Source organism: Schistocerca nitens, chromosome 1, assembly GCF_023898315.1.
Source record: "Schistocerca nitens isolate TAMUIC-IGC-003100 chromosome 1, iqSchNite1.1, whole genome shotgun sequence".
NCBI classification, from domain to species: domain Eukaryota; kingdom Metazoa; phylum Arthropoda; class Insecta; order Orthoptera; family Acrididae; genus Schistocerca; species Schistocerca nitens.
The window spans coordinates 776,827,541-777,110,293 of NC_064614.1; the positions used below are offsets into that span (position 1 = coordinate 776,827,541).

The following is a 282,753-nucleotide window of genomic DNA, read 5'->3' on the forward strand; positions in this document are numbered from 1 at the left end:
ATCACATTCGACAATTCTCCTGGAAGCATTGTGTGTTCCTACCTATCGCAATATTAGGTACATTCAAGCACTGCCCTTGCCCTTTTCTCGCATGATAGATACCCAGCGAACCACGGAAGTAGGGCAACAGGCAGACCCCACATTCCTGGATTTCCTGACTTTGTTCTATACTGTGTCACACTACGGACTGTAACGAATGTCTGATCATATGAAATAGGTTCTCAGATATGTGAAAGGCTCGAAACTTTTTAAATGATAGTACATTGTCCAAGTAGGCGAGTGTTCATTGAAGATGAAGGTAGCATCAGAAGTATTCCACGGAAGTGTGATAGGACTGGTCACGTTCTGTACATGCATAAACGATTTGACAGGTAGCGTGAGTAGGTTTCTGTTACTGTTTGCTGATGAGACTATAGTGGAAGCGAAACTGTCGTCTTTGAATGACTAGAAGGATACAAGATAAATTGAACAGAGTTTCTATTTGGCGTGATGAGTAGCAGCTTGCTCTACGTGTGGGAAAATGCTAGAGAATAAATATCAGTAGGAGAAACAGTCGTGTAAAGTAGGAATACAGCATTAGCTGTTTGCTGCTTGACACAGTCATTTCGATTAATTATCTAGGCGTAGTGCTGCAAAGCAACATGGAATGGAATGCGCACACAAGGTTGGTTGTAGGGAAGGCGAATGGTCGACTCAGTTTTATTGGAAGAATTGTTGACACGTGTAGTTCATTGCAAAGGAGACCGTGTACAGAACACTTGTGCGACACATTCGTGAGTATTACTCGACAGTGTGGGATCCCCACCAGGTCACATCAAAGGGTAACATCGAAACAATTCGGTGTCCTACTAGCTTTGTTACTCGTAGGTTCGATCGCGAGTATTACGGAAATGCTCTGTGAACTCAAATGAAAATTCCTGGAGGGAGAAGACGCATCTCTCATGAAACGCTACTGAGAAATGTGTATACTTTTTTTCGACGTGTACAAAAGAACAGACACCATTTTGATCCAGCAGCCATTATGAATTAACACACAAAAGAATTGCAGACACTGGCTGCAAGCGGGCATTGATTGCAATCAATGGGGAAAGTCGAAAATTTGTGCCGGATCAGGATTTGAAACTGGGTCTCCTGGTTATCAGGAAGATGCTGTGACCACAGCCATTTGGTCACAGTGGTAGTTGAAATTTTGGATCTGACAGGAGGCGTGCTAGGGTAGTCCATGCAGTTACAATGACCAGTGTCCAGATGGTTTAGCGGCCAGAGAATATGTGTAGCAACCAGGAGACCCAGGTTCGAATCCCGTACGGCACAAGTTTTCAATTTTCCCCATTGATTTTGATCAATGACTGCTCGCAGTCGATGTCTGTAATTCCTTTGTATCTTAACTACTGAGAATTTTAAGAAGACCCGCACTTGAAATAAATTGCCGACAAGGCCGGCTCCAGAGATTTTACCGTCCAGGGTGAAAAGTTCAAGCGCCGCCCCTGCTCGTCATTACATTTTCAGACATACCGTAGTCAACATCTTTTACAATGTCTTTCATCGACGATATCTCAGTTTCACACATCACACGCACTTGTGGTCTTTTGCATGTGAGTAAGTCTTGAGACAAGAGCCAGGTGTGGGCCCCTAACCAACGTAACATTAGCGAAACTTCTGCAGAGTAATACATTTTGAATTATACTTCCAAAGTTTAATTATGTCACCCGCAGAGTACATAGCTAAAGTCTGTTAACCTAAGCGGGTGGGGGGGGGGGGGGGGGGGCATGCGGACAGAGGGAGAACTATGACTGCCGCAGGTTGAGTAACAAACAGGAAGTAGTATTCTCGCAGTACGCTCGTACCGATTGCTTAGTGTAGAGTAAATGAGGCGCAAGAGAGAGAATGGTTTTGTGAATGCGTATATTTACACAGCTGTAGATCACGTTTTATGATTTAAGTTACAAAACCAAATAACGTTCTGAATTATTTCAACGAGTTCTGAGTAGAACTTTGGATCCCAGGGAATCAGAAAAAGTAAACTGACTACAGCATGTGAAATAGCCTACCTGTCGGCCTCAAAACAGATGTATCGCTTTCAGGTAAAAAAAAAAAAAAAGTTTACTAATATTTATATTGCAAGTCTCAACATCAGTAGACTTCACATTAACGAAAAGAAATATCATTGTAATTTGTTAAAGACCAAAAATATCTGGTGCATTCGACAATTATGCTACAATATTTAGCAGCATTCGATAAAGACAATATTTTGTTTTTAATTTTTCGATGAAGAATATGAATTATGTATGTTTTCTGCCTGACAATGATGAGACTTATTTTCACCATTAGTTATTCTCATATATTCGTCTAGAGCTGAATCAAATTTTCCAAATAATTCGACCCTCTTCAAGAAATTACCATTCTTGTGAGTGAATCGTTTGAAGTTCCTCTTGAAGGAAAATGATTTCGATTATACCTTTCCAATGCTGGGTTTCCGCACTTAGTATGTGCATAGTTCCTGCATCGACAGCATTGCCAGATTTGAGTCTTCTGGAGAGTTCCACCCACTTTTGGTACTATTACAGGAGCACTAGGGACCTACTATAGCTAGGTACTATCTCAGAAATGTGCCACCATTATTGTACCCACCTGAAATGAGTAATATTTTAATATTCGAAAGGAGTTTGCAGCGGAAAAAACAAAACACGTCTGCACTTTTTGAACACACTATTTTTTGGGGCAATTTCACTATTGCACAAATTGTAATTGTAATTTTTACAAGAAAAGTTACGATTAGAATCATCTTCATAACAACTGTCCAATTCAGTTATTTGTTCTGGAGGGCCTCTTCTGACAAAGATTGTCCTAGCAAAATCCTCAATTTTGTCGGTCCATTTTGTGGGATCCAAGTTAACGACATAGCTGCTGATTTGAGGGTGAGATGTGGTTTGCTAGATGGAGTTGGAATAGTTTCGTATTAATTAGAGAATTGTGCACAATGTCCAGTTTGTCCTATAATGAAAGTATATCTTTGCCTATTGAAGGCTTACCCTGATTTATGCCTATATCTACATCCGTTGAAAACCTTAAAATTTATTACTATAAGAGACAGTCGAATGAAAATGAGACAGATGTGAAAAAAGTGAGTACATGCCAATGATAAAGAAAATGAGCTATGATTACTGCACTGCTAAATATTGCTCTCTATTTGTCGAGCAAATAAACGTTGGTGTATTGAAATGTTTGCATAACACTTTTCTATACATTTCACAGCTATGTTTAGGACTTTTTACAAGAACATTACTTACAAATTTTGTTTTAGCCCTTAAAGAATTCGGGTAGTACTGTTGATTCCAGTGTGCGGAGGAAGCAAACACCTCTGGGAAGTAAGTTTCACCATGCTTGCCGTGCACAGTACTGGTGATACATGTATGGCATGTGCTTAATACTGACAAAATAGAAAGTAACAATTGCTTAAGAGTTTCGTGAATGAGAAGATAACATTTGCGATGGGCTCCTGATTGTTTTATGTCATTCTGTAACAAACAGACGTAACACGATGCTTTACACAGTATTATTATTTGTAAGTCTGTAAGTATGGCAATCGCCAGACACAAAACTCTAGCACCATTAAGTCTTCCAACCTCTACGAATCCAGAACGTAGGAGCTGAGCGCTCAATTAGTTCTGGGATTTGGATATGACGTAATGTTCTTGTTTTGTCCAGTGTGAACACACAGTTTTATGGGTTGTTGTGACCCAGTGTGAATCAGAAAACCAATTGTTACAAAAACAGCAAATGGCATATTACCAGCTGTTTATTCCAGTTATTTGTAGCTGCGTCGACTACAGAAACCAATGGCACTTTGTGACGAGTATCAAGACGATTTTTAAATGGACTCCAACTTCTAGCAAAACCATAATAAAAAAATGTGACAACTGACAGATGAGAATTTAGGGAAAAATTACATCTGTATGACAAAATGTGTGCTCCTGTGAAAGGGAGCAGAATATTTGCAATTCAATAACATAAGTGCACATAGCTAAATTAAATAGAAGATGAGGAGAGTACAAATACAGTATCTCTCATAAGGTGGAGATTGTATATGGTGTACTGTAATGAACTGGACAGGGGCCATAACTTTTCGTAGTCTACATTAATGATATTCCCGATGATATCCAGAAGAAAGTCATCCTATTTTCCGCATTATTTCACAATTACTTGAGTTACGTGTGTTTTGGCCTCTCACTTCACACATGAAGTTCATTTAGGGTTTAAGTAGAAGTATTTCATTTCTAGAGTCTAAAGCAGTTTGCACCAAATCTGTTGTGTGAACCCCACTAAGAACCATGTATGACCTTGTAATACCTGAATGTTAAGGTATGTGCACATGATGCCTCTTTCGTCATGTGCAATCGCAGGCGCATGGGAATAAAAGGGCATGCACAAAAATCTGTGGAAAGAACGCTTGTACGTTCTCCTGTGTATACTGATATAAAGGCAACAGAAACGGAGAATGCAAAAGAGCCTGTAGGTAAAGCCATATCAACAGAGAAATGAGAAATACAAAGTGATGACGTTTTGTCTGCAAATTTTGGAAGGTCAGACGAGATTTTAGATTTTCTGCTTGGGAAACTGCAGCATTAAGGCTGGCAATAAAATTTTGTTAGTAACTGGCAGCTTATATACTTGTCTGATTTATTTATTCCTCATTTATACATCTACATTTATACTCCGCAAGCCACCCAACGGTGTGTGGCGGAGGGCACTTTGCGTGCCACTGTCATTACCTCCCTTTCCTGTTCCAGTCGCGTATGGTTCGCAAAAAGAACGACTGTCTGAAAGCCTCCGTGCGCGCTCTAATCTCTCTAATTTTACATTCGTGATCTCCTCGGGAGGTATAAGTAGGGGGAAGCAATATATTCGATACCTCATCCAGAAACGCACCCTCTCGAAACCTGGCGAGCAAGCTACACCGCGATGCAGAGCGCCTCTCTTGCAGAGTCTGCCACTTGAGTGTATTAAACATCTCCGTAACGCTATCACGGTTACCAAATAACCCTGTGACGAAACGCGCCGCTCTTCTTTGGATCTTCTCTATCTCCTCCGTCAACCCGATCTGGTACGGATCCCACACTGATGAGCAATACTCAAGTATAGGTCGAACGTGTGTTTTGTAAGCCACATCCTTTGTTGATGGACTACATTTTCTAAGCACTCTCCCAATGAATCTCAACCTGGTACCCGCCTTACCAACAATTAATTTTATATGATCATTCCACTTCAAATCGTTCCGCACGCATACTCCCAGATATTTTACAGAAGTAACTGCTACCAGTGTTTGTTCCGCTATCATATAATCATACAATAAAGGATCCTTCTTTCTATGTATTCGCAATACATTACATTTGTCTATGTTAAGGGACAGTTGCCACTCCCTGCACCAAGTGCCTATCCGCTGCAGATCTTCCTGCATTTCGCTACAATTTTCTAACGCTGGAACTTCTCTGTATACTACAGCATCATCCGCGAAAAGCCGCATGGAACTTCCGACACTATCTACTAGGTCATTTATATATATTGTGAAAAGCAATGGTCCCATAACACTCCCCTGTGGCACGCCAGAGGTTACATTAACGTCTGTAGACGTCTCTCCATTGATAACAACATGCTGTGTTCTGTTTGCTAAAAACTCTTCAATCCAGCCACACAGCTGGTCTGATATTCCGTAGGCTCTTACTTTGTTTATCAGGCGACAGTGCGGAACTGTATCGAACGCCTTCCGGAAGTCAAGAAAAATAGCATCTACCTGGGAGCCGGTATCTAATATTTTCTGGGTCTCGTGAACAAATAAAGCGAGTTGGCTCTCACACGATCGCTGTTTACGGAACCCATGTTGATTCCTACAGAGTAGATTCTGGGTTTCCAAAAACGACATGATACTCGAGCAAAAAACATGTTCTAAAATTCTACAACAGATCGACGTCAGAGATATAGGTCTATAGTTTTGCGCATCTGCTCGACGACCCTTCTTGAAGACTGGGACTACCTGTGCTCTTTTCCAATCATTTGGAACCCTCCGTTCCTCTAAAGACTTGCGGTACACGGCTGTTAGAAGGGGGGGGGGGGGGGGCAAGTTCTTTCGCGTACTCTGTGCAGAGTCGAATTGGTATCCCGTCAGGTCCAGTGGACTTTCCTCTGTTGAGTGATTCCAGTTGCTTTTCTATTCCTTGGACACTTATTTAGATGTCAGCCATTTTTTCGTTTGTGCGAGGATTTAGAGAAGGAACTGCAAAACAACGCGTTTCAATTCTATCAAATTTGTAACATGTAATGTGGAATAATTGTAATTATTAGCATCTCTAAGAACTGGGTTCATGTACAATTATGAATCGTTCCACATCCATGCAGTTCCCTTGCATACTGGATCAACGGAATAAGAATAAATAATTAAAAATGAAAATTGTTATTCCTGAAACTAAGAAACACTTAAGGGAGGTTCCTAGTCGTTATATGAAGGTTAGTTTACTTTCAATGCGTCATTTGTATTTAATCATGAAATATGATATGTAGATTAGCATCCTCGGATTAGACAAACTTAGGAATTTCATAGTTGCTAGAATCCCCTAGAACCAAGGTTGTGTTTTTCAATTTCTTGTTTTTTGCAATATCAGTGTGCTTCATTTCTCTTTTTAGTGGTTTGTTGAGCAGCTACACATAACCCTTTCCTGCCTTTGTTCAGTCCGCCCGTGAGATTTTCTCCGCTCGGGGTCTGGGTGTACTGTTGTCCTCATCCTCATTTCATCTGCAACACCGACGCGCGAGTCGCCCAATGTTCCTCTGTTCAGATGCCAGGCTCGTCGCTTCTTGTCCTCCTGAGTAGCCATAGCATGAATACTCGTCCACAGTTTTCATAAACACTTTACATAAATTTTTGGGTTATTAGGCTCACTTCCTACTTCAAAACTTATGGTATCTTATTGTTTGCAGAAATATGATTGGAGACTTTTAAACTAATACATGACGCTCAGGGCAGCATCTCGTATTTTTATTGAAATGATCTTCGGGAGAGGTATTTCACACGACTCTTTTCTATATCTGTAATCATCTATAAACTTAAGCTTGCTTCCTTAGGTTGCGTTCACTGTGCTGACAACGGTCCTCAGACACCGTCGCCTGAGGTCGCATGGTAACGTCGGCCAGCTGCGCAGTCATAGTGTGTCCGATCTCCTCCGTCAATTTTTTGGCAAGGTGAAGGAGGTTCGGTTAGGTTAGAATCTATTCTATGTATGCAGTAGATTAAATTTTAACCTCTTAGAGTGGGATGGATACCACGACGCCTCTGTGCTTGGATACTGCTGCACAGCGGCTTCTAATTAGAGAGACTCCGAATGCATGTGAATGATCTTTCTTGTCCCATAAAGAATGTAGCGAGTACTTTACCCTTGTCCTTAATTATTGTAATAACAAGACAAGTTTTACGAATATATGAGATGACGGAAGAAACGTTCTGGTACATACTCGACACAATCCATGGTGACCTTGAAAAACACGTTATAAACACTCTATTTCTCTGTATTTATTTAAAGTTGTGCAGATGTGAGTCACTTAACATTCAATGACTGTCGTTTAGCACTCGAGTGAAAGACAAGCATAAAGTGTAGCTTAAGGCAGTTCTGAAAACCTAAAGCACTTAAAGATGGAAATACATATCGTACACCACATTTGCAAACCACTTCACATTAACAGAATCACTACCCTACTGGCATAAAACGCCACTAAGCAGTAATAATAATTTGCATACAACTAATGACACCCTAAAAAGAATAAAAAATGTGCAATACAGTACCTACAAGCCTACAGGATACGCCCTATTCACTTGAACAACTTGTTTTTTTAAGGTTATTATCTACGATTAAAATTTTCAATAAAGATTTTTCCTATTCGAGGTTTCGAATAAACCTGCAATTTCAGTCCGAATTATATTCCGGTTATGATATTTTCATCCTAAGGATGCCACAAACTCATTCTTTATTGGAGTAAACTTATCAATTTCTCACACTCCATATTTCGTGTGGGAGAACGGCCGATTTGACCGAAGAGAACAAACTGATTTGAATTTTACGTTTTACTGTCCTAAGTCCGTATGTTCGGAAGCCAGGATTGGCTATAGTGTGACCGTGCACGTAGTGGCGTACTGATTTGAAAAGATCAGCTATCTCCGGCCGATGTCAGCCATTGGGGAATCCACTGATACTGGATCCGCGACCCGCAACATTAGGAGTCAACAGACATTATTGCACATAAATCGCTTTACACCATAACCTCAACACACAACATAATCAAACAAACATCGACTCCAGCTACCCGTTGTCTGCTAAATAACACAAAGATTCCCATCGAGGGCGAGTAACAATGCGCTTATGCACGGCCTCCATTTCCAGGAAATTACGCACGCGCAAAGTTGAACACAAAAAGGCATCGTGTGGACTCAACTTAAGCTTGCAAATGTTGAACGGACAATTTTATTGTGTATTTAGATCTTTCTTGATTTCTTTGGGTCAGTCTTCTCCTACGTGGCTGCTGGAAAATGCTACTTCCTACAATTAATGTTATTTGAGTGTGCAATTTGGAAAAGCACTTTCATTACTCTTAAGACTGCAAGGATATGTACAGATTCAACAGAAAGTGGAGAACAGCCTTTGATATTAGTTGCATTGTAGCAGAACGATTCATATTCGCAAATGAAATTAAAAAAGGCTTGTAGGTTCTATCATCCACTATCCCTAAATCTGGCGATCTTAAGGTAAGCCAATGTTAAATACTAGGCACACAAAAGCCATGAATTAAGAGAAATGCATACCCTTTAAAAATTATGATGTATTCTGCGATCATTCGAGCACAAATGGCTGACTTTACTTTCACTAAATTCTCAATTCCCTGTCCACAGGTTGACTTATTCATATAATGTCCAGAGGTGGACCTAATCATAGAGTTAATTTGCATTTACATTATGGCAATTATACAGCAATTATGTCTGATACTACAGTCATGCATTCAGACCTACATCTTGCAAGCTAGTAACAAAAAATTACAGTCCTTGCTTTTTCTCTTCATTCACAGAAATTTTATTGATCTTGCAAGGATTGCTTCACACTTGCAGGTGTTTTACTTCAGTACATGATACCAAATTTTTAATTAAAGGAAAAGTTCTGGTAGAAACTGCTGAAGGCAATGTGAGGGTAAAAGTCTTCATGAGCTTAAGAAACAACCAAAGCAAACAGACTTTCTAAGGAAATAAATATATTTCTATTTACTAGCCTTCACTATCACAATAGCCAACCAATGTTGTCCTTGTGAATTTTAAAATTTTCCCGGCGAATTGACTGTTCAAACAAATTTCGGGCTTGCAGCCGGTCGTCGTTCAATACTTCGCACGATATTTTCAACTGGGCACCTGCCAGTCATCTTCAGGTGAGCCGTCGCAGACTGGCGATAAACTGCACTGCACTGTAAGTCTCTGGTCTCATCTACCAGGAGGGGGACAGGCTAAGCAGCAAAGCTGCTATTCCTGTGTGGACCTCAGGAACGAGTGGTTGGCCTCACAGTTAGGATCGGCCTATGTGAGCGGCCGCGCGGGGCGGACGCTGCGTCTAAAGCGTCATAGGGGCTGCAGAGTAAACTACTCCCGCAGCAGATCAGGCCAACGCGTGGTCGGCCGGCGGTGGACTTGGAGTCCCAGACCGCGTATAAGACGACTGCCAGAGTGTTCTGCAGAAGCGTAGAACACCGTGGCGGACTGCCTGATGCGATCCCGCAGTAACGGGACGCCAGCTTCCTCATGAAGCAGCCGCGTGGAGTAACGCGGCGGCTTGTGGAGTGCGAGTCGCAGTGCCCGATTCTGGACACGCTGGAGCATCGCAACGTGCGACGGTGCGGCATTGCCCCACACGACGGCGGCGTACTCGAGTACCGGCCGGACGAGGGCCAAGTACACGGTCAGGCCGTGCCGAGGTGGGAGGGTGGACGTGGGGTTCAGCAGCGGGTAGAGCGCCCGGAGACGCCCAATCGCCCGCCCCCTGATGTCACGGATGTGCGGCAGCCAGGTGAGGCGCCTGTCTAGCGTCACACCGAGGTATCGGCCGGCCGGCGACCACGGGATGGGGCCTCCCGAGATCGAGACAGGCGGCAGGGCAGGAGGCAGCCGTCTCCGAGTGAAGACGACCGCCTGGCTCTTGGCGGGGTTAAATTTGAGGCGCCACTTGGTGGACCACGCCCCCAGGACGTCGCACGCTAGTTGCAGCCGGCGGCACATCGCGACCACAGACTGGCGATAAAGTTCTCCGCTCCGCAATATATAGCGTACTGTAACTATTCTGCGCATGCGTCGAAAACTTGATAGTTGAACCAACACTGCCCGCCGGCAGCGCCCTGGCTGGTGGAATAGCGGAACTCAGTCGCCCTCTGCGTTGCTGTTTGCCACGGCCGTGGACGCAGTCTGTCGTCTTCGATTTGAGCAAATCGTGGAGGTGATGGGATTCCATGCACTGTCCAGCTGGTAGCCGCTGTCACGGTTTAACAGATTTTCCGCCAGTCGTATTTCTACGGATTCTTTAATAATGGAGTCCCAGAAAGACGTTGCTGTAGACAAAATCATTGTTTTCTCATACTCCATTGAATGTCCAGTAGAAATACAATGTTCAGCAATAGCGGACTTGCTTGGCTGCAAAAGGCGGGTGTAACGTTGATGTTCAGTGCAGCGTTCTTTCACGGTGCGTGTGGTTTGACCTATGTAAGCCATACCACATTGGCACGGTATCTTGTAAATTCCGGCCTTTCGTAGTAACAGATTGTCCTTAACTGAGCCCACAAGGTCCGCAGTCTTCGATGGTGGGCGGAAAACCACTTTTACCTGAAATTTTCGGAGGATTCTTGCTATTTTAAACGAAGTGTTGCCAACGAAAGGAAGAAAAGCTAAAGATTGTTCCGGCATGTTCTCCTCTTTATTCACTTCCTGCTTCTTAGTTTTAACTGTTAGTGCCCTGTTAATCTGCCGGATGGAATACCCATTTTCGCTCAATACTGTCTTTAGATGGGCGAGTTCTTGAGATAAGCTATCTAGATCTGAGACAGTATGAGCTCTATGAACAAGCGTTTTAAGCAAACTCATGGTTTGCGATACTTGCTGGTACAAATCAGTATGAGTGGGTTTCCGGTAAACTGAATGCCCTAGATAACCATCATTTGAACAATGTTGTCCTTTGTTATATATTTTTGTACATTACATTATTAAAATGTAGCTCGCACAAACCCTCAACACAGAACAAATAATAAGTGGTACATAATTTTTACATCCTATATAATACTATGTTACTACCCGTAATAACATAGCAAATTACAAACTCAATGACAGCAAATATTTTAAAGCAGAATCAAATATGCAAACAAAATTGCAGCTATAAAAAACCCATAATTTTTCTATTTTAAGTTGATCTTTTCTTCTTCTTTTAAAGCTTCAAGTTACTTTGATTTCCTCAACTTCTCAAGTTTATAGATTTCTATTGGTAAAACACTACTTTCTTTCAACTTTTATAGACATTCTCAGGTTTTCCTAATATATCTTCTTTGGACTGGTTAACAGTGCTTGGGTAACTGGTATATTCCGATTGCTTTGATGGAATCTTATTGCATTTTCTACGGTTCCTTGACCACTTAAATTTGTTCATGATGCTTTCAACAAACAAATTTTTTGTTTTCGAGAAACCACCCCCAACTGTTGTATTTCCGTTTCAAAAGTCTAAATTCAGTTTAATAACTTTCCAAAGTACCTTACAGTTCTGATTATCCAAAATGAAAGAGGTGTAAAATTTAGTGCAAAAATGGTACATACTTCACTGCAAAACTACTATATACTGGGTGCCAGAACACAGCTGACGAAAAAAGAATAGAAACAGAAGATTTACCAGCCTACAACAGTATGCTTGATTACGTGAATATGGCATAATACGATATTGGCAGATCTATTAATAGTTCTTACTATACTTCAATTTTTAATACAAAACAACCAAATTTAAAACACTGCCCTACTTTTCCAAAAATGCCCCCTATGTTCACTGACCTCCTGGAAACTGGAAGCCTTGTTTTATTCTCTGCACATTATTATTATTATTATTATTATTATTATTAACGAATGTCCTCATTGGAGAAAGATAAGCACGCGATTTTCAATCTTTCTTAAGGTGGTTCTTATTTTGCCAATATTTCTTAATATTCTTCCCAAAGGCCTTCTTTATTTCCTTGGTTGTTTCTGTCTTGGAAGTAAATTTCCACCTGTCAAGTTTGCTTCTGGACGTATCCTTGTCTGAAGTTCGTGTTATATCAATTTTTGCTTTAGTCAAATAATTTTTAATTTCAGTTACCAGCATACAGTCCAATAGATGTTTAGTTAGTCTGTTTTCTGTTTCCAGGTAATCTGTCTAGCCATGCATAGAACTTCATCTCTTTCTGATGTCAGTTTCAATGTTTGATTCTTTTTCTGTCATCTCAATGGTTTGCAATCTGTATCCACCTTGTGTGTACTGCGGTCCCATAATTTTTCTAATAATCTCTCTCTCTCTCTCTACTTTTTTAGTTTCTTATAAATCTAGTTTTCAAGTCAATGAGAGTGTTTCAGTTGCTTATGTGACTGCCGGCTTGATTACTGTGTTGTACTGTCTAATTTTAGTGCCTTCTGACAGGCATTTTTGTTACACAAGTTTTGAACAAGCCTGGATGCTTTCTCGATTTTCTGCAATCTGATTTTTTGTGCTATTTTTTCAAGTCCTGTTGGTTCAATAATTTCACTGAGATACTTAACATGTTTGACTCTGCCAGTTTCACCATAATTTGTTTTAAGTTTCGGAATACGTACTTGGAACAGATGAATTCAGTCCACTCAGAGGGGATTTGCAGGCCAACTTTCTTTACACATCCTTTGAGGGTCTCAATTTCTTTTACCACTGTTTCTTTACTGTCTGTTACAATCGTTAGCTCATCTGGAAATGCTAAATATGGAACATTCAATTTTTCCTTGACTTCCAAAAGTTTTGTTTTCTTAGTTCCATTCTTTCATTGTTGTTGTTCGGGTCTTCAGTCCAGAGACTGGTTTGATGCAGCTCTCCATGCTACTCTATCCTGTGCAAGCTTCTTCATCTCCCAGTGCCTATTGCAATCTACATGCTTCTGAATCTGTTTAGTGTATTCATCTCTTGGTCTCCCTCTACGATTTTTACCTTCCACACTACCCTCGAATACCAAACTGGTGATCCCTTGATGCCTCGGAATATGTCCTACAAACCGATCCCACCTAGTCACGTTGTGGCACAAATTTCTCTTCTCTCCAATTCTATTCAATACCTCCTCATTAGTTATGTGATCTACCCATCTAATATTCAGCATTCTTCTGTAGCACCACATTTCGAAAGCTTCTATTATCTTCTTGTCTAAACTATTTATCATCCACATTTCACTTCCATACATGGCTACACTCCTTACATATACTTTCAGAAAAGACTTCCTGACATTTAAATCTATACTCGATGTTAACAAATTTCTCTTCTTCAGAAATACTTTCCTTGCCATTGTCAGTCTACATTTTACATCCTCTCTACTTCGACCATCATCAGTTATTTTGCTCCCCAAATAGCAAAACTCATTCACTACTTTAAGCTCCTCATTTCCTAATCTAATTCCCACAGCATCACCCGATTTACTTTGACTACATTTCATTATCCTCATTTTGCTTTTGTTGATGTTCATCTTATATCCTCCTTTCAAGACACTGTCCATTATGTTCAACTGCTCTTCCAGGTTCTTTGCTGTCTCTGACAGAATTACAATGTCATTGGCAAACCTCAAAGTATTTATTTCTTCTCTATGGATTTTAATTCCTACTCCGAATTTTTCTTTTGTTTCCTTTACTGCTTGCTCAATATACAGATTGAATAACATCAGGGATAGGCTACTTTGTCTAAAACTATTTACTTTGTGTATTGAATTTTTTAAAATAGTTTTAAATTTGAAGATCTGTTCCGGGTATGATCTATTAGATCAAAAGCCTGCTCGGTAATCTGAAATTGTATGTTTCAGTTGTTTTTGTGCTCTCTTTAAGAGATATGCGGATAAAATTTTATTATTGACTATACCTCTGTAGCTGTTTACATCTTATCTCTCTCCCTTTTTTGCAATGGGCGAATTTGTGCACATTTCCAGTCCTCTGGAATATTTTCTGTCTGCCAAATTTCTTGGGATGATTTGAGTGGTTTCTTAAGGAATTTGGTCCAAGGTTCTTTGGCAGCTCTGCTACAATTCCATGATGACATTATTTTTGAGCTTTTTAATGTGACTATAAATTTTCTTATTGAGTTGGCAGTAGTGAAGTTTCATTCTTGTGTTCCAGTTGTAATCTGACGAATCTCGTACTTGGTTGTGAGCAATTTAGAAGTTTTAAGAAATATTCTTGACAATTTTCTTTTGTTTCCTGAAACATGTTTTGTGGAGTGTAATCTTTGGTTATTTGCTTTGTGGTTTCTAAAGTCTTCTGCAACTGAGTTTAGCTGTTCTTTAAGATATTTTCATTCAGTTTGTTTAAGTGTTTTAGTTGTTTGTTTTCAGACTTAAAAAAAATTATGTAGTGTGATTTCCAATTTGTCACAATTTTAATTTAAGAAGGCTCACTGTATCTCCCTTATTGTATTAACACAACCTGAATCCCACCATGAACGTTCAGATTTTTTTCTTTAATGGGAGCAATTATTTTGTTTTCTGTACAATTTTCATTTGGAAATATCTCCAGTTGTTTGTAGGTTGTTTTGTCATATTTCTGTAATTACAGAATATTTTTTCTAAATCAAATTTGGGAATTAGTGGTGTTTTCTTTTGGCATTTCCCTGTTGGTGTGAATTTAATTTTGAATCTGATAAGATAATGGTCAGAATCCCCCTCTGTGGACTTTAACGTTGTTTCTTTCTTTTGGAAATCACAGGAGATTGCAATACGGTCTATTTGAAATTCACCTAGCTGAAGGATTGCAGATCACCACGTTTTTTGTTTCTTAGTTATTTCGAAGTGATATTGACATGAGTTTTAGATTGTGCTGTTGGCAAAACTCAATGAGCCTGATGTCATCTCTTTACCAATTTGTGCGTTGAAATCACCAAGAAGAATTTTTATGTCCCCCTCCGGAATTTTGGACATTTCAATTTCACGTTTTTCCCAAAACTTTTCTGCCTTCACAGATTCTTTTTTGTTGTCAATGTCCATGTTAGTAGGTAAATGAACATTAAAATGTATATGCTTTGTTGGTGTGCTTAATTCCTATGGTCATTAGTCTGTTGCTGATTTGATTTACATCTACAACAGAGTCAAGGATGTCCTTATTCACAATAAAGGCCATGCCAAATAATGCAGCTCCTTTGTATATTTTCTTGCTTGTTTTGCTTTATTATTATTATGGACATAACCCATAAGTGTGATATGAGTAAAAGCAAGTAAATACTTACCTTTCATTCAGTTTTAGTGAACTTCTAATATGTATGTACACTTAAACATATGGAAAACAGATGTAACCAGAGCTGGTCGGCACACCCAGTTAAGTGGCTAGTAAGTTGGAGTTTCCAAAAAGTGCACTCCTCCTGGTTATCTCCAGTACTGCCATAAGAGGTGGAGAGAGACTCTGAGAAGAATGAGAGGTCATTTGACTGACGAAGAGCCACCCAGCAGATGTCGAGTTACAGACTAGATAGCTGCAAGTGGGAATTACTGTACAGTTGAATAAGGCTACTAAGAAACGGAAGCAATGGTCATTTGACAAGAAAAAACAGCAAACATTTTCACACTGCAATCTATTTGTTTGTGTGGCATATAGATAAGCACTTTCCCTGAATACTATTCAACTTGCTATCACGAAACACATGCTTGCACATGCACATGGCCATGCAGCTGCGCGCGTGCCCGCCCACACACACACTATACTGTAATACTTTAAGTGACATTGTACAGTCACAAGACAAGTACTATATCCAATAATTTAATATATATCAGTAACAAAGTATCAAATTACAGCTGAATAAACAAAGAAAAACATGAGGTGATACCGTTTTTATAATGTGAAATCTGAAGGATTTAGGTTGATAGAATATTGCTGAAATTTGACTTTGAAGTTTAGGTTACTGATGATTGCACAACAGGTATCAGACAAAAATGAATCATGGATGCTCCCAGGATGCAGCATTCAAAGACACCAATGCCATTGTTATAAATCTTTGTCTTGGATAGTATCACACTATATTAAATCTCTTACAGGAATACAATATGAACAATGCTGTCACAAACTAGTCATGAGGCAAGTCAGCAAAACATTCCATATACAAGAGAAAAAGAGCTACTTAGATTCTTGCTGAGGAGGGGTAATGTAAAGGTGCAGTTTGAACAGGTAATTTCTAGTAGTTAGTACCCACCGTCCATTTCATATTTTCTCAATGTAAATAATTAGTATTCTTGTTCTCTAAACAATAGATTATACAAAACAGAAAGCATTGACAGCAATATAGACTGACTACAAATTGATTTTACCTATATTTGAAGCTCACATACAAATGAATGCCACAAGTGATGTGCCACAGATACAGAAAACAAAATAAAAGAACTACCAAGGGAGGAAGTGATGAAATTATTTTTTGGGCAGGGTGAGGATGGCGGTGGGGCTGGGGGAGGAGGTGACAGCGGCAACTCCTTGAAGTTTCCCGTTTCTTACACATAGCACCGAGAAGGATAAAAATACAACAAAAAAGTGTATTACACAAAGGAATGGATGGTTTGATAAACAGTATAGGGTGAGCACTTCACAGATATTAGTGATAGCTCAAAATGAAACACAGAAGGAAAACAAAAATTAACTCATGAAGCACACTCTCTTTTCCTGGAAGATATGGGAGAAACTATAGCACCCTTTGTAGTTGTGTGAAAAACACCAGTACTGTACCTTTTGTGGGAATCACATTGTGGCTGGAAACAGGAATAATCTGATGAGTATTTACTACTTCTTCTTTACATTAACGACTTTCATCAATATTATTGCATGTTAAACAAATTGTTTTAGTAAAAGGTGTCAATGAAATTTTAATTGTCACTATAAATGGTTCCTAACAAGTTAACTGTCATTGTGCTTCTCACCATATGCAGTTTAGAACAATTCCACCCAAAATAAGTACAAAATATGAAAACATGGAGAATGAAAAGACTAACAGTGTTATATTTTTCAGATCTCACATTGACAATAAATTCATTTGAGAACGGCATACCATACAACTATAAAATCTTTGTCAAGTGAATGTTGCCAGCCAAAGGTGAAGAAAAAATCAAAACACTAACACACATTGTTTACTTCAATTTCATAATGTCTTCAAGTACAGTACATAATTTTGTGGTAATTCATGAAGTATAGCTAAAGTTTTTGTGGCCCAGTCTTTCACTATGGAGAAGAATGAGCACTTTAAGATTTGAATCCTGGTCTGACTCAGTTTTAATCTACTAGGAAGTTTCACTACTGCACAGACTACACGACACTGTGAAGGGTTCATTCTGGAAACAATATAGCCCATTTACATATGCCGACAAATTTTCACTATACTACTTTGCATCTGATAGTAACCATATGAATGTTTACACTTAATTTACTTAATAGTGCCTTAATTTTCTTGCAATTTCATTCAAATGATTGTATCATCTGTTTGTATATTAATAAAATGTTTGGTAAGAAATGATTTGTAATTGGGGGTGTGGAAGAAATTTTACCCACAGTAACAACATAATTGCCTCAGTAATGTAACTAATATCTCTTGTTTTCCTATTTTGCGATCTAGTAACTGAACTTTCTTGTTGTTGTTTAGATACCTCACATATTCATATTTCAATTTCAATCCGAGATTTGACCTGTCTCTGTGGTTGAGGTCGCTAACGCACACTGCCTTGGTTCGTTTGGGTTCTATGGATTTACAAATATAAATTCACAATAAAAAATAGAAACAATGCAACAAGACAAGAAAATAAACATACTTATCCAAACTCAGATCTTATGCCAAAAAATCTCCATAAAATAAAAATAAGCACACATGTATACCACAAATCAATATGTGAGGAGAAAATGAGTTTTGATGCAATTAAGTTGCAAGTAATAAGGAACCATTTATAGTGACAATGAAAATTTCATTGACACCTCTTACTAAAACAATCTGAATCTAACACTTTGAATCTTGGTGGTGGAAAAAAGTTTCACTGCCAGTATTTGGCTGGTGTAGCGGGACTTTGAATTTCGCCGCGCTACATACGTTCCCTCAGATAAAAATATCCCGTCGCAGCGGTATGAGCGCTCGACGGCAGAGAGAAAATACTAAAATTGTTAACTCTTTTTTGTTTTTTATTCCGTTTCAATTGTCTCTTGATAGCGGTAGCTTAAGGCAGACGTGATCGGATGCTGACGTAAAAACTTAATGGCTAATCTTGATCTGATTGTAATGCGTAGACATTGTGGAAGTTGTTAAGGAATTCGGAAAATGAAGTAGCAAAGTAAATTAAATTGCATACAGTATCAAGATGATTTTAATTGGTATAAATTAGTGATTCCTGGACTATTGCAAGATTTCGGAGCAGATTTTTCACGCTGAAATGAAGGAGATTTTTGAAGACGTGGACGCCGTCCGAAAGAAGATAAGTTAATCTGGTAAAGGATGATCTCTCGTCTACGCCACTTCCCCCTGTCAGTTACATTCTGTTATTCTCTGTTTCTTTTCAAAAATTTGTGTAGTGGAAATTGGTTTAACTTTTGCTCAAAAACGCTACAAGGACCACCCCAACAATAGCTTTTCCGAATAACGAAGTCCGATAGCTTTTCTGTAATACCAAGTCCGATTTGCTTTTCATTCTTTCCCTTTTTCACGGTCTCTCTTCTCTCCATTTATTTTTTTATTAACTACAACTGGCTCCCGCGACAGGACGCAATTTTCGGATGTGTCGTTTTTGAGCAAATTTGAAACTTTAATTTGTATTTTTTTCCCAACAGAGAATAACAAAAAATCCTGAAGTTTAAAGGGTAACGAAAACACCAACTTTATTGTACCTAAGCAAATGATACTACAATATTGTAAAGAATTTTTGTAACTAATTCAATCTGTTTTCTTTTCATGGCATATATTGATGCAAAACTGTTATTGTGAGGCCTTTTGGTGATTATCCGATGGAGATGTATTAAGAAAATCCATATTTTGACGAATACGATTTACGCAGAAGTGATTGCCCAGCCGCAGCACTACAGAAAATTTAATGGTGAGTCACACAATTATGTTTCATTCAAGCATTCAATAGCCAACTGCAGAATCCATTTTTCCATTTCCACACATCCTGTAGTTTTCTTCTTGTTTTTTTCCAAAATTATCTATCTCTATTGTAGTTTGTGGTAATTATAGTATTGTTGTAGCTGCATATGAAGATCGTGAATTTGACCGCCAAACAGTCATTTGTTAAATTTTGTCCGCCCTGCTGCATCTTTCTCAACCATTGTTTGCAATACACTGACGAGAAAATATTTCAACCTAAATTTGAGTCAAATCTTTATTAATCAGACTTATATTATTCCCTTTTTGACTTACGATTATACATTCTATTACAATGGAACGCGGTAAGGTAGAGATAGTTTCGGCAGATGAGTTAAGTGAAGTAGATTCATCTTTCAACGAACAAGAAAGTCCGCGTTTCCCTCCATGGACGAGTTCACAGATCAATGCAATGATTTTGCCCCAAACTCGCAACATTTGTGATAATACACAGATGGCGACTTTAAATGACGAAATGTGGAATGGACGCGAGACCAGACCGTCAGCGCCATTGTTAACATCAATGTCAAAACCGAATATGAGACAAATTCAGCAATGTGACACAAATCGGACACAGGAAACTGACAAACTGGACCGACTATTAGGGTTATTTGCAGACATGAAACGAGACGTTAGTCAGAAAATTGACGCAAAACTGGACGCACTTGGTCAGGACTTTAAACAAAGGCTAGATAAAAGCGACGAAAAATTTGACGTATTAAACCGTACTATGACCGAAAATTTTGAACGAACGACAAAACAGATGACAGAATTAAATAACACCACTCAACAGCTCAGCCAGCGATTTGAGACGTTGTCCGATCGAGTCACTAAACAGGAAGAAACTTTGGTTACATTCACACATGAAACAAAAAACAATATCGCCCGAAGTGAGAATCAGTTAACGCAAATAGTTAATGTGCAGCAGGAAGTGAACACCCGTGTGGAAGAGTTAGCTCAGGCCCACACTTCAGCTAGCTCCACCCAAGAAAAGTTGACTGAAGAAGTGGGAAATATTACCCAACAACTCACAATGGTAGTTCTTGAACAAACCCACCTCAAAGAAAAGATAGAAAAATTAGAAGACCGAGCGGACCTCGCGTCACTAAACAACGACACCAACATGGCCGAAAGAATTGTACACGAATGTAAATTGTGTGACGACTATCTGGACAAAAAACTTGAAACAATTACACAGGACATACTTTCAAAAACAAAGACACATGTTACAGACGAGACAAAACACATACAAGACGAAGTGACAAAATTACGAGACAATGTTGTGCCGTGTTTGGCGATTGGTGCAAACGCATCGTCAGGAAACGACAAAACAGCTAAAACTATGGCTAATGACACAGACAGAACACCTATTGTGGAATCACCTATTTCCAATCAAAATTACAATGTGCCGTGTTCTTTTCCACCAAACGAGCAATATTACGGTACCACACCTAGAGTAGCAAGTGACCTAAATCACATCAATACAGTTGTGCCAACCGGCATGGCCGATGACACGTTCGTAAGACATGGGTATTTCCAGACATTTTCCAGTGAGGACAAGCACAAAGTCCACCCTATTGTGTTTATTAGATCATTTGACGGTGTTTTTCCACGTAGTTGGTCAGAAGTCGATAAAATCAGATACGTCACCAATCTCATGAGAGGACGAGCAGCTAAGTGGGGTGCCGCTATGAAACGGCGGTGCCTTACGTTTGAACAGTTCGAACAAGCCTTCTTGGGCGAATTCTGGTCCGAGAATGAGCAACAGAGTCTAAGGAGAGAAGTGTGCAACCCCGAGACCTATGACTCTAAAAAAGAGACATTAAGACAATACTTTGAGAGGTACCTAGACAAGACACTGTACTGGACCAAACCAGCCGACTTGCCAGCGATAATTGACACTTTAAAGAGCCACTTACCCTTTACATACCGAGACAGATTAATAGGAGTACCGGAGAATGACGTTAAGACTTTCTTAAACTTCTTAGATCAAATGGACGTAGTTTACAGAGGCGATTCACGCCATTCAAATTTTACGCATATTAGTAAACAAAATCAGCACCCACCGCAAAGGAACCGTAGTGACGGTGGTTGGTGGAACCATCCGTCCGCGCCGCGACACAATACGATGCCTGCGCGCGAAACATATTCAAATGGAAACGTGTATGACGGTAGGAACAACCGCAGAAACTCGTGGAATAACGATAACTACAATAATTATCACCCATATCAAAATGGTAACTACATGCAAAATGAAAATCACAGACAGTACAACAACAACAGCAATAGGAGACGTGAGAATAACAGGTTCAACCCGGGCTACTTTGATAGGAACATGACATATAACAGACATAATTACCACCAAAACAATAACAATCCTAACAATCACCGACAGAATATGTGGAACACACAAAATTCACGCATGACAAATCATAACCCTCCACGGAATCTGCCCCCGTTCCCCAGTACAGTTATGCACTCCCCGCCACGAAGTAGCAATAACAATTGCGGCGCTCCATCAGCTGACGCGTGGTCGCCAACCGGCCGTAATTTAAACATAGTGGAGCTGGTCAATGAACCCGGCCAAACACAGCAGACGACGGAAAACAGTCGACGACCGAGCTAAGCGCACGTGATTCGGTCGTGAGGTGTTGTAAGAGCGCAACGGCTGAGACGATTTGTTTCCTCAGGTACGACGACAGAATGACAGCAGAACAGGAATTAAACAAACCTGAACAGAACAAGTGGGCTATGCCCATTCCAAAGCTAACCGCATCCACAACACACACACCTTTGGAAGAGAAAGTAAGACAGGCATATACTACGTTGTGCAATAAAGCCAAGATCAGGAAACAGAAGTATGACAAACATGTTACAAATACACAAACCTATCAGGTTGATGACCTTGTTCTTTTGCGTTCACATCCGAAGTCTACAAAATTAAAACAACTGAACAGAAAATGGCAGCTATTATATACAGGTCCTTTCAGAATAGCAAGCATACCTTACCCAGGTTGTTACTCCCTAGAATACCTGTTATCTCACAAGCCGAGGGGGCTGCATCCCCACAGACATTTGAAACCCTTTGCGCACTAAAACAAATAATATAATGATAACTAAGTTGAACATGAGCAAGTTGCTGTGGAAACGAGATCATAAATATTTGTATTGAATACACGAACATTAAGTTATACAGCCTAAGAACACAAACGTTAATTTATGGAAATTATATACTGCAGTTACACTTGTACACATAATTATGAAGAGAAGGTAAACCCAGGTGAGTACACTTACTGAATGAGAAAAGATATTCATATAGGAATGAGATCTACACAGATTACATTTGTTGTTAATTGTAAATTATAAGGTGAACCAACAATTAGTTATTTCAAGGCACTCTAATGACAGGAGATAATAGCTATTGAGATCAGTAATGACATAGGTATGTAGCAGAATGAATGAGGATGTAAGAATGAATGATCAGTATGAATGAGTTAATATTTAGGTTAATATAAGAAGGTAAGTTACTGTGAAGTAGTTGATGGAGACAAGAGATTATTTGAGGAAGATGATATTGGAGTTTTATGAGAATGGAAGTGCCAGATGGCCCACATATGTGATATATGAATGTTTGATGAGGAATATGTTTAATGTATAAGAATATATATATTATGATGAATATGTGAGTAAGGAATGAGTGAGAATGTTTTGGTAATATTGTGCTACATAGAGAAGTGAGTAAACAGTCTACATCTTTAAGATTATGTAAGAATTTCAGTTTGAAAGAAAACATTTGTGATGAGTTAGAACACGTGAGTACAAGACATTAAATGTGAATCTATTTACAGTGCCCTTGAAAATGAACGAATGCAAGAAAAGCAGAGTGAACATAATGATGATTACAGCTGTGGAGATAAGTGTGATAAGAACGTAGCTTGGAAACACATTAGCTTTAATTTATGGCAGAAGTGTTACTTGGTAACCTTTGTTAAGCCACTGTGTGGAAGAAAACATTTATAGTTTGTGTTCAGACAGGAGAATGATATTTTAAGGAACTTAAGTTGAAATATAGTTTTTACACAGCCCTCATGTGAATACATTTGTATAGAAAAAAATTTTTTTTTACACAAGACAGAAAACCCTGAGGAAGCAAAAGATAGAGTTATTAAGGCCGTTTTGCGATTCGTACACCTCCACTTTAACGAACAGATGACAAAATTACATCTACGTTGAAGACATTTGACTTCCAGGTAATGCAAGGTAAGTGCAAAGGAGCAGTGACCATCCGTGCAGCCGATGTCGAGCAACGGACACTGAGAAAGAGACATTTTACTGTCAATTATAATACTATGTTCTTTATTTATGTTTTATACAAAGAAATGATATTTATATACCACATACATGTTGTTTAACCTTCACTAAAGTAGAAGAAAGTCCATGGTTGAACTCTTGAGAGGAAATTTGATATGTTATTATATAATACACATTATGAGAGAGACAATCTCTGGGATATATTTTCCATTTGTATAGACGGTATCCACAAGAAGTGGAGATATCGAGGAAGTGCTGAGCAGTGATTTACTCATGCAAAGATTTGTTAATGTATAATACATTTAGTCATATGAACAGTCAGAACACAAACACAGAATCTGTCATGATGTTACACTACACAGACTTGACGTAAGGACACTTACATTTACCCATGATTTGGTAAATTGTAAGCACCTCCTTTCATACACCCCTTGAAGGTGATGCAAATGTTATAATGTATTATGTTCTCTTTGTATGTAGTAGCTGTAGGATTTGGCAGTTTATAGGTAGTGAATAGTTTCTTCCAGTCTATCTTTCTTTCTTTCTCCATTATCCTACCACCTCCTGCAGCTGGGTATTGTTTGTTTATGGAATGTAAGAATATAATGTGTGACAGTAAACTTTCAGGTATGAATAAAAAGACATGAAGAAAACTGAATATTGATGGCATTACAAGCCTGGTCAACCACTAGCCAAGATATGGAATCAAAAGAAAGAGATAACTAATAAATAAAGGAAAGCCTGTGCTTTAAGTATTAAGTCTGATATCCCTTGGCATGCCCAAACCTGAATAAAAAATTAATACCCCAATAAAAGAAAGCCAATGGGACTTAGTATAATTTTTTAGTGTAAATATTTCACGTGTATATTCTTGTAAATTTATATGTATTTGTATATGTGTTAAAACTTTGCATATTGTCAACATATTTTGAAATGTGACCAAGAAATGTAAGCTTTCATAATTAACGATGTAAACATGCTTGGACAAAGTGAACTTTGGTAAAATGTAAATATGGCAAAAAGTGTTGCAAACTGTGTTAAACTGTGAACGTTAAAAACGACGAATTTTGTGTTATTTGTGTAACTTATGGTGCATAAACCAAATAACTGTTTGTAAATCGATATAAACTGCAATTTACTTCGACGATAATGAGGATTTTCACACTGCAAATGAACGTTTGTTGGCAAGTGTAAACAACGTGGTGAAACACCTACCTTTGCGAACATCGACGCCGTTGTTCCTGGCCGGCCTTCAGATGCTTTAGAGACAATAAACTCAGCACCTGTCGTAGGCGATGTGGAGGCTAAAAACTACATCGACCATATATGCCCCGGGAACAATAATCATGAAAACGCACAAGGACCTGGAGTGTTGTGTCGTAACAGAAGACATGGACGTTGCTTCAGATCATGCACACGCTCAATCTTATGGTGTCACCGGACTTAACACGCCAATTATGCTGGAATAACAACTTGTAATGAACACTATGTGAGGGTGAATACTGTTCAAGACTGTCATAACGCAGCGATTTTGAAACTGCCGCACGCGAAATTCAGTGACGCTACTGCGCATGCGCAAAGACTACGTGCTGCCAGAGATGCATTGGGAAACCAACGCTGGAAGGGCATGACATTAACTGCGCTGGCGAGCAGCTTGTTCAAACAAACTGTATGTAAATATATATTAATTGTGTAAAAAGGATTAAAACTGTAACAATTGAATGTAGTATATAGATTTAGAAACCAAGTATTGACAAAGATAATCCTCTAAGTATGCACGTGGCGTTTCCTGGGAAAATATGTATAATAGACATTTAGGTATATCTATTCTATTGTTTGCTAGCCTGCCACGCTAAAAGTTTTAGCGTGACAGTCGAGGGGGCGATGTAGCGGGACTTTGAATTTCGCCGCGCTACATACGTTCCCTCAGATAAAAATATCCCGTCGCAGCGGTATGAGCGCTCGACGGCAGAGAGAAAATACTAAAATTGTTAACTCTTTTTTGTTTTTTATTCCGTTTCAATTGTCTCTTGATAGCGGTAGCTTAAGGCAGACGTGATCGGATGCTGACGTAAAAACTTAATGGCTAATCTTGATCTGATTGTAATGCGTAGACATTGTGGAAGTTGTTAAGGAATTCGGAAAATGAAGTAGCAAAGTAAATTAAATTGCATACAGTATCAAGATGATTTTAATTGGTATAAATTAGTGATTCCTGGACTATTGCAAGATTTTGGAGCAGATTTTTCACGCTGAAATGAAGGAGATTTTTGAAGACGTGGACGCCGTCCGAAAGAAGATAAGTTAATCTGGTAAAGGATGATCTCTCGTCTACGCCACTTCCCCCTGTCAGTTACATTCTGTTATTCTCTGTTTCTTTTCAAAAATTTGTGTAGTGGAAATTGGTTTAACTTTTGCTCAAAAACGCTACAAGGACCACCCCAACAATAGCTTTTCCGAATAACGAAGTCCGATAGCTTTTCTGTAATACAAAGTCCGATTTGCTTTTCATTCTTTCCCTTTTTCACGGTCTCTCTTCTCACATTTATCCTTTTTTTTATTAAATATTATATTTATTAAATATTATATTTAAATATAAATTCACAATAATAAATAGAAACAATGCAACAAGACAAGAAAATAAACATACTTATCCAAACTCAGATCTTATGCCAAAAAATCTCCATAAAATAAAAATAAGCACACATGTATACCACAAATCAATATGTGAGAAGAAAATGAGTTTTGATGCAATTAAGTTGCAAGTAATAAGGAACCATTTATAGTGACAATGAAAATTTCATTGACACCTCTTACTAAAACAATCTGAATCTAACACTTTGAATCTTGGTGGTGGAAAAAAGTTTCACTGCCAGTATTTGGCTGGAAAGGGTAGGAGAGGTGGTGGCGTACAGGAGGGGTGGGCAGGAATCTTGCACATGTGCACGTGTGCAGTTAACAGGTGTTCTGCATGCACACGGGCAAGCTGGCCACCCGCTTCTCTTCCATCATACCGTCTCTCTGCTCCTTCCTCTGTAAAGCGTTTTGTTTCCTAGCTTGCTTTATTGAATGAAGGAATAAGGTTAGTAGAAGTGCTTGAAAGAAATCATGGTTTGAAAGAGTACCTATTACCTACAATACATTTTATTTAATTATCACAGGTGGAGTTTACAATACGTTTAATGTCTGGAACAAAATTTCTACATACAGACAAACGCAAACAGTGACGTAAATTTTTATCACTGATGTTTGCTCTTAACTGATAATTTTCATTACAGAAAAAAAATCTCTCACGAACATATGTCAAGCTAAACACTGACATTATCTACGCAGCTTCACGATGGAGACGAGGAAACTCTTGCTGTAGAAAGTCGGGTTAAAAGTCTATTACACGTCTTGCCAAAAGGAACTTGGCTCTCAGACAATAATTACACTGTAGACCTATTAATTCCATTTGCAAATTGGGATGAATATCATCTACAGAAACAGCAAATGGTCTCAAGAACCACTCAAAAGCTTGGGATGAATATGATATATCCCCAAATCGCTTGAAAAATTCCTCTTTTATTGCACTAAGTACAGAAACATATTCTTTGCAATTCTGTTCTCGCACAATAGACAAGACAGAGTAGGGAAATGCACTGTGTTCCCTGACGAGAGCTGTCGTTCCCACAGCTCAAGCTTGCGAGTGAAAGCTTGCACCTTTTCAGCCATTTCACAGATTAGCTGGTTTTTCTCCTTGCAAACTTGTTTTAAATGCATTCATGTGTCCGTTAATGTCCACTAAAAATGCAAGGTCAGCAACCCACTCTGGATCTTCTAACTTGGGGTCGTATCTTCCTTTGTCCTTTAAAAACTGATTTATTGTTATTCTCAGCTCAAAAAATCTCTTGAGTACATTACCACGGCTAAGCCAGCGGACTTCACTGTGGTATGGTATGTCACCGTACCCTTCCCCAATTTCAGCTAAATATGTGTGAAACTGTCTATGTGTAAGTCCGTGGGATCTCAAATAATTGACTGCCCGAATAACCACTTGCATGACATCCCCCAGTTTTTCTTCTTTTGCACAGAGTACTTCTTTGTGCAAAATGCAGTGGATACTGTACAATGATTCTTCTGTACGCTATAGCTTTTTACTTAGTAATCCAACAAATCCCATTTGCTCCCCTTTCATTGCAGGTGCTCCGTCTGTTGTCACCGACACCAAACGTTCGCAGTTTAAGCCAGCTGAACTGACAGCTTCTTCAATGGCTTTTAGGATGTCCGCACTGGTGGTTGTGCTTTTTAAAGGTTTCTTATCTAAAAAAATCCTCTGTTGTGTGTAGAGCAGTGTCCACACAGCGCACATAAATCTCTAATTGCATGGTGTCTGAAATATCTGTGGACTCATCAAGTGCGATGGAAAATGCAATAAACTCCTGCACAGCACTCCTTAATTGACAGTAAAAGTCTCCTGCCATGGCACTTATACGACGACTTACAGTCCGCCGAGAAATAGTGATAGCTCGAAACTGATTTGCATTCAGTGGGCAAAGTAAATCAGCAGCGTCATTGATGCACTCCTTTATAAACTCAACTTCAGCAAATGGTTTTCCTGTTCTTGCTACATTAAGCGCAATCTTATAACTTGTACGTACTGCTGGGCTATCATTGTTGTCGTTCTGAAAAATTGAAAACTGTGCTCCATAAAATGGAGAAAAGAAAGTCGCAGATCTCTTGTGACAACAGCGACTTATGTCAGATTCATCTAGTATTGTCAGACCGCTCTTCTTAAGCTCAGTCAATTTCCCCAACTGCTCAGAATCTGACACTAAATTGTACTCGTCCTAGTGAAATTTATTATGATGGTGTTCAATACTCAACTTCCGCTGACCAGCGAGAATACTGCCATGTATTAAACATTTCGAATTTTCACGGTTTTGCACAAAGAAAACATGATTCTCCCATTCCCTTTTTAAAAGGTAGCAAATCTCCATTTCCTTGATACACTCTGCATTTTCGGATCTTGAAATACAACGTTCACTATGTAGTAGTCGCTTTGGATCAACGTCCGCAGCTTAGCCTGGTACTACACTGCCGCAACCTGCTGGCTGTCGCCACTGCCCTGGTCGATGATTGCACACCAACAGCACATGTGCAGTGCTGTGCGCTCATGAGCAGCATGCAACGTTTGGCCGCCCCTGGCGCACAGAAGGCTTTGGGTCAACGTTCTGGTGTAAATACCATACCTCTCTGCACTGTCTCATGAACTGATGGTGTGACATTATTGACGGTGATCCTCCTATTGGATGGGGATGTTAAGCTTGGCAGTCCCCTTTATGTTATTTACAAGGAGTAGGCCATGTGCCGCAACAAGGTTTTACTCTCTTATCATCATCGTCATCAAACACACACACACACACACACACACACACACACACACACACACACACACACACACACACACACACACACACACACACAGTATTACAAGTTTTGTAATGGAAATAACCAATATAAATAAAATCCGAGATTTGTTTCTCCTTCATGTGACGATCATATTCTTGGCCTATGTAAAAACATCTCTAAAGACCATACAGTATTTTCTGTAATGAGCTACCCGATTTGGGTTTCCCGAACTATTGCAGGCTAATGTCAAAATGATTTCTAGGAGGACCATGGTGGACTTGGTCCACTTCCCCCTCTCACTGCATCTATGGAACACAGTGTATGAATGGATGCACAATGTAGGAAATATAGTATTTTCTTTTCTCACTTGCCAAATGGGAAAAGGTTTTGACCTATCATGTTAAGTTTTGATTCAAGAAGTACTTGTTCTGTAACTGTATTGTGCCTATCACAGAGCATCTTCGTAAGACTTTTCTTCCTCTTTGATCTTGTCAATGTCCCACCTACAACTTACTTCTCGTTTAAGGCTTGAGTCACATACCCATTTTAAATGAACATCACTGGACAGCGCCTTATTTCTAACTTTCAGTTTTTCTCTTGTATATTTCATATTAAATGTGAAACTTAATTGCGTCCAAACTAATTTTCTCCTCACATACTGATTTATGGTAGAAGTATGTGCTTATTTTTATTTTAGGGAGATTTTTTGGCATAAGATCTGAGTTTCAGTAAATTGTTGTTTGGTTCTGTGCCATTCTTTTAGTATCCTATCATTCATTATTTGCATTAATTTTTTGTTCAGTTTTTCCTGCCTGTGTTGAATCAATACAGCCTGTATCATTGTTCTGCTTGTTTGAAAGAAAGATTGAGATCCTGGGTTTGCTGTATGACTGTGCCAATCATAGTTCTTTTTAGTATACCCACGGATCATAGTCAAGGGATTTTTTTGTGATGTGAAATATGCCAGCCTTCCACTGAACATCTATGTGAGTAACTCTTACAGATACATTGTATACTGAAATTCATTAATACATTAAATTAATTCAGTAACGCATCTCATTCTTTAGAGACAATCATAAAGCAGGATTCTCAATGCAAGAAACAATGCCATGGCCATTTGATATGTACCTTTGATAAAATACTAATTGTCTAAATTTTTTTCAGTCTACATGGACAACTACCTTTACTGAAAAGGTACAACATTAATGTTAAATATAGATTCCATATTATGCTTTAAAGATAAAAATGTTGCAGATTAATGTGTAATTTTCTGAGAGGCCAACCAGTCAACTATGACCAAATGTAATTCAACATTTAAAAGACACAGCAAGCAATGTTTGATTTCAGTTCCTGCTTTGTAGCCTATGCCATCTCTAACTTCTCTCCCTACTAAAACACAATTCCATTAAGCTGCACATCCCTCCAGCGCATCATTTAGTACTGAACCTCTACTGGACTCAAGTCTTCACTAGCCCATATTCTCTACCTATTCTGTTGCTCTGTGAATTTCTTTCTCCTCTCTAGCCTGTCTTGCGACTTTTCATTGAGTGTTGAGAGTATATGGACTGCAACCGTACTGTTTTCTCAGTTGTCTTACACAGTACCTCTGCTGCCCCCTGCCCATCTCATTTGCTTCCCTTTGCCTCTAAATCATGTGTAAAATTCAACTACCCTTAAGTATGTCTAGTAAGTTTTCTCTGGGCCCATCACATTCAGCACATGACAAGTGTTTAACAATCTGTTGCTCAAAATGTTTTGTCTCAAAATGCAGTAAAAGTAGAATTCGGTTAGAGAACACTACAACACAAGTCTTAAAGTCATATTCAACTACTTGTTTGATAACAATAAAATAAAAAGACAATTATGATACTAGTAAAAACTAATTCATTCATACTGGCAGCAATACATAAAATGTGCACGTGCACTTTATCACTATGCAGAGATACTGTACATTTAATTCAGTCACCAGTTAACTAAATAAAATCCTGTACATTTAGAACTAACAGGTCAGTTATACAATAATACAGAGCCCTACTTGCGGAGTATCAGTGGAGAGTTAAATATAAAAATTAATAAAATAATTATTCCTGTTTTCAAAAAGGCAGTTTAAAGTTGTCATGCATATTGACACATTAAAATAGTTGTGTGCCAGCATGAAAGCATTTGTAGCCCTTCTTATGATTGTACATATTGCACTTTGTCATGTTTTGTTCAATGTATAAATTATGGGCTTAATTGCAGGAAGCATTTCCCCTATGTCAGTTAAAATGAATAAAACCTGAAACAAACAAAGATACATCACTGAAATTATTACCAGAATTTAATATTGTGTAATGTGAAGTTTTGCAGTAACACAAACACAAGTACTAACATCTTAATAACAAAAACAGCAAATACACCCTGCAACCAGTAACTAGCATTAATATTCATTTTCTGGTAACCCAACATACATTAAAGATAACAGGGGCAATGAACAAATAGAAACACACTTCCAGTTGCATTACTGGTCCAACAACATTTGTAAATATTAGTTCTGTCTTATGAATGCTTCCCATCTGGAAACTAACCAGTCAGGCTGAGAGAGAGAGAGAGAGAGAGAGAGAGAGAGAGAGAATGTACAGTAACAAATATGATCCATTCTCTCATTAAATATATTTGCTGGCCATTATTGTAGCTTTGGATGTTTGTGCACGAAAATAGCTTTGAAATCTCTACAGTGCTGTCACATATATATTCCCCACAAATATATTATATTTGAAAGATAAGTGTGGAATGTGCCATCATTTAAAAAAAATTCTACAGTTCGAAAATACAAATGCTATTCATTTGAAATATTTTACCGTTAATGCTTCTTTAAATCAGTGTAATAAATTCAGTACCTAAAAATATTTTTTAACAGGTAGCGAAATAGTTACAAGCTAGCACGAATTACATAGTATTCAAAACTCAACAGCAAATCCCGAAGGTTGCAATGTATTCCATAATAATAAGAAAAGAGCTTTTCTTTACTGCAATACTTTTACCAAAGACTGATTATTAAATTTTCTACTTATTACTGTCTCAATGGTGGCATTCACAGTACGTCTGTGGACAATAGTGTACATACCTAAAAGGTTTCTCATTCTTCCAGGTCACTACTCTCAGATGTAGAAGAAGGTGTTTTTGGTTTTCTTCGTCTAGGAGTTTTCCCTTTTTGCAGTTGCTTTTTAACTGTTGATGGTGCCTGCCTGGTACCTTCAATAAAGCAACCAACCATGTTATTTATTACTTACAGGAAATCATCACTTGAGAGTGAAACAATGCTTCACTAGATACTTCTGTTCCGATAATTGCAGGTAAATCATTCCTTCTGAAGTTATCATTTGTATATCATGCCCCACATGACTATTCTCCCCACAAAAAAGACATTTGCACATGCGTGCACGCGCACACGCACATGCGTGCACACATCCCACAAAAAAGACACTTGCGCACACACACACACACACACACACACAAACACACACACACACACACGGAAAGTTTTTCAGTGTTGTTTGTGTGTGTGTGGTGCTTGGAAAATTCTCACATAATGTCCAACTGAAATTTGTCTCCTACTCAGTGTGTTTTGTGAAGAAACTTCTTTATTTCTACACAAAATATAAGACAATTTTTGGAGATTCTTTCACTGTCACTTAAATAGAAATCACAGTTCCAACATTTAGCTACTGCACTGTTTTAAGTTCACTGAACACTGAAGAAGCTGTAAGTAAGTATATTGATCACCATAGTTACTGCCCCGACATGAGCATGGGGGTGGGGAAGGAGCTCCTGTTTGTTAAAAATCAACATGCTGTGGGAAGTGTCATCTCATACGTCCAGTATGCCTCTGTACTTGAATTGGTACAATACTAATAATCTGTAAGGTATCTCAAGTATTGCTGCATGAGGTGTTTAGCACCTGGTCTATGGGCTGTGTTCTGATGCTAATAATGTCTGCTAATGACTGTAGCTCAGCCTTGCAAAATAGAACAATTTGCATGTTGATAATATATATCTTTCATAGTAACTGGAAGCCAACATTAAAGACTGGTTTGAATATTTCCCAGAACATGATACCTCAGGCAATAACTTCTGCATCAAATATTACTAGTGATTCTTTTACCCATTATAATATACACAGTGCACTTGGAAATAATCAACATGCTAAATTAGGTATGGGCTATACTCATGTACAGGCAACGGCCTTGCCGCAGTGGATACACCGGTTCCCGTCAGATCACCGAAGTTAAGCGCTGTCGGGCGTGGCTGGCACTTGGATGGGTGACCATTCGGACCGCCATGAGCTGTTGCCATTTTTCGCGGTGCACTCAGCCTCGTGATGCCAACTGAGGAGCTACTCGACCGAATAGTAGCGGCTCCGGTCAAAGAAAACTATCATAACGACCATGAGAGCGGTGTGCTGACCACACGCCCCTCCTATCTGCACCCTCATCTGAGGATGACACGGTGGTCGGATGGGCCCGATGGGCCATTTGTGGCCTGAAGACGGAGTGTCATACTCATGTACAAGAAAGGGAAGAATGCGATGAAGAGAAATAAAGATAAACTTAACGGTTATGTCAGTGATAACTATTGAAATACAATCTCGCAATATCTTCTCCTTTGCCCCAAGGAAATGTTATACTGCTGTGTTGAAAGCCTAAGGTAAGTTTATGGTCTGTCAACCTATCAGTGCCTAATATTTAAAGTACGTTCAGTCCTGCTACCATGTACATGGCATAGTGAAATATATATTCATTTAGCTTAAGTGTTACTAGTAATTCTGATTGGATTAGTTTACCTACTGATTTTGTAATAACAATTATTTATATTCCAGACCACATTAAAACCAGGTTCTTGGTAAGTCATCTTACAGGACCACTGCACAATAGGGTATATTAAAATTTGACAAATTTAATAATTACAAGAACTCTGAATTAGAATTTAAAGGTAAATACTGGCGTGAAGAAGTGCAGAAGAAATTGTGAATGGAATTATTAGGATTTCAAACACATAACAATACTAATTAGAAAGGATACAGAGGATTTGTAGAAAATCAATTAAGTAAAGCAAAATACTCTGGTGACCCAATTCGTGAGAGGTACTTGTCGACTACCATGGAAGGTACATGATAAGTTGATAGAGACAGAGTAGGGTAAAGTAAATAATCTTTTAGACTACCTAGAACAAAGTGATACTCTGGAAAAAAATCCAATAGACAGCATTGCAATAACAGCGTAAAAAATAATGCCACGAATAGTAATAACAACATGCAGTCTGGGGGAAATCCTATAGGTGACACTAATGACCAACAGGGAAACAGGTTGAGACAAACAGAGAGAAATAATCATAACTCTGATAATGGAAACCAATTCAGTAGAGCTGTTAATCACCAGAATATTAGTGAAAGGAAAGTGGAAAAATTATATGTCTCCAGGGTGAGGCTCACTCTCCAGAAGTGAATGATAACGATCCGCAAATTTGAATTCCTATTTATTTTGATACAATAACAGCACTACTATAGGAAATGAATTACTAGAGCAAAAAAGGAAGACTCTACCAAGAAATACATCCAGCCTAAATGACAAGGATTGACAGGCAACATAGCAATGTATTATTTTATAATCAGGAAGTGACTTGTGTGTTGTTGTCCAGAACTTTTTAGAGCAGTCCGATATGATGCGTGCATTTCCAGTGTTGCGGTGACTGGAATATAAATAATGGTTATTACAAAATCAGTAGGTAAACTAATCCAGGACTGAACGTACTTTAAATATTAGGCACTGATAGGCTGACAGACCATAAACTTACCTTAGGCTTTCAACACAGCAGTATAACATTTCCTTAGGGCAAAGGAGAAGATATTGCGAGATTGTATTTCAATAGTTATCACATTTACTTCTAATATCATTACAGCGTGGAGGCAAAGTTTTTTGTTTAGCTCGAACCACCGGCTATTTGTATAGCCATTCGAATATCTGTCTTCCTGTAGCTATGTTACAGCATACTGAGCCAAGTTTGAGTGATGAAACGGTGCTCATGCCCAGGTAAATTGTGCAAATTGATTTATTACTTTTGTAGGGCTGAAATTAATACTTAGCTAATAGCAGCATTTTTATGTGCACTGTTCCGATTTTACGTATAAAAACATGCAAAAAGCACTTGTTTTGGGGAAGTTTTTGAAGTGCATCACTTCTATTTTGAACTTTTACGAATCGATTCAAACTTTGCACGAAGGTAGATAAATGGATAAAGTAAAAATGAAGTTATTTTTACCAAACAATCCTTACCTGTTGCCAAGATATGATGATTTAAAGTCAAGCTAAACATAATACATGTTTTTCTGGCAGGTTTTTGAGGCATAGCACTTCTATGTTTCAAACTTTTGCAAACTGGTTCAAATTTTGTAAAAAGGTAAACAAATGCATGTAATTAAAGGTCATCCGTAGTTTTGTGAAAGCTTTATACATTGCCAAAGCATTGGCACGGTTCCAAAGACGACAAAAAAATCCTGTACCAGGTTAGTCGTCACCCAAGTAAGCAAAAGTCTACCTCCGTTGCCAAGCTGTGGTGGTCTAATATTAAAATTATGGAGGAGTAAAATGTGGGAAGAAAATGAAAAATTTTTTCATCATAGCACAAAAAAATTCAAATATGTCACGCACAGAGTTAGGCATGTAAAAGAAGGGAACTAACTTTCGGTACTCCTGCATCTTACAATTGATAGGCTTCATTCTTGTAACACTTATTGCTCTAACTCAGGTAACTGAAGGTCTTAATAATGTGGAATGGACTTACATTGAAGAAGTATAGAGGCCATTAAGACTAATACAAGTAAATCTTTGGGATTAATGCCACAGGGAAAGAAAGATTTGTTAGCTTTTCTAAGTAAGTATATGAGTATTTCTTTGCTGAGACCAGCAGTTATTAAAGATTTTGTTTGTATGTTAAAGATACTACCTGATACATCACCTTCTATAAAACTATATCCAATATCAGTGGCAGCAAAAACATCTATAAGTCATGAGATTAACAGAATGTTAACAAGGAATGTTATTGAACATCTGACAGTTGTTGCAGTAGCCATTTAGTTGTAATTAAGAAATTAGACTGATCAGTAAGACTGGTACTTGAGCAAAAACAGTGAACAGAGTAAATGAACCTGAATGTGAGAGAACCCCGTCATTGAGGAATTGCTAACTAGATTAGCGGGAATGAAATATATAAGCAGTGAGGTAAAATTTCTGGGGCATGCTATAAACACACCAGGGATTAAACCAGACCCAAGCAGATTAGATGCAATTAGCCACTGCCTACGACCGTCAAACAAGAGACAAATCATATTTAGGTTTTGTTGGGTTTTATAGAAAATTTATAGAAGACTGTGTACGAAATGAGTCACGTTTGATGGCATTTATTCAAACATAACTCGCCTTGAAATGAACACAAGACTGTAAATCAGAATTAAATTAATAATGGAGAGAGTAGTGTCAGTATCACTTTTAGTCTGTCCAGATTTCAGTTTACCGTTCTACTTAGTGACAGGTGTATCAGATTATGGCCACATTTACCAAATGAAATACAGAGATTGCCGAACAGCTTTTTCAAGTAGAAGTTTGACCAATCAAACAATGACGCCCAGTTTACTGCTACGCAATTCCATGAATTTATTGTTTGAGGAAGTGCGAACCACATATTGATTTCAAAATACCATCCATAAGCCAACCGAGTCGCGAGAGAATTATGCGAGAATGGAGTATATTAGGGAGAACCTATTATGCCAATAAACCTTCTAAGCAGGTAGATTTGGTAACAGACCTTGAGCAGGTGATGAATGAATTGCCACATTCTGTAATGCAGATTTCACCAATAACACTAATAGAGAAGCATGCTGAAGGGGAAGCTGTAACTAAAGATTGAATTGCCAGCAGAGGGTGAGGATGATATGTGCATGCTGGGAGTAAATATTAGAGAACATTAATTAAGGAAAGAGAGAGGTGAAGAAAGAGATGGGAAAAGGGAGTTCCAGTATTGCATCAGGTTGGCAATGCTGTCTTAGTTATGAATCACAAGAGAAGTGTGAAGGTGATAAACTAATAAGAGTTCTATCGACTACCTTTTGCAGTTACTAGACTGCTTAATCTGAAAACGGCAGTATTAGCTGACCTAGAAGCAGGCAGGAAGAAAGGCAAGTGAAGTATACAAGACTTATGGATTTTTGTCAGAAGTCATCCTAACCATAAATTAACAGCACTGAGTCAAGGGAACAAGAGGGATATGGTTAGTAGTTGCTCTAATTTATAAAATTGGAAATTTGTGGTAAGGTCTTATGGGAGCAAACTACTGAGGTCATCGGTCCCTAAGCCTACACACTACTTAATCTAACTTATGCTATGGACAACACAAACACCCATGCCCGAGGGAGGACTCGAATCTCAGACGGGGGAGCCGCAAGGACCGTGACAAAGCACCACAGAGTGCACGGCTCTAATTTATACTGTAAATATATAAGTATGTATGAGAAACAAAACTTTGGTTGGTGAAATAGGATATCAGAAGCTTTTACAGTGGGCAATAACAAGTAATATGTTAGGATATTGGATTTTGAATCCAGAGACCAATGAGCCCGAATGGCACTTGGGTAATAATGGCACATTAGTGATGCTGTGGTAGAGCTGTATCATAGCATGCTACTATCATTATTTAAGTAAGAAACTAAGTGAGAATGTTCTGGGTATTAGCCCTAGAAATATGTGAATCTGAAAAGGATTAGGGGAACATAAACGCGGTGTGGCCTCTAGAGTGAGTTCAGTGATGAGTACAATTGTTAATGAAGTAAGGAGGACAAAGTCTGTCCATGTTTGTAATTATGTGACCAAGTTCCTAATTGTAGTCCTGAATTTTGGTGTGAAACAATATGGCAAATGATGAAATCTAAAGCATAACAAGTACACATGATTGTGATTATGTAGTAAGGTAATTTCTGATCTTTTCAAGAGGATAAAAAGTGTGGGATGGGTTTCTATAGTTTTCTAGGGGAAGGTAGCTGGAAGTAAAATAAATTAAGAACTGGACAACTATAGTTGCCTAGAAAGTGGGAGCTAATGTTGTCACAGACATACTAAGTGGCTTAAATGGGGTTACTTTACTTAAAACAATTACAGGACTACTGATAATGCATGGAGCATTCGGTAATTTGTGAAGTGTTAAGATATAGATTACTGTTATTGGATAATGATGACTATTCAAATGTTGTGCATTCACAGTTTTTTAAACCGATGCAACTATACATTGTATCTGGGTGTACAGTGAACTGTAGTAAATGGGGTAACCAACAGTTTTGGAGTATAGGGTAGTAACAGTTGGGTTGCTTCCGCACTCAAGAGTGGTTGTAGCGTAGTTGTTGGTTGTAGTGGTGGGCAATATGTTGGTTAGAAGCTAAGCTTTGCCCTACAAAAGCACTTGATCATATAATTATAAGGCCTTAGTCGTCAGAGACAGTGGGCACAGTGTGTATGATTTGTGCTTGCATGAATGCGTGTGTGTTGCCTTTTGGCTGAAAGCTCAACATGAATGGCAGTCTTTTTGTTGTGTCTGTCTACAACTCAACATTATATCATGAGAAGAAATCTTTCCTTTTCATAATACAGTCACTATTCCACCTTGGATTTTCCATTGTTTATGGGTATTGTAACTCATACTAAATAGATGCAACCTAAGACAATGGGGAGATTAATAGTATTGTGTAGTAATTACAGCAATAAACAATTCAAATAAGACTTGCTGACAATGCAAGCTAGAGAACATAATTTATGAATGATTTGTATACTGTGCACATAGCACTTTCAAAATGTGTGTTGTATTATTTAGACTCAGTGTAGAATAAGAAACAAGAGATGGTTTTGTTGTTGTCAGTAGGTTAAGAAAAATAGAAGTATTATGAACACAGACATGATTACTCAATTACAGGGGCAGCGGATATGAGGGCACAGAATTATTTTATGATTTTGGAATGTGAAACTAGAAACTTGTACGCTTGAAATTTTAAATAACTGAGTAATAGTGCTCAATGATATTTAGGATTTATTAAAATGAATTAGTTATGTATTTAACACTATATTGCATTTGCTTGTGCATTCTTTAATGTTTGAGGTGCTAAAGGGACATCGTATAGTGACACAAGACTGCCCCCTGACGTACTTATGTCAAACAAGTATATGTCTCTGAGACTGCAGCATCATGCACCATGTCATGAAGATCCTCCTATTGGAAGTTCTGTGGTATTGGGCTTCCAAAGAAGGAACAGCTTCTCCGAGATGTGAGACAGATGAGAAGCAGGTGGTTGTTACACAGGCTTTGAATAGTAAGCACATAAAATAAGACAATTGTAAAAGGCTTTGTTACGTCTGGCTACCCAATAAACAAATTTGTTGCCTGCAAAAAATGGATTCCCCCATACTTATTAGTACAGGGGGAGACTGACTTCAGATTTCCAATTTCACTGTCAAAGTTGTTACAATCGATACAGCTAAAATTCTTCTTCTTCTTGTAGAAATATTTGAAATTACGAAATAACAGGCATACTTAAAATTCATATTACTAATTGCACAATCTAACACTAATTATTAAATTTATTTCTGGATTCACTTTATAAAATAATGTTATAGCCTGGTGATGATGCTTCTTTTGTCAAGAAAGTTTGTAAACTCTTTTGCTTTGTAAACTCTTTGGAATTTGTGAGTATCGAAGAATGTGGGTATAGCGGGCATGTCTCTGATGGAAATGCACATATATTTTTAATTTTGTTTACAACAATGTAATTGACGGTTTTATGAAAAAGGAGATTGTGAAGTCAGTGTGATATAGACAAATGGGATAAACTAAAGAAAATCACAGCAACAGATAGTAGTCCATCAATTATTTAGTCTTCTGGAACACAGTAAGTCAAAATTTCAGTCTCCAGAATGTACCCCTAGACGCAAGAATTGAAGCCAACAGCAAGAGAAAATGAAGATAAGTTTTTCTTTTGTATATCTTACTCCTCTTGAAGCTTTCAAAACTTGTGCAGAGAGAGAGAGAGAGAGAGAGAGAGAGAGAGAGAGAGAGAATTTTAATGGTGACATTTGGGAGGGTAAGAAGATTACAATGGGCACACAGAATGAGGCAGAGGGTGGCAAGCACATAACAGTGAGAATTTTTTTTAAAGATACTCCTAACAAAGGGAGCTTATAGAATGTTTACATACATCCCAGGTAAGACTGAGGCATGAATCTAGTGCTTGAGATGCCGGTGGTCACTGCTTGCTACCTGTCATTAGTCTATAGCAGTATCTTACTAAAAAAGATGCCACCAGCACAGGGTTGGGAGGAGAAAGAAAAACATACTGTATCATCATCATCATCAAAGATGGTTTCTGGTTTGCTTTACAACATTACTGTTTGCAACTATGGAAGGGTGGGTGTGGATTGACATCATGTGTAAGCAATCAATCATCCCTCACTCAATACATGAATGGAATTTGAAGAAACCCTAACCGGTACAATGGGAAGTACCGTCAGCTATGTGATTCAAAACAGTTTGCAGGTGCACAAACTACCTACAATGGAATGTTCAGCTATGATAAAATCTGCACAGTAGAGCCAATGGAGAGGAGAAGAAATCAAGATTCGATAACACCAATAGAGATGGTAATAACAAATCTTACCATTTGCGAGGTCCAGATAAAACTTTTTATGGGATGAGTGGTATATACGATCTGGCTCAGAAAATCAGGAACCTTCCATAATTTTGACTGAGTCACAATGAAAATGACTTAACTCTGGAGGTGAAAAACCAGATATATTACATGTGCAGCAAGGTTTCTTTTATTTGTATGAAGACTTAATCAGTTGCTCACACTTGCGGTTATCTCAGGGGAAGGAGGGTGGGGGGGAGGGGAGCATAGTAATCTGCAGAATAGCCTGCAACATATCTACCAGGACCTTTCGCCAGTAAATTGGAGTATGAGGCACATGTTCGTTACATAGAAACTGGCTGTTGATACACTGTACACTAACATTTCCTTTTTAAACCCTATATTTAAATTTATCATATTTTTGTCATTTGGTGAAAATAATGGGGTTGAACTGAACTAAAACATTTTCTAAAGTAATGAATCTCACCTTATAGAATGAAATGAGAATCATACAAAAGGAGGCATACCTCTTCGACGGTACGGTGTCTTTGTTGTTCTTGGTGGCCTGTCTGGTTCTTGCTCGTCACCATCTTGCTTTTTCTCACCCGTTCCATTTACAATATCCTGAATATATGACTCCAGTTCACTGCTTACAGCCTGAAATACAAAAGAACGAGTTCCAAATGAGATTTCACAAAAAAAAAAAAAAAAAAAAAAAAAAAAAAAAAAAAAAAAAAAAAAAAAAAAAAACAAACCCTAACCTAACCTGCAACATTAGTGGCTAATGCTTTTGCCCCACTACCCAGAGGATAGTGACTATCAAGAGTGCCCCCTAATGGAACCGTCCGAAATCTGCCAAATAAGCCAGCCTGAGTAGGCTTTGATGCAGTCTGTCTTGGAGTGTGATAGATGTTTGGCTAAGGTGTTAAACATCATTTCTGAGGAGCAACACGTGTGCAACCCTTCTTGTATATAAACCCAGGCAGGCCCCTGGCAGCTTATGTGTAACTTGCCTTTACAAAAGTGGCAATGACTCAGTATCCATAACATGGGTTAACTGAACCATGAAAATTTTCATAATTATGTGAGTATCCAGGTTTGTTTCAACAATGGAACACTTATAACAACTTTTAATGCAAACTATGCAGGGTTATCAGGAGCTGATAGCTGTACCAGAGGCAGTGCAAGTGTTAGTGAATGTGGCAGGTAGATCTTCTGCATCACCTGTGTTAAATAGCTTTTTCATCCTTTAATTAACAACATGATGAGTGGATGTGCTTACTACCTACGATTGCAGTTATACAGGGTGTTAAATAACAGTGTTGGCACTGTAAACTGTACTCACAGTTCTCGTAAGTGCAGCAGATACATTAGTTTTAATGGAACCAGATAAGTGGTAATGCTGGCCTGCGTAATGATGAAACTACACTGTGAAAGCATTTCACGCACTTATCAGAACACAACCTAGTTCCATTAGAATTGATGAATGCACTGCAATTACCCAGAACTGATTTTCAGTAAATACAGTGAGATATGTTTATTGCATGCCATATCCCTGGACAATAACAAGAGGAATGTGACCTCAGTTGTTTACTGTAGTCCGCAAGTTATTTATAATGGTAAAGAGCTTGCAGTAAAGAATGGCTCTGAGCACTATGGGACTCAACTGCTGAGGTCATTAGTCCCCTAGAACTTAGAACTAGTTAAACCTAACTAACCTAAGGACATCACAAACATCCATGCCCGAGGCAGGATTCGAACCTGCGACCGTAGCGGTCTTGCGGTTCCAGACTGCAGCGCCTTTAACCGCACGGCCACTTCGGCCGGCCGCTTGCAGTAAAGAGATGTGTTTCACAGTAGTGAAGGTGAACAAATGCTCATAGTTCTTACGGTATGCATTTTAGAGGCCCTGTTTGCTGGAATTTTTTTTCCTTTTTGCGGTCTATACTACCACCTCTCATTGTCAATTTTCAATTCATGTTCTTGTCAGGAAATCCAGAACTGTATCACCTAATACAAAAACTGGAAGCATTAACAAATCTAGCAGAACTTGAGTTCTGCAGAGGATTTTCTTTATTATTGATTGCTACTCATTTCAAAAGCAGATACAGTTAGGCTCCAGTGCCTGGAGGCTGTGGCCGTAGTATGATTTATTTTTTTGCAATTTTGGAAGGAGGACTTTGTCCAGAAACTTAATATTTTAGGAGTCTTCCTCATTTTTCCTGTCTGCTACACAATTCTTCCTCCTCAAACAAGTAGCAATCTATCCTTTCCGTATTACTGTTATTTGATACAGGATTTCCATTGTTATATTTGTAAACAATAATAAAAAAAAGAAATGATCATATGGCACTGCTGGCCGGGAGGCCCCATCCAGGGAAGTTTGGCCGCCAAGTGCGAGTCTTACTGCAGTAAATGCCACTTAGGGCGACTCGCGTGCCAGTGATGAGGATGAAATGATGAGGACAACACAAATCCAGTCTACAAGCGGAGAAAATCTTCAACCTGGCCAGGAACTGAACCCGGGCCTGCGGCATGGGAGGCATGCATGTTACCAGTCAGCTAAGCAGGTGGACTTGCAAACCATAAAATAATTCATTTGATATGCCACAACCATGGTCTACAATATATTATGGAGATAATATGGGACTTTTAAGCCTGTTCATGAAGTGTTACCTTCTGAGAACTTTGACGACATGCTGTAATTCATGTTTGTAAGCAATTATTTTCTATATCAGATAATTAAAAACATATGAAAGTTAAGAACCATTCAACAAAACATCATCAATATGGGCTTTGCAAGCCGAAGGCCCACCTGTGTAGCCTTGATGACTGCATGACACGAAGCTTTACATCTTGTCTGGTCCCATCAACACAGACACTGGGCTGTGTACGACTGGAAACATGTTGCCTGGTCGGATAAGTCTTGTTTCAAATTTTATCGAGCAGATGGACTTGTACGGGTATGGAGACAACCTCATGAATCCATTGACCCTGCATGTCTGCAGGGGACTGTACAAGCTGGTGGAGGCTCTGTAATGGTGTGGAGCATGTGCAGTTGGAGTGATATGGGACCCCTGATACGTGTAGATATGACTGACAGGTGACACGTACGTAAGCATCCTATCAAATCACCTGCATCCATTTATGTCCATTGTGCATTCCAATGGAGTTGGGCAATTCCAGGAGGACAATGTGACACCCCACATGTGCAGAAGTGCTACAGTGTGGCTCAGGAACACTCTTCTGATTTTAAACACTTCCACATGAACATTATTGAACATATCTGGGATGCCTCGCAATGTGCTGTTCGGAAGACACCTCAACCCTCTCGCACTCAAAGATTTATGGACGGCCCTGCAGGATTCATAGTGTCAATTCCCTCCAGTACTACCTCAGACATCAGTCTGAGTCCGTGTCACGTCATGTTGCGGCACTTTTGTGCACTCGCGGGGGCCCAGCACAATATTAGAAAGGGTACCATCTTCTTTGGCTCTTCAGTTTATACATGCTTTTCAATCATATTTAGAGGATTATTACAGCATGAAAACCTAGTCCTTGCTGATGAATCACTTATCACAGAGCCTAGTGATTTCGATAATCAGGAATGGTGTTTCACAAAAGAAGATGACAGCATGTTCTTGTAACTCCATGCAGCTATGCTCCAGCTTTTTTCCGTGACATAGTCAGATACTATTCAAGGAAAACAATCAATTCCTGATAAAATTATGTAACTGGATAGATGATAAACCTACTCACCAAGTGGCAGCAGAACACACAAATAAAAGACTGTTATGATTGGCAAGTTTTCGGAGCCAGTGGCTCCTCTTTCAGGCAGAAGGGTTGAAGGGGAAGGAAGAAGGGCGAAGGAAAAGGACTGGAGCGGTCTAGGAAAAGGGCTAAGTTTCGGGAAAGTCACCCAGAACCACGAGTTAGGGGGACTTACCATATGGGATGAGAAGGAAAGACAGATGAATCAGTCTTTCTTTCTTGTCCCGTAAGGTAAGTCTCCCCTGACCCAGAGACTGATGAATCCGTCTTTCCTTCTCATCCCGTTCGGTAAGTCTCCCATGACCCGCAGTTCTGGGTGACTTTCCCAAAATCTACCCCTTTTCCTAGATCTATCCAGTCCTTTTCCTTCACTGTTCTTCCTTCCCCTTAAACTCTTCTGCCTGAAGGAGGAGCCACTGGTTCCGAAAGCTTGCCAATCACAACGGTTTTTTATGTGTGTGTTCATCCGCCGCTTGGTGAGTAGGTTTTTTTATCTATCCAGTTAAATACTTTTATCAGATGCTATTCAGTAATACTTACATGCTACCACATTTGATAATCTTAGCTTCTTGTCATCACTGTAGTTTAATACACATTACTTTTACCTGTGACTACCACTTTTTCTTTTCTTTTATTAAGAAGCATGTATTGTATCGCAAATGGGCAAATCTGACAAATGATCATCTAATCCCTGCAATCTATGAAATTCTTCCTCCACAATTATGCTTTAAAAGCTTATATTTCGGCAATTCCTTTTATTTTCAAATTATTTACATTTCAAAACAGAGGTACAGTGCACACTTGCTAAATGCTAATAAGATTTGGTTACATTTTTGCTGATATTTTGTTACATGTATGCCAAAGCTATCTACTACTTCTTAGTATCTAATCTAAAGTATTGTTTTCTTTGTGTTAAGACATCTCTACTAACTTGACTGAATGTTCTAGATCTTTTCTCTGGAATTAACAGAAGACAGTGCAAAATTTGAAGCATAGGTGGGGGTTCATGGAATACTAAATTTGTTATTGTCAGTGAAGTCAGTTCTAGGAATCAGGTGAATATTCTTTCCAGTCAGACTCAGCAATGAAAATATCACAAAACAAATTGATCAAATAGGGAAGAGTGACAGATTTTAGTAACTTTTTTCACTAACTCAGAGTGCCAGAAAAGCCATGTCAATCATAATCTCATTTATGAAAACCTATGTTATTTTGTATCCTCAATCTTTCCTTCTCATCTCGTCTGGTAAGTCTCCCCTGACCTGGGGTTCTGGGTGACTTTTCCAAACATTACCCCTTTTGCTAAACCTCTCCAGTCCTTTTCCTCAACCCCTCTTCCTTCCCCTTTTACCCTTCTGCCGCAAGAAGGAGCCACTCGCTCCGAAAGCTTGCATGCCTAAAACCTTTCTTTTATACTGTGTTCTCCTGCCACCACTTGGTGAGCAGATTTTATTATCTGTCCAAATACACTATACAATCAGTTACAGTGTTTCAAAAACAAGGGAAATTCATTATTCATGTTATTTTTGTTATTAATTTCCAATTCATTAGCACATTTGTTCATCACATCTTCTTCATTGTTGTTGGTCTGATCAGTCAAGAATCATTCCTACAATTACCGTGTGCCAATAAACAAAATAATTGTGTTTAAAATAGTATGTTCAGACAACAGTAAGAATTATATGCTGATGTTTCAGTCTAAATGTTCACATGTACAATCACAAATTATAAGTAACTCAAAAGAATACAACATTTTGCCAATTATAAGCCATAGTTGTGATGAGAGAAACCAAAGTAAGACTGTGTGTGTGTGTGTGTGTGTGTGTGTGTGTGTGTGTGTGTGTGTGTGTGTGTGTGCGCGCGCGTGCGTGCGTGCATGGCACCATGTAACTTGTAAGTAAGTAATGTGTTCTTTGCTTCTATATTTCAAATCTTAACACAACCTCTCTACACGTCCAATAAATATGCAAAGATGCAAGTGGTGTAATGCATAGTACCTTGATTTCCTGTTTCGGATTTTTCATCGAACTGCTGACAATGTTCATGAAATAGTCAAGTACTGGCTTGTGATGGAGTTTATCTGCATAACATTTAAGGTTTTCAATGAGCAGATAAAGAGATTTCTCATTGTAAGTCAGCAAACTCATACAAAAGGCTAGATTAGCTGCTTGCTGTTCAGTAGATGCAGCACCTAATCGTTGACACAGCTTTTCTATCAAAGTTTCCAACTGCCTTTCACGGTGAATTAGTCCCAATATGAATCTGAAAACGAATTGAACATGAAATGAACGTGACAAACATTTAGTGGCTCAAATTCATGATTCTGTACTTCACAACATTGTGTACAGCATTTATACTTACTTCAGAATCGCGCGAAATTTACTATCATCAAGGTTAGTTTCAGGATGTGTCAACTTTGAAATAATTTCTGGTAGTGTATTATATAAGGCATTACCCTTCTGTGAAAGTTCATAGAAAAACACCTTTGCTGTATCTGTGGGTGGAATATAACAGGATTATATTACAATTTCACCATACAGAATTACAAGTAATTCAAAAATAGAGGCTGCAAAAGGACAAGGCAATGAACATTTTTCCCCACAGTGAAATAAATTACATACAAACAGAGGAAAGAATGAAAACAAGTTTTACAGAAGAGTTGCCAGATAGGCGACTGATCTCCATTTACCTAGAAGACAATATATAAGCAATAAAAACCTTGTAACACATTGCTTACAAGTTTTGGCTCTTTTTCAGAAACATACTATTTCACTTCAGGACTTAGAAATTAAAATGGTATCCTGATATAGGGAACACAGAAAATAGAAACTTAAGTTTGAGATGTGGGCAGAAAGATGGAATAACATAATTTGAAAGGGAACAGTACTTGGAATGTGTAAGAGAATAAGGAATGACAAGATGTAAATGAGAATCTCTCTCTCTTTTATCCCCCCCCCCCCCCCCCCAAATTACACACGGGGAGGGGGAAAAAACGACATTTTATGTAACTAACCATGCCTTTTGCAAATGAACTTCATTAAAACTAAACTTTACAGAGTGGTTTACTTGATTTTTGTGAAAAATATAGACAGTTATACTTATGTACAACACTTACATGAAATTTCTGGATGTGCATCTGTTAAACATAAAGCTATGTCTGCTATTTGAGTCCTGATCTTCACCATGTCATTCATCACCAAGTGAGTGAGAATCAGTACTGCTGTTTGACGCACTGTATCTGATGTTGTATCTCTTAAACTGTAACAAGAGTAAATAAATACTAATATTTATGACAAAAAGGTATCAGTACACAGTTCTTGTTTCACTGCATTCAAATATACTTCAAAGCAAGAATGTTTTACATACTTTCGGCCAAGGGAACAACAAGAAAGATAGAAAGAAAGTATGTTACTGATTTGTTGTCCTATCCATTTTAAATTCTATCATGTAAGATGACAACAGAAATCGCAGCATCAAAGAAACGGTGGGTAGCCAGCCATTTCACACCAGGAGGAGAAAGTACAGCAGTTCAGTATTACATTTTTTCCTCCAACAGTGCTGAATTTTTGCATGTAACAAATTTCATGAGTGATTCTTTGAAGAATAACGATATATATACTGTTTTTTTTTTTACTAAACGGTGTGACTATTTCTAAAGAAGACAATCCTGGGACCACAGCTATTCAATATAAAATGTCGAATCAAAACATCTTGTGCCATCTGAATTTCTAGTTGTTATTTTATTTGACCAATCAGTTATGGTACTACATTACACCATCTTCATGCCCCCTGACTGACATGGAGGAAAAATTCCACCTCTGGTCCAGTCAAAATAGTGGCCAGCATTCAGTGACTGGTATCTGCAGATTTTTGACAGTTATCACTTCGATCATCACTTGATCGCTGTGTCAAAAATCTATGGATACCACTCACTGATTGCTGCCACTATTTTGACTTAACCAGAGGTGAGATTCTCCATACATGCTGGTCAGGTGGGCTGAAGATGGCATAATGTAGTGCCAAAACTGGTTGCTCAATAAAATAAGAACTGTAAATCCTGACACCTGAAGGTGTTTTGATGCTGAAGTGCAACCCCCAAGCCCCGCTAACTATAAGGCTACACTGTGCAGTCTCCAGAACCACGGTCCTGGCATTGTATAGTCAGCTGGTGCAAATGTAACTGTGTGTGTGTGTGTGTGTGTGTGTGTGTGTGTGTGTGTGTGTGAGAGAGAGAGAGAGAAAATTCGTGAGGGGGCAAACTGCTGAGGTCATCGGAACCTAGACTTACACAATACTTCAACTAACGTAAACTAACTTATGCTGAGAACAACACACACACCACAGCCTGAGGGAGGACTCGAACCTCTGGCGGGAGGGGCCGCGCAATCCGTGACATGGCGCCTCAAACCGTGCAGACAATCCGCGTGGCTTCAACAAAATAGTTACAGCTATTGAGAAACAAGATACTGTTGATTCATCCCATATTAGTGTACTGAAGAATATATATGTTTATATGTTGATTATATAGCCCCATTAACCATCATCGGGATAATGAGAAACTCAGAAATGAAATGGGAATCAGGCAAGGAGATTCCACATCACCAAAACTATTCTCAACAGACCTAAGGGAGCTTTTAAAATCCATAATCTTGGGAAACAACGAAGGAACTCATGTTAATGGACATTTCCAAACCCTTTTTATTTTGCTGATATCACTCTTGTATATCCTTAGAACAGATACCTCCAATAACGAATGGAAGATTACAAAAAGTTTGAAAGTGGACATGAAAAATCAGCTGTGATTAGCCTGAAATAATATATAACCAACATACCAAAAGGACAATAATAAAAATTAAACGAAGTCACAAAACCGGCTGAAAAGTTCTTATATTTAAGGCAGTTGAAGATGACAATGGATGAACACGGGTCCGTATTTGCCAAATTTACCTCTTTTTGATGGAGATCTGCTGCAGAGATTATGCCCCCTAACTGTTTCTACATGCCAACAATAATTTTGATTATGCTTTACTGTAAATCTCATCAAAGATTCCTGTTATCTATCAGTCTTCTACCTATCGTTCTTACTCGAATCTAAGCCGCACTTTTTTTTCTGGTTTTTGTAATCCAAAAAACCGCTTGCAGCTTAGAATCGAATGCAAAGTAAGCGGAAGTTCTGAAAAATGTTGGTAGGTGCCACCACAACTAACTTCTGCTGTCAGAATATATGTAGCGCTATACAGGCATGCTTGCAGTCACAAAGATAAATACTGGTGCCAAAACCTCTGCGACAGTAAATAAATTAAAAGAAAAGGTAGAATAATGTAAACATTATGCCATGCATTCTTTTGTGTTTGCTGCTATCTCATTTAAATCCTGCCTGCCTAATAAACTACGAAACTAGAGTGAGACAACAGCAAACGTAGAAAAATATATGTATCGTGTCGTGTTTATATTTGTATTATTCTTATGCTGAATAGTGATACAGTCAGAAATGAAGCAAGGCAACTAACTAGATTTTTAAATCTAAGATGACTAATTTCTGTGCAGAATGTAATGTACTAAAGAGGAGAATATAATGTATTAAAGAGGCGTCTGCAAAGATTTTCAAAAGTGTGCACAAAAGCAAGTCATGCCGTGAGCGGCGACAGAATGCGACAAACGATGCATGACACAGTACAATAATGCATTTTCAGCTTAGAGTGACAAACACCTATAACAAAGAGAACAGCACTTATCAGATCAATGCAAAATAAGCAATCGATTCAAACCAGATGAAGCATGTGAAAAAGGAAGGGTACCCGAATAAATACGGACGGAGTGCCTGACTGTTGTGACTCACTGATCATTCAAAGCGCCACTGTGCAATTACACGCGTCCTCTACGTGCGGCGCTGTCTGCCAGCCATGCAGCAGCTGCGCCACCTAAGCGGCCTGCCGAGCAGCGGCCGCTAGACTGGGACTCAGTGCTCATTCGAATGCTAACGTGTACACATGTCTTGCTTGTCAACTTACTCTGTGACTTATATGTGTTGTGTCGTTCTGAAATATATGTGTTAAACTTGACGTTATAACAAGTGGCGACGAGGTAGTGGATTTTTCCTTTTCACCGTTGACCCACAGGTTTCCATGGCTACTGTCGAGCAACTATTGCAAAATCTCCTTGAACAGCAAACGCTTCTAACAGTGGCGATTCGCGATTTCGTCGCAGCATCAAATGCGGGGCGTTTCTCGTCGTTGGCTATAACTCCTTTTCTTCCTTACGACGAGGCGGCGGAAGATTGGTCTGATTATGAAAAACGTCTTCGACAGCACTTCTTGGCATTTCATGTCACGGACGAACAACCATGTAAGTCTCTGTTCCTTTCCTGGATTTCACCTCAAATGTATCGGTTGTTTATACTTAGAAGGAGAGACAGCATTGGTCGTATTTTTTTGTTTTATTAACAGCGAAGTCGATTTTCGGTCACTTAGTGACCATCCTCAGTGCTAGAAAATCGATTTTGTGGTTAATAAAACAAAAAAATACGACCAATGCTGTCTCTCCTTCTAAGTATATCCATTATCAGCTCGTGGTGCACAGGACACTCCATGGAGTCGACAATCAATAGTATCAGTTGTTGTCGCAATTGGCTCCTTTGAAGGATCCTGCGTCTTTGTCCTTTGCTGAAATGTGCTCACTTCTGTCTGTCTATTTTCGAAAGCAAACGCATGTGGTAGCCTCTCGTGTTGCCTTTTATCATTGTCAAAAACAGCCACATCAATCCTATTGCGCTTGGGCTGCTGAACTTCAAGGCCTCAGTCGAAAGTGTCAATTTGTTACTGACGTTCACAAAGAATCCTATGCCGATTCCATGGTACGGGATGCTATTATCCGGTCGGCGCCCGACAAAGAAGTTCGGCAACGGGCCCTTCAGTTGGCAAATCCGACTCTAGATGAAGTTCTCTCCATTGCGCAGTCTTTTGAAGTTTCTCGCGCCGCTGGGCGCAAATAGAGGCGTGGGGCGATGTTGGGGAAATACAACCTCTGTGCGCTGTTGAAGACGCGTGCGGCGCGTCCCCGCTGGCCGACGTGGCCGCAGTGCGCTCCCACACGCAGCCTTGGCCTAACCGTAAACAACCCGCTAAGAAACTGCAGCAAAACCCCCGGCAACTTCCTTCATGTCCGCGGTGTTTTACGAAACATTCACGTGAGGATTGTCCCCAACGTTGGGCTGTGTGTCACAATTGCAAAAAGAAAGGTCATGTGTCTTCCGTTTGCAAATCCAACCGCATACATGATGTTCATGAACATGATGCTGATTCTGATTCCATGTTGTCTGTCAATTGCACTTCTTCCCTTTCAGGGAAGTTATTCCTCACTGTCCAAATCCTTGGTCGAGATGTTCGCATGCAGGTGGATACCGGTTCTGCTGCCACTATAATTAATTCTCAGACATATCTTCAGTTGGGTTCTCCACTCCTGTCACCTGTCACTCGGCAATTACGGACGTACAATAAACAGAAGATTTCTCTCTTGGGACAGTTTCATGCTGAGGTATCTTACAAATCCGTCGTTCGCACTGTTCCGATATTTGTGGTCGACCAGAGCAACGCAGAAAATCTTTTTGGTTTCGATGCCTTTCACATTTTTGGGTTCTCCATAGATGACTCTGTCAATATTGTCTCTGATGCTATTCCTTATGCTCAACTGGATTCCTTGTCGACGACATTTTCGTCCCTTTTTTCTCCTGGGTTAGGCTGTGCAAACGACTTTGAAGCTCATATCACGCTCACACCCACTGCTCGGCCTAAGTTTTTTCGGGCTCGGCCCATTCCTGTGGCCCTCCGTGATCGGGTAAAACGGGAGTTGGATCGTCTCACTACTTCAGGGGTCTTGCTTCCTGTCACTTCCAGTGAGTGGTCTTCTCCTGTTGCTGTTGTTGTTGCTAAGCCAAATGGTGATATTCATCTCTGTGGCGATTTCAAAGCCACTGTAAATGCTCAATGCCTCATCGACACTTACCCTATGCCCCGTCCTGAAGAACTGTTCACTAAACTTACTGGAGGCCAGTATTTTTCTAAAATTGACCTGTCAGAAGCTTATCATCAACTTCCTCTCGACGCTGCTTCCCGGCAGTTTCTGGTCCTTAACACGCCTTTCGGCCTCTATCAATACCAACGCTTGCTATTCGGGGTTGCTAGCACCCCTGCTATCTTTCAGCGATTCTTGGAACAATTATTGCTCCCTGTCCCTGGGTGTATCAATTACATGGACGACATTGTTGTCACTGGCTCCACCACTGAAGAACATCTTCAAAATCTCCGCACACTTTTTCACGTCTTACAGACTGCCGGTCTTAAGTGTAATCTTCAGAAATCACAATTTCTTCAGGCATCTATCACGTACTTGGCGTTTCAACTCTTGCGGGATGGTATTCGTCTGCTTCAGCAAACTGTCGCTGCGATCGATGCCCTTCCTCGCCCTACATCTGTTAAGGAACTGCAGGCCTTCTTGGGGAAAATAGCATACTATCACAAGTTTTTACTGTCTGCGGCTTCGGTGGCTCAGCCATTGCATCGCCTGTTGCATGAAAACGTGCCTTTTCACTGGTCCACGTCATGCGATGCGGCTTTCCAGAAATTGAAGACAATGCTGAAACAGGCCCCGTGCCTGGATACTTATCGACCTGGCCGACATCTTGTTCTTGCCACAGATGCCTCTCAATACGGGGTCGGTGCAGTCCTTGCGCACCGTTTTTCTGACGGTTCGGAACAACCCATTGCTTATGCCTCCAAAACGCTCACGGATGCCCAACAAAAGTATTCTCAAATTGAGAAAGAAGCTTTGGCCATTATTTATGCTCTTCATAAGTTTGGTGTTTTTCTCTATGGCTCAAAATTTCATCTTGTTACGGATTACAAACCACTTGTTTCCTTGTTTCATCCATCAACGTCACTTCCCGACAAGGCTGCACACCGCCTCCAGCGTTGGGCTCTTTACTTGTCTCGTTTCAATTACGAGATTCATTTCCGGCCAACGGCTCAACATGCAAATGCTGATGCTCTATCTCGCCTTCCCATGGGTCCTGATCAGGCATTCGATAGGGACAAACTTTTGTGTTTCCACGTGGATGTTGCCGAGCAGCGGGTTGTGGACGGGTTCCCCATCACTGGGGACAGACTAGCGGCTGCTACGGGTTCTAACCCTACCCTCTCCTGGGTTTTACGCTGTATTCAGAAGGGTTGGCCAGATCGCCTGTCCGCTAAGACTTCTGATCCGTTGCGAACTACTACGCTTTGCACTACCGCCTCACGGCTAGGGATGGTGTTATCCTCCTTTCCACTGACAATGCTTCACCGTGTGTTGTAGTACCTGCGTCTTTGCGTGCTTCGGTCTTGCGCCTCCTTCACCAAGGGCACTGGGGTGTGTCTCGCACAAAATCTCTGGCGCGCCGTCATGTGTACTGGCCTGGCATCAACTCTGAAATAGCACACATGGTCGCTGCCTGCGGCCCTTGTGCGTCACAGGCCGCTGCCCCGAAGTCATCTTTGCCTGAGAAGCCCTGGGAGCGCATTCATGCTGACTTTGCGGGACCCTTTTTAGGTACTTATTGACTCCTCGTAATTGTCGCCTACTCTAACTTTCCTTTCATTGTCCGTTGCACGTCGTCTACCACTGTGGCAACCACCAGTGCTCTCGCCTGCATTTTTCCTTTGGAAGGCCTCCCCTCTACTCTTGTTACTGATAATGGTCCGCAATTTCCCTCTTCCGAATTTGCGATTTTTGTGCTCGTCACGGCATTATGCGTGTCACGGCCCTGCCGTTCCATCCACAATCCAACGGTGAGGCTGAGCGACTGGTCCGCACATTTAAGGCTCAGATGCGGAAACTTATGACTTCTTCTGCTGCTGATGATGCGCTTCTCCAGTTTCTGGCATCTTACCGTTTCACCTCCATGGGCGACCACAGCCCGGCTGAGCTCTTACATGGCCGACAGCCCCACACGCTACTTCATCTTCTGCGGCCTTCCACCTCACAGCCGCGGGTGCCTTCACGTGGCTGGTTCACTGCCGACGACCTGGTCTGGGTACGGGGATATGGCAGGCGGCCAAAATGGAGCCCGGGCCGCATCTTATGACACCGTGGTAGACGCCTGTATGAAATCCAGACGGACACAGGTGTTGCAGTGCGTCATTCGGACCAGCTTCGGCCTCGTGTGCCGGCAACGCTTGTTCCGAATGCCGCTACACCACCTTCGGCTCTACCCGACGCTCGGGATCTTGGCATCTCTCAATACTCACAACGCAGCCCTCTCACCGTCATCGCAATGCCAGCACAAGAACGGACGCCCCCACATGTGCCCATTCAGGACCCGGATGACCATCCTCTGTCAGAGCAAATCTACTCGCCTCCTCCTCCAACGGACGCCGACACATCGCCCATGTCTCCTGTCGTATCAACTGGACTTGCCGCAACGGGCAGATTAGTGCATGGGGCCCCAGCAGATTCGACCCCTACGTCTCCTGTCATCTCGACCCGTTATCATCGGGGACACTTCTGTCCTCCTCGAGACTTTACGGGCATTAGCCATCTCCAGGACACCTCCATCAAGACCAGTGCAACAATTTCAAAGGGGGGAAAAGTGTTGTGACTCGCCGATCATTCAAAGCACCGCCGCGCAATTACGCGCGTCCTCTACGTGCGGCGCTGTCTGCCAGCCATGCAGCAGCTGTGCTACCTAAGCGGCCAACCGAGCAGTGGCCGCTAGACTGGGACTCAGTGCTCATTCGAATGCTAACGTGTACACATGTCTTCCTTGTCAACTTACTCTGTGACTTATGTGTTGTGTCGTTCTGAAATATATGTGCTAAACTTGACGTTATAACACTGACACATAGCGATGGCCACTTGGTAAGGCTTAACTGTTAAGCTTACAACTCGAACCAAACTACTGTAGCTGTATCTTCATCCATTCTGCCTAAATTGTGTCTCATGTTACAATGGAGCAACTTTGTTTTGATTTGGAGGTGCGATGTAAAACTTTTCTCTCCCCTTGAATTTCAAGTCTCAAATTTCAGTTGGGGTCTAAAGCCGGGAAAATTTTTTTCCCCCTTGATTTTGAGTCTCATTTCTCAGGTGCGGCTTAGATTCGAGTAAATACGGTAACCACAGCTACACAATTTCTTACTTCTGACCTTCACCACAACTGTTTTTGTAGAACTGTTTACCACCTAAAAGTTGGCTGTTTTCTGAAAGTGTAAAATGGTGTGTGCTTTACAGGCAGAAATGTGTAAGATAAAAGCACAAATCCACAATTATGAACCTCCAATTCTGAATATGACCACAAAAGAAATTTAAAAATCATACCTGTCACAAATATATCCAGTCCAGGGTTCAGCAACATTTGGAAATCGAAAAGCTATGTCACCAAAGGCTATCAGGCAATTTGCACGCAACTTTTCATCAGTTGATGTTTTCAATGCAGTCATGAAAAGTTGTATATGCTCTGCACAGAACTCACTTGATACTACCATCATCTTGGATAATGCTAAAAATGCAGATGTTAAAACACTGGTTCCATCATATTCCTTTGGCTTGGAGCATATATCAACAACGAACTTGCTGCAAAAAGTGAACAACTATTAAAATAATTTCAGTTTACATTAAGTATAATTGAAAAATTTTATTATTACAGGCTGGTTAATATAGGAAAAGGTGTCAAGGGATAACTTTCTACAATTTCCTGCACATGACGTGTATCTACGCACTGAATTAGAAGCTACTGGCCTCACTCTTTTCACTCTGTGTATTGTTTTTATGCAGGCATCCATAACCTGTCTAATAATACCATGTTGGCAGACCATTTCTGCTTTAAGTATACAATTTACAGAGATTAAATACATGAAAATGTTTATAACATATTTAGATATGAGGCAAAAAATTCTTCCCAATGCATAGCATATGTGTTAGGTAACGGGAAGAACAACTGGTCACAGTTGCACTTAATGACCATGTATAGCACTGCAATGTGCAAGAGAATGCAGACTGTAAGAGATTACTACTGTCTGAAACACGTTTTCACACTGTGGTATAAAAAGAACTGTTAGAGGAGGAGGCATTCATGGAAAAAAAGGTAGTAGAATATGGAAATTAGGAAATAGTTTCATTATCCTGCAGTAGTTCTTAGTTTCTCTGTATTTTCATGATTGTGGAAGCAGCACATCCCTCTCCTGTGCACTACTTTGATGGTTGACAGTTAAGCATTTCTTCAAAATAGACTTTTTTCCAGCCAATTTAACAGGCCCAAAACATTATTACAATTTTGTTGAAAATAATGCACATAAAGGAACATCTACGACAACAGCACAGACAGAGAAACTAAATGAGTTAAGGGAGGTGCACCCACCTCTGATACAGAGACCAAATCCCACCATCTTTCAGCAGTTTTGTAAGGCTGTAGGGACTCCTGACCAATGATCCGTGTCCGCATACCATACTTTAGTTCTGGATGTCAAGTGTACTGACAGCTGCTTTGACAGCGCTCAAGCTTAGTTGCCTCATTATTTCTGTTACATTATGTCCCGCAATTCTACCATGAGATTATAGGGGAACTATTTTATCTTCAAAATTACTTTGCCACTGGTTCAAATGAGGCTGATGTAATGGCAAAAATTAAACCAAAAACGAACTATATATAAATGAAGCTCCCACGACTTCTGCATATCAGTGTCACTAACGAGAATACTGTGCAATATGGGAACATACAGAAATTTCCCATAAATGCTTGGAGGTGGATTCAAATATTCAGACTGCTATCAAAGAACACCTCGTACTTGTATATTACATGGGTCATCATTGCGTTTCTTCGATAGTGTCGCGGAAGTGTAGAGAAAAGTCACGAAATACCTCTGGACAAAACTTCTGAATTACTTTCTGAGGGTAAATAGCAATTTGTCATTTTGTAGGGAAGGGGAGGAGATGGAAAACAAGATAAGGATTGAACATCCCTTCAACAACAAGACGAATAAAGATGGAGTAAAAGCCAGGATTGAGAAAGAGTATGGAAGAAAATTGGGCATGCCCTTTTGAAAGGACCATCCCAGCCTTCACCTTTAGTGATTTAGGGAAACCAGAGCAAACCTAAATCTGGAAACTGTGACTTGATCATTGTATTGCGTATCATGGTAAACAGTACTGACAATCCATTAGCGATTTCCAATTCAGCATTGGCCACCCACAAATTAAATGAAATTCACTAGATTACTGAGATACTTTATCTTTAAAAAGTGTTCAATATTTGCTGAAGGTGCAAATATGGAGAACTGTGTGTAAAAGAATAGCTGGTGCCTAGTCTCGGAATTTGAACTATATGTGAGCTGTGCAAAGCTGCACTCCTAGTGCAACTAAATAGAGTTTAGTTAATACAACAATCGGAAATTATATTAGCAACCACAATCCCCCCCTCCCTCTTGCCGTGGACTGATTATCGGCATTCGTGTTCTGCCGAAGCAATGTCACTGGAAAAATTTATCTGCCTAGTCACTCTCTAGACCAAGACAGTGAGTCTACGGAGAATACCATACAGTTTTCCAGGTATATGTTTCAGTTTCACTCGCTGATTACTCATTTACTTTTATGTCAACCTACTCCCATCTTTACCATATGAGTACTGGTAAAACGTTATCAGGACTGTAACCTACCACCAAATGACCATGAAGGCCTTTGGATGTAACACTAGTATTAGTAATTTTTGATTGTTTGCCATATCACTCACTCCTCATCCCGCACTGTGTGTCAATTGCTGTTATATCTGTTACTTCTTAGCCTAACACCAAATAGTGTGGGTATAACACTAATATTTGTTATTTTCTAACAATTTTTGTGATCTCTTTCCCATTCCACCAAAACCACTTCAGAGGTGAAATGTCATCAAATTTTCCTTGGTCAAGTTAACAACATAAAAAACAATAGATATGGTACTAACAACAGCAGTCGTTCCCCAATATTTTATCACGTCCTCTCAATTTCAACCTCACTCTGAGCAGCATTACAGGTATGTTATACTCCTCCCCTCCCCCCCCCCCCCCTCTCTCCACCTATTGCCCTTTTTCAAACACTAACTCATATTTGTAATGAAGATTGGTTCTAGATGCTCCAGGTGGTCCACAGTTAAGCATCCATGATGAAAGTTTCACACTTCCACCACCACAAGTAGGGGTGCAAACAGTGTCTTAACCACACAACATTCCTATTTAAACTGATATGTGTACAAAGTTTGGTTGAAATTTCTCCATGTGTTCCAGAGGTGTGTATTATATTTAACTCGTTTTTGTCACAACCCCCACCCCAAGGGTAAAACAACATCGGGACTAATGACAATCAGTGGCAGTGGCCCCAATAAGTGAGGACTCACTGCTAATCTTTAATTAGTTTTACGCCAGCTCCATCAACACCTAATGGTACCTGGACTGTCTTACGTGAAAAGCATATTTTTCCACACAGTAAGTAATGTAAGTAAGAGACAGCAAAGGACTTGGAAGAGCAGTTGAACAGAATGGACAGTGTCTTGAAGGGAGGATATAAGATGAACATCAACAAAAGCAAAACAAGGATAATGGAAAGTAGTTGAATTGTATCAGGTGATGCTGAAGGAAGCTGATTAGGAAATGAGATACTGAAAGTAGTAAATGACTGACTTTTCGGGCAGCAAAATAACTCATGGTAATCAAAGTAGAAAGGATATAAAATGTAGACTGGCAAAGGCAAGGAGAGCTTTTCTAAAAAAGAGAAATTGGTTAACACCAAATATAGATTTAAATGACAGGAAGTCTTTTACTGAAAGTATTTGTATGGAATGTAACCATGTATGGGAGAGAAACATGGACGATAAATAGTTTGGACAAGAAGAGAATAGAAGTTTCTAAAGTGTGGTGCTTCAGAAGAATGCTGAAGATTAGATGAGTAGACCACGTAACTAATGAGCAGGTACTGAATCAAACTGGGGAGAAGAGGAATTTGTGGCACAACTTGACTATAAGAAGGGTTCAGTTGGCAGGACATGTTCTGAGGCATCAAGGGATCACCAATTTAGTATTGGAGGACACCGTTGAGGGTACAAATCGTAGAGGGAGACCAAGAGATGAATACACCAAGCAGATTCAGAAGGATGTAGGGTTCAGTAGTTACTTGTAGATTAAGAACCTTGCACAGGACAGAGTAGCATGGAGATCTGCATCAAACCAATCTTTGCACTGAAGACCACAACAAGTAATATATACACAAAGTCTGTTGAAATGGCTCCATGTGTTCCACAGTCCTGCTTACTCATCACAACTTTCCCACTTCCATGCTCAGAAACACTACTGCTTGGGTACCTTACAACCAGATCAACTGCTACTTGGCTTGCCGTCAGATGAGTATAAAGTTTGGTTGAAATTACTACACGTATTCCAGAGTTATCCTGGAAACATGTGTGCACTCCCCCACCCGCCCTTATGCGCATGGCCACGCACAAAGATGATGTGACTTACCGAACGAAAGTGCTGGCAGGTCGATAGACACACAAACAAACACAAACATGCACACAAAATTCAAACTTTCGCAACAAACTATTGCCTCATCAGGAAAGAGGGAAGGAGAGGGAAAGACGAAAGGATGTGGGTTTTAAGGGAGATGGTAAGGAGTCATTCCAATCCCGGGAGCGGAAAGACTTACCTTGGGGGGAAAAAAGGGGGTATACACTCGCGCGCGCGCGCGCGCGCACACACACACACACACACACACACACACACACACACACACACATATCCATCCGCACATACAAAGACACAAGCAGACAATTGTAAAGGCAAAGAGTTTGGGCAGAGATGTCAGGCGAGGCGGAAGTACAGAGGCAAAGAGAGGGAAACATTCCACGCGGGAAAAATATATCTAAAAACAAAGATGATGAGACTTACCAAACAAAAGCGCTGGCAGGTCGATAGACCAACTGACCTGCCTACACTGTGATGCATTCTATGTGGGAATGACCAGCAACAAACTGTCCATTCGCATGAATGGACACAGGCAGACAGTGTTTGTTGGTAATGAGGATCACCCTGTGGCTAAACGTGCCTTGGTGCACGGCCAGCACATCTTGGCACAGTGTTACACCGTCCGGGTTATCTGGATACTTCCCACCAACACCAACCTACCCGAACTCCGGAGATGGGAACTTGCTCTTCAATATATCCTCTCTTCCCGTTACCCACCAGGCCTCAATCTCCGCTAATTTCAAGTTGCCGCCACTCATACCTCACCTGTCATTCAACATCATCTTTGCCTCTTCACTTCCACCTCGACTGACATCTCTGCCCAAACTCTTTGTCTTTAAATATGTCTGCTTGTGTCTGTATATGTGTGGATGGATATGTGTGTGTGTGCGCGAGTGTATACCCGTCCTTTTCCCCCCCTAAGGTAAGTCTTTCCGCTCCCGGGATTGGAATGACTCCGTACCCTCTCCCTTAAAACCCACTTCCTTTCGTCTTTCCCTCTCCTTCCCTCTTTCCTGACGAAGCAACCGTTTGTTGCGAAAGCTAGAATTTTGTGTGTGTGTTTGTGTGTCTATCGACCTGCCAGCGCTTTCGTTTCCTTTACTGTTGTGAAAGAGCAGTTACAGCTGTGAGCCAAGGACTCATTACTTTGTAGAATGTGTGGTTTTACAGTATCTCAAAATAGAAAATTTGTATCATTGGGAATGACCATGACATTCATAGCTACCTTTGCAGCGTAGTTCTACAACATTACCTGCAGATAGCAAGCATATCTGTTCCGGTCACAATATGTTTCTCACACAACATTCTGATTTGCTCATACTCATTATCTTCTGCTTGTGTACCAGATGGAGAACCCTGAAACAATTACTATAGTCATCCATCAGATTATATAAGAAACATAAAATTTAGTTTTTTTGAAGAGTAAGAAGTAACAGAACTTTTATGTAATGGAAGTCTTGTCTTCATAGTGAGTGATTAATTTTATATACACTATGTGATAAAGAGGAAAAACAATCACTTTACGATAGTCTCCATTTTTTTTTAATTTTATAGAAAGAAAGCAATGAAAACACTGTTTTCCAAAAGTATTTGAGTTGCAGTAGTAGAAGGGAATAGCTTGAACACAATGGAATTTAAGTAGATAGTTATGGAAGTAAAAATGAACAACAACAATCAACTAGTTCTGAAAACTGGAACTTGTTTTAGGCTGCTTATTGCCATTAAAATTTACAAGAATATGAATAGTATATGTAATCATTAAAGATTTAGAGAAAGCTTTTGACAACATTGACTAGGAATACACCCTTTCAAATGCTGCAGACAGCAGGGAGCAAAAATGAATCTGGAAGTTGCAAAGAAACCCAACTATAGTTACAAGAGTCAAAGGGCATGAAGGGGAAGAAGTAGGTGCAAAGAGAGAGTGACTATGTTGTAGCCTATCCCTCATGATATTCAATCTCTATATTACCAAGCAGTAAGAGAAACAAAGAGGAAATTTGGTAGGACTTAGGGTGAATAAGTAAGAACTTCAAAATTTGGGAATAATATTGTAATGCTGTCAGAACATACAAAGGACATTGATGATTGGCTGAACAGAATGTTTTAAGTCTTTAAGAGAGTTTAGCAGATGAATATCAACAAAAGCAAAATAAGGGCAAAGAAACGCACTCAAGTTAAATCGGGTGACAGTGATAGAATTACATTAGAAATTGCACAATAGAAGTAGCCTGCATGTTTTGCTATTTGGGTAGTAAATAAAGTGATAATGACCAAAATAGAGAGGGTATAAAACGCAGATTTTAATAGCAATAACACTATTTCTGGGAAAAATACACTCCTGGAAATGGAAAAAAGAACACATTGACACCGGTGTGTCAGACCCACCATACTTGCTCCGGACACTGCGAGAGGGCTGTACAAGCAATGATCACACGCACGGCACAGCGGACACACCAGGAACCGCGGTGTTGGCCGTCGAATGGCGCTAGCTGCGCAGCATTTGTGCACCGCCGCCGTCAGTGTCAGCCAGTTTGCCGTGGCATACGGAGCTCCATCGCAGTCTTTAACACTGGTAGCATGCCGCGACAGCGTGGACGTGAACCGTATGTGCAGTTGACGGACTTTGAGCGAGGGCGTATAGTGGGCATGCGGGAGGCCGGGTGGACGTACCGCCGAATTGCTCAACAAGTGGGGCGTGAGGTCTCCACAGTACATCGATGTTGTCGCCAGTGGTCGGCGGAAGGTGCACGTGCCCGTCGACCTGGGACCGGACCGCAGCGACGCACGGATGCACGCCAAGACCGTAGGATCCTACGCAGTGCCGTAGGGGACCGCACCGCCACTTACCAGCAAATTAGGGACACTGTTGTTCCTGGGGTATCGGCAAGGACCATTCGCAACCGTCTCCATGAAGCTGGGCTACGGTCCCGCACACCGTTAGGCCGTCTTCCGCTCACGCCCCAACATCGTGCAGCCCGCCTCCAGTGGTGTCGCGACAGGCGTGAATGGAGGGACGAATGGAGACGTGTCGTCTTCAGCGATGAGAGTCGCTTCTGCCTTGGTGCCAATGATGGTCGTATGCGTGTTTGGCGCCGTGCAGGTGAGCGCCACAATCAGGACTGCATACGACCGAGGCACACAGGGCCAACACCCGGCATCATGGTGTGGGGAGCGATCTCCTACACTGGCCGTACACCACTGGTGATCATCTAGGGGACACTGAATAGTGCACGGTACATCCAAACCGTCATCGAACCCATCGTTGTACCATTCCTAGACCGGCAAGGGAACTTGCTGCTCCAACAGGACAATGCACGTCCGCATGTATCCCGTGCCACCCAACGTGCTCTAGAAGGTGTAAGTCAACTACCCTGGCCAGCAAGATCTCCGGATCTGTCCCCCATTGAGCATGTTTGGGACTGGATGAAGCGTCGTCTCACGCGGTCTGCACGTCCATCACGAACGCTGGTCCAACTGAGGCGCCAGGTGGAAATGGCATGGCAAGCCGTTCCACAGGACTACATCCAGCATCTCTACGATCGCCTCCATGGGAGAATAGCAGCCTGCATTGCTGCGAAAGGTGGATATACACTGTACTAGTGCTGACATTGTGCATGCTCTGTTGCCTGTGTCTATGTGCCTGTGGTTCTGTCAGTGTGATCATGTGATGTATCTGACCCCAGGAATGTGTCAATAAAGTTTCCCCTTCCTGGGACAATGAATTCACGGTGTTCTTATTTCAATTTCCCGGAGTGTATTTACACTGAATATAAATCTATATAGCAGAAATTTTTCTGACTGTATTGTATGTAATGCAGCCATGTACGCAAGTGAAACACGGAAAATAAATATTTTAGACAAGGAGAGAAAAGAAACTTTTGAAATTAGGTGTTACACAAGAATGCTGATCATTAGACGGGTGGATTGAATAACTAATGACAAGCTTCTGCACCAAATTACAGAAAAATTTTTTAGCACAACTTGACTACAAGGAAAAATTGGTTGACAGGACATATCCTGAGGCATCGAGGAATTGTTGTCCATTAATGGAAGGAAGTCTGGAGGGTAAAACTTGCCCAGAGAGATTGAAGCTTGAATACAGTAAACAAGGGTACCACAGCACTGACATTCTATTAATGGGACATTAACAAAAGCACAACAACTTTAGTAAAACATTCTGTTCAATAACCTCACATACCTCTCGTGATTTTGAAGTGTCACTAGCTTTCGACTTCCTTTTGTTCTTTGTTGCTATTTTTCTCAGTTTGATGTAAACATATTCTTCCAAATGAATCATGTGTCTCAAACATATATGACCCACAACAAACAAGAAACGTGAGAGAACTTCTGCAGGATATTTGCCAGACTCTGAACCTACAGGCAGAAAAAAAGTATGATTAACAATAAAATGCAATGTTAATGGCAAAGCCTGAATCGAAAGGTTAAACTTCACATATTTCACAAGCAAAGGAATGAGTCATGAAAATGGGAGTAATCTGAATATTTCCAACTGTTGCAAATAGAGAACTGATCTTTAAAAAACCCATTTTTATTTATTCTGCCAATAAATTTGATTTTAGTGAGGCTCCAACAGATCCATCTATATCTACATCAACGTGATTACTCTGCTATTCACAATAAAGTGCCTGGCAGAGGATTCAATGAATCACCTTCAAGCTGTCTCTCTACCAATTTGCTCTTGAACAGCGCGTGGGAAAAATGAGCACTTAAATTTTTCTGTGCAAGCCCTGATTTTTCTTATTTTATTCCTCCAACAGAATGTTCTCGCAGTTGGAGGAGAAAACTGGTGATTGAAATTTCATAAGAAGATCCCGTCGCAACAAAAACACCTTTGTTTTAATGATTGGCACTCAAATTCACGTATCATGTCTGTGGCACTATCTCCCCTATTTCGCGATAATACAAAACAAGCTGCCCTTCTCTGAACTTTTTCAATGTCATCCGTCAGTCCCACCTGATGCGGACCCGACACCACACAGCAGTACTCCAGAATAGGACTGATGTATGTGGTGTAAGCAGTCTCTTTAGTAGGCCTGTTGCACCTTCTAAGTATTCTGCCAACGAATTGCGCTCTTTGGGTTTGTGCTACCTACAAAATTATCTATGTGATCGTTCAAATTTAGGTTATTTGTGATTGTAATTCCTCAGTATTTCGTTGAATTTACAGCCCTCTGATTTGAGTGACTTATCACTTAATTGAAATACAGAGGATTTCTTTTAGTACTCATACAAATAACTTCACACTTTTCTTTATTCAGGGTCAATTGCCACTTTTCACACCATACAGATATCTTATCTAAATCATTTTGCTATTTATGTTGCTCATCTGATGACTTCACAAGACACTAAATGACAGCATCATCTGCAAACAATCTAAGAGAGCAACTCATATCGTTTCCTATGTCGTTAATATAGACCAGGAACAATAAAGGGCCTATAACACATCCTTAGGAAACACTGGATATTACTTCTGTTTTACTCTATGACTTTCTGTCAATTACTACAAACTGTGATCTTTCTGATAGGAAATCACGAACCCAGTCGTACAACTGAGGCGATATTCCATAGGCATGCAGTTTGGTTAGAAGACGCTTGGGAGGAATGGTGTTGAAAGCCTTCTGGAAATCTAAAAATATGGAATCAATCTGACATCCCCTCTTGATAGCACTCATTACTTCACGAGTATAAAGAGCTAGTTGTGTTTCACAAGAACAATATTTTCTGAATCCGTGCTGATTGTATGTCAATAAATTGTTTTCTTTGAGGTAATTCATAATGTTTGAACACAGTATATGTTCCAAAACCCTACTGCAAATTGACATTAGTAATATGGGCCTGTAATTCAGCGAATTACTCCGATTTCCCTTTTTGGGGATTGGTGTGAGTAATTTTCCAGTCTTTAGGTACTGGTTTTGTGTTTGAATGAGCGGCTGTATATAATTGCTAAATAAGGATTTATCGTATCAGCATACTGTGAAAGGATCTGACTGGTATGCAATCTGGACCGGAGGCCTTGCCTTTATTAGGTGATTTAAGCTGCTTTGCTACACTGAGGATATCTACTTCTATGTTTCTCATTTGGTAGTTGTTCTTGATTGGAATTCAGGAATATTTACTTATCTTCTTTTGTGAAGGAATTTCGAAAAATCATGTTTAATAACTCTGCTTTAGTGGCACTGTCATCAGTGACTTCACCGTTGTTATCGCGCAGTGACGGTATTGATTGTGTCTCACCACTGGTGCGCATTTTGTGCGACCAGAATCTCTTTGGTCTTCTGCCAGATTCTGAGACAGAGTTTTGTTGTGGATATTATTATAAGCCTCTTGCATTGAAATATGCGCTATCTTTTGAACTTCTGCAGAACTTTGCCAATCTTGGGGATTTTGCATTCTTTTAAATTTGGAGTGCTTTCTTCGTTGCTTCTGCAACAGCAATTTGACCCTGTTTTGCGTACCATGGGGAATCAATACCATCACTTATTAATTTATGTGGTATTGCTGTTGACACTCTCTCTATGAAATCATTCACATCTTTTCTATGCTTACATGATCAGAATGGAAGTAGTGGAGGTCGTTTCTTAAAAAGGCGTCAAGAGTATTTTTATTGGATTTTTTAAAAGGATAGTAAATAGATAGTATACCATGACTATTTCATTTCTTGGGCGAGTAATAATTTAAACTGACTCTTTTAAGACACACCAAATCTAGAAGAAAGAAACTTGGATGTATGAATGTCATAATTATGATTTTAACAACCTCTTTTACTAGCATATGGTTCCCTATAATGAAAATTATATCAGCTTTTAAGTGTTGTGGAAGGTAAAATCTTTTTATGGTTTAAACTGCCAGATGACATCAATTATTGATTAAAAAATCTTTCTGAAACTTTTATTCTAATGATTTTGTACTGTACTATTACTCAGTACATAAATCTTCCACACAACACACATTCAACTCCAATGTAAAATATTTCTGCAGTTCCAAAGAACCTTATCTGAAAATTTTCCTTTGTAATATATTTTTACTGGAATGGTGGCTGGGGTTGGGGTAACAATTTTTTTATACAGCAGTGTTTCTTTCAGCTTATGAAAAGCAGTAGGAATGATTGATTACGTTTCCCTCGTTTAAACAACACACAAGTTATTCTCATAATGTGATTGGATACATAAAAAAATCTATTTCACCAAGCAACAGCAGAACACACATAACACACATAACTTTGTGAGCCTTTGGAACCAGGGGCTCATTCTTGTGGCAGAAGAGATGCAGGGGAAGGAAGAGGGGTGAAGGGAAAAGAGTGGTGAGGTTTAGGAAATGGGGAGAGTTTGGATAAGTCACCCAGATCCTTGGGTCAAGGGATAGTGCCATTTATTTGCACCAGATCTTAATATTACACTGTGCTACAGCTGCCAGAAAAAGTGCTATGGAAATGTAGTTCTTAAATTTTCCTGCAAAATGCTCACAACAGAGATCACTGATATTTTAAGACTATTAAAAATGTACACAGGAAAGTGTTACCCGAGTCCTTATTTAGATTACAATTCTGAAGCTGCTCTGATAAACTGATCACCAATGATTCCATTTCAGCAACTGGTTTCATGGACAACTACAAAAGAAAGAGACAAATCAGAAGTCGTGAAGAGACAAGTTACAGGAAAAGATTGTATGATCAGCAGGAAAAAAAAAGCGAAAAAAGTGTGAGTGGATGGGAAGTGTGAGAAGACAATTTTTGTACCTGGTATATTAATTCAATAGCAGCTTCAGCCATGACCACATAATTTGGACAGTCCTTCTTTGGGAATCCTTCACGCAATATGTTACAAAGATTTGAGAACATCACATGATCCTCTGGTAACCTAAAGAAATTCAGGGAAGCAGGTATTAACAAAACCAAACAATGTATTATTTTCTGGTAATAGGCCAGTTCTCCAATGGCCTTCTTATGTAAGAGTGAAACATCAGATTTTACAAATGGAAAGGATTCTGTAATAACTTCCTGACATATTTAAATTTAAACAGTAAGTGAAAATAATAACCAAGACAGATGATGAGTATCTACTTTAAAAGCTTCAATTTATTTAAAAAACAGAGTAAAGGAATAGCATTGTTCTAGCAAGCACACAAAAATATTAGTTTAAAACAATAATAAAAAAAATGGCAACTCTACTTTTTGGAGAATTTAAGTAGCTCTTTGCATCAGCAGTTTTTATCATTCCACTCCAAAAATAAGTCACTTTCTCCTTTATTGTAAGGCGCAAATACTGTGCATTATGATTGTAAAAATTAAGTACCTATAGTGTTTAACGATTTTCTGTGTTCTTCTATCAAATGCCTGGGTAAAATAAATAGAAACAATCTGAATATTCATTTTTCTTTTAAAATACAGAATCAGATATGAATTCACTCAAATTCAGGATTTATTACATTCTTTTACTATTCAATATGAGGGTGACTCAACAAAAAGTTCCAAAGAAGCTAAGTATATGTATCATCAAACGCAAAACAGACTTGGGGATATAAATTCTAGCATCCCATAAACCTCTCCTTCATTTTTGGAAGGAATAGTTTTCTTCACAGGTGGGAAGAAAAAACACCCAAAGAAGTTACTGACACCCAGTATAAACTACTTTGAAAATAGTGTTTGAGAGGGCATTTTTAAGCCAAAAGTAAAACTTATATGACAAATATTGAACTAGATGATAAGATGTCAACTAATTAATTTTCAGTTACGGTTTTGAAAGTGAAACTGTGTAGAACATTAATAAAATTTAACTATGAATATTTTAATGTTTTCCATAAATCAAGAGAAAAGCACAATGAAAGCTGTTTGTGCTTGTTATTTAGATACCTGTTTGTGACATTTTTCTGCAAGAGCTAAGCAGCTTTCAAGGTCACAGGGGAAAATAAACTTCCATCACAACAATATTGTGTCGATTCAGCTTTCGAAAGACAATGTGGTAACAAGTGACACACAGGGCGTACCATTACAAGAAAGCTTAGTGTGCTTGTAATGGTTCCCATGGGTACAGGACTCAAGATTGGTAGTTGTGAGCATTTTGCACACAGTATACGAATTATACAGAAGAATGATGACATAGTGAACACATCTGGTGTACGTTATGAATAACCAGATCATTGCTGCAGATCAGTGGTCAACAACTGGAGCAAGGTGGGCTGGGAGTTAAATTATGCCTGTACTATCATTTCACAAATGTGGCATTACAGTAGTGAATGGCAATACACTCAATGTGGACTATATACCACAACCTGGAGTATCATTGTGGCTTAAGAGCGTGAACAGGCTTAGCTAGTGCAGCAGCTTCATTGGCTAGTGACTTTATGGCAGCCTTTGGTTCGTGTATCTCATTTTGAATTCCAAGAGTTTGTTCTGTGTACTTGTCAACCTACCAAATACATTACTTACTCACAGAGGCAGTAAGTGGCTCAGTGAATGTAGTATCTTGTCCAGCAAGAGTGCCCAAAAAGAAGTGAAGTAATGTTTTGTTTCTAAGTGGATTGCAGTTCAGCTTAAGATTGAGTCTCACTGTGTTCATCTGGTGCTCCCTTAGGACACAACACAACTCTGATAATATTGTGGAAAAGGACCACCATTGCAGTGCCAGTGTTATTATCCGTTGTAGAATCATCTTAGGAGCATGAACACCACTGGATTTGTTTCCTATTTGTACGATAGCTGCGGAGTATAGAAGAGCTATTCAGAAAGTCGCAAAATGGAAACAACAGTGAAAAGCTGATGAAGCTTTGAACAGACGTATTGGGCAGTGTGCCTGTCAATCATATGTGCACAGTGAGCAAGTAAAGATGCCGCCAATTATGGGTGCTGGCTGCAGTTTCACCTCATTTCATGCAACTTCATCTACATACTTGTCAGGCAGTTCCTTTTTCATGACAAGTCTCTTCCGCACATGGCAGTGGCAATGAGGATGATACTGCTGTGTTTTTGACGGGAAATGTTTCAACACCCACCATATAGCCTGGACTTGGCTCCCTCTGATGTTCATCTCTGCTCACACGAACCAATGGGTATGAAGACAACATTTTGGCGCAGACAACGAAGTGTAGAAAAGAATAGGAAAGCACATGACTAGGGTATTGAAAAGTTCATTCAAAGCTACAACAAATGTCTAAGTCAGAGTGGCAACTATGTAGAGATGTAGCTGGAAACTTTTCGATTTTCATTGTGGTTTCCCCTTCGTGACTGATCAGACCTCACTTTCTGAAAAGCCCTTGTAGGTATGAGACCCTGCATTGGTATGTGCATCTTTTTGTTTGGTGAATGTGACCCTCCATTTTATCCGATGAATGATAATATCTGACGACAAAGGGATAACCCAGTAAGAAAATATCTGCAACATGAGCATACCATGCATCTAGAACCATCGGAAAGCTTCCTGGACTTCTTTAAAAAAAAAAAACGATCTTAGGTTGAACGACTGTATCTCTCAAACAGCAACAAGTCATTGTTTACTTCTAGGTGTTTGTCTCTCAGTGGGAGATTTTACTGCAACACAGGCTGGTCGACTTTATTCATGGCATGAATAGTCATCAGGCATCTGGTATTGTCAAATGAGGTGATTTATTAATTTTATGCTGTGTTCTTATGTTGTTAAATCTAAACCAATCAGTTAACTCAGTACAAGTGGAGGAAGAGTTTATAACTGGCGTGACTTTGTACTCTGCCAGATGGCAAAAATTATCAAACTCCCGAGCAGCCTTGTGGAAAATTACAAGTGGAAATGTTTTTTGCTATTGAAGGAACGATTGGGGACAGCCATCGACTCAAATGGGCACAACTTTGTATGTGAATACTGCTACCTGAACATATTGGGGAAACATGTTGCAAAGGTATAATTTCTTTAGTATCGGACATTGTGCACGACATAATCAGTTGGAGCACAAGTACATGACTGCAATGAACTGCTTATCAACAAGCTATAGGGTGATCAAATTATTTTAAATTTGTACACTTTAAGTACATAGGTCAATATTAAAAAACAGCCAGGCACTAATAAGCTATGACAGATCAGAACATCGAAGGTAAATTACACGACAACTTTCAATGCTGATAAGGGCTTACAAAAAGGGAAGACGGGTTGTTCAGTCCAGCTCAACAGAATAAAACAGGAACTACTATAACATAAAATATGACCTGTCAGTAAACTAAAAGAGGAGGGGATGTGATACACTTGTTACCATACATCTCTCCTGTTCACCATGTGTTTTTTTCATTCTCTGAAAGTAACATTCAGGAACAAAGATGACTGGGATGTATTTATGTGCTAATTCAAATTAAAGTCCATTCAATTAATACACAATTATGATGACAATATTAATATTACTACACTTAATTGTGTTCAAGTGTTGTTAATTTAAAGTGAAATTCACGGAATTTATAATAATTATAGTGATAATATTAGTATTACTACAATTTATGTTCCAGTATCAATCCTATTCTTTATTAGACTAAATATCTTGATACTTACTTTTATTAGGACTCGTGGTCTTCCTGTACAATGTTTCACATAATGTTTTATTTTTCAAAATGCGCAAAATTGACTTAACACCATTATGCCATAAACCCCTTGAAATATAAGTGCCTACTCAAAGACAACTGGTAACTGTCACCTTTAAGCATTTCATTTCTTTTGCTCTGATTTATCCTCCATGGTTTTCTCCTGTCGTATCTTCTTGCAAAAATTTCATCTCTATTTAAAAAACTGGAGTACACAAGAGGTCTGTGTGCGTCCCTGACTGGAAGTTTATCCTTTCAAAGGAAAGTTGTCTTCTTGTTATTTTTTATAAATCCTATCTTGAGACAAACACTGGCACACAATCACAGAATTCCTAGATTAAATTATATCTATCAAACAGGTTAAAATATTGCTAACAAATATCAGTGTTTCCCTACCTTTCAGAATCTCTGTGAGATTTTGCAATCAGTCGACAAGTAATGGTAACAAGAAGAAAATCCTTTTGACCACGTTCTCCTAGACAAGCAGCAATGAGAAATGGCAATCTTGTTTTCATCATATCTGATTTCTCTCTGTGGGGAAGAAAGGCAAATTATAAATCATAGGTGATTACTGGAGTAATATGCATCTAGAATGTAGCCAACTGATGTGTTATACGTAGAGGGAAACAGATAATACAGTGTGACATCAACAGTTTACTTTCTTTCTTAGCTCCACACCAAGTGCTTTGGCTGGCCTCGTGGGGCAAGAGGCAACACTGGGGCCTGTGCTTTGTGTGGATTCTGTTTCTGTTTTCAATGATTTCTTGGACAACAGATATGAAAACAAGTGAAGACAATCATATGCTATGTATGAGAAAGTATGTTTTCTTAATGGCACCTGAACACTAGGACAACAAAATAACAATAATTAAACATGCAATAATAAGGAAATCATACCTAATGTTCAACCTATAATCAAAACATACACAAAACAATGACCCAACAGAATGACAGGGTGTATATGCGGACAAGAAAAAAAAAATTCCTGGATTTTTCCCAGATTTCCCGGTTGAAAACACACTTTCTCCTGGGTGAAAATACACTTTTTCCGTGTTAAGTGACAGTATACTTTTCCTCCAAACTGTAAAACTTAGCAATCCTTTGAATGGTAATGGTTTTATACACCGGCGTAGAGTTTCTCAGACGTTTAGAAAATGAAAATCAGAAAAAAAGGCCATGTACTCTGTATATTTTCGTATTACGAAAGTATAAATTCGAATTCCACCAAACACTACATGTTACTTTCTGAAGCATTGAAATCGAGACTGCGATCCGCTTTTGTAAGCCAGTCATAGCTCCTGTCACGTGATTTCGCCAGCCGATACAGCAGATATTCAGAGCTTAGGACACGTGATGTAGTCAGCTAATAGCATTATCACTGATAAGTGGCGCATACACACAAATATGAAAAGTTAATTGTGTAAATAAATATACATCGTGTTGCTACAAGAAAAGCAAAGCTTTCACATATAATAATGGTCTCAATGATTAATAAGCAGCAAGAGAAGCTAAACTTTCATGTATAATGTTGATCTTTTTTGCGCGTGTTACACTTTAAGATACATCACACAAATGTGCCAGTAAAATTTTTAATACCGACATAAATGTATGATCTACTGGGCACGAATTTTTTTCTTAACGGTCGTCCTCAAATAGTTGATTTTTCAATGAGAGTAAAACGCTCTGTGATTTAAGAAATTCACCACACATTCTCGCACTTTGTTCATCTTGTGTAAAAGGAAATTTACTTTGAAAGTAACGTTTTTCAATCAATCATTCGCAATATTTTCCCACGACCTGTTAGAAAGAGGTTCGTTTCAGCAGTTGCCAGAGAGTGCCAGATAACAGGCGTCAACGCGCTTGCGCATTTACAATGACGCAGGAAACCCATATGTTCATATGTGTAAAACATTAAAAGATCTTACATTATGTCATAAAAGAAACAAGACATCAGAGGAATTTCGTGAACCATACTAAAATGCATAATTCGGATTAAAGTGCACATTTGCATGTCCAGATTTGGTTGTAAATTTTCTTGAAGTACCAGTACTGTATTATCTCATTTTTGGTTCTTTATTATGGCATAATGCCATACGTCCTAGAAGATGAAAGCATTCTCTTTTGAAACGCAGTGAACAGTTGAAACTAGCCAATAGTGTGGAATTAAACACTTCGTTTCAAATAAATTGACTGCCTCAGCGGAAAAGATTAATAAAGCCATAGTTCTTTAGCAAACCGACAAAAATAACTTCATTGTTCAGCAAGGTGATTAATGCTTGACTGAAATTGCCGCCTGGGGCAGATACCCCGGTTTGCTTCCAGTGAATGTGGCAGCTTGTGCGTGCCACTGAAATTTTTCTGGGTAGCATCTTGCTGCCTGCTTATACAGCTAACAGCCACACGTTTGTGGCCAGAAGTGGGAGAAGGTACATGCGCGACTCAACTGCGCATGCCCGCTCGCAACTGCTCACACAAATCTAATGTAAACAGTTGTGACGACATGCTCATTGGAAGCAATTTGTTGTTATGAAAGCATTGCATAGTCTTCCTAAAGCCTTTGACACATTTTGCTATTGGCAGACAATTGTATGAGCACTGAGTTTTGCTGCGTACATGGTGCATTTCCTTCACTACTTAGGTTTTATTTTAGTTTTCTTCTCTCGTTCATGTTTTATTGCTGCAGTATCATTCTGCAGTAGCGGGATGCAGTAATATCCTTTGTTAGAGACTATTTCTTACCAGTCAAAATTAAAAAAAATTAACTGAAAACTAAAACAAAAAAATATCCCCGAATTCTACAATATTCCCGTGTTTTTCCCGGATCGTATACACCCTGAATGATGATACTTGTTGTTGCTTTACAGGGAGTACTTCATACAATGCAGGGCAGTGCCCCACCTCCCATCTTTTTCAGTGAACAATACTTGTGTGTAACGCAACAGAACTACAGTAGGCAACTGAAAAGAAAGCCTGTGGGAGGGGGGGGGGCTTTCATGCTACATCTACCCAGGAAACAAGATATTGGCTGTCTGTAAAATATTGCCTTACCAGCAGACTAGATTGTCAGCCTTGCATATCACTGTTCACTGTTTATGATCACAGTTTGACTATTTTATTTATGGTTCCATGGCCAAAAGGGTAATTTCAAGTGAAACTTGAATGCACGCATCACATCTACACTAAAAGCAGGAAACAGAAGATAAAATCCTACCATTAGTAATTTCATTTTTTTTTTAAAGGAAGAAAACATCCTCGAGGCACGCCTCGGTAGTTGCATACACATTACCAGTATTAATGAAATATTCATACAGTAGTTGCTTACTGATACCAGTAAACAATTGGTGAATTTGATCGCTATTAGTTTGGAACTAGTAGTGCACTTAAGATGTCGGATGATTTGACATATTTATATCAGCCGAATCTCTTCATATCAGCCAGTTACTTTTTCACATAATTGCATTCTTGAAAATGCTTATAGAACAGTGCACACTATCTGTCTAAAGCTCTGCAATGGTGTGCCTCCAGAAAGTGAAGGGTGTGATACAAACATTAACAAATTAGTTTAAGAAATTAGGGATTTTGATTTTGGAGATACCGTGAAACTTTACATTTTCAAAGAAATTAAATGTAATTTATTTACTATGATTTTAGGGATGAATGTGCTTACTTGTTCTTTAATCATTAAAACATGCTGACAATGGTTACATTTTCATATATATTAAATGTAATTTATTTATTCAATATTGTTATATTTTTGCTTTCGGAAGTTAATTGTATTCTTGCCTGTACCACTGGACTTGCAATGCCACTTGAGTGACACTACTTTGTAAGACTGCATCTTTTGTGCATGGCTGGATGTCCGTGTTTTTCCCTAAAATTCTGGGGATCGCAGAAGTGTCCCTCTATTATTACTTTTGTTGCCTTATTTTGATATTTGCTCCCATCTGCAGCCAATTCTTAAATTTTATTGCTCTTTTTGTTCACCACTCGCACTTGGACATAGTCAAACAACAGTAACGTATTTCCGTTCAACAATATTGTTGTTCCACAAGCTGCGACATTGTCGGGAATAAAACATTGACCCATATATACAATAAGTTTCCTTTAATTTATGTCTATGGTCACAAACTTTTTGTTAACAGATTACCAGTTTCGGTATATAATGATGATCATCAGATCTGCAGCAAAAAATGTTTGCTGTAGATCTGATGATCGTCATTATAGACTAAAACCGGTAATCTGTTAGCAAAAAGTTTGTGACCATAGATGTAAATTAAAGGAAACTTATAATATTGTTGTTCTTATTCCACCCTGGACTTTCCCGAGTCTTAAGTATTTCAGTCAGTTTTCTCACAGCTGTGCTCTGGGGGCGAATATTGTGATTGCTACACTAGAATTTTCTATTACTTTGTTTTCAAACACTAATAGTCCCTTGTTCCCAATAATTATAAGTTCACTGTACGGAATGGGCCATCCTCGATTCCAAGTAGTGAAACCATTGAGCCCATGGGGATAGGGGTGGTAGGGAGAGTGAGGGAGGAGGAGGGGGGAGGGAGAGAGAGAGAGAGAGAGAGAGAGAGAGAGAGAGAGAGAGAGAGAGAGAGAGAGAGAGAGAGAGGAGGGGTGGGGGAAAGATCGGAAACTCATTAATCCTGGTATGGTTCACAGTAAATTGAAATGACATTTGTCTGCTAATTTGGAAGAAAAGCTCATGGCTACATTGGGACATGTTTCGCAAAAAGTACAGGTATCTGAACTTATCATCACAATTGGAAAACCACTAACGATAGCAGAAACATTGTTATTGCTTGTGAGTAATAAAATGGTAAAAATTGTCCTTGGTTCAGACGCTGCTACTTGAAGTTCAAACTTTCCTTTCTCTGAACACAATCAGCCACCAACTTAGTGACACCGAAAATATTTTGAAGGAGCAAATAAAGAATAGTTCGAAGTTCTCACTTCTCACTGATGTGCAGCGGTATAGTTGGTCACGTACAGTTTCCTTCCCGCATAAGGCTGACACAATCAGCCACCAACTTAGTGACATCGAAAATATTTTGAAGGAGCAAATAAAGAATGGTTCGAAGTTCTCACTTCTCACTGATGTGCAGCGGTATAGTTGGTCACATACAGTTTCCTTCCCGCATAAGGCACACTGTGTGATCAAAAGTATCCAAACACCCCCAAAAACATATGTTTTTCATATTGAGTGTATTGTGCTGCCACCTACTGCCAGATACTCCGTATTAGCGACCTCAGTAGTCATAAAACTTCATGAGAAAGCAGAATGGGGAACTCCGCAGAACTCACAGACTTCGAACGTGGTCAGGTGATTGGGTGTCACTTGTGTCATACATCCGTACGCGAGATTTCCACACTCCTAAACATCCCTAGGTCCACTGTTTCTAACGTGATAGTGAAGCGGAAACGTGAAGGGACACGTACAGCACAAAAGTATACAGGCCAACGACAGTTGATGAGGGTTGTAACGTGTAATAGGCAGACATATATCCAGACCATCACACAGGAATTCCACACTGCATCAGGATCCACCGCAAGTATTATGACAGTTAGGCGGGAGGTGAGAAAACTTTGAATTCATGGTCAAGTGGCTGCTCATAAGCCACACATCACGAAGGTAAATGCCAAACGAAGCCTCACTTGGTGTAAGGAGTGTAAACATTGGACGACTGAACAGTGGAAAAACGTTGTGTGGAGCGACGAATCATAGTACACAATGTGGCAATCTGATGGCAGAGTGTCGGTATTGCGAATACCCAGTGAACGTTGTCTGCCAGGGTATATAGTGCCAAAATTCGGAGGCGGTGGTGGTGTTACGGTGTGGCTGCATTTTTCATGGAGGGGGCTTGCACCACTTGTTGTTTTGCATGACACTATCATAGCACAGGCCTACATTGATCTTTAAACACCTTATTGCTTCCCACTGTTGAACAGCAATTCGAGGATGACGTCTGCATCTTTCAACACGATCGAGCACCTGTTCATAATGCATGGCCTATGGCAGAGTAGTTACATGACAATAACATCCTTGTAATCGACTGGCCTGCACAGAGTGCTGATCTGAATCCTATAGAACACCTTTGGGATGTTTTGGAACGCCGACTTCATGCCAGGCCTCACCGACCGACATCGATACCTCTCCTCAGTGCAGCACTTCATGAACAATGGGCTGCAATTACCCAAGAAACCTTCTAGCACCTGATTGAACGTATGCTTGTGAGAGTGGAAGCTGTCATCAAGGCTAAGGAAGGGCCAACACCATACTGAATTCCAGCATTACTGATGGAGGGTGCCACGGAACTTTTAATTCATTTTCAGCCAGGTGTCCAGATACTTTTGATCACAGAGTATGTCTACAGATGTAACTACAAGTATTTTCTTTTATTGCAAAGAAGAGCCCAAATAAGCAACCACTGAAGAAACAGTTTGTGCGACTATTGAATATTTGGTCCATAATGAATTAAAATGGGGAATTGCATTAGTGTTTGCACAGACTGAGCAATTTCTATGACAGGTTGAGTGAAAGGGTTTGTGGGTGAAGTATGCGAAGTTAGTCCTAACTTATGAAAGACTATTCTCTCATTCACCACGAAGCCATTGTTGCTTAGTCATTGCCATTTACTCTGAAAATTATGACAGAAAAGTGGTAAATACCATGAACTTCATCAAACTGTGGTCCGAAATACAGAGCTTTCTAACTTTTTGTGTCAAGAAATGGGATCCAAGCACATTACACTTCTGCTTTATACCAAAGTATTATCATTATCTTGGTGTACAGTGTTAATGTGAATGTTTGAACTTATATATGAGGTACTAGCATTTTTGACTACTGAGAGGCAACAATATGCGGATTTATTTGCAGATGATGAATCGGTATCTAAGTTGGCATATCTTCCCAATATTTTTGTGAACTAAGTACACAAATGCAAGATAGAAACAAAAATATTCTGAGAAGTATGAATAATATTCAATGATTTATTAATAATTTAAATTTGTGGATATAGATGATTGAAAATGGATTGTGTGAAAAGTTCTCAACTGTATGTACAGTCGATTGCGTGGAAATACCCACATCACGCAATGACTTACAGAACATTTAGTACTCTTGCAACAGAATTTCAAAGAATACTTTTAGGAGGCTACTGAAGATTCCTTTAAAGAGAGTATTGAAGATTCTGACTGGGTTCGTGATCCACTCATGGATTCAAAACATCTTCTGAATGATTTATGTTTCTGCTTACAATAGGAACTGATACATTTAAAAGCAGACAGAGCATATAAATTAAAATTTTTGATGGTGCAGTTGGGTACATTATGTTTGTCAATGAGCAGTGAACGCCTATCTCCGAGACGTCAGTTAATATGTTATTACCATTTTCAACTACATATTTGTGTGAACTCAGTTCCTCAACACTGACTGAAATTAAAACATCAAACAGAGACTCAAGCCAATCAATGAAGAAATGGAGCTTGCTTTGTACACAATTCTCCCACAAATCAGTGTCTGTATGCAGCTAACCAGACTCAAGTATCTCACTGAAGATATAAATGGATTTAATTACTTTAAAATTCATATTGCAAATGTCTATTTACTACTGTGAACTAAAGTTAATAAGTTGTTAAAAAGTGCATGAGTATTATTGCTGTTTTATAAAAACAACAACAACAATAATAATATAAGATTACATACCAATGTAATAATTTATAATTATATTACTAGAGGCGGACATTTTTGTGTGCTTTGTTAAGTCTGGGCCTGTCTCGAGGTACCATGAGTAATAGGTTGCAGAACACTGGTTTAGACCACATCAGCCCACTCATGCCCATATTCCTACTGCACATAATTCTCAGCTGCCGACAATACACATAATGCTAATATATTCTCTTATAAGATTAAACAGTAATTTCGAATTCCCATTCTTAACAGAAAAGTTTTATTTGAACATATGTGATGTGTTGGATAGAAATAACAGGTCCAGTAAACTCTATCTATGGATACTATTACAGCACTGTAAAAATTATGAAAGGACCATCAACTAGTGACATGTCAAGGAGTCTCATTTTTCTGATCATAAGATTAATAGAATGAAATACTTTTGAGTGGATGCCTATGCCATCCATATGGGCGGCATTTGATTAATGTTCCCCTGGTGCCTGAAGGTTACTTGAGGTATGAATGTCAGAATGGTAGGATATGTGCCATCTAAGTACCAACTAGCGTGACTTTGTATAGGTGACATTGCTAGAGTGCTTTACCGCTGTACAAGCATAATCAAATCTCAGAGACAGAAATAAACTGTTATTTAAATTCATGCAAATTCTAATACTTGTAAACGTTGAAAATTAATATAATTATGCTGTTGTCTACTTTGAAATCCATTACTGTAAACCACTGTTTATTTAAAGGGAAAGAGAGAGAGAGAGAGAGAGAGAGAGAGAGAGAGAGAGAGAGAATTCAATATATCATTCTGAATAAATGGATTAAAAACAGATATGGGGCACTGTTTTACTAAAAGAGAGCAGCAACACTGTCAAAAGAATATGCAGTGAGGGAAGTCAAAGGGTGTTTGGAATAAGGACACTTCAACTGTCACAATTTTATCAGTAAACTGTCATAGTATTCGTAATCAAGTTCCCAAATTCACTGCCCTCCAGGAAAGTTCTCATACTCAAATTATTCCTGAGACCAAGAGCTCCCTGACACTTGAAGTGAAAAGCTCTGATGTATTTAGTGGGTCTTGGAATGTATATCGGAAAGACAGATTTGAGGCCATAGGAGGGGGTGTATTAATTACAGCTGACAAAAATACTATTTCTAGTGATGTCAAAGCTGAATGTAACAGTGAAATCATCTGGCTGCATATAACAGGTGTAAGTGAAACCAAGTTAACTGTTGGATTTTTTTAGTGGCCACCCGATGCTACTGTGACAGGTCTAGAGTCATCCAAAGAAAGTCTACAGTCGATAGCGTGTAAATACCCACATCACGCAATACTAGTTGGAGGCAACTTTAACCTATTGGGTATGGACTGGGATGTCTATGGATTCACTGCAGGGGGTACAGACAACCAGCCCTGAGAAATACTTCTGAACATGTTTTCTGGAAACTGTCTTAAGCAGTTAGTTCAGCAGCCCACACACAATGGAAATATCTTCGACTTTGTAGCTACAAATAGGCCAGACCTTGAAACTTCCTGGCAGATTAAAACTGTGTGCCAGACCGAGACTCAAACTCAGGACCTATGCCATTCGCGGGGCAAGTGCTCTACCAACTGAGCTACCCAAGCACGACTCATGCCCCGTCCTCACAGATTTAATTCCACCAGTACCTCATCTCCTACCTTCCAAACTTCACAGAAGCACCATGCAGGTGTCGAGTTCGAGTCTCGGTCCGGCACACAGTTTTAATCTGCCAGGAAGTTTCATATCAGCGTACACTCCGCTGTAGAGTGAAAATTTCATTCTCGGCCAGACCTTATTGAAGATGTCAGTATAGAAATGGAGATTAGCAATCATGATGTCATTATGACAACTATGATTATGAAAGTTAATAAATAAGTAAAGAAGGCTAAGAGAGTGTTTCTGCTAGATAGAGCAGATAAGTAGTTATTAGCATCTCACCTGATAGTGAATTGGCATCACTTAGTTCCAGTAAGATGGCTGTAGAGGAATTATGGGCAAAGTTTAAGCAGATTGTAAACCATTGTCTGGAGAGTTATGTGCCTGGAAAGTGGGTAAAGGATGGGAATGACCCACCATGGTTTAATAAAGAAATTTGTCGTTTGCTGAGGAAGCAGAGGTTGCCCCACTTTTGGTTCAAAGTGGAATGTACAAATGACAACAAGCTGAGGTTAGTAAAGATTTGTGCGTATATGAAAAGACCTTTGGGCAAAGCATAAAACTACCATCAACGTCACACCTTAAAAAAAGATCTGGCTGAGAACCTGAGAAAATTCTGGTCTTATGTAAAATAGCTGAGTGGGTCTAAGGCTTCCATTCAGTCCCTTAGTGACCAGTCTAGTGTGGCAGTTGAAGATAGCAAAATGAAAGACGGTTTGAAACTTCATATTCAAGAAATCATTCACACAGGAAAATCAAACAAGCACAGCGCTATTTGACCATTGGACAAACTCCCATATAGACAACATAGTAACAAGCATACTTGGCATAGAGAAACAACTGAAAGATGTGATAGCAAATAAATCAGCAGGTCTTGATGGAATCCCAGTTCGATTTTACATGGAGTACTCTACGGCATTGGCCCCTTACCTAGCCTGCATTTATCATGAATCTCTCGCCCAGCACAAAGCCCCAAGCAACTGGAAAAAAGTGAAGGTGACTCCACTATATAAGAAGAGTAAAAAAATGGATCCGTAAAATTACAGACCAATATCCCTAACTTCTGTTTGCTGCAGAATCCTTGAATATCTTCTCAGTTCAAACACAATAAGCTTTCTTGGGACAGATAAGCTTATGTCTACAAATCAGCATGATTTTAGAAAGCATCGCTTGTGCATAACTCAGCTTGTCCTTTCTCACATGATATACTGTGAACAATGGATTAAGGCTAACAGGCAGATTCCATATTTCTAGATTTCCAGAAAGCATTTGACATGGTGTCCCACTGCAGGCTGTTAACGAATGTACAAGCATTTGAAATAAGTTCACAGATATGTGAATGGCTCGAAGACTTCTTAAATAATTGAACCCATTATGTTGTCCTCTATGATGAGTGTTCATAAGAGACAAAGGAGTTGTCAGGAGAGCCCCAGGGAGGTGCGATAGAGTCACTGTTGTTGTCTATATACATAAATGGTTTGGCAGACAGGGTGAGCAGCAATCTTCTCATGTTTGTTTATGATGCCGTGGTGTATGGTGAGGTGTCGAAGGCGTGTGACTGTAGGAAGATACAAGACAACTTGGATAAAATTTCCAGCTGGTGTGATGAATGGCAGCTAGCCCTGAATGTGGAAAAATGAACATTAATGGGGATGAATATGAAGATCGAACCTGTAATGTTCAGATACAGTATTACTAGTGTCTTGCTTGACACAGTCAAGTCACTTAAGTATCTGGGCCTAACATTGTAAAGCAATATGAGGTGGAAAGAGTATATGAGAGCTGTGGTAGGGAAGGTGAAGGGTCGACGTCAGTTTACTGGGAGAATTTTAGGAAGAAGTGGTTCAACTGTAAAGCAGACCGCATATAGGATGCTGATGTGACCTATTCTTGAGTGTTTGAGATCCGTACCAGCTCGGATTGAAGGAAGACATGGAAGCAATTCAGAGAGTTGCTAGATTTGTTACTGTAGGTTCAAACAACATGTGTTATGGAGATGTTCGGGAGCTCAAATGGGAATCCCTGGAGGGAGGGTGATGTTCTTTTTGAGAAACACTATTGAGACAATTTAGAGATCCAGCATTTGAAATTGACTGCCAAACAATTCTATTGCTGCCAACATAAATTGCATATAAGGACCACGAAGATAAGATACAAGAAATTAGGGCTTATACAGAGGCATATAGGCAGCCTTTTTCCCTCGCTCCATTTGTGAATGAAACAGGAAAGGAAATGACAAGTAGTGGCACAAAGTACATTCCATCACGCACTGTACGTTGGCTTGTAGACTATATATGGAGATGTAAATTTCCAAGTGACTCACTGAGACTACCTGCAGTACTACGGTTTGAAACATAATTATTTACCAGCGGATATTTGTGGCTAAAGAATGGAAAACTAATTACTAGATGTGGACATTTTGGTTGGGAACCAATGTACATATATTATACAAGAACAATCGAACCAAGTATGTTTGCTTAAAGCCACTCCATCCTGCAAATAACTGGCAATAAAGATGCCTGTTAGTCTGGGATGGATTACGGTTCGTGTTGTGTCATTAATTATGTGCCAACGAACTTTCTGGCAGAGGACTGATTTGTCAGGTGGGCCTGTTTCTTTTCTCACCTATGTGTCACGCATGTGAGCATGCTCTCAAGTGTTTGGACAGTAGAAGTAATATTGTCTCAGAGCATAAGACGGGCTGCAATAAAGAAGAGCTGGTTTGCGAAACAATGAAGATTACCTGATCAGCGAAAAGTATTTACCCTCATTAAAAAATTATATTGCATGGCATATTGGACAGAAGATCAGTGACTGACAGATGTAAAGAGAAAATAAACTATAGCAACCAAGATGAGTGTAATGGATTAGGAGCAATATTTGTAGACTCAAACAAGTTTATTACTTCGAGTTGTAAAGCACAGTATGGCTTGCATCTAAATACATTAAGTTTCTTAACTTTTAGCAAAATGTTTAAGTAAATATGTTCAAAACTACAAGTGTAAGCCTTCATTTTTAATGTAATGGAACATAAATGGCGGAAGTGCAATATATCCACAGAATAAAACCACAAAAAATGAAGAGTTGCAAATCATTCTTTGAGAAGAAAAAGACGTCAAAGTTAGTTACCTAAAGAAACACTGTGTTATAAAAGATTCCATCACAGTTTTAAACAAAGCAAAACTTAAATTAACTAGTAGCTTTTGTAGGAAACTCGTGGATGCTCTTGTATACTGGTTAACAACTCGTTACAATAAAAAGAGCCAATTTTAAATTATTGAATGAAGAACTTCTATTTTAAAGTTGCTGAGTAGAATTAGAATGATAGAATTCTTATTACTATTATCATCTCCGTGACATAATCAAATTATTTTTAAATAAATTCTAGCGTCTCCTACATAAACTCACAATAGGAAAGAGTGGTAAAATAGTAATTTATGTTGATTTTATCCTATATACAGCAAACAAACAAGCACCTCAACTTAATTTCTTAATTCATGAATCTAACTATAAGACTAAATTTCACTATGGTAAATAAGAAGGGATCAATATGTAAATATTTTAACAAATTACTGTATACATTTATAACACTGCCAAATTCTCTTTGAACTTAGACACTCAGATCTCTCTAGTTTACTGATGATAAATGAAGAAAATGCAAAGAGATGTTCCATGAGCAGACAGTTCAGTAAGGAAAATATGCTGTAGATTAGTTGGTGCAACATCACGGCTCTGATAAGTCTTTCAACAGGTTTTTACACATTTTCAATGAAACATTTCCATCCATAGTCTGTCAAACAAACATAACAAATAAACTAAAATGGAATGGTTTTGGCATAAAAAACATGTGGTAATAGGAAGAGACCGTTAAACACTGAGATGAAATTTGATGAGTCATGTTTTATTAACTATGTTAAATCATACAAAAACAGTTTAAGAGGCTGTGAAAGCAACAAATAAAATGCCAAACACTAAATTAATTGAAGAGCACAGAAATAAATGACAGTCTCTATGGACAGGTGTCAAACCTCAAATCTGAATCAAATCTAGCAAGTGTGTGTGTGTGAGAAATCCTGCTCAGATATCAGAAAATTTTAATAAGTTCTTCATAACTATAGCAAAACTCAAAGCTGAGGTAGACTATCGAGATGATAAAAGCAGATTTGAATACGATAGCACACCCACTGTCCAAAATAGTTAATGATTTGAAGAAGGCTACTATCCAGATTTTATGAAATATGCGAAAGAGAAACCAGTATTTAAGAAAGGATCCAAAGGATATAAGGGAAAGCACCATACAGTTTCCCTTATTTATGTATTTTCTGAAATATCTGAAATATTGCTGCAAGTCAAATTCAAAATTTCTGAAAAAAAATTTAATACAATATCAAAAAATTGATTTGGCTTTCCAAAAGGTGAAAGTACAATTTATGATATCTATGACTTCAAGAAAAAACAATGTAGGAAAAGATAGATTGCTACTTACCGCAAAGACACATCAAGTTGCACACAGGCATGATTAAAAGACACTCACAGTTTTCGGCCATAGCATTCATCAGATTGCGCACACACACACCCACGCCCCCCCCCCCCCCCCGACCTTCAACTCCAGCATCCTGGGCCAGCATGCAACATCATACCAATACAAGAAGCTGTGCAACAATTGGAGCAGAGCTGGTACATGACATAGCTGCCTTCACAGGTGGCCCAGCCCCTGACGAGGTAGGATAAACTTGTGACAGGAATAGGAAATGCTGGGTGGGTGGATTGGGCATGTTTTGCACATCATGCGCCTCACTTCTATGATGTGCTGCTGCTCGCAGTCTGACCTCGGCAGCCAGAGACTGTGGTTGTGTGTGTGTGTGTGTGATTCCGATGAAGGCCTCTTTTTTTTTTTTTTTTTGGCTATCTGTGATGCAGCATCTCTGCTATATAGGGAACACCAATTTACCCTTTTCATAATACTGTCATAAGGCAATAAAAGTCAGATTCTGATTCAAAATTACTGAAACTCTAAAGAGTTTTTTTCCATTAAATCTCTTTTGTGTAAAATCCAACTCACACAGCAAGTATGTCCAGTAAAACCAAAGCATGTCTGCTGTCCTCTGCACTTATTTCTGGTTCTGCCATAGCCACCCACTCCCACATAATCTGGAACAAACGAAAATCAATGAATCTATATTATTTGAAGTATCAAGTTTCATATCTTGGGGGAAAAAAAGAGACAGGCTGAAGACTGCTACTAACAATATGATGAAATAGATATCAAGAACGCTGCAATGTTATAAACTAATATATAACAACATGTTGCCGTATTTATCCAAATGTAAGCTTGACCCTCCCATTTTTTAAAGATGCTCCTAAGGAAGATTTTATTTTTAACATAATCCCACTAATCTAAATTACAAAATGTTTTATTGACAGTTTCTGTCTAAAGAAGTTCACTTGTCATTGGCAGTGACAGCGATGTTCACTGGCATAGATTGACAACACAAGCTCTTGTACCATGCAATGACAAACAGTGCCATCATCGTTTCAACCTGCCACTGTCAATCGACACAGTATGTAGGTTGCAAGTGCTACTCTGATATGAAGAGGTTGGCACAGGAGAGGAATTTGTTGAGGGCTGCATCTTTCCAGCACCTAGCAGTAGAATTGGGAAGGGAGGACTTCTGGGACAGGATATTCAGTCACCTACCACACCAATAACATTCAGTTTAACAACACTTACAAGCAGTGCATAAAAGCACCGGAAAACCATAAACAAAACTTTTGTCACACCAGCACTGGGGCAGTGCAAAGCCATGTCCACATTGGATGTGCTGTGCAAAAATGCATGGTGCACAGCAGCTCAGAAAGGCACAGACCAAGGCAGAATTGCGCAGACTGTTCATAGATTCACAGCAATGTTCCAGCGAAAATGCCAGTAAAAATGGAAAACAAGTAACACTATCCAAACACAGGATACACAAATGTACCATTTTGTTTGGTGTACCAACTGTGCAGTTGCGCAATACAGTACAGTGCTGTCCACACCAGATGTGTCATGCTGTGCCGACCCTCATTCCTTGGTTTTGTGTAGTGTGGCACAGCTGATAAGCATGTGGCTTAACTGTAATGTGAAACAAAAACGTGAGTGGAGCAGGCTCCAGCTGCAATATTAATATCATGTGTTCAAGATTTTCGAACTTAACTTGATTCATAAACAGATGAAGATTTTTACAGGTTACTTGTTCCACTACATTCTAGTTGTGGTAATAAAAGCCTGTATTTTTGTCTACTAGCACCAGGTGGCTTATTATACATGAAGAAGAATCCTTAGCACTTCAAATAAGCAGGTGGTTGCATCATACAGTTATTATTTAATTACCGATATCATGAATCACGAGTTAAATGAAATTCTGTACTCCTATAGTTTTAGCACCCATAAAGAGCAGAGCCTGACTGGAAGAAGAAACTTACGACCACCTGACAAGAGGGAAAACTTTAATTAACTTCCAGAAATCAGACAGCCATCAAGTAAAATACAAATTCTGAGGTGCCACAATGAGGAACATGAGAGTGGCCATATATAAACTAATGAATGATCATAAGGTTTTGGTTGAGGAGATAGGTAATCTATCCCACTCTTCAGATTACTGTGATAAAGTCATTACCATTTGACGAAAATTATACTGCATTAATAAATTTAATGGAGGTACGACTCATGCACTCAACAATGCATGAAAGCAGGCACTTGATACTATGAGACTATAGGGGAGTATCATTTTATTTTGTAATGTACTAGAGTTGGGAGTCACAAATGATAGTGGTTGAGTTTAGGATTGTTCTATGCAGCTGTGCCATCCATTCTCCAATAGCCAGTGAGCTTTAGTAGTGTTTGGAGCGCTTTGCTGTAAATGTTTTGGGCAATGTGAGCATTAAACATGATTGTAGCACGTTATTTAGTGAATTTTCATTCCATTTATTTAGAGTTGTCATTGGTAATGATGGTAGTGACAAATTTTACATATGCATGTGAGAGACGTAATTAATGAGATACATGCTTGAAGTACAAAGCATGTTTATGCACCTACCAGAAGTGTTGCCTGGAACAGAATATACTGCAATCCCCACCTCTGTCTCATTTTGGCCTAACTGCCATCATTTGTGAATGTTAGTATAAAAATAATGTTGTATGCAATGTATAATAACTGGTGACAGTGCAGCTTCTGAGCACAGAAGGTTTTAGTACATCACATCGTTGTGGATTCCCATGACCTCATTGACAGTTAAGTTGTTTTCTTAACAAAGACAATAGAGGATATCATCAAAAGCTTGGAACACAATCCATAAGTTAACTGAGAGCATTTTATAGGTACGAAATCCCACAAAGCAGAGCGCCAGAACTTTTAGTATTGTACTTAATAGGTCCTTTCATGACTGACAAAGTAATTTCATATTTAAGAGTAATAAAGGGTGTAAATCCTCAAAAGGTCTTTACAGGATCACATAGCTTTTACTGTGGCCAATTAATTTTCACTAACTGCCAATAAGTTAACAACTCCTCCTCCTTCTTGGCTTCCTCCTGGTATGGATTTTTTGTAACTCCTGTGCTCAGAATGGTGGCACTCTTTCATAGATGATATGCAATGGGCATTCAAGAACTTGTGTGTTACTTATTTTGAACAATACTGCAATTTAATTAACCTACCTGTATGTCACCTGGAGTTATGTAGCCTTTCTTAAGCCATTCCAACAGCAGACTGTCCAATGCTGCCTTTTGTCCAGCATTAATTGTAGACACTAAGTGGCACAAGTTCTTCACAACAATTTCTGAATGTTTCCTGTAGTAATACAATTAAACAGTTCATATTTTTTGTGCCAAAAAAGGAAATGTTTAACATGTTTGTTAACATAATATAAATCACTAACCTTGAATCAGTTTCTTCTGTCTTAAGGTAAACCTGGTAATAAGCTTCAGATACAGCAGACAGAACAGATTCATTTCCAGACAACACCAAAGTCAATAGTTCTCGCATGCTGTTCTCTGCCTGAGATAAACCAAATTGGTAAGCACTGGTGATGAATTCAATTGCCTCCACTATATCTGTTGTTTGCATTGAAGTTAGCAATGAACATATAACTGGTAAGGCTTTGTTCATTAGCTCCACATATGCTATTGAATCCTGGAACAACATACGACAAAATGTATTAGGTGATGTCTGCTGCATAGTAACCAGTGTGGTACAGTGTAGTATTTTAGTTAATAGACGAAGAACTTACATGTTAAGGAAAGGCAAACCTACATTTATTGCATTTGTAGACTTGTAGAAAGCTTTTGTTAATAGACGAAGAACTTACATGTTAAGGAAAGGCAAACCTACATTTATTGCATTTGTAGACTTGTAGAAAGCTTTTGACAATGCTGACTGGAATACTCTCTTTGAAATTCTGAAGGTAGCTGGGGTACAACACAGGGAGCAAAAGGCTATTTACAACTTGTACAGAAACCAGATGGCAGTAATAAGAGTCAGGGGCATGTAAGGAAAGCACTGGCTGACAAGGGAGTGAGACAAGGTTGCAGCTTATCATCAAAGTTATTCAATCTGGACAATGAACTACCAGTAAAAGAATCCAAAGAAAAATTTGGAGTAGGAATTAAAATTCAAGGAAAAAGAAAAAAAAAGACCTTTGCTGGTGATATTGTAAATCTGTCAGACACAGCGAAGGATTCGGAAGAGCAGCTGAATGGAATGGACACTGTTTTGAAAAGAGGATATAAGATGAACATCAACAAAAGCAAAACAAGGATGATGGAGTAGTCAAATTGAATCAGGTGACACTAAAGGAATAAGATTAGGAAACGAGACATTTAAAGTAGATGAGTTTTGCTATTTGGGCAGCAAAATAATAAAAATAATTGATGACTGCCAAAGTAGAGAGGATATAAAAATGTGGACTGGCAATGGCAAGAGAAATCTGTTAACATCAAATATAATTTAAGTGTTAGGAAGTCTTTTCTGAAGGTATTTGTCTGGGATGTGGCCATGTATGGAAATGAGACATGGACAATAAACAGTTTAGATAGAAAGAGAATAGAAGCTTTCAAAATGTGGCCTACATACAAATGTTGCAGATCAGATTGTTCAATCATGTAATTAATGAGGAAGTACTAAATATAATTGGGGAGACGAGATTTGTGGCACAACTTGACCAAAAGAAGGGGGTTGGTTAATAGTACACATTCTGACACATCAGGGGATGCCTTTGGACAGAAGACCACAACAACACTGACTAAAATTAATTTGAAATTAAAGAGATGTATGTGGGAAATGGTGGAAGTGAACATGTGGGAATTACCCGGAGTATTTCAATATTTGTTCATTAACATATATTTTCGAGAGGGTCACCCTTAAAAATACTGTTTCTGTAGAATGAATTTATAGTCTCTCTTTACATGTAGTTTGTTACTATTTCATCCAACAAATGATAATACTGGACCACAGCCGGTTCGAGAATCTGTCTACACACAAGCGAATCATCATTTGGCACAATTTCATCCAACCCAAGGATAATATTGGACCACAGCCAGTTCAAGGATCTTTCTGCATATAAGCGACTTCTCATTTGGCACCTTCTCCCGCCTTCTTTTCCCTCGTACATTTTCAACCACCCATATCAGTTTCCACCACTAACTGGGAAACACACTGTATACAAACCTTTCACTGGGGTGTCCCACACAACTTGGTGCCCCAAACGGCCATTACTAATTGTGATATGTAATCTATAGGAATTACACAGCTGTGGTGCATCTGGCATCCCTCTCAGCTTGGCACCCCAAGCAGCGGCTTGTGCCCTCCAACTGGCCCCGTATTGGGTACCAACTCCCATACCATGACAATGCAAAAGAGCATACTTGCCTGCAAGAAGTATTTTTCCAACAAAACAATTAATAAAAGTGAAAAGAATGAGAATATACGGATCATGTGACTAGTTGCTGTTAATTGTGGTACTTTCTATCTTAGCTGGGTACAGGGAACTATGACAGAACGTCAGTGCTAGATATTGTGTTAATTCCTAAGTTAATAGAACTAGTAAGAGACTTTCATTTTATGAAAAATGCAATGTCACCTCTAATCATCAGTAGTTTCCTACAACTGGTACCAACTGGAATGAAACGAGAAGTCAAGAGCAGAGTAGAAAGCTTTGGCTGTGGGAAAATCTATTGTGGTTTTCATTACCTTATACTACAAAACTGTAAAACGTACATTCTATTTAGGAATAAAGGAGATGACTCATCAGAAAGGCAGAAGCGCTGCATTGTTGACAGGCACACAAAGAAAAGATACAGTTGGGCTAGGTTTCGGAATGCACTTCCATTTTCTAGCGCGTGCATACACACCCCTCCCTGCACTGTGCTCAGTCAGCTTAGCACAATGTAGGGAAACAGGTGTGTGTGTATGTGAGTAAAAAAAAAAAAAAAAAGGTTCTGTGTGTGTGTGTGTGTGTGTGTGTGTGTGTGTGTTTTCCTCCAGCTAGAAAAAGGAAGCGCATTCCGAAAGCTAGCCAAGCTCTGTATCTTTTGTTTATGGGCCTATTGACAACACAATACTTCTGCCTTTCGGTGACCTGTCTCCTTTATTCGTAAGTAATTCGTAATTTTCAACCAAAACCTTCCGAACATTATGAAACATAACATATGTCATTTAAGAAAAAGAAAAACATATAGCAATACTATGAAAATGATTAAGTGCTACTCACCATGAAGATGAGACACTGAATTGCAGACATACACAATGCTAAAGACCACTAAACACTGAGTTTTTGGCCACAGCTTTCTTTAGAAAAGAAAACACACAAACATTCACACAAGCAGACACACCTCATGCATATACGACCGCTCTCTCCGCCCAATGGCAATGGTGTCGTGTCAAGTGGAAGCAGCTATCTCCAGTGGGGCAGGGAAGGAAGAGGGATATTAGGGTATGGGTGGGAGGAGAGGAATTAGCACTGCCTGACGGAGTGTGCAGTGACTAGATGGTGGGCAGACAAGGCTGCCTGGTGTGGTGTAAGGAGACTGTGGGGGTGGGAGGGACAGGAGGAATGGGCAGTGGAAAAGGAGAGCAGCAGAGTGGGCAAAAGACTGACAGCATTGCCAGATAGCGGAGCACAATGTGGGGGGGACGATGATGACACGAATTAGAAGGAGGTGATAGGACATAGGGGGCAGAAACTGTTGGATGGAAGGTGTGGGGACAGCAGGTTATTATAGATTGAGGCTGATATAATTTTCGGATCAGAGAATGTGTTGCAAGGATAATTCCCATCTGCACAGTTCAGAGAATTTGGTTGGGTCGTGGAGGACCCGGATTGTGAAGTAGACACTGAAATCAAGCATGTTATGCTCAGCTGCCACAGGGTGGTCCACTCTGCTCTTGGCCACAATTTGACAATTGCCATTCATCCTGTTAGACAGCTGGTCGGTAGTCATAGCAATATAAGAAGCTTTGCAATGATTACAGCAGAGCTGGTATACGGCTGCTTTCACAGGTGGCCCAGCCTCTGATGGGGTAGGATAAGCCTGTGACAGGACTTGCACCTGCATCCTCCACAGCAATATGGTCCCTGTGGCAAGGGATTGGGACTGGGAGTGGCATTTTCATTATTTGAAAAACATACGGCATTTTGATCAAAACGCTTTTTGCAATAATGAATGCGAGGACATAATATTGTCTCTCTTGACATTATATCTAAAAAGAAATAAAAATCTTTTCTGTTGCAAAGCAAAATACTTGTCTAGGTATAAAGGTATCTGCAGACCACAAAATCCCTAATACTATGTAAAACAAAACTGAAATATCTACAAAGCCTGCTTCAAATAAAATATCGCAAGGCGCAAGAAGCTTCTCACTTAGCGAGCAAAACATACATCTGGTAACATGAACAAAGCAAAAATTTTGAGCAAAATTAATACGGTAAAGTGGAGAAAAAGTCACAAAGAGTGAACTACTTTATTTTCAGAGTAGTACTTTATGGAAGTCAGATGAAGTGCTCACATTAATAGTAACGATAACAGACCATCACAAAACCCATAATGCATAATGACCTAGAAACCAACTAACACACAAAACGTCTCTGAAAAAAGTGAAATTACAAAGAAGAGAAAAGGAAAGTGTTGGACTAAGAAAATTACGGAGCAAAGATGAAATTTACAACTAACTGAAAAGGCTAATGGTAGACAAAGAATAGGCAAAAAACAGCTTCTACAAACCAACCAAATACATGACTAAACAGAGTGGCACTACCAAGAACTGGAGGACACAGGAGGAGGTCGATTTGGGAGTTCTCTATTATACACATCAGAAAAAGTTTTGCATCACCCCAGTTCCCAGAACTCCAAGATAGACGTTGACTGTGGATATTGTATCACAGACACAGTCCCTTTGACTGTTCAGAGATGTCACTAAACCCGCCCAAAGATGCAAACAAAAACGCGTGAGCAGCGCCTATTAGACGGAGGAGGTCCAACAGCCGATCAGTTCCAGTCATTCCACCAGGATGGAGGTACACAGCTCGTGTTGTCTGTAGTTCAACCATGCCTAGACAATCAATACTGCGGTTCGATCATGTCCACATTGTTACTTTGTGCCATGAAGGGCTCTCAACAAGGCAAGTGTCCAGGTGTCTCAGAGTGAACCAAATCAATGCTGTTCGAACATGGAGGATGTACAGAGAGACAGGAACTGTCGATGACATGTCTCGCTCAGGCTGCACAAGGGCTACTACTGCAGTGAATGAGCGCTACTTACGGATTATGACTCTGAGGAACCCTGACAGCAATGCCACCATGTTGAATAATGCTTTTCGTGCAGCCACAGGACATCGAGTTACGACTCAAACTGTGCGCAGTAGGCTGTATGATGCACAGCTTCACTCCAGACATCCATGGCAAGGTCTATCTTTGCAACCACGACACCATGCAGTGTGGTACAGATGGGTCCAACAACATGCCTAATGGACCACTCAGGATTGGCATCACGTTCTCTTCACTGAAGAGAGTTGCATATGCCTTCAACCAGACAATCGTCAGAGACATGTTTGGAGGAAACCCGATCAGGCTGAACGCCCTAGACACATTGTCCAGCAAGGTGGAGGTTCTCTGCTGCTTTGGGGCGCCATTATGTGCGACACTGCTGTTGGTCACAGAAGGCGCTGTAATGGCTGTAAGATATGTGAATGCCATCCACCAACCAACAGTGCAACCATATCGGCATCATATTGGCAAGGTTTGTCTTCATGGATGACAATTTACACTCCAATCGTGCACATCTTGTGAATGACTTCTTTCAAGATAAAAGATAACATCGTCACTCGACTAGAGTGGCTAGCATGTTCTCCAGACATGAACCCTATTGAACATGCCTGGGATAGATTGAAAATGGCTGTTTTTGGACGACATGACCCATCAACCACTCTGAGGGATCTACGCCGAATTGCTGTTGAGGAGTGGGACATCTTGAACCAACAGTGCCTTGATGCACTTGAGGATAGTATGCCATGACGAATACAGGCATGCATCAATGCAAGAGGACATGCTACTGGGTATTAGAGGTACCAGTGTGTACAGCAATCTGGACCACCACCTTTGAAGGTCTTGCTGTATGGTGGTACAACATGCAATGTGTGGTTTCCATGAGCAATAAAAAGGGCAGAAATGATGTTCATGTTGATCTCTATTCCAATTTTGTGTGCAGGTTAAAGAACTCTCGGAACTGAGGTGATGCAAAACTTTTTTTGTGTGTGTATATCTTATTGAGAGTTAAGGGAATCAACCAGGTTAGATCCCAATAAGCAGTTCACATATTATTGCCACACAGGTGTCAATACACATAAGGTAAAGACTTTAATGGATTGCTTTATGGGGAACAAGTATGGATGGGCTGCTTATCAATCCCCACAGCAGACCTGGTCATGTGACCTAGAGCACTTTGATTTTGAAGCACACAGGACATGGCTGAGACTGATTGAGCACAACCCTGCATCTACATGTATACTTCGCAAACAAAGGTGAAGTGCATAGCAAGGGTACTTCCTACTTTACCACATGTTATATTTTCTTCCACTCCTATTTGTGCATGAAGTGTGGGAAGAATGACTGCTTAAATGCCTCTGTGCGCACATTAATTAGTTAAATCTTGTCATTGTGGCTCTTAAGAGAATGGTATGTAGGGGTCTGTAGTACATCCCCATCAAGTTATCCCACTGTTCAGATGCACTGCCAAGCTCTTCGTACCTTGGCATGCAGGTGTGCCATGGATAGGGTTGCTGGAGGGCTTGATGCTATGTGCAGGTATTTGAGACGCAGCAACTTCTGCACTTTCACCTTGGAACAAGTAGTCTGGCTGAATAAACAATTGCATGGACTTTTGAAACCATATTGTTTCTACTGCTTTTTATTTAATGACAATAAATCAGCAAACTTTAGCAACTGCAGGGATACTAATGAAGTAATATTAAATGGGATCTAGTAGGATTACCAGAAGTGTGTCACAAAAAATGAGGACAGAGGGACCCAAGGTGGGAGGAAATTCATAAGCTGATGGAAAAAAATCGCAACACCAAAAAATAATTAATGCAGAGTGACGACGTCTCAGGACTATGTTTGCCAAAGTAAACATAGTTAAGTGATTAACACTGGATGATCACAGGTTAATGTAAGCATGAGATAAGCCATTGCAAATGTGAAATGCTGGTACATAAATAACTGGTGTAGCGGCCAGAATGTTGACTGCAAGCATGCAACATGTATGCATTGTGCTATACGGGTGCCATAGATAAGTTTATGGGATGGCTGTTGCATTTGGTCAGTCAATACAGGGGCGGTTAATGGATGTTGTGGATGATGTTGGAGTTGTCATCAGATGATGTCCCTCTATTGGAGACAGATGTGGTGATCAAGACGGCCAAAGCAACCTGTTTACACACTGTAGAGCAAGTTGGGTTACAACACAGCAGTACATGAGTGAGCATTATCTGGTTGGAAAACACCCCTTGGAATGCTGTTCATGAGTGGTAACACAACAGGTCAAATCAGCAGACTGATGTACAAATTTGCACTCAAGAGTGGGTGGGGTAATCACAAGGGAGCTCCCACTGTCATAGACCAGGTTTAAGTTCAGTGTGTCTAGCATGCAGGCAAGTTGGGTGCAGGCCAACTAGACTACTCTTAACCAACACATGGTCATCACTGGCACCGTGAGAGAACAAGCGGTCATCAGAAAAAAACAACAGATATCAACCCTACCCTTCAATGAGCTCTCAGTTGACACCAGGGAAGTCGGAAATGGCGGTAGTTTGAGGTCAGAGCAATGCACGCTGCAGGGCATCTGGCTCGGGGCTGTACTTCAGGGACAGTAACCGATTTATAACAGTTTGTTGCGTCACTGCCGTGCCAACTGCTGCGCAAATTGCTGCTGCAGATGCAGTACGATGCGCCTGAGCTATATGCTGAACATCACGGTCTTCCCTAGCAGTAGTGCCGCGTGGCCCTTTGGCGCCTGGTCGTCTTGCAACTGTACATTCTCATGATCACTGCTGTCACTGTACATGTACGGTGGCTACATTCCTGCTGAGTCTTTCTGGAACATCACAGAAGGAGCATTCAGCTTCTTGTAGCCCTATTACAAGACCTTATTTGAACTCAGTGAGGTATGGGTAATAGTGTCTTTGTCACCTTAAATGCAATATTCGCTACCAACAACTCACCACTTCCAATCTCAAAGCTAATTAACTCTCACGACCATTACAATGTTTATTTAAAGCAAACCTGATTTGTGTTCTCATACTGATGCTACTAGCACCATTCTTACGTGGATGGTGCAAAATCTGTGCAGATATTGTCTTTAAGCTGTAGAAACACATCCACCAACTTTCATTTATGTCACACAGCTTCTTGGTGTTGCGATTTTTTACACGTCAGTGTATGTATACTTCATTGTACAAAGAAATTTAAAAAATTTCAAACACTTAAAGAATGTAGGACAGAACAACATTCGTTTTAAAAATAAAGAAAAGATATTGCACAGAATCATTCAGGTCAATTCATCAATGTGGTCACATTCTGATGACTAGGTAGAAGCAAATTACCCTAGTACTCATCATTCGGTAAGCCTGAAATGTGTTAAGTACGCAGCAGATAGTGTCTGGGTAAAAAGCTTTACAACAGACACATACTACCAAACTTAATTACCCTCTTTTAAATTAGGTAAACAGTCCTAAGACCTGACACTATATAGCACGTGAAAAACGTCGGAAGATACTTCTATTTATCACACTGTAGTTTTCCGATATACATCCACAGCAGTTGACAGCAACTATGAGGAACTCCTTGATTCTTCAAAGTAGATGTCAGAGTTGGAGGAAATGGTGCTATACCAGGATTAAACAAAGTGATAGAGGAGCACTTTTTGAGTCATCAGCTAATGCTGCTGCCATGAATACCTCCCCTAAGCCAACCTCCTCATCTCAGAGTAGCTCTTGCACCCAACACCCTGAATTATTTGTTGGCTGTATTACAATCTCTGTCTTCCTCTACAATTTTTACTCTCTACAGCTCCCTCTAGTACTATGGAAGTTATTCCCTGATGATGTAACATGTCCCATCATCCTGTCCCTTCTCCTTGTCACTGTTTTCCTTATGTTCCTTTCTTCATCTATTCTGTGGAAAACTGCCTCATTCCTTACTTTATTAGTTCACTTAATGTTCAACATTCTTCTGTAGCACCACATCTCTAACAGTTAGATTCCTTTCTGTTTTGGTTTTTCCCTACTCTGGGATTCCTTAACTTACAATGATGTAGTCTAAATGTACATTCTCAAAAATTTCTCTCTCAAACTGGCCAGAATCATACTCTGTCTGTGCTAGTCTGCTTCCTTATGTCCTCCTTGCTTCGTATGAGATGCGTTATTTTGTTTGCAAGGTAACAGAAACCCTTGACTCCATTCACTTTGTGATTATCAATTCTGATGTTAAAGATATCGCTATTCTCATTTATGCTGTTTTTCATTACTTTCATTTCTTCGGTTTGCTTTCAATCCATGTTCTGTGCTCATTAGCTGTTCACTTCATTCAACAGATTCCATAACTCTTCTTCATCTTCACTGACATCAGCAAATCTTGCATTGATATCCTTTAACTCCAAATTTTAACTCCCTATTGGACCATTCTTTTATTTCCACCATTGTTTCTTCTATGTAAGAGATGTGTGAGAGAAGTAATGACACAATTTTTATCCACTAAAGTTTTTTTTTGAAATAACAATTTTCGCAAGTAGTTCCCTTTGGCAGCTTTTCCCAGCCTTGGTAGCAGCACCAACAGGCTTCAACTGATAGCGTCTTTAACATGTCTGTCATTTTTTTTGAATGTTTTTCAGAGTCACAAAATAGCATCCTTTTAGTGCATTTTTCAATTTCAGGAAACAAAAACAGACACAAAGACTCAGATCAGGTCAATATAAAGGCTGTGGAACAATAGGAATGCCTTTTGAGGTCAATGGGGCATTACCATGATGCAGCCATCCACTCATCTACAATGTTCGATCTCCATCGATTCACCATTTTCGCTAGCCTTTAAAGGACATCTTGGTGAAGCACTTGGTTGATAGTTCATCCACGAGGAACAATCTCACAAGAGCACGCACGTATTTGACATTTTCATCGGTTTTAGAAGCTGAAGGTCTTCCTGATCAAGGTTCATCTTCAATGTGTTCTCTGCCTCCCAAAAATTATTTGTGCCAGCGAAAAACTTATACTCTTGATAATGAATGTTGTTCATAGGTGTGTTTCAACATTTCACAGGTCACATTTGCGGATTCCACATGTTTAACACGAAACTTGTTAGCATAATGTTACTCTATATTCTGCTCTTCCCTTTTCATAACACACAGCAAAACACAACTTCACCGATGGTGCTCTCAAAAAACACCCGATGGTTGTATAGAGCTACACACACCATACCAATCATTACATTACATTACATTAAATTTATCGTTTTCCCTCGATCCCTTGGAGAAGGGTCTAATCTAATCTGGGAGATATGAGCACACCACTGCATACAAATAGAACAACACAGTGTTGCTAGATTGCTTGCAGTGTTCAATCTTATTTTCCTCTCTTGGGTCTAGTACATGCTGTATATTATACATCTTAAATATCTTTTTCTCAGAATTTCAAACATCTTGCACCATTTTACATTGTGAAATACTTTTTCCAAGTTGATTTACTTCAGTCTTGCTTCTATTATCAAGTACAACATTTGTGCTGCCTCTCTGGTGCCTGTATCTTTCCTAAAGCAAACTGTTCATTACCTAACAGATCCTCAATTTTCTTTTCTCTTGTATATATTGTTCTTGACAATAACTTGGACATACGAGCTATTAAGCTGATTGTTCGATACTTCACCCACTTATCTGCTCTTGCTATCTTTGTGGATGATATGTTTCTGAAGCTCTTGCCTATATCATGGATTCTATACACTAATTTGAACAGTCATTTGGTTGCACTTCTGCCAATAATTTTAAAAATTCCAGTATAATATTATCTACTCCTTCTGCCTTATTTGATCTCAAGTCTTCTGCAGTTCTCTTGAATTCTGACTAATTTTGGATTCCCTCTCTCTTCCATTTAAACCCCAATTTCTTCTTCTATCACGGCTCAGACAGTTTATCCTTCTCACACAGACCTTCAAGATACTCTTCCAATGCCTCTGCTCTTTTCTCACCTGCATTTAGCAGTGGAATTCATATTGCCTTTTATTTCATCGTAGGTTGCTTTGACTTTTTTATATATTGAATCAGTCCCTCCGGCGAGCATTTTTTGATTTCTTCATACCTTTTCTTGCAGCCATTCAGCCTTGGCTTTCCTGCACTTCCTGTTTGTTCCTTTAAGTGATTTATATTTATGCATTCCTGTATTTCCCTGAAAATCTTTGTAATTCCTTCTTTTGTCGAACAATTGAAATATTTCTCATCTTATCCAAGGTTTCTTCGCAGTTACCTTCCTCTGGCCCCACTCTGTCAAACAGCTGTGATGTCCACTTATCATAAACTGCCTTATCACAGTATCCACATCTTTGGTGAAGTTCAAATGCATATCACCATTCCTCAATGCTTCAGTATCCCACTACCTTCTTCCAAGAGGTTCTTCCAGACGATTTTCTTGAACTTCAGTTTACTTTCCAACATTATTAAATTGTAATCTGAGTTTGTATCTGTTCCTGGGTGCACCTCACAATCCAATAATTTCAGAAACTCTGTCTGACCATGATGTAATCCAGTTAGAATCTTCAAGTATCTCTGGGTCTTTTCCACGTATATCCCCTCCTCTCGTAATTCTTTAACAGAGTGTTTGCTATTACTAGCTTTATTGCAGAAATGAGTTAGTCTATCCCCCCTTTCATTCCTACTGCTAAGCAATATTCTTCCATAAATCTGTCTTCTATTTCTTCTGTTATGACATTTAAGTCCCTTATGAGTATTAAGCTACATCGACATCAAATGTACCACACATAAATGCATAGTGCAAAATGGAGTGGATTGTTCCTAGGCACACAGCAATGTTCCAGCCTACGCAGTTGCCAGATAATGTAAGAACAAAGCAATACAACATTGCCTTGCAGCTTCCTGGACTGTGACAGACAGCGAAAAGTCTTTGACAAACCCTGCTGTTCTGGAAGTATGGAAACTGTTCTTTATCCAACATATTCTGGATGAAATCATTCTATGGACAAATCTGAAAATGTTCCATTGAGTTTTGAGTGTGCAGCCGCAAGAAATCTCCTTCTTCTTCTTCTTCTAATATTTCGACCGTATAACGTTCAGCCATCTTCAGAGTGAGCTGCAAGACTGCCGCTCCAGTGCTCACTTCGTCCCTTTATACTCATGTACCGAGCGACTGCGCATGTGGCCACAGATGCAAATGCGCCAGAGACGTTGGTTGGCGACAGAGACGTGCAATATGCGCGAGTTGTATCTATGACTCCGCAGTCGATCTGTGTTGGCATATTGATGTATCATTATGAGCTGCAGTGTGACGACGTCTTTGAGAGTTTATTACAGCAAGTGCCGGATTCCACGATTTATCACGATTGAAACCACTATCTCTATTTATTAAATTCGTCGTCAAGCGAATTTCAATTGCCTTCTTCACTATCGAGTCCCAAAAGGATGATGTAGTTGCCAAAATTTCAAAGTTGTCATACAACAAACTGTTACCATTATTAATACAGTGCTCTGCCACTGCCGACTTGTTAGGTTGTAAAAGACGTGTGTGCCTCCGGTGTTCTGTACATCTTTCTTGGACAGTACGAGTTGTTTGTCCGATGTAAGAAAGGCCACATACACATAGAATTTTTTCGTTCTCCACCCAAGACAGCTGCACTCGTGGGCTCCGTCAAAGATGATTTGCTGCTCTGAAAATCTGGAGTTTACAAAATTCCATGTGAATGTGGCCTTTCTTACATCGAACAAACAACTCGCACTGTCCAAGAAAGATGTACAGAACACCGGAGGTACACACGGCTTTTACAACCTAACAAGTCGGCAGTGGCAGAGCACTGTATTGATAATGGTCACAGCATGTTGTATGAGAACGTCAAAATTTTGGCAACTACATCAACCATTTGGGACTCTATAGTGAAGGAGGCAATTGACATTTGCTTGACGATGAATTTAATAAATAGAAATAGTGGTTTCAATCTTGATAAATCATGGAATCCGGCACTTGCTGTAATAAACTCTCAAAGACGTCGTCACACTGCAGCTCACAATGATACATCGATATGCCAACACAGATCAACTGTGGAGTCATAGATACAACTCGCGCATTATGCACGTCTCTGCCGCTGATCAATGTCTCTGGTGCATTTGCATCTGTGGCCGCATGCGCAGTCGCTCGGTACATGAGTATAAAGGGACAAGGTGAGCACTGGAGCGGCAGTCTTGCCGCTCACTCTGAAGATGGCTGAATGTTGTACGGCCGAAATATTAGAAGAAGAAGGAGATTTCTTGCGGCTGCACACCCGAAACTTAATGGAACAGTCTTTGCGCCGCCAAAACCTGAAGATTCAAATCTGAAAATATCTAAGCTTAAGAGCACAGTATACCAATGATTGCTTATCCATCTATGAGGTGTTGATGTCACTGAATTGTAGGCACTAATTGGTCTATTGGTGTGAATTGAAGGCACTAATTGGTCTATTGGTGTATTCAGCCATTTTCAAATCGGGCAACAAATCTGTTTACATCTTGTTTGAAACTGAAGGGACAGACACATGTTTTCAGAATCAGTGTGTGTCGATGCAATGCTTGCATCTTTCCATGGAAGGTATGGTTTAGAATTTATATGCCAAGCAAACCGGCAAAATATGGCTTGAAAATTCAGTGCTTGACTGATGCTTGTACAAATTACTTGTATAATGCATACATTATTCCGGAAAAGGCAGAGACAGTCAGACCCTTTCAAACTAGAGGAAAGGTCACAGTGTTCCCACACAGGGCCTCACATACGTGAGCATGCTGAAAGGAGATACCACAGCAGGTTCTACCTAATAATAAACAAGGTGTGAATATAACTGTTACAGAAGACATGACACTGCTATCCTCCATGCCCAAAGTGTCAAAAGATGCAAAACTGATTACTTCTATGCACCATGCAGTGAACAATGATCTTAAATCGGGAAAATCTGAGATAACCATTTTTTTACAATATGACAAAAGGTGGTGTGGACTGTCATGACCAAATGTATGCAGCTTATTCATCAAGTTGCTAGACAAGAAGATGGCCTTTGGCCATTTCCTTCAAGTTAGTAGATGTTGCTTATGGTGTGAATTCTTATGTGGTGCATCAAGTTTACTCAAACACAGAAGTAAAGGTGAGTTTGATCTTTGGCAAGACTCTAGCAAGAGATCTTGCTGAGTCTCATATGAATCACACTTTCAACTGGACACTTGCCACGAGAGTTGAGTGACACCATCGGAACACTTCACATAGAAGGTGAGCCACAGACACCCAAAGAATGGTCCGGGGAGGGGGGGGGGGGGGGGAAGATCTAGCTTTTGTCCTTCTTGACTGATGAGGAAAACAAGATTTCTCTGTCAACAGCTTGAAGTTCTGATTTGTTTGGAGTGTTCTAGGAAGGTCTATGTGAAAAACATCTAAGTTCAAAGTCATTGATGTATGATTCAGGAACTCTTGAAAGTAAATTTGTGGCAAAATCTTTCGCTTTATTGAATTTCGGGTGCAACAGCCGCTCTACTTTGAAACGATGAGGATTAAACCCAAAGCTGACTTTGCATCCAATTTCTCATAAATGTCCACATTTCCATGGGGCAATGTAACAGAAACTTAACAAGTTTTGAAACATTTGGATATTGTAATTCTGTGGATGATGAGTCTGTTACTTATAATCCGTCTTGACTGCAGAAATCTTTTTATTCATATGACCGGTTTCGGTTCATCCAGAACCATCTTCAGATCTGATATTTCAGTTACAGGAGTAACCTGTCCAAATCCAGCAACTTTCACACGCTGCGTCACAGCCTGTGAAAGTAGCTGGATTTGGACGGGTTACTCCTGTAACTGAAATATCAGATCTGAAGATGGTTCTGGATGAACCAAAACCGGTCATATGAATAAAAAAACTTTTGCAATCAGGACGGATTATAAGTAACATTATACAATCACTGATTGCTGCTATCCCATCAGACATAATGTCTGTTTTTGCAAAGATGATGAGAGTCTTTTTGAGATGTGCTGCTACCAGTAATTGTCAATACCTTTGCGTTCTAACACTGGGTCATCTTTTTCAAACTGTAGAACTTTCCACTCGTCTAATAAGTAATCATGCCAGACATCGAATGGCATAATTTCTGCAATCTTTAAGATGTCACTATAGCTTCTCCTCTTTATTCTTGCTTTTTTTTTTTTTTTTGGGGGGGGGGGGGTCTAAGAACGTAAAACTTTTCAGTGGTGCATTTGACAAGCACATCTTTTTCATAGGTTATGTCTGATAAAAATTAAGAAATATTTTAATATTAATCAACTCACCTTTAAAAATGCAATGACACGTTTAAGTTCCTTACTTTCTTCACTCTCTTCAGGTTCACCATGATACATAAAATGAATTTTACGGAATAATTTCACACAGTTATCATGAAGTTCTTCTATATCAACACTGTTCCTGTAAGAACAGAAAATAGTAAGGAAAATAAATAATTCATATTATAAAAACTATTTCGCTAAATAATATCAAAAGGCCACATGAGACTTGTATTTGAAACTGTGTATGTGGAACATGTGGGAGTTGCTTGATTGAGATGACACAGACAAAAAAAAAAAAAAAAAAAAATAAATAAAATATACAGATCTGTGTTTCTGGTGTGTTGACATCACACTGAAGCTCCCACTGAAAACCTTTATTATGAAGCTGTGGCTTTGAAATGTACGTTGGCACAATAAAAGTGCTATCAAGACCATAAACGGAATTTATTATTATACTGCAGGTTTTATCAATCTTGCAGCAACATCAACACAGATCAACTTCCATTCCCATAGGTTCTCTCTTCACCTTTCTACTCTTTCTCTCTACCTTTTCATTGCCTCCTAGGTCAACTGTTCTTCACTCTTTTCCACTGGTAGGCAATTGACTGCTATTCTCTACTAGGTGGAGCAGATAAAACTTATCTACAAGTGTAATTTTGTCTTGTCATTAGGGACTGAGTTGTTACAATAGTAAGAAGAAATTCTTTCTTCCCTTTTGTGCACTTAAGAGATTAGCACTCATACAACATATACATAGGATCAGTTCAGGACAGTAACTACTAGACTAACAGTTTATAACGTGCAAGACATGAATATATTTGACATTAACAATTGAAAATCCATAATAGCTAGTTTAAATTTCTACTCTATCTCTTTCATTTCCTCCACTTGGACTTTTCTGAATATGGAAACTGTCTCAGATCCACAAATAGGAAAAAGCTACATATTTATGATTTGAACAATCTCCGAATGAAATCAATGCTTACTTCTTCTCCTTGTTGAAAATAAACAAGAGCGAAATGAGCAAGTACTTATTCAGTTCATTTACCAAAAAGATCTTTCACTAGAACACTTTCTCTGAGTAAAATATGTATTAACTAGCATAATACTGTAATGTCGTAACCTTGAAAACACAGTTGTCAATAAAGCACAACAATTAGTGCTTAAAGCATGTGTATTACAGACATAAATTTACAAACAGAAATGCATGGAGAGAGCTGTCATTAATACAAACCTCAAATATCCCAGAACTTGTAAACATTATGAACATAAGAAATTCTGAACACCTTCTAGATACTATAAATATAAGGGCCGGCCAAATGAAAACAAGAAAGATGGAAGGAAATAAGTAAACTGTTTCTTACTTCAAAAGTAATTACTGTAACTGTTAATACATTTATTCAACTGTGAGACAAGATGATCACAATGAAAAATGTTTGCAATTGCCTAAGGATCCACAATAGCACCCAGGCATGCACCTCTTCAACCAACTGATGGCCACCAATGTCTTTCTTCAGATCTCCCATGTCTTTCTTCAGAGCTCCCAAACTACGGAAATAGTGTGGGGGGAGATTGGGACCGTGGTGCCACATGTTGCCAAGGTTGTTTTGAGTATGCTGCAGAAGTTTTGGTGGGAAGCCATTACACATTCTCCATACAGTCCTGATCTCTCCCCACGCAATTTCCAAATTATTGGAGCCCAAAAAGACATTCGTGGCCATGAATTTGCTTCAGATGAAGGGTCGTGTTGTCACATCCTCTTCACTATGATGAGTAGCAAAGTTAACTTCTCCTGTTGAAGTTTCACAATCATCTAGTAGGCCTTCAATTTCCCTAAGCGAGATCTGTTGATATGTGCCTCAGAACTGAAGCAGGGCTACATATGCCGGACACCTCTTCATTTTTGTCTTTTTGATGAAGGGTCATAATCCTTGACTTCGTGTGACACCTGACAATCAATAAAGAATACAATACTGCCCAAAGCATTGTTTCAGTAACTTTTCTGATAGTCCCACTTTCCATGCAGGATGTGTAGAAAACCATACCAAGTCTTCTGGCCTGTGCTTGGTGTTATAGTGCTTTCAGTCCTTCTTCCGGGATTGTATGCAACCCATCCCTCTTGCTTCATCACTCCTGAAAGTGAAGTGTTTCACGTAATACTCCCGAGTATTGTCCCACTGAAATGAAACATTGTATCCCCTGTTGCTTTAGCCTTCTGACTGTGGAGCTGAAAGAACGGTGTGAAGCCTATAATGGCCTCCTTCACAATATTATATGTGTGTCCCAACAGGCAGTATTATACTCCACTCTTTGTCAGACATCAACATACCTTGAAAGCGTCTGCCAACATCTTATTAAAGCATTTTGTGAGGTCATTCATCTGTAGGGGGTAGATAGTTGTCATTCCGAGAGTGGTGCCACAACATGAAATTACCTCTGATACTATTCTCATTTGGAAAACCTTTCCACAGTCGAAGATCGTCAAATAGGTTGCTTCGTGCTTCAAAATGAAGTCTGCTACAAGGAATGTTGCAATCTCCAGAGCTTTGGCAATTGGCACAACTTTGAAGTGTATGTTTGTGTGTTTTGCTTTAGGATGCAAAACACAACAGGGGTCATATGTGCCCAAGTCAAAACTATAGAATACGAACATAGAGAGTAGTTAAATGACTACATGTCAGTCCCAATGGACAGAATAGGAGACAGCTAAAAACAGGCACGTAGAAAAAGGGCTAGAGAAAACACCATACAGAAATGGAGGTCCAAAACTAAAAATTAAATGGCCTTCAACGTACTGCTTTGGTGGATAAAAAGTACAATGCAGTCGACAGCCTGTGCGTCGGTCGCTAAAATGGCTGATAAATCAGAAGGCAAACCCAAGCTGGAACATAAATGGTTAGAAAAAGAGTATTCCAGCAGGAAGTGGCAGACAGTTAAAATTTGGGTGCAATGTGTACAAAGTGGTGGGGTAGCGCCACTTAGCACATGACAATGGGTAAAAAGGCAGTGCCCAATACTCAGCCGAGTTAAAATAACCTCCTCCCAGCGGAAGGGCCATGAAGAGGTCGTTCAATTCGTTGGGAGAGGCTTAATAAGCCAAAGCTTATTCCCGTGAAGGGAGGACCATTGGCAATGTCAAAGGGACACCACCTCCTGACAGACGGCAACACAGAGATCATCAGAGAGAATACAGGTACTCGCAGGCTGCGGCATGAGGCCTGCAGCCTTGTTTCCTGGCAGACTGACATGACCAGGGACCCACAGAAACATGACACTAGCTCCACGAAGAGTGAGCAAGTGACAGTTATCTTGGACCTGCTGCATTAAGGGACGAGCAGTTTACAGTGCACATAGACTTTGGAGGGCACTGAGTGAGCCCGAGCAGAGGACACAACTGGAAAGGCTGTGTTGCCGGCTGTACTCCATGGTCTCATACAAGGCGAAGAGCTCGGCTATCAATACTGAGGAGTGTGCCAGAAAAAAATGGTTCAAATGGCTCTGAGCACTATGGGACTCAACTTCTGAGGTCATTAGTCCCCTAGAACTTAGAACTAGTTAAACCTAACTAACCTAAGGACATCACAAACATCCATGCCCGAGGCAGGATTCGAACCTGCGACCGTAGCGGCCTTGCGGTTCCAGACTGCAGCGCCTTTAACCGCACGGCCACTTTGGCCGGCGGAGTGTGCCAGAAGCCGATATCAAAAGGCACGGGTGCCAATGATGAATGCACACCCAATCCAACAGTCAGTCCGAGAGTCATTAGTGTAGACAAAGATACTATCGCAAAGTTCCATGCAAAGGTCGTGAAACTGGAGGTGATAGACTGAGGCTGGAGAAGTGTCCTTAGGAAGTGAATGAAGGCCAAGGTTAACATGGGCTGCTTCACGACGCCAAGGTGGTGAAGGGTTCACACCCACTGGGAAAGTTGCAGATAGTATAAAGTATGCCACTGTAGCAAGTGGCAAATGCGGTCTCCAGGAGTTAACAGAGACGAGGGATGAGCCCCATACTGACTATCAAAAGAATCATCAAAGGAGGAGTGGCCACACATGGCAGACAAACAGCATGCATACCTGCTGAGGAGAAAGTCATGGCAGTAGGACAATGGTAGTTCAGCAGCTTCAGCATACAGACTCTCAACCAGGCTGGTGGATGCCATGATGATGGATAGTGTTGAGACAGCGTAAGAGGGATGAGTGTGCAGGCACATAAACAAAGCCACCATAGCCGAGTTTGGAATGTACAAGGGACCGGTACAAATGGAGGAGGATGGTTCGATCGGCACCCCAGGAAGTACCATTGAGGACATGTAGGAGATTTAGGAACCGTGTACAGCGGGCTGCCAGGTAAGATACACAGAAGGACCAAGAGAGTTTCCTATCGAGCATGATCCCCAGAAATTTCGTAGTTTTAACGAATGGAACGTCAACAGGACCAAGACGTAGAGATGGTGAGAGAAACCATTTGTGCCACCAGAAATTCATACAGAAAGTTTTGTCAGGGGAAAAGCGAAAGCCACTGTCGATGCTTCAGGAGTAAAGACGACAAAGACCAGTGCTGAAGATGCTGCTCAGTGAGACAGGTCCATGGAGAACTGCAGTAGATGACAAAATTGTCAACAAAAAGAGAGTTGGAGATGCCCGACAGGAGACAGTTCATTATAGGGTTAATGGCGATAGCAAAAAGGATGACTCTCAGGATGGAACCCTGAGGCACACCATTTTCCTGGATAAAGGAATCCGACAAGGCAGAACTCACACGCACCTTGAAAACCCATTCTTGTAAAAATGCCTGAAGAAAACAAGGCAGGCACCCACGAAAGCCCCACATGTAAAGAGGATGGAGGATACTAATTACCCAGCAGGTGTCATAGGCCTTCTCCAAATCGAAAAAGATGGCCACAGTCCGGGATTTCTGCAGAAAACCAGAATGCCACACTCAAAATCCACACTATTCACTTTTTAGTAACTGGCGGGACTCGAGCCACCACACCAGCCGGGCATGAATCATACGTTCCATCAACTTGCAAACACTGCTGGTAAGGGAGATGGGGTGGTAGCTAGAAGGAAGGTTTTTGTCCTTACCGGGCTAAGGTATGGGTATGATCGTGGCTTCACATCAGCATCCAGGAAATGTGCCCTCTGCCCAGATGCGCTTGTACATGTTAAGCAGAAAGTGCTTGCCCGCTAGAGAAAGGTGCTGCAAAATTTAAATGTGGACAGCGTCTGGCCCTATGGTGGAGTATCAGGATGACCTGAGAGCATGATGTAGCTCCCTCTTAGTAAAGGCAGAGTTGTAGCACTCACAATTCGGAGAAGAGAAGGGTATCGCTGGAGCCCCCTCTGCTTGTTTCCGATAGAGAAAGCCAGGGTGATAGTGGGAAGAGCTAGAAGCTTCCACAAAATGGCGGCCCAAGGTGTTGGAGATAGCAATAGTGTCCATGATGACATTGTCAGCGACTGTCAGGCCGGAAATTGGGGAATGGATCTTGGTTCCCGAGAGCCATCGCAGGTTGGCCCACACGACAGAGGAAGGCGTGGAACTGTTAAAAGAACTAATGAATGAAATCCAGTTAGCTCTTTTGCTATCCAGAAGAACGCGACAATACTTTGCACTGATCTGTTTATAATGACTGCAGTTTGCCAAAGTAGGATGACAGTTAAAAACGCTGAGAGCATGTCTACGTGCATGAATTGCGTCACGACATGCCTCAGCCCACCAAAGGACTGGGACACGACATGGTAGAGAGGAAGTGCAGGGGATGGAACGTTCTGCAGCAGTAAGGATAACATTTGTGTGATATTTGACCTGATTATCACAACTGGGGAAATCTTGTTCTTCGAAGGTCACCAGGGAGGAGTAAAGCTGCCAGTCAGCCCTGGGAAGCTGCCATTTAGGTGTGCATGCAGATGGGGTAGGGGACAGCAAATGGGTAGCACACGAGAAATGGTCCCTCAAGTAGGTGTCAGAAAGAATGAACCACTCAAGACTATGGGTAAGCTGGGCAGTGCAGAAGGATAGGTCCAAATAGGAATAGGTGTGCAAGGAGTCAGAAAGGAAAGTGGGTGCTCCAGTGTTAAGGCAGAAAAGGTTAAGTTGGTTATGGAGGTCAGCCAAGAGAGCACCTCTCTGACAGGTCCTGGGAGAAACCCAAAGGGGATGATGTGCATTAAAGTCATCGAGTAGCCAAAATGTGTGAGGTAGCTGCCCAATGAATTGAAGGAAGTCAGCCCTGGTGACAGTGAATGATGGAGGGCCATATACAGTAAAGTGGGAAAATGTCAGGTGGGGAAGGAAAAGGCGAACTGCCACAGCTTGAAGATTGGTAATCAGCGAGATGGGTTGACTATGACTGTCATCCCATATGAGAAGCATGATGCCCCCATGAGAGGGAAAGACGACCTCAGGGGGAAGGTCATAACGAATCGGTAAGAAATGCGAAAGCTCAAAGTGGTCGTGAGGGCATTATTTCATTTCCTGGAGGCAGAGTACAAAGGTACGCTGCAACACTAAAAGCACCTGTAAATCCTCTTTGTGGGATCAAAGGCCGCGAACATTCCATTGGAGGAGAGTCATGATGAAGAGGCGTGGGCATGTCACCTCAGGAGCTGCCGAGTGACAGCTGGGGAGGAGGCACTACAATGGGGCACAGAAGCAGGAGAATCCTGCTTCATGGGGTTCACAGAAGCATCAGCTTGCTTGAGTGGTCAGTCTGTGGAGTCCAACACCGAAAAATGGTTGTTGGTGCACACCGGTGACACGGAGGCTGGCTGGGATAAGGTTTCACATGCCGACACCATCGAAGACTGTTTGCCTTTGGAAGACTTCTTCGAGCCTTTCCGGTTAGATGAAGACTCGGTTGTTTGGCTGGAGGGATGGAGGAAGTCTTCACAGGCGAACTCCTTCTGACCTTTCTGGCCTACCGGTTGTGTAGCTTGTGGTTTCGCCCCTTGAGGCGAGAGTTCGACGGCTTGTTGCACAGCTGGATGGGGGGATGGCGATGCTACCACAACAATGGGCTATTTCACAAACTCAAGAGATGAACTGGAGGTCACGGGGCTGCGTGGCTATATCCTTCATGGAGCAAGGGATAACAAGAACATAACTATAGATACCAGATGGGAGAACACAGGGTTTGCGACTAGTCAGTAACTTGTGAGCAACTGGATAAGGCACCTTTTCCTTTACCTGGATCTCTTGAACAGCCTGCTCATCAAGACACACTGGACGCTCCTGAGAGGAGGCAGCATGTCCGCCTTTGCAATTGATACAGTGGGGAGAAGGAGGTGGACAATCGCCCTCGTGCGCATTCCTAACATAGGTGACACATTTAGCTGGTGTCGACAAGTCATTCTAGTGTGGTTAAAATGATGACACTGATAGCAGTGCATCGTTTCAGAATGTATGCCCAGACGGTGATAATTTCATAGCCTGCTTTGAGCTTGGATGGAAGCACCACTCTATCAAAGGTGAGAAATAGAGTGGAGGTGGGCACTTAGGAGGAATCTACCTTTTTCATTACGTGATAAATGGCAATGACATCCTGAACAGAGAGGTAAGATTGTATTTTGGCCTTGGTCAGACCACCGAGCAACCTGGTGTAAATTACACCATGGGAAGAATTTGAAGTTCTGTGGGCCTCGACATGACAGGGTAACCGTGGAGAAGCGAGGCAGCAAGCAGTTGTTGTGCTTGAGAATCAGAAGTGGTCTCCAAAAGCAAAGTGGCATTTCTTAAACGAGAGCAGGATTTTACAGGGCCAGCAATTGCATCTAAATCTTTCTGAATAATAAACGGATTTACTGTGGTGAAGGACTGATTGTCTTCAGTACGTGAGACCGTTAGGGATTGTGGTGCAGCGGGAAAGGTCTTTGACTCATTGGCCTTGTTGCGTTTATGTTTTGTAGAAGTGGAGAGGGAAGATAACTGACTCATTGTGAGGAAATCTCCATGATTGCCAGTGTCTCTGATGTCACGCTCCTTCCAACTGGGGACTCCTTCACAAGTGGTGCACCCATCGTAGGTGATTGTCCACAACTCAGGTCACATCTCACGAACACCTGATGGATGGACCAATCAGCTATATGAGAAGGTTACAGCTCAGGCAATCACCCCTCCCTGGGCCTGGCCTGTACCAGGGGGTACGTGCGAACCCTACCTGTCGACCTGGGTCTGGGAATTACGTGTTACCCAGTCACGTGGGCCGGCCTTCAGGAACGCACAGGGAGAAAGAAGAAAAAAGAGGATCCTCAAACGCTGAAGCGGAGGAATGAGAGGAGAAGGGAAACAAAGAAAGGAAAAGGGAGCAAAAAACAGAGGTGAGACTGTTAGCACGTCAGCGACAGAATGCCAAACATTCCCAAGAATACCCCAGACATGTTCTCAAAGGGAGGGGAAAAATAATAGCAAGAGGATAAACATGCAGCACAGAAGGGAAAAAATGCTACAAAGGCTGGGGCCCTGTGGTAGCCAAGCACGAACCCGCCAAAAAGTGGTGAGCCCCCTTGAGGGGCGGGGGGCATAAATTTGATGACAGCATAACAAATGAAATAGCCACGTCACACTATTATTAATCATTTCCTGTTCGGCATCTTTCAGAAACTCACCAAGAGGTCGATTTCAGTCCAGTGGAATGGTGCTGCTGCTGCAGGTACAACTGGTAACAGATGCTCCAGCAGTAACAGCAGCACATGCTTCCATTGTTGGCACTCCTTACAGTGACTCACGTAGTCTAGTGGTTAGGTAGAGACCTGTTTGTTGATACCTGTGTCAGATTCTATCTAGAACCTTCACACATCGTAAGTAAAAAGGGTTGGAGTATCGTGGAAATTCTTCAGGACAGTTGGCCACAGATGAGCTGAGATGACAAGCAAGCATTTCCACGGCATTGGCTTATACTTCCTCGTATGTTCCATGTACTGTAATTCTACCTATTTTCTCTTCTTCCAAGGCTTCTGTCATTTTCAGCAGTGGTAGATATCCCCTCCGTTCAGCAACATCACTTAATGCAGCAATGACTGAGACTTCACTCACACTAATGTGTTCCGCCAAAGGATTCCTTGAAAGGCAGTTGGCATCCTGGTGTGTGCCTCACGTTGTAAAGTGCCTCATCAGCTTCATACATCTCTTAATTGTGTAGTTGTCGGTGCACACCAATTGTATTTACAGGCAATGTTTATAAAAACACTACAGATGACAGGACGCTGCAGCGATGCTAGCGCTCCACTTGGTAACATGTCACATTGCAGTGAACAGAAGACAAGCGACTTCTTTGATCAAATCTACACTGAGGCCCTAGATTTGATCAAATTTATTTGACGACAGACGAGATTTGACAAAGTTCCCTATTACACCATCCAATTTCTTTGACAAAGAAAGGACAAGGAAGGAGTCTCCACACGTGCACTATCTGAGATAAGAGATCGAGAATCATCTGTCAGATAATGCCGGCGTCCCCCGGAAACGTTGCAATAAAAGACAACAGCCAATCCTTCCAACACCAGAAAAGCAAAAAGAATGGGCCCTTCTCAGAGCAAACTCTGATGATTGCAAGCCTAAATATAGAGGGTATCACAAAAAACAAACAACAAATCATTCCACAACTTTGCCGCACGCACAAATGGGACATACTGTGTATACAAGAAACACACAAGAAAGAAGGGGCAATAAGACCAGAAATAGAAGGAATGAAATTAGATAGAATTACTGACTGTCAAGTGTAGCACCTTCACCGTAACGTCAGTATACAAGCCGCCCGGAGAGAAGTTCAACTTGACTTTGCCGCTAAACTTCAACAACCAGAAAACACAGTTCATCTTAGGAGACTTCAACTGCCACACCACATCATGGGGCTACAAACATACAGACGACAACAGACATTAATTAGAGCAGTGGGCAGAAATAAATAACTTATCCCTGATCCATGATCCCAAGCTACCATGCTTGTTCAGCAGCAAAATCTGGAAGCGCGAATACAAATCTGATATTTGTTTTGTAAGCACAAACATGGAAGACCGATGCTTAAAAACTGCAGAAATAAAAAATCTACACCGAATTCCAGAAAATTATCAAACTTTCGTAGAGACCCTCCAAAAGATTTCTCGAAGACACATACCCCGAGGCTGCAGAGAGCATTTCATTCCAGGTCTCTCTGACGAATCAAAGAACATCCTGAGGGAGTACGAAATGCTTTACGAACAGGACCCCTTTAGTGAAGTAGTCCAATGTGGAGAAACACTAATGGAAATGATTAGTGAATCAAGACAAAGGAAATGGGTCAAAACTCTGGAAAGAATGGATATGACCCACAGTAGCAAAGTCCCTTGGAACTTAATAAAAAAAATTAATTGTGACTTTGGGACAGCTAAACGATGCTCTTCAGTAACACCCAATCAAATTGCCTATCAGCTCCTACTAAATGGAAAACCCAACAAGAAATGTCAGAAAATAAAAATCAGCAGACTTCAGAGTCAAGAGTCAAGCATGTTCGAAATACCATTTACCATGAAAGATCTTAATCATGGAATGAACTCAATGAAAAACAGGAAAGCAGCGGGAGTCTATGATATATGTGTGGAACAGATCAAACAGCTCGGACCTAGTGCCAAGCAATGAATCCCGCAGTTCTTTAATCATTGCTTAAAAACGTGTAAGATCCCAAAGATGTGGAGGAAATCAAAGGTAGTGGCGCTACTAAAACCTGGGAAAGATGCAGGTCAACCGAAGAACTACCGCCCAATAGCACTCCTGTGCCATCTGTACAAACTGTACGAACGAATAATCCTAAACCACATAGCAAATATCGCAGACCAAAAGCTCATTCCCCAACAGACTGGATTTAGACCCGGCAAATCATGCACCAGTCAAATCCTAGCACTCACAGAACACATAGAGGAAGGGTTTGAAAACAAACAAATAACAGGTGTAGCACTGGTGGACTTAAGTTCTGCATACGACACCGTCAACCACAGAAAGCTCATGGAAAAACTGTACTGTACATTTAAGGATCATCAGTTCACAAAAATCATTGAATCTCTGCTGCAAAACAGACAGTTCTATGTAATGCTGGACGGAAAAAAAAGCAGATGGCGTCGAGAAAAGAACGGTCTCGCCCAGGGCAGTGTGCTGGCCCCCTACTATTTAACCTATACACCAATGATCAACCAACACCGGAACGTACTACCCATTTCTTGTATGCCGATGACCTGGCTATTACAGCGCAAGGAAATAGCTTCGAGGAAGTAGAAGGGAAATTAGAAAGCTCGCTACATGTAATGTCTGAATACTATAAAGAGAACTCCCTCAAACCAAATCCATTTAAGACACAGGTTAGCGATTTCCACCTCCGCACAAAACAGGCAAACAGGAAGCTGAACGTCACCTGGAATTGCAACAAACTGGACCATACGGACAAACCAACATACCTTGGTGTCGTGCCGGATAGATCACTGACGTACAGATATCACTGTGAAAAAACCTGCCAAAAAGTTGTTGCCAGGAACAATATTTTAAGAAAACTGACAAATAGTAAATGGGGAGCTAGTCCGACTGTATTATGAACAACTGCTCAAGCACTTTGCTTCTCCACGGCAGAATATGCATGCCCTGTATGGTCTCGATCCACACATGCCAAAAAAGTCACTACAGTCCTTAATGAAACATGCAGGCTAACAACAGGATGCATGAAACCCACTCCACTTGGGAAAATATACAAAGCAGCTGGATTCTCATCTCCTGAATCCCGAAGAATTGCGCACGAACATACAGGAAAATTTAAGCAGATTTTCGACGAGCACCACCCGCTGCATGGTTCTTCATGTGGTCGTAGCAGACTTAAATCCCGCAAGAGATTTCTCACTAGTGAATTGAACGAGCGTCCGAAGGACTACCCTGCCTCACGAGAAATACCCAGTGGCAGTACATCAAGCTGGAAGATTTGGAGAACACTGAACCGCATCAGAACAGGCGTAGCACCAGTTAAAGCAAACCTAGTCAAATGGGGCTTTAAGGACGAAGGAGACAACAAATGCGACTGTGGTGAAGTTCAGGATATGGAACACCTTCTACAGTGTTCCATCTGCCCCACAAGGTGTACCCTTGACGAACTATGGCTTGAGAAGAGAGAAACATTGGACTTGGCCCGACACTGGGCTGAAAGGCTTTGAAACAAATCTCCGGACACGAAAAAGTAAAGTAAGTTTGACAAAGAAATTTGATAGTGAAATACCAGCCTTAGCCAGTGATACCCTACACAAGTGCTGTCTAATTGGTGAATGATCCCTAGTATTGATCTGGTGTTTCACCATGGGCCTCTTGTTCTGTCTGTTTTCCACTCCAGATTTCAAAGGCTTCAAAAACTGGAACAGAATGGCTACCATTTGACACTGATGTTCCTTGGTCAGACCGGATCTTATTGGCAGTTTGATAATGGTTCCTCCACAGCATTGTCTGTAGTGGTAGTGGAGCATCATTCTGCAAACAAAGTTGTGCATGATTCTATGTCGATGGTATTGAGTTATCCATCCAGGACTGGTTCGGCTCTTCCTATACACATACTTTTAGGGATAAGTTGCTTGTGACAATTGGTGATCCAAGGTTCTCCTTGACTACTTGCAGTGCTTATTTCATCACTGGTATGTAGATTTCTTTTGTGAGTCTGAGTAGCTTTCTGCAAGCGATAAAAGCTTCCCAGTTTAACTGAGGACATAGATTGATGACCGGAACTTATTTTGTTAATGATGGTGGGATAACAACAACTTCAAAGTCAAACAACCACCCAGAGTACTCTTTGTTATGTGTGCTTGTCAATCTGGAATTCTGATCTTCCACAATCTATTCCTGCTTGTAATGTACACAAGAAAACACATCCGAGAATAACATTACGACAACAAATTTGAGGGGCTGTGTTCTGTCACTGATAGAACACCATGTGATATCTGTTCACGTTGGATGGACGTATTTCTCATTTGCTACCTTCAGCACAATCGCTTTTGTATCACAGACCATGTCTTCTTTAGTTGGTGACAACAAGCATTCGACATTACAGAAAAAGAAGTGTACTAGTGCGCAGATAGTTTGGCCATCAATAATGTTCCCTGACATTTTAGTAACTGTTACCCGTGGGGATTCTGCTGTGGCCTCACCTCCAGAGTCGCCTCACTTAGTTTTCCTGAATTTGGCAGCTAGGTGAGCTGCTGAGAACTCTGCATGGCAATGGTAAATGGCTATAGTGTGTTGCAGGACTGACCTCGTCCAGGGTACAATAATGGCCTTTGTCCCAGAGGTCAACTATGATCTCGTGCAGTTCACTAGTGTGAACATGACTGTTCTAGTGGTTGACTTTCTGAGGCATAATAGCCATCGAATACTGTCCCTTCTCTCTTTCTGTGCAAGTATACAACATATCCACATTGGAAACACCGATGTGCTGTCCTCCGCCCTCCAAATGTCTGTTCTTCTGTGAGACATTATACTTTGCAGAGTAGTTGGTTGTAACTGCAGTGGTCAGATGCTGGCTTTGATGGCTGCAGCACAAATTTGAGTTGGTCGAGTCCAATACACCTCTTCTTCAATATTCTCTATTACTTCCTGATGAATGAAGTCGTATTCATGGCTGTTGTCTCCTGTGTAAGAGGGTAGTTCAACATTCTGTATTTCTTCCGGATGTATGAAGTTGACATTCATGGCTGCTATCTCCTGCTCATGAGGGTAGTTCACAAGTTTTCAGAATGGGCGGAAACAAATGGCTTACCTCAGTAAATATTTTTATTTTTCAATGTAGTCTCCCTGCACACTCCAGCATTATTGTAATGTCTGGAAACTATCTCAAAAAATAGATTCCTCCAGGTCTACAAAATACCCATCAACTTCGGCTGTCAGTTCATCGTTTGATGAGGATCTCCATCCACTAAGGAAAATTTTGAACTTGGGAATAGATGGAAGTCTGATGGAGCCAAATCAGGCGAGTGCAAAGGGTGTGGCAACATGTATTTTCGCCATGGTAACAACAGACGTTGGGCTACACATTATTTGATAAATAATTATTTTCTTCCTTGGCAAACCTGGCCTTTTCCACACACCTTTTGCTATAGTTGCTCCACGAGGTTCGTGTAGTACCGTTCCATAATTGTTTGACCAGTGGGTAGATAAACTATCCGCAGAATCTCTTTTGGATCCCAGAAAACTGACGAGGACCTTTACAGCCAACCATGCTGCCTTTACTTTCTTCAGTAGTGGTGGTGGAGGTGAAGCAATACGTTTCTATTGCTTTGACAGTTATTTCGTTTCTGGGGTATGGTAATACGCCCAAGATTAATCTGTGGCTGCAAATCGGCACAACATATCTTGTTGGCTGCTCTGAAAATGGTTCAAACATGTACAGTCTGATGTGTTTTTGATCCTGTGTTTAGTGTCACAGCACCCATTTAGCAGATAATTTTCTCATATCCAATTCCACTGTTAAAATGTGATATGCCCATTCAGATGACATCCCTACAGCTTCAGCAGTTTCTGGCACTTTCAGTCGGCAATCTTCCACGACAATTTTATCCATTTTGCAACAATTTCTGGGGTAGAGGCATATCTTGGATGATCACTACGCAGATCATCGTCTAAGCTGTCGACCAAATTTGAACTTATCTGTTCCCTTGCAAACAGCTGACTATGAAGGAGCACAGTTCCCCAGCGTGTTCTGAAAATGGCACAAATTTCCTTTGCTTTCATATATTTCTCTTTGCAAATCACTAGAGGATAAAGCAGACACCTGCAACACAGACTCATACCCAGAGCTCTGACACATCACATGTTTACTCACAAAGAACAGCCTGTTACGACGATGGAATCTCACTGTGCTATTGCTGACATCAGGTTGTGATCCTGTGAACTTTTCAAATCACTCTCATACGTAGTCAGAGTTTCTGGCTGCCGTAAATGGCTGTATTTCTTCTCTTAGCAACTGTCTTGTAAATGATGTGAGGTCTTTCACAACTGTCATAGGGATCACATTCGGGAGTCAGTCATGCCACTTTCATCTCACTCTCTTCCATTGCATTTCCTCAATGTGCAGACACAACTTGACGAATTCTTCTACTGTTGCACAATCACTTATCAGAAGAGCTTGTTTCCTGTCTTCCCTTACCGCTCTCACCACATGTAAGATTTTGTTCAAATTCTTATTCAGAATCACTACGTTCTATAGGACCAAACCATTCTCTACACAAGACTGTGTTCTTTCCCTATGACACTGCACCTTGTTCTCTGTTGGGTGGTCATGCTGCTGATTATGCTCAAATATTCTCTTCAGTTTGGCCTGGAATTTGTTCCACAATTTAGCATCTCTTTGTTGTGCACAGCTGTGCTGTCCAAGTAGAAATAGATTTGCTAAACACATTATGTCATGTTACCTGCCTTATTTGGCAACTTGGTTGAATTCTTTTTTTTTTTTTTTTTTTTTTTTTGGTTATGGTTTTAGGGCACAAAACTGCTACGGTCATTAGCGCCCATTCTGTGCCTGGTGGGAAGGGGGGGGGGATGATAAATAAATAAATATCCGAATTGGAAATCAGCAGCAATGGGAGCGAAACTCAAAATGTGGGAAAACTAAAAAACAGAAGGAAAGCTTAGAAAATCACTACAGAAGGGGAGGGGGGTTCTTTTCCCCAAAAAGAGCTTCAAATGATCAACGTCATCTCACTGACAAGATATATCATGCAGCAGCTGTAAACGGGCGCGTCGCGGAGTAATATAGGGGCACTGAAGTAAAAAGTCTCTCACCTTCCACAGTTGAGAGCAGTGGGGACAAAGCCGGGAGGATCACCAGTTAAAAGACGCCAATGGCTAAAGAGACAGTGCCCTATCCGGAGTTTAGTTAAAATTACCTCCACCCAACGACGAGTTCGGGAGGAAGAGGTCCAAGCACAGGGAAGAGGTTTCGCGCCCCGCAATTTATTATCGGGAAGTGTAGACCAATAATCGTGCCAAAAAAAAGAGCAACAAGACGACATAACACACACTGTAGATTGGCAAAGGGAACCACGTGAACAGCAGGCTGAGGAAGAGAGACTGCAGCCTTGGCCGCTATATAGGCCGCCTCATTTCCACAGATACTGTGTCCTGGGATCCAGAGGAATGCCACAGAGATGCCCCCCTATGTGGAGCAAGTGGAGGCAGTCCTGAATCCGGTGGACCATAGGGTGGACAGGGTAAAGAGCTTGGAGGCTGAGGAGAGAGCTGAGCGAATCTGAGCACATAATATACTGCATCCACTGATGGCGACGGATGTACTGGACAGCCTGGAGGACAGCGTAAAGCTCCGCAGTAAAAACCGAACACTGGTCGCGAAGCCGAAATCTATTAGGGGTGTCACAATACAGGCACTCCCAACACCAAATGACGTTTTTGAGCCATCAGTGTAAATAAATGTGGCACCTACAGAAACTCTGATGGATGCCTGATGTTCAACTGACTTACAGCTATTTTAGAATCCACTGGTATCCTCAACATATGGACCACAGAAACAATGTACTGTCTGTAGTTCGGTCTGTGTCCATGTAGGCGAGAGCTTTTGTATTTTCTAAGTTTCTATGTTGGAGAACAGAAACAACAGTAATACAGATGTTTTGAAGTACCTGGCATTTCCACCAAATCCAACAGCAAGGCTGTCATGTAAGTACAACACTTGGCACTTAAGGCACACTTATTACAGAGCATACAGACAGAACGGGGCTGCCTCCTGGATGGAGACTGCTCCTATTTACAAAAAATCAAATGTTCCACAATATATAAGGGGATGACTAAAAAGTTTCCATTTTGAGTATGTGGTTGAAATGTATATGCAATGTAACAAAACTCTAATATGGGTATATAAGCACCAACATATAGGCAACTGATTAGTGTGGCATTCATGTCTTTCCAACGCGCATGTGTTAAGTGCGGAAAAGTGAACTAAGACGATGTTATTACCAAATGCATCCAAACAGGACCAGTGTGCTGTTATTCCTTCCTTGGATGCTGAAGGACAAACACCTGTAGATATTCACTGAAAAATGAAGAATATGCGTGAGGCAGCGTGTCTGACGAAAATCTCCGTTGTAGAATTGTGTGCCATATTCCGTGCTGGTTGTGGTTCAACATGAGACACCGTCAATCTGGGAAGTCAGCCTCGTCCACTACGGACAAGTGGGAGAGACATGAGAACCTGCCCTATATTTCTGATCTCCCCCCGTGGTTATCGTGCCTTTGGTCCCTTAAAAGGCCTTCAGAGGTTGACAATTCCTGGATGTCAAGAACATGGAACAAGCAGTTATGAACTACTTCATGCAGCAGGACACAGTGTTGCACCAAACTGGTATTTTGTACCTGGTGTGTTGGCAGGACAATTGCCTCACTGCAATTCTGCCTCATTGGCATACGGTTCTGGGTTGTACATGCTTGAAATGGAATCTTTTTGATTGACCCTTGTACAAACAAACGTTAGAAATTTTGAGGATCTTTTAGAAATGATAAATACTAAGTAACAAATATCTGCTTGGGATGGGATTTAAACTGGCGACCTGCAGTACGTCAGCCACAACACTACCCAATACTCCATTGCTTGCAGCACTGTTCACAGCAGTATCACAAATGTAGTAAAAGGAAGTATCTCACAGCAGCTCATAAAATATAACATTAATGGGTGGGAGGGGACGGGGTGGGGCTGCAGAGAAAGAAAAGAGAATATACAAAATTTTAAACAATGTTAACATCTATTGTGTTAAATAACCCCACTATTCAATTGCCAGAATAGCTTCCTCACTACGGGATCACCCACCAAAGTTATTTTTGCTTCTTAGCGATTCATTTAGCATATTCTGTTATGTTTTATACACGTCATAGCTTTTCTTTCCTTGATTATTTCTACTTAGCTATTTTCTGATTCCTGCAAGGTCCCGTCACAATTTAGCCATCCTCAGCTTGTATCTCATCAAATCAACTTTGAACAAAGCCTTCAACAAAGTGTGAAAGTCAGTTGCACTATCATTCACCTAGAAGATAAAACAATGATCAACAAAAAGAAAACTGGACATCAAATTACTTTCTGGAAAATTTGATATGGTATTTTGGATTAGAGAACTACCTGACAACTACCTTATTGTTAGTGAGAATCTTACGACTGGCATGATACAAACTGCTCATGTCCACAAAAGTAAACAAGAATGACAAAGTAATGAATCTGTTGCTGTTGCAGAGCACTGACGAGGAATCCCTTGAATGTGAGGTCGTAAAAGACTAATGGTGTTTACAGCATTTGACACCCCACATACTGTCTACAATGCTAAAGGCAATGGGGACGGAACTGGAGGTATCCATCAGTGAACCCAGCATGAGGCTACAGAGTGTAGTTGAAGTTGACATTCCATCACAAAGGAACCCAAGGAATTTTGCAGGGTGAGAAAGAAGTGGCAGACGAAATTTTAAGTGTTTCTGTAAGAAGAGTCAATGGACAATGTACATGAGGAATACACGACAATGATACATGCCAACAAGTGAAAATGATACCGAAACGGGTGTCTAACCACGTAGTTCAGGGAGTCACCGTCTCCAGTGAAACACAGTAGAGGGCAATCATTGTTGAAGGATCAAGTACTAAACATAATTATGTAAGTGTAAGATCATCTGCAGTAGAGAGAAAAAGTAGGAGGAGGAGGAAGTGGAGGACGAGGAGGAGGAGGAGGAGGAGGAGGAGGAGGAGGAGGAGGAGAGGACAAAGAAGAAGAAGAAGAAGAAGAAGAAGAAGAAGAAGGAAGTTACAAATAGATTTCAAATAAGCTCACAGCAATATGACCATGTAGTGGATAAGGCGCACTTGTTACAAAAACTGGTGTTTGCGTGTTTCGAGGACATTAGATAAAATTTTCAGGATGTGCATGTTAGTGATCTACAATGTTATGCACATCAATTTTTATGTGACATATATTGCAGTGATTTCAAGGGAAGCAGTGGATGCTTGCATAATTTCAAACAGTGCTATAGAATTGGAAGATCCAGGGTAATGAAATTTCAAACAAAGCATCAGCTTCACGATGCACAGCAAAGTGCGGAATCAGCCCGAAAATTTGTACATGAGATAAATAAACTTACCCATCATTCAGTAAGGAATTTGTTTTCAACTCCAACCAACTGCAATTTGGAGAGGAAATGCATATGAAAGGAATTCTGGAAATTACGGGTAGCAAGAGAGTCGTATCAAGACCACCTAACATAAATGCCTTGATGCATTCATATACAATTATGCTGACTCTTGTCTGGCCAATTTAGCTGCCATATTAAGGCTGTAGTAAGGTTGGGATTTCCTTCTACCAATTTATTTTTATAAATTAAATTTTATGTCGATGATGCAGTTTTGTAAGCCTTTCTCTACTGCCAGCATATGCTTAAAGTTTCAAACATAAATTCTTCTGTGTTATTACCTTGTACAAAGGTAACGGTATCTGCCAATTCCTCTGCTTTGTACTTTAAATTCTCCACTTCCTTCTTTTGAATTCTGACACCACACATGAAACTAAACTTTGCACTAACTTTCTTTAGTGCCATAAACCTGAAACTCAGCTCCATCATCACTCTGCCTATTATTTATAACAGGGACAGCCTGAACAAATCTTCCTGTGAATGTCTGGATACTTTATCTTCACAAAGCTCATCGGCCATTCTTCTTTACTGTAATACCTTTTGCTGAGAATTCCATTGATATTGACTACTTTCTGCTAATACTTTGGCTTCAGAAATAGCTTTGGAGGTACAGGAGTCTCTAGAAGCTTTAAGAAAGCTCAAAAGGATTCTAATAATTCAAGCACATTTATGTCAATCATAAGGTCATCTCTTTGCAGAAACTGATTGAGATGATGATCTTTTTTTAAAAGTATTGAATATCAAGAACAAGTTAAATCAATGTATTAGAGTTTTCACACACACTTCAGTTTTTGTTTCTGGTGTTGAAAAGTTATATTTTAAAGTTCTTCCATAGCCCTTCATAACTATCAAAGTGCTCATAAACAGTTACGGCGGCCTCTACTCTCGCAGACCACATACTCTTGCTCTGGGTTTATAACGGTATGGGTACATGTTTTTATAAGATTTCTGATCTTGAAGCTGAAACCACAAAGAATATATATATATATATATATATATATATATATATATATATATATATATATATATATATATATATGACAGATAGTTTCAAAAAAAGTTTGAACTTTGGTACACATTTCTGCTGTATGTACTGTTACAAAATTTAAAGAGTAACATGTGGTTCAAAATAGTCACTTTATTATTCTAAAGTGTTCTTGACTGTACCCCTTTGTACTTTCCAGTTCATCTCATTCATTCTTCTGTATTTTATGTTCAACCCATCTTGTTATATTTTTTGCAGTATTTCTTGACAAAGATTTTCTCCTATTTTGTCTCTAACCAGAAAAAGAAATCAACAGAAGTTTCCACAACTTCTGAGTCATTTAACATGACATAGCAAACTACATGTGCCATCCGCTCAGTGTGGTTGATATTTGGACTGTAGTCAAACAATGAAAAGTATTTAGCATCTAAAATATCTTTAATTATATCCTGTCTTATTTTGCTGGCAATTAAGTCAAGGAATCCATCTTACATATTTTTGAAAAAATAGCTAATTTTCTCATGTTTTGTGGTGTCTGATTTGCTGACGAAGGAGGGTGCTACAGTGTAATATGAGTTCAATGGTAATTAGAAATTTACCACTCTGGCTCAGCAAAACCACTAATTTCTTTTTTCCTCCAGACACACTTGTTTTGCTAGAAAAAGAGCAGCATCAGTAATACAGTGCAACACTGCTCTCCAACGAGATTTCTCTTCTTTATATGGTCTTGTAGCTCTCCATCAATGCCCCATTTTCAAGAGAAGACTCTATGGAACCTTCTTTGAGCAAAACAAAGCTTACAGTTTAGTTAATTTCCATAGCAAAGCACTTTTTCACTAAACTTTTTCCAATTAATCATCCCTTCCTCTTTAGCTAAGAATGACTTAGACTCAGCATCTGAACCCACGTAAGAAAATAATCTGCAGGATGCACAACATAAAGCATTTCTGATCTCATTCTAGACTAGCCACGATCTTTTAATTTTTGTCCCACTTGTACCTCCTTTTGAAAGCAATCTGTATTTAAATTGCTGCCTCCTCTATAGCTTTTACTGGTGCCAGATCATGTTTGTTTTCTGCTCTCATTTTTAGAACAGCAAATTCCAGTGTCAGATAAACTCTCTGGCCAAGTACCAGGACTGTTAAAACAAAATCATATTCACAAGATTTACCCTTCTGATGAAGACCAGCTGACAGTCCAGGAACTCGTGTTTCATATTTCACTACATTAGCTATTTCCTCCATACTCGCATCCTCTTGGTGGTTAACTTCTATTTCACCTAATACCAAAAAATATAAAATCCACACTAATCTTATGAGATTTACTGTCCTGGAGTACTTTGTTTATGTCCTTTACTGTTGTTGTAGTATTACAGTAACTGTAAGGTGTTACTCCCTATTAAAAATGACACACAAATGCATACAAGAAGAAAGCTATCTGCACATGGTTACTCTCTACTAATTTATGTACACGTATCTACTGGTACGATGAAATCTATATGATCATGTGATACATATTTCCACAAGTAAATTGCTATTCACATTTATACTCTATTTCATCTTCTATTTAATATCTATACATCATTTCTTTGAACATTCAAATCTGTTATCAGTCTACTGACCGGTTTGATGCGGCCCGCCACGAATTCCTTTCGTGTGCTAACCTCTTCATCTCAGAGTAGCACTTGCAACCTACGTCCTCAATTATTTGCTTGACATATTCCAATCTCTGTCTTCCTCTACAGTTTTTGCCATCTACAGCTGCCTCTAGTACCATGGAAGTCATTCCCTCATGTCTTAGCAGATGTCTTAGCAGATGTCCTATCATCCTGTCCCTTCTCCTTATCAGTGTTTTCCACATATTCCTTTCCTCTCCGATTCTGCGTAGAACCTCCTCATTCCTTACCTTATCAGTCCACCTAATTTTCAACATTCGTCTATAGCACCACATCTCAAATGCTTCGATTCTCTTCTGTTCCGGTTTTCTCACAGTCCATGTTTCACTACCATACAATGCTGTACTCCAGACGTACATCCTCAGAAATTTCTTCCTCAAATTAAGGCCGGTATTTGATATTAGTAGACTTCTCTTGGCCAGAAATGCCTTTTTTGCCATAGCGAGTCTGCTTTTGATGTCCTCCTTGCTCCGTCCGTCATTGGTTATTTTACTGCCTAGGTAGCAGAATTCCTTAACTTCATTGACTTCGTGACCATCAATCCTGATGTTAAGTTTCTCGCTGTTCTCATTTCTACTACTTCTCATTACCTTCATCTTTCTCCGATTTACTCTCAAACCATACTGTGTACTCGTTAGACTGTTCATTCCGTTCAACAGATCATTTAATTCTTCTTCACTTTCACCCAGGATAGCAATGTCATCAGCGAATCATATCATTGATATCCTTTCACATTGTATTTTAATTCCACTCCTGAACCTTTCTTTTATTTCCATCATTGCTTCCTCGATGTACAGATTGAAGAGTAGGGGCGAAAGGCTACAGCCTTGTCTTACACCCTTCTTAATACGAGCACTTCGTTCTTGATCGTCCACTCTTATTATTCCCTCTTGGTTGTTGTACATATTGTATATGACCCGTCTCTCCCTATTGCTTACCCCTACTTTTTTCAGAATCTCGAACGGCTTGCACCATTTTATATTGTCGAACGCTTTTTCCAGGTCGACAGATCCTATGAAAGGGTCTTGATTTTTCTTTAGCCTTGCTTCCATTATTAGCCGTAATGTCAGAATTGCCTCTCTCGTCCCTTTACTTTTCCTAAAGCCAAACTGATCATCACCTAGCACATTCTCAATTTTCTCTTCCATTCTTCTGTATATTATTCTTGTAAGCAGCTTCGGTGCATGAGCTGTTAAGCTGATTGTGCGATAATTCTCGCACTTGTCAGCTCTTTCCGTCTTCGGAATTGTGTGGATGATGCTTTTCCGAAACTCAGATGGTATGTTGTCAGACTCATATATTCTACACACCAACGTAAATAGTCGTTTGGTTGCCACTTCCCCCAATGATTTTAGAAATTCTGATGGAATGTTATCCATCCCTTCTGCCTTATTTGACCGCAAGTCCTCTTTCGATTCTAATACTGGATCCCCTATCTCTTCTAAATCGACTCCTGTTTCTTCTTCTATCACATCAGACAAATCTTCACCCTCATAGAGGCTTTCAATGTATTCTTTCCACCTATCTGCTCTCTCCTCTGCATTTAACAGTGGAATTCCCGTTGCACTCTTAATGTTACCACCGTTGCTTTTAATGTCACCAAAGGTTGTTTTGACTTTCCTGTATGCTGAGTCTGTCCTTCCGACAATCATATCTTTTTCGATGTCTTCACATTTTTCCTGCAGCCATTTCGTCTTAGCTTCCCTGCACTTCCTATTTATTTCATTCCTCAGCGACTTGTATTTCTGTATTCCTGATTTTCCTGGAACATGTTTGTACTTCCTCCTTTCATCAATCAACTGAAGTATTCCTTCTGATACCCATGGTTTCTTCGCAGCTACCTTCTTTGTACCTATGTTTTCCTTCCCAACTTCTGTGATGGCCCTTTTTAGAGATGTCCATTCCTCTTCAACTGTACTGCCTACTGCGCTATTCCTTATTGCTGTATCTATAGCGTTAAAGAACTTCAAACGTATCTCGTCATTCCTTAGTACTTCCGTATCCCACTTCTTTGCGTGTTGATTCTTCCTGACTAATGTCTTGAACTTCAGCCTACTCTTCATCACTACTATATTGTGATCTGAGTCTATATCTGCTCCTGGGTACGCCTTACAATCCAATATCTGATTTCGGAATCTCTGTTTGACCATGATGTAATCTAATTGAAATCTTCCCGTGTCTCCCGGCCTTTTCCAAGTATACCTCCTCCTCTTGTGATTCTTTAACAGGGTATTCGCTATTACTAGCTGAAACTTGTTACAGAACTCAATTAGCCTTTCTCCTCTTTCATTCCTTGTCCCAAGCCCATATTCTCCTGTAACCTTTTCTTCTACTCCTTCCCCTACAACTGCATTCCAGTCGCCCATGACTATTAGATTTTCGTCCCCCTTTATATACTGCATTACCCTTTCAATATCCTCATACACTTTCTCTATCTGTTCATCTTCAGCTTGCGACATCGGCATGTATACCTGAACTATCGTTGTTGGTGTTGGTCTGCTGTCGATTCTGATTAGAACAAGCCGGTCACTGAACTGTTCACAGTAACACACCCTCTGCCCTACCTTCCTATTCATAACAAATCCCACACCTGTTATACCATTTTCTGCTGCTGTTGATATTACCCGATACTCATCTGACCAGAAATCCTTGTCTTCCTTCCACTTCACTTCACTGACCCCTACTATATCTAGATTGAGCCTTTGCATTTCCCTTTTCAGATTTTCTAGTTTCCCTACCATGTTCAAGCTTCTGACATTCCACGCCCCGACTCTTAGAACGTTATCCTTTCGTTGATTATTCAATCTTTTTCTCATGGTAACCTCCCCCTTGGCAGTCCCCTCCTGGAGATCCGAATGGGGGACTATTCCGGAATCTTTTGCCAATGGAGAGATCATCATGACGCTTCTTCAATTACAGGCCACATGTCCTGTGGATACACGTTACGTGTCTTTAATGCAGTGGTTTCCATTGCCTTCTGCATCCTCATGTCGATCATTGCTGATTCTTCCGCCTTTAGGGGCAATTTCCCACCCCTCGGACAAGAGAGTGCCCTGAATCTCTATCCGCTCCTCCGCCCTCTTTGACAAGGCCGTTGGCAGAATGAGGCTGACTTCTTATGCCGGAAGTCTTCGGCCGCCAATGCTGATTATTTATCAAAATTTAGGCAGTGGCGGGGATTGAACCCGGGACCGTAGACGTTTTGATTATGAATCAAAGACGCTACCCCTAGACCACACTGTTCTTATATCCTCTATATATTAGATGTATGGGTCATTTCAATGCAGCAAACCCAATCCATCCAGATTTCCTCCAAATTTTGTACATTCAATGAGCCAGATAACAGATGGAAAACTAACAATTTGCAGAAGTGTATGACAATTGTGAAGAAAGTTACAGGCATGCAAAGTTTGGAAATTGTGCAAAACTTGCATGTATTAATGACCGTAATTCGGTTCTAACCCAGATAAAGCAAGGAAACTTATATAATTGATAAGCTAATGATTAGAGCTTTACATTGATATGCAGCATGTAATGTTTCTAAGAATTTTCACGTTCACGGTCATTAATCTTAACGTTTGACTTTGTATATCTTAAAACACTCTACTTCCAATTTTTTTGGAAAAAATTGTATTGCTTCTATATGTTACTATAAACATGATAAATATCAAGAAGGCACGCCAAAGGAATCATAACCTTTACTTCATCTACATCATCGCACTAACAAAATGCAGTAAGAAGCTACGTATCCGTTTTTTTCCAGAACAGCATCCAACAGCAGTCACTATTATTCTGACCAATTGGTGAACATTTCTTGCTGTGAACAGCCAATCAGAGACTTGTTTCAACCAATAACCGTTAGCTTGTTTCATGGCTATACTCAACCCAGAGCGTACAGTTGCAGTAGTAGTCAGTAGTAGTTTGTAAAAAATGGATTTTAAGTCAACATTGTATTGTTGGAATCCATTTAAAGAAGTAGATCATACTGTTGTGGCACAACTGGAATAAAAACACTGTGAAAGAAGCAGAGAAAGAGAAATTGTAGCCCAGCTGAGAGATAAGTTTCACAATTCAGATTGCATGAATGACAAAATACAAATTTTAGCAAGATATTCAAAGAGCTGTAGTATAAGGAAAACCATGAAAGAATTTTCCACTTTAAATTACATTGTTTAAACACCTAAACAGTCAGTAGCAGAATGTGGTACTTTGGCGACACCAGATGCAAATCGAGGGTAAGACATTGGTGAGGAAACCATTCAATGTGTGATTTTTACTGTGATCATAACATGAACTGTGTGATACCAGGAAGAAAAGCCTACCTCTGTGAAAGAGAATGGAATTAAAATACATAAGCAGAAGCAGCTACTGTTGCACACTCTTAAGGAACGTATATTTGAAAGAAACAGTGAAGCCCCACTTTTACACTTTTCAAGGGTTTTCAAAACAAAAAAAAATGGTGTAATACGCGGTAAAATGTGGGAAATAATGTTTCAAGCCATAGAAGTTATTTATAGGATACCCCTTGCACTTTATGTAAGATATATGTACATAACAGGCATCAAAAACTTGTCAGGGACTTGTTTATTATCTAATGAAGGTTTATTATCTGATAAAAACCACTGATTTAACTGGAACTGATAACTGTCTGGGAAATAGGAATGTTTGACTCAATTTCATATGTCATAATCAAGGTTTTTGAAACCCTGCAGCTGTCATTCATTATAATGAAATACTGCACTAGTTACGTATTTTTTTGCGCTTAGCATAATGTGTTTCAAGAATTTTTTTCTCGTTGTCAAGTGCAAATATGTAAATAAGTATTGTGTGTGGTGCTTGAATATGTGTTATTCTGCGTCTCTTGCACTGTAGTCATCTTTTTGAGGTTATCAGGTACTGTGCCTCATCAGTTATGTAGAAAAACACACACACACACACACACACACACACACACACACACACACAGACACGTGCGTACCCGCGTACCATCGCTCATGCTCTTTGTGTAACATCACAAAAAATACATATATAAATACTGCACTTGACAACGAGAGTACATTCTCAAAACATGTTTTGCTCATCATGAATAAAATATGTAACCTGTGGTGTGTTTAAACTAAAAAAATTTGAGCAACGCAAAGTAAATGACAGTGTCAACTAGTGCTCCAAGTGGCTATACGCTGAAACACGCTAAATATGGTTCGACAAAGGGGTCACGATGATCATAAAAAACTGCGTTTCCACAGTAAAGACAGTTTGGAAATGGTTGTGATTGGTCATGATATCTTCATTTGAACAAACCTAGTTACTACCATCAGCCACAACGCCAACTAGAGCTTGGTAGCTGTGGGAGATACGGCACGAACTGTTCCAACTTTCAGATGTTTACCAGTTCAAATCAGATGAGTAGAGCGCCCTGGTGTCAAGAAACTTAACCAAGCATATTTGTAAACACTACTGGACGCCCCGCATCATTTTTTCTCCACAAACATTTTTTCGTAATGCGTAAATCGTGGGAAAATTATAAATATGTTGACACAAAATCAGGTGCAAATTAACATTGTGAGCATAGGGAATTTCAAAGGACCAATAAAAAAGGCTGTAAACATCAGGAAAACATTAATTCCAGGAACGTAAAAGCGGGGTTATACTGTGTGCTTGTCCCTATTGCCCAAGTGTGACAGAACTGACTGATTATCTTCTTGAACTGTTTGGTATGAACTGCACGATGAAATTACATATAAGTAGAAATGGGATCATATACATCATAAAAATCTTAAAATATGCATGAAAAAATGGTTAAAAAAGGCATGAAAAGTGTCAAAATATGCAAGATCAAATAATAAAAAAAACATTGTAGTTACTGTGTGAATTATATTTCAAAGTCGAACTGTCCATGGAAAAGTGACGGCCATGCGAAAAATTGGCACATTTAGAATGCCGTTATCTTTTTCTGAGTACTTTCTGGGGGCCTTTCTGAGGTTATTTTCTAAAAATTTGCCATATGGGCACATATACTGTGTTTCAAGAATTGTTCCTCCTTTGCTATTTTTGTCAGTAACAAGCGGATGTGATGCGAGTGAGTCACAGCGAAACAATTTATATGTACAGGAACAACTTAGAGACACATTGCACGCAGAGGGGGCACGCTCAAAAACTCCGTAACATTTTATTAAAAAAACAAATACAATCACGAATTTTTTGAACAGCATTAACGTTTAATTAATACTATTGGACCAAAGCATAATTTACATTTTTTTACATTTTTCTACTACAGTAAACATAGATGACCAAGTACTGCTCCAAATTTTCGGTAGTAACATTGCGTTTTTGATCACTCAAAACATTTTTATAAGCAGAAAAAGACCATTCTACATCAACTGAGGTAACTGGGCAGTATTTGAATTTGGGTGCTATGTTGGCACTTACTGTTTCTGGTAACAGTTCAACCGTCCCATTACTAAAACTATCAATTTGGCACAAGGGTTCAAAGTATGGATTATTGTCTAAAATGTTTTCAAACTTGTCTGTTTTCTTGGGAATACCTCCGGCAATGAGAAGTTCACTAGAATAATTTTATTCATTGAATGAATGGATTCATTTAACGCCAAACCTTGAGTTAAAAGCTTTTTAATACTTGCAGGTCTATGGGAAAAATGAGTGCTAATCACAGCAATGTCTTTTTCTAACATTGGAATCATTAAAAGCTTCCTTTTACTGGCAAACTGAAATAGCCTTTGCACTATCGAAGACATTTACTACCACTCTAATGGCCTCGAAATGTTCAATTATAAAACAACACAACTACGACCCACATAGCCCAATGGGTTACCACTGGTTCGGGAGGTAAAGGTAAATTTGGTAGTTTTTCTTTGTAGGTCTTGAAGCAGGAACCTTTAGAAACACTTTCTTTGTGGATGAAATCAGTTTACTTACAGTTGCAAACGTGGAACGTACTTCTTCAGCATGGCGATTTACTCCATGAGCAAAGCATGTCACATGAATCAAATTGGGATAAAGTATTCTGAGGGCTTTTCCTGCTTTGATCATATAGGAAGCAGCATCTGAAAAACACAAATGCCCTTTCATCTGCAGAAGATTATGGAAATATTTTTCTAATACCCTCAATTCACAAATCTGGCAACTGTAGAATGATTTACTTTTTCAGGTTTTTTGCAGGCTGCTAAATAGGCTCTTCTTTTAAAGCACCAACAATTAAATTTGCAATGTAACAGCCACAAGTGACTGTAGTTTCGTCAACTGAAATCCAGATAATGCTGTCCTTGAGTTCATGGCGTATTTCTTCCGGAACATTTGCGTAAATTGTCAGACAATTTTTACGCAATGTTGATTCATCTGGTATATTCTGTTTTAAGCAATATTCGCGCAGGAAACCTTTGAGCATAGGATTTGTAAGCTTGTGAAGAGGAATATTGCTTGCAATGAATGCTTCACACAGATTCATGTTAAACCGACTTTTTTTTGGTTACCTTTGGACAAATCCCTGCTACTGCAACTTGCTGTTATCAGAAGTTGCTGTCGTGGTCTTTTCTTCTGCATTCTTGCAATATGAAGACTTGTCTTGACATACTGGTCTATTTGAAACTTTTTTTGCACAAATCGTTTTTCTCACAAACTCAACAATATAAAACAATTCAGTCACGTGTAAATGTTCCAGGATGGTCAGCTATGCACGAAACGACATTTCTTTATTTGGGTGGCAAGGTGCACACCATGTTACACATTACATGTCGTAAACATGTTCAACTGTGTAACAATGGACGTGTGACTAAAAGCTTGCGTAGTTTAATTTAATTGTTGCTGACATGTACGGTATGACAGTGGAGGGGATTAACGAGGGACACGGGTGCAGGAGCATTGACTCTGTCTGCCTGTTCCAGTTCTGTACTGATTTCACTAGGCAGTGGCTTCTTGGTTAGCAATTGCACACAGTTCTATGTCGCGGTCAATCTGTGAGACATCAAAACTAGATCGGGCTAGAGAGCGACCATCTGAATTTTTAAAATATGCATCGTCACTAGTTTTTAGTTAAATTATGCAATAACCGGTGAAAAGGAGCAAAATATGCGAATGCATATGCAACTTGCAAATGCATATTATCCGGTCTCAACATATAAGTGTTGGTTAACAACACGCAATGTAGTTCTGGAGACTGAAACAAAAACAGATGATTTCATGAAATGTTTGCATGAAGTTTACAAAAGCTCCTACCGCACTCATTTATCAGCCAGCAGCAGTCACAGTTCTATAAAATCACTAACGAAGAACTCTCAAAGTAAGTGAGTATCTTGCTGTTTGTGATTTTGCAAAGAATTTACCTTTCATCATCCAAAATGAAGTACAGGAATTTCATTGGAATAATTCATAAGTTATAAATCACTTCTGTGTCAGTTTCTACTGAGACAATGTAATGAAAAGGAAAGTTGCCACTCACCACATAGCAGAGATGCTGAGTCGCAGACAGGCACAACAAAAAGACTGTCACAAATAAAGCTTTCGGCTCGTAAGGCCTTCCCTTTGTCAAACACACGGGCAACTGTAGCCACTCTGCTACAGTTGCCTGACACTACAGGCACGCGTGCAAGTGACCCCTTAAAAAGTTCTTGTTGCAGGGAGACTAAGAGTTCTTGTAATTCAAGCTGTATGTTACTTTTCAGAACAACTTTTTCCACATGGTAATAACTAAATAAGAGCAGTCAAGTCTTTCCTCATCATAAACGAAGATTTTACTTATTTTATGAATGTGTATCTATAAACAAAAATGACAAAGATTCCGGAAATCAGTTAACATACCAAGAGTAGTATGCAGTGTAAATGAATACAGGAACGGGAGAGGACAGGAGAGTCGAATCTCGTACTTTTAAAAATACTTAAAGGAGTTGTTACTTACTTTAGGCAGTGAACTTGGGCAGGAAGCTTCTCTTCTAAAGAGCGCAGCTGTTGATAGGCACTCTTGTAATCTTTAGATTTAACCAGTTTACAGACAAGTCCACATTGTTCTGCAAAATCTATTTCCTCACATTCCATATCTGTTGATGTGTCATCTAGTAGGGGTATAAAATAACACATTTACAACATAACAAAGTTTAGCCTTAAGAAAAATTGGAGAATAAAGTGATCACTACATTTACAAAAGAATAATTCTCACACTGGCTACCTACAAGGTCATTAAATGAATATTAAAAAATTTATTACTCCCCCACATTAGCATCAGAACATATACATTATAGGATCATTTTATAATCTTACAGGATCTGCTAGCTTAATACAAGGAAATACAAGTCACATATACAAACATAAAAATGTGTTAATATGTGGGGCAGATTTCACCTGTGGCCTTGTTGAAAGAAACGTTCTGGTATTTGCCTGCAGTGATTTAGGTTAATCGCGGAAAAACCTAAATCAGGAATCTGAGACATGTTTTCAAAAACATTCTGATCACGACAGAAACGAACGTCTGTCATAGGTCCAAGATAGCTTCCTTGTTTACAAGACTGCACCAGAGGTAGGCAGTATTTGCTCTCTGCTACTTCCGCATTTGCTGTTTTGGCGAGATTGGATTCCTCTTCCTGGACTAAAGCAATGGCCACCACGTCACCTCCAAAATCTAACCGATGACCCGCAGCCCAAGGAACTTCGAATGATTGGGTTAATTTTTAAATGTTCTCCGAAGAAGGATCTTCGAATTGTGGAGCTTTCAGACACACTTCCTTATGAGGAGTCTCCCAAATAACTGTGTCCCAAATCACCACTTCAGCATATGATTTCTTATTTCCAGGAGTCACAAAACATTATTTCCTACTGAGTCCCTGCAGCTTGGCCACTTGTGTGAGGTACAATGGATAAGGCTGTTTACGACATTGATAAGAAACCACATGAGATGCAATGACACAGCAGTGGTGGTAAAAGTAGGTAGATAACAAGGCACACATTCATCAAAGGCCAGTTGTGCCGATTCTCTGAGAGTGGCCAGATTACATGAAAGCTGGTACGTACTAGGCGAGTTCCACGATGAAAAAGCGATTTAAGCACAGTTGGATCTGTTACTTGGATTGCAGCGAAATACTGTCGTTTCTCATATGTCTCTGTAACTTGATATTAATACTCACCATATAGCGGAGATGCTGAGCTGTGATAGGCACAATAAAAAGATTCATACAATGATAGCTTTCGGCCATTAAGGTCTTTGTTAGCAGTACACACACACACACACACACACACACACACACACACACACACACACATTCCATCCTGGATTTTCCATTGTTTGATTTAACTTGATAGTAATGCGATTTCATCAGACTCCTCCAACCCAGGAGTATCCCCTAAGAAACTGTTTATCACTCTCACTTTGTGCGACAAAGAAGTTCAGCTACAGGTCAATACATGCACCTCTGTTGAACTTCGAAACATATCTATAGCTATGTGTGCCACAGCTTGTCACTTGGTGGCACTTAATAAGTAAAACATCCGCCTTAAGGGGCAAATCACGATCAAGGCGTCATACAAACAGCCTGCATGCTGTTTCACCTTTCTTGGGGTTCAGAGCCCTTATACAGAGAATCGTTTAGTCCGCGATGCTTCTTCAGCTTTCAAATTTGTCATCAAGCTTCTCTGGTGGTCTGGGGAACAAGAGGAACTTTATGGAGCACATCATCTTAAAGAAGTCAGACTTGTTCTGTATATGATCTATGCCCCTTGCATTGTGGGACGCTGTCAACCCTCATCTGTGAGAGAATGCTGGTAGTTATTGTTAGAAAGCCACAGGGAAAACTGTGCCAGTGTGGAATTTTTGAGGTTAGTCAACTTTCAAAAATCAACATTTACCCCATTCTGAAATCTGCAGTTGTGGGATAACAACATTTTTCAAAATTCAATCTCGGGATGGCCAGTGCCCCAGCCATTTCTCAGCAATTCCTCGAAAAATTGTTGCAGGACATCCCAGGATGTACAAATTACCTCAGTGACATTGTGGTGACAGGATCTACAATGACAGGACACTTAGCAAACTTGTGGTAGCTGCCACAGGCCTGAAACATAAACTTGAGAAATCAGTTTTCTTTCAACCATTGGTGGAATACCGAGGGCACTTATCTCCTGCGACGGCATTCAATACACACACAGGCCGGTTGAAGCAACCATCGCCGTTCCTCACCTCGGAAATCGAAAGGAGTTCCTGTCTTCCTTGGGGAAGATCACATATTACAGCAAATTCATCCCAGGTATGGTGTCAATTAAGTGCCTGCTAAAAAATCCTCAGAAGAAGAGCATCCTTTTTGTCTGGTCAGAAGTGTGTGAGCAAGCTTTCACATCTGAGGCAGGTCCTCATACAGGCCCCGTTTCTTGCCACATTTCAACCTTGTAAACAGTTGGTGGAGACAACAGGCCTCAGGGTTTCCTGACTAATGGATACGAGGGCAGCTTTTGTGTCAAAGATACTCAGTGCTATCCAAAAGAAGTATTCGCAAATCGAAAAGGATGCTCTTGTAACTGTCTTTGTGCTGAAGAAATTCCATGTTTTCCAATATGGATCATAAGCTGTTACTCTCCCTCTTTGATCCTGCAGCAAAGCTAATAGAGGACTGCCCACCACCTCCAGCACTGGGTGCTTTTTCTCAGTTACCACTATGAAATTCACTTCAAGAATGTCAAACAACACGCAAACAAGGACACCCTTTTCTGTCTCCTGAGGAACCCTGACCCATTTCGACCAAGATGAGATCTCGGGCTTCCATTTGGATGAAGAGGCTCGATTCCTACCACAATGACACATGTGGCAGCAGCGATGTCGAAAGACATTTTACAACAGGGGCAGAGGTACATCTAACAAGGCTGACCTGGCGAAATTCCTGGACAAGATTCTAACCTGTTCTTCCATTATTTTCCCCTTTGCCACTGGCTTGTCCTGCTGGGTGGCGTGATGCCCCTCACTACTGACCAACGATCTTCCTGGGTGGTCCCACAGTCAGTACTGCAGCTCCTGCAGCAAGATCACTGGAGAGTCCTGGGCACTAAACTACTCACCTGGCGTCATGTGTATTGGTTGGGCTTAGACTAGCAGGTCCAGCATCTTCTTAGCAGCTGTTCTCAGTACGAACAGCAGCAGCCAGCATGCTGGCAGACATTCTCTATCTAGCCAATACCCTCCAACCCATGGGAGAGCATTCATGTTGATTCTGCTGGACACCTCTTGGATATCATCTGGCTGATTGTCATCAATGCACACACAAAATTTCTGTACATGGTCAACTGTTGGTCCACGAGTGAGGAAGCCACAACTGCTACAGTCAGTAGAATCTTCGCTACTGAAGGACTGCAATTCTGTTCTCAGGTTTTCAGCGGGTACTGCCGCTGCAACAGCATTCACCACCTGTTGTCACTGCTGCCACCGGCATTTGTTTTTCCTCCGTTGTACGCTCTGAACCCTTTCCCCCTGCTCCCGAGATTTTCCTGCCTTCAGACACTCTGCCCTGTGAGACACCCACAACCCTGATCTCACCTTTGTGTTTGTAGGCAGTCCAAAATGGACTGGATATCAGCAAACAACCAGGCCCCACTGCCAGTCAAATCCTGTGGGCAACATGTTCATGACAGGGACAGACAGGGGGGACGACTAATGCAGGAAAACCTTTCCAGTTAAGTGCTGGATAACAGCAACTTTAATCAGTGAGCAGCATCACCATCCAGAACCAACATTTCCCTATGATTTTGTAAATTACGTCTTAGTTGCCATTCTCTGTAAAAGTTATTTATTTGCACTACTGCGATTTTGGCCATATGGTCAGTATCACGTGGTATAATTGCACTTTAGCACACTTCAAAATCTGAAAAACTTCTAGCATGTATGTATGCCATGATCGTATCTGTATACTGGGCCTTTTAACATACCTAACATAAACTCACCAAATCACTACTTGTGACATGAATTTTCACATAAACAGTACACACAAGTAGTGATTTGGTGCAATTCATGTAAAAGATGTTGACAAAAATGACAGACCAAATATATGGACATTATAATTCTGTGGATACATCTCACAAGATTTTAAGATACAGGGGGAAAAAAAACCACCACCACCACCACCACCACATGACTGTGATCCCAAACCGTGAAATTTTAATGTCACTATATAGTAAAGAAATGAATGCTCTAAGATTGAGTATAAACCTAGAGGGGATCCTAAACCCTCGAGCAGTACTCAAGAATGGGCTGCATCAGTGTTCTACAAGCAGTCTCCTTTATAGATGCGCTATACTCTCCTAAAACTCTTCCAATAAACTGAAGGCAACCATTCACCTTCCCTACTACTGCACTTACGTGCTCGTTCTATTTCATATCACTTTACTGTAGAACACGAAGACAAAGAGAGGAGTTAAAAATGACTACATATTAATCTAAATCGACGGAAGAGAAGACAGCTAAAAACAGGGACGTGGAGAAAGGTCTATAAAATATGCCACAGAGAAACGGAGGTCACTAACTAAAAATTAAATGGCCTTCACCATACTGCTACAACAGATAAAAAGTAAAACACAGTTGACAGTCCATACGTCATTCGCTAAAATGGCCAAGAACTCAGGAAGCAAACACAAATGAGAATGTTAGTGGTTTAAAAAGGTGCATTATGTGAGGAAATAATGGACTGTCAAAGGTTGAGTGCAATGAGTACAAACTGGTGGGGGAGCACCACTTAACAAATGGCGATGACTAAAAAGATGTTGCCCGATACATGCCTGGAACTCAAGTATCTACCGAGATTGAACAAGACCATCCTCAAGTAGCAAATGAGAAATGCTATTCTCAGTACAAGTAAAAAAGATATTTTTTAAACCATCAAATTCTGACAACCAATTGTGTATCAGACACTAAAACAAAAAGTGAGCCAAGGGAATATTTTTTGCTGGTAATGGATGCTGCGATGCAGGAGCCTATGGTGTTTGTATAGGATTCGACAAGATTTTGCCCTGACATAAATCTAGTATACATCTGTAGGCTTTTACAGCTGCAGTCAAGTTTCCATAAAATTCTTCTGCGCCGAAGACCATGTAATGCCATAAAATAACGAATCAACATTTCAGCCACTATTGTAACTGTGTCTCAAGAGAGTATGTAATTCTACAGGGACAGTAAATTTTAACTATTAATACACTGTATATTCTTCCACCTATAATTCCTTGAGATACATACAATTAATATTCAGTGTGTGATGGGATCCAATATGATGGCTATTATGAATGTATCCAATCATATGACAGATTTTTTTAATGGACATTTTAAAGGAACTCTAGGGGAAAAGTTAAGACAATATATTAAGAATTTGCACTGTCTTGGTTGTATTATGTACTCTGATGAAAGCCACTTGCAATAGTGGCTGAAGTAATTGTTCATTGTTGTATTACCTGACACTGTCTACAACCCAGAAGACCTATACAGCAATAAATCTATTAAATCAGGGACAGTGAGGTAATGTAAAAGTAATTGCATAAACACATAATTAAGTGCTTAGGAAAAATTACACCAAGCTCAATAAAGAAGAGAAATTGATTTGTTGAACTGTCTGAAGTAGTTCTGCAACTTTTAAATACACGTACGAAAAATGTATGTGGAAGAGCTAATTAGTGTAGGTGCAATACATGGTGAAGCTAAAGTAAAGAGATTTCACTAGATCATGCAATGGTTACAAGATTCATCTGAACTGTTAAGGATTCTTTGTTAATTAAGAAGTTAATACTGGGTTCTTATGTAAACCACATCCATGAAGTACAATGGTCAATAACTTTATCATCTTCAATAAAACATTAAATCTCAACTGTTATCTTTGCAACTTAGCTCACAACTATGGACTAAATAAAACTCCTTTCAAAACTTTGAACTCTGGACAGGAGCCTTGACAGAATCAATACCTATTACACAGCAGTGTTCAGTTAATTGTCTGTCCTGTGATGCAACCCTGAGAGAAGGTATTTGCAAATTTTAGACAGTTGTAGGTACAGAGAGCTGGCTGAAGCCGGAAATAAGTTCAGCTGAAATTTTTCCACAGTGTTCAGAAAGGATAGATTAAATACAGTTGGTGGTGGAGTATTTATTGCTGTCAGAGGTAGCAAAATCGAAGTAGATAGTTCATGTGAAAATAGTATGGGTAGAGGTTATACCTGACAATCTGACTAAACTATTAATTGGATCGTTTTACGGACTCCCTGAGTCAGGAGATATAGTTGCTGAACAGTTCAAATAAAACTTTATTCTCATTTGAAATAGGTACCCCACTCATACAATGATAGTTGGTGGAGACTTCAATCTACCCTCGATATGCTGGAAAAATTATACATTTAAAGCCGGCGGCAGGCATAAAACATCATCCGAAATTGTACTGAATGCTTCCTCAGAAAATTATTTTGAACAATTAGTTCATGAGCCCACTCTAAGCGTAAATGGTTGTGAAAGCATACTTGAACTTTTAGCAACAAGTAATCCTGGGAAAATAGTGAGTATTGTGACAAATACAGGGATTAGCAACTACAAGGCAGTTGCTACTACACTGAATACCGTAACACCTACAACCGTTAAAAAGAAACACAAAGTATATCTATTTAAAAAAAGCTGATAAAAATGCTCTTAATGCCTTTTTACGAGACAGTCTCCACTCCTTCCGATCTGATCGTGTAAGCGTACGAAAGATGTGGAATGTTTTCAAAGAGATAGTGTCGACAGCAATTGAGAGATATATACCACAGAAATTATTAAGTGATGGTACTGATCCCCCACAGTAAACAAAACAGTTAAGATCGTTGTTGCCGAAACAACGAAAAAAGCATGACAAATTTAAAAGAACGCAAAATCTCCAAGATTGGCAAAGTTTTACAGAAGTTTGAAATATAGCGCTTACTTCAATGTGAGATGCTTTCAATAATTTCCACAACGAAATTCTGTCTCGAAATCTGGCAGAAAACCCACAGAAATTCTGGTCATACATAAAGCACACCAGTGGCAAGACACAATCAATACCTTCAATGCGCGATAACAACAGTGAAGTCACAGATGACAGTGCCACTAAAGCAGAGTTATTATTACGGTTTTCCAAAACTCCTTCACCAAAGAAGACGAAGTAAATATTCCTGAATTACAATCATGAACAACTTCCAAGATGAGAAACATATAAGTAGATATCCTCGGTGTAACAAAGCAGCGTAAATAACTTAATAAAGGCAAGGCCTCTGGTCCAGACTGTATACCAGTCAGGTTCCTTTCAGAGTATGCCGATACAATAGCTCCATATTTAGCAATTATACACAACCAATCGCTCACAGAAAGATCCGCACCTAAAGACTGGAAAATTGCTAAAGTCACACCAATACCCAAAAAGGGAATTAGGAGTAATCCGCTGAATTACAGGCCTATATCACTAACATCGATTTGCAGTAGGGTTTTAGAACATATACTGCATTCGAACATTATGAAGTACCTCGAAGAAAATGATTTATTGAATATAGTCAGCACAGATTCAGAAAATATCGTTTTGTGAAACACAACTAGCTCTTCATACTCATGAAGTAATAAGTGCTATCGACAGATGATGTCAAATTGCTTCCATATTTTTAGATTTCCAGAAGGCTTTCGACACCGTTCCTCACAAGCATCTTCTAACCAAACTGTGTGCCTACAGAGTATCACCTCAGTAGAGCGACTGGATTCCTGATTTCCTGTCAGGAAGGTCACAGTTTGTAGTAATAGACGGAAAGTCATCAAGTAAAACAGTAATATCCGGCGTTGCCCAAGGAAGTGTTCCTGATCTATATTAATGATATAGGGGACAATCTGAGTAGCTGTCTTAGATTGTTTGCAGACGATGCTGTCATTTACCATCTTGTAAAGTCATCAGTTGATCAAAACGACTTGGGATTACAATTACAAATAACCTAAATTGGAACGATCACATAGATAATGTGGGCAGAGCAAACCAAAGACTGCGGTTCATTGGCAGAACACTTAGAAGGTGCAACAGGTCTACTAAAGAGAATGTTTACACCACGCTTGTCTGCCCTATTCTGGAGTATTGCTGTGCGATGTGGAATCCGCATCGGGTGGGATTGATGGATGACTTCGAAAAATTACAAAGAAGGGCAGCTCGTTTTGTATTATCACGAAATAGGGGAGATGGTGTCACAGACATGATATGTAAATTGGAGTGGCAATCATTAAAACGATGGCGTTTTTCATTGCGACGGAATCTTCTCATGAAATTTGAATCACCAGTTTTCTTCTCCGACTGCGAAAACATTCTGTTGGCATGGCACCCACCTACATAGGTAGAAATTATCACAATAAAATAAGAGCAATCAGGGATCGCACAGAAAAATTTAAGTGCTCGTTTTTCCTGCGTGCCGTTCGAGAGTGGAACGGTAGAGAGACAGCTTGAAGGTGGATCATTGAACCCTCTTCAAGGCACTTTATTGTGAATAACAGATTGATTACATAGATGTAGATGGTAAACCAACAACAGAAATTTTTATCAGGGCACAAAGCCACAAGGATCACACATGTTGATTTGTAAAACTACAAGTAATATATCATGTTTTTCCTCACACATTAGCTCTAGCAAACTCTAGTGTTTGCAGGGGCAAGTGAAATCCTGCAAGTCAATGAAAGACAAGAGTTTGCTTTAATTATGGGCTTGTGATCACAAGAAAGCATATCTTCACAATTCATTAATCACAAATTGGAAGCAATGGCCCATGTTCTGATCACAGTAGCATTTCGGGATATTATCCAAATAGTGCAACTTATTTGTCATTGAATCAATGGGTGCTTTCTAAAAATAAAGACTGGAAGAATAATGTATAAGGATGCTGTTTTTTATCAATCAAGGAATAAACATCAAAAGGATCAGGATAGTTGAAACGAAGTTGCATTCCATCCTGGATTTCGTATTGCTCAAAATTTAAAACTAGTTTCCTACCTACATCACTGTCTTGTGACAGAACTATGACATACTTATGTCGAGTCTTCCATAAACAGGAGCTCCAGTTTGTGTGTTCACATGTTCTCAAAAAGTGTAACCATTGGTTATCTGAGGATGACTTATTGTTGTTAAAAGATTAAATGCACAATCCTGACGTATTAAAATTGTGGGGAAACATTTGTTAAAAAACTGCAATGGAAATTAAGTCAATGAAACAGTTGTTTCCTCTTGCCCTTCATGAAGATACATGAAATGAAAGAACTAACTCAAAATTTTTGTCCAGCTGCTTATAGGTGGTCTGGACTAGAAGAAAATATCATGAATAATTTATGCATTGTCGATATATTTTTATAACAAGAGAATCAAGATTTTGTGCTCACATTTTGAGAATTAACAATGACTTATCAATTAAAGAAATTATTGTCCATATCTTCTTAATGAATATTAAGAACAACACTCTAACCTAAACAAAACTGTCATGAAATCTGCGCCACTTTCATTTTTCAGGGTTGTTGTACATTAAGAATTCTTAGCTGACAGTCATCATTCAGAATAACAATAAACTTACAACTTGTACAAAGAGGCGGCAAAGAGGAACCACAGCAAGCTGAACTACGGAAGAAGTGATTTTGTAATAAGAAGAAAGCTACATAAAATCAATTATGCTCTTCAGTTGGTTGTAACAAGAGTAATATCCTAGTTTTTTATATCCAAGTAATAAGAATAAAGGAAAAATCCACCTGTGACTATGAGCCAAGGATCATCTGCTTATATTTCTTGAGAATGTTCACAATTGGAATGATAGTGACTGTAGGTAACAGCACTCAAGCATGGTGGCATCTCACTTCTGGTCATGGTTTATGAGAGGAACCAAATGTGGACTGATACAGAAGCCAGATGAGGTACACAGGATTTCTAAGAACTGAAAATGCACGTAACAGCAGTTTGGAAGTCATTCCCTTCTGCCAATTCTGTTTAATCAATCATTAAAGTTTAACACTACACCAATAGTGCAGTAAGCAAATATGATTAGAGCAATTGAAAAGATGGGAAAAAGGAAATGCACTTCATGGAACAAAGACAGTATGAATCAAACTGATTTAGGAAAACAGTGGGAGAGCTCAATAACGAGTAGGTTTGAGCTCTGCTGATGTTGACTATGCCTCTGAGATTACACCTTTCACACTTACTTGCTCAGATTGTATTGAAATAGTAAGGTTAAGGAAACAAATTACTGTACTGAATTTACAAACATTGTAGAAAGTTTTCAAAAACACACAATGGTGTCAGTTATGCACTGATCAGCCAGAACATTATGACCACCAACCTATTATCGATATAAAGACATCCAGGTGATAGCAGTGTCACCTGTTGAGGAATAACTGCTAGCCAAATAGATTTTGGGATTGCAGCCAGTCGTCGTGAACTTCATTCCACGATATTTCAACTGGACTCTTGCCAGTCACCTTCATGTGAGCCATTGAAGACACGAAGACATGCTCTGCTCCGCCTTATATAGCACACTGATAGTACTGCTGGTGAGTCAGAGTCCCAGTGACAGAAGGACCACACCGCCCGGTCCCAGTGGCAGTGCCCTCACTGGTGGAACTGCAAGGATCAACTGTCTTTGACATTGCTGTACATTTCTGTTAATTCCTGCCTTCCGAAATAACAAATTATCCTTCACTGATCCCAGCAGGTCTGAAATCTTAGATGGTGGGTGGAAAATCACCTTCACCTGAAAATTATTAGGGATTTTTGCTATTTTGAAGGAAATATTTCCGACGAAGGGAAGAAAAGCTAGGGACTTAGCCGGTGCATTCTTCCCTTTATCCACTTTCCATTTCATGGTTTTGGCTGAGAATGCCCTGTTAATTTACTGAGTCAAGTATCCATTGTCTCTGAACACATCCTTAAATGTGCAAGTTTTTTGGTAAAATATCTGCATCTGACACTGTATGCACACTGGGTACAAAGATTTTAAGCACACTCATGGTTTGTGATGGCAACTTGAAGAGATTAAGTGCAAATCGTTGTGAGGTGAGCTTACAGTAAACAGAATGTCCGAGAAAGCCTCACTCTTCCATTTAACTAAAACATCCAGGAATTGGAGACAACTATCTTTCTCTAATTCCGTAGTAAATTGAATATTCTCTTGACTGGAGTTACGATGATGTAAAAACTCCAACAGCTGGAACCACAATACAAAAGTACCATGCATGTATCTCCAAGAACCAGTTGGTTTAAGAATTGCTGATTGAAGTGCTCTTTGAGGATTTTGAGGAAAGGTCACTTGAACCAGGCATTCTTAAGCCAATTGTTTTTTGGAGATATGGAGATGATACTTGCATAGTGTGGCCCCACGGACAAGATAAGTTAATCGAGTTTTTACATCATGTTAATGCCGTTCATGAGAAAATTGCCATTCATGAGAAAATTCGATTTACTATGGAATTACATAAAAATGGTTGTCTCGCATTCCTGGATGTTTTGGTTAGATGGAAATGACATTCTGACAGACACCCCGGCTACCAGCTGGATAATGCGTGGAATTCCTATCATATCCAAGATATGCTCCAGACGAAGATGCCATATGACTGTGGCGAGTGGGTATGCCAGACAGCTAATCTTTGCAGTTCCACCAGTTAGGGTGCTGCCAATGGGACTGGGAAGTGTGGTCCTTCTGTCACGGACTCTGAAGCATGCGCGGCAAGACTATCAGCAAGCTAGACGAGGCTGAGTGGAGAAAGTCTTCGTCAGTCTTTGATGGCTCATCTGCAGATGACTGGCAGGTTTCCTGATGAAATATCATGGGATGAAGTTTACGAGGACCGGCTGCAATACTGAAATCTCTTTGAACATTTAGTCTGCCAGGAAAATTTTAAATTTCACAACTGCTAGCCAGACACAAACATGGTGCATGTAGTATCAGAGAGTGTGCTGTCCATTTGTAGAGTGTAGAAGTGCACAATCTAAGTTTGACCTAGGGCAGGGTGTGATGGCCGGGGAGGAGTATTTTGGAAACCACACAACTTGTCAGGTGTTTGAGGTGTGCTGTGGTGCCTTCAACATGTGGCAAAACCAAGATTTTAACCATGTCCAGACAGCATGGGGTTGAGCGGCCCACCCCTCATTACAGATGTCCGACCTCGTAGGCTGGGCAGTCTGGTAAAACAAAACAGGCAGTTCTGTGGCGGAACTAACATCAGACTTTAATGTTGTGCAGAGTACAAGTGTGTCTGAACACACAGTGCACCGAACACTCCTAATGATGGAGCTCTGCAGCCAGCAACCCATGCATGTTCTATTGTTAACACGACAACATTAGCAACTACAACTGGAAAGGGCATGTGATCACTGTCACTGGATGTTGGTGCAGTGGCAGAGCATTGCATGGTCTGATGAATCCCGATACATTCTCCATCACACTGATGGGAGGGCATGAATCCGTCATCTTCTGGGGGAATAGCTTCTTGACACCTGTTCTGCGGGATGGAGACAAACTGGCAGCAGCCCAATTATGCTCTCGAGAACATTCATGTGGGCATCCATGGGTCCAGTGATGCTTGTGCAAGGCACCATGATGGCCAAGGAGTATCGTACACAGGTTGCAGAACATGTACACCCCTTCATGACAAACATGCTTCCCAATGGTAGTGGCATTTTTCAACATGATAATGGTCCATGTCACATGGCCACGAGTGTGATGGAGTGGTTCGAGGAACATGGTGCTGATGTGCTGCCCCCTCAACTCGCCAGATCAGAACCCGATCGAATACATCTGGGATTTGATTGAATGTGGCATTAGAGCTCACTGCCTCCCCTCCCCAGAATTTACAGGAATTAGGTGATGCGTGTGCACAGATGTGGTGCTAGCTACCTCCGGTGACCTAGCAAGGTCTCATTGCTTTCATGTCATGATGCATCGCCACTGTTACTCATGCCAAAGATGGACATACTGACTATTAGGTAGGTCATCATAGTGTTGTTCTGATTGATTAGTGTATATACCAGGTGTCCCAGGAGGAATGGTCAATATTCAGGTATGACAGGAACGATCATTCAAAGCAAAAAAGTCTGGTGAACAAGGGCTCTAAAATGCATACTTTAAGAGCTATGATCAGTTCTTCAGTAGAAAAAATGTGTTTCAAGAGTGAAGATGAACCACCGCTCATAGCTCTTAACATATGCATTTTAGATCCTGTGTTTACCACACTTTATTTGCTTTGAATGATGTTGTTGTTGTTGTTGTGGTCTTCAGTCCTGAGACTGGTTTGATGCAGCTCTCCATGCTACTCTATCCTGTGCAAGCTTCTTCATCTCCCAGTACCTACTGCAACCTACATCCTTCTGAATCTGCTTAGTGTATTGATCTCTTGGTCTCCCTCTACGATTTTTACCCTCCACGCTGCCCTCCAATGCTAAATTTGTGATCCCTTGATGCCTCAAAACATGTCCTACCAACCGATCCCTTCTTCTAATCAAGTTGTGCCACAAACTTCTCTTCTCCCCAATCCTATTCAATACCTCCTCATTAGTTACGTGATCTACCCACCTTATCTTCAGCATTCTTCTGTAGCACCACATTTCGAAAGCTTCTATTCTCTTCTTGTCCAAACTAGTTATCGTCCATGTCTCACTTCCATACATGGCTACACTCCATACAAATACTTTCAGAAACGACTTCCTGACACCTAAATCTATACTCGATGTTAACAAATTTCTCTTCTTGAGAAACGCTTTCCTTGCCATTGCCAGTCTACATTTTATATCCTCTCTACTTCGACCATCATCGGTTATTTTACTCCCTAAATAGCAAAACTCCTTTACTACTTTAAGTGTCTCATTTCCTAATCTAATTCCCTCAGCATCACCCGACTTAATTCGACCACATTCCATTATCCTTGTTTTGCTTTTGTTGATGTTCATCTTATATCCTCCTTTCAAGACACTGTCCATTCCGTTCAACTGCTCTTCCAAGTCCTTTGCTGTCTCTGACAGAATTACAATGTCATCGGCGAACCTCAAAGTTTTTACTTCTTCTCCATGAATTTTAATACCTACTCCGAATTTTTCTTTTGTTTCCTTTACTGCTTGCTCAATATACAGATTGAATAACATCGGGGAGAGGCTACAACCCTGTCTCACTCCTTTCCCAACCACTGCTTCCCTTTCATGCCCCTCGACTCTTACAACCGCCATCTGGCTTCTGTACAAATTGTAAATAGCCTTTCGCTCCCTGTATTTCACCCCTGCCACCTTCAGAATTTGAAAGAGAGTATTCCAGTCGACATTGTCAAAAGCTTTCTCTAAGTCTACAAATGCTAGAAACGTAGGTTTGCCTTTTCTTAATCTTTCTTCCAAGATAAGTCGTAAGGTCAGTATTGCCTCACGTGTTCCAACATTTCTACGGAATCCAAACTGATCTTCCCCGAGGTAGGCTTCTACCAGTTTTTCCATTCGTCTGTAAAGAATTCGCGTTAGTATTTTGCAGCTGTGACTTATTAAACTGATAGTTCGGTAATTTTCACATCTGTCAACACCTGCTTTCTTTGGGATTGGAATTATTATATTCTTCTTGAAGTCTGATGGTATTTCGCCTGTCTCATACATCGTGCTCACCAGATGGTAGAGTTTTGTCATGACTGGCTCTCCCAAGGCTATCAGTAGTTCTAATGGAATGTTGTCTACTCCCGGGGCCTTGTTTCGACTCAGGTCTTTCAGTGCTCTGTCAAACTCTTCACGCAGTATCTTATCTCCCATTTCGTCTTCATCTACATCCTCTTCCATTTCCATAATATTGTCCTCAAGTACATCGCCCTTGTATAAACCCTCTATATACTCCTTCCACCTTTCTGCCTTCCCTTCTTTGCTTAGAACTGGGTTGCCATCTGAGCTCTTGATATTCATACAAGTGGTTCTCTTCTCTCCAAATGTCTCTTTAATTTTCCTGTAGGCAGTATCTATCTTACCCCTAGTGAGACAAGCCTCTACATCCTTACATTTGTCCTCTAGCCATCCCTGCTTAGCCATTTTGCACTTCCTGTCGATTTCATTTTTGAGACGTTTGTATTCCTTTTTGCCTGCTTCATTTACTGCATTTTTATATTTTCTCCTTTCATCAATTAAATTCAATATTTCTTCTGTTAACCAAGGATTTCTATTAGCCCTCGTCTTTTTACCTACTTGATCCTCTGCTGCCTTCACTACTTCATCCCTCAAAGCTACCCATTCTTCTTCTACTGTATTTCTTTCCCCCATTCCTGTCAATTGTTCCCTTATGCTCTCCCTGAAACTCTCTACAACCTCTGGTTCTTTCAGTTTATCCAGGTCCCATCTCCTTAAATTCCCACCTTTTTGCAGTTTCTTCAGTTTCAATCTGCAGTTCATAACCAATAGATTGTGGTCAGAATCCACATCTGCCCCAGGAAATGTCTTACAATTTAAAACCTGGTTCCTAAATCTCTGTCTTACCATTATATAATCTATCTGAAACCTGTCAGTATCTCCAGGCTTCTTCCATGTATACAGCCTCCTTTCATGATTCTTGAACCAAGTGTTAGCTATGATTAAGCTATGCTCTGTGCAAAATTCTACAAGGCGGCTTCCTCTTTCATTCCTTCCCCCCAATCCATATTCACCTACTATGTTTCCTTCTCTCCCTTTACCTACTGATGAATTCCAGTCACCCATGACTATTAAATTTTCGTCTCCCTTCACTACCTGAATAATTTCTTTTATCTCGTCATACATTTCATCTATTTCTTCATCATCTGCAGAGCTAGTTGGCATATAAACTTGTACTACTGTAGTAGGCATGGGCTTTGTGTCTATCTTGGCCACAATAATGCGTTCACTATGCTGTTTGTAGTAGCTAACCCGCACTCCTATTTTTTTTTTATTCATTATTAAACCTACTCCTGCATTACCCCTATTTGATTTTGTATTTATAACCCTGTAATCACCTGACCAAAAGTCTTGTTCCTCCTGCCACCGAACTTCACTAATTCCCACTATATCTAACTTTAACCTATCCATTTCCCTTTTCAAATTTTCTAACCTACCTGCCCGATTAAGTGATCTGACATTCCACGCTCCGATCCGCAGAACGCCAGTTTTCTTTCTCCTGATAACGACGTCCTCTTGAGTAGTCCCCGCCCGGAGATCCGAATGGGGGACTATTTTACCTCCGGAATATTTTACCCAAGAGGACGCCATCATCATTTAATCATACAGTAGAGCTGCATGTCCTCGGGAAAAATTACGGCTGTAGTTTCCCCTTGCTTTCAGCCGTTCGCAGTACCAGCACAGCAAGGCCGTTTTGGTTAATGTTACAAGGCCAGATCAGTCAATCATCCAGACTGTTGCCCCTGCAACTACTGAAAAGGCTGCTGCCCCTCTTCAGGAACCACATGTTTGTCTGGCCTCTCAACAGATACCCCTCCGTTGTGGTTGCACCTACGGTACGGCCATCTGTATCGCTGAGGCACGCAAGCCTCCCCACCAACGGCAAGGTCCATGGTTCATGGGGGGGGCTTTGAATGATAGTTCCTGTCATATCCCTGAATAATGACCATTACCCCTGTGATGCCCTGTGTGTATCTGTGATGATGACGGCGATGATGATGATGATGATGATGATGATGGAAACTGAAGGACGTAACAGTAACCAGTCCCTGTATAGGAGGGAAAACAGTATATTTTTAGAAATAACATGAAAATAAGATATTCACCTCATTTACATAGGGCCTACCAAAACCAGATTATGTAAACAGATTTCCCAGTACTGCTTTTTGGATGTCATGTAAACACTTCAAAATTGATTTTGGAAATTATTTCTAGTTGGCGGTTTTCCAATTCTGCTATTGATTTTTGCTCGCATGAAAACACAGCCGGTTTTGCAATGTTGCATCTTGCTCCCAGTATATTCAGTTAATATGGACTTATTGTGCATTGAAGGAGAACCAGAAATATTGGACTGAGCTTCAGCAGAAATATTGGACTGAGCATGAAGCAGTCTACCAGCAATATTTAAGTGAATGGAATAACTGAATCAGAAACTGGATCAGCTGTTTGCCAGAAGTCGTATTTAACTAGGCTTAGAAAAAAAGGGACAGTGAAAAAACGGTTTCTGAAATTTGGTCTTCATCTTTTGGAAGATGTGGCACATGCAAACGTAGTGATTGCATATCTGGAGGTAAGCTACACATGTTAAATAAGTAAAATGTTTAATTATTAAATTATAACTACAAATGTATCTTAAAATTGATTTATTTAATCATTTTTGTACAAACAGTTATATTGTGAGATGGAAAAGTAGTTCTTAACTACCAGTTGCTGAGAAATGTAATCTGGAAAGAGTTCAGAAAGAGAGAGAGGAAGAAAAGATCAATTCTACCATGTTGTGAACTTATTTTGACTGTCATCTTTCACTTCTTTCTTGCAAATTATACTGTTTGGCTCTGGTTATTTGGCAATTCTTTTGAGAAATAAGATTGATGTTAAATATAGTCCTACCATTTAGTTTTACAATAAATTTCTAGTGGTGTCTGATGACAAAGATCTAGATTCTGTGTGGTAAGTATTAAGCTCTTTAGTGAGAATTGTATCTATATTTGAAATGCAAATTTTTAAAGTTATGGTCATTACTGTGCTTTTAAAACAAAAAATTTGAAAACATATGCAAACTCGACATTATGTATGTTGTCATGTCTGCACCAGTAAGATGAACAGACAAGAAGAAATAGTGAGATAAATTCACAATGAGAGGTGCAGCATTGGAACAATAAATCTGAAATGCTGAGAAAAGCAGTAGCTCCATAGCTATACAGTTGGCTCATCAATGTGAGATGCCGACAAAAATCAGTGGCACCATACTCCCTAAATAACATTATACTATACTGAATATTAGAATTTTGAACATAGATGCTGCTCAGCAACAGTGAATGTAAATGACCGATTTGAGAACATCAGCAAATCATTTGCTGGTATGAAGGTTTATTAAAAACCACTGACCTTGTTTTCAATAACTGTAGAACTGTCTTCTTCAGGAGTACATGGATCTACAGAGGAATTTTTTCACATCATAGTTAAAAAGAATTATCAAAGTGTAAAGGATGTTCAGTAAATTTCATTAGACATGACTTGTTAACATGAATCCATAGCCACTAATTCTTAGAAATCAGGACCATTCAGTTTGTCCCTTAGTTAACGGCATTGGAAGTACACATCTCATATTAGCGAGACATCTCCATTACCAAATCAGAGAGACCTTTGTTTTTGAAAATAATTTTTCTGCCAAAAACTCCGCTCACCTAATTCATAAAATGACAGTACAATGCACACCCTGCACTAGATTGGTTGACATAGTAAGTCTTTGCACGAATGTTCCCATAGATGTAACATTAAATATTCTCAGGAAAAACTTACAGCAACATAGAAAATTACCTGAAATGCAAACTGCTGAACTAACAAGTTTATTACAGGCTATTCTCAAATACAGTTACGTCACTTTCAATGGCAAAATATGTGTACAACAGACATACAGTTTAGCAATGGGTTGCCCCTTGTTGGAATCCTTGCTCACATTTTCATAAAGCCTCTTTAAAGTTTTTTTTTTTTGTTTCCAATTCAGAATTGCTAACTAAAACAAAATTCTATACTCACTATGTCGACAACATACTTTTTGTCTTCAATGGCAATGATCATGAACTAGATTAGTTGTTTAGCATTTTCAACATGTTTTATGAAGTAAATTTCTTACACAAATCAAGTACAAAATGAAAATGCCACTTAATTTTCTTGATTTCACAATTAAAATAGTAGATAATAACTGCAACTTAAATATTTTCTGGAAGCCTAAATATTTGGATATTATTACTTCAGCTGATTCTGCCGCCCCAGCGTTTTCTACACACTGTCTGTAGATGCTATCTGCTGTGTTATATTTTAACAACTTTGTCAATTTAGGTGGTCACACCAGTAGTCAGTGCATCAAACTGGATTGCCTTCATGTGTTTTTTGCTTATTTAGCATTCTGATTTTATTTTCGTAAGTCAGATACTCAAAGTTCCTCCTGTGTATGGGCATCCCAGAAAACTGAAGGAAATGAATGAATCCGAAATACTTTTAACGGTTACTGAAATGATTGTTCAGGTGTTCCTACTGAGAACACTGTGTGAATTCATGTTTTTAGGGTTCTGAGGATGCTTGCAGTGACAATAACATCAATAGCCCTCTAAAGAAGCATAAGGTGGTAATGTTCTCTAGTGATTCTGCCAATACCAATAAGGGTGACTCAATTCTTGTGAAAGATTCATTTCGTCACATGTTAACCCTTTTGAGATGTCGCTCTAGTCTCACTCTGGCACTGGCTACAACGGTGCATTCGTGATATTCGGGCACCATACTAAACATGTTAAACGATTCAGGGAAATCATGGGGAACCTAACCTGGAAGGTCGGATGAGGATTTGCACCATCGTCCCCCCCAAATACAAGTCCAGTGTGCTAACCACTGCACCATGTCACTTCGTTTTGCCTTTTGAGGGTAATGCTCTTCCAGCTGAGTTATTCAAGCATAATTCACGACTTGCATCTTCATACAATCACTTCAGTCAGTAGCTATTCCCACCTTCCAAGCTTCAGACACATTTGTGGTCTGTCCGTGTGGTGTACGGACAAATTCAGTTTTCTAGTGCTCAAATAGCAGCTTGTGGTTTCATTTTCTGACATTACTTAGTAGTATCACCTTCAGCAAAATCAAAAAGACCCAGAAGTGTAGCTTTATCCTGCAATGTATAGTTTAAAAATTATAGAGCTGCTAATCAGTACTTGCATTTTGCTGTTTGCCTATGTGATGTGCAGTAGTGTTCAGTGATCTAGTGCCAATGTGTCAGCTCCCACTTCTCATTTTGTGACACTGGTTAGTAGTGGCAACATCTTAAGGACATCACATCTACATCAACATCAATACTCTGCAAATCATACCCAAGCACCCGGAAGTGTGTTCCTTGAACCGCTTTCACAATAATTCTCTACTACTCCGATCTTGGACAGCATGCAGAAAAAACGAACACCTGGATCATTACGTGCGAGCTCTTATTTCCCTTATTTTATTATGACGATCATTTCTCCCTATGTACATCAGTGCCAACAAAATATTTCCGCATTCAGAGGAGAAAGTTGGTGATTGAAATTTCGTGAGAAGATTCCACCGCATCAAAAAAGGCATGATGTACACCCCAAAATCCTGTATCTTGTCAGTGACAACCCTTCCTTGTTTCTCAATAATACAAAACATGCTGGTCTTCTTTGAACCTGCTCAATGTAATCTGGCAGTCCTATTTGGTAAGGATCCCACACCATGTAGAAGTACTCTCCAAGCGGATGGACAAGCATAGTGTACGTAGCCTCTTTAGTAGATCTGTTGCATCTTCTAAGTGTTCTGCTAATAAACCACAGTCTTTGGTTCGCCTTCCCCACAACATTTTCTATGTATTATTTCCAATTTAAGCTGTTCATAATCGCAATTCTTAGGTACTTAGTTGAATTTACGGTCTTTACATTTAACTGATTAATCATTTAACTCAGGACTAGCAGATTCCTTTTAGCACTCATGTGGATGGCCTCACACTTTTCATTATTTAGGACAAATTAGCAATTTTATTTTCGCACCATACAGGTATGTTTTCCAAATCTTTCTGCAATTTGTTTTGATCCTCTGATGACTTTAGTAGACGGTAAATGGCAGCATCATCTGCACATTCTACGACGGCTGCTCAGGTTGTCTCCTAAATCATTTATATCTCTAAGTAACAGTAGAGGGCCTGTAACGCTACCTTGGGGAACATCAGAAATCACTTCTGTTTTACTCAATGATTTTTCATCAATTACTATGAACTGTGACCTCTCTGACAGGAAATCACGAATCCAGTCACGTAACAGACGATACTCCATAACAACGCAATTTCATTACACGCCACTTGTGAGGTACAATGTCACAAGCCTCCTAAAAATCCAGAAACACAGGATCAATTTGAAATCCCTTGACAATAGCACTCACCACTTTGTATGAGTAAAGAGCTAGTTGTGTTTCATAAGAACGATGTTTTTTAAATGTGTGTCGACTGTGTGTTAATAGAACGTTCTCTTTGAGGTAATTCATAACATTTGAACACAATATATATTACAAAATCCTGCTGCATATTAATGTTAATGATATGGCCCTGTAATATAATGATTACTCCTCCAGCCTTTCTTGAATAGTGGTGTGACTTGTGCAACTTTTCAGTCTTTGGGTATAGATCTTTCATCATCAAGTGAGGAGTTGCATATGATTGTTAAGTATGGAGCTATAGCCTTAGCATACTCTCAAAGGAACCTAATTGGTACACAGTCCACACCAGAAACCTTCCTTTTATTAAGTGATTTAAGTTGCTTCACGAATCCAAGGATACCTACTTCTAAGTTACTCATGCTGGCAGCTGTTCTTGATTCGAATTCTGCAATATTTAATTCATCTTTGGTGAAGCAATTTCCGAAGGCTGTGTTTAGTAACTCTCATTTAGCAGCACTGTCATTGATAGTATTTCCGTTGTTATTGTGCGAAGAAGGCATTGATTGTGTCTTGCCACTAGCATACTTTAGATATGACCAGAATGCCTTTGGATTGTCTGCCAGGTTTTTAGACAGCATCTCCCATGGAAGTCGGTGCTAAATTATGAACTTCTGTAAAAGACTGCCAATCTTGGGGAATTTGCGTTCATTTAAATTTGGCATGCTTTTTTTGTTGTTTCTACAACAGTGTTCTGACCCGTTTTGTGTACCAAGGGGGATCTGCTCCATCATTTGGTAATTTATTTGGTATAAATCTCTCAACTGCTTCAAGCCACATGTGGTCTATACTTACTGGCACGTTGTTAATTTGGAAGGAGTCGAGATTGTCTCTCAGGAAGGCATCAAGTGAATTTTTATCTGCTTTTTGAATAGGTATATTTTTTCTTTCTTTTTGAAGGATCTGGGAGTTACAATATTCAGTCTCACTATGACAACCCTTTATCAATGCACAATTTTGGATGATGTTTTATGCGCACGTCCAGATTTTAACGTGTATTTTCACCAACATACTGAGGGTAAATTAAAGTCACCACCAACCACAATTGTATGAGTTGGGTACTTGTTTGAAATTAAACTCAAGTTTTCATTGAACCTTCCAGCAACTGTATCATCTGAATTGGGAGGTCGGTGAAAGGATCCAATTATTATTTTATTCCGATTGCCAAGAATGACCTCTACCCATACTAACTCACAGGAACTATCTTCTTCAATTTCGTTACAAGATAAACTACTTCTAACAGCAACAAACATGCCACTGCCAACTGTGTTTAGCCTTACCTTTCTGAACACCGTTAGGGTCTTTGCAAAAATTTCGGCTGAACGTATCTCCAGCTTTCAGTGTCTATAACTATTTGAGCATCAGAGCTTTCTATTAGCATTTGGAACTCTGGTATTTTTCCAGCACAGCTACAACAGTTTACAACTGCTATACCGATGGCTCCTAGATCTACATTCTTCTTGTGTTCAACATGCACATTCAGTCACTGAAGCCCTTTTTGTGTTTTCCCCGAGATCTCTAACCTAAAAGACTGCCCAGTCCAAGCCACACAGCCCCTGCTGCTTGTGTAGCCGCCTCCTGCATGTGGTAGATTCCTGTCCTATTTAGCAGAACCCAAATCCAACTATCTTATGGTGCAAGTCAAGGAATATTGCAGCCTAAATGGTCACAGAACTGACCGAGCCACTGATTCAGACCCTTCACTCAGCTCTGTACCAGAGATCCACAATCTGTCCTGTCGATTATGCTGCAAATGGTGAGCTCTGCTTTTATCTCACAAGCAAGACTGGCAGCCTTTACCATTACTGGCAACCACTCAAAACCAGAGAGAATCTCCTCCACTCTGAAGTGGCACACAACACTGGTATCAATGAGAGCCACCATCTGCAGTAGGCTGCACCCTGTGCTCTTCACGGTTCTCTGGAAGGGCCCGTTCCACATCTGGAATGACTCCACACGGTATGCACACAAGAGTGCACATTGGTCTTCTTCCCCTCCTTGGCAGTCAGGCCCCTAAGTGGTCCCATAACATGATTATAAATGGAGCTCCTAACTAATAATCCACCCTCTGTGAATGTCTGGGTCTTGCAGGCTGAGAGTTTCCTCTGAAACAGGCCAAGCGGCTGAATCTGGCAGAGGGTCAGTGTCAGCTGCAGACAGCATCTGGAACCTGTTTGTCAGACTAACTGGGGCTGCCTTACATTCAGCTACCTGTGAAGTCTTTTGCCACCTGCCATGCCCCGAGGTGACCTCATACTCAACCACAGGTGAAGGACGAACTTCAGTGCGAGCAGTAACTGGGCTGGCCACTGGTATGGACAGATCGGCGGACTCCAGCTAGTTTTTATTTTTCTTGTTTGGAAGTAGGAAATAGATAAGAACAGTGCTTGTCATGCGAGGTCAGAAGCTGGATTGGCCTCTGTCTGGAAACAGCTAGAAGCTGTGTTGGAGAAGGTCAAGAGGCTTCAGGCTGTTGCTCTAAGCAGCAGCAGCAGCAGCAGCAGCAGGAGCAGCAGCAGGAGCAGCAGCAGGAGCAGTGGGCACCAGTGATGAAGGATTTAACATTTCTGATATAGACTGAATCCTCTGGCAACTCCTATGTCACTTTGTCTCCAGATACGCAACATCTGACTGATTTATCTTTGCTGCAGGGTCAGTGGCAGACAGTGGTGGGTTCATATCTAGAGGCTGAAAGTAGGAACTGAACGGTTGGCTGCCCCCTTGTGCCATAGTAACAGGTTTAAGTTGCTGTGCTGTGTAGGTATTTCTAGGTAAGTCTGGACAACCTGAGAAGGTGAATTTGTTGGTCACTGGAGCTCCAGCATTATTCGGGTAATGGAGCCCCCTAGGGAAATAGCAATCAGGCTAGTGTGCACTTGGTATGCTTGTCAGTTCTCATCCAAGGTCTGGAGGAGGCTCTGGCACTTTCCACTTGGGTTCTAAGGTCATGCTCGGTTCCTTTCGCTAGCTGGTTGCATTGGTCAAGACAGCTAGCTTCGGCCATGAGTTAGAAGCAAGGCTTGCTATTTGGAGCATCCTACCCAAAAACAATGAAGGTCTGTTGGTTTTGACCTTTGTGGAAAGTCTAACAGAGAGGCTCATACAATGAGTGTCAATCTCTAATGCAAATTTCTAGACATCTGCTATCAGATGGAGCACTGAGAATTTTAGGGGGCATCCCTCAATAGTTAAGGTGTGTACTTGATAACAGAAGTGACTACTTGGGCAACAAACAATGTATGGCGTGCAGATAGGTGTTTTTTTTTTAGGTTAGAGGAACCCATCCTTAAGGTCAATGATTAACTGTTTACTGAAAAAGAAGAGAGAGCAGACGTATTAGATTTAGAGGAGGACTTCAACTCTTGCAGATCAGACAGAGAAAATGTTAATGATATTGGTAAACTGCAGAAACATTTGGTAAGGTTCCAGAATTAGAATGGATTATTAAAGGCTATGCTCACACAGTATGGTTGAAACCTGAAGTGAATAACACTGAAATTCTAAATGGAATACATAGGCAAGGATAGGGTAAGATAATTTATAGCCTTAAGGAATTTCGGGTGAGGTTATAACAGAATCTAAATGTGGAACAAGAGACTGGAAAAAAAGCACAGGTTGTTCCTATCTTCAAGAATGGTCATATTTTGATTGTGCCTACATCCCACAATGTCAGCATTGTTATTTACAGACTTGGCAATGTTAATTTAATGGGTAGCAAGATGCCCTTCCTAACCCCCCCCCCCCCCCCCCCCAAGTACTGGTCAGTTATACCATTAGAGAAAATTCACAAAAGTAACAACTGTGAAAAACACAATAGTAACCATCTACACAACCTGAAGTGGAATGATAACATAATACTAATTTTAGGAAAAGCAGACTTCAGGCTGAGATTCACTGAACGCATCTTAAGGAAAAATAATTTATCCATGAAAGAAATGGCTTACAAAATAATTGTTTGACCCATTGGTCCCTTACCAGGAAGGGTACAGAGATCAGTGACACATTTCATTATGGTGTCATTAAGTAGGTGTAAGAGTGTTACAGAGATGGTCAACTCCAGTGGCAGATGCAACAAGACAGGCACTGTGTGTCACTACTTAAATTCTGAGTGTGTTCACTTGAAGAGGAGTGAGGCAACATATTTCTTCCTCCCAAAATGACAAAATCTAAGGAAACAGAACTCATACACTTGTTCTTCCCACGCACCATTCTTGGGTAGTACAGGGAATGGTATACATCATAAGGTGTCTTCTGGAGTACAGATGAAGATGTTGTCCTACACACTTTGCAGGACAGGCACACCTGGAAGAAGGATATTTTGGAGAAATGGCTTAGCCACAACCTAGAGGATCTTTGACTCTGCAGCTGAGTATGTACTTTTACAGAACTTCGTGGCAAATTAGAACTGTGCCAGACTGGGACTCGAATATGAAAAGCTTGCCTTTGGTGAACATTCTTACACACTACCCTATCCAGGCCCAACTAACAGTCCGACACGGTAAGGAGAACTTCTATGATGTTTGGAAACTAGGAGAGGTACTGGCAGAAATGAAGCTGTGGAGGGGGTGGGGGGGGGGGGGGAGGAGGAGGGAGAAATGGAGGTCGTGAGTTGAACTTGAGTAGCTCAAGCATAAGGCCACAACTAGGGACAGGAAACTTTTGCATAAATGATAACGCAAAAAATTAGATGAAATAGATAGTGATATAAAATGAAATTGGAAGGGTTTAAGGAAATGTTTTTGTGTAAAAATGTAGTAAATCTGAGGGCAGCAGGGTAAATATTACTTGTAATTAATTGTAATTCTGAAATTGGGTTTTGATCTCCTCCACATGTCTGACTGTCATCTATAATCTTAGACTGACATTTCATTTCCTATGCAAAGAACATGTTTCTTGGTGTGATATCAAGCAGGATAGCTTTACTTCAATGACTCCATTCAAGTAACAGCTTTAATTGCTGAAATATCATTACCAACACTACTGCACAACAAACTACACAAAAAATGATGCATATTTTGAGAAAGCTTTAATTCAGGGCATTAATTAAACTGCAAATGTTCATAGTACCCAGCTATAAAAATGAAAAGCACAAAATATGCAGATAAGTAGTTTGTCAAACACAGAAATCAACATGGAGTCTGCCTGATTATCTCCCATCAGCCAATCACAGCATAGGATGTGTGACACATGCAATCAATCACCACTTAAGATAGGAGGAAGAATTTAAATCTTGCTGCGTGAGATGGTTTGATAATTTCTTATGGAATCACATTAATAAATATTGAAATAAACATTCTCAGTGTTTTGTTTATGTGATATCTTGTGTCCTATGCTGTGATAGGTTGATGGAAGCAAAGAGAACAAGTCCAGTGTTTATTTACATGTTTGCAAAGTTAAAGTGCCTATTTGGGAGTTTTAACGTATATACTTGTGCACTATGAAAAACATGCAGTTTAACTGGCACACAACATTAATGATTTCTCAAAAATGCATTATTTTTGGTATGATTTGTTGGGCAAAAATTTTGAGAAATGAGACATTGCCAGATAAAATTATCATTTACACTGATTGTGTTATTACTGTGGAGAAAGGAATTTTTCTGATGAAATAAGCAAGCTTTTGAGAAATACGGAGGCACAAGCACTTCAAGTAGACAAAAGAAACACTGATACGCAGTGGGCTACACTTTCAAAGTAGGTTATAAACTCTTACGGCCACAGATCCATGTAAGTTTGTATTCAGAGTCATAGGTTCTCATTGCAACAACAGGACGATGTTGGTTAAGTCCATTAATTCTGATACAGCAAAGGACCTGTTCTGTAATGGCAGGATTCAGTAGTATAATTACTCTGAGGGGATACAAGTCCCTTCATCATTTAATGATGATGCTGGTGTTGTGTTTGGTTTGGTAGGTGCTCAACCGTGCAGTCATCAGTGCTCATACAAAGTCCCAATGCTGACACAGTCCAATTTTTTTCACAATACAATCTAGCCACAGTCATGAATGATGATAACACAAACACCGAGTCCCTGGGCAGGGAAAATCCCCAAGCCGGCCGGGTATCGAACATCATTTAATGAAAAAGCAGCTTTCCACACCAGATGGAAATGTGTACATTGTCATATGTCTGGTGTTTTTCTGGTGACAGCTTGTCTTGAATGCTCAAATATAGACTCTGTGCAGCTGTTTTATGTTGACTGATTGGTGACAATGTCTCAGATGAGACCTCTCAAGTTTTGATAACACTTTCTTTTGGAAAACTTCCAAGTTTATGGTTATATATTTTTTTAATGGGTTAGATTTAAAGGCTTTAACATAAATCATTTATTTTTTTTCAATAATGTATATAAATGTGACCTGTTTGCTGGTGAATACAATGTAATTGATATCTATATTTTCATGTCCAACATAATACTGAAAAACAATGTAGAAAGGCAAAAATAAGGAACACAGGGAACTTACAAAATTAGCTGCCAGAAACTAATACTAAAATTGGCAAAAATAACACCAAAATATGAAGAAAGTAACATCAAAAATGGCAGAAAACACACAAGAAATGGACATAAAATAAATACTTTCCAGTCCTTAAGCAGAGCCCATGAAAGGCATAATTTCAGGATTGAGTCCTCGTCCTCCATGCAATTTTAATCTGTCAACGTTCCTACAAAGCTTTAAGTTGCACCAGCTGGGCCACTGCAAAATTCAGTTTTCATTCATGCTTATGATACCTCTACTCGAAAGTTGCTTTGCTTTTGCATTCCAACTAACTTTTCATACAATACTGGTGTTAAAATGTAACAGAAATTTCTATGACTGCTTGTTATTCACCAAATTATCCAAATTCATGACTAATAAATTAGTTACACCAATCACAGTAGCATCTTTGTGCTAATACTACATCTCTGTCATTCACTGTGTTCCATTAATTCCATTGTGGCAGGGTTTCTACAGCTAAGGGGAAAAGAGTCGTCAGAAACTAAATTTGTAGGCTGCAATTTCCAGCACACTTACTCCCGAATATTATTTGTGGCTAATAATAACAATCAGTTATTGGTTCCTTTTCTAAGGTATGGAGGGAAATCCTGCATTTTGGTGCAGAGGTATTGAACAGCTGCCATCAGACATAAAACAAGAAATCATGTATTTCTGTTACATATTTTATTAGTCACTTTAACAAATCATCCAATTTTCTAGTCAGTAACTTAAAACTCCTGTTCAACTGCATAGTAAGTAACAATGTACTTTGTAAACTAGTCTATTCTAACAGCATGCAGATAGTTGTTATTCTTTGACAGATGCAGTGTCCTTATGAAGTAAGCAGTGATAGAATAACACTCTGCAAAGCTGAGAAAGTAGCAGTTAAAAAAAATTAAAGACATTTCTCTTCTAATTTTATAATGGAAATATTAGCCACTGTAAGCATAAAACCGTATGACATTTTACTGGCGATTGTTACTGCAGTCTAGAGAAACAGATTCCCACAGCATCTTGACATATTTTACAACTAGATCTACAGAACAACACAAATAATTGAATGATTTTTATGTTAGTACTTGAAAGCTAAAATGCAGGCTGAATAACTCACAATGAAAGAGCACTAATTTTCATGTGTTTCAAAGGTACATGCCTTCAGCATCAGAAATATCTAAACTTAAAGATCTTTATTGGATGGAAGCATTGACAAATGTTCACCCATGCAAAAGACTTCGAACAGTGTCATAATTGTATGAAGGTAAAACATATCCATATAGAAGTCAAATTAAATCTTCCATGAAACGAAAATTTTTGTGTTAAGGTATTTTTGATAATGGAGGCACATATCTCTGACACATACATGGATTACTGCTTTTGCATTGTATTCTTCTCAAAGACAAACCTACCCTTTAGGAGAGTGCATTATTTCTAGATCTTTGGTCATGTACTGTCCCTCAATTTGTTTTAGTAAATCAATTGCATGCAACCTATAAAACCGCTGCATAGTCAAAGCATATTTTTGTCATGAAGCAGTGGACATTCTCCTAAAATACAGTTTCCCCTCATTTGAATAACTTTATACCAAAATTACACAACTAGGTACAGTGTGTGTGTGTGTGTGTGTGTGTGGCCCCACACACACACACACACACACACACACACACAATAGAAGATGTGTTTGCATACCTGCCTCCAGGACTTCTGTCAGACCTTCTTTCAGATCAGGCTCTAATTCATTCCATTCCTCTTCTACTTTTTGAGGCAGTTTTGCAGTAGAGTCTTCAATGGCTTGTAGCTTTTTTTCTTCACTTTCTAGCTGAGCTTGAAGTTCTTCCAATCCCAACTGAAATGTTATGTACCATACATAGATCACATTTATTTTAAGATTTATTAGAAATACCAATTACACAAAGTCTTAAGTAACAATCAGTTTTCTTTGTCATACGCTGCACTGTATAAAAAACCAGGGAGTCAAAAGAAAGGTAATGTTCTACACAATGTCTAAAGCTTATTTACTCATACAAATACACAACTACTTCTTTCAGTTTCTGATCCATTTGTAACACACTGAGTGAGTCAGGAAAGGCGAGAAAATTTGTACTGTGATGCCTCTGGATCCACTCCAGTGCCATTTCAGTACCATATAACTCCACATCATAATTTGTAAATTATTCTGGAAGCATATTCGGAAATGTTTATCAGGTAAAACAACTAAAAAACTCAATGCATTTCCTTGCTGGGATCCATCTGAAGATACAATGATAAATTTGTGACACAGTTAAAAATCAAAGAAACCAGATTTATAACAACATAATCTGGAGTGCAAGTTTTCATGTACTCTGTCAAGTTTAAAATCACTTTGGGACTGATGATGCCAAGGCATCCCTGACTGTATTCAGAGGTGTGATATCTCTAGATCCTAGAGACAGTCTGTAACTCGGACCCTGAAGGGCTTGGCCACATGGTGCCAATTGCTGAACAGCCCCTCATAACCTTGATGGACTGGTGCACTAAATGCTAATGACTAATGCAATGTCAGAGATTTTCAGGATCTGCTTAGCCGCGAGGAGGTGCTGCTACTGACTCCAGAGTATTGGTTCAACGGCCTCTGCACACAGCGTGTGTCAAAACACTGCTGTTCAGCAAAAGACAGCCTCAGTGTTGAATCTGGGCTGGTTCGACAGGCTCCAATTGAGATTTGAATGCTCTCATGGTGGACAGCATACAGCATGTTGAAGTAGGAAGTACATGCTGAACCATAAATCATGCTATCATGAACTAATCATGAGCTGAAAAATGCCCTATAATGCTGCAGGAAGCAGGACCTGTTAACTCCCCATGCCTTTCTACTGAGGCAGTTCAAAATATTCTGATATGATGCTCTTCGTTCACAAGTCTCTCATGTGTGGAAGGGAGGTTAATTTCATGTCAAACAGTAGGCCCAAAATGTTTGAATTAATGAGATCTGGTTGGTTAAAACTTCAATAAGCATGGTTAAAATTTACATGAGAAATCTTCAAGCAAGAACCCAAAACCAGTTTTATTGGCCAAAGGTTCCAGCCACCCGACGGTTAGCTGTTGTAGTATCAGAGGATGTAGGAGGTTGTAAAGTCATCAGAAGAAGAAGAAGAAGAAGAAGAAGAAGAAGAGAATTTGTAACCGGGCTTCTAACTGCAATGGACATGCTATTGATTGTTTGCCATCATTTTGTGATACTGAGTACACTGCCTTGCCAGACCCCATACTTCTGAACATAATGGTTAGACGAAGTATCACCAATGCACAAAGCACCTGTCCTTGAAGTATTGAATAAGAAATGGCACACGTCCACGTAGCACCAATCCATGAAACTGACGAAGAACGTTATACCTTCAAGTGCTGTCATACGCCTTTCCAAGATCAAAGATTACACCCAACAAATTGTTTCAGCACAAGACAGACTTCTGTATGGCCATCTCCAGTAGAATTAAGTTGTCGAGGGCAGAATGGTAGTGGCTGAAATTGCACTGGGAGCAGCATAGGTGACCTTGGTATTCGGGGAGCCAGATGGCTCTACAGTTGAGCGCGCACTGGTAAGGGCTACACTTCGGTAATTATGAGTTGGTATGACACTTGCCTAGTTTCCATAAGGGAATAAATATTGCCTCCTTCCAAGTGGCGGAGTACTGTCCATCAAATCAGTTCTGGCTTAAATGAGACAGGAGCTTGCCTTTGGCTCCCAGACATAATGAATCTGGTCCAATCTTTGAGCAGTATGTCTGGCTGTCGTCAGAGCTGATTACTCCTCATATGGAGAATAGATGACTTTAGACACCCCCCCCCCCCCAATTACACGAGATGAAGCAGATCCTTCTCATGTCCACAGTTCTCCAGAATGTCTGAAACACAAGAGTTTGTTCACAGGACATAGTGATGGTAAAAAGACGTTCAGTTAAAACCTGAGCCACATCTCTACACATGGCCACCGGGATCCCATAAAGGGAGGTGAAACACCGTTGCCTGAAATCCTACTTTTCACCCCCATACTACAGTAACAGAAGTGGACCAATTAAAGTATGTCACAAATTCCTTCCTGGAGTTTCTCTTCCCTTCTTTCATGACTTGCTCTGCTTGTGCTCTCGCACTACTGACAGCTTGAATATTTTCTGCAGTTGAATGGTGTTAGAATTTCTGCAAAGCTGGGCACCTGCTTCTAATTTCCGAGTGATGTTCTGGAACAGGTCGTCGTCTGAGGTGGTTGCTAGACTAGGGAATGGATTGGATGCAGGGGGAGGGGGGGGGGGGGGGAGGAGGGGTTGCTAGGTGCCTCAGAATTTGCTTGCTAGACTCTGTTTTACTTCAAAAGCCATTCAACCCATCACAAAAATGTGCCAGTAAAATTTTTAATAACTACTCAAATGTCTAATCTTCTGGGCTCGAAATTCTTCTAAATGGCTGTCCTCAAAGAGTTGATTTTTAAATGAGAGTCAAATGCTTTGTGATTTAAGAAGTTCATCGTACATTCTCTCACATAGTTCATCTTGCGTAAAAGGAAATCTGCTTTTAATGTAACGCTTTTCAAACCACCATTCGCAATATTTTCCTGCTACCTGTAAGAAATAGGTTTGTTTCACCAGTTGCAAGAAAGCGCCTGATAACTGGCGTCACCATGCTTGCGCAGCTACGATTACGCAGGAAGCCCATATGTTTGTGCTTGTAAAACATTATGTCATAAAAGAAACAAGACATCGAAGGATACTTCAAGAGCGTCGGGATTTCACGAACCATACCAAAATATATACTTCGGCTTAAAATGCACACCCGTATGTAAATTTTCTTGGAGTACCAGTACTCATGTTTGGTTCTTTATTAAAGCATAATGTCATACGTTTACTTGAAATGCAGCGAACAGTTGAAACTAGCCAATAGTGTGAAATTAAACACTTCGTTTCAAATAAATTGACTGCCTCAGTAGAAAGGATTAATAAAAGCCAAATCTCTTTAGCAAACTGGCAAAAATAACTTCATTGTTCTATAAGGTGATTAATGCTTGACTGCCAAAGGTGGAAATAAAATCTGAAACTATTAACATATTTTAGCCTGCCGTAATTATGCGACGTATTTTAATTCATTTGGTAGCTCCCGGCCACAAAAATCCGTTTTGTTATCATTGAACGTGAGAGCAATAAACGAAGAGGAAACAACAAAATCACTGAACTTAAATACAGGTCACGTGGAGACGACCCACCTTCCAACAACAACTCTGACTGCTCTGTGCATCAGCCCCGGATCTACGATATTTTCGAACAGGGGCAATATTAAGTAGTGGCACCCAGCCACACTTCCGTAACCAGGAGCGGGAGAAGGTAATACTCATATGCGACTCAACTGTGCATGCGCAAGAGCCCGTCCGCAACTGCTCTAACAAATCTAATTTAAACAGTTGTCACGTCACGCTCAGTGGAGGCAATTTGTTGTTATAAAGCATTGCATAGTGTTCCTAAAGCCTTTGATACACTTTACTGTCGGCAGACGCTTGTATGAACACTGTTTTGTTATTGTATATGGCGCATTTCCTTTGGAACTTAAGTTTTATTTTCGTTTTTTTCTTCTCCCGTTCATGTTTTGTTGCTGCAGTATTATTCTGCAATAGCGGAATACAATAATATCCTTTGTTAGAGTATTGGCTCTTACCAGCCAAAATCACACAAATGTAACTGAAAACTGAAACAATGAAAAATTCTCGGAATTTTAAACAATTCCCGGGTTTTCCCCGGTTTTCTCCCAGATGAAAAAATTCCCGGGTTTTTCCCAGATCTCCCGGGTCGTATACACCCTGATAACTGAAATGAAAGTAAGTTAGATGTGAGAAATGCTTGTAAAGGAATACTGTGAGGAAAATCAAACAATGGAAAACCCAGGATGGAATGTAACAGTATTCCGAGAGGGAGGAAGGAGTTTGTGGTGATGATAAGATTATGAGGTAGCAATTGTACCACTTTTTGCAGCTGCTGTGCAAGGAACTGATACAGTTATGAACTACTTCTTCCCTTTGAATATAGCCAAATCAATTCTAATATCCACCTGGAGTGACTTCGGTCCTACAATAGGCTTTTATCTTCATCACCTGCTTCGACATTAAAACACGTCATTCAAGGGTGTTCCCGTGACATTATTCCATCTCTACATTATTCTACGTCTACATACATACTCCACAAAGCACAATACAGTATGTGGTGGAGGGTACCTTGTACTACTACTGGTCATTTCCTCTCTTTTTCCACTTGCAAATACAACAAGCAAGAAATGACTGACTAAAAGCCCCCATATGAGCTCTAACTTCTCACATTGTATCTTCATGGTTCTTATGCGAAATGGACGCTGGCAGCAGTATACTCATTCTGCAGTCAGCCTAAAATATAAATTTGTGCAATAGTGCCCTGTTGAAAGAGCACTGCTTTCCCTCCAGGAATTCCCATTAGAGTTCACGAAGCATCTCCATAATATTTGCATATGGATTGAACCTACTGGTATTAAATACAGCAGCCCACCTCTGAATTTCTTTGATGCCTTCCTTTAAGCCAATATAGTGGGAATCCCAAACACACTTAACAGTACTCAAGAACTGGTGGCACTAGCATTATATGCCATCTCCTTTATGGATGAGCAACACTTTCCCAAAATTCTCCAAATAAAATGAATTTGAGTATTCGCTTTCCCTACTACCATCCTGATATGTTGATTCCATTTCATATTACTAACACAACATTACACCTCTATCTTTAAGTGAAGTGACTTGTCAAGCTGCATCCTACTAATACTGTACTTGAATTTTACAGGATCGTTTTTCGTACTCATCTGCATTAACTTAAGTTTTTCTACATTTAGAGCAACTGCTTATTCAGCACCAACTAGAAATTTTGTCTACTTCATCTTATATACTCCTACAGTCACTCAACGAAACCTTACCGTACACTGCAACGTATTGGCTAACAGCTGTAAATTGCTGCTCACCCTGTCTATCAAGTCATTTATGTATACATAGAATAAAGCAGTTCTATCACACTTCCCTGGGGCACTCCTGATGATAATGTTAGAACTTCCAGTTTAACAAGTATATTTAGAAACGACACAACACATATATGTCACAGAGTAAGTTGACATGTGAACACGTTAGCGTTCAGATAAGCACAGAGTCTCAGTCTAGCGGCCGCTGCTCGGCTGGCCGCTTAGGTGGCGCCGCTGCTGCATGGCTGGCAGGCAGACAGCGCCGCACGTAGAGGACGTGCGTAATTGCGCGGCGGCACTTTAAATGATCGGCGAGTCACAACACTTTTCCCCCCTTTGAAATTGTTGCACTGGTCTTGATGGATGTGTCCTGGAGATGGCTGACGTCCATAGGCGTTGTGTGACTCGACGTAAAGTCTCGAGGAGGAGGCTTCCCGTACGGACGGAAGTGTCCCCGATGATAACGGGTCGAGATGACGGGAGACGTAGGTGTCGAATCTGCTGGGGCCCCACGCACTAATCTGCCCGTTGCGGCAAGTCCAGTTGATATGACAGGAGACATGGGCGATGCGTCAGCGTCTGTTGGAGGAGGAGGCGAGTAGATGTACTCTGCCACTGGTTGGTCCTCCGGTTCCCGCATGGGCACGTCGTCTGGTGGCATCCGTTCTGGTGCTGGCATCGCGATGACGGGTAGAGGGCGGCGTTGTGAGTATGAAGATGTGCCAAGATCCCGAGCATCAGGGAGAGTCAAGGGTGGTGTGGCGGCATTCGGAACAGGTGTTGCTGGCACCCGAGGCCGAAGCTGGTCCGAATGACGCACTGCAACACCTGTGTCCGTCTGGATTTCATACAGGCGTCTGCCACGGTGTCTTAAGATGCGGCCCGGGCTCCATTTTGGCCGCCTGCCATATCCCCGTACCCAGACGAGGTCGTCGGCGGTGAACCGGCCAAGTGACGGCACCCGCGGCCGGGAGGTGGGAGGCCGCAGAAGATGAAGTAGAGTGCGGGGCTGTCGGCCATGTAAGAGCTCAGCCGGGCTGTGATCGCCCATGGGGGTGAAACGGTAAGACGCCAGGAACTGGAGAAGCGCCTCATCAGCAGCAGAAGAAATCAGAAGTTTCCGCATTTGAGCCTTAAACGTGCGGACCAGTCGTTCAGCCTCACCGTTGGATTGTGGATGAAACGGCGGGGCCGTGACATGCGTAACACCGTGACGAGCACAAAAATCCGCAAAGTCAGAAGAGGCAAATTGCGGACCATTATCAGTAACAAGTGTAGAGGGGAGGCCTTCCAAAGAAAAAATGCGGGCAAGAGCACTGGTGGTGGCCGCGGTGGTGGGTGACGTGCAACGGACAATGAACGGAAAGTTAGAGTAGGCGTCAATTACGAGGAGCCAATAAGTACCTAAAAAAGGTCCCGCAAAATCAGCATGAATGCGCTCCCAGGGCTTCTCAGGCGAAGGCCACGGTGACAAAGATGACTTCGGGGCAGCGGCCTGTGACGCACAAGGGCCGCAGGCAGCGACCATGTGTACGATTTCAGAGTCGATGCCAGGCCAGTACACATGACGGCGCGCCAGAGATTTGGTGCGCGACACACCCCAGTGCCCCTGGTGAAGGAGGCGCAAGACCGAAGCACGCAAAGATGCGGGAACCACAACACGCGGCGAAACATTGTCAGTGGAGAGGAGGATAACACCGTCCCTAGCCGTGAGGCGGTAGCGCAAAGGGTAGTAGTTTCGCAACGGATCAGAAGTCTTAGTGGACGGGCGATCAGGCCAACCCGTCTGAATACAGCGTAAAACCCGGGAGAGGGTAGGGTCAGAACCCGTAGCAGCCGCCAGCCTGTCCCCAGTGATGGGGAACCCGTCCACAACCCGCTGCTCGGCAACATCCAGGTGGAAACACAAAAGTTCGTCCCTATCGAATGCCTGATCAGGGCCCATGGGGAGGCGAGACAAAGCATCAGCATTCGCATGTTGAGCCGTTGGCCGGAAATGAATCTCATAGTTGAAACGGGACAAGTAAAGAGCCCAACGCTGGAGGCGGTGTGCAGCCTTGTCGGGAAGTGACGTTGATGGGTGAAACAAGGAAACAAGTGGTTTGTGATCCGTAACAAGATGAAATTTTGTGCCATAGAGAAAAACACCAAACTTATGAAGAGCATAAATGATGGCCAAAGCTTCTTTCTCAATCTGAGAATACTTTTGTTGGGCATCCGTGAGCGTTTTGGAGGCATAAGCAATGGGTTGTTCCGAACCGTCAGAAAAACGGTGCGCAAGGACTGCCCCAACCCCGTATTGAGAGGCGTCTGTAGCAAGGACAAGATGTTGGCCAGGTCGATAAGTAGCTAGGCACGGGGCCTGTATCAGCATAGTCTTCAATTTCTGGAAAGCCGCATCGCATGACGCGGACCAGTGAAAAGGCACGTTTTTATGCAACAGGCGATGCAACGGCTGAGCCACCGACGCTGCAGACGGTAAAAACTTGTGATAGTAGGCGATTTTCCCCAAGAAGGCCTGCAGTTCCTTAACAGACGTAGGGTGAGGAAGGGCATCGATCGCAGTGACAGTTTGCTGAAGCGGACGAATACCATCCCTAGAGAGTTGAAACCCCAAGTACGTGATAGATGCCTGAAAAAATTGTGATTTCTGAAGATTACACTTAAGACCTGCAGTCTGTAAGACATTAAAAAGTGTGTGGAGATTTTGAAGATGTTCGTCAGTGGTGGAGCCCGTGACAACAATGTCGTCCATGTAATTGATACACCCAGGAACAGGGAGCAATAATTGTTCCAAGAATCGCTGAAAGAGAGCAGGGGCGCTAGCAACCCCGAATGGCAAGCGTTGGTATTGATAGAGGCCGAAAGGCGTGTTAAGAACCAGAAACTGCCGGGAAGCAGCGTCGAGAGGAAGTTGATGATAAGCTTCTGACAGGTCAATTTTAGAAAAATACTGCCCTCCAGCGAGTTTAGTGAACAGTTCTTCAGGACGGGGCATAGGGTAAGTGTCGATGAGGCATTGAGCATTTACCGTGGCTTTGAAATCGCCACAGAGACGAATAGAACCATTGGGCTTGGCAACTACAACGACAGGAGAGGACCACTCACTGGAGGTGACAGGAAGCAAGACCCCTGAAGTAGTGAGACGATCCAACTCCTGTTTGACCCGATCACGAAGGGCCACAGGAATGGGCCGAGCCCGAAAAAACTTAGGCCGAGCAGTGGGTTTGAGCGTGATATGAGCTTCAAAGTCGTGTGCACGGCCTAACCCAGGAGAAAAAATGGACGAAAAGGTCGTCGACAAAGAATCCAGTTGAGCATAGGGAATAGCGTCAGAGACAATATTGACAGAGTCATCTATGGAGAACCCGAAAACGCGGAAGGCATCGAAACCAAAAAGATTTTCTGCGTTGCCCTGGTCGACCACAAATATGGGAACAGTGCGAACGACGGATTTGTAAGATACCTCTGCATTAAACTGTCCCAAGAGAGAAATCTTCTGTTTATTGTACGTCCGTAATTGCCGAGTGACAGGGGACAGGAGTGGAGAACCCAGCTGAAGATACGTCTGAGAATTAATTATAGTGGCGGCAGAACCGGTATCCACTTGCATGCGAACATCTCGACCAAGGATTTGGACAGTGAGGAATAACTTCCCTGAAAGGGAAGAAGTGCAATTGACAGACAACACAGAATCAGAATCAGCGTCATGTTCCTGAACATCATGTATGCGGTCGGACTTGCAAACGGAAGACACATGACCTTTCTTTTTGCAGTTGTGACACACAGCCCAACGTTGTGGACAATCCTCGCGTGAATGTTTTGTAAAACACCTTGGACATGAAGGAAGTTGCCGGGGATTTTGCTGCAGTTTCTTAGGGGTGTGTTTACGGCTTGGCCGAGGCTGCGCGCGTCGTCAACAGCGCACAGAGGTTGTATTACCCCGATGTCACCCCACGCTTCTATTTGTGCCCCAGCGGCGCGAGAAATTTCAAAAGACTGCGCAATGGAGAGAACTTCATCTAAAGTCGGATTCGCCAACTGAAGGGCACGTTGTCGAACTTCTTTGTCGGGCGCCGACCGGATAATAGCATCCCGTACCATGGAATCGGCATAGGATTCTTTGTGAACATCAGTAACAAAGTGACACTTTCGACTGAGGCCGTGAAGTTCAGCAGCCCAGGCGCGATAGGATTGATTGGGTTGTTTGTGACAACGATAAAAGGCAACACGAGAGGCTACCACATGCGTCTGCTTTTGAAAATAGACCGACAGAAGGGAACACATTTCAGCAAAGGACAAAGACGCAGGATCCTTCAAAGGGGCCAATTGCGACAACAACCGATACATTTGAGGCGAAATCCAGGAAAGGAACAGAGACTTACATGCTTGTTCGTCCGAGACATAAAATGCCAAGAAGTGCTGTCGAAGACGTTTTTCATAATCCGACCAGTCTTCTGCCGTCTCGTCGTAAGGAGGAAAAGGCGGTACAGCCAACGACGAGAAACGGCCCGCATTTGACGCCGCGACGAAATCGCGAATCGCCGCCGTTAGAAGCGTTTGCTGTTCAAGGAGATTTTGCAAAAGTTGCTCGACAGTAGCCATGGAACCCTGTGAGTCAACGGTGAAAAGGAAAAATCCACTACCTCGTCGCCAATTGTTAGAACTTCCAGTTTAACAAGTATATTTAGAAACGACACAACACATATATGTCACAGAGTAAGTTGACATGTGAACACGTTAGCGTTCAGATAAGCACTGAGTCTCAGTCTAGCGGCCGCTGCTCGGCTGGCCGCTTAGGTGGCGCCGCTGCTGCATGGCTGGCAGGCAGACAGCGCCGCACGTAGAGGACGTGCGTAATTGCGCGGCGGCACTTTAAATGATCGGCGAGTCACAACAGATAACATTGTCTCTGATGAACACTTTAGGAATAACAAAGCTGCCTGTTGTATTGCACCCATGGCTTGTATGATATTATCTGAGAAAAGTGCACGCCAAGTTTTGCACGAATGATGCTTTCTAAAGCCAAGCTGACTTGTGGACAGAAGTTTTTCTGTTTCAAGGAAATGTGTTATATTCGAACTTGGAATGTGTTCAAGAATTTTGCAGCAAACAGATGTTAAGGATACTGGCCTGTAATTATGTGGGTACATTCTTTCACCCTTCTTACATACAAGAGTCACATGCGCTTTTTTCCATTTGCTTGGGACTTTGCCCTGAGCAAGATTCACGATAAATGCAGACTAAGTAAGAGGCCAATGCCACAGAGTACTCTCTGTAAAGGAGAACTGGGATTCCTTGTGGACCTGCGACTTATTTGTTTTCAACTCTTTCAGTTGCTTCTCTGTGACATGGATGCCAATTTATGCTTCCTCCATACAGGAGTCTGCACAACAATCAACTGATGGTATGTTTGTCTGATCCTCTTGCACAAATGATTTTTTAAACGTGAAATTTAAAACTTCAGCTTTTCTTTGGCTGTCTTCTATTGCCATCCCAGACTCGTTACCAAGTGACTGGATAGAAGCCTTCAACCAACTTAGTGTTTTTACGTTTGACAAGGTTCTCTGCAAGATTGTTCCTGTGGAAGTTCTGCAAAATACTAGTTTACAGCTACAGTCACTTCTTGGTTGCTCGTAAAACATTGACCAGCAAGGAAGATTGAATTTTGGGAAGAGACTGAAGTCCGATAGAGCAAAATATGTGAAATAGTATGACACCATCAAGCACAGATCGCTCAACTTTTCCAATGCCAATACACTTCTGTGAAGTATTCCATTGTCTTGATGAAATTTTGTTGCATTTTTTTCATCCAGATACATTAGAAGCCCCATTTATTATTTTATCTATCTGAAGATACCGAATAAGCAGAACACCACTGGAATTCCAAAGCACCAATGCAATGACCTTTCCAGCTGATAAAACTGTCTTTGCCTTCCTGGAGCTGAAGAATCATCTTATCTGTAGTGTTGTTACTGTCACTTACCAATGCAGAAAATTGGTTTTATTGAAACACATCGATTACTGTTAGAAATTGTTTGTTTGTGTGTGTGTGTGTGTGTGTGTGTGTGTGTGTGTGTGTGTGTGTGTGTGTGTGTGTGTGCGTTCTTTTGGTAAGTGATACGCCATAAGTAGGTGTGACAGCCACCTTGCACAAAGCTTTCTCATGTGAAATTCTGCATGAAAAATTTAGCCTACTCAGTCGTTTGTAATCCCTATGATCCTGGCAACTTCTATTTCAGCCACCTTTGCATTGTGAATTTCTTCAATGATTTCTGATTCAGCTGCACTTTTTGGGTGCTCTTCGGGTTGGAAGAAAATCCTGCACCTAGTGCTGGGAGCTACAGGCAAGTCCAAGAACTTTCCAGGACACATTGTTAGTGCCTTATGCTGGCATCTGTGCTGTAAGTATGCTGCTTATTCATGTTTTAAAGATTTCAAACAGAATTTGTCTTACCAGAATATCCATTGTTGTGAATATTAGTGGGCTAAAGAATGCTCAACATCTAAATAGGAATTTTATTTAACCTTTAGTACAGTTCTATTTTTGGGAGAATGTGTTCCAGTGAGTGCCGATGATTACAAAAGCTTAGTACCAGTACTATACACGTAGGTATCAATACAGGAATGCCAGAAGTTTCCCCAAGTTAAGTTCCCTGATTTCCAGACAATTTTTAGCATTTTTTCCTGACACATTTTGAGACCTCAAGGTTAAGTTGAGACATAAGCTGCCAATCTGTCTTTGCAGCTACAGCACAAGCAACAATTGTGCAAATGAGGAAATATCTAAAAAAACTTGCAAGCAGATGGCGTTTCCTGATGGGTGCAAAAATCGTAAGTACTAACATCAAACTTACTCACAAGCCTAGACATGAAACAGAATAGCTAAGAGGCCAGACAATTTCTTAAAAACATTGTTAATGACCCTCAACTAACACCCAAAATTAATATAAGGTCACACCACATCAAATAGCACATCAGCTCCTACTCAATGGCAAAACCAACAGCAAACATGCAAGAAAGAAGCTTGAGAGAGATTCACTCAAGAAGACCATCTAGGTACTTACTTTGCCCTGGAAGAATTAGATGACTCCATCTCTCTAATCAAGAGTAGAAGCTGCTGGCCTAGTTGATCTATACCCAGAGCAAATAAAAGTGTTTGGATCCTCTACCAGACAGTGATCATTAGGTATGATGAACAAATGCTTCCTTGAAATGAAGATTCCCAAGATCTGACGGAAGGCAAAGATAGTAGCTACACCACATGCTTTAAAGAGCCCTGCAGACTCCAAAAATTCTCGATCTATCTCCCTCCTCTGTCAGCTCTATAAAGTCCTAGAAAGAATGATCCTCAACCACATCTCCGGACATGCAGACCAGATTATTATTAAAGAGCAAGCAGGGTTCCGACCTGGGAGGTCACGCTGTAGACAAATTTTGAACCTCACACAGAACATAGAAGATGACTACGAATGGAAACAAATCACAGGTGCAACTTTCATCAACCTTACAGCACTTATGACACCATTAATCATAAGTTCATATCAAAAATATATAACACCACGAAGGATTACCAACTGGTGCAATTCATCCAGTGCCTGCTGCAGAACAGATGCTACTTTGTTACACTGCAGACAAAGAGCATCCAACGGCGAACCCAGAAACATGGTCTACCCCAAGGAGCGTCCTTGCTCCACTGATGTATACCATCTGCACCAATGACCAGCTGATTAGTACAGATGCTCGCTCCATCTACGCAGATGATACATACAGTCATTGCTGCTCAGGGAAAAACATTTGAAGAGGTGGAAAGAAAATTGACAACAGTGCTTGAGAATATAGCTGACTAATATGATGATAACCACCTCCAGCCGAACCCAGCAAAAACCCAGGTCTGCACTTTTCACCTGAGCAGTAAAGGGGTCAGGAGTAAACTCAACATATCCCAGAGGAGACAGCACATCTCTTACTGTGACACCAAAATATCTTGGAGTCAAACTCGACCACACTCTCACATTCAAGGATCACTGTTTGGACACAAAGATGAAAGTGAGCGTCAGGAAAAACAACGTCCACAAGCTTACAAATAGTAGGTAGGGGGCAAAACCTACTGTTCTCCGCATGTAACCTCTAGCATTATGTTTCTCCCCTGCGGAGTACTCGGCACCTGTATGGCAAAAATCCACCCATGCAAAACAAGTAAATATAGCTCTGAATGAGACAGGACGCTACATAACAGGCTGCCTCTGTCCAACTCTCACAAACCTACTGGACTAACTTACGGGCGAAGCCCCTCCAGAAATCAGGAGGAACTGCTGCAGAAACCAAGCAACAAAAACAAGAAACAGATCCCAGGCATCCAATGTTTGGACACTAATCAAGGAAGATTTTTCTACAAGCAACTGATCCAACATCTTTACCGCCTGTGGCGAAACTCGGAAACAGGAAGACCAGGGAATAGCTCCAGGGAAGAACCTATATCTGGATTTGAACTTCCATACATGATCTGGAAAGCCTTGAATAGATTAAGATCAGGAGTATCACGATGCATAGTAAACCTGAAGAAATGGGGCTGTATTGCTACGGATGAGCTCTGTGAATGTGGAGAATTCCAAGACCCACAACACCTTCTAGCCTGCAGGAAATTGGACAAGCCTTACATGATACAGGACCTATTAACAGCAGATGACAAGGCCATACAAGGTGCGATGTACTGGGCTTGGCATGGGATACAAAGATTGTAATCCCAGACAGAATCATACCAGCTCTTTGAAATTAACATTGTTTCCTGTGTTTTTGTATTTGGCTTTATTTAATATTCACTTTTTTCACTACCATGTATTGTGTTGCTTTACGCTTTATGTTTTCTCTATATTCTAACCTTAAAGATTTTGTAAAAGTGATGTCTTGGATACAATAAATAAAGACCACTGATGTTATTTTATTTCAATGAAATGAAACATTTGGTGACAAAAATACGCATTTCCTTAGAGTCACAAGACAGATTTAAAATACCTTCACTGATTTCAGAAACAACATCGGAAAAAAGTACACCTCTTGAAAGAAGTGTATAAGGTGGGCAAGAATTGTGAAGGAAAAAACACTGTATGTGACTGCCAAAAAAATGTTGGTTCTACCATGTTCGTTATTGCTGATTATTACCCACTGTGTTATGTACTATTTTACACGTATTGTGTGATTTTTCTTTCAAGAAATATATGAATAAATAGCTTAGAAATTGCCCGCCAGCGACTGGCACAAATTTCTTCTTCTTACCGTTCATACTTTCAAACATATAAACTACTTTTGAAGTGCCAAAATGTACTAGAACAAATAAAATGTCTATAAAATGCCACACTGTACAATGTACTTGCGGTGAGACAGTCTCAATTCCTGAAATCCATTGCCCATGAACTCTGGCCTGCTGAGGAGCACTGCAATGCTGTGTCCACAGACAAACCCTGAAAATCCACTGCATTGTGCCACACACGAACAGACCCGGTCTGCGGGCAGATAAGTGAGATTAGATCTGACGGGCAGTGCTTGCGCATTAGCGGGAACTGAATGGCTTCAGATCAGCAGGTCCTATCCATTACAGATACCCGCAAAAACGGCCTCTGGTTTTGGGCCATCGCAAAAACCCATTTCTGTGGTCAGCTATTTACGAGCCACAGACAGCACGTTGATGAAATGAGACCACATGGATCAATCCATGCAACAGATAACTTGTTCAAATACTCTGACAATCAATAATAATGAGGATAGGTAGCAACTCCCCATAAAGATGATTGCTGAGCCACAGACAGACATGTAGAAAAGACAATCACACTCTCATAACTAATTTTTCAGTCATAGTTTTTATCAAAAAATGAGAACGCGCACACATTCACACAATCACTTGGACACAACTCAGGCACACATGACTGCCATCTCCGGCTGCTGCGTCTATAGTCTCTGACAATCAGATCCAAACAAGCCACTCCTCATGTCTCCTGCCTCTCATCGGCAACTGCTAGGCTAATGGCAAGAAATGGTGGCAGCACTGAGTGCAACATGAAGAGAGTGGTAGGAATGGGAGAAGCAGTAGGAATGAGGGAGTAGGGAAGCGGCACACGTACTCAGCTGCACCCAGCTAACAACCTTGCATGTCACCACAGTAAATAAACCATTTCATCTACTGAGACAAAAACGAGATTCCTCAGTCCCCACCCCCTCCCGATGGATTTGAAATTTCCAGATTTCCAGAACCTATGGCAACCCAGTAATAATTGTAATTTTTGTTTCTGCAACTTTGAACCATTTAAAAGCAAAAACAGTTGATGAAGTGAATCATTATTATCCTACAACTGTCCTTTTTCAGAAACAAAGATCTTAATTATCACTAATGTCGCAGTATTGAGTTCCAGTGCCAAGAGGTAATAGAGAAAGGTGTCTTAATGCAACCAATGACTGTACTTATGTGTCAACCATGAAATTCAGAAGAGAGATTGCTGCATATACGCACTTTCATAAATATATTGTAATATAAGGAAACGTTCAATTCTGTAGTCCATGACATTACTCCCCCCCAAATACAAAATGGTCATCTATTGCACCAAATAACACAACAAAATTACCCTTGAAGCAAATGGATTTTGTTCAAGGAATGATGCAACAAGCTGCACAGCACTTTTCTTGACAAATGCACTCTTGTCATGCAAACGACCCACTGCTCTCTCTAGCACACTAGCATGGAAAGAAATAGGCACAGCATGCTCCTTCACCAAGTTTTGCCATAGCTGCAGCACCTGCAACATTCAAATGAATTATGTAATATTAGCAGTGGCATTTAATATAATCATACATTTTTATAACACCATATAAGGAGAATCTCAAATGTATAGAAAGCAAATTTAACATTCTAGGCTTAAAATATTACAAATTCACCGAAAGCAAATGTAGGGGGAAGCGGTATAAAGACATGGTAAATGAGGGAGATAGGATGGACAGGGGATGATTAAACTGTAAAAAGACAATAGAAACAGGCTAACTCAATATATTACAGATCTGCCATAGTTTCCAACACAGGTTTTGCACATTTCAGAAAGCTAGTAAGAATGCTAAAAAGCAATCTTAAGAAATGTGGCATAGTGTTGTCAACAATACCACTGTGGATCTTCATCTTAAATTTTAATATTTCTGCCCTTATCTTCCAGTTAGGTTAGATTTTTTTTTTTTTTTTTTTGCATTCAAAATAAATATCCATATTTAAGAAAATAGTTGCTTCAATTTTAGATTTTAAATAATACAGTTAGCACCTTGTAACTTATAGCTTGTAAAGGAGCAAGCGTTTGGAGGAGTAATTGTCCAAGTACTAGTCTCCTCTGTTTTGCAGTTGTTACAACAGTTCACAATATACCCTGAATGTTGTGGCATAAATCAGTTACTTTTCCTTCAGGATTACAGACATGCTGATGTGCGTCTCAATAACAATCTGTTGGAAAGACTGATCTGAGAAGGCCTGCCAGGAGGCAGCACTCACTAGAGAAGTGCTATTAGGGGAAGACAGATCATGACAATGAATGTTGTATAGAATAAAAAGGGGAATTTCCTCTTCTCCACAATACTACATAACATATAAAATCGTAATAACAGCAATACAAGTAAACTTTACTCACCCTTGACCGCACAAAGGCATTTACATCATGTATGTGATCTTCCATATCACATAGTAAGTCATCTCTCTTATTTCTCTCTTCCTCAGACAAATCTTCACCACTAAGGCACTTTTGCACAATTATACTGTATGCAGACAGGACTGAGTTGCGCATCACATATGCCTAGAAAAGACGAGATTAGTTTATGAAGCAAGGGCTAATGTTACTTGTGTTACAGGAATTTTTTGTTTTTGTAAAGCCATCAAGGAAGCAAATGTAGTGAGAAAAAAAGAGAAATATATCAAGAGCAACGGAAGCAGTAAAATACTTTTAAGAAGACTGCTTTAGAACACATTTTATAAGGGAATGTAAGAAACAATTATTGTTTACACTATGTAATTCCAGTATCTGCTGACCTTCACACATGAAAGATCAATGGTACATAACATACTGCTCTACTATCACCTTAATTGTGCTGAATTGTTTGATACCAGACTCTATAAAAACACATTTGCAGGTGTGGGTATCTGTAAGTAAATCAAATGTACTTCATCCACAGTGTATGCGCGGACAAGGAAAAAAAAAATTCCCGTATTTCCCGGTTAAAAACACACTTTTTCCTGGGTGAAAACATACTTTTTCCCTGTTAACTGACAGTATATTTTCTCTCGGAACTGTGTAACTTATCATACCTTTGAATGGTTGTGGTTTATACATAGGCGTAGAACTTCCCGGCACTTTAGAAAACGAAACTCAGGAAAAAAAAAAGACACATTTTGGAAAGATCTTTGATGTACAGCAACATGTACACTGCACATTTTCATATTACGAAAGTATACATTCCAATTCCACCAAACACCGCATTTTCCTTTCAGAAGCATTGAAATCGAGATTGTGATGCGCTTTTGTAAGCCAGTCATAGCTCACGCCACGTGATCTTGCCAGCTGATGACAGCGGATATTCAGAGCTTGGGACAAGTGATGTAGTCAGCCAATAGCAACATCACTTAAGTAGTGCGAACACAAACAGGAAATGTTAATGGTTTAAATTAATATACATAGAGTTGCTACACGAAAAGCAAAGCTTTCACATATAATATTGGTTTCTAAGGTTAATACACTGCAAGAGAAGCTAAGCTTCCACATATAATGTTGGTCTTTTATGCGTGTATTACACTTTAAGATATATCACACAAATACGCCAGTAAAATTTCAATAACAACATAAATGTTTGATCTTCTGGGCTTGAAATTCATGCAAATGGCTTGTCATCAAAGAGTTGATTTTTAAATCAGAGTCAAACGCTCTTTGATTTATGAAATTCATCGTACATTCTCACTCATAGTTCAACTTGCGTAAAAGGAAATTTACTTTGAAAGTAATGCTTTTCAAACCATCATCCGCAATATTTTCCCGCGACCTGTTAGAAATAGGTTTGTTTCAGCAGTTCCCACAGAGCGCCAGGTAACAGGCACCACCGCGCTTGCGCAGTTACGATGACGTAAGAGGCCCGTATGCGTTAAACATTAAAAGATCTTACATTATGTCATAAAAGAAACAAGACATCAGAGGATACTCCAAGAGCATCGGAATTTCGTGACCCATAGTGAAATGTGCACATTTGAAGTGCACATTCGTATGTTAAAATTCCCAGTGTGTAGGCCTCGAACTGATATTAAGCTTTTTAGTGAGGTTTTTGGGATGTAAATTTTCTTGGAGTACCAGTACTGTATTATGTTTGGTTCTTTATTATGGCGTACATATACATGCTAGAAGATGAAAACGTGAACTTTAAATGCAGCGAACAGTTGAAACTAGCCAATAGTGTGGAAGTAAATATTTCATTTGAAATATATTGACTGCCTCAGTGGAAAAGATTAATAAAAGAAAATTTCTTTCAAATCGACAAAAATAACTTAACTGTTCTGCAAGGTGATTATGACTGTCAGAAAAGTGGAAATAAAATAAAATCTGAAACTAATAACATATTTTAGCCTTCCATAATTATGTGAATGTATTTAATTCACTTGATAGCTCCCAGTCACAGAAAACTGTTTTGTTTTCATTTGATGTGAGAGCCGTAAACAAAGAGGAAACAGCAAAACCACTAAATGTAAATGTAAACATGGGTCACGTGGAGACTACCCACTTCCCCACTATAAGTCAGACTGCTCTGCGCATCAGCAGTGGATCTACGATATTTCCGAACCGGGGCAATACTAGATAGTGGTGCCCCCCCCCCCCCCTCCCCATTTCTTGAGCGTTTGAGATAGGACGTCAAAATTAAAAAAGAATAATTAAAAAAAGTCGAATTTTCAAAAATACATTCATTTTGTAGCGCACACCTTTCTGAAAACTGTGATGCATAAAACGTATGTGGTCGAGGAAAAGTAAGACATGTTATTTGGTCTTAAGTGTGCCAAAGTGCAGTGCCACGCATCTTCACACAGCATTCTTCTATCGCATATCACTGTATTTCGCTTTGTGGAATTGAAACGTGTATATTTTTTAACGGATGCCATCAAACTATATTCAGGACAGAGGAAACTAAAATGTCGTGTGGTGCCTCTCCTGCTCTCAGCCAGCCAGTTTGACATCCTGCCCTTCTTTCTTTTAAAAAAAGAACTATTCAGAAAATTTGCGCTCTTTATTCCCTATTAGCTAACAACTTGCTGCTTTGTGTGACAAAATTAAATGTAGGATACATAAAACCATTAAAGACAAGCAAGACAGCACACATTTCTTCAATCCTTAGTTTCTAGAATTCTTTTTTCTCGATTCTTGCTACAGCTTTACATAGCGTGCTTTCCTTTCTGCGAAAGAATCTATTACTTCATCAAAGTTCGTTAAACATTTTGCTACATGAAAAATTGAAATATTGCTGTCTAATATTGAAAAAGCTGTTAATACAAATAGGACCCAAGATTGGTGTGGTTTTTCGCTCTGATTACGTCTATTTTGTCACTGTCTGCTGTATAAAACAAAATAGGCCTTTCCAATACTGCATCTATTGTAACAAACACCAAATAAATGAGACTGTTTTGGCACAAATGGCCATTTTTATAACACGACAGAATATAATTCACAAAGTACCAATATCAAATGCCTATTAGGCCTACTACAAGCAGAAAGCTTGACGTTAGGAAATAGTTTCACACTTCATTCATACGCTCCAGTTTCTCAAGCACGAGATCAAAAAGTAGTAGTACGAAATTTTTATACAAACTTGGAATCGTCATATTCTTCCATAATTTGTGTGATGTTCCCGTTTCCTCTCCTTCCTCATTCTAACAAATAGTCTTGTCATCACTAATTCTGTAACTATTCCTGCCAATGTCAAAGCTTATTCATCGATTAACTTCACGAACTCTGCCAGAATCATCGGTTTAGTTATCTCGCGATTATTCTCCGGTTAGGCATTGTTACATATTCGTTCAACGCATTTTCCGCGCTACTTCAGAATAGAACTTAAAACGGCTGCTAGTCGTGGATCGTACAATTGGCCCTTACTAGTCAGCGACCTGACCAAAAATTTTCTGTCAAAATTTCATTTTCTTGGATACCCCGAGAAGATAATACGTAATCTTTCTCACCTGTTATTCCTGATAGTCGACGATTTCCACTCGGGTAGTCTGAATCTATGGATTTCACTAGTAAATACAACAACGTTAATCATTCGCAAACCCAATCAACCACATAATGAGACTGTGCTTGGCATTCATCCATTCGGATTTACTCCGCTCAGCTCATACAGTCCCTTTTGTCTGCAGGAAAGTTTGTTTCTAGATTCCCTTGACAGAGACATCACGTACGCTATGCACACATTCACAAATCAACTAATGATTCATTAAGATATCAACTTAGAATGTGTTCAGAAATCAACAGGGATGCATTTCAAAGTCATATGAATAATCGATAGGCCAACATGCAGTGGATGCTAGGCGCTTTGCAAAACATTTTTCCCGGTAGCATCTAGCTGCTTGCTGCACTGCTTTCACAGCTAACAGCCACAATTCTGAAGCTAGAAGTGGGAGGAGGTACTACTCAACTGCGCATGCACATGATCCTGCTCATAACTGTTGAAACAAATCTAATGTAAAGAGTTGTGATGTCACACACATCGGAGGCAATTTGTTGTTATGAAGCACTGCATAGTCTTCCTAAAGCGTTGACACATTTTGCTGTTGGCAGACTCTTGTATGAGCACTGTTTTTGTTGTATATGGCGCATTTCCTTTGCAATTTAAGTTTTATTTTCGTTTTTCCTCTCATTCATGTTTTATTGCTGCATTATTATTCTGAAGTAGTGGGATACAGTAATATCCTTTGTTGGAGTATCGGTTCTTACCAGTCAAAATTACGAAAATTTAACTGAAAACAAATACAATGCAAAATTCCCAGAATTCTAAAAAATTCCCGGGTTTTTCCCGGACGAAAAAATTCCCAGGTTTTTCCCGGGTCGTATACACCTTGTTCAACTCTGTTTTGTGTACATGCCAAATTATACTAAAACTCAAGGCAGACTGCTCAAGCACAATAACAAAAGCCTTCGCCTTCGTGACTTACTACTTTATCAATCTGCAAGTAACAGACTGAAGAGAAGAAGAAGATGGAGGAGGAGGAGGAGGAGGAGGAGGAGGAGGAGGAGGAAGGAGAAGAATAAGTAGAAACACAAAGTACACAAACAAAAAGTTTTTCATCACCTCAGTTGCAACAGTTCCGGAACCTATACAGAAAATTGGAATGGAGATCAACATGAACATCATTTTCGTCCTTTTTATTGCCCATGAAAACCACACATTGCATGTTGCACCACCATACAGTGAGACTTTCAGAGTTAGTGGTCCAGATTGCTGTACACACTGGTACCTCTAATAGCCAGTAGCACATCCTCTTACATTGATGCATGCCTGTATTCGTCGTGGCATACTATCCACTAGTTCATCAAGGCACCGTTGGTCCAGATTGTCCCACTCCTCAAGTGATCCGGCATAGATCACTCAGGATGGTTGGTGGGTCACGTCGTCCTTTTCAATCAATTCCAGGCATGTTCGATAGAGTTTAGTCTGGAGAACAAGCTGGCCACTCTAGTTGGGCGATGTCATTTCCTGAAGGAGGTCATTCTCAAAATGTGCACGATGGGGGGACGAATTGTCGTCCACAAAGAAGAATGCCTCGCCAATATGCTGCTGATATGGTTGCACTATCGGTTGGAGGATGGCATTCACGTATCGTACAGCCATTACGGTGCCTTCCAGCGGTGTTTGCAGCCCCACAGAATGCCACCCAAAACAGCAGGGAACCTGCACCTTGCTGCACTCGCTGGACAGTGCGTGTAAGGCGTTCAGCCTGATCAGTTTGCCTCCAAACACGTCTCTTGACAATTGTCTGGTTGAAGGCATAAGCGACACTCATCGGTGAAGAAAACATTATCTTTCACAGCGTACAGTTGAACTTAGTGGAAACTTGTTTTCAATGGGTACAACAGCTGTAAATGTTTCTACGTCGTGAGGTGCATCCGTTGCTAAGATGTCACCAACTGAACCGCGTACAAGGGCATTAAAGATGATTACGCATGTCAAAGTGCCTTTGGGTGCAGGGAAGTTAGTTTGGTTGTCAGTAGGTACCGATGTAAAACAGCAGAGACTATGTGTGGTGGAGCCACTGCAGAGCTATGAAGCATTGGATGAAATGCATTGTTTTATTAGGAGCAGCGTTGCGCACATAACGGATATAAATGGGGAACTGATGATTCCGGTCAGTGTAGATAATTTTGAGGCAGATGAAGTGGATCTCCCAAAGGGTTTAGTGGTAGCAAGTTTGGAAATACTCGACGATGAGGATATAGGTGAATCCCAAGGTGATTATAACGTCAAGCAAACCGTCAAGGCATCTGTACTACGTGATAAGATTCGGCATTTGGAGAATGGTGATCGGAAAGCTATGGAAGCTTTGTTATTAGAGTACTTAGATTTGTTTAATTCAGAAGGTCCATTACCAGCAACTCCTATTACACAGCACCGTATACTGACTGGCGATAGTCCGCCGGTCTATAGAAAACCATACAGGATAGCGAAACACCTACAACTACTAGTGGAAGAATTTATTAATCAACAGCTAAGGGACGGTATTATAGAGAACAGTGAAAGCCCGTGGTCTGCAAACATAGTGGTAGTTCCTAAGAAGTCATTGGACGGTACTAAAAAGTATAGGTTTTGTTGTGACTATCGTTTTCTGAACGCACGAACTGTAACAGATGCGTATCCAATGCCGAACATCATTGAAACATTGGATAACCTAGGTCGGTGAAAATATTTTTCGACACTAGATCTAAAGAGTGGGCACCATCAGATAGAAGTAAGTCCCGAGGACAGACCGAAGACGGTCTTTACAACAAGCCTTGGTCACTTTCAGTATCACAGAATGCCATTTGGGTTGAAAAACGCTCCTGCTACTTTCCAGCGTCTGTTAGATGGTGTGCTTCGGGGACTGAAACCGAAGATTGCTATGGTATACCTCGATGATATTGTTACTTTTTCGCGTAATATAGAGGAGCATGTGGAACGACTGAACGAAGTATTTAGTAGGCTAAGAGCGGCAAATCTTACGCTTAATGTCGAGAAACGTCAGTTTGCTCAGAATAAAGCGACTTATCTTGGGCATATTATCAGTCATGATGGGGTAAGAACAGATCCTCGTCTAACGTCGGCTGTGCGTGGTTTTCCAGTACCACAGACCACTAAACAAGTTCAGCGATATGTTGGTTTATGTAATTACTACAGACAATATGTAAAGGGGTTTGCGGAAATTGCACATCCATTAAAGAGATTGTTAAAGAAATGTGTTAAGTTTGAATAGACAGCACAGTGTCAGGAGGCATTCGAGAAGCTCAAACAGATACTAACATCAGACCCAGTGTTGATACTTCCTGATTTCGAACAAGAGTTCACACTATCTTGTGATGCTAGTAATATTGCTGTAGGTTGTATTCTTTCTCAGAGGGTTAATGGACAGGAACATCCAGTCACTTATGCTTCCAGGCAACTGAATAAGGCAGAGAAGAATTATTCAACTACAGAGAAAGAAATGTTAGCAGTGATGTACGGTATCTCGTATTTTCGCTGTTATTCATATGGGCATAAGTTCAAGGTGATTACAGATCACGCAGCATTGAAGTGGTTGTTGGGGTTGAAAGATCCTTTGAGTCGTTTAACGAGATGGGCACTGAAACTAAGTGAATTTGACTACGAGGTAATTCACAAACCAGGGGTAAAACATAGGAATGCAGATGCGCTTAGAAGAAAAGTAGCAGCTGTACAAGTTGTGGGCATAAGTGAGAAGGAGTGGATAAAGGCACAAGCCACTGACAGAGAGTGTCAATTGTTCCGAACACAACCGCAGTTTGAAATGCAGGATGGGGTTGCATTGCAGGAAGACGAAGTGCGGACTATGCGTCGTAGTATCGGAGTCGCTGAGGGAAGAAGTGTTGAAACAAGCACACGACCATGTATTGTTGGGTCATGGTGGCAAAAGAACGACTGATAGACGGGTAGCTGAAAGGTTTTGGTGGAAGACACGTCGCAATGATGTAGAGCAGTATGTGCAAAATTGTATACCGTGTGCGCAGAGAGCAGATTTAAGTCATCAGAAAATTGAGTTACAGAGACTACCTGAAGCAGATCGTCCGTTCGCATTCATTGGATTAGACGTAATCGGGGCATTTAACAAGACCCAAGTGGGTAATCGATATGTATTAACAATATTAGATCATTTTTCCTGATACCTGGTAATGCTAGCTATTCCAGATCAGAAGGCAAGCACTGTTGCGCAAGCCTTAGTAAATAACTGGTTGCTGAAGTATGGTGTGCCTGATACTATAATTACAGATCAGGGTAGTAACTTTATGTCGGAGTTGATGAAGCAGTTATGCCGTTTATTGAAAGTTAAGAAATTGTGGACAAGCCCATTTCATCCTCAGTCGAATGGACTAACAGAACGGGTTCATAGGACGTTAGTTAAGATGATTAGTCGTTACATACATTCAGAACACACAGATTGGGACGTATATTTAAATCTGTTGACAAGCGCATATAACTCTAAAGTTCATACAGGAACAGGGCTCTCTCCGTATGAGGTAATTTATGGTCAGAAAATGCAATCATCATTTGATGTGCTCAAACCTCAGGTAGGTTCACAGGATGAGTCGGTGAAGAATTTCGCCAAGAAATTGAGAGAGATTTGGCAAAGGGTACGGTGTGCTAATACTAAAAGCTTTGGAGAATCAAGAGAGTATTGGGCAAAGAACAGGTAAACTGCCGCAATACAGAATTGGTCAATGGGTATTGTTGGCTAATCCTTATGTTCCGAAGGGTAAAACGAAGAAGTTTTTGATGAAATATTCTGGACCGTATCAGGTAAATGAAATAGTGTCTCCAGTGAACGTAAAGTTGCAGTTACCAACCAAGTTGTTAGTAGTTCATGTGAGTAGGATTAAGCCATTTAAGGGCGCAGTGGATGCGTTACCGCAGATTCCTCCAGCAGTAACGAAGGGTGTGAGGGTACCAAAGCTAAAAGAACAGCAGAGGAACGTTCCTTACGCCATTAGGTCTAGGGATAAGTAGATTAAGTTCCTCAGGGAGGAGCATGTCGTATTATTGTTATTAGGTAATAGGGTATGTGTAGTTTTTACTTGTCATTTGTGTGTTTTAGACGTGGTAAGGACAGGGAGCGATTGATACGGCTTCCTTTTCCTTCAGGTGCCATGCCAGGATGTGGCCCGGGAAACTTTTTGTCAGTCTGGTACTGCAACACTGTTGCAGAGGAGAGGTGATACAGGTGCAACCACTAGATAAGGGAATTTTGTTTGCAAGGCAATTAGATATGGCAATGTCTACAAAAGATTTGACAGACTGTTTCAGGGGAAGTGTTTTTATTTGTCCAGCAAAGGAGGCGGCAACCCACAATCATTCGTGGGAGATGCAGTTGTTCTTGGGGAATATGGGAACCTTAGAATGCGAAAAGAAGGTGTTACTTCCGATACCGAAATTTCATAAAGTTGGTGAACATTGGATTTACTCTGTGTTCGAACTAGAGACCGTAGTTGCCACTTGTTACAGAAATGGCAGATTGATAGACATATCAAAGCTTGAATTGCAGGGCAGTGGGTTATTGATTAATGGCACTGGATGTGAAATAGTGGGGAAGCATTATCACCTACCAGCTACTTTCACGGGTACAACAATGATTAACGTGACACAGCCTATCTTGTATTATCCAGAGGAACAACCTCACATATTGCCTCGCCAGAACCTAACGTTTATTAACGAGTCCTTGGATCCCACATTGTACAATCTTTATATAGTCCGATTATCTCAGAAAAAGAGCAGATCTCAGTTAATCAACTACTGCAGCACGTGCAGCATTATCGGGAGAAACGTAAGCAAAACACAATTATATTTGGTGTGTCAACGACTAACATAATCTTAGTTCTAGTGTTTATTTGCGCAACTTACTTTTGTATACGGAAAAAGATGTCTCATTCCGAAATAACAACCGTACATCAAATACGTATGGGATGGATCGGGAATAGTGGAACGTAACATAAATAGATAACCAATGATAAGATCGGAATCAGTATTAAGTGTAAACAGATTATTAGCGGATAAGAAAAGTTTGACAGTGTTGAAGGAGTAGTTGTAAGATACCTGTAGAGTACAAGGAAGTATGGCGTGCACAACCAGTAAGTCCAGAATTGTAAAATTCGGGACGAACTTTCTTAAAGGAGGGGGTTGGGGTTGTTTTCGGGAAGGAGACCAGACAGCGAGGTCATTGGTCTCATCGGATTAGGGAAGGACGGGGAAGGAAGTGCCCTTTGAGAGGAGCCATCCCGGCATTTGCCTGGAGCGATTTAGGGAAATCACGGAAAACCTAAATCAGGATGGCTGGACGCGGGATTGAACCGTTGTCCTCCCGAATGCGAGTCCAATGTCTAACCACTGCGCCACCTCGCTCGGTAAAGGAGGGGGATGTGTAGTGTCACGGAATAGTAAAGAGTTGGAAATGTTGAATATTGACAAAGTTTCGTTGCCTATGACGAGAGCCAGAGGCAGTAGGTTGGGCAAGAGCTAAGAGGATTGCACATATATCGGAATGTGTCGCCACGCAGGGGTAATGGCCTGGTTACAAACAACAGGTGAGAGAGAATCGCTTAGTATGCAGGTTTGTGTTACACGGAGACTTTCGTAGAGAGCAAGACAGAGGTATAGCGTCAGCTGTACTGCATTTCACAACTTCGCGTAAGTCTGTCGTAACAACACGTAACTCTGTCGCAAGAACACCTAAGGGGTGAGTACGACAGATGAATCTGCAGTATAAGTGGAACGAATGCGTTCATTACAAACTAGCATGACATCAGGACGTCGCTCGTGCTTCCTTTAAATATGCCAGCTTTGATAGCAACAAGGCACTCGCAGTTAGTGTGTACTGGGTCGCTGTGTAGCACTCAGCTCAGTGATCGACATGTTAATCTTTATTAAGGAGATGTTGCAGTAAGAGCGGCCCATCCAGCAGCAGACTTGAGGGGACAGTACCAGCTCTGGTCCTCTCTGCTGCCGCTCTCAATCATCAACCCAGGATTAGCAGACATCGCGGCAGACTCTCTTGCCGCCAATGCTGACCACATCAATGAGCTGTCGTCGAGATCGTGCGGGGCCTAGGCCCTGTGCATCCGCCGTCACAACCGGGTGAGCCGACGACGCTGGGGGACTGCAGCCCGTTCCGCCCGTCCACCGCGGACGTGCCACCAGGAGGAGCAGGAAAGAAGACAGGGTGGGATAGAGTACACTCCGCACTACGAGAACGCCTCTCGTGCCATGTTATGAATTAATAATGTTTCTTTGGCATTTCTGATGCTTCTACAGCCATTTCCTAGCATCCTGACAACTGGAGAGGTCACCGTTCGGCCATCCAGTCCACCGTAGGTGACCGGGACCACCGGGGCGCCTACACATCTAATAGGTGCTGCTCATGCATGGTTGTTTACATCTTTGGGTGGAGTTAGTGACATCTCTGAACAGTCAAAGGGACTGTGTCTGTGAAACAGTATCCACAGTCAATTTCTATCTTCAGGAGTTCTAGGAATCAGGGTGATGCTAAACTTTTTTTGGTGTGTGTATAAGACTTTACTTCATAGGAGAAGTCAGCCAACACCTAGGAATCTTTGTAGCACTTGCTTGGAATGGTTTCGGAGAGTCTCGTAAAACCTAAATCAGGATGACTAGATGGGGTAGACGAAACCATGTTCTCTTTGAACTACTTTAATTTTTGCTCCCTGAAAATTTGAGTGATTTGTAACAATGACTACGTAATCAAACATAATGAACTGATATCAATATAATAGAGGGAAACATTCCACGTGGGAAAAATATATCCAAAAACAAAGATGTTGTGACTTACCGAACGAAAGCGCTGGCAGGTCGATAGACACACAAACAAACACAAACACACACTCAAAATTCAAGCTTTCGCAACAAACTGTTGCCTCATCAGGAAAGAGGGAAGGAGAGGGAAAGACGAAAGGATGTGGGTTTTAAGGGAGAGGGTAAGGAGTCATTCCAATCCCGGGAGCGGAAAGACTTACCTTAGGGGGAAAAAAGGACAGGTATACACTCGCACACACACACATATCCATCCACACATATACAGACACAAGCAGACATATGAACTGATATATGAAAAATGTTGTCTACGATTTTCAATGAGATGCCTTATCCTAGACCTACACAGACCTAAAGTATTGTTGTTTGAACAAGAGTAGTTTAATATAATAAACGCCTTTAATTTGTTACATATTGAAAATGTATGTTGCAGAGAGCTGAAAATCTCACCAAGCCATTATCGCAAAGTAAAGTTCCTCCTGTGGTTGTTCAATGGATGCTGTTGCTTCTTTCGAACAAGTTAATGCTATCTAGCACAATAACTTGATAAAATGTTCACTGGTTTCAGTCTGTATCAGGTCACCACTAATACCACCTATCTTGATGTTACACGCCTCATGAATGATTGCTGTACGATTCTCGTTTGTGGGGGTCTGCACGATGGTCATATAGACAAACCTTGATTTTCAGTTCTTTGACTTGACGTTTTGGCGATTCTACACCATAAATTCATCACTTCTGCGAAAAACCCATAAGATCAATGCTAAAAATTCCCCAATTTTACATTCATTCCTACTAAGGTTTACCTCGATTCTAAGTTCTTATTTGACGTATCACTTGACTTTGTCCTGCTTTCTTCCTATTGACCTTTGATGTGACTGAATGAGTCATAAGTGGTACAAAAGACATAGTTCCCACCATGGACAGTGACAGAGTTAAGGGAATATTTTAAACCGTTGTGGAGAGGGGAGATATGAGATAAAAAAATGCCGATGTAATCCATGATCGGTGTTGCCAACACAATTTGCAACATTAAGCTTAACTGTGCAATTATGATACAACTACTGCTAGGTTGCCAGGGATAACAGAAAAACAAGACAATTTATGCAGTTTTCTGGACTGAGCCAATACGTGACGAAGGGTCCCAGCCACCACCTTATCTTGTGCCACATATAACTCCGTCTCATGTTTTTGCATGTAATTCAGCAACAATATTAATTGTCAACCTTCTAAATTCACAAGCTGCGACAGTGGCCTGTATATAGAATAAATTTCCTTTACTTAACGTCTATGGCCACATAATTTTGTGACCCTAGACATACAAGTAAAGGAAATTTCTTCTAAATCCAAACACTCAGTCTCAAAGAACATGCTCAGTCATAATCAAGAAAACATTGGCTATTTCCAACTAGTGAACACACTGGTTTGCGACTTGTTAAGTCACCCATCAGTCAGTGCAGCCACCACACCACACTAACATACACAGTAAAATGAGCTCACTTATTGGATATATGGAGAGGGTGAGTGGCTCTTCAACTACAGGAGTGCAGGTAGGGGGTGAAAGAATTTTGTGTAATTCTGAAAATATACTTTTTGTACAGATGATGTGCTATGACAGAGATGTCACACGAAATATAACAAGGGTTTTTGATAGCACTTTTGAAATACTTTCATGTTCAAATCTGACACAATAAAGTTACCAGAACTACATACACTACTCACGTACATACTTTGCACCACACACTGTAGATTGTAAAGATTGGCAGCAGTGACAGACGGCATGAAGCGAAACTGTAGCAACTGAGATTTCTTTCAAACTTACATTTTACGCAGTGTACAGAAATTCACTGAACCAACTTCTAACGAGTTTGTAACGTCAACTGGAAAGTAAACTCATTTTTTCACATTTGTGCTTCTCTCATCAAGCCTAAAATAACACTAACAGTGGTCAGCATGTTAAATGTGGCTCATAAGAAAAACATTAAACAGTAACAGCAATGGTGACAAAGTTTATCATTATGCAGATGTCTGCAATTATGCTTATGGTTTAGTCACTTAGCTGCTGTGATGTTTTTGGTGTAATTCAACATGTTCATCAATGTTTTTCTTTTTTTCTGAGCGAGCACAAAGGATGATCTCTCAAAAACATGTTTTGAATGTACAATTTGTAGTCATAGCACATCAAAAAATAACTCGCTTACCTTGTACCCAGATATCAATTTCAACCTTTTAATGACTTTTTCGTTGATCAGTGTTTTTTTAAGAACTGATGAAATTTATTACCACAAATCATCATATAAACATTATATTGTACATTTAATTTCCTCCACTTGGATTTTATACAAAGTATTGGAGACGAAGGCGATTCTTAATCATATATGCCAATTACATGTGTTTTTGCTCGTAATTTTGGGGTTTTAATAATTTCCTCGATTCTGCATTTTCCTCAATGAAAGAGTAAAATAGGGGCTTCACAGCGTATCCTCTATTACTTGAGCAAACACTGCACTATATTTCAATCTACTAGTGACCTAGCATTCGTCTAATACATCCTGCAAGTTACAATTGCCAAAACTCACAGCTAGAATCAAAAAATATAAAAGACTTTTTACATTCTGTAACAAAGTGTAGTAGTAGCAATAGCAGTAGCTTCTGGTGCAAAAATAAAGAAACACTTTACACCTAAGACCATTGCACTCCACTCAGAGCGAAAACATTATCTTATTTTATTCGGCAACATTCAAGAAATAAATGAACCAATATCTTTCATGGGAAATAGAAATGCCATCCAGAGGAGTTAAAGTAATATATATGACATTAGCAACTTTATAGTGCAGATTCAAGAACAAAAGTCAGAAATCCTGTCTCATCTGCACAGCACTTATTCCATAAAATTCCTATGCCTATGATAGCACACAGGAAAGTACCTGAAAACATTTTTATGTCTCAATTTTTTTTTTTACTTGTTGCTGAATTATGGTACAAATAATTTGAGAAAATGCACAGATCATGTATATACAACATGGTTCTGTAACATCTCTAATGATACCCTCTTTGCAATAATTATATTATTTTCACTACGTTATATATTTTGAATTTTTTCTCATCTTCACGATACACAACAATTCTGTTTAGTTTGTTGCCCAAACTCAATATATCACATCCTTAAAATGAAAAACCATTTTCACTACAATAATTTATTTACTTCAAAAGCAGTATCTCAAACACATGTTCTTACCTTTATATCAAGAAGAGATTTAAGTAAATCTATGTGAGGCAATACTAGTTCAGGAACGGATTCTGCTAGTTCTGCAATAAATTGGCCATATGTTTTTGCTACACCCACTCCAGCTGCAGGCTCCTCTGAATCTGCATCCACTTCAGTGTCTATCCTTGAGATTTCTTGGAGAATTTCATGGACAATGCGAGTACACTTGAATTCTTTGAATAATACAACCACACAGCGCACCATTGGACTCACCATATGTTCATGAATGTGTAACATCTGTGGAATGACAAAGGAATGTGCATATGAATATTTTAATAGTACACATCTACTCTTTCTTACACAACATTATACATGGTAAAGAACAGAAACAGAAGTAATCTAGAAAAACAAAATCTTTGCAGAGCAAATTTAGAACAGCCTATACTATGTTGGTTCTGTATGAGAAAGACTGAGTAATACACACTTTAATAATAATAATAATAATAATAATAATAATAATAACCTCTATCAACACGGGGCCTAAGAGCTCCAAGGTTGTTTGCAGCAACCTAGGATAATTGAAGAGTGACAGAGTAACATATCTTAAAGAAAACGTAGTTCTGCTGGTGTAGCTGCCAGTACTACATAAGTGTCACTTGACAGGGTTATGGCGAAGACCTCAACAGCAGTGAAGGCAGAAAAAATGGACTTTGGAATGGTAGAACTGGCGAAAGAGGCAGCCCGTTTTCCAGTGCTAAATTTGGTTTAGTTTGGGAATTCAGAGATGACCCTGGATTTCCTGCTCTATTATTTACAACTTCAAATTACAAAATAGAAAATTCATATAATGGATATACTATCTCAGGTTGTAATTCTGATGAAGAAATCACCAACGCACCTCTTAATGCACGGGAATCTGGGATTCTCAGGAATCACAACATTTGCACTGAAAACAAGAAATGGAATACACTAAAATGCCTTCTAAGTACAAGTTCAAGAAGATTTACCACTTTGTAACACTAAATGTAAATTCCCTTCTGAAGATAGAATAATAGGAGGAATTGGATTACTTCTACAGAAGAGGCATATACAAATTTTAGAAATTCAAGAAACTAGATTCTTAGATGAGAATATGTTTGATACACATTACAGAATATATAAAGGGAAACCAGCAGTAAGAATGGAGGCAAACCAATGTTTGGAGCAACATTTTATGTAAATAATAATAATAATAATAATAATAATAATAATAACCAACAATAGAGCATAACAGATTTTAAGTCAAAACCAGGAAGAAAGCCTATTATTAAAAGTGCAAGAAAAAGTGCTGTTCCATTATAAACTGTCATGAAAATCTAATAAAACTGTAGAAAATAAATCAATTTTGGGATCTTTTAAAATCTGAAATCTACAATGTACCTAAAAATAGTGTTAAAACATGATTTTTCAGTTTTCCCTGGCATTTTTGTTGACTGAACAGTCTATGGGTATACTGCCAGTTCACAATGTCCAGTGGGCACAATGTTGCGCAATCAAAACATGTCGCCATCATTATATGCACTGATGTACTGACCTCCTGGGGATGCACGGCCAACTTATATCCCTCCCCCGAACTCCTAGCAATCCATGCCAGAGGGTGCATGTCGGCACAGCTGTGGAGCACAATTGCATTTATGTCTCTTGCTGGTGATGCCCGGCGGAATGCCCAGCTTGCTGTAGCGTGGGTGTAGCTATCTGTCAACCCTGGCTGCCAGAACACTACAGTTCCACTCGACAAGACTGTTCCCGGTGAATATTTTGATGGCCTCGCTAATGATACTGTCCCAGTATTTCAAAGTTTGTGCTAAAATCATGGTACATTTGTATTTCATTGCACGAGTCTTGGTCAAACAGTGCTCTGTGACTGCTGACTTGTTGGGGTACATTAGCCGAGCGTGCCGCTGATGTTCTCAGCATCCGTCTTTGATAGTGTGCACTGTGTGTCCAATATATGTCTAGCCGCATTGGCAGAGAATCTGATATTTCCCAGCCTTCCACGCCAAAGTCATTTCTGATGCTCTTCAATAATGCTTGTGTCTTATTGGGTGGGCAAACGACAGTTTTCATTTGGTGCTTTTTCAGTATGTACCCAACTTTTCCTGAGTGTGCTGGTGTATGGTAAAAAGGCAGTGGCTACTTCTTTCCCCATGTCTACGTCCATTTCAACAGGTTGTACTACAATGGAGGAGTGCATAGCATGCCTAATCTGCCATTACCAGTAACCATTTTTTTCAGAACACATTTCTGATGTGTTCCAGTTCCTGGGGAAGCCTTTTCATCTGAGATGGCATACACCCTGTGCACTAGTATTTTTTATGCCCCATTCCTCTGCACAGGGTAGTGGCAGCTGTCTGCAAGCAAGCACAGGTCAGTGTGCATTTTCTTTTGATAGAAACTGTGGCATCAGCTCTTCTCTCGACTATGGCATCAAGGAATGGTAATGATCTTTCTATCTGTCTCCATAGTGAATTTGATGTTGGGATGAATGGATTTTAGGGTAAGTCATGGAGTCTGCCGTCTTCCATGGGGCCAGATGATGAACCTATCACCAATACAACAGAAAAAGCAAATCAGTTTCCATTTGGATGACTTCAGTGCTTCCTCCTCAAAGTGATACAAAGTCACAACCACTGGGAAGAGTGGGCTTTCAATGCAACTCCCTCTGTTGATTCATAGTATTCTCCATTAAATAAAAAAATTGTGGCGTCAGGAAGTGCCTGAAAAGGACGGTGATCTTCCTGACAAATTAGTTTAAGTGACTCTTGCAGAAGCAGCCTAGTGCAAAGCAAAAATGGTGTCAAAGTTCACCAGGATATCTGAGCCCTTCAACCTCAAGTTGTTGAGGCATTTTACAAAATCTACAGAATTACACACATGATGCGGACATTTGCCCATGTAAGGGCTTAGAAAGTCTTTCAGGTATTTTGCCAGCAAATGTGCAGACACCTGATTTAGCTGATAATGGGTGTAACAGGACCCCATCTTTGTGGACCTTAGGGAGTCTGTTAAGTACTGGCGGTAGATATTTTTGTGTTAATTCCTTGATGACATCTTTGGTAAATCCTCCAAGTCATTGAGAAGTGCCCTGGTCTTGTTCACCTTCCTGATGGGTCATCATCAATCTTCCTGATCATCTGGAAGGCTCTGCATATTCATAGTATAGTTTTTGTGGGAGAGAAAGAAAAGAGTGCTGTCTTTGTCTGCAGGTAAGGGAACAATCTACAGGCTGTCTCTCAGGTCCAAAATGGCTGCCCTCTCTCTGTTGGAAATGTTTGACTTGATAGAATTAGTTCATGTCAAAGCATAAAATGTTTCACAACATACTTATTCAGTTGCTTCAGGCAATAAATGCATGCTGACCTGTTCATCTGAGCCAGTGAGACGTAAAAGTTTTTTTATGTTTGATGTCCCATAGTCTTCCTGTGCAGTAGCGGCTGTCATCCAGTAACACCATTAATCCAGTCCCAGGGACAGGAATTAAAATGATTGGCCAGTTATAAAAGTAGTTTAAATAGTTCCTAGTAGTTGTCCTCATGGCTCCAGAGGGTAGAGTGAATCCTTTCATGTACCAAGGAAAGGCTAGCTGGCTTCTTGATCCTCCTGGCTACTGCTAAATCAATGTGATGTACCATCTTCACAAAAGTTGCTACGGAATCTCTTCATGAATGTAATCTTAATAATTGGGGCACCCTGGCAGGTGTCACAGGCCATAGATGCCAATGCAATAGCCTCTGCAGCCACCCCGAATGGCACCATAAGTTGGGGATTTCACTGAAAACAGTTTGTGGGCGAGTGGGAGGGAAATAAGTCAACTGTGGACCCCCAGGAGTTCCGTAAGTCTGTGCAGCTGATGACGGTAACATTTCTGAACACTGAAAAATTGTGCCTATCAGGGATTAAGAAATGGTAGTACACCTGTGGACTGTACGATCAATGTCAAAGTACTTCTTGGCAACTTCATTATGCAAGAGATGAAGGAAAAGAAGTTTAAGAATACTGTATGTGAATATCCAGCATACTTCAGAAAACTGAAATGATGAAAGATTGAGCTATATATGCCACCTGTTCCTATTAACACTGACGTCCACATATTTTAGGAAACTACAACAAAAAGCCAAAACTTGGATATCTTCAAGTTCAAACCCAGGGAAATTCCAATTAGACTAACAAAGCAGTATTCAATAGCATACCCAGGAAATTATGAATGTTCAGTGATCAGAAATGGAGAATCAGATTCAAATCATTATCTACCAAAAGTTAGAAGTTTTCCCCTGTCTAAAACAAGAAAGAAAACCCTAAAAATACTCAGATACAACTCCGTAGGACCAAATTACAACATAAAACAAATGAAACTTTTAGAGACGAAATGGAGACAAAGTGATTGGCACAAACTCCAAGTATTAATTACTATAGCACCAGAAAAACACGAGGATTGGTCAAAATTAAAGAAAGGAGATGGTGGATTGAAGAGCGTGAAGAAGCATTACAACAAAGAGGGGAAAAATGGGGTTGTTAAAAAAAAAAGAACATCTGTAACAAGCCAGACAACTAACACAACAAACATCAATAATAATCTGAAAAATCAACTCCGCCAAAGCCGGTCCCAAGCCCGGTTGAAAAAGGAGGAGGGGGAGGAGTAACAACCTCGTTAAAAAACCTTGGTTCACCTGGCCCGGGTGATAGTACCTCGTAAGGGTCCCTTGCCAGGGTAACGGTGAAGACCTCAACGGCAGTGAAGGCGGAGATGAAGATCATCGGAACGGCGGAACTGGCGGAAAAGGTGAAGATTAACCAACGGTCCAGAAGGCGGAAGAAGACACTGTATGTCCTAACGGCTTTTGGAGCGGAAGAGTTATCTTCAATCAGCAGCGTCTGTACTTCAGAGAAGCGGCTGCGAAAGGCGTCTGTACTCCAGAGGAGCGGCCTGAATTAACTTCTTAGTGTAGCGAACTAAGTCTTAGTGGAAGGAGGTGTATACCTCTGGAAACAACAGCTTTAACCAAGTATCAGAAATGGAAGGTGCAATGAGAAAGTTTCCTCCCCGTGGTGGTAATACCACCGAAGCTGGGCATTCGGATCCGGGGGCCCAGCATCATTGCGCAACAGACCAGTCGGAGGGTCCTAGGATCCCTAACGCTAAACATAGGAACAGACATCAAACGTTCATAGGAACACTGAACTGAACTCAATGCTGAGAACAGGTAAACAAAAAGAACTGACAAAACTAATGGATGAACACAAACTAAAAGTTCTGGCTATACAAGAAACAAGATACCCAGATGAGGATACAGTACAGGCAGACCAGTACAGGATTTATAAAGGGAAACCAGCACAGATAGTAAAGAATACAAAAGGTCTTCGGGTATATGGCACAGCATTTGTGATACATAACTCATTCTCTACTAAGGTACTAGAATTTAAATCTAAATCACCAAGAATATCATTGATAACATTCAGAAATAAAAATAAAAAGTACACACTTATAAATGCCCATGCACCAATAAATAAAGACAACCAACAAAATCCAGAGAAAGTGCAGACATTTTGGGAGGAACTGGAAGAAACAATAGGGAAGATCCCTGAGCAACACACTACAATTCTGTTAGGAGACTTTAATGCACAAATTGGAAGAAACGAATTATCAAAAAGCACAGGGAGGTTTACAGCACACACTAAAACTAACATGAATGGCCAGAGATTAGTAGAGTTTTGTGAGAAATTCAAATTGAACATTATGACAACTAAATTCCAGAAGAATCCCAAAAAACAAACAACATGGAAATCACCGAACAAATTACTTGGCGAGTTCCAGATTGATCACGTGACAATAAGTTATGATAACTCAAGGGACATTCAAGATGTACAGGTGGTGAAAGGGGCCAACTTTGATTCTGACCATTATCTGACCAAAATTAAGATGAAATTAACACCAGAAAGAAGTCACAAGAGTGACGAAACAAAAATAGCCAAATATAGAGTACAGGACTTAATGCTCAATCAGCAAGTCTTAGACGACTACAAGGAAAAGACAGATAAAATCAAAAGTCACAAATGGGAAGAAATTGCAACCTCAATACGAGACGTAACAGAACAAACAATTTTACTAACCAAAAAGAAAAAGCATCCCTGGTGGAATGAGGTCTGTGAGAAAGCACTACAGAAAAGAGCCAGAACTTGGGAGAAATACAACTCAACCAAAAGGCCAACTGACTGGGAGCAGTTCAAAACGCAAAGACGTGAAACGACGAAAATCATTAAAAGTGAACGAAGGAAATATGACACACAACAAATACAGAAAATACAAGATGAATTTTCTAAGAACAATACACGCAATTTCTTTCAAACATTCAGAACTACAATAACAAGATATAAACCACCGACACTCTGCTTCAAAGATGAAAAAGGAAATCTGATCACCAGCGTGGAACAAAATTGCCAACACCTAGCGAACTACTTTGAAACGCTGCTAAGCTGCAAAAGACCTGATGAAACCTTGACATTTGAGATGCCTAAGAATAAGCTACCAGACTCTGAACCACCTAATAAAGAAGAAATTAAAGAGATCTTGAAAGGATTGAAAAACAATAAAGCATCTGGTAAAGATTCGTTAGTAGCGGAACTACTGAAATACACAGGAGAAAACTTAATAAATAATTTCGAGGCGCTGTTTGAAGAGATTTGGAATACAGAGAAGATTCCGGAGGAATGGAAGACAGCATTGATTCATCCGTTACATAAGAAGGGTGCCAAGACAAATGCAAATAACTACAGAGGTATCTCATTGTTATCAGTGGCCTATAAGATCCTATCCAAGGCACTACAAAACAGGATTGAAAATCAAGTAGAGAAAGAACTGGGTGAATATCAGGCTGGGTTTAGAAAAGGAAGATCATGCAGTGAACAGATTTTCAGTCTACTCTCCATAATACAACTTCGCGCACGCACATCGAAAAATCTAGTAATTACATTCATAGACTTCAAAAAAGCATATGATTCTATTGATAGACCAACCCTGATTAACACATTAGAAGAATTTGGGATTGATGATAAAAGCAGAAGTCTAATCCAGGAAACCCTTACGGGAACAAAATCGCAAGTGAAGTTTTTGGGTAGATTGTCACAACCGTTTGTAATTGTAACAGGTGTTAGACAAGGGGATGGGCTCTCCCCACTGTTGTTTAACATTGTCCTTGAAAAAGTGGTCAGGGAATGGAGAAAGAAGATGGCAGAAGCTGGAGTGAAAAATGGGATAACGTTAGGAAGAAATAAAACAAAAATTGAATGTCTGGCATTTGCTGATGACATGGCAATATTGGCAGATGACATCGAAACAGCAAAGATTCAGATAGAAATGCTGCATGAGATCGCTGAGAAGACAGGTCTACAAATATCGTATGAAAAGACAGAACTGATGATACAGGACAAAACAGACCCAACACAGACATTGCAAACTAAATATGGAATAATTAAGAGAGTTCATAAATTTAAGTATCTAGGGGAATGGATTACACCGACAGGGTTACCAAATGTTTCACTACAGGAAAGAGCAATAAAGATGGAAACGGCGTACCAGCTATGCCGAAATGTATTCAATAAAAAGTCGATCTCCATCAATGCCAAGCTCAGGCACTACAATGCGGTAATAAAACCAGGAAGTTTGTATGCGATTGAATGCATCCCACTGAACAGAAAACGTCTGTTGGAGAAATTGGAAATAAAAGAGAGAAAAATACTGAGAAAGATCTTAGGACCTAAAAAGGATGGACAAGATTATAAATTGCGATCCAATAAAGAGTTATACGAGAAAATTGAAAAACTGACAACATCCTTTAAAAAGAGAAGACTGAGTTTCTATGGGCATGTCAAAAGAATGGCACCAGAAAGAACGGCAAAGAAAATCCTGGAATACATGGAAAGCAGAAAGACACAAATTAACTGGCTGAAAGAAGTAAAAGAAGACATTGCAGAAATGAACATTATACCAGAGACAGTTTACAACAGAATGGAATATAGGAATGCCATCAACAAAATACAGGGATTCAAAGACCGAACGCAATCAAAGAAGACGGGAACAACCTGGTCGCAAGAACGTAAAGAAGCCCACTCAGAAAAAATGAAGAAGTACTGGGAAGAACGCAAGAAAAAGCACAAGAAATGACTGATGCTTAGCGTAGTCCAAAGTTCACTGTAACGAATAATAATAATAATAATCTGAAAAATCAGAACCTTTGAAAAATCTCAGCTTATCTAAATAAAACAAAATTTCACAAAAATAATAGCTGAAATTTTAGCCAAACCTTTAAACATGTACTGCACTTAAGGGGTACAAAGCACCAAGTATTTATTTCAATGATTTAATAACACAGAAACTTGCAAAATATTTGCAAAATTTTTTGACAGGCTCTTAAACTGTCCAGTTCCAACAGTTAAATTAGTTTTTTCAACAATACCAGAAGATCTCGAGGAAGAATTCCCACTAACAGAGCTATAACTTTACAAAGCCAGCAAGACACTCAAAAACAACAAAGTAGTTTATAGAAAGATTATCGAAATGGTCACAACCAAAGAATGTAAGTGATCTATACTTGCTTTATGAGAACTATGGAAACTCAAGATTGTAAGAAAAGGATAGATTGCTACTCACGGTAAAAATGACACATTAAGTTACAGATAAGCACATCTAAAAAGACAAGAATTTTGATCCAAGCTGAAAGAGATGGTGGTCATGTGTGCGTGAGGTGTACTCCCTTGTTTGAATGAATGTGTGTGTGTTTCTCTTTCTTAATCGGATGAAGGCTGTGGACCAAAGGCAATGTGCAGGTGTCTTTCTTCCTGCCTGTCTGCAACTTAATGTGTCCTCTTTACAGCAATTAGTATTTTATCTTGTCCTTACATTTTGAGAACTGTCACACATCAAGAAAGTAAAGAAACAGGACAGTGAAGTTTTCTAAATCTGAACGGAACACCATTGCTCCAGTGCAAGAAAGTATTAACACGAGGCAGCCGCTAGGCGTAAACAATTTGACATAGTCAACCACTGGAGTGCGGCATCGATTCTGCTGCGTACGAGTGCAAGAGGAAAACTGTTAAACCAATGTACACCAAAATGCCTTTGTTACTCTCATAACATTAAGTAAAAAATGATAAAGAGGAAACAGCATCATGTATCACAGGTTTGATAGGGCAGTTAAGACACTGAAACAAATGGTAAAGCAAATGTTGCAGAATGAAAGACCACTGACAACTCAAAGAGTGGAACTGATATGGTCATGACAAATGACATCAAAAAGCAAGGCCTACCCTTGATGCATAAATACTCCACCTCGATAAGCTACGGTCAGTCGATCAGTAGGATCGATGGCACTCATGTCATTCGCACTCAATTCTGTGATTACTGTGTTCTGACATCTTGCGTACGAGATTGTTCCAGTACCGGTCATACTCCTGCCACTTTTTGAGCATAATCTGTAGACAAAGATGATAGAAGACAGCCTCCAGTAACTGCTGCCACTGTTGGGTAGTCCAGTAGCCTCCAATACCATTCAAACCTAGGGCACAAACCACTCTATATTCCAGTGTATCTTGGGGCAAACGGCTTACCAATACAGGGGTGAGGATCAGGCACCTGACACTGAGAACCATCTGATGGGGTAACACTGACAGCGACTTGAGAGGAACTGAATATTTGCAGAACAGCATGCGAGACAACACAAGTGCGCTGTGGCAACTGCCATCTCCACACACAGCTTCCAACAGGGTGTGCCTTCCACACCAAAAACGGCAACCCACTTACTAGAAGCAACCGGCCTGGACAGAGGGAACTACGTTAGCCTGAGCCAGATGCTGGGTTCAGGAGATTCTTCATCAGCTTGGTAAACCAACAGCCATTGCAGAAGATAAAGGAATGAGTTGTATATGGAGAAATAAATCGAGTAATATTTAATTCTGTTTTATTGTGTCTAGCAACCCTGCACAGGTTCCTCGGCCTTCATCCTGGTACAACAAAAGAGGCTTCCAGCCCAGGAACTGGTGACCCACAACAGAATATTTGGTAAAAATAAAAGATTCCAGAATTGTGGAAACTAGGATTAACCCACCCAGTATATAAAAAGGGAGACAAACAAGAGGTCAACAGTTATAAGAGGAGTGTAACTTCTGCCCGTGGCAAACAAAATATCAGAACAGTCTTGATCAAAGTCCAAGGAACTTTAGACAAACAACTGGGAGAATATCAGAGATTTTTGAAAGGGAAGATCCTGTGCAGAAAAGATATTAACAAAAACAAATAATTCATCACATATTAATCATATAGTATCATTTATCAATTTCAAGAAAATGGTTGATTAGATAGACAGAGAAACAATAGATAAAATCAGAGTAGTTTGTATTAAATCAAATTTATATTTACTAATTTGTGAAACTCTAGCAATACAATATATAAATTTAAAGTTACAGGAGAAGTATCTTGAGCATTTGAAATGAAAACTGGTGTTAGACAAGGGTACAGCTTGTCACCTCTACAATTTAACAGCATTTTAAAAACTCTAAGATGCTGGAATTTTGAGCTAAAAGCAACAAAACTGAACCAAGGAAAACAAATTGAATTAAGGTACACTGTTCAGGTTTTGCAGACGATTCTGCAACACTTTCAGAAAAATCTGACAAAAGCAATTACTGCACTCAAATCTCCAGGAAAAAAAAAAAAACATAACTGGTCTCAAGATTTCTCTTGGAATAAATAAATAAATAAAAAACCCTCATGATAAATAATTAAAAAATACACCAAAATACTTTAGAACATAAATAAGTAAGAGAGTGAGTAAATTTAAATTTCTTTGAGAAATTTATAGCAGAATGGATCACGAAAAAAAGAGTAAGATGAAAAGAGCATATGGTTTGACAAAAAATACCTACACCAAGATGTGCATATCTGTAAAACAAAACTAAAACACTATGAAGAGAAGTTGAAGGATTAACAGAAAAACAGGAATCAACTGGCAAAGAGAGGAACTGAAAATGTTACATGATCCTAGTTGGTCAATATTGAGATAAAATAATAATAAACCTGTATCAACAAAGTCTTCTGCTTACAAGGGAAGAAACAAGAAAAATGAGAGCCCTTGAGTTTCCCACTGAAAAACATCTCGAATGGGAAACAAAGCTCACTGATCTGACAAACACATTATGGACACTGGCTGTAGAATATATAGAGATGAATGTCACAGGACGGAATGAAAGTGAATAACAGTGTAAAACCAGTCATGATATGGAACATGAAAAATGCTCTAATTATGAAACAGATAGTTGAATCTGCACAGTAAGAAGGAAGGAGAGAACTATTATAATATTTGAAAAAGAATTTAACTGTCACTACCCATTCCCCAACCCTATAATTCTATGAAGTACATTGGAAAGCTGAAATGGAAGGCACAATTTGATTTTGATCAGGGATGTGAGTTGCACAAATAGTAATGTTGTACCCACATCTGAAATAGAGCCAGAGCAGTGTAATTAAGAATTTAGCAAGGAACTGAAACAAAACTCATCCCTCAAGCACATTAATAATCCTTGGCACATGCTTATAAGAATAAAGAAGAAAAACCATGGTCTGATCCTCCATACACAACCACATTTTGCCTCAGCAAAGACAGGGATAGAAACTGGTAGTGATTTTCTCAAAGGTACTATATCGGCATTTGCCTCAAGTGTTTTACGAAAACTACAGGGAATCTACATCTGAAATAATCTTAAAAAACAGTCATCCATTGGCCCTGAAGGACACCCCCAAGAGCAGATTAATATTATGTGATCCCAGATCCCTATGATTTCATATTCACCAGTCCTATTTACAGAAAATTTAAAGAGTCAGAAATCATAATACGTAGAAAACTGAAGAATTTCTTCCAAATATGGGAAAAGGAGCTCTTTCTTTTACTGTGTAAGACTGTAGAAGGTTTTCTAATTTCACTGGTGAATGGGTAGTATATACAAATTATGAAATATCATAGTTACCCTTTTTTGACATATTGTGGTTAGTAAAAATTACAAACCATTTTATTGACGAAGTATTCACTTAAAAAAGTTGACACTATACTAGTTCTTAACTTATGAAATTTATGGATTGCCTACATTCTGATAATATAAGGAGAAATAAAATAAACAAAAAGAAATGATTTACATTAATTTTTATCTTCAGATTTTTTGCTTGCTATTTCAGCCCATTGACTGTGGTATCACTGTTTTTATTCATAATATTAATAGCACAGAAGAAATGGCTGCAACTGGGCACCAATAATATTTATAATTTTGGTTGCCACAAATATTTAGTTGTTGCTTCTGAATCTGTCTCCCCCCCCCCCCCCCAAATACATAGTGTATTTTGTATCTATATTAATGTGAGAATGTGACTGCCATATTTACCCAATCATAAGACAAAGTTTTTGCTCAAATTCTCATTTGAAAAATACATGGCCACCTTATATTCACAGACTAAACCACTGCTGCTGAGGTCAAAATTTTTAACATTGTTTAATAGAGTATATACGAGTCATCTTACATTTAAAGATGAAGCTTTGGGTATTGAGGACAAGAGCAGGTTTATTTTGAAGCATTCAGAAGGGCAGGGATAGGCAAATGATACTCTCATTCGATCAAGCTCAAGATTTCCCAGTACACTGAAATGCTCATTACAGTACTGACACTACTTGAACCATTATGTGACATTTGAATAGTGCAGTGATAGTGCAAGGTATATGTGAGAAACTATGAACTAGTCCCTACAACCCATTGCTCTGCTAAAAATGTGACAGTTTTGTGTAACAGAAGGAAATAGCATTAGATTCTATCACCTTACAAACTCTTGTTATATGTGAACAGGTTTGCATTCAAAGTTCTTATACAGGTATGGATACCATATACAAACATTAATGTTGTTTTTTAAATTAACATTCAAAAACAAAAATGTTGTTCTTCAGAAAACATTTAATTCTGAACCCAGACTCCTATTTCATTAGGTTATGAGAGACCATATTGATTTACTATGTGGGTTGCAAATGGGAAATTTGGTCACTGTTCATGTATTGGAATACCAGGTAAAATGCAACCAGCTTTTAATCAGTTTAGAACATGGTGGTGACACTCAAATTAAACAAAAAGGAAAATTAGTCCAGAATGAACTGTTTAACAAACAAAGTAAATTAGACAGGTAAGATTCGTCATGGAGACAGTACCAACAGACTTCAGTAGATCACAGGATGAATGAAAGTTGGACTGAATTGTGATCCCGATCCTTTGTTTATGTATAGTTACAGCTGTTACATATGACTTACATCCTACAAGATACTGCAATTCATGTTTCACAGTTGCTCAAGCATAGCACTAAGCAAGGATTGGACGGGAACAGTGTCACCAGCTTGGCTGAAAATTTAGAACGAGTGTGGGTAGGTGAGTAATACGAGGTGTGGCTAGAAAAAAACCGGACTAGTACTGGTGAAACAATAAAACGAATGCAATAAGGCTGAAAGTCGCGTGGCCTGTCACGTGACTCTCGCTCCGCCTACTGCTCGAGTTTCATCTGCCTCCTGCACTCAGTCTGCCCGTGGCGTCTGTTTTAAGTAGTTGACGTTTTGTCTGTGCGTCAGAAAATGTTGAGTGTACAGAAAGAACAGTGTGTTAACATCAAATTTTGTTTCAAACTAGGAAAATCTGCAAGTGAAACGTTTGTAATGTTACAACAAGTGTACGGTGATGATTGTTTATCGCGAACACAAGTGTTTGAGTGGTTTAAATGATTTAAAGATGGCCGCGAAGACACCAGTGATGACACTCGCACTGGCAGACCATTGTCAGCAAAAACTGATGCAAACATTGAAAAAATCGGTAAACTTGTTCGACACTTTCCTTGTCAACTCCTGTTAACTCAGACACTGCTCTGATTTTTAAACGGCGATCTTGTCGAACAAGTTTACCGATTTTTTCAATGTTTGCATCAGTTTTTGCTGACAATGGTCTGCCAGTGCGAGTGTCATCACTGGTGTCTTCGCGGCCATCTTTAAATCGTTTAAACCACTCAAACACTTGTGTTCGCGATAAACAATCATCACCGTACACTTGTTGTAACATTACAAACGTTTCACTTGCAGATTTTCCTAGTTTGAAACAAAATTTGATGTTAACACGCTGTTCTTTCTGTACACTCAACATTTTCCGACGCACAGACAAAACGTCAACTACTTAAAACAGACGCCACGGGCAGACTGAGTGCAGGAGGCAGATGAAACTCGAGCAGTAGGCGGAGCGAGAGTCACGTGACAGGCCACGCGACTTTCAGCCTTATTGCATTCGTTTTATTGTTTCACCAGTACTAGTCCGGTTTTTTTCTAGCCACACCTCGTAAGTGGGCAGCAAATTACATTGTGTTACCAACCAAAGAATCTGCACCCCATACTTTGGCTTTTTTATGAACATCTACCACATTTAAACTGCAGTCTGTCTGAATTCCTTTGCAGTTGGAATTGAGCTGACTATATAACATAGGACAAATACTTAACAACAGCATTCATTGCTGCAAGAGATGGTATAAGTCTAGACAGCAATGCTGCAATGCTGTTGACACTCATGCCGCTATGTATGACCGGCACAAAAGGGAATGTGTCAGCAGTTGGTTTTATGCAGCCAATGAGAGAGCAACAGTCACACGATATGTTTGGAGGCAAGAGACACTGTAATATTCTCATGTCGGTATAAGATATGAAATTCAGTATATATTCAGGGGGGAGGGAGGAAACTGTGTTATCAGGTCCCAACATAACCACAACCTCAGCAATTGCATCATATTCAGAAGAGACTGTCAAATATTTGTGTCAATGAAGACAGAAATTTCACAGCTGTGCTATTAGGATGATGATGATGATTAAAAATAGAGATTGCACATATCAGGATTAGTAAGCAAAAAACATTGAAAAGAAAATGCTATTAAATTAATGTATACGATTTCTAATTCCATGTTTAATTTTTCTTTGTATTAGCAAAATGCTAGCAAAGGACCACGAATTACTGTAAACCATTTCTATTTCTTCATTTTATTTCTCTTTGTATTATCAAAATGCAGTTAAGCTTAGAATAGGTATAATGTTACATTTTTAGGCCGAAGCTTTGTCAATATAACAGTTTGTAATTTTGATTACTCGGAATATGTTAAAAATAAATTTTTCTGAATATAATATTTTCCTTCACCTTTTGCTTTGAAATGTACCATCTGCCCACTGAGGAAAAAGGGACAAGTGGAGACAAACTTTTTTTCAACTTAGCACATTTATTTCTAATTCACCGAGTTAAATTTATATGGAATAAGCACAAATAGCATTAAGCAATACAGTGGAAATTCACTGTTAAAGCCGTGTACACATAGTTTCTACAATTTGCTTGTCTTTTGTTAATGTATACACTGGTATACTTCGTATTTCTGAAGTATCTCCTCGATTGGACATACAGAACACTACAAAAGAACAAACTTATATTCAATCTTCTCTGATAACTTCATGTTCTTTACATTTCACTTAACTGATCCACATTACATTTAATTTCAGCTTTTGCACTCCCACTTTCAGATTCTGTTGAACTGAACTGATTTTAGGACCCCAAACCACAACATTTACGTGATTGTGAAGTTTGCATAAGCACACTCAATAAATATACAGACAAAATAGACTATAAACATAAATATAATTAAACTATTATTAAACATTACATTCACATAATTCTTCCAGCTTTAGACTCGACTCAGTGTGGTAGCTTATCAAATAACCTAACAAATCTGGACATGAAGATGTCCAGTCACAGTACAAAAACCGAAGTCTTTGTTATGCCATTATAACATTGTTTATTATAGCTAGGCCCATCATATTTTAGAGTGAAACAAGAGAAGCTTTTCTTAATGTATAACAGACACTGGAATATGTATATATATGGCAAGGTCATAATGCTGAACCTAATAAATAAATCTCTACAATGAATTCTAGCTGAGACCTTGCAGATCAGCCTTAAAGCTTTTTTCTGAGCTATAAATAAGCATTGGGAATAGCAGTTATTTCCTACAAGACTGTCCCAAATGTCAGATGAGAGGAGCTTCCCTACCACATTTGGACTTCTGACATTTCAGTTTCCAACTCATAAAATGTTACCCTTTATGTTGATTTTCAAACTTTTTCTACTGGTCATCTTCCCTTTGGCAATCCTTTCTCCTGAATACCTGAACGGTGGGACTATTTCAGAATCTTTTGCTAACTAAAGAAAACATTCCCTGTTGAAGTGTATTAGATGTCTTTAACACAGCACTTTCCATTCATTTTTTCATCATCTTACCTTTGATCATTACTGATTCTTCTGCCTTTAGGGGCAGTTTCACATTGGAAGAGCAAGAGGGTATCCTGAATCTCTATCCACTCATCCACTCTTCCATTGACTACTGACATGGCCACTGGCAGAATGTGGACAACTTCCCACACCGAAAGTCTTCAACCCCCATAGCTGATAATTTTTATTCAGTGCCTAAGCAGTGGTTGGGACTGAAACTGGGATCCAAGAACTTGGGATTAATAGTCAAAGACGCTATCCTTAGACCAATATCCCCCCCCCCAATGTAACTTATTTTCGGATTGCTTTCTGTATAATGTACTTCCACTTACATGTTAACAATTACAGTGATTGTTGTACTTGAAAGAACTGACTTCATTTACTTGGAAACCTACACCTTGCCTTTCTTATATTATACATCTAAGTTGACACTTTAGGTTGTTTTATAATGTCCTGCAACAATATACACTACTGAAAGTTAAGACCTTACAGGCTGTTAGGCTAAATCGTGTTCCTTTTGAATTTCTTCTTACACAATCGATGTTTCGATTCCTTTGCTGGGATCTTCTAGTGTTCCTCGTTAACTGATAATCCCATCACAGGGGTTGATTGTGTAAGAAGAAATAGTAGAGGAATATGACACACCATAACACTCTAGAAGATTTAACGTTCAGTGTCAAAGGCCATGACTTACATAATGTAAACCAACTTTTGTATGCCTCAAACTTTTTCATCGTGTAACGGTGGGATGCCAACAATCCGTAGTAGTCACAGATTAATAATTAAGAAAGACACAATGTATCTCTGCTGCTTAAGATCACACGAGTGGCGGATGGTTGGTTTGTGAGATTGAAGGGACCAGACAATTAGGGCCATTGGTCCCTTTTTCCATGAACTTGAATCGCACCGAGTGACAGTGGTTGGCCGGAAAAAAAAGAGAGAGAGAGAGAGAGAGAGAGAGAGAGAGAGAGAGAGAGAGAGAGAGAGAGAGGAGGAAAGGTCAAACACCAAGAAACGCACTAAAAACCCCACTAACATCGTAGGCCAAAGGCCAGACTCAACACAAAAAAGGACAAACACTTAGATCAAGCGATAAAAACCCCTGCACGAATAAAACTCAAAACTAAATCTTCCATCGCAACGTTGTCAGATAAAACTGCAGGAGTGTCTCAGGCAGTGCAAACGTCTGCCTGAACGGAGTTAAAAGCGGGCAGTCCAACAAGATGTGGACCACAGCCAAAGCTGACCCACAGCGACATGAAGGTGGGTCTTCGTGGCGCAATACATAGCTGTGCGTTATCTAGGTGTGGCAAATTCGCAGCTGGCAGAGGACAACAGAGTCCTTGCGAGAGACCCGCACGGAGGAGCGCCACGCACTGGTAGCCTCCTTGATGGCCCGAAGTTTGTTGGGTGAAGGCAGGACGTGCCATTCTTCACCCCAGGTGCGAAGTACCTTCTGCCACAAAACTGACCTGAGGTCACTCTCCGAAAGGCCAATCTCCAAGGCTGGTGCGGCGACAGCCTGTTTTGGCCAGCGTGTCAACACATTCATTTCCCAGGATGTCTACATGACCCAGGGTCCACACAGAGACCACAGAGCGGCCGCAACGGGCAAGAGTATGGAGGGACTCCTGGATAGCCATCAGCAGACGAGAGTGAGGGAAACACTGGTTGATAGCTCGTAAACCGCTCAGGGAGTCACTACAGAAAACAAAGGACTCACCTGAGCAGGAGCGGATATACTCTAGGGTGCGAGAGATGGCAACCAGTTTGGCAATGAAAACACTGCAGCCAGCTGGCAATGAGTGTTGTTCATAATGATCCCCTAGAGTAAGAGCATAACTGACACAACCAGCACCCATCGAACCGTCAGCCTCGAAATGCGGCAAGGATTGAACGAAAGCAGCTGCGGAGACCCTCAGGAGGGACTGAGTCCTTCAGGCCCTGTGCAAAATCGAGCCAAAGGCACGAGTGGGGCACACACCACAGGGGTATAAGCAGAGGGGCCCGGAGAAGAGGTGGAAGACGGAAAACCTCAAGCCCAGATAGAAGAGCTCGTGACGCGAACTGCAATTGTACACCCTGACCGAAGCTGCCGTTCTGGAAGATGGACGACTGAATAAGGGAACAGGAGACGATAATTGGGATGCCCGGGCGAGCTACAAACATGTGTAGCATAAGCGGCCAGTGATTGCTGGCACCAGAACCGCAATGGAGGGACACCTGCCTCCACAAGTATGCTGTTGACATGGATTTTATGGGAAGCTCCAGTGGCGAGTCAGATCCTGCTGTGGAGGATGGGGTCCAGCAACTGCAATGCGGAAGGGGATGTCGAACCACAAGCCAGGCTCCCATAATCTAGATGGGACTGAATTAACGCCTGGTACAGCCGTAGAAGGGTAGACCAATTGGCACCCCAGCAACGAAGAGCGTTAAGATGCCGCCAGCACGTTTGTTTAAGCTGCCGAATATGAGGCAGCCAAGTCAACCAGGTATCGAAAACCAATCCCAAAAACCGATGCATCTCCACCACAGCAAGAGGTTCGCAGTCAAGATAAAGCCATGGTTCAGGGTGAACAGTGCGTCGCCGGCAGAAATGCATAACGCAGGTCTTGGCAGCCGAATACTGAAAGCCACGCACAACAGCCCAAGACTGCGCCTTCCGGATAGCGCCCTGCATGTGCCGGTCAGTAGCTGCAATGCCCGTGGAGCTACAGTATCGGCAGAAGTCGTCAGCATACAAAGGAAGATGAGACAGACGTTCCCACTGCTGCAGTGAGTCCATTAATTGCAATCAAAAAGAGGCAGACACTTAAGTCAGATACTTGCAGTACCCCATTCTCCGGAACTCGGGAGTACTTATGCCACTGTCGGGCGTCATCCTTCCCACTTGTGGAACCCTGGGAAGGGAGGGACCCAAGGGACCCCTTGCGAGCGAGAGGAGTCAAAGAAGTTGGATGCTTCTCCGGCTTAGAAGCGGGGACGGACGTCCCCAATGGGTAGGGGGGTGTTGCTCCTGAGGTAGGTGGCGCAGGAGCAACAGAGTGGGTAGTGCCCCCCATGGGCAAGGGGGCATGTGGAGTTGTACAGCTCAGTGAGCCGACTGGAATTCGCTAAACTGATGGGGCTATCACGGTTGTCGTAGCGGCGGTATATGAAGAAGTCATGCGCACAGGACGAAGTCGTTCATATTTCCTCTTAGCCTCAGATAGGTCAGCCAGTCCAGGGTCTTACATTCCATGATTTTCCACTCTTTCTGCAAGATCCTGCAGTCTGGCGAGCAAGGTGAATGATCCTCTCCACAGTTGACACCGATGGGAGGCGGGGCACATGGAGTAGTGGGACGTGATGGGCATCCGCAATCTCAATATGTGAGGCTGGAAGTACAGCAGGAAGACATATGGCTGAACTTCCAGCACTTAAAGCACCACATGGGGGAGGGATATAGGGCTTGACATTGCAGCGGTAGACCTTCACCTTGACCTTCTCCGGTAATGTATCACCCTTGAAGGCCAAGATGAAGGCACCGGTAGCAATTTGATTATCCTTCGGACCCCAATGAACGCGCCGGATGAAATTAACACCTTGACGCTCTAAACTGGCGCGCAGCTCGTCATAAGACTGCAAAACGAGGTCCCTATGGAAAATGATACCCTGGACCATATTTAAACTCTTATGGGATGTGATGGTAACTGAAACGTCCACCAACTTGTCACAAGCAAGTAACCTTCATGACTGGGCAGAGGATGCCGTTTTTATCAATACTGACCCAGGGCGCATTTTGGACAAGCCCTCCACCTTCCCAAACTTGTCCTCTAAATGTTCTACGAAGAACTGAGGCTTTGTTGACATGAAAGACTCCCCATCAGCTCTCGTACAAACTAGGAACTGGGGCAAATAAGTGTTACTGCCATCCTGAGCCTTACGCTCCTTCCACGGCGTGGGCAGGGGGGCAACGATTTGGGATCATATTTCTGAGCATTGAATTGAGCCTGAGAACGCTTAGAGACTGCTGGCGGCTGGCCACCAGCAAGAGATAATGTACCACACTTCACTGTGAGTCATCCGACCTGATGCCACCCACTCCGACCAAGAGCCCTCCCCACGGGTGCCACTCAGCCTCAGCAAGGGCCACCTGGCAGGATGGTTATTGCCAGGAGTGCCGATGCCACAGGGAGATAGGCATCTACTCCTTGGCATACTTGGGGAGTTAAGGGCACAGGCATCAGGAGAGTGATCCTTATGTTGTCAGGGGGCTACAACCAACAGGGTACATGGCGGCTCCACCACAACGGACTTGCTACCATGCTGGATATTAGGTGCAAGGAAATCCATGGTTGTTGTCTCCGCAAAAAAAAAAAAAAAAAAAAAAAAAAAAAAAAAAAAAAAAAAAAAAAAAAAAAAAAAAAAAAAAGCAACACTGCACAGTGCATGGTGGATATCGCACCAAAAAATGTATCCTCGCCCAGGATATGGAGAACGAGTGGAACGGCATTGTGGCGACGAGAAAGCTGGCTAAAGGTCTCAATGCACGATGGACACAATGCACCATGTAAGGCGCCCTTCCCCAATTGGCTCTCTCTTCGGAAGAATTTGGAAATATGGGGGTCAAATCCAAGAGGGGACCATCACATATAGACCGAAACATTTGAGACTCCTTTTAGTCGCCTCTTATGACAGGCAGGAACACTGTGGGCCTATTCTAACCCCCGAACCTGCAAGGGGGTGAGTGGCAGAGATGGATTGCTTTTTGAAAATTTTTCATCTTTCTTTTCTTTAAACAGAGTGGTGTGTGTGTGTGTGAGAGACAGAGAGAGAGAGAGAGAGAGAGAGAGAGAGAGATAAACAGAGTGGTGTGTGTGTGTGTGTGTGTGTGTGTGTGAGAGAGAGAGAGAGAGAGAGAGAGAGAGAGAGAGAGAGAGAGAGAGAGAGAGAGAAAGCAAAAGCAGCTTCAGACGCTGAAGACCAGATGACAGTCAACTGATTGCTGTGTCATCTTCAGTCATTCATCAGATGCAGTGTTGAGTGGCATGGGATCAGAGCACACTACACTCCCAGTTGTTGCTGACTTTCTAGACCTTGGGTTCACTACTACTAATTCCTTATCTCTCTTACACTGGCATCATGAGGCTGAGTGCACTAAGCCTGTATTTTTCATTTTGCAATAAGGTTCATCAAACGTAAGCTCAAATTGTTGGTAGGATTTTCCCTTCATTTCTCAAAATACGAAGCTACATTAAGCTTTCTGTAAAAAGACCTGTGCAATTATCAATCATTTTCGTCTCAATGTGTTAAAAATTTTCTGTCAGAAAATGAATCTGTGTTAATTTTCCAATCTACCTTTCTTTACTATTTCTCTTCCCCTAGGCAACGGCCTTGCCGCAGTGGATACACCGGTTACTGTGAGATCACCGGAGTTAAGCGCTGTCAGGCGTGGCCGGCACTTGGATGGGTCACCATCCAGGCCGCAATGTGCTGTTGCTGTTTTTCGGGGTGCACTCAGCCTCTTGATGCCAATTGAGGAGCTACTCGACCGAAAAGTAGCGGCTTCGGTCAAGAATACCATCATAACGGCCGGCAGTGCGGTGTGCTGACCACACATCCCTCCTATCCGCATCCTCCACTGCGGATGACGCGGCGGTTGGATGGTCCCGATGGGCCACTTGTGGCCTGTAGACACATTCCAGCTGTTCGTATGGCACACGAGGTGAGACTTTTAATGAAACAGTATGTATCACAGAAATAATATACAACTCTTCATAAATATTTCATCAAACATTCCAAGTGTGGCTCCTAGGCCCAATATACATGCTTTGTGCAACATTTATATCACAATACTAACTTTCTGGCTTTATGGGAAGAATAATATTAAGTATAAAATTTAATAGCGAACTGCATATTAAGGATATTATGCCAATCATTTATAAATATAACAAGTGCCTATATGAATGTTGATTACACAAGTCTCATTTTACTGATGTTTGAATTCAATTTAAGATATTTTGTAATCTCCTGGCTGCATGACTACATCTCACCATCTCTTGGCGTACTTTTCCACAAAAACAATTGAGTGTTGCACTTTCAGCACAAGAAACAGGTGTCTTTGATACCACACCAATATAATCATAAATTGTTTTGCACTTATTCAGCAAATCTTAGAGAATTATGTCTAGTTATGTCTAGTTGGTTGTTATGTAAAAATTTTCCTTGAAGTAACATATTTTACAGTTATTTCAAGGATTTAGATGCCTACAAGTGACTGGGAATTATTCTGTGAGCTGCCTGCAGCTAAAAGAAGAAACTGCTTCAAAATCACACCAGGTAAAGCACTTAAATTAGACACAAAGAAGTAGCAACAGATTAAGAGTGTGTGAACTACTACAGTAATAAACAGCAGTTCTCCAATTTAAGTATTATTTTTGCAATCTAAATCTGCTGATGACAGTCACAAACAGCATCAGTAATAGACAAACTGATGGTATGGGACACAATGTCCCCCCCCCCCTCCCCCAGCCCACCATGGCCTATTGCAGTTAGCACTGCCTCAAGGCATTTACATCATTCAAGATTTTAAAAGAGGAAAAAAAGGGGGACCATGGCTAACAACTGTTTCCAAATTAATCACCACCTTTTCCAATCCTAGAGACAGTACCTACATTAATTCTGACCACATACTACAATACAGAGGAAACTAGACAATTTTCACAAACTTATAGGCATAATTCCTTTATCTTCATTCAGAAAACTATGATCTTTATTCTGTGTATTCCTGTATACAATACAGAGGAAATTTTTGGTGTTTATTCTGGAAGGAGGTAACCACCCACCATATATTTGAGAGTGGAGGGGGGAGGGGGGGAGGGAGAGGGGGAGGGAGAGGGAGAGGGAGAGGGGGAGGGAGAGAGAGAGAGAGAGAGAGAGAGAGAGAGAGAGAGAGAGAGAGAGAGAGAGAGAGAGACTGACTGGGACTGAGATCCAATAGTTAATAAGTATTCCACTCACCTGGCCAATTCGCACAATGCAACTGAAACCATATCTATGCTTTTTCACCAACGTACCAATAATTTGAAAAATAGTCTCACACATTGGCTTCATCTTGACTTGTGTAACTCCTGGATCTTCTAGTGATTTGAAACAAGCATTTCCGATAATACTGTAATAATAATAAAATTACATATTAATTAAAATGCCTTTTTATATGTAACTTAATTTGTAGCCTCTAATAATTTCTATACTGACTATGGGCAAGTCTTACTCTGAAAATGTTTCTTCGCAGACAGCTGGATCCCAAAGATTTTGCAGTGGTAACTGTAAGCAATTATATATTTCAATCAGTGCCTCATGGTTACGTTCTTTCCAGTTCCAGTCTTTGCTTTCTGACACTTTGCTGATTTTATTTTTACCCTACAGTGGTACGGAGAAAATCATCATGAGATTTGGACTTTTAAATACAACACAGTATTTTAAGCAACAGAACCAAACTTTGCAAACATGTATGCTACATACATTTGCATGGGAATTCAGGCTCTAGTTATAGTCAGCACAACTAAAATGAGGAAAAGAAGACTGTAGAGATAGTCATTTAGTTTGTTTAAACTATTAGATAAATAAAAAACATATAAAAATCACAAAAATTTAAAAATGTGTGACAGAGTAAGAGGAGAACGTAGTTGCAGGCTACTGGACACACGTCAAACCGAGATGTCCATGCCACACTTCCACCCCTCACACTGTAAGTTGAGGTGCATCAAATTTTAGTATGAAGTCTACTTTCCCATAGGAAATATATGGTTTTGTTAGCTGTAATCCAAATGTCTGCTAGGGTCTGGAGTAAAGTGGTAGACAGGCTAATGGCACATCTCAGGTCAGCCAGCAGGGCACACTCAGAGAATGTAGGCACTAGTGAGATGGTTTCCACAGCTGCATCGGTGAGGGTCCTGTTGATGTAAAATGAAGTCATGGATAAGTCTGGAGTGGCTCGTACATAGTCAGTAAAGTATGATAGCAACTTTTAGAGAGGCTTGGAGCAAAGTATGCCACACCCCAGCAGTCCCCTTGATTGCTGTCAGCTGGTTTAGGGTTGTACTAGCCTGCCTTTCCGTATCCCAGGTTTAAAATCTGATATTGCATTTGCAATCATAGGTCTCTGCACAGTACTTTGAGTCCAAGTTTGCCTTCTGTTGTCTTTTCTTTAGCTAATTTGTCAGCAAGTTCGTTTCCCAGAATACCCATGTGGCTTGGGGTACAGATTAGTATTACAGTGGTTCTGGAGCTGTGGAAGGCAAACAGTAGGTCTTCGAGCTTAGCGACCAATAAATTTCTGGGATTTCACCGAGTTATGCCTTGTAAGCAGCTCATTGAGTCACCGCAAATAAGGAAATATTTTGTGAAGTGAATTTTAATGTACCACACAGCCTGTGCTATGGCAACCAACTCTGCAGCATATACACTGTATGCATTTGACAACAATAATTCTCGTGCTCCCTTGCATGTGCAAACACATAAACAATCTTGTCATTGACTTTTGATTATGTGTGTAGATGCATGTTGAGTTTGGGTAATCATGAAGACTAACAGAATTGGTGTCCAAGAATGGTGGGATCAGCCTTTTTTCTTAGGGCCACAGAAGAAGGCCATCCGAATTAGAGGACTGGATACACACCATATGGGTGCCTGGGGGAACTGCATGCACACAGACGAGAGGACAGTCTGAGGCCCTTGCACAGATCCTGCAGTCTTATCCCACCTGGCCTATCCAGTTTTAAGTGATTCATAAACAGCCTGCTGGTTGTGAAACAAAGTCATGTAACATGGATACGCATGCATTTGACAGATTGTGACAGCATAGGTACCAAGAGTTGCTGGCATTACACTTGCAGTGCTGGACACCACGTCCATCAGTAGACTGTATACAAGGCTCATAGGGAAGGCTCTAGTTACCAACTGCACACCACTGCACCCACAATACCACTGATGCAAATGGCAGAGAGGATTATGTTCAGAACCGAAACCTGAGGGATTCCAGTTCCCTGTACATATTTGTTACTGAGGGTCAAACCCACCCAGATCTGGGACAGTCTGAGGGATAGAAAATTTTAGATAAAAATGGGTAAACAGCCCTGAAAGCACCACCCATGCAGAGTATATAGGATGTGATAACAGCAGATGGTACTGTACACCTTATGTAAGTTACAGAACACAGCAACCTAATGTTGGCAATGGGCTAAAGCATTGTGCACTACATATTCCAGGATAATCAGCTGGTCCGTGGTGGACCAAACAACCAAAAGCTACTCTGAAATTGTGGTAAAGATCCTCTGGCTTCCAGGCACCAACACAGTCATCAGCTGACCATTCTTTTGAATAATTTACACAACCCATTATTAGAAAGATTGGTTTGGTTGATCACTGGTCAAAATTTGAGGCCATTTTCCTGGTTTCAGGATAGGAATCCACCACCCATCACTGATTGGAGGGAAACTCCCCTTCCCAGCAAATATGACTGAAAAACCTGAGAATGTCTTATGCTGTTGCTAAGGTGCTTGTGGATTTTACTGAGTCCAGGGGGTGTGTCTTAACACACTGCTTAAGCACTGTGGAATGAACTCCCATTCATTAAGTGGAACACTGTATTATTCAAAGCCATGTACAGGGAAGGATAAGGAATTTTGCTGCTCCAGATGTTTACTGGTCAGGAAAGTAGGATGATAGTTTCTCCATGTAGACACTTTGGCAAAGTGTGCTGCAAAACATTCACGAATTACTGCAGACTACCACTACTAAGGGAGATATGAGGGACTACTGTGAATGGTGAGTGCCCACAAATGCAGAGTAGTTTAGTACATACTTGAGGTGATGGAATGTGGGCTCTCATGGATGATACACAATGTTCCAACACAGCTGCTTTCTCTTCTTTATTAAAAACCATGCCTTTGCTCGAAGTCTCTTGAAAGCTAGTAAATGTTCTATAGAAGGATGGTGCTTGTGTTGTTAAAGAGCCCTATGACACTATGATAGCTGCAGCTATTTCTTCGTGCCACTGTGGCACAGTTGTCCATTGGGAAGAGCCTGAAGAAAAGGGTATCATTGCTTCTGCAGTTTTTATAGTCGTGTCAATAATATAATGTACCACTCCTTCAATACCCTTCTCAGGGCTGGTTTCAAATGTCACTTTGGAGGCAAAAGCTTGTCAGTTAGCTTTCCAAAGTGACCAAGAGTGGTATATGTTCCATTGGTTGATGGTTTGAGAAAAAAAAGAGTGTGATGTGAAAGTGGCCGTTGTCACAAAGGTTGCCATGGATGGACCACTGGGTTAAGGATGACACACTTGGGCTGCAGCCATAACATATTTGGCTGAGTATGTTTCATGGTCCGTACTGAAATGTGTTGCAGCTCCAGTGTTAAGGAGACAGACTTCTAGTTTTGAAATTAATTGTTCTATTACTTGGTCCTGCTAGATGTGGTTTGGTTGCCCCACAGAGGATTTGTATAGGTACATGGTGAAAGACCCTCCCTGGATATGGTAAAGTTAAATTTTACTAAAAAAAAGGAAAAGCGATAATGACAGATTCAAAGACCAACCATAAGTGTCGGCAAAAACATTAATTATGATTGCACAGTAAGGTGCAGATAAATTAGCAAAAAACATTTGTACATGATTTTGTTTCACTCTCTCATATTTAGAAGGATGGTTAAGATGTATTGCTCGCAGTATAATGTACTACGAGTGTTTTGTATTGTATGTGATTTCGAATAAGAGAAGACCTAATAACAGTATTAAGTATTTTTAATTGAAGTGCAGTGAAGCCAAACTGGGAGAATTTCCTTCATGTTTTATATCATCTTCAGAGGCACTGGTGTTCCCTGGAGTCGCTGCCTGCGTCTATAATTGAAATGTAGGAAAGGAAGTCCACGGTCATATTTTCGCAAGATTAACTAGAAAGAGAACCTTTCAGAAGACGACAAATATAATTAAAATATCCTCAGTGATGCACAGAGTAAAAAAGAGAAATGACACAAGATAAAGTGAATAAACAATTCCGTACATGCAGAACATTTAATAATAATGCAATTGTATTATCCTCTAATTTTTCCATTTTAATCTCTCTCTCTCTCTCTCTCTCTCTCTCTCTCTCACACACACACACACACACACACACACACACACACACACACACAACTCTCTTAGGAGGAGGATAGTTGGAGGCAGCTGGTCCAACTTGTGATATATTACAGATTTGTCTGGGGTAGGTGGGGTTTACATATTATTATATTAACTGAGAAATAGATATGAAAAGCCATGGGATTTAACACTGTGGTTAGTGGCATTTGCTCACTGAAGTAGCCTGATTACATGAGCATGCAGACTCCAGATGCCCTCTTGGTGTTAATACAATTTATACAGGATTTTTAATAGTAAGGACTTGGGTTTCTGAGAACCTTGCCTCATGAAGCACCATGCCAACTGTAGAGTAATTAGCCTGGTGGTGATAGCAGCTATTGCAGTACCACTGAAGAAATATCAGACCGAGATCTGAGAAAGCGGTGTAGAGGAAACAGAAGTACAAATTACGTTGCTGCTGAGCCGCATTATACCTGAATGTGTAGTTCTTCACCAGTATTCACGGGCTTGACCTATGGGGGTGGGGGACTGAATCGAGAGCAGCATAATTCGGTTTAACTTTTGATTTATCATCCTTGTCCTTATATGAGGTTTCAGTGTCTGTGAGGACTTTCCTGTCTAACTTTTGGAACAAATGAGGACCTGCATCCAGTAGCTATGTTAGCCCCTGGTTGGGAGCAGCCTGCTGGTCTGGTTCATCCCGGGGGGAGGGGGCATCTTGACAGGTGCCCTCTTCCCTGATGATGTCAGAGGAGCATAAGGTATCTCCGACTGCACTGATGGGGTGGTCACTATCAATGATGTGAGTGTGAGTGTTGAGAGAGCTGGTGCCCCCTTCCACGACTATAAAACAGGCACTGACATGTGGCTAGGGCCAGGAGTTGCAGTTTTGAGAGCTAGTTACCCTGCTAGATGTAAATTTTGACACAATGATAGCAAAGTTTGATGTCATATTGGTTGAAAGGAGTCATTCAAACTTTTTTTAGCATATTGGTAAGACAGGCAGTTAAGTGTTTTATATTCCTGGATTTTGTTTCTCCTCTTGCAAACTGAACATGCTGGTGAACAAGGGGGATGGTGTTCTGGACAGTTTACACAAGTAGGAGGTTGTTCGCAAAGACTGTCCTCACTCGTTGTCCTGCTGCACGTCTCATTCATACAGCAGAACAATGTATGTCCAGAACTTTGATATTTAAAAATCTCAGAGGAGTAGGAAAGAGCTTGGCATATCATCTATATGAGGTCTGTTCAAAAATTCTGGACCTTTGTACACAAAATTATTCTATGCTTACCTTTTATTTATTATGCTTGCTCTCCTTCATAATACTCCCTTCCACAATTTATACATTGCCCCCAACGCAGTTTCCTTTTACGGAAGCAGTCTTGGTATGCCTCTTGCTGGATCACGTGAAGTGCTGTTCGTGAATTTTCTTTTTCTTGTCTTTTGACAGGGTTTTCAACTTTGAAAATAAAAAACAGTCTGCCGGGGCCAGGTCTGGAGAGTATGGAGGATGATGCAGCACAGTGATTTTGTATTTTTGTGCAATAGCCACATACCAACAGGGATAAATGTGTGGGTGCATTATCGTGATGCAAGAGGCATGAATTGTCCCCCCACATTTCAGGCTGTTTCCTTCTGATAAACAGTATGTCCCTCTGACACGAATTCATGATGAACTAATACATCAAAATCAAAGAAAACTACTAGCATGGCTTTGACATTTGACCTAACCTGATCTGATGAGCTTTTTTGGTCTTGGAGAACCTGTCCCAACCCATTATGAAGACTGAACCTTGATCTCAACATCATAACTGTAGATCAATGTGTCATAACCAGTTATGATTTTCTTAAGGAATACCTTGTTCTCATTTGTGTGATCAAAAAGCTCATAACACATTGCGAGGAAGAGGTCTTTCTGATATTGCTCATGACCCTTGGAATGAACTTGGCGGCAACACAATTCATTCCAAGATGTTGTGTCAGGATTTCACGACGTGATCCAACTGAAATGTTACATTCTTCTGCAGTCTCTCTGACAGTCAGTCTTCGATTGGCACACACAATTTCATTGACGTTCCTGACTTGAGTGTCGTCAGTAGATGTTGAAGGGCATCCTGAACGAGAGTCATCTTTACTTTCCGTCCGTGTGAACCATTTATAACACCGAGTACTGCTTAAGCATTCATTACTGTAGGCTTCCTGCATCATTTGGTATTTCTTTGAAAAGGTTTTCTTTAACTTCACACAAAATTTCATGCAGATGCATTCCTTCTCTAACTCTGCCATCTCGAATTTTGTAAACGGTGTGACACAATGTTCTAGTTAATACAGCACTGAACAATAACTAACAGATCTAAAACAATGAAACTTCCAGCAGTTACACATTAAACACAGGCATGTGCAGGGTTGCCAACTGCATTTCGCTCCAACACACCATTGGCACAAAATTATTCTGGAATTTTTTGAACAGGCCTCAAAAACCATAAAATCTTAAGTTTTTGAGGTAAGACATTTCCATCAAAGGTTAAGATGAAAGCTCCCCTGTCCACCCAACTATCCTCAGGCCCTCTCTGGATGTGACTAACAAACTGGACTTCAACCACTCTAGGTTAGCACACAGTTCTTTATGTGTCTGTTAACATTTGTCCTGCTGGACGATGACATTATGAATCCTGTTGAGTCTGATATGAATAGAGATGGCAACTGGTACTTCCCAACACTTGTCAAAGGACTGAAGTGCCTGAGATTTGTCAGTATTCAATGTTTCAATCAACAAAGATCCGTATCTTCTCTATTGCAGCAACTAAAATCAATCCCCAATATTCTTCACGAAAAGTAGTTCTACAGTATGCCAAGAACTGGGTGAACTGCTCAACTCCATTTCTCCTTGCCAGACTATCACCCCATGGCATAGTCAAATTTGGAAATGTCATGAGGTTGTAAGTCTCTGCATTAATCTAACTTTCGATCCGCTGAGACGGCTGTGTTGATATGGCCCCCAGTATTCACGAATTTGATCTGTTTCAGTGTGCACTGTCTGTCCTGATGCCATTCACTCCAATTGGAGGCTCTCCCCATGGGTGCCACCCTGTCATGAAAAGGCTACCTGGCTTAGTATCCATTGCCCAGGGTCCTGTGTGCCAGACTGAACATGCACCTACAACTTGGCATATGTGAGATCAGTGCTACCCCTGGGTTGTCAGGGGGCTATGCTGTGAGAATACAGGATGATTCTCCCATGACGGTTTAGTAACCAGCTGGATTTTGGGTGCTTACAGAACTCCACTCCAGTAGTAGATGCAGAAGATTACAGTGCATGGTGGATAGATTACGCACTATGTAAGATTCCATTCCTAGAATGGTCCATACTTCAGTCAAATTTAGAATATTGGAGGTCCAACTCTAAAAGGGAACACAAGTAATTGAATGAAAAAGGTTGTGAAGCTTATGGGTGTCCTAATAGTGGCCAAATCTGCAATGTAAACAACTCGTTAGGTATGAGACCCCTTTCAGGTGCGTTTAATGAAAGGGAAGGAATAACTGCGGGTTTATCCTAGCCCATTACTCCACAGGGGGAACGCTTACAGCTATTTTCTTAAGGAGTTTTTTAAAAATGTATACATATTTATGTAGGCGGCATCTATCTTAACCCTAACACTCATTATGAATGCTTTTACACCAGTGGTAGTTAACATGGTCCCTACAGTTCACAAGGGGGCATTCCAGATTTTTTGGTGGAAGGCAGGCATATCAAAAACATTTTCATCAGGTTTTTATGAAATTCTGACAAAGTACTTTGTAGGTAATTATTTTTATATACTTAAACTTGTTTCAACCCTGCTTTATAAATGTTATAAAGTACAGTTACTTCCCTACTTATTAAATCACTATTACTGTGGAACTGGTGGGTTTTATAAAATTTTAACAGAGACACAAAAGTGGGAAATAGATAAAAAATGTTGGCTACCTCTGTTCTACATCCCTATGTCTCTCATTTAATCAGTCATGCTTTGTCTTTTTGCACTCTGTTAATCTCATTTTTTAGTCATCTGTATTCCCTTTTTGCCTACCTAATTTGTATACTGTCTCTTTCAGTAAAATAAGTTCTTCAATATCTCATGCATTAGCCAGTGATTTCTTCTGGACTTTGTCTTCTTGCCAATTTGATCCTTTGCTGCCTTCACTATGTCATCCATCAAGGCTACACACTTGTTCCTACCCCTGTTTCAGCCAATTGCTGCCTAGTTCTCCCTTTGACACACTCAACAATCCTTGCATCTTTCAACTTATTCAGGTCCTACCACCTTAATTACCTATCTTTTAAAACTCTGAAGACCAGCCACTTAGAACGGCCTAGAAAACAGCAATTTATGCCATTATGTAAAGTGTTACTGGTGCATATGTAATTGATATATCTTCAAGAGTAACACACATTACAAACAGACAAAGCTTCAAGATTTATTTTTCATATTTACTTTAGTTCTTTGATAGATTAAAAATTAAAAAAAAAATTATGACGAAAAGGGAGAGGGCGTATGAGATGAGTTATTGAGCAATTTCTTCCTATTGAGCTTCCAAAATTCCTGGCTCACTCAACAAACAGAATGTGGCCCGAGCTATGCTTGGGCTTGTCACCAAAGCAATTCTTCAGTTTTAATCTACAATTTACAACCAGTAAATTACAGTCAGGGTCTACATTTGCCACTGGAAATATTTTGCTGTTTAAAAGCTGGTTTCGAAAACTCTTGTCTTACCATGACATACTCTACTTGAAATGTTTACAACCCCTTTTCTTGATTTTTTAAACCACGTAACAGCAATGAGTAAATTATGCTCTGTGCAAAATTTTACCATGTAACTTTCTCTTTCATTCCTTTGCCTCTGTCCATGTTCTACTATTTTTCCTTTTCCTACAATGAATTCCAGTCCCCAATCACAATTAAATTTTCATCTTCCTTAACTATCTATATAATTTCTTTTATCTCACCATAAATTCTTTCAATCTCTTCATTAACTGCGGAGCTAATATGCGTATAAACTTTTACTTCTGTTGTGGGTGTTGGCATTGTATGTATTTTTGCTATAGTAACATGTTCAATATGTTGTTCATATACTTACCCACATTTCTATTTTTATTCATTCTAGACCTACTCCTCCATTATCCATATCTGATTTTGTACTTGTAATCCTGTACTCACCTGACCAGGACTGCTACTTTTACCACCGCTGCACTTCGCTAATTCCAATAAACTTTAACTTATCCTTTTCTTCCCTTTTCAAATTCTCTAATTTACAACCCAATTAAGGGATCTAAATTCACGCTCTGACCCATTGAATGTCAGTATTGCTTTCCCTGATGAAGACAGCCTCCTCAGTAGCCACTGCCCGGAGATCTGAATGAGCGCCAATTTTACCTCTGAAGTACATATTTATAGCATCACGAAAGTCAATGTTTTATTACACAAAACAAAATTCCGACTCGTCGCAGACCACGAGTCACTAACTTTTGCCTTTGACTGCAAAGTTAAGCTTCTAGATACGATGATAAAACGATTTCAGGAGTCTTGACTCTTTTTGAGCAAATATACCTGGATCTGGATAACACAATGATTGACAGTTGAGCAAGGAAGCAGGGTATGTCAATGGTTATCTATTAGGTGTTGCAGTGATATGGCTCCAATAGCAGCAGCTGTGCAGTTCTGTACTTTGTACAGTCGTACATTTTCTACAATCACACAGCATTTAGTCCTCATTTGCAGGATCATAATAATCTTATCACTTCCCTAAGCACTTTCACAGTTAGCTACACACTGTCCCATAAAAGATACACAACACATTGGGAGACACAGCATGTAAGAATAAATCACAAAAGTAATGTTACAGACAGCAATGATCAACCGCAGCTGACTTTTAACTGAGAGCTGAGGTAGCACAGCAAAACGAAAACTGTGTGCAGCCTGTACAGTATAGGAGAGAGTGACCAGAATCATGCTCTGATTGATTGTCACTAAGGTAGCTGACAAATGGTAGGACCTAGGCACCATCTGTTCAGAGTTCTTTCTTCTCCATTTTCTTGTGGTGCTGCCTGTTTTGAGGCTGTATGCAAAGCATTATCAATAGAGTCAAGTTACATGAGATGGAGAACAAAACAATAAGATTTATATCAACTGCATGAGCTTTTGGCATGCTGTGTATTAGCCCAACACAACACCCATCTGATCTCTGTCAATCACAAAGTTATTTCAATTAAGTTACATTCAAGTACATAATTACAAGCAATAGGATTTAAGCCATAGAAAGTAACATTCTATAGATACACTCTTCACATATGCTGTTGGCCATTAAAACTGCAACACCACAAAAGTGGCATCTTTATTAGATTGGCATGATGTGTGATGCATGCTATTAATGTTATTGTTATTGTTACTCGTGTAAGAAGAAGAAAAATCTGCCAGCATGTGTCAGAATTTGACAGTTGCAGGATCATAGTTTATTGTTCTGTGATATAGCTGCTCACGTTTCTTGGGATTCAACACACAATGTATGTAGAAGCAGTTGGTACAAGAGGGCAATACTCAATGCCGTGCAGGATATCAATGGCCCCTTGTGACTACCAACCAAGACAACCTGTCTGTAGACATATTGTTCACTTGGCCACAGAGAATTCCACAGCGACATGCTTTACGTGATAGGCCTGTTTGCAGCAAATCAAGTGTCCACATGTAAAGCGTGATGCTGTCTGGAGCATTGTGGGCTATCGACGAGATGACAATCACTGCAGTTTCCACTGATGTGACAACCTAGAGAGGCACACCACCCATAGTGCAGCAAAAAACAGTGGACATGTGTGAAACATATAGGCTTTTCAAACAACTCTAGTTGTGTGGTACTATTGAGATCCTGCATACCATATGAGTATTGTCTTCTTGATCCTTCGATTTCAGCTATGTGTGACAGTCGGGCAACCTAACGAATGCAAGCAGAAATACCATGGAGCAATAAACTGCCATGATTCTGCTGCAGTGTGCAGGCTCTATGGAGAATGAATCTTGCCAGATTGCACTTATCAGTGTCATACAGACCCAGCACCTACTTTAATGGTATGTGGTACCAATGGGGTACATAACATGACCACCTCTGGTTCGCATAGTCAGTAATTTGGATATCAGTATTACATTGCTGTCACTTTATGGGCAATGATTTCTCCATTTTCAAGATCTCTATGATGTTCTCTTTCAACAACATGAAGCACGATCCCATGTTGCCCACATTGTTCTGATCAACCATCACACAGAGGGCATTCGACTGATGCCCTGGAGAGCACATTCTTCCCATCTTGCCCTAGCTGAAAAAAACTCTGGACGTACCTTGTCAAGAGACTGGCAGGCATTCACTTCCAAGATGCGACAACTGATGAACTCTGGCATACAGCTGAAGCAGGAGGGAATGACATATCCCTATCTGTCACCCAAGCATAGTTTGGTTCAATGTCCAGTCATGTTAGAGGTACTGTGATGCCAGTTCTGTGTACTAGATGTCCCACACTGCATACCCTCCAAATCAGCACAAATTTGTGAGTTCTTCCTACTATAATGTGTATGCGTAGTAAATAAAATTTCATAATTTGCTATTCTTACTGGTGTTGCAGTTTTAGTGGTCAGCAGTGCGAAACATACCATAATGCTGGAAAAATAAAATTTACCTTGCCACACCCGGCCAGTCTGTCTTCAAAACCTTTAATATATTGTGTAAGCAAATACACCATCATTTTTGTGGCATTACGGTACTTGTGCTGCTTATCTGCTTCCATTGAGTCACAAATAGTCTTATCCAATTCTTTGACACTAATCCTGAAAGCTTTAGAATTTTTCTCCTTTAATATACTACCACAACATTTATAAACATTCAGTTGAAAGTAATTTAGTAGCTAAAATGTACGAGTCAATAGAACTTAGAATTTAAAGTTATTGTGATTAAGCCACACAGAAAGCAAAATATCTGAATAAAGTGAAATACACTGTTTCATTAAAACAGGCACAGTCCACACATATTTACCTGTCCCAGTGAAACTCGTGAAATTAAAATTTATGCACAAGTAAATCTACCTTAAAAGGTGGAGAATCATGTGTATACTATGAGGTGGCACACACTTTTAAAGCTAGAGGAGATCTGCTCACCTTAAGTGTTGATAAACATATTGAATTGGCAGTCACTGAACTAACAAAACTAGAATTCATAGGAAGTAAATCATTCTTTGTGTGTGTTCAGCTCACCTAATGGTAATGTGGACACATTCTTCAATAAATTACCTGAATTCATGGAAAGAGCATTAGCCTCCAAAAGTAGACACAGTACTTGAGGATAAAAATAGTTACATATTTCTAATATTTTGAGCACTTTTGACACGAATGTTACCAACAGGGTACCAAAAAGCTCAGTATCAGTCTTGGACCATATACTTATACACAATGACATGGAAAATTGGAAAGAATAGTATTTATGAATGTATTTTGGCCTTTCTGATCATCATCATTATACAAAGCTAAAAAAATGTGCTTGGTAAAACCCATAAAACTGCAGGTCTACAAAAGGATCTTCCCGGAACTTGAAGTATGTACTTTTTATTGGATAATGGCAAATCAAATCTGGGATGAAGTGTATATGGCAAACAATGTGGCTTTTTGAGGACACACTTCCAGAAGCTAAGATGCATTTTACAAATAGATAGATAACTGTGGGTATTAGAAAGTCATCCAAGACACTCACACTCAAATCTCCCAGTTTTTTGCAAAAGCACTACACTAATCCACAGCTCCTAGATTACTATCACAGGTATAAAAGATGGCACACATGGGTACTGCTTGCTGGAAAAAAAGTCAATGATAAAATAACATGTAATGCAGAAAACAACAGCATAGTACCAGAATGTTTTAAAACATGAAACTGGAAAAGGCAGACCCAATTATAACAACATTTAAGTCCTAATATGGAAGCGGAACAACGGAAAATCTGAGAAATTGGCAAATTTAATGATTATTTCTCTGCTACTGCGGAGAAGCTGCAGCAAAATCTTCCTACATGCAGCACCTACAATGACTAAGACAGCAAACACAACATAGCTATAAGTCACGAAAAAAGTTTAGAAATTAAGAAGTCAGCAAGGGTAGATGAAGTTCCAGCCTCTTTTCTGAAGGTGTGCATGGGCAGCATAAAAGCCATGGACCTGCCGCATATTTTCCAAGGAAAATCAAACTAACAACTCAAAACTGTTTTCTATGAAGGAATAAAACTTTAGAATAAAGCGCCCAGTGAAATGAAAAAGTTTACTAAAATATACCTGTTTAAAAATGGAGCTAAAATGATCTTCATAAGTAATGCATATTATACAACTGAAGATTACTTACGGGAGACCAAGTAGTGGTTAATAACAAAAGGGAATAACTACAAACACCTTGTCACATTACATTATCACAGTGTAATACTTTTCAAAGAAAATCACATGTAGAAGATCTGAAGTGCATGTTGGTAACGTCTTTTCATTCTCCTGAGTGCAACATCTCAATTATCATGACTGGACATAGACTTCGTTTTTCAGGTGAACTGAGGCGAGGGCATGATGAGACACATGGGTTGCCATTATAACTGACTGTTTTGAGCCTGGAGTCAATTTTCCAGACTAATTAGTGCAAGGGTCATAGCAGCATGTTCATGGTGAAGGAATCACCAGTCGGTGTTCCAAGGCCCGTTTCACACTGGGACACTTGTGATGGTCACCAACAGAAATACATTCATTTAAACTGGAGCATTCACACTGGGACACTACACTGCCTCACCGAGCCACTGTGATCCAGCAGTGACTTACCCTCGCCACATGTGATGGACAAGGTGACTGTGTTTACAGCAGTCACTGCCAGACATGCATTAGTTTGAATTGGAGTGTTCACACTGGAACACAGATCACAGACACAGTGCTGCAGATTCCCCAACCAACAGGCAGTCATTTTTGAGACAGTGACTCAAAACATTCATTATACATTATACTGTACACATTATAGTCAGGAGTTTAGATTTGATTAACACAGAAGATGATTTTGTTGATTTATTGATCCATTTTCATCTACAGCTGCACAATATGCAAGAGATATTTGGATTTTTTTTGTTAATATTAACAGTTTTACATTAATATACCTTTGTACATAATAACACACATTAATATATCAATTAATGATGAATACTTAAATAAATGTTGTTATGCTATATACAGAGAGATAAAATACAAATGTTCTTCTGAATGAGACTACATTGGGTAACACACACAAAAATTTAGTTTTGTAGGTAATCATTTACTGTGTAAAAGCAGTGATCAACTAAGTACAACTTCAGTTTAGATTTGAAGTGACCAATGTTTTGTATGTGTTTAATCGTATCTGGTAAGGCATTGTATAGTTTGATACTAGGATGGATAAGGCTGTTTTGAAATAACTTTGTGTTGGCACTTTGAACATGTACATCCAATTTTTGTCTTGTATCATAGCTGTGTATTGTGTGATTTTGAATGATGAGTGGTCTTTTTGTATGTAAGTTCTGCTTTAAATACATTATATTTTCAAGTATATATATGCAAGGAAGTGGCAGGATCATCCTTTTTTGAAACAATGGTCTACATGATTTGCGATTATCTACCCCTTCCATTATTCTTATAATTTTTATTTATTTTTTTAATTTGGAATGTTTTGATGGCATCTCCAGAATTTCCCCAGAACATAATCCCATACCGGAGGTGAGAATGTACAACTGCATAATATACATACTGAAGGGTGTTGTAGCTGGTACAATTTTTTAATGTATGCAACACAAAACAAGAAGTACTTAATTTTTTGTTCATTTGCTCAATATGTGCTTTCCATTTCAAGTTGTCTTGTAGATGAAGTCCAAGAAATTTGGTACAGGCTGTTTTGGCAATTGTCAGTCTGTATAGCTCTAGATTGGATGATATCAGATTTTTTGTTTGTGCTGTGTGTATATCCACAGCTACAGTTTTTTCAGTGTTTATTATTAAGTCATTGTCATCAAAGTAACATATTAGCCTGTCAGTGGCTTCTTTTATGTTTTTTACAAGAGTTTCTTCTGAGTTTCCTGTAGTTAGAACACTCATATCATTAGCAAATTGAAATATTTTACTGCTGTCATTGCTTATGTTTAGGTCATTTACATAGAGTAAGAACAGAACAGGACCCATTACTGATCCTTGTGGCACTCCATATTTAACAGTCAGTAGCTTGGAATTTTATTTCCTAAAGACACTGTCCCTTTCTTGATCTATTTCCACATATTGTTCCCTGTTCTAAGACAAGAGCTGAGCCAGTTGTTAGCTGTTCCCCTAATGCCAAGATTTTCTAGCTTGTGTAGCAATTTGTCATGATTTATGGTGTCAAATGCCTTTGACACATCTAAAAATATGCCCATGGTAAGTTTTTTGTTGTCTAATGCTATCAGTGCCTCTAATAGAAAGGAGTGAACTGCAGATTTGGTTGAGCGGTTTGCTCTAAACCCATGTTGAGATTCTGACAGAATGCCATTTACCTCTAAGAAGACTGTTAGCCTCTTATTGAAAAGTCTTTCTAATATTTTTGAGAAAACAGACAGAAGTGCCGGTGGTCTGTAGTTGGAAATATCTTTGTTTGTATAATGGCTTCACTTTTGCTATTTTCAAACATGAAGGAAAAGTTCCTGTAGCAAAAGATAGGTTACATAGGTGGGTTAAGGGCTCAGTAATCAAGTCTCCACACTTCTTTATAATGAAATCAGGTATATCATCTACACCTGCAGAGTGTTTCATTTTGAGACTTTTTATTGTAACCTGTAATACTTCTACATTTGTTGGGTACAGAAACATTGATCTGCTTGAGACTTTTTTCCCTGTTTCTGTATGCTGTTTTCTATTAGAAGTCTGATGTAGTAGTTTCTCTGTTACATTTATAAAATAGTTATTAAACATATTAGCTACTTCCTGTGTGTTATTAATGTTTCCAAGCCAGCCTTTAATACTGTATTATTAACTCTACTTTTGTAAGATTTGGTTTTCTTTCTTTTTTTTTTACAACTTGCCAGATTGCTTTGGTTCTGTTTGAAGCATCTTCTATGTATTTGTCATTGTCTCGTTTCTTTGCCTCCTTTATTATTTTATTTAAGATAGATTTATATTTTTTAAAGTAACTATCAAACTCCTGAGTTGTGTTCTAGCTTCTACATGACTACTCTGCAATTCAGATTTAAGTGCTCGGCAGAGGGTTCGTCGAACCACAATCATACTATCTCTCTACCATTCCACTCCCGACCAGCGCGCGGGAAAAACGAACACCTAAACTTTTCTGTTCGAGCTCTGATTTCTCTTATTTTATTTTGATGATCATTCCTACCTATGTAGGTTGGGCAATATTGTGAAGGTACCATTTTCTAGCACAAGATTTCTTTATACCACTAGTAATCCACTTGTTGCTTTCAGTGGATTGCATTGTTTTGGCTTTCAATGGAAAATCAAGATCAAAATAATATTTAAAAATATTCATGAATGCCTGAAACTTAACAGAAATGTTTTCTGTACTATACACTATCTCCCATGATTCTTGTTGGAGATAATTCTGGAATGTTTGTACTGCAGTATTACTGCAAGTTCTGCCCATGTGTGTAGTCTTCCTCATATAATTATAGGATGGATTAGTGTTTACACTAAAGCTTATAGCCTGTGCATGATGGTCTGCCAGTCCAGCTTTAATTACAACTGATTTATATTTTGTTTTGGAGCTTATTATTATTTGGTCTATGGTAGTACTAGAATGATTCGTTTTACGTGTAGGGGAGTGGATTGTAATCTCCAAATTATTGGCTGTTAATATGTTCATCAGCTCAGATTTTGAATTGCTTTGCTTATTAAAGTCTACATTTAGGTATCCACATATAAAAACTGTTTTTTGATTTGTTACTACTTTATTTAGTAAAGTATCAAGCCGAGTATTGAATTTTTTTAGGTGGGTCTCTGGAGATCTATATAAACATATTACAATTAACTTGAATGCCGGAATATCTATGCCTGATATTTCAAAATATTTCTCAGTGTTTAAGGATTCAACATTGTCTAAGTTATTGAATTCGATATCTTTCTTTATGTATATGCAGTGCCCTCCACGTGTAAACCGATTTCTACATGTTTGTGCTGCTAACACATAATCAGTTATTTTCACTGTCTTTAACTCATTTTCTTTCAGCCAGCATAGTATATTAACGTATCTTCACTTGGTAGCAAGATTTCAAGCTCTCTTACATTCTGATGAAGTAGCACAAAGTCATCCTGCTATTTGGGAGGTGAAAAGGGATGATTATAGCAACAATGAATTTGGGGCAAGAAATTATAACAAAGTTTGTGGCTGATTTCAATTAGAAGGACATGGCTGAGGGGGGGGGGGAAAAAATTGTTAAGTTGTATGTTCTTGTTTTAAATATAATACCTTATTTTTTCGGAACATAAAAGGCTAGCAAAACTTATTTGCTACTCCTGTATGAGTCCATTTCAGTAACTAATCAGTTAGCAACACCTGCGGTGTTGGACACCAGTGATTCAGGAGTGTTCACCACAGTCACGGGTGACCATCAGTAGCAACCGCCACCAGTCTCCCAGTGTGTGCAAATCATGTTTTATGTTATGTTGCCTGAAGCAAAAACAAATGAAATGATTGTATGTCATTTATTGGTCGGCATATCCCCTTAGGGGTTCAGCCGCCGTATTGCAAGTCTTTTTAGTTGACGCCCCTTGCATGGAAGCCAGTAACGCTACCGCTGCACTACGCAGGCGGCAAGTTGTATGTAAATCAAACATTGTACAACAAGCACCAAATGAATGACGTAGTGCAGCTGTCAGAGATTGGCGTCATATTCACGAGGATGGAGGCTGCTCTGTCTGTCCATCTCAATTTAGGTTTTCCTGTAGCCTTTCACGCAAATTCCGGGATGGATCCTTCATCAACGCTACAGCAAACCAGTTATTCTGTTCTCTTAAACAATGCTTGTAATTTCTATGCCTATGTATATTTTGAACCAATGATGATCATTTTATTACCATGACAATTCCTATATCATTGTGATTGTCCTTGGATGAATAAATAAATTATGCTCTGTCCTCTGTACAGTACAGATGCAAATGGGATTACATACTTTTTGAATAAATTCTCCACTTTCTATACCACAAATATTAAGAACATAATTTACTAAGTACAACATTTAGGACGGTGGACCAACTCTGCTTACTTAATATGAAAATTTGGTAGGTATTACCTTGCATGACAGCACCCCATGCTTTTGTTAACACACTCCACTCCAGTTTTCTGAAGTGGACTATCACCGAGAACAGTGAATCAAAATGGTCTAGGACGAACAGCATACCAACATCGTGCATGGCTTCCCGGCATTCTGGAAAAGGCGATAGATCGTGTAAGTATAAGAAACTGTGCGTGCAGTGCAAAATATAAATAAACCGGCTATATGTTAAATTATTACAGTGGCTTCAAAAAAACATGTTTTCTGTCATTAAAATTAAAATGAATTATATATTTCGCTACTGTATACATAAGATACTTCATCCATTACGATTTGTTTATATTTTTCAACAATGGGCCCTTGAGAGTACATAATTGGAAAGCATACACCTAGTCTCAGGCTATACGAGCCGGAAGAATGGATTTGCAGAAGTCACTGTCGATACGATGAATTGTATTAGCACATAAACACAGCACAATTTCTTCTTATAACTCTCAAACATACACGTATGTAGCAGACAATCCTAGGTTCGTAGTTTGAAATAACAGGCTCGTAATGGGCACGCACGTATAATGCACCACTAAATATGATGTCAATTTGGCATCACTCCATGAACTAACCAGCAAGTTTTCCTGGCAAATCTCCGATATCAAGCACGTTTTCAACAGTATATCTTCCTGCGTTTTTCCAACGATCACTTGTAAGGTCATCTGCTGAAGAAGGAATATGAAATTCTGGTATACACTGTTCATCCATGATAATATAGATAAAAGTTTAATACACGCCTGCCAAATAGTTTGTAACACTATGAACAAGCTGAAGCTCACAAACCGATTCCCGCCAAAACATTTGCGTTTCGAACTTGACAACCAGAGAGTGTACATATCAATGTCTTACACCATAGATCATGTATAGTCTATAGGAATTTATTTACAGCAAACATAATGTCAGTGATTTTGTTGGGGATTTGTGAACAAGCATTTACGAGCGTACGTAGTGGCGCACAAGATATGATGTGCAGAGTGCATTATACTCTGTGGAATATACATGTTACGTGTTTGTTGATGGGCAACGTAATATATTTGCGTAGCCAAATGTGTTAATATGTGTTGTGCGAATAAAGCAAAAGCTTGTTTTGTCCCTTAAATAGTTGTTACTTGTCATTTAGCAGCGTTAATATGCATAAACGACAACAGGTTATGGGCCCAGCTACTGGATTAAAGCGAAGTGATAACCTTTAAGGTGACTTGTACTTACGCAAAAAGTGTGTGGAAGTTCGTATAAAGTTGGATTCTGTACGCTATACAAAGAAGAAAAATAAGTGTAAAATGAGTACAACACAAATACCGCAAATAGAGCGGCTTGTAGGGCGCGAAAATTACGCGACCTGGAAATTTGCCGTTGAAGTGTATTTGCACTTGGATGACTTATGGGACGTCGTAAACGGTAAATTGGAACCTACGGAATCAAGTTTTGCTGCTAAGGATCGGAAGGCGAAATCAAATCTAATCCTTTTGATTAATCCAGTGAATTATGTTCATACTGAAAAGGCTACATCAGTAAAGGAGGTATGGGGCAAACTGAAAAACGCATTTGACGATGGTGGTTTAATCAGAAAAGTAGGATTACTTCGTGAGCTGATAACCATAAGAATGAGAAAGTGTAAAAGCGTGGATGAATATGTGAATAAAATAATTTCAATCTCCAATCGTCTGAGGAATATTGGTTTCAAAATTGCGGATGAATGGATTGGAACTTTATTGTTATCTGGACTACCAGAGATATATTCGCAAATGATTATGGATTTGGAAAGTTCGGGAATACCAATTACAGCGGATAGTGTTAGAGTAAAGATTCTACAGGACGTGAAGAATCAACCAGATTCTAATGTTTGAGAAAAAGAAACAGCGTCGACTTTATACTATAAGTACAAGAAGAAGAAGCCAATAAAATGTTTCAGATTCCAGAAACGAAGTGAGTGATGATCATGCAGAATGGTTCCTAGATTCAGGAGCATCTGTGCACATTACCAAAGCTCCGTCAGGTTTGTATGATATTCAGTCAATGACTGACATTGGAATTTACACAGTTGATGGATCTAAGTTAAGGTGTGAACTCGCAGGAAAAGTGGATCCTAATTTGCTTCTGAATGGGGAAAAGGAAATTGTTACTGCCCATCGTGTACATTATGTAAAGAATATTGCAACTAATTTGTTGTCAGTAATCGAAATAGTAAAGAAGTGTAATGAAGTTTTCTTCGATATAGAGGGAGCCAAAGTGATAGATTCTTGTGGTGATATTGTAGCTACTGCAAATAATGTAAGAGGTATTTACAAAGTTGTTACTTGTCATTTAGGTGCGTTAATCTGCATAAACTACAACAGATTTGATAAAAATTATTACTGCTGTAATTTGTTAATGTGTGCATCTTATCAGATGTGTAACTTCATTTTTTTCTTTTTCTAGGTACCTTGCAGTGAAAGCGAATGGAAGAAGACAGAGCAGGGATTTGAATCAAGATGTAATTTTCTAGGGTACACTGAAGCAGTAGATGACAATCACGTGATGATAAAGTGTCCAAGAAAAGCAGGCTGCACATTTTTCAGTTACAAAAGAACTTTCAGGATCACCTTAGCGTCACTGGTTAACATTAACTACTGTTTCCAACACGCAAACAAGAATCGATGGTTGTTTGCTCTCTCGCTCTCTGTTGAATACAGAGATATGGGGTAATACCTCACTCATACCAAAAACGTCAGCGATCGTGAGGGACGAAACCTTCCCTGTAAAACCTTCTGTGATGAAGCCATACCCAAGAAATGGGTCGTTAAGTTAAGGCAAGACCACCTGTAGGTGGTCTTGGTTAAGGCTGTACCGAATGAAACGATATGCCTTCTAAAATATCTGCATATATCATCTCTTCCCAGAGAAATCGTTGCACGTGGGACAGAAATGTGCGCGGATATGACACATGAGCAAACCTGAAACTTGGAATTGGAGATTTGATCAAATTTCCAGAAATATGTGGGTGTAAGTCATTCCACCGCAGTGAAATCGTAGCGTGTCGACAGCAGATAGCCGTAGGTCTGTCATGTGCAACGTGTTTGTTCAGTCTATTATATTTCTCGGCCTTGTGTGTTCCCAGAAGATTAGAATCTGACTTAAGCATATTCCTTGGAAACGTAATCCATGGGTTAAGCATGTGCCTATAGCCTAAGGTGTATTCAGTGCTTTCTAAAATTCTTGATGTATGTCAGGAGAGGTCATTGACGGATTTCCTGAAATATATGTGAGTCACACGTTTGTGAAAAGTTGTTTGTTAGTCAGACAGTTACTTGTTTCATATATCAAATTCAGATAAACGTTATGGTGTGGATGGTGTCAACAGAACACACACAGAACACTTATATGCACCTAAATAAATAAAAACGTAATGGTGCAAGCTAGTCTTTCATAGATTCTTTTAATGACTGCTTAAATTTACTCAAAAATTCCTCTGTGATGTAGAAGTCATTGTTGAAGAAAAACATCTTTAGTCACTAGCTCTTTATTCACATGCAGTGTTGAGTGGTATTGACGAAGGATTTTGATTGATTCCATATTTCTGGATTTTCGGAAGGCTTTAGACACTGTACCACACAAGCGGCTTGTAGTGAAATTGCACTCTTATGCAATATCGTCTCAGTTCTGTGACTGGATTTGTGATTTCACAGTTCGTAGTAATTGATGAAAAGTCATCGAGTTAAACAGAAGTGACTTCTGGCGTTCACCAAGGTAGTGTTATAGGCCCTTTGCTGTTCCTTATCTATATAAACGATTTGGGCGACAATTTGAGCAGCCATATTAGGTTGTTTGCAGATGATTCTGTCTTTTATCGACTAATAAAGTCATGAGAAGATCAAAACAAATTGCAAAACGATTCAGAAAAGATATCTGAATGGTGCGGAAATTGGCAGTTGACCCTAAATAACGAAAAGTATGAGGTCATCCACGTGAGTGCAAAAAGGAATTCGTTAAACTTCAGTTACACGATAAATCAGTCAAATCTAAAGGTCATAAATTCAACTAAATACTTAGGTATTACAATTATGAATAACTTAAATTGGAAGGAACACACAGAAAATGTTGTGGGGAAGACTAACCAAAGACTGCATTTTATTCGCAGGACACTTAGAATATGTAACAGATCTACTAAGGAGACTGCCTACACTACACATGTCCGTCCTCTTTTAGAATACTGCAGTGCAGTGTGGGTTCCTTACCAGATAGGACTGATGGAGTACATGGAAAAAGTTCAAAGAAGGGTAGCACGTTTTGTATTATCACGAAATATGGGAGAGAGTGTCACTGAAATGATACAGGATTTGGGCTGGACATCATTAAAAAAAAGGCGTTTTTCGTTCCGTCGGTAACTTCTCGCGAAATTCCAAATACCAACTCTCTCCTCCGAATGCGAAAATATTTTGTTGATACCGACCTACATAGGGAGAAACGATTATCACGATAAAATAAGGGGAATCAGAGCTCATATAGAAGGATGTAGGTGTTCACTCTTTCTGCGCACTATACGAGATTGGAATAACAGAGAATTCTGAAGGTGGTTCATTGAACCCTCTGCTAGGCACTTAAATGTGATTTGCAGAGTATCCATGTAGATGTAGATGTAGAATGTATATTTGAAAACATTTCTATCCATGGGTAGAATGTCAAAAAGTTTTATAGATGTGTATTTGGCCCCTTTCTGTGCCATAGTTAACATCATTTAAGGGTAACGAAGATATTTTTTCCTTGTTGTATTTGTGAATATCTCTGTTAGTCTCGAGCTTAGATGGGTTGTTAATAACTAGTTTCACAAATAGATAAATGTACTCAAAGCTGTGGTTAATATTCCCAGCTGTTTAAAGAGATATCTGCAAGATGTACGTATGTGAACTCCACATATAAGTCTAATTACTTTCTTTATTGAAATGAATGCTTGTTGCTTCAGTGAGGAGTTACCCCAGAATATTATGCCGTACAAATACAAACACAAATGTTTCATTTCACCTATGAGTATACTGACATGAATCAGCGTCATCAAAGTTAATAAATAATAATAATATATGCCTGGGAAAATGTCATTAACTTTAAGAAAATAATCCAGGCTAGATACTCTACATATTTAAATAAATGCCAATAAAAACAAAAAGTTTCCTAATAGAGCAAATACAATATAAATGAACAATATAATTAAATAAATGACTATGATAGTAAGTAATAAAACAAATAATTAACAATAGGTATATGAAACAGAAATAATATTGTTACACAGTGTAGCATATCTAAAAGTTGTAGTTAATTGTTAATTCACATAAGGAAAGCAGGTCATTTGACATACACTCAAGGAACTGTTGAGCAGAGAAAATTACTTTACTTTTCATCCATCTTGAAAGATCAGTTTTAAATTTATTTACTAGCACTATGTAGGCCACTTCAGCTTTTGAAGTAGACTGGACCAAGATATCTGTAACTGTTATGGAACATTAATTGTATGTCCACGTTATGTATTATGGCCACAAACTGCCCTCCTTAGGTGAAATTTACTTAGATTCTCCTTAACAAAGACAACACAATTGTAAATATACAGGCTAGGCACTGTCATTATATTTTGTTTCTTAAAATAATCCGACATGATTCATATGACCTAAGTTCTGCAGAGAACCTTACAGCATTCTTTTGCCATTTAAACACTTAGTTTGAGTCTACAGAATTCTCCCATAATAGTATCCCATAACTCATGTGGGAATGGAAGCATGCAAAATATGCAAAGCTTAATGGAAAGTCTTTACTGACACTTCTCCTCAGCGCGTACAGCAGATAGATGACATGTGCTTATCGTAATACTTCAACTGTTTTGTTATCATGAGAGGGAGTATTCAGACTGAACACAGTATATCCAGTTTTACTATCATTCTTCTGCAGTACTTTTGCCTCAGCCTACAAGTAGTACATCTCTCCATTGCAACTGACTTGCTGTGTTGCACATTTTCAAGTTTGTTAACCCATGTGATGAGCATCACATGGTACAACTTTGGATAAATCATTTATGTAAATGATGAAAAGGGAAGAGCCAAGAGCAGACTTTTGAGTCACCTTTAGTAACTGTTTTCTATTGTCCAAGTAAGACTGTGTTAGGCATAGATCATTGTCTTTCACTCCATAGTGGTAGAGTTTTTTATGAGAATATTGTGGGTGACCATATCAGATGCTTTCCTGAGGTTCAACAGTGTTGCAGAGATAACATCTTTATTTTCAAAACACTTGTACATTGTTGCTACCATACTCTCAATTGCTTTGACTGTAGAAGGACTGGATCTGAAACCTTACTGTGAGGAGGTAAGTACATCATTATGTTAAAAATATTGACTTATCCATTTATGCATGCAGCATTCTATTATTTTTGATATTCTGGATATGTGTGATATAGGTCTATAGTTATCTGGATGTGCTATATCTCCTACCTTAAGTACTGGTTTAACTACATATATTTTTAAATGTTCCAAATAAATATCTTCATTTAAAATTTTATCGATTATTTTAGTCAACTGCATTACAATTTGATTTCTGGTATAATTAATAATGTGTTATGAGAGGCCATAGAAATCCTCTGCTCTATAATTATGGTGTTTAGCTATTGATTCATTGACCATATTCTCAGTTACACAAGTCCAGCAAAAGCTGTCTGTCTACTTACTGTTCATTTCTGGCAGCAGTGCCCCTTCTTTACTCACATCCTCTAAGAGGATATCATCTGACTGAGGACTGACAAAATGTGCATTTCGAATATCAGGTGGAATTTGTACCCGATATATTTTATCATCACACTTTATTTCAGTTTTAATAATGTCCAATACTGCTTCGCATTTATTCACTGAGTTCAGTATATATGTATCATTTGCTTTGCACTCTGATGTCTTGAAAACTTTTTCATGTTCATATAAATTCCCTTGTCAGTGTTATTATGCTTAGACCTATCATGATGGAGGAGCATTGTGATTCTTATTCTGCTTAGATGTGGGGTGTGCTACTTTTTTAGATTTTGCAGTTTGATGTAGTGATTCTGCTTTGATATTTTCTTGTAGTATTTAGGACAAGATGCTTCAAAATGTTCAATGAACAGCTTTAAAAATTTTTGGTACAATAATTTGCATCTGCAGTGATTATTATTTTATCCTGTTGTATTTAATTCAATTTACTTATCAACTTGTTTAGCTCTGATTCATTTATGGGTCTAATAATTTTCCTATGTTCTGTGGATGTTCAGTTATATTACTGTTAAGAGATTAGCTGAGCCATAGTCCCTCAAGATCAGAAATACATAGTTTGTTTGTGTCAAATTCTGTTTTGGTTAGATGAAAATTACATATTATATTATCTAGACATGCTCCCTGCATCCTTTTGTCATTAATGCAACAAAAGTTAAGGGATCTTAATGTATTTAGCAAATTATCAACATTTCTGTTCTTAAACCTAATATGTGTATTGATACCAACAATTGCTATTATTCTGTAATCTTTGTGTTTGAGTAGCAAGAGTATTAGTTTCTCTAGAAGCTCCACAAAGAAGTCTTCATTGTGTTTTGGTGGCAGTGTACTGAAGCTACTACAATTTCCTGTTTTGGCAACGTTATGGCTACATCTTCAATTTTGCTGCTATGCACAATCCACTTACATCTACAACTTCATAGATTAAATTTACATTATTTTAAGGGAAAGTAGAAAGGTGGAAGGAGTATACAGAGGGTCTCTGCAAGGGCGATGCACCTGAGGACAATATTAGGGAAATGGAAGAGGGTATAGATGAAGGTGAAATGGTAGCTATGATACTGTGTGAAGAATTTTACAGAGTACTGAAAGTCGAAATAAGGCCCTGGGAGTAGATTAAATTGCGTTAGAACTACTGATAGCCTTAGGAAAGCCAGTCATGACAAAACTCTTTTATCTCGTGAGAAAGATGTACGTGAGGCGAAATACTCTCAGACTTCAAGAAGAATATAATAATTCCAAACCCAAAGAAAGCAGGTGCTGACAGGTATGAAAATTACCGAACTATCATTTTAATAAGTCATAGCTGCAAAATACTAACACGATTTATTTACAGACAAATGGAAAAACTGCTAGAAGCTGACCTTGGGGAAGATCAGTTTGAATTCTGTAGAAATGTTGGAACATGTAAGGCCATACTGACCCTATAACTTACCGTAGAAGCTGTGCAGGGGAGCTTCTGTAAAGTTTGGAAGGTAAGAGATGAGGTACTGGCAGAAGTACAGCTGTGAGGAGGGGGCGTGAGTTGTGCTTGGGTAGCTCAGTTGGTAGAGCACTTGCCCGTGAAAGGCAATGGTCCCGAGTTCGAGTCTCGGTCTGGCACACAGTTTTAATCTGCCAGGAAGTTTCATATCAACATACACTCCGCTGCAGAGTGAAAATCTCATCCTGGAAACAACAATATATGGTTTTCAATTTTAGTTTTCATCAATATGCACACTCAAGAACTTACAATTTTCTGCTCAGTTTATTATTTCTTGTTGGTATACTAGGTTAATAGGAAGTGGGATATTTTCAACAGTACAAAGCTAGATGAACTGCATTTCTTTGAAAGCTTAAAGCTAGTTAGTTTGTGTAGAACCATTCAACAACTTACGGAAAAAATTTTATGTACCTTTTTCTCTGTTACATTTTCATGCTCAGTGTCACAACAGCTCCTTTATCATTTGCAAAGACGACTAATACTACTGTGTGATTCAGATAAAATGACAGAATATTAACATAAAGTTAGAACAGCAGCGGGCCAGTGATCAAACTGTGTGCAACTCCCATTGTAATTTCTCCCAGTGCAAAAGATGTGGCATCCCACTTTATAATACTCCAGTAGCACAGGGTAACTTTCTGCTTTCTGTTACTTATGTAAGATCTAAGGCAGGCATCTGCTGAACTATATACACCCACAGCTCACTTTATGACACAGATACATTGTGTAGAAGTTTGCTGCAAACTGAAGAGGCGATATAATGAATCAATAGTTTTGATACAAAGCCAAACAAATTTCATTGGGTCTAATACAATTTTTCATAAAATTATGTAATCTTCATTTCATAAAGTATTTTATTATTTTTATTTCCTACATATATATCTATCTAAAAATGAAAATACAAAACAATGTGATACTACACAATAAAAAAATAAACAGATACATCAAAAAAATAAGGCATCATATGCACATTTTTATAGTATTATAAAAAAGTTTAGACATTTATTTAATCTAATGACAAACATTGACATGAAGAATGATTAAGCTGTTATGTTCTGTCAACCTCACTTTGTGCTTTTTCAGACTGATCAGTTTAAAATACTATTGAAAAGTTGTCTGCTTTGGACTACTTCTTGTCTCCTTCAGCAGTATTTTGAAACAGGCGGTAGGTGAGTTTACTCCTTGAGAGACTTTAGTGTTGCTTTCTTGTTTGGGTTTATTTTGAAGAATAACATAAGAAAGTGTATTTGTCAAATTCTTTACAGTCAGCTGTTGATGCATAGGATGCTCAGGCTCTGGCTCTTCATCACATGCTCGCTCTGTTTATAACTGGATGAGTTCATCATTTGAAAGAGGTACTCTACCAGCAGCTAAGAAAGTAAGTCAAATTATGTTCTTCCAAATTACCAAACTAAGACAGCTTTCTATGATTAGTATGTCTTGCCGAATTTCCGAAAGAGAATCAAATTCAGGTTCATTAGCTTTTATGCATTCTGGCCATATTTTATTTCCAAACTTCCAATGTGGTCGATTTGAATTCCTTCTACAATTCACTAATGCTGTCTACAGCATCTCTGATGTTGCATTTTTCCTAAACTGTTGTACTGAAGATCCACCACCGGTGTTGTGTATAAGTTTGTGAAAAATTCCGTGTAAATAAAAGACTTAAAAGTGCCTGTTGGATCCTGATCCATTGGCTGGAGAACAGCTGTTGTATTTTTGGAAAGATACTCAAGTTTCACATCATCATATAAGTCGGATAAATTAACCAGGTGACCTGGAACATTATACAAAGTATGCAATGCCTTGTTGATTATGTTATTGTTGTTCAAATATTTTTTTACATTTGGGCAAAAATAATTGTTGAACCAGTCTTCAAAGAGAATTTTAGTCATCTGACCTTTACTGTTGGATCTTCAAATCACAGGCAGTTGTTTTCTGGTCGAGCCTTTAACATACTGGATGATTATTACTAAATTAATGGGTTTCCGAGTGCTGCAGTGTTGTATACATTGCAGGATACCCAAACATCGTAGATTTGTTAATTAATTTTCGTGGTCGTGGAGTATGCTGAAAAAAATAATTGTTCCACTTGCTTCCACTAAGTGAAAGTATGGCGCTGTAAGAAAACAGAGTATGAAATGTTTTCCGTTTTGACGTCAGTGTGCTGTTTGTCACTTGATGAAACATGTTGATTTGCTGTGTGAAGTGACCATTAGTGTAAAAGGTTAGGAAGGTTAAAGTTTTCTGTATGAAATGAAATGCCTATTGAGAAATTGTCAGCCTCCAATGGTGAACCATCAGGAGACTAGGAAGTAGCATATTTAGCTTTTCTGTTTGAGTTCTCAGTTCAGTTCTTAAATTATTTGCATGGTTTTTTGTGTTTTCAAAGTTTAATTTTTAAATTCATTGTGTAGGATTAGTAATGCGTTTTAGTAATGGTAACGTTTACATTCACACAGTCTGTAATATAGTAGTCATTTTTTTTGTAACTGTTGACCACAGCTCAGTCAGCTGCCAGCTTCCATGGTGAAGCGCCAGGAGACTAGCAAGCAGCAAATTTAGCTTTTCTGTTTGAGTTCTTAGTTCAATTCTTAAACTCTTTGTGTATTTAAAGTTTAATTCTTAAATTCATTGGGTATTTTTCTATTTGAGAGGATCAGTAATGCGTTTTTGTAATGGTAACATTTGTATTCACAGTCTGTAGTACATTAGTCATTTGTTTTTGAACTTTCAGTAATTGTTGACCATAGCTCAATCAGCTGCCATTATCGATTAGTGAGCTACTGGGAGAGTAGCTAGTCACATATTTAACTTTTTCTGTTTCATAGTTTAATTCTCAAATTAGTGATAATAGGATTGATAGGGTATTTGTTGGCAGTTTGCAAATGCAGGAAGAGCTGGCCAAAGTTTGTGAAATGCTGAAGACGCTTTTGGTCATGGTCAGCTGTCTGCAGGCTGTTACCTGAGGATGTGGCAGCAGCAGAGAAACTAACACATCACATGGGATATCTCTGGTTTTGGTTATTTCGCCAGCGAGCTCTGCTGTCGAGGCACTTTCCAGTGTACTCGATGTTTGGGATCCACATTCACTGTAAGGTGAGTGGCAGATTGTTAAGAGGTCGTGTCGCTCGAGACGGAGAGTGAAAGTGGGGGCAGGTCATCTAGCCTCACCCAATCGCTCTATGAATGGACAGGTGGCCTCTCCTTCAGTGGGGTGAGAGCAGGCACATAGGAGGAGGGGTTTATTAGTTATTGGGAACTCCAATGTTAGGCGCATTGTGGAGTCCGTTAGGAAAATAGCAACCAGGGCCAGAAAGAATTCCAAAGTGCACTGGGTGTGTGTGTCAGAGGGCCTGGTAGAGATGTGGAAAAGGCGCTGCCTGCAGCTGCTGAGTGTGCATGGACAGTTGCCTGTAAGTTGTTGCTCATGTTGACACCAATGACGCCTGTCGCTTGGGTTCTGAGGACATCCTTAGTTCCTGTGGGTGAAGGGTGGAAGTGGTGAAGACTGCTGGCCTCACTTGCAGGGTGCAAGCGGAGCTCACAATTTGCAGCACTATATCAGAGTCGATTGGGGTCCTTTGGTTTGGAACTGCGTGGAGGGTCTCAGCCAGAGACTCCATCGATTCTGTGATGGTCATGGCTGCAGATTTCTGGTCCCGCAGAGTTTTAGGACTCCCCTTGTTAGGCCAAGGGCGCGCTACTCCGCTACTGAGATAGGAGAGTATTTGTGGAGTGCACATGGGGGTCTTTTAAGCTACGCAGTAATTTTAGGTACTGTGATGAATCCTCGCCAGTCGACACTCAGAGAGCGAAAGCAGATCGTGTACTAAGCAGAGACACTTGGGCTGTCAAAATTTTAACGGTAAATTGTCGAAGTATTTGTAAACAAGCTCCCGAATTTACTGCCTCCAGGAAATACTTCGCACTCATGTTATTCTAGGGACTGAGAGCTGGCTGAAACCCAAAACAGAAAGCTTCGAAATATTTAACGAGTCATGGAATGTATATCAGAAAGATATATTAGACGTCATAGGAGGAGGAGTGTTCGTAGCAGTTCACAAAAATATTGTCTCTATTGAGTTCGAATCTGAGCTCGTCAGTGAAGCTAACTGGATGCCTATAACAGGTCTAGGTGAAATGAAGTTGATTGTTGGAAATTTTTACTGGCCACCCGATTCTACTGTGACAGTTTCGGAGTCATTAAGAGAAAGCCTACAACCAGTGGCATGGAGATACCCAGATCATGCAATACTAGTTGGAGGTGGCTTTAACCTACCTAGTACAGACTGGGGAGTCTCTTCATTGCGGGTGGTACAAACAGACAGTCTTCTGAAATACAGTACTTCAACACATTTTCCCGAAACTGCCTCGAACAACTAGTTAGACAACCCACCCACAACGGTAATATTTTAGACTCTGTGTTTACAAACAAGCCCGACCTTATCGATGGTGGCATTATAGAGTCAGGGATTACTATCATGATGTCATTAAAGCGACGATGGTTACTAAAGATAATGAATCCGTAAAACAGGCTAGGAGAGTGTTTATGGTAGAGAATGAAGATAAGCAATTGTTAGCATCCCACGTAGACAATAAATGGACAGTATTTCTCTTAGTATGACGGGTGTAGACAGATTATGGGCAAAGTTTAAACAGACTGTAAATCGCGCTCTGGAGACTGTCAAGTAAGTGGATGAAGGATGGAAAGAACCTTCCATGGTTTATTAATCAGATTCGGAAAATGCTAAAGAAACAATGACCGTTGCACTCTCGTTTCAAAAAAGAGCTTGCAAATGTTGACAGGCAACAGTTAGTAGAAATTCGTGCGTCTGTAAGATCAACGCATGAAGCATACAACCAAGATCTTATCGAGTAGCCGAGAAAATTCTTGTCATATATAAAATCACTAAGCGGGTCGAAGGCTTTATCCAGTCGCTCGTCGACCTGTCTGGGGTGTCAATAGAAGACAGCAAAACGGAACCTGAACTTTTAAATTACACATTTAAGAAATCTTTTACGATGGAGGATTGTACAAACTTACCGTCTTTTGAGTCGTACAGACTCCCACGCGGAGGACGTACTAATTGGTATCCGTGTCACAGAGAAGCAACAGAAAGAGCTGAAAACAAATAAATCGGCAGGTCCAGATGGAATCTCAATTCTGTTTTACAGAAAGTACTCAGCGTATTGGTATCTTACTTAGCTTGCATTTATCGCGAATCTCTCGCCCAGCACAAAGTCTCAAGGGGCTGGAGAAAAGAGCAGGTGACGCCTGTATATAAGAAAGGTAAAAGGACTGACCCATATGATTAATGATCAATATCCTTAACATCGGCTTGCTGCATAATTCTTGAACACATTCCGAGTTCGAATACAATAAATTTCTTTGAGACAGAAAAGCTTCTGTTGACAAATCAGCGCGGATTTAGTAAGCGTCGTGCGAAACTCAGCTTATCCCTTTTTCATGTGATATCCTGCAAACCATGGATGAAGGGTAACAAGTGGAGTCCATATTCCTAGATTATGGTAAAGCATTTGACATGGTGCCACAATGATGACTGTTACTGAAGGTACAAGCATATGGAAGAGGTTCTCAGATACGTGAGTGGCTCGAAGACTTCTTAAGTAACAGAACCCAGTGTGTTGTCCTCGATGGATAAGTGTTCATCAGAGAAAAGAGTTTTGTCAAGAGTGCCCCAAAGATATGTTATAGGACCACTTTTGTTTTCTACATACATGAATGAGGTGGCGGACAGGGTAAACAACAATCTGTGGCTATTTGCTGATGACGCTGTGGCGTACGGCAAGGTGTCGTCGTCGAGTGACTGTAGGAGGATACAAGATATGTTAGATACAATTTCTAGTTCGTATGATGAGTGGCCGCTAGCTCTAAACGAAGAAAAGTATAAGTTAATGCAGATGAGTAGGGAAAACAAACCCTCAATGTTCGATTACAGCATTAGTAGTGTGCAGCTCGACATAGTCATGTTGATCAAGTATCTAGTCGTAATGCTGCAGGGTAGTATGAAATGGAATGAGCTTGTAAGGACTGTAGTAGGGAATGTGAATTGTCGACTTCGGTTTATTAAGAAACTTTTAGGAAAGCGTGGTTCATATATAAAGGAGACCGCTTATGGGACACTAGTATGACCCATTGTTGAGTGCTGTTCGAGTGTTTGCGATCCGCACCAGGTCGGACTAAAGGAAGACATCGAAGGAGCTCGGAGGCGAGCTGCAAGATTTGTTACCAGTAGGTTCGAACAACATGCGAGTGTTACAAAGATGCTTCGGAAAGTCAAACAGAAATCACTGCAGGGAAGTCGACGCTATTTTCGAGGATCAATATTGAGAAAATTTAGAGACTCGTCAACTGAGACTCATTGAAGAAAGATTTTACTGCCGCCAACGTTTATTTCACGTAAGGACACGAAGATAAGATGAAGAGATCTGGGCCCGTACCATGTAAACAGTGTTTTTTTTCTCATTCTGTTTGTTAGTGGAACATGGAAGGAAATGACTAGTAGTGATACATAGTGTCCTCCACCACGCACCATACGATGACTTGTGGGGTATATAAGTAGATACAGGTGTAGATGTTGATGAAAGAGAGTGCATTACCGGCAAAAGAATTTTAACAGAACGGCAGAAATAGCAGTGCTGCATTGCAGGAATCTCGTCAATAGAAACAGCTATGAAGACGCCTCATATCAATAAATGGACTAAAGAATATGATCAAGAAATTTGAAGAAATAGATGAATTAGATGGTGCAGCAGGAAGAGGGAGATGGCCCATTCCCAAGGCAGGTGTTAATGAAATTGCTGTACCTATAGCCGACTGTGCAGGACATTGCTTCAAATTCTGCAGCTAGTGCTCGAGCTCTGTCACGGCAATTATCTCTCCCCTGGCCATAGTTCAAAAGATTTGGTCACTTGTTTTACAATTGTATTCCTACAAGATTCAGAATGTGTACCAAATGAAGCTCCAAGACAAGCTACAACGCCGTGACTTTTCACTTCGTTTTTTGGTATGCTTGGAAATGGATGACATGTGGCTGGGGAGTATTCATGGGTGGACGAGACACATTTTCCACTGCACGCTACCGTGAATGCACGGAACTGTCGCATGTGGGGCTCTACTCTGCCACATATTGTGTGGGAACATCCACTGCACTCATACTGTGTAACTGTGTGGTGCGGTTTCACAAGCTCCTTCATTCCCTGTCTGTTTTTCTTCGATGAGGTGATATCTCTTGGGCCTGTTAGGGTTACAGTAACATGTGATTCCAGCTTTGCAAGGATTTAACTGTGTCCACACCACTATTTTCATGCAAGATGTGGCAACACCATATGCCACTTGCTAGGTGAAAGATCTGCTTCAAGAAACCTCTGGTAACGACTGCATTATCTCTAGCGAATTTCAAGACGTGTGGCCTTCCGGAGCCGCCGACCTAAATCTATGTGATTTATGATTGTGGGGATATCTGAAAGATCGTGTCTATCATGGACGTATCTGGAATCTTACCGATCTGAAAGATAGCATGTCACTCTGGTTACAGCGGACATGCAGGAAGCAACTGATGTAGCAGGTTGCTGAGTTAGGAGATCATACTGAACACATGTTTTAACTTGTGAGCATGTCCAGATAAACGTGACAGAATCACCATTATCATGTGTTTGATCGTTCCTCTCCTTTTCCTGTGTCCACGCCACGTTCTGGCATCTTACAGCATCATATTTTCACCTAGTGGTAGAAAGTGGATGTATTATTTTTTCAGTGTACTCCAAGGGTGCACCTTTTAATAAACATGCCTACCGTGTTTCGGCGTCCCTCGATGTATTCTCGCGCAGCCCGCACTGCAACACGTGGAACACCGACAGTTTAATTATAACCTCTCAGCACCTTGGATTTTCGGCAGTATATACTAAAAGTGGTTTTAGCTTAAAATCACCTGCAGCGTTAGCACCAAAGAGCAAAGTTAGTCTTTGTTTTCACACGTTATATCCAGATGCAGACTTTTCACATTTCGAAACGCAAGTTCTTCCAGGCAGTTCTCCCAACAGAATCCTGTCTCACTTACATTGAAAACTTGCTTAGGTCGGCATCCAATTCTTTCCAAAATGTTGGGATAGTCTTTAGCTATATCATTATCGACATCTTTCAACAATTTTTTCCAAAATGTTGGGATGGTCTTTAGCTGTATCGTCATCTGCACTTGGTCTTCCGCTTTTTATTTTTAATTGTGCAAACTGTGGTGATTTTTGATTTTTTCAAAAAACTTTAGCTTCCTTGAAGTGTTTCGTATTCCACAGATTCATCACTATCCACCCTCTCTAATTCTTCAAAAATACTTTTAGCTTTTTCTTCGATAGTCATTTGGATCTTTGGTATAATTCATTGAGTATTGTCTTCAATCCATGTATGTAATATTTTTGTCGATTTTTAGGGTTCCATGCTTCAATCAATAAAAACAGATCCCTTACAGGATCATTTTGTTGTCTGTTTGTCCATCTGCTAGGACATCTTTTTCTCAGGAACAGGTTGAGATATTAAGTTGAAATTCATGTCAAATACCATGGTACCTTGGCGATATGAAAAATTGAAGCTTCTGAGTCAATACAAACAAAAGATGCGGCCAGTTATGTTACATATTTTGATTCTCGAATATACATTCTTCTAAGTCTGTATACTCTTCAGAGTGTCACTTATACTCGCACTTGTCCATTTTTTCTCATTCTGGTGATTCCCTGTTGACTTAATTTTGATTCAACTGAATGTGAAGCAGATAGTGACTATGTTTTGGTTTCTTCTTTTCTATTCTGAAAACTTTGAACAGTGGGCTCCGCAATCTCCATTGTATTACAAATATAATTATTTCTTCACCAGCGTCTATGTGACATAAAACATTTTGTTTGGTCTCTAGTGTGAAAGATAATATCCAGCTTCAAACGTTTCAGTGGCATTTTTTCCTGAAAACAAAAGAAAAATTATGTTTGAAAGAAATAGGGAATTTATTAAGTGTATAACGAAAATGCAGTCTTTCTAATTTATGAGTATATGTAACAGATATGCTTACAATTCAATGATGAATTCAAACAGACAAAATAGAAAGAAATATGTCAAACAACTCAGTCAAAGGAAAACACTCAAGTGATACCATAGTAAATGAAGTGATGGAAAAGGCAATACATATAGAGAAGCTGAAACTAAGCAGAGCATCACTTCTGACTGTGTAACAAACTAAACAGGTATCGCCGTTGACCATGCAACAAAATATTGTGGGCCATAAATCAAAGAGGTGCCATAATTTGAAAAGGTCATTATAGAATAATGCAGCATGAAGAGCAACTATACAGCGAGGTATAGATGTATTCCACAAAAACTTAACTTCTCTAGTAGAATATTATGACCAACACAATCAAATGCCTTCGAAAGGTCACAGAAGAATCCAACTGGTGATAGTTTAGTATTTAAAGATTTTATTATGTGCTCAGTAAATGTATAAAAAGCTTGCTGAGCAGAATGGTCATTTTGAAACCCAAACTGTGGTTGCTGAGCATCCCATTACTACACAGGTAACTGACAATTCTGGATTACATCATCTTCCCAAGAATTTTAGAAAATGATGTAAGGAGTGATGCTGGGCGACAGTTATTGACATCTGCAGAGATAACGTTTCCATGGAAAGCCTTAACCTTTCTAGGAAAATGCTCTGAGTTAATGATGCATTACAGAAGTGACCAAGAACATTACACATTGTAGAGCCATAAGTTTTTAATGTCTTACTGAGATATTAAACACCACACAATCATCTAATTGTTAGTCACAATGATCTTCCTTATTTCAGATAGAGATCTAACATAATTTTTAATTCAGTAAATGTATTGCTTCTTCAGTATACTGTTTTGCTCTCTGTTCTGAACGATTTGCTCGAATTTTCTCACTTATTTTTAAAAAGTAGCTGTTAAAAATATCCTGCTACACGTGAACTTTCTTTTAAAACGCTCCTATTCTCTTTAACAGAAATAATGTCATCTTCTGTGGCTTCTTCCCATGTCCCTCTTTCTACAGTCTCAACCGCGCGACCGCTACGGTCGCAGGTTCGAATCCTGCCTCGGGCATGGATGTGTGTGTTGTCATTAGGTTAGTTAGGTTTAAGTAGTTCTAAGTTCTAGGGGACTTATGACCTCAGCAGTTGAGTCCCATAGTGCTCAGAGCCATTTGAACCATGTCCCTCTCTAAATTTTATTTTATTATCTGATCTGCCAACTTAAGACAATATGTCCATGCTCCTTGATTTTTTTTTTACAAGTAACTTTAATCTATTACAGTATGTTTGTAACAAGACATAGTTCTGAATTATTATTTATTCTTATACAAGTCGTTTTTTATTGTCAAAGAAACACTGATACCTGTAGTGATTCAAGTTTCATTAATGATTTGACATTATTACATGCGATTATTGTTGTAGGGAAACCACTTTAAAAAACTGATACAAACACATTAAGAAATTTGTTTAACTGGAAGTTAGCATTAGGCACATTGTAAACTTCGTTCCAGTCAATATATCTAAGGCTTTCTTTAATACTGTTGTGACCAGATAAAACTACAATTGTCCACCCATAACTACAGGTTCTTTGATTGTCCTGGGAGATGGCTCATCAAACTACAACATATGAAATATTAGTTCTTTTTATTAAATTAGTGATGAAAAGATTTACTTAGCTTGATACATTCATTTGCCACTAGAATACTTAATAATTTACTACTGTCACTAACTATTGAAGCATCATTTGATGCATCAATCAACAAATTCTTCTCTTGAAGTACAGTGTTCAACATTTACAAAAGTACATTTCTTTCCAAGATTTGAATAACTCTTAACACCTACTTGACGATGCTGACTGCTTCAGAAGAGGTCACGAACTGGGGTAGAGCACTTCCAAGCTCGGCTCTGTACTGATCTCTGTGCAATGGAGCTGTTGTGTTGAGAGAGAGAGTATATCTTCAGTCTCTCCTATATGTCATTGCAGATTGCAGCAAGATATCGCTAACGTCTGTGGTATTGGTGTGCATTGCCAAGTTTGGTGTGGCACTATGATTTCCAGATCATACCACAAATATATTCAGTAGCTTTGTCACTAATCGGCCTCACTGTTTTCTTAGTGTGTTTCTGAACTGTACATGGAGCTAAGTTACGTAATATAATTAACTGCATATCATAATCTGACAATCCATTTATCACCAGATATGCATGTGGTCATTTAGTTTCTGCTAATTGAATGAATATAACGTTTGGAACCACTTTTCTGTCAGATTCCTTCAAAAAATTACATCAAAATCATCACAAATTTATAATCGCTTCTTTCTTTCTTTCTAACAAAGAGCACAATAATTTATCTAAGTTTTTTATAGAAATTTCCCATTTGTAACCTATATACTGTAACAATCACAAATATTTCTTTTCCCAAAAGTAACTAATAACTCATGGTATTCATCGAGCTAGAAAAAGCTTTAGACAATCTAAATGCTGCAACATGTTAGAAATTCTGAGGAAAATAGGAGTAACTTACATATAATTTACAACGTGCTAGGCAAAGTTAAAGGGAAACATCTTTCACCTTTTAGTAATACACTTTATTTAAACAAACCAAGATTCTGCAGTTAAAAGTTTCCCAGATTTTTAAGAAATATAATTTAAATAAAAACAAATAACAAAAGCCGCAACCTAACTCAAGATCTTGAGGTCAAGTTCACAGTTATCCAGTTCTTAAGCGAAATGTTAACCATAAAATGTACACCTTTTACGCAATTTAAAGCAAAAAGATTTTTTTAAAAAAGTTTCCAAGCATTTAGAGAAGACACCCATTTAGGGACCAGTCACACATACAGTCAAGGCAAACTTGAATTATGTACAATTGGCACCATACTTAATAAAATCTTACAACTTCTTTCAGTTGAACAACAAAACTATTAAAATTTTAATGATTTGAAAAATATAGCAGAAAAAAATTTGAGAGCCCTGACCAAGGTACTCTGGGACAAGCCTTTAACTGTGTATCATGCTTTCATCTGCTTAGTCGCCGTCCCTCTGTTGTCGCAGGTGCGGGCGTCCTTCCATCCTGTCAGACCAGCGTCGTCTTCTACAAGGCGCAGCCCTCATACTGGCGCAACTAGAACACACTAAGGCGTGTGTTGACGGCCGGTTCCATACCACTGGTAGAAAAGTAATTTCAATAAACATACACAGGAGAGAAATACAAGTGCGGTGCGAAACAGCACAGTGCCTCTGTAAAACCATCGACAATATGGAAATTCCAGGCTACCTGAGGCTCAAAGGCAATGGGCAGAAACTAAGGCCTGCAACTCGATGCGACCAAATCGAACCAAGACACCCTAGAGATGTCATCGAAACCCAGAACGACTAAAGAGGTGGCCAACGGATGCAGAGCTAACTCAAACAGTCCTCCAACTTCGGTAAACTCTGAGGAGGCAGCAACTTATACAGTCCACAGGTGGAGTTAATCATACACAACCATTATCCCGAAGATGTCCGGAAGTATCAACAGTAGAAAACTGGGTGGGCCTCCAGCTTAATTGGATAAATATAACAATTACCAGGAGTACACATAACAAAACAGCTAATCCATAAATTAAGTTGGTAACTAGGATCAGAATTCGTGTCCTGGATCACAGAACCATGGCCACTCCACTGAATAAGGGAAATTAAAGAAGGTAGTGGAAACACGAGCAGAGTGGGTGATGACCACCTTGCACCGGTCGCCAAAACCTGTGGACTCGGTCTAAAAAACGATAGGGCCGTTTCCTGTCTGTCCTGGCGATCTCGTGCTAACTCCTCTTGCCACCTTCGTTCGGCCAGAGCTGCTTCACCCGACTACTCTGCATCAGTCGCTCCGTCCGCCGTACTGCCGATCGCGCCTCTCGCGGCCACCGCCGCTAAAATGTAACTGTCGCCCTGAGACGAGAGCCTCCACCAGAACAAGAACATCTCAGAAGCGAAGACAAATACGAAAAACAGAACCCGAGAATTCGAAGAAAGCTGAACCGTAGACCTCATAGAATAAGGATTGAGAGTAAACTAGAAAAAGACAAAGGCAATGAGATGTAGCAGAAATGAGAATAGTGAGGAAATTAACATCAAAAATTGGTGATCGCGAAATAGATAAAGTTAAGGAATTCTGTTACCATGGAAGTAAAATTGCTCATGACAGATGAAGCAAGGAGAACATAAAAAGCATACCAGCACAGGCAAAGAGGGCCTTCCTGGTCAAAAATGTCTACTGGTATCAAACATAGACCTTAATTTGAAGCAGAAATTTCTGAGAACATACATTTGGAGCACAACATTGTATGGTAGTGAACCATGGACAGTGCGAAAACCGGGACAGAAGAGAAACGAAGCGTTTGAGATGTGGAGCCAGTAGAATGTTGAAAATTGGGTGGACTGATTGGATAAGGAATGAGAAGATTCTCCACAGAATTGGTGGAGGAAGGAACATATGTAAAATACTGATAGAAACAAGGGACAGGATGATACAATATGTGTTAAGACATCAGAGATTAACCACTACTGTAATCGAGGGAGTTTTGACTTTATCCCATATATTCATGTGTAGGCCATGAGAAGTTTCCTATAGAAACTACTGGAACAGCAACAATATAAAATTTTGCATCCATTTGATGGAGCACTCTCGGCACCATGCTTACTCGTTTTACAGCATCATTGACTGAGGACAGGGCATGGCACCACAGAACATTCAGAAAATTCACATTTTTGTGCTCAGTAGCTGTTCCTATTTTGTCCAGGCCACCCTTTATGTTGTATTTTTCATTTTTAGCCAGGCAGTTTCCAGCTTCCCCATCTATCAATCCCTCATATACTTCGTTGAAATCCTTACACATTTTTCTAAGTTTTCTGTTACCTGGCTAAGGTAAGCACTTGGCGTCACAAATCTTGTGATCTGGTACTCTGAACCTAATTTTTCCTGTAGCTGATGGCCTACTCCACTCCCGCGACTCCTTTTCCTATTTTGTTTTTCACCTGACTAAGGTGTAACTTATGTAACATTGTTCTATTACACCTTACATTTCACTTCATCTGTATGAGACTCTTCCGTCTCTAACTGACTACTCTTCTTACAGACGAAATCTGCTGCTTAATTGAATTTCTAACTTGCTAACAAAATTTTCCCCCGTTCACACTTTGGTTGCAAACCTTGTCCCAGAACCTATTCTCTTTCTCCGCTTTCAGTTGTCGTAATTCAAATTTCAGGATTCCATCTCTGCCTGAAGGGCACAAATATTTACTCCCCATTCCTCGATTTTCTGGTCTTTATGACATAACCTACTATTCCACGGATGATTGATCACATCATTCTCTTCCCCACTGCGATCACTCCAATGAGGCCATAACCTACAAGTTCCGCAAATTACTCCCTGCGCCAACTTCCACACTTACCACACAGGGCTGATTGATTTTAACGATCGATACAATGAAAGGAATGAAAAATAAATTTGTATTACTCTTTCCATACGATTCTCAAGCACAGTTGTAAGCCTAAAATTACTGTTATAGATACAAAAGAAAATACACTATATACACGTTTTTCCTTATTTTACGTGGCACTGATGTAATTACACTTATACACTGACCGAAAAAATCGTAACACCAAATAATAATCAATGTAGAGTACTGAAGTTTCGGGAATACATTTGTCTAGGCAACATATATAAGTGATTAACATTGATGATCACAGATAAATATAAGCGTGGAGATGTGAAATGCTGGTACATTAATAACCGGCGTAATCGCCAGAATGTCAAATGCAAACATGCAAACGTGCATGCATTGTGTTGTACAGGTGCCAGATGTCAGTTTGTGGGATGCAGTTCCATTCCAGTTGCACTTGGTCAGGCAATGCACGGATGGTTAATGCTGTTTCTGGATGACACTGGCGTTGACGTCCGATAATGTCCCATACGTGATCGATTGGAGTCAGATCTGGAGATCGAGCAGGCCAAGGTATCATGTCGACACTCGGAAGAGCATGTTGGGTTACAACAGCGAGCCACAACAATGTGGGCGAGCGTTATTCATTGGGAAACTCATCCTATTATGCTGTTCGCGAACGGCAGCACAACAAGCTCGAATCACCAGACTGATATACAAATTTGCAATCATGTTGCATGGGATAACCACGACAGTGCTCCTGCTGTCATATAAAAGCTCACCTCAGACCATAACTCCAGGTGTTGGTCCATTGTGTCTAGCATACAGACAGGTTGGTTGCAGGCCCTTAACTGACCTCCTCCTAGCCAACACATGCCCATCACTGGCACTGTGGGACAAGCAGGTTTCCTTAGGAAACACAACAGACCTCCACTGTGTCTTCCAGTGAGTTCCTTCCTGACATCACTGAAGAAGTAAATGGCGTTGGTTTGGGGGTCAGTGAAATACGCGATACAGGGCGTCTAGCTCACAGCTGTCCTTGAAGTAACCGATTTGTAACAGTTTGTTGTGTCAATTTGGTGCCAACTGCTGCTCCAATTGCTGCTGCAGATGCAGTACGAAGCGCCAGAGCCATACGCTGAATACGATGGTCTTCCCTCTCGGTAGTGCCATGTGGAACCTGGTCTTCTTGCGACCGTACATTCTCGTGACCATCGCTGCCAGCAGTCATGTACAGTGACTACATTCCTGTCAAGTCTTCCTGCAATATCACAGAATGAACGTCCGGTTTCTTGTGGCCACATTACACGACCTCGTTCATAGTCAGTGAGGTGCTGATAATGGCATCTTTGTCGCCTTAAAGGCATTCTTGAATAACGTTAGCTCACCACGTCCAATCTCAAAGGCAACTAACGCTCAGAGCCGTTGCAGTGTGTATTTAAAAGCAAAGCTGATTTGCATGCTCACAGTGCCGTTTCTCTTATGAGACTGACGCAAATTCTGAATAGACATCACCTTACAGACGCAGAAACATGACTACCAACTTTGTTTTATGTCGAACTAGGCCTCCTTGCTGTTGAAATTTTTTCCGTCAATCTATATATAACAATAAAAAAGTTTAAATGTAGCTTCTAATCTATTATTTAAGTAATTATTTATGGGAGCAGAGTTCCCAACGATCTCACGGCTGCAGTCTTCATGTTGTTGTCGTTGTTGCTGTTGCAGTTTTCAGTCTGAAGACTGGTTTGGTGCAGCTTGTGCAAGTCTCTTCATCTCTGAATAACTTCTGGAACACAAATCCATTTCAGCCTGCTTACTGAAGATCATAACAAGTTTTCCCTTGATTTCAGCTGATCGCTGTTTCGTCATAGGAAGGTCATGTTGATTAACGTTACGAGGCCAGTTCAGTCAATCACTCAGTGGTCCCTGCAAGTACAGAAAAGGCTGCTGCTCCTCTGCAGAAACCATATGTTAGTCTGGTATCTCTATAGATACCCCTCCATTGGTGTTGCATCTACAGTACGCTTATCTGTACCGTTGAGGCATGGAACCACCTCACCCCAGCAAGGTCAGTGGTTCATAGGTTGGTTTGTTGGTTTAATGGGGGGGGGGGGGGGGGAAGGGACCAAACTGCCTAATTACTGGTCCCTTGTTACTATTAAAACAATTCCACAAGGGAAAGAATAAAACAAACAAGACTTACAGCACAAAAGTGGAAGAAAGGAAAAACCACAAAAACGACAGAAGGGCAAAATGGACAAAATAGGACAATAAATCACAGAGACACGCAAGAAACAGGTAGGAGGGATTAAAACAAGAGAGCAGAAGACCGTGGCTGGCTGATCACGAGAATGAAAAGGATAAGCCAGCCACTTAGCAACACATTAAAAGCCGGTCGGTGTGGCCGTACGGTTCTAGGCTCTTCACTCTGGAACCGCGAGACCGCTACGGTCGCAGGTTCGAATCCTGCCTCGGGCATGGATGTGTGTGATGTCCTTAGGTTAGTTAGGTTTAAGTAGTTCTAAGTTCTAGGGGACTGATGACCACAGATGTTAAGTCCCATAGTGCTCAGAGCCATTTGAACCATTTTGAACACATTAAAACCTCCAGCCTTAAAGCCCTAGGGCAGAAAACACCGACGGACAAAGGATGTGCGCTAAAACTTAGATAGAAGGATAAAATCCCCCCTCACCTATAAAACGTAAAACTAAATCAGCCACTGAGGAGTTGTCAGCCAAAATTAACGGTAACGAGTCTGGTAACCGAATATTACGTCGCAGGGCAGCCAAAGTAGGACAGTGCAACCACACCGACACTGAGAAGGGTCTTCACGGCGCAGGAGATGGCTCAGAGCGACAGTTCGATTTTAGCGGCGGTGGCCGCGAGTGGGCGCGATCGGCAGTACGGCGGACGGAGCGACTGATGCAGGGTAGTCGGGTGAAGCAGCTCTGGCCGGGCGAAGGTGGCAAGAGGAGTTAGCACGCGATCGCCAGGACAGACAGGAAACGGCCCTATCGTTTTTTAGACCGAGTCCACATGTTTTGGCGACCGGTGCAAGGGGGTCATCACCCACTCTGCTCGTGTTTCCACTACCTTCTTTAATTTCCCTTTTTCAGTGGAGTGGCCAAGGTTCTCTGATCCAGGGCACGAATTTTGATCCTAGTTACCAACCTAATTTATGGCTTAGCTGTTTTGTTACGTGTATTCCTGTTTTATCTGACACTAAAAAACGATGTTAGTTGACTCGGCCAGTAGAATATATTGACAGTGGTACTCCGCAGCGATCCATTGTTCTTGCCACCTTTCACCACTGGGACGCTGCAGGGGAAGTAACGACTACTTCTGGTGCACGCACTGTTGGCCTTCTGCGGTGTATAAAAGCGCCGCCATTATCGGTATCGATGAGTTCCGGCGAGATTAGAATACAGCATTCGCACCCGAAGACAGCGGTCAGGTGGATCGCGGAAATATGAAGTTCAGATATTTGCATCATGCTGAGCTTTGCAACATTTATGAATTGCGGATAGATTATTTCTTTGCAGGCAAAAAAAAAAAACGAACTAGAACAGTCTGTTGGTATTTTACAGCACACTGACGTAATGAAAGTGCCTTCCAGCCATTTATACTGGTTGAATGACTGTAGATGTATACCGATCACTGATGTGGGAATCAGTAATCGGTTCTTCCAGCTGCTACAGTATTTTCATGTGCACAAGATTAAGAATTGCCTGTAGATAATAATAATTGAGAGAAACTCTTAAAGATTTGTCCGCTTTTGCCTGCACCGCAATCGTCATTGCAGTCAGTTCCCCCTGGCAAATACCAAGCTGCTGATGTACGGATAATAACTTACAATCGGTTTGAAGCAGTATACAGGACATGTAAGAGGTTAGTGTCAACATACGAGTATACATATGTTGAACTAATGGCAAAATGTAGGTATTATTATACATCTGAAAAGAAATTCATTAACGTCCCAAGGCCTTATATTGTGAAAAAAAAAACGAGAAACTTACGAGAGGCATGGATCTTGCTAATATGTTGACAGAACTCTACCGGATCCACTTGAGATCACTGAAGTGGTGTTTGTCTGTAGCCACTGTCAATGGACGGTTACTTTACCGACGTTAATATACCCAGTGTGGGGAAACTAAAAAAGATATGACTCCTGCAGTTTAAAGCTAGTATTGTTGTGTGTTTGCTGCTTGTGGGGAAGTCAGCTTCCCAAAACCAAGAGAGGAAGAATGAGTTCTGATACGTTAGTAGGACTCCTTCAGCAAATAGGACAGTATGTGCAGCTCCGATTATGGATGTGTGATTTGATGGGTTGAATACTTTACAGATGTGGCGGAGAAGAAATGTCGATGTAAAGTGTGCTAGTCCACTACAAAATTATCTGTACCATTGTAAGTAATGAGTATTTCCGTACTACGGAACCACGATATTACTGCACTCGGCCTCCCATGGCCGTTATCGGAAACATGCGGTTACGTTGCAGTAAACAACTACGGTGGTAACTAAGGAAAACGCATCACATTGTGAATGATTTCAAGACAGTTGTGCATATAATATGTAGCGGTTCAGCGTGTCCTGGTGAAATATCACCATAAAACCTCACGGTAAGCTCAAAGGTAAAATAATTTTTTGGTCGACTAATATCTTGCATGGGAAAGAATAATAATTCTTACGATTTCGTAAGGAGAAGATTCGACACACACCGATTTCGGGTAACGTATGTGAAAGAAAAACTGGAAAAAATGTCAATACGACAATTCCAAATTTCTGCTGATACACAGAGCTCAATTTGCTAATTACTTAAAGGAAAATTAGTCCTCTCCAAACTGTCAATGCTGTGCTTATGTTTCCAAGCTCTAAAATGTCGTGTATAAACCAAGCCTGTAAGGACCACAGTTACAACATGCAACATTCAAACAAATATTTTAATAAAACATATAAAAAATAATGTCATATTTCACATTTATGCACCTAAATAAGTGTAAAAACTAGTGCATATATTTTTTCTCAAGACCTCAAAACTCGGGAAATTTGTATATGTGCATATCGCTATTACATGGTTTTTGTCAACTCAGTGTACAATTTCACATTGGTCAGGTATTATTTCGCTCAATGCTTGTTTGGATATTTCGCAGATTCTAAATACTTGCAATTTCTTCTTGTTGCCAGGAATTGTAAAGTCGCTGTCAGCCGCTCATGTGGCGAAATTTCTCGCGGAATGCAAGTATTTTGACCTGCTATACAATGAAGAGCCAAAGAGAGTGGTACACTTGCCTAATATTGTGTAGGGCCACCGCGAGCAGAAGTAACGGACTCCACAATGCGCCTAACATTGGAGGTCCAATAACTAATAAACCCCTCCTCCCATGTGCCTGCTCTCACCCCACTGAAGGAGAGGCCACCTGTCCATTCATAGAGCGGTCGGGTGAGGCTAGATGACCAGCCTCCACTTTCACACGACCTGGCATAGACTCGACTAATGTCTGAAGTAGTACCGGAGGGAACTGATACCATGAAACCTGCAGCGCTGTCCATAAATCCGCAAGAGCACGAGGGGGTGGAGATCTCTTCTGAACAGTACGTTGCAAGGTATCCCAGATATGCTCAATGTTGTTAATGTCTGGGGAGTTGGTGGCCAACGGAAGTGTTTAAACTCAGAAGAGTGTTCCTGGAGCCACTCTGTAACAATTCTGGACGTGTGGGGTGTCGCATTGTCCTGCTGGAATTGCCCAAGTCTGTCAGAATGCACAATTGACATGAATGGATGCAGGTGATCAGACAGGATGCTTACGTACGTGTTCACCTGTCAGAGTCGTATCTACACGTATCAAGGGTCCCATATTACTCCAACTGCACACGCCCCATACATTACAAAGACTCCACCAGCTTAAACAGTCTCCTGCTGACATTCAGCGTCCATGGACTCATGAGGTTGTCTCCATACCCGTACACATCCATCCGCTCGATACAATCTGAAACGACTCTCGTCCAACCAGGCAACATCCTTTCAGTCATCAACAGTCCAACGTCGGTGATGGGCCCTGGCGAGGCGTAAAGCTTTGTGTCGTGCAGTCTTCAAGAGTGGGCCTTCAGCTCCGAAAGCCCATATCGATGATGTTTTATTGAATGGTTCGCATACTGACACTCCTTGATGGCCCAGATTGAAATCTGCAGCAATCTGCGGAAGGGTTGCACTTCTGTGACGTCGAACGATTCTCTTCAGTCGTCGTTGATTCCGTTCTTACAGGATCTTTTTCCGGCCGCAGCGATGTCGGAGATTTGATGTTTTACCGTATTCCTGATATTCACAGTACACTCGTGAAATAGTCGTATGGGAAAATCCTCACTCCATCGCTACCTCGGAAACGCTGTGTTCCATCGCTCATGTGCCGTCTATAACACCACATTCAAACTCACTTAAATCTTGATAAACTGCCATTGTAGCAGAAGTAACCGATCTATCAACTGGCGCCAGACACTTGTCTTACATAGGCGTTGCAAGCCGCAGCCCCGTACTATACCTGTTTAAATATCTCTGTATTTGAATAGCATGCCTATACCAGTTTCTTTGGCGCTTCAGTGTATGACGGGTTACGAGCGTACATTCTCAAATAATTCCGCCAGTCGTGAGTTTCGCCTTGTAACTCGCGAAGTAAAATTTATATGCGAAAACTGACGTCGCTTGAGTCAATCTCTATCATTTTGTACGTTCTTTCCGTTCTTTAGCCTTGTTTACATTCTTTTGCAAAACAGGTTGAGAACACAGGCCATATAAGTATTTCTTCTCTTCCGAGCCTGAAATGAAGTGAAATAATATTTGCAATTGCTTGCCGCTGTAGTTTATTTTCTAGACCGACAGATGTCGAGCTGGGAGTAGAATCTAACTGTGTCGTGTGTACGTGCGAGATTTGTAGTGATTTGGCGCAAACAGTTCGCTGTGTGAACGGGCCATTAAAGGGAAACATCGTTTAATTTTTGACCAAGCGGAGCTCGGTGGACCGCTAAAAATTCTATGGCCGTGTTAGTTGACAAATCTCGCGTATTTGAAAATATCGTTACCTGAAGATAAAGTTGAAAAATGGTGTGGTTTCTACTTGTGCATTTCCTTTGAGTCAATCTCTTTGTCTTACAAACTCCCCAACGTACCTCCATCAGATTTAATGGTAATAGGACCCAGTGGACAGCCCATCAAAAACTGAACACACCACAAGCATGAGAACAGGAAGAAAATGTACTGGACGCTGTAAAAAAATTAAAAAAATCAGTGAATTGCCCAAGAACAAGAAATACATTATAAAGTAGCCGGGCAGAGGGATGGCGTCTTGGTTAAGTTGTTACGCTGTTGGACTGCTACGCGGGCGAACCATCTTCATACCATCCTCGTGCAATTTATTTATTTTTTTCGCTGTTCGCTTCATTCAAATGTCTGTGTCGCGGCGTAGCGTCCGTTTACAACAGGTACGATTAAGGTAGGAACCTATGACAGTTGATTCTGCACAACTACTCTATCAGCAGCCGAAAGGAAGTGGTTTTCGAATGGGAAGGATGACAAGGCGACAAGTCAACCGAATCCTCTACAAGAAAACACGTCTGGTGTGTCATACACGGCACTAGTGACAGTACGTGTGTCGAATGACGCACCTAATTTGTACGACTGGTTGTAACGCCGGAAATGCATATCCTCCTATTTCCATCTATTGTACTATAATTTGTTTTCCTTATTTTGTTACCTGAATATATGACATTTCTGTGTCTTTACATATTGTAATTGTTTTACTATTTGTATATATATATATATATATATATATATATATATATATATATATATTTATGCATTTATGTCGATGTATAATTGGTTTGCTTCGTAAATATTATTTGTATTTTTACGCTGGGTCTTGCCTAGGGAAAACTGCTATCGAACGATTACATCGATAGGTCGTGTGAAGAATTAAAGTGTGCAGGATCTTTGGTAGTGTGAACTCTGCCGCGTGGAGCACGGGCAGAGCAGTCGGGGTCTGGCTGGAGTAGCGAGTGGAGCAGGTGTGTTGTGTGACGCTCCCGCGAGTTGCCGCGCTTTCGGGGTTTAGCAGCATGTAATTGCGCTCGACTTGTGATGATAGTTTCTGACATGGTGTCGCGGACGGGAAGCATTAGCTGGCGCACATCAAGAGCCCGTTTCGCCTGGTGACCGTGTCGAGAAGAAGGCGCGCCAACATCCAGCTTCTGCAACAGCGACGGCTGACAATGAGTGACTGTCGCCACCTCCTCGATCGACGGCTTCAAACCTTCAATCAAACCAACAAGGAAGACTAAAAGCACGTAAAGTTTCAGAACTGTATGGCAGACCTCAGCTTTTCAAATTGTTCCATTTGCCTCGCAAAATTACAGCAACTTAGCATGAACCTTTGTTGCTCATTGTCCCAATTGCATTGCCAAGCAGGGTCCCTTCCTTTTCCGAAATGAACCCGAGTGTCGTTGAAATTCAAACGCCAGCATAATTCCATTTCACTGCTTTAATTTCAAAGTTCACTTTAAGTATTCATAGCTGGCTACAATAGTTAGATTACACAAGCACAAATTAAGAGTGCGAGTTTTGTTACCGTATTTTAGCTTACCTGTGACTGCAGCTCAGCTTGGTACGTACTAAATTTTACTATTGTTAATTGTTCAGAATCGTTTAATTCAAGTTCAAAGTTAAATCTCTTCTTTCTAAATTGCGTAGATTCAAGTAGCTTTAGAAATGATTGTTGAGGTAGTCCAAGACTAACTGTATTTCGATGTGCTTCAGAAAGAAAGCTCACTATTAACTTCAGTCACTAAATTAACTTTCGATTTTCCGGTTTCATTAATTCTTTTGCTAAATTAAGTGTAGCGAAATTTATTACTTCTGACAAACTTTCAGTTTTCACACTACACGTGTCAACCTTCAGTTGCCACGCTTCTAGTGCTAATTATATGTGTAATAACCTTTCTTTTTCAGTTATTATAGTAATTGTCCATAGGACTGGCGACCGTAATTTCCCCCAAATCTCAAATATCTAATTACCGCTAGTTGATTGTTAACGTAACGGCCGCACATTTACTTTCTTTATTAACTTTATCCCTATTTCAAAATTAATTTCCACCAGTTTCACTTGCATTTTTCCTTTCATTTAGATGTAACCCTTTCCTCCCTCTTTACCGACAGGTTAACTTCGGTGACGATTGCTTTTCCAAAATTCCCATTAGGTACACGCGGTTTCATTTTTCACTGTCATTAAGGTCGATAAGTGAGGGGGAGGTTACATGGTGAGAGAGTGAGATATGCCTTTATGCCCGATATAGGTGTTCGTATGAATGATCACTCCCAAGGAAATGATGCAAAAATAATAGTCTGTCACATAAGCTGCAACAAATGAACACAGCAGATTCACAATCACGCAATTACTCTGTGCTATGTCAAAACATATGTTTTTAACGTTTCTGAAGTTGCACTCCGTTTTGTAAGTCTTGAATGTTTTATTCCTTTGTTGTAACATAGTTTATGCCCGTTTATTCGTTGTTTTCATTTCTGTGAGACGCTTAGTGGTATCTCGTCTGCTCTCACTATTCATCACATTTACTTGCTACGGCAACGTATGCTTCCCACATGACTCACAGTCCTTAACCAATTCATAGCACGACAACTGCCAAGTTCAAAGATCTCAATGAGCGGACGGACAGTTCATAACGTTGTGAAAAAAAAAGAAAAAGATAGCGCGAGGGATTTCCGAACACTTGCACAAATTCTAATGTTTTCTACATTCTTAAACCGCACAGATTTTTGCAAGACACGAATAATTACACTTAACCATTTCATCTTCAAAGATAGTCTATGTTGAAGAGTCTGATATATCTAGCACTGATACATGGGGAGTTGAGGAACTGGCTCCACCTGTGCCATGGAACGGTTCTACTGCTCTTGACGGATGTCTCATCTTTATGACAGTTTTCTCTTCATGGGCAGCTGGGGTGCCTTATTTGATAATTCAAATAACGTGGATATTGCATATCACACGATTTTATTATTTTCTGCATTCGTTTCACTGGTCATTTTCTAGTCCTAAAAAGGAACATTAATCATTAATACACTGATCAAGTTACAGGGAATCCTGACGATACACTTCAGTAATATGATGTTGTACAGGGTGATTTCGTGGTGATGTTACGAGTTTTCAGGAATGACAGATAAGGGTAAATGCATCAATTTCACATAAGGGACGTTGTTCTGGAGATGACTGCAGACGAAATAAGCGAAAAGAGCTCTGATACCTCTACTGTGGAATATATGTACTAGTACTGTTCTTGCTAAGATTGTAGGCTGGAAAACTGGCATACCTTAACGGCTACGAGCACTTGTTCATCTTCGATACTGTGAAACAACTCTTCCAACGCAAGCTCTTTACTTTCCGTATTTTGGGCGGAGGTAGTATCGCCCAAAACAGGAGAGAGATGTCCAATAAATGTGGTTTCTAAAATGCTTGCCTTAAGAACTATGTATGAACACGTAATCAGCGGAAGAGGACTGTTTTACAGCAGCGAAGACGAACAAGCGCTGATAGCTCTTAAGGTATGCATTTGAGAGTCCATGTTTGCGAGACATTTTTCTTGTTTTGTTCCATACTACCTTCCTGAAAACTGCCTACAATCTCAGCAACAACAGTACCCGTGCATGTAGTCCACTGACAGAGGTATCAGAACGATTTTCGCTTATAACTTTCGACTCAGTCGTTTCTGGACCAGGATCCCTTACCTCCTATTGAATATTTACACTTCTCCATTAACCTTGAAAGTTTGTCATATTATCACGGAATCACCCTGTATATCTCTTAGGGTCCTCAGGAAGCCTAAAAAAAAAAGAAAAAAAAAAGCAAACGTGGTGCGTTCTTGTTGTTGTTGCTGTGCTTTACTGCGCTACAGACGTTACCGTTTCTCAAAACCATTCAACAAACCAATATAAACAACTACGTTATTCTCTCACTTTCTCAACGTTTCGCCGAACTCAACGGTATCACTTGCTCGCCAGTCGGGATGCTGCTATGGCAGTGTCACGACTGTTATGTTAGAATGTGGTAAAACTGCAGCATCATATATGACATTTTAATTTGTTACTACTTTACTACCGCCTCTATTCACAATACAGTTTGCAGACAGCACCCACATGAACCAATAAATATGCTTGCAAAATTATATCCTTGTACAACACATGACTGAGGAGATACGACGTCAAAAGCATTTAGATGCGTGAAAAACTAGCTTTCGCTTAAAATGGTCTGTGTAAATACCAGACATGACTTTTTAATTTATTCCTTTACTACTAACTGTATCTGTACTACACTTTTCAGACAGTATCTACATACATACTGAACGTACCTGCAGAATTGTATCATTGTACGACACATAGTTTGTGAGATATGACACTATAAACATTGAGTTGCGCGAAAAACTTGCTTTCGCTTAAAGTAGAGCGCTAATTACCCGGATTATATTCATCCAGTGATTCACAATGACTTAGCGACTTCCAATAAACTTCAAGCACAATTTAAAACCTTGCCTGAACTTTTTCTTACACACTTAACGTCAAATATTTGTAAAGTAATCAAATGTTGTACTTTTTTGTAAAGTAATTAGACGTTTGAAGCTTCTTTTATAGATCAGAGTTCGAATCTTTAAAGAATCGGGGGTTCACTGGTAACATGACTGGAAAAATGCCTCTAAGCGACGATAAATAAATTCATTGCTGTTGTATTCTCCTAAATTTTCTGGATGGAGGAACAGGACTTTGCGAAGTCTGGAGTTTGTGCTTGCGAAATACCCGTTGCTGGAACGTTGCGAGAGAAGCCAGCTGCAGGCTCTAGGCGTTGCGTGGTCAAGGAGCGGAAATTCGAGAGGTTTCCCCGAATTCTTCCCAGATGTCGGTGTAGTCAGGTGAGAAGGCCTCTCCAGGTAAAAATTATCACAAGCCGCGCTACCACAAAAGTGCCTTTTCAGAGCTGTGCGAGCTACGAGTGGTGCCTGCGGAGTACCTAGAAAGGCCAACGGACTTTCCTAGGAGCAGATGCAAATTATGAGCCATCGCCATTTTACCTCACACAGCGTGGGAAGCGAGCTGCATTTCGCGTCCAGAGAGCCCGTCCAGTGCCAACTTTTAGTCAAGTTACAGAAATAGAGCAAGCGCTCGTGGAGAAAATTCTACGGGTTTCCCCAGCATTTTGGAACGTCATGAGAAATCCCCAGCCACAGCCTGGCGCTTCTTTTCACTGCTTTCGCGTTAAGTGTCGCGTTTAGCATTTGCGCTGCTTTTGGCCTGCGCAGCTCTCAGTTTGTAAGTTGATTACGCAACGTGAATTTGCTTTCTGTGTAAAAGTTTTAGCACTGGGATCGTAAGTCGATCTTGTCCAATATTTCTGCATTCGCTAGCTGCTCAGGCATTGGAAAGTCATTTGCTTCTTCAGTAGCAATGTTCCATACAGTGTTCAGGTGCTTTATGCATCCACACAGTGTTGCAGAAGTAATTTGAAAAAATCGTACTGTTGATGAATGTAAACTGTTTTATTCCACATGCATTGATCTTAATCCTTGATTGAAGGAATTGTTAACTGGGAGTACTTTGATCTGAGAAGTAATTATGAAGGTAAATAAATTCATAATCTAATTCAAAGTTTTAAATTTCATCATTTTCTCCTGCAACCGCCTGATGAGGTGACCCTCTAAGTAATAAATATCGTCAGTTGGTTCTATACGACTGAATTGGACTAAACAAGAAAGTTAATCGTTTCCTAAGGTTTTTTTTAATTTTTTGACTCTTCATAATTAAACTTCACCTGCTCGTGCACTAAGCAGCGTGAGTTAATGTCATTCTGTTGTGTTGTGGTTCTATAAGAAGTGACTGTTCAGTTAATCGTGTGTTGAATTCGTGAGTGTGGCAGGTAGCTTGCACTCATCACTACTAAACCCACGACGACTCACTCGCACTGCGTGTCTACACACACACACACACACACACACACACACACACACAAGGGTACCAACATTACAATATAACAAATTAAGATATCGCTGCCACAGTGTCGCTTGTTTCTCGTGTTTCCACAACATGTCTGCTATGGAAATCTAACCATCATTGAGAGCTTGTATAAATTATTTACAGACGCACCACTCTTCCGAAATTTTAGAATTTTTTAGTAATCGTTAATGCAGGCGTTTCCAATATTACTAACTTTATTATTTCCCAACTATCTCATCACCCTATGGGACTATTTCTTGCATACAAACATTAATTTCTAGTAGTTTTTCTCAAGCCAAGCTCTTTACACTATTCGTATTTTGGGCCCGTAAGCACCGTCTCTCTTTGTATAGTTAGAGACACTTTAAGATTGTACCTGTCGACCACTTTCTCGACATTTAGTTCAGCAACAAAATGAAAAATCACAGAAATTGAACGATCCTCAGTTGGGGCAGAATGCCAGCGTTTAGAAGTACAGCCATGGTGTTGATCAGCGCTGGGGAAAGCCTAGAGGCCTAAGGCGCCACTGTGTTCTGTTCGCACAATCCAAGCTGACACTTGGTGCGGTGGCATATGGGCGGACCGTATATACTGATGATCTTGGCATGACATCATTTTCTTGGCCCCCAACATCTCTAAAGTTATTACCTTGTGACTATTGGCACCACAATGTTGATGTAGTGTTATGCTTATGATTGTACAGAGTGTTTTGTGAAGGGAAGTAACACTAAACTTCATCTGTAGGTATGATTAAAATAAAAACATAACTTTAAAACTGTTAACTGTTGCTCATATCGTTCTTAACGCAGAAAGGCACTGCCACGTAAATTATTGATTCAAAGTGATCTGTACGTTTATATATATATATGAAAAATTTCATAGCATACGGGACCACAAAGGAGATTTTTACTCCACTACAGATGAAGGAGCTTGCACAGGATAGATTAGCATGGAGAGTTGCATCAAACCAGTCTCAGGACTGAAGACCACAACAACAACAACAGTTTGCCTAAGGATGAAAGACGCGGGCAGCCACGGTTGCAGTTATTGAAACGAAAAGATTTCAAGCCAACGGCGCACACTTGCATTTGCTTCAAGCACGTCGAAAAAAATAGTTTCAGTGGCGTAAAGACTGGAGGGAACCGACCTCACGTTGATGCCATACCAACAAAATTTTATTTGCCTGAATATCTTCAGACAAAGAGGTTAAAGCTTTGAAATACTTCCGAGTAACAGAAGTCCATTAGAAGAAACTTCAAGGGCTGTAACTTTTCTTAGTTCTTGTACGTCTGAACATTTACACTGCATGTGTGTGTGTGCATGTGAGGGGAGAGGGTTACGTAATATTGTCATAATATACTTTTGATCAGCAGTCCTCAAACTTTTTGTCTCGTACACCATGTGCCAATTTTTGTTTTGTTTTGGGTAGACCCCCTGCCTCTCATATATGGAATGTTTACAAATTCAGCTTCAAATGTATTTTACACAGCTGTCATTGTGACAGTTTAACTGTAGAAGTGTAAAGTGAAAAACTAAAAAAAAAAATGTTAAGCTTTATACGTTCACTGATTTAAACGATACAAAATGCAAATTTAATAAAATTGACACATAAATACACTCCTGGAAATTGAAATAAGAACACCGTGAATTCATTGTCCCAGGAAGGGGAAACTTTATTGACACATTCCTGGGGTCAGATACATCACATGATCACACTGACAGAACCACAGGCACATAGACACAGGCAACAGAGCATGCACAATGTCGGCACTAGTACAGTGTATATCCACCTTTCGCAGCAATGCAGGCTGCTATTCTCCCATGGAGACGATCGTAGAGATGCTGGATGTAGTCCTGTGGAACGGCTTGCCATGCCATTTCCACCTGGCGCCTCAGTTGGACCAGCGTTCGTGCTGGACGTGCAGACCGCGTGAGACGACGCTTCATCCAGTCCCAAACATGCTCAATGGGGGACAGATCCGGAGATCTTGCTGGCCAGGGTAGTTGACTTACACCTTCTAGAGCACGTTGGGTGGCACGGGATACATGCGGACGTGCATTGTCCTGTTGGAACAGCAAGTTCCCTTGCCGGTCTAGGAATGGTACAACGATGGGTTCGATGACGGTTTGGATGTACCGTGCACTATTCAGTGTCCCCTCGACGATCACCAGTGGTGTACGGCCAGTGTAGGAGATCGCTCCCCACACCATGATGCCGGGTGTTGGCCCTGTGTGCCTCGGTCGTATGCAGTCCTGATTGTGGCGCTCACCTGCACGGCGCCAAACACGCATACGACCATCATTGGCACCAAGGCAGAAGCGACTCTCATCGCTGAAGACGACACGTCCCCATTCGTCCCTCCATTCACGCCTGTCGCGACACCACTGGAGGCGGGCTGCACGATGTTGGGGCGTGAGCGGAAGACGGCCTAACGGTGTGCGGGACCGTAGCCCAGCTTCATGGAGACGGTTGCGAATGGTCCTCGCCGATACCCCAGGAGCAACAGTGTCCCTAATTTGCTGGGAAGTGGCGGTGCGGTCCCCTACGGCACTGCGTAGGATCCTACGGTCTTGGCGTGCATCCGTGCGTCGCTGCGGTCCGGTGCCAGGTCGACGGGCACGTGCACCTTCCGCCGACCACTGGCGACAACATTGATGTACTGTGGAGACCTCACGCCCCACGTGTTGAGCAATTCGGCGGTACGTCCACCTGGCCTCCCGCATGCCCACTATACGCCCTCGCTCAAAGTCCGTCAACTGCACATACGGTTCACGTCCACGCTGTCGCGGCATGCTACCAGTGTTAAAGACTGCGATGGAGCTCCGTATGCCACGGCAAACTGGCTGACACTGACGGCGGCGGTGCACAAATGCTGCGCAGCTAGCGCCATTCGACGGCCAACACCGCGGTTCCTGGTGTGTCCGCTGTGCCGTGCGTGTGATCATTGCTTGTACAGCCCTCTCGCAGTGTCCGGAGCAAGTATGGTGGGTCTGACACACCGGTGTCAATGTGTTCTTTTTTCCATTTCCAGGAGTGTACTTTTAATGGGAGGGAACAGCCAAATCCTTACTATACATTATTCAATACTTGACTTTAGATTTGGTTTAACCTTACATCTCGTCAATCAGTTTTTTTTTTAAGAATATAGGCAATCGCCTTGAAACTCATTTCCACAAGATGAAAAGATGGAAAAGCTATCAAAAACTTTTTTTTACGATAGTCTATAATACAGGATGATTAACACGTACCTCTCTTGATCAGTTCTTCTTGTAATATGACATCTGTTTCTTTGATTTCACTATACGGATTGATAATCTATATGCCCAGATCCACAAACCCAGTTTCAAAGTCTGTGTGAAGGACACGTCAATGTTGAAAATAGGTTTAAAACTCATAATGCTGGCAGTTGTTCTGTGACATATTGGGAAACTGGCAAAGTTCTCGCTGTCCATTGATTTTCTTCATTAGTTTAATTCTGGCAAGAACAGCTGAATTGATGGACTTTGCTTTTATCAAATTTAGACTGTCGTGTTGTAACTAAAAGTAGAACTAAATGTAGTAAAGAAATCTGCTAAATAAGAAACTTCCAGTTTCCACATGACTAAATTTTCTTTTGAAATTGGATCTATAACATCCAAAAACTCTAAATCAATCTAAAAAAAGTACACAAGATTTTGTCAAACAAACCTTTTGACAGCCAGCGTACTTGTGTGTGAAGGAGTTATCTGTCGAAATTCTTGTCATTTCATTCATATGACTGCGCAAATATCCTAGTGATCGGTGCTTTGCTAGGAATTTTGTTTACTGGATTAAAGACAAATTGAAGAGATTGACGCAATCAACCAGTCAGGTTTTTATCAACTAAATTTTGAAAAACGGATGACGCAGTGTGTTGCAAACACCTCTAGAACATCTTTTTTTTTCACCAGTCTTCTGACTTGTTTGATGCAGCCCACCACGAATTCCTCTCCTCTCCTGTGCTAACCTCTTCATCTCAGAGTAGCACTTGCAACCTACGTCCTCAATTACTTTCTGTATGTATTCCAATCTCTGTCTTCCTCTACAGCTTTTGCCCTCTATAGGCTCCCCTTAGTACCATGGAAATCATTCTCTCATGTCTTAACAGATGTCCTATCATCCCGTCCCTTCTCCTTATCAGTGGTTTCCACACATTTCTTTCCTCTCTGATTCTGCGTAGGACCTCCTCATTCATTACATTATCAGGTCACCTAATTTTCAACATTCATCTGTAGCACCACATCTCAAATGCTTCGATTCTCTTCCATTACGGCTTTTCCCGTTGTCCATGTTTCACTACCATACAATGCTGTACTCCAGACGTGCATTTTCTTGGCCAGGAATGCCCTTTTTGCCACTGCTAGTCTGCTTTTGATGTCCTCCTTGCTCCGTCCGTCATTGGTTATTTTATTGCCTAGGTAGCAGATATCCTTAACTACATCTTCTTTGTGATCATCAATCCTGATGTTAAGTTTCTCGCTGTTCTCGTTTTTACTACTTCTCATTATCTTCGTCTTTCTTCGATTGACTCTTAATCCATACTTTGTACTCATTAGATTGTTAATTCCGTTCAGCAGATCAAGTAATTCTTCATCATTTTCACTCAGAATAGCAATTTCATCAGCGAAACGTATCACTGATATCCTTTCACCTTGAATTTTAATTCCACTCCTGAACCTTTCTTTTGTTTTCATCGTTGCTTCCTCGATACACAGATTGAGCAGTAAGGGCAAAAGGCTACATTCTTGTCTTGCACCCTTTTTAATTCGAGCACTTCGTTCTTGGTCGTCCAGTCATATTATTCCGTCTTGGCTCTTGTAGATATTGTATATTACCCGTCCTGTGTGCTGAGTCAGCCCTTCCAACGATCATTTTTTTCCATTCTTCACATTTTTCATGGAGCCATTTCCTCTTAGCTTCTCTGCACTTCATATTTATTTCATTTCTCAGCGATTTGTGTTTCTGTATTCCTGAGTTTCCGAGAACATTTTTTTACTTCCTCCTTTCATCGATCAGTTGAAGTATTTCTTCTGTTACCCATGGTTTCTTCGCAATTACCTTCTTTTTACCTAAGTTTTCTTTCCCAACTTTTGTGATGGCCCTTTTTAGAGATGTCTATTCCTCTTCAACTGTACTGCCTACTGAGCTATTCCTTATTGCTGTATCTACAGCATTAGAGAACTTCAACTGTAACCAGTCATTCCTTAGTACTTCCGTATCCCACTTCTTTGTGTATTGATTCTTCCTGACTAATGTCTTAAACTCCGGCCTACTCTTCATCAATACTATATTGTGATCTGAGTCTATATCTGCTCCTGGGTAAGCCTTACAATCCAGTGTCTGATTTCGGAATCTCTGTCTGAACATGATGTAATCTAACTGAAATCTTTCCATATCACCCGGCCTTTTCCAAGTATACCTCCTCCTCCTGTGATTCTTGAACAGAGTAGTCGCTATTACTAGCTGAAACTTGTTACAGAACTCAACTAGTCTTTCTTCATTCTCATTCCTTGTCTCAAGCCCATACTATCCTGTAACCCTTTCTTCTACTCCTTCCCCTACAACTGCATTCCAGTCCCCCATGACTATTAGATTTTCAACCCCCTTTGCATACTGTATTGCCCTTTCAATATCCTCATAGACTTTCTTTATTTCTTCATCTTCATCTTGCGACGTCGGCATGTATATCTGAACTATCGTTGTCGGTGTTGGTTTGCCGTCGATTCTGATAACAACAACTGTATCACTGGACTGTCCACAGTAACACACTCTCTGCCCTACCTTCCTATTCACAACGAAACCTACTCCCATTATACCATTTTCTGCTGCTGTTGATATTACCTTGTACTCATCTGACCAGAAATCCTTGTCTTCTTTCCACTTTCCTTCATTGACCCGTACTATATCTAGATTGAGGCTTTGCATTTCCCTTTTCAAATTTTCTAGTTTCATTACCACGTTCACGCTTCTGACATTCCACGCCCTGACTTCGAACGTTATTCTTTCGTTGATTATTCAATCTTTTTCTGATGGTAACCTCTCCCTTGGCACTCCCCTCCCGGATATCCGAATGAGGGACTATTCCGGAATCATTTAGCAATGTCCTGTGGATACACGTTACGTGTCTTTAATGCAGTGGTTTCCATTGCCATCTGCATCCTCATGTCATTGATCATTGCTGATGCCTCCACCTTTAGGGGCAGTTTCCCACCCCTAGGACAAGAGAGTACCTGAACCTCTGTCCGCTTTTCCACCCTCTTTGACGAGGCCGTTGGCAGAATGAGGGGTGACTTTTTATGCCTGAAGTCTTCGGCCGCCAGTGCTGATTATTAATCAAAATTTAGGCAGCGGCAGGATTCGAACGCGGGGTCGAAAACGTGTTGATTACGAATCAAAGACGATACCCCTAGATCATGTTTCTAACGGTTTATAAATCTACGTAGCACCAAATATAATAAATAAATGGCTGGTGCTCCATCTACTACGGCTGATATATTAGACACACCGGTCGCCTTTTGCAGGAAATAATATTTCAAAACATTAAGTATTGATACACTTTTTGTGTCTGTTGTCTCAAGTCTCGCGAAGTACAGTTCTTCTTGAATTTATTGGTCCACAACAAAATTGACATACGCCAATAATTATGTTCAGATACCACACTCGTCCCATTATATGGAGAAATCAGTTGTTTGCATATAGTTACAAATGATGTTCGTAATATCATAACTCATTTCATCAATGTGTCTTTGGACTGTACTGCTACTCAAACGTATTCTTTTGAGCATACCGTAAGCAGATTTCTGGAGAAAATCTTTGAAAACCCTTCAATGGTTGGCAAAATTAACTGTTCCCCAATAGTATAAAGTTTCTAGATTTTGGTATAAGTAGCGAGATAGCGTAACAAGCCCACAAACCATCATTCTCTCTTTGTGACGTCGAACTGAATGTAGGCACCAGTCGGTCTCTTGTGAAGATTTTCTTTAAGTAATCTATCTTATCTGTTTTATCAGGGAGATACCTTTTCAGATGATCTAATTTGGAAGGCTTCATAGCGTCATTGCTTAGCACCTTGTTGTATAAAATGCAGATAGATAGTTGTTTTCCGACTGATGGAATGAAGCTAAACTTCAAATAATCACTAGGCTAATGTCTACATTTCTTTTTGGATTCAGCCATGTTTAGTATCAGTTATCTACGGATAAAAATTAACTATTCAAGTGAATATGGAAGACATAGGAATCAAATTATTCAACCGTCTCAACCTCCTGTCATAATCGGCGCACACAATCTAACGAACAACAAAATCGACATTGTATAAAAAAAATAATTTCATTGCTTCTCACCGGCACTCCCAAACGTGACATTGTAAGCGTATCCGTTGTCACGGTCATTAAAATTCTTCAGGGTCTGTGACCGTATTGTCAACATGTAAAATTCTTCGACGTTTCGGCCACTGTTGCAAATGGTCTATTGCATATTTTCCTGTCAGCAAAACACCATGAGGAAGGTCGTTTGCAACAGTTGCCGAAGCCGTGGAGAGTTTTATATATTGACAAAAATTTTGACGAACAAGACTTTAACCTGCATGCTACAACAAAGAGATGAACTAGAGCTCCCTAGTTCTGCATCGGCAGAAGTCGGTAGAAGTCGGAAGACTTCGGCTACCTCACGCTTTGTATCCAGCCGCTATCAGCTTCAGCAGGTAAAGCAAAATCTTGTGTAGTTAGCCACTGCGAAATGATTGTTGGGCCATGTTGTGACATATCGCAAATTAATTCATATCTTAAATGATGAAGTGGTTCTCGGGTGTCACAGGCAGCACTATATACTCTTTCCACTCCTTGGAGAAGGGCAAGTGGTAGTTCTTCATGGAGTGGAGCTAGAAAAATAATACCGCTGTATGTTGCGGACAAGAGAGTGTAAATAAACAGTTGTCTCACTCCTTCCCTTAGCCGACGAGGCGAAGAATGACGTACACAGGAGTAAGCTTCAGCTCTGTGGGAAGAATTCGTAATTTTAGTTTCGACCTTCTTAAAGGAGTCCACATTTAATGGACCCCTCAACTTTTTTTTTGGCTGATATGGACTCCTTGGAGATAGGAGTGGAGCCCTTTGGTTCAATGTTGACCACTTGGAATCACTGCTTTAGAATAAGTGTAGAAACTATTTTCCTTTATTGGAATAATATAGTAGAAAAGTAGTTTTCTGTTTTGAGTCACTATATCAGATTTCGAAATTAATTCTGGGACAAACAAATATTTTAGATTTCACTGGAAATGACTTAGAAATTCCTGAAAGAGCCAGAAAAGTATGAAGTATAGCAAAAAACTGAGGAAAGAAAGGAAAAAGTTAAATCATTTGCATGATCATCTCACAGAATGAGGAAGAAAATTTTGCTTTTAGAATAATTAATAATTGATTTTCAGAAGAATGATGTTAAAAGTGAACCCATGGGTAACATACTTAAAGTAAGCTACTATGTACTTACAGTGTTTGTAACATGTTACACATAAATTATGCACTCTTTTTATAAAGTATCTGATTATCTATGTAGATTTTAGGATGTTAGCTGCACGGCAGATAATATAGTTGAGTGTGAGAAAGACTGTATTACCACAGTTTAGGCACTGTTTTAACAAATAAGATGCTCATGTAAATATGAATATAAACAGTAGTTTTTAACTTCTTACACATAAAGTAGGTACTCTTTTTATAAAGTATCTGAGTATCTACGTAGATTTAGAATGTTAGCTGCATGACATCTAGTGTAGTTGAGAGTGAGGAAGTCTGTATTACCACAGATTAGGCACTGTTTTAACGAATAACATGCTCATGTAAATATGAAGATAAACAGTAGTGTGCCATGCGCGGTGTCTTTTCTTTTCGCACTCGTTCGAATTGGCATCTCAGGCTGGTTGCACCGTTGGTTGTGGCAGTGGAAGGAACGGTGGATCCGCTACCAGAGAGAAGGTCTCTGCTGTGAAGTGGGATTTAAGGGCAGCCGCGGTGGTCAGCATTCTCTGTCTGTTCCAAGCAGACAGTGAGCTACAAGCAAGGGGAGTATCTTTGGGGCCGGCGGTAGGCTTGGGTAGCAGCTATGCTTCAGCGCTAGTCTGTGCTGTTGCGGTGTGCCAGTTGTTGCTGTCTGGCCAGAGAATATCGCCCTGTGGGAAACTTGTTTCGACGTGACGGTTGGACATTCCTAGTACTCTGAATCTGAATATCTGAAGGAACCCTATGTCAGCTGTTGTGGCGGGTTCACTGCCTGTCAGCCAGTTCCGATCACTGGTCGTTAAAGGCAGCCTGGGGATTACGACCTATTCGTTCCTGAATGGCATCTCTATGATGAAAGCAATCTCTCGATAGCAGCCATGGTTATTTGAAGATG

At 40.2% G+C, this 282,753-nt stretch overlaps 1 protein-coding gene and 1 pseudogene across 1 annotated transcript; one reads left to right on the forward strand and one right to left on the reverse strand.

Moving 5' to 3' along the window:
* Positions 1–30,951: 30,951 nt before the first annotated feature.
* LOC126261751 (condensin complex subunit 1) lies at positions 30,952–238,407 on the reverse strand. The gene is made up of 26 exons (XM_049958566.1): positions 238,169–238,407; positions 237,567–237,701; positions 230,941–231,095; positions 219,371–219,519; positions 219,118–219,268; positions 195,754–196,020; positions 181,103–181,264; positions 180,062–180,232; positions 164,145–164,301; positions 134,800–134,953; positions 104,068–104,200; positions 88,897–89,150; positions 88,676–88,808; positions 86,045–86,133; positions 72,019–72,153; positions 67,825–67,945; positions 67,608–67,695; positions 64,267–64,442; positions 61,321–61,424; positions 55,903–56,157; positions 47,672–47,814; positions 46,918–47,050; positions 46,554–46,818; positions 41,313–41,442; positions 32,197–32,324; positions 30,952–31,368 (listed from the first exon to the last, which is right to left on the reverse strand). The coding sequence occupies exons 1-25, from the start codon at positions 238,302–238,304 to the stop codon at positions 32,209–32,211; spliced, it is 3,912 nt and encodes a 1,303-aa protein (XP_049814523.1). The 5' UTR covers positions 238,305–238,407; the 3' UTR covers positions 30,952–31,368; positions 32,197–32,208.
* On the forward strand, positions 33,307–33,424 carry LOC126209694 (5S ribosomal RNA; annotated as a pseudogene).
* Positions 238,408–282,753: the final 44,346 nt, after the last annotated feature.

What these genes read in the sequence shown, in the direction of transcription:
- LOC126261751 (XM_049958566.1), bottom strand. Translation starts at nt 238,304, where the DNA reads ATGGATGAACAGTGTATACCAGAATTTCATATTCCTTCTTCAGCAGAT. An exon ending in AAAATCCATTTGCTTCAAGG is followed by an intron (nt 164,302 to 180,061) that starts GTAATTTTGTTG and finishes ATAACATTTCAG; the next exon opens with TTGGGATTGGAAGAACTTCA. An exon ending in ACACTTCAAAATCACGAGAG is followed by an intron (nt 61,425 to 64,266) that starts GTATGTGAGGTT and finishes TAATTGTTTCAG; the next exon opens with GGTTCTCCATCTGGTACACA.